General features: G+C 43.0%; 2 protein-coding genes across 3 annotated transcripts; both read left to right on the forward strand.

Moving 5' to 3' along the window:
- Positions 1 to 536: 536 nt before the first annotated feature.
- Positions 537 to 51,849, forward strand: ZC3HAV1 (zinc finger CCCH-type containing, antiviral 1). The gene is made up of 13 exons (XM_006210021.4): positions 537 to 857; positions 17,810 to 17,945; positions 21,932 to 22,184; positions 26,172 to 26,936; positions 27,720 to 27,818; positions 30,092 to 30,215; positions 32,013 to 32,187; positions 34,980 to 35,100; positions 40,613 to 40,715; positions 43,123 to 43,207; positions 44,165 to 44,295; positions 44,803 to 44,933; positions 47,857 to 51,849. The coding sequence occupies exons 1-13, from the start codon at positions 550 to 552 to the stop codon at positions 48,117 to 48,119; spliced, it is 2,694 nt and encodes an 897-aa protein (XP_006210083.2). The 5' UTR covers positions 537 to 549; the 3' UTR covers positions 48,120 to 51,849.
- A 2,719-nt stretch (positions 51,850 to 54,568) lies between these two features.
- KIAA1549 (KIAA1549 ortholog) lies at positions 54,569 to 198,335 on the forward strand. 2 transcript variants are annotated; one of them, XM_072964365.1, is made up of 23 exons: positions 54,569 to 55,149; positions 56,071 to 56,206; positions 60,378 to 60,636; positions 61,836 to 61,958; positions 131,081 to 133,750; positions 135,019 to 135,107; positions 136,192 to 136,369; positions 138,079 to 138,209; positions 140,374 to 140,557; positions 141,746 to 141,805; positions 142,987 to 143,135; positions 150,952 to 151,129; positions 153,956 to 154,140; positions 160,912 to 161,108; positions 162,837 to 162,952; positions 167,964 to 168,166; positions 170,652 to 170,875; positions 171,829 to 171,982; positions 175,489 to 175,806; positions 182,113 to 182,159; positions 187,275 to 187,435; positions 192,477 to 192,622; positions 194,791 to 198,335. In XM_072964365.1, the coding sequence occupies exons 1-23, from the start codon at positions 54,776 to 54,778 to the stop codon at positions 195,043 to 195,045; spliced, it is 6,537 nt and encodes a 2,178-aa protein (XP_072820466.1). In that variant the 5' UTR covers positions 54,569 to 54,775; the 3' UTR covers positions 195,046 to 198,335. The 2 variants fall into 2 exon arrangements, with proteins under 2 accessions (XP_072820466.1, XP_015099688.3); XM_015244202.3 differs by lacking the exons at positions 54,569 to 55,149; positions 56,071 to 56,206; positions 60,378 to 60,636; positions 61,836 to 61,958 and adding an exon at positions 83,252 to 83,574.
- The last annotated feature ends 19,860 nt before the right edge of the window (positions 198,336 to 218,195 follow it).

The following is a 218,195-nucleotide window of genomic DNA, read 5'->3' on the forward strand; positions in this document are numbered from 1 at the left end:
CACCTGAGGCAGGGCGCCCAGCTCGGAGCAAGCGCTCACTTGGGTCTGTTCTTTCCGGAACGGGTCGGGTGGGGAACAGAGGATTTCTCAAGGGAGTTCCCAAGAAGCGTCATTCGCCACTTTGGCTGACGTATAAAAACTCCACCAGAGCCCCAAGATCATTTTTAGTTTCTCTTCTTTCCGAAGAAGCATCGCTGTCCCCGGCTGGGGAGCCTGACCCTCGCCGAGCCTAGGACCAAGAGGGAGCCATCTGGCGGTCTCCGCGGTCGCCGGCCGATTAGCCCGCGCTTGTTCGCTCTCTTTCCATTCGATCGTGGTTGCGATTGACTTTAAATCTGACACAGGGACCGGGTGGATGAGATCTGGCCTCTCGACCCAAGGCTAGTAGGAAACCGAAACCGCTGGGCTCAGCTAACGGCGACGGAGAGCGCACGCTCGCTCCAGGCGCGCCCAGTCCGACACCGCCCGCGCCCGCCCCCGGGACTCCAGTAAGTTTCGATTCTCTCTGGAATCGAGTCCCGAGCGGCGGCCAGGCCAGCGCAGCGCGCCATGGCAGACCCGGGGGTGTGCTCCTTCATCACCAAAGTCCTGTGCGCTCACGGGGGCCGCATGGCCCTGGACGCGCTGCTCCAGGAGATCCAGCTCTCCGAGGCGCAGCTCTGCGAGGTGCTGGAGGCGGCCGGGCCCGATCGCTTCGTGGTGTTGGAGACCGGCAGCAAGGAAGGGGTCACCCGATACGTGCTGGCCACCACTCGAGCCCGGGTCTGCCGTCGCAAGTACTGCGACAGACCGTGCGAAAACCTGCACCTCTGCAAGCTCAACCTGCTGGGCCGCTGCCACTACTCGCAGTCGGAGCGGTGAGTGCACGGAGCCGGAGGGGCGGCTCCCGGGTCCGGGTCCGGGAGGACCGTCGTGGCGGGGGCGGCTCCGGGTAGGGGCGCGCCCTCGAGGGGGCCTCGCACTCGATAGCCTCTTTCCTCCTGCCTCTCACTTCTCTGCTCCCCTTCTGGCTGAGTCGGGGCTTCTCTCGGAGGTTCCGTTCCCTCCAGCGCCTTAACACTTTTCTTCGAATATGGCTAGCGCGCTATTGCTCCGGTGAAGACTACGATTAACTCCCCACCTCCGTAAGAATGTAGTAGTTTGGGAAATCCAAGGAAGGCCTAGAGACTTTGGAGGCAGGTTTGGGAAGGAAAGAAAATGCCTCCGCTCTGTGGAATCCTGGCTCTCCCACTCTGCCACCTCCCCGCCCCCCGCAGGCGTTCCGTGGTCTTCCCTGCAGTCGGATGTGCCTTCATCACGGGGAGCTGCGGGTCTCTGCTTGGCCCTCCATTCCTGGCCGCCTCCTTTCCCCTCTCACTTTTCTGACGTCGGTCCGCACCACCAGACCAGAATGTCCTAGTCAGGGTTACCAATGATGGGTCCTCTCCCAGAGCCCCTTCCCCGCGGTCCCCGCAGTGGCCCGCACCGCTGACCGCCCACTCGCGGAGCCGGGAGGCGTACCCCCCAGGCAGGTCCTTCTGTATTTCCACTTGTTCTCTTCCGCCTCCTGAATATAGGTATGCCTCAAGGTTTGGGTTAAGCCTTTTGATAACTTGGAGACCTGCCTTCCAAGTCTCTCCCTGAGAGCGCTCACTTCCTTGGGTTCAGTTGTCACGTCTACAAAGATGGCCTCCTTATGTACACCCGCTGCCCGGGCCGTCCTGGTTTTTCTGCTCCCGGCGTCTGAGGAGCAGCTGGACCTGAATATCCTGCCAATATGGGTCAAACTCATCTTCTTCCCACCAGGGTTGGGTCTCTGACACTCCTCCTCAACCTCTTTTTTCTCCGTCACAATACCTTAACCACCAAGTCCTTTATTGACGTGTCCCGTCCCTTTCCTGTCTGGTTCTTGCTTATCATCCTTCTTTTAAATAAATGCCTTGGTGGATTAATGAATGATTTTCTCCGACTATAGTCTTTCTCCCAATCTTTTCTATCCGTATGTGCTTCTGCTAAATTATTTTTCTTGGTGTAGTAGTTTTTACACTTCGCCCTTTCTTAAAAACGTTAAGTGGTGTCAGTGTCCAAAATGGTGGTCATCAGACTTTTTCAGCGTGCACTTATTAGCAATTAACTTTCGATCACTCATTCCCAATATTTTTGTGATAAAACATACAAAAGATCAATATTTTAAATGAGTGAGGTAGGTGAGATAATTAAAATTTTTTTTGTTTAGATAAAAACTAAAATTTAAAACACATGCTCCGTTGTTGTTAAAAAAAATATTGAGTATGTTATGAGGCAATGATTTGAAAGTGTTTCTGAGTTTCAGGAAGTTACGTGTGTGGAAGGAGTCATCTAAGTCAGCAACAGATGAAACCAGGAAGGAGGAAAGGAGGGAAGTAAGAAAAAGGACCATTCTAGCACTGTACCAAATAAAAAAGGAGATGGAAAGCGTTGTTGTCTTTCCTATTCTGTTGTGAAAAATTCTTCACCAGTTAGTGTTGGCTTTTAGTTTTAAATACATATGCTCCTTATCTTTTAGTTTTTCACTATATTTTCAGTCTTACTAAGGTAGAGAAAAGAGGATGATTAACCCCCATATGCCCATAGTTTCTGTTGAATAGTTTTCAAAATACGGCCAGTCTTGTTTTATTCTCCCCTCCCCAACCCTGTCCCCAACTCCAATGTATTATTTAAAAACCAAATACCAGAGATTATTTGCTTTGTAAATACTTCAGTATCTCTAAAAATTAAGGACTATTTTATTGATATAATCACAGTGCAATGATCACTTTTTTTTTCAGTTACAACTTTAATATCGTAATATCCAGCTGGTGTTTAAATTTCTCTGCCTTATAATCTGACTTGCATTTTCAGGAAAAAAACCCTACACATATATAATCTATAACTGTTTCACAATGTGACCCATCTAACATATTTAGAACCTTTGTTGTATACAATATGCTTAGATACCTTAGTTTTTTGTATTATTTTTATTTTGTTATTGTTAGTTTGAAACATCAAAACCATTTAAAACTCATAAATTAGATAGTTAACCCTCACTTTTCTATATTTTAAAAGAGTACGTATAGGGATAATTTGGTCTATCCAAGTTTGGATGGATTCTCTGGGGAATTCATTGAAGTCTTATTTGTTTTAGTTGACTGATAAGTTCTTATTTCTCACATTTATTGACCTAGTCATATTTTTTATTTCCCTTTTTATCACTTTTGAGTTTGGGAATTACGAATTTTTAATCCATTAGTATCTGTTGTGTCTCCATAATAAAGACCCTTGGGAGAATTTTTTTCTTTTGGCTCAAAGCCTAGAAAATACGGTTTTTCCCCCAAGTATGTTTTAAAAATATTCTCCTCTTCTTAGCAGATTATAAAACCTTGTCTTCTAAAACTTGACATGTGGGGGTGAAGACTTTCTTTGCGAATTACACGTTGATGGGATCTGTTGATCAATTGATACCCACACTGAGATTATTGATCCATTTAGTAAACTGTTCTCTGTGTAAGGACCGATTGCCTTTTGCTGGACTTCTAAAATTTCCTCTGTAGTACTAGTATTTAAAGATGGGATTTCTCCTATCAATTCTGCAGTTCCCATCTTTTCTCTTGCGTTGCTTTTAGCTATACATTTTAGTTGATAACAGGGCTTGCTTCAGTTTTGGATAATTATTTGTTCTGGTGCATCAATTTGAGTATTATTTCTTTGCTGAAATATATGCTCACATGTGGAGTTCTAATCCCAGGTCTGACAGAAATAATAACTACCATTTGCTGAGCAAATAACTGAACTACTAAGCACTATGGTAAGCACTTTAGGGGTGGTATCCATGAATACCATGATTCTTGAAGGAAGTGTTATAAGTCCCATCTTAACGTAAGGAAACTCAGGCCTAGAGCTATTTAGAATTTTACGAAAGGCTCACATAGCAAATAGCTGGCAAAGTTAGTGTTGGACTCAGATCTGCATGACTTCTTAACGTAGCTACTTGTGCTGTCAAGTAGTAGCTGTTTGAAGTGTCATCTTTTATTAACTCAAGTTCAAGATATGTTTTTTGCAACCATGATTTCTGTTTAACTGTTGAAAGCAGGCTCTCTGAGTGTCTTCAACTAGCTTTGTGGTTTCTGCTAATGTGGGTGTTTCCTCCTGGCTCTTTCCTGTTTGTATGCTTTTCCCGTTTGCTTAGTTGAAACTTTGGGTGGGGGTGGGTAGATGCAAAGAGAATTAGTTGACTATTTCATAAATCGAAGGGAAAAAAAAACCCAAAGTGCAAAGAATAGTATAACAAGCATCAGAGTATATGTATTCTGAGTATATAACATACAAAAGTTAAACTATATCAAAGAATATATAGTATAATAAGCTTATAACTCACCCCTCTGAAAAATGTTTACATTTTTGCTTCTTTTATTTAAAAGTAAAATAAAAATCATAATAGGCCTAAGGTTATTGTTTTTTTCTCTTCCTTATTTTGACTCCCTTCTTTCCCCAGAAGCAATCCAGTCATGATTTTGGTGTGTATCCTGCCCTTCTGTGATTTTGTAATTTCCTTTCGTATTTATATTCATATACAAAATGTAGTATTGTTTTATGTGTTTTAGAATTTTTACTCAGTGTTATGTTTTGAAGATCTATTCGTGTTAATAGGATCTAGTTTGTTCATTTTAACAGCTGTGTAGTATTTCATCATATGATTTATGCCATAATTCAGTACCTATTCCTGCAATAAGGGGCATTTGAAATAGTTCCAGTTTTTTTGCTACAACAAATCAAGTTGCCAAAAATATACGTGTCTCTTGGTGCTCATGGCAAGAACTTCTCCAGGGTAGAGCATTAGGAAATGAAATTGCTGGGTTGAATGGTTGCACAACTTCAGCTTTTCCAGGTTCTGACAAATTAATGTTGTTTTTTGTTTTGTTTTGTTTTTTGAGTGAAGGTAGATTTATTCAGAGAGATACATTGAAAGGCAAGAGAAAGGCAACAAGGTGTGGGGGTTGGGTGCTCAGTTTAAAAGTAGGTACACATTCCGGAGATAGAATGCAGGCCGTCTCAGAAGAGGGAGAGAGAGAGGGGTGGCCTGAGGCGCCGTATTGCTGCTTTTTATGGGCTTGGTGGCTTCATATGCTCAAAAGTAGAAAGACCAGTCTTTGGGGAAGGGGCTGGGGTTCCCAGGAAGTTGGCCATTTCCCAACCTTTGACCTTTTGTGGCTAGCCTTGGGACTGCTATGGTGCCCGTGGGCGTGTTATTCACCATGTTAATATATTATAATGAGTGTATAATGAAGCTCAAGATCTGCTAGAACTTAAATCTCTTCATTTTGTGCCTCAAGGCCTACTGGGGGTTGAATCTTTGACCATTTTGATGTTAATTGCTGTGGCATTCCTTGAATGGCTGTGCCCTGCCCTCTTCCATCCTGTCTCATTCCCCTCTTAAGAGAGTTTACTCCCATAATCTTATGGGGTTGCAGAGGGGCGAAGGTTCATCTTCTGAAACTACTTCCAGGCTGAGTAGGGGTGTTGACCCAGGCTATCAGGGAGTAAAAATCTCTGAATGCCTAATCTAGGGGCCCCAGGTGCAGGACAGCCTTTTGTTTTTGCATCCAAGTGCAGTATGGACTAGAATCTTCACATAGCCGATCACATAGCCATTATCTTGATGTGGAACTTTTGTAACCGCTTTCATAATTTTCTTATGAATCTTCTTGATGATGGAGCACCTTTGTAACAGCAGTTTAACACTCTATAACGACAAAAGACCAATCAGGTTGCCAATTACTTGCCACGTGCTCTTAATTTGGATGTCGGAGTGGTCGCCTTGGTGGCTCTTCTCCAGTCCGAAGAGATAGAGCGATAGAGGAGAGAAAGAAAAGATCCAGAGGCGAAAAGATCCAGAGAGCTGGTCTCTACCAGCGCCTGCAGGCAGCGTCAGCCGCCACCTAAGCGCTACTTGAATCTGCACGGCACGGGAGAAACCCCCTGCCACCCTCCGAAGAGAGGGGAGCCGTAACCCAATAGGCGGATCGAGATTATGCCCTTTGAGTCCTGTTTCTTTATGTAAGTGCCCCACGTTGGGCGCCAGAGATATGATGCAGGAAAAAGGATGTGGGGTGTGAGGAGGGCCGAGTCTCAGGTCTCGGTTGAGCCCCTGGGACGTGCCCCGCCAAGTGTGGGTCCTTGGCTTCGCGCAGGAAAGAATTCACGTGCGAGCCACTGTTGAGTGAAGGTAGATTTATTCAGAGAGGTACATTGAATGGCAAGAGAAAGGCCACAAGGTGTGGGGGTTGGGTGCTCAGATTAAAAGTAGGTACACATTCCATAGACTGAGTGTGGGCTGCCTCCGAAAAGGGAGAGAGAGAAGGGTGTCCCAAATTAATGTTAAAAGTGGTCGTACCAATTTGCATTTTCATGTTTGAGAATCCCAATCTCCCCATTTTATGGCCCCCTACCTCTTGGTATTATCAGACTTTTTTGATATATGCCAATTGGAAGGGTATAAAATGATATATTACTGTTTTAGTTTAAAAGAATTTTCTCATTAATGTTTTAATTATGTGATATTTAAGTCATGAAAATATATAAAGCGTAAATATCTGTGTACCCACAAATCTGCTTCAGAAATAGAATATTACACATTTAACCCCTTCAAATTCTCATCTTTGATTATCGCCCCCATTATAGAGGTGATATCTAGAGGTAAACATTGAAAGCTTTAGGAATGGTTGACAAGTAAGCATATGTATTTAAGGTGTACAATGTGATATTTTAATATGTTTACATTGTGAATGATTCCCTCAATCAAGCTGGTTAACCTGTTTATCATCTTATCTATTTATGCCCATTTTTTGATGGTGAGAACACTTACTATCAATTCTCTTAGCGAGTTTCAAGCATACATTATTATCAACTATTGTCACCATGCTATTCCTTAGATCTTTGGAAGTTATTCATCTGAAAACTGAAAGTTTATACCCTTTGACCAACATCCTTCCACCCTCAACCCTCTGCCCAAATCTCTGTCAACCACCATTCTACTCTCTTTTTCTGCGTTTGACTTTTTTAGATTCCATGAAGGAGTGAGATCACGCAGTTTTTGTTTTTCTGTGTCTGACTTACTCCACTTAGCATAATGTCTTTTAGGTTCATACATGTCACAAATGGCAGGATTTCCTTCCTTTATGGTTGACTAATATTTCATTTTATACATATAAACCACCACATTTTCTTTATCCAGTCACCTGTAGATGTACACTTAGATTGTTTCCACATCTTAGTTATTGTGAATAATGCTGCATTGAACTTGAGAGTGCAAATACCTCTTTGAGATACTGATTTGATTTCCTTTGGAGATATATATATATATATATATATATATATATATATATAATCATATGGTAGTTGCATTTTTAATTTTTTGAGGAACCTCCATACTGTTTCCATAGTGGCTCTACCAATTTAAAATCCCACAACACTGTTCTGCATTTGGTGTTTATTCTACACATTTATTATTTTTCTACATATATGTTTATTTCTAAGCAATATTTAGGATTTTTTGTCTGTTCTCAAGGCTATAACGTCAGTGCTAGGTATGCAGATAATTGCTTTATTTGCTCTTGTTTGCATAGCATGATGTTCCTGAGACTTACCTGTAATATACAGTCTTGTTTCTTTACCACCTTGAGACCTAGAGACCTAGGCAGGATGGACTTTTGCCCGGAGCCCTCCGCCTTGCAGGTCCTAGTTTCAGCCCTCCTCCAGTTGTATCCCTACTCACTTTTTGAGGAGTCTGTGGGGTTAAGGAATCATGCTCATCTAGAACCTGTGGCCCCCATCCTCATTCTAGACTATCGTCTGGGTTCCCAGGACCCTAGAATTCTCAAGCCCACTTCCAGAGCCTGGGTGGTCTTCGTCCCTGGGTCTTGTTATATGTGGAAGAAACATGGATGGCATGTCCATTGGCTCTGTATGGTGGCCCTAGCAGTGTAGGACAGAGCCTGGGGGGAGAAGTCGTGGGCCAGAGGGAGGAGCCAGGGCTGACTTTCTTCATTCTACTGTATCCTATCAGAGTTGTCTAAGAATTCTAGTTTTGGGGGCTTTTGGGGGTAGGAGGGAAGTAGCTAGGCTTACTTAACGTATTTTTTTAATGGAGGTACTGGGGGTTGAACCCAGAACCTCACACATGGTAGGCACACACTCTACCACTGAGCTACACCCTCCTCCGCAAGAATTCTAGATTTGAACTTGGCCTTCTAGGTCATTATAAAATGATGCTTGTCAAGATAGGAAGAGAGAATATATTTTATTGAACCATTTCTTAGCTTGATTAATTACTTTTAAGTGTTTAGACAGTGCCTGGGACTGCGTTTTATTTTGCCCCAAAGCTCACAAATTTTAGGAGAGAGACTGCTCTCATTCAGTCAAATGTATAGCTTTCTTTTGTACAAAGGTACTCAATTTATACATCAATTTTCTTCTATTAAAACATAGCTTGTTTTCAGTATTTGCTATTACAAAGTAATATTTTGGTATATCTTGCATTGTGGACACGTTGAAGAGTTACCTAGGTCCCTAGTAGTGGAATTTCCGTATTTATCTAAGCTTTAGGAGATAATACCAAATTGCTTTCTAGGCATGTATACCAAATTTTATTCCCCCAGAAAAATATGAGCATTCCTTTGTTTAATATCCTTGCCAATTGATACCATCAGTCTTTTACAAATTGTGCCAATACAAGGAATGTGAAATTGTACCTCATTGCGGTGTCGATGCTGGAAATATTCTCGGTCTCTAGCCCTTTAAGTCATAATGCTTTTTTAAAAAAATTCTTTTTCACATCCTTCATATACTTTTTTTTGGTTTTGTTGGTCGGGGAGGGGGAGGTAATTAGGTTTATTTATTTATTGGTTTTAAGGGAAGTACTGAGGGTTGAACCCAGGACCTTGTGCATGCTAAGCACGCACTCTACCACTGAGCTATACCTTCCCTCATAATGCTTGTTTTTTAAGTTTGTCTTACTTGGTGTCTAATTCTTAGTAGTTGCTTCTTTTTGCATTTTTCTTTTTCTGGCCTCTTAAGACTCTGTTTTTGTCTGTAATAGCCTTTATTGTATTTTATTTTTTTAAATCATTTTGAAGTGTACGGTTCAGTGACAGTAAGTACATTCATGGTGTTGTACAGCCATCACTGCTGTCTAGTTCCAGAGCATTTCCGTCACCCCAAAAAGAAACCCCACCCCCATCAGCAGTCAATCCTCATTCTCTCCTCTCCTCAGCCCTTGGCAGCCTCTAATCTACTTAGTCTACCTGGACTTGCCTACTCTGGATGTTTCCCATAGATGGAGTCATAATAACATTTGTCCTGTTGTATCTGGCTTCTTCACCCGGCATCGTGCTTTTTCAAGGTTTGCTTTTACTTGTGCATGTTACGGGTCATTTGTGCGGGGTGAATTTACCCAGAAGGAGTCTTCCTGGAAGTTCCTTTTGTTACTAATCGTGCTGCATCCATGGAGTCTCCTTGTCAGGGTGGTGACCTTAGAGACCTGCTGTTTCCTGTGACATCACAGTACAAAGGGGTGTGTCCCCCAGATGAGTCATTTGGGAATTTTTGTGCTCTTTTCAGATTTGCTTCATGTTTACTTGAATATGTGACCAAATTTCACTTTCAATTTCTGCAGCAGAAACTGAACTAAGAAACTTAATGGCATTATAAATGCTACTGTGAATCATGATGAAATCTTAAAAAGGTGACAAACAAGCCTCAGATAAAATATTTTCTACTTTTTACACAATGTAGAGACAGCAGAATTAAACATTTAAGACAAGTGTAGATTTGTTTTCCTCCCATAAAAGGATTCTAACTTGATTACTGCTCCTGACCACATTTATTTCCAAACTGGCATCTGTGATCTTTACCTCCAGGCTGCTGTGGACTTGGTAAGGCCCCAAGATGGGGGCGGAAAAGGAGTAAAAGAATATAGAAGGACCTAGGGTTTCAGGCCCACTTAGAAATCAGTTTGACCAAGTTGGAGCCGGAGAGCTGGGCTCAGTTTGTGAGAAGAAAGTGGAGACCTTGTTCATGATCTTTTAATGCGTCCCCACTGAGAATTTTAATATCTTTGAGACCAACTCAGAGCTTCAGATTAAGAGAGGTCATCTAAGGAAGTGGTTCCCAAACATTCTGATTCCTCACCCCTGTCATTAGAGAACATTTTGAGCAGGTACTCCTATTATGTATATATTTATTTAAAAATGGTTTATATAATGGTATAACTCTTCATTTGTATATTAAACATTTACTAATTTTTTGCCTTTTAAAAGGACTTTAAAATCAACTTTGCTGAGGTACGATTTACATACAATAAAATATGCATATTTAAATTGTACAGTTTGCGGGGGAGGAATAAATTAGGAGTTTGGGATTAACAGATGCACAGTACTATATATAAAATAGAATAACAACAAGGACCTACTATATAGCACAGGGAACTATATTTAAAAACAATAAAGTGAACAGTTTGAAGAGTTATGACAAATGGATATACCCAAATAACCATCGCCATGATCAGCATACAGGAATTTTTCATCAGTCTTAAAGGTTCTCTTGCACCTCTTCTAAATTAACCAGTTAATCCTCCCGAGTCCTCCACTCCTTTTAGCCCAGGCAATAATTTTTTACTTTCTTTCATACAAAATAAATATAAAGAGTTGTAACATTTTCGCCATATCTTGATGGGTCCATCTTAGGTAGCCCCTGGAGTGTAGGAAGTACCCAGCTTTGGAGCACTGCTCTTCAAACTCTGATGTATATCTGAATCACATGGGGAGAGCTTATTAAAATGCAGAGACCCAAGTCACACATCAGAAATTCTGGTTCAGAAGGAGTGAATTGGAGCTTGGGAATCTGTGTTTTAACCATCTTTTGAAGGGGTTTCATGAACCACACTTTCAGAAACAGTATCTGGGGGTGAGTTTCCTGGCAGATGTGGCTTCAGAGTTTGAGAGAGTCAGAGAGAAATGGATTCTTCAGTGCATAGTGACAAAATGATGAAAAAAGTATTGCACTTCTCCAAAGTTAGGGTGACATGTCTGTTACTCTTACGTAATAGACCCACAGGACATACTCGGGCATTCTACTCACTCCATCAACAAATATTTATTGAGTACATACTTTGTGTTGCAAACCATAGGCTGTTTTAGAAGCTTCTGCCCCTTTATCACTAAAGGAATTCTCAAATACTGTTAACCAATTCATGCCTAATTCTCTCTAGTTTATATTCTCCTTAACTTCTAAAGGGTTTTATGTTGCTAAGTGTGGCAGGAGGAGAGGAGTTCTGCTCAGGGAGAGGAGCCTTGTGTGACCTACACTCTCCAATCATCGTGATTTTGGCAGTACCACCACTACCTCCTGCCCTTCATTCTCTTCACTTCCGGTGCTTTCTCTCAGTCCTGATGAGGACCTAGGGCGATGGTCCCAAACTTTTGCTGCATATTGGAATCGCTTGAGGAATTAAAAAAAAAATACTGATGCCCAGCTCCTACCCCGAGACATTCTGAATGAATTGGTGTAGGATATTACTTGGGCACTGAGGTATTTTAAAAGTGCCTAAATGGTTCTAATGGGCAGCAGAGTTTAAGAACCACTCGTTTAGAGCAGCAGAGAAATAAGTCAAACTGGGGAGATAGTCTTTAATAGTAGACAGTGTTTTGGTGGCACCTGAACTGTTTGCCTCACTCTCAGTACAATGATAGACTACAGTCAGTTCCTTGCCCCCTACCCCCCATCCTCAGCTGGCCTGGTCCCCTCCTGTTGCCCTCTGCTGCCCAGAGTCTTGCAGCCTACCAGATGCATTCCTCTCCCCTCTCCCTTCCCCTCCCCCTCCAAGCACCTGGGGCTCCCCCCATGGCAGCAGTCAGCTGGCATCCTCTTCTTTCTGCCTAGAGTGCTCCAGGTAATACAGTTGTGGTTAGAGCACATTTCTTCAGCTCCACCCTTTTTCCCCCCACATTGTTCCTGACCCTCCTCCCGTGCTCTCTGCTGGGCTACTCTGGTTCTCCCCCATCTTACGAGGAGTTCCAGGCTCAGTGAACCGACCCCTGCCTCTAGTAACACGACAGTTTAATCTTGAACATCAGAAGTAACAAACATACAGAGAATAGGAGTCCCATGACTTTAAAACAGTATTTATTCGGGTAGTTTTGGATTGATGACATTTTATTCTTTAGACCAGTGGTTCTCTAGATTTTTATCTTTCACACATCCTGGTTCCTTTTTCACCTGGTTTATATCATGGTGAGCTATTTCCTGTTTTCTATACAAATTGACTGGCTCTTTGACTTTGTCCACCCTCCCCCACGAGGTGTTGGAGAGCAGTGGAGGTGAGTAGGAAAAGCCAAGGGGTATTTTGATACAAATCACTCTCAGAAAACAAGACTCTCCCTTAGGTAGTCTTTTTCCCGTTGGTCTGGTTGTTGAGCCCAGAGTCGACTTGGTGTTTACCAACTTGGGAAGTGTAAGAGCTCACAGGTGAACATGTAGTTCAGGATCCCAGTTTAGAATTTCATCTGACAGGCCCCGCAGCAATTCCTGACCTTGGCTGCGCACTGGAGTCATCGGGGTCCCCCATGTGGTCAAATTAAATCAGTCTCTGTGGGTGTGGCTCAGGTTTGGGTGTTTCTAAACACTCCCGGTTGATTATTACGTGTGGCCCAGGCAGAGAACCGCTCTGCAGGCTAGACCTCATCCGTGGTAGGGGAAGGATTTCTTGCCAGGGTTAAAATAACATTTCGTTCTGTGGCTGGAAGAGAAAGGTAAAAAGGTCATTTGTTTTAAGCTTTTGGCTTGAGATTCAGAGACATTCCTCCCTCTTTCAAGGCCATCTTTGCTTTTTTTTTTTTTTTTAAATTATCATCTCCTGTCCCAACTCATGCTGTTTGAAGTTATCTGCTCCAAGTACAAGCAGCATTCTGCAAACACTTGTTTTTCCCTGGGCTGTTCTTCAGGATTTATGGGCCAGCTCCTTTCTGTGCTGGGAGGTGGGGAGTCCCTGTGGCTGTGAACCAGCCTTCTGCTGGACCCACTGTCCTTTTGTTGGAGAAGGTAACCTTGAGCGCCCTTCCTCCAAGTGTGCTCATCAGACCAGCAGCGCAGGCATCACCTGGGAGGTTGTCTGAAATGCAGATTACTAGCCCTCGCCCCAGACCTACTGATCAGAAACCCATGGGGTAGATTCCAGCAATCTGTGTTCTAACAAACTCTCAAGATGATTCTGATGTGAGCTAGGAGAACTTTGAGACTCACCCAGTAGGTCTGTGATGGGGGCCTGAGAATTTGCATTTCAGACAACCCCCCAGGTGATGCTGGTTGAGGGACCTTGCTTTGAGAACCACTGGCTTTGAGAACCCCCGAGAGGCCTTGGGAGACTTTCACCTTGTTTCCTGGCTAGAGCCTCGCAGCCAACTTTAGGGAGCTGGAGCTGGGACAGAGTGGTCAGAGGACAGTGGGAAGGAAGCTTCTGCATCTTAAACCTGAACATGACCTCCAGCAAGCGCTGACCGTGACTGATGCTGCTGAACCTGATGTCTCGATGCCGATCATAAGAAATAGTTTCTTTTATTGTGTCCCTCCTACACCGCTTATGAGATTTACATGCATTCTCTCTTCTCGTACCTGACTCTCAATTTTCTGCTTACTACTGGGCTACAGTAGCTCAAATAATCCAGAATGGCATTTTTTTTTTCTGGTTTGGAAAAATTTCAGACCTGTTTTTGTTCATTTTTCCAGGTTATGTTTTCATTTGCTTTTTGAGATGTGGGTTCAGTTATCTGCTCTTATTATTTAAGTCACCTTTGAGTTCTCATTTTTCCCAGCCTCAGTTTCCCAAAGTGAAAAGTAAACTTTTCCACATAGGTTATAAATACCAGATGCAAGTTCCTGTCACTTAGTAAATATGTAATAAATGTTAATGTCTGTACTGCTGGTCGTTCTTAAGCCCCAAATAGGTGAGCACAGACTGCTCCACCCTGAACAATATGCTGAAATTAGGACAAAGATAAAGCCCCTAGGAGAAGTTTGGAGAAGTCTTGGGAATGTGGGAAAACAGAGCAGGAAAACAGAAGGTGGGGTGGGGGTGGGGTTGGCTGCAGGTCAGAAACCAAGGCTAGACATAAACGTGTTGCTGACTGAAGCTGGGTTCAAGGTGAGTATCATGGAATCCAGAGGAAAGAGCAGTTTGCCTGAGGATGGAGATGAGAAATGAAAAGTGAATCTGGGTCCTCAGACAGGCAGCAACAGCAAGGACTCAGCTGGCGCAGCCCGTGCCAGGCGGGCCCTTCTGCAGACGTGTCTTGGGTGGACTTGAGAAAGGCTGGACACTCAGGGTACCAGGAAGAGAAGTTCTTGTTAGGCTTGCCTGGCTGCCTTTAGTTATTTAGAGGAAATGTGGACTTCAGGGGCCTTGGAAGTGCCCCATTCCTCCGGCTAGGACAGTGCAGGCACCGGACACGTATGACCAATGCTGCATCTCACTGGGACCTGGAGCGGGGCTGAGTCCGCATCTGTGACTCTAATTTGGCCACAGGAGGAGGTACCATAGTCTTGGCCCTGTGTTCACAATGGCTGGACTGGAGATCAAGGGAAAGCAAGGATTCTTCATTCCTCTCTAAGGAAGAACTACCAGTTGTCAGACCCCCCCCGCCCCCCAGCCAGAGGTAGAACCAGCCTGGAGGTGTGGTGTTTCAGTGAGGTTGTTATCAGCTCTGTATCAAGGGGACTCTTAAATGGCAATGCTAGGTGGAGTGAGATGCCTTTAAAGGTAATGAGGCTCATAATGGGGGAGCGTTCTGCTTTGGGCTGAAGGCTGAGCCCCCTCCTGCTCTAGAGTCTCTTCTCAGACTTCCCCACCCGCGGTGGTTGGGGCAGTGGCAAGGTGCAGGCTTAGCCCCACTGCTCGGGGCTCTGGGAGCCGGGGGCTGTGGAGGGAGCAGTTATCTGAAACCACAAAACCCAAGAGCAAGCAGAGAGCTGAGGTCTGTATCCTATGATATTTTATCAGGGGAGTGCCAGAAATGCATGAAAAGCCAGGGACTGCCGGTGGAGAAAGGCAGGAGAAGGCACGCCTGAGAAAATGGCCAGGATGCAGGCATCGCCAGAGCCCGAGCAGCTGCCCTTGACTTGGGCGCGAGCAGGGTGCGCGTGAGGGCTGGCTGGGCTTGAAGGGCCTGGGCGATGGCTGCCATGGTTGTTGACTCTGGTGTTTCTTATGAGGCTCCATAGCAAGAACTGAAGGCCATTCCGAAGTGTTTCAGAAATGCCCTGCACACAGACAGCAGCTTTTGAATGGTTACTTTTAAAGATTAATTCTTAGAGGATAACTTTTGCTTAGATGTTTACATTAAAAAAAATCAAGTAAGTAATCAGTAAGATAATTTTGCATTCATTTGCATTTGTTTACTAGTGATGAACAACTGAAAAATAATAGTGGCAACTGACATATGTTTAATATTTGGGAAATGAAAGCGAGCTATTAAAAGCAAGATTTTAATTCTCAATAAGAAAAATAGAATAAGATTTGAATAAATGAAGAGATACTTTCTGTTCCAGAATCAGAAGATTTAATATAGTTAAGCTGACATAATATCTAATCTAACTTACGGAGTTAACACAAATTAGATTCTCAATATGATATTTTGTGGAAATTGACAAAACCATAATAAGATTTCTATAGAAAAAATAATGGTGAAGCTCACTGAAGAGGTTTTTGAATAGGAATAAGCCAATAATAGGATAAATTACTTTTTAATATTTAAAGTATGATGCAAAGGACATTCAAATTGTATGGTATTGGATTCAGGGCAGAACAGTGGATTGATAAAAACATAATAGGGATTCCAGCAGTTCTAAATTTGCTAAAAAATTAACGAATAGTCGTCTTCTATAACAAGATAGTAAGGAAGGAATCCTATTTAACAAACATTATTGAGAAAGGTTGATATGAAGCACTTTCTGTCCTCCTCTGATGTAGGTTGTTAAAACAAGCTCCAGATGTTTTAAAGAATCAAAGTTGGAACTCTGTCTTTTAAAAGTGAAACAAAGTGGTATATTACAGTTATCCAGCTGTGGTGGAGGAAGTAATTTCTCAAGTATTAGAACAGTGGGCTAAATTACGATTGGTGAATTGGAAGGACCTGATCATATAGAAATTCAGCAACAACAACCTTAATAAATTCTTAACAAGAAGGAGAAAATGCAAAACTATTTGAAATAAGCAAGGCTGGTAAAAATCAACATTAAAAATGTAAAGAACAATTACAAATCTATAGGTCAGTACCTACTAGATAAAAGAAATAAAATAGTATAAGTAAAACAAAATACAGCCATCAAGCCTACATGTGGGAATATTTCAGTCTTGCTAATAATTACAGTGCAAATTAAAAGCGAACATGTATTTCATACCTACTGAAGTAGCAAAAATGATAAAACTCCATGTTAATGTGCTTGCGGGAAAACAGGCACACTCTCAGATTGCTGGTACGTTTCCTGGAGAGCAGGAGATCAAAATGAAACACATGCTGCCAAGAAAATTATTTGGTCCTTTGATGGAATACTCCAGAAGGAATAAATCTCAAGAAAATAAGATAAAAGAAGAAAGATTGTTTTTACAAAGGTTGTTTCTTTGTAGTGAAAATCTGGCCGTTACCTAACCACCTGGCAACTTGATAATGGTTGTGCAAACTCAAAAATATTAATATCCCATCCCATTAACAACTGTTAAAACCATATATCTGAGGATGTTGGCGCTATGATAGGGAGCATCTGTAGGTTAAAATGAAGAACGTGTTTGTTACGTGGACATTAATAACTGTCAAATTATGTTTGTCTAATGAAAACACCAGTGTTGTCAGGGTTTCTCAATGGGCTAAGTCAGTGCTTGTGGGACTTCAGAATGATTTAATCATCTGGGGATCTTGTTAAAAGGCAGGTTTTGATTCAGTAGAACTGCAGTGGGGTCTAAGATTCTAAATCTGCGACAAGCTCCCACCACGCTTTGAATAGCAAAGATTTAAATCTCTGCCATGCAATAGGGTAGTCACTAGTCATGTGTGGTGATTCAAATTTAAATTAAGTAAAATAGACAATTTAATTCTTAATTCTTGTTACCTATATTTCACATGCTTAGTGGTCGTGTATGGCTTACATCTTGGAAAACTGAGATTATAGAACAATTTCATCATTGTAGAAAGTTGTTATCAGACTTAAATCATCAGTCTTCAAGGGAAGGAGATTTGTATCTTTTTCTTCATAGAATTGTTTGATGTATACAATTAAGAGCTTGTTCTGTTCTTTTGTGCTCACAAATAATATAGGTTTACACTGGTATGTAAAGCAAAGAAGAGAGAAAACAAGGAGCAATTTCATATAATTTAAACTCTCTTTTCCCGTTGATTTTATTGTCAATCCATATTTACTCTTTGTCTCTCAACGAGCAATCATTTCTAATAAATTGGGTTCAGTTTCTTTGCCAGTTTTTTCCTGGTCTCACATCATTACTGTATACTAGAGGAGACATTGTTTAAAGAAGCATTGCAATAATTTAAAGTATAGATGTGTATAATTTGTGAAAAAAATCCTCATATTACCTCCTCCCATCTAAATATTTCACCAATTTATATTTTTGAAGTGTATTCTCTAAGCAGGACCAACCTGTATTAGTTACTAAAAGATATGGGCATTGATTTTCAGTGACTGAAAGTTCCCTGGGTGATTGCTTTTTCTTTACTTCTGTGAAGTGGAAACACTGACAATTGTCATTTCCTTCCAGGAATTTATGCAAATACTCTCACGACGTTCTCTCAGAGGAGAACTTCAAGGTCCTGAAAAATCATGAACTCTCTGGACTGAACAAAGAGGAATTAAGAGTGCTCCTCGTTCAAAATGACCCTTTCTTTTTGCCCGAGGTAAGTTCTCCCTCCAGGCAGGGAGAGTACCATTGGGAGTGTCTTGTCTTGGGTGTGCTTTAGTGCGAGCAGAGAACTCTGTGTGAGTGGGTGTGATCTGAAGAAATAATAGTAGGACTAACTGTTGCTTTACATCAGGGTGACCCCCTAGAAGAGGTGGGCTTTGAGTCAAGGTTTTGGAAGATGAGAGGGTGTATTGGTTGAGGGTACAGGCTAAGTTGTTGTAAGAAAGAGACCTCAAAATGCAGCGATTCAAATAAAATATTGCTTTGTTTTTCTATCACTTGGTAGCCTAAATCTGGGGTCATTAAACTACAGCCCTTGAGCCAGATCTGGCCTGCCACTTGTTTCTATAAATAAAGTTTTATTGGAACACAGCCACATCCATTCATTTACATATTGTCTATTGCTGCTTTCTCGATACAAGAATGAGTTGAGTAGCTGCAGCAGGAACTGAATGACCTGCAAAGCCTAAAATATTTGCTATTTGATCCTTTATAGAAATAGTTAGCCAACTTTTGGCCTTGCCTAAGATGTAGGCAGGCAGGTAGGCCAGTGGTCAGGCAGCTGGATTCCATGATGTCTTGCAGGGACTCAGACCAGCAGGTTAGCCCTGTAATCTTATATATAACCTATCTATTCTATTATTGGACTCAGGCCATTAGAGAATCTGTTCTCTTTCAACATGTGGCTTCCCTGTGCAGGTACAGTGACGCTCTTCTCATTGTCACCATTTTCTAGCCAGCAGGAGTGAGTGAAAGGCAAGCAGCTTCCTTTTCCAAAGCTGCAACTTGGACATATAGAGCGCATCTTCTCCCCTCTCATTTGCCAGAGCTTATCACGTGATCACACCTAAGTAGAAGGGAGGCTGGGAAATGTAGTTTCTGGCCAGGTAACTATGTGCCCAGTTGAAACTTGGGAGCTTCTATTATTAGAAGGAAGTTAAGGACAATGGCAGTCTCACACAGGAATATTGACTTGAAAATTGGAGGATGCTGTTTAAAGAATGGTATCTGACCTGAGAAAATCCTTGGGTAGAGAGGTTAGCCTCACACTGAAGGAGAGGCATAGAAACATATGGAAGACCCAAATGGAGTGGGTGGAAGGGATGGAGACAAGATAAGCAAGGTTGAAATTCCGATGTGCTTTTATAGACGACAAGATGGCTGTTAGGGGTACATCTGGAGGGTTAAACACCTTTTGACTGTAAGCTCAGTGTGTTTCCCTGAGGACTTAAAAAACTTAGGACCTGACGGGTGATTTTGAGTTGACCACTGATGATTTTACAGATGAACACATCTGTAAAAATGTGTTCGGAGAGGGAGAGGGGGAGGAATATATACCCAATTTCCTCTTGCATCTTTCATCCAGGTACTTGGATTCATCTCTGTGTCCAGGAGCCCAGGGAGTAGAAATCTTGTCTTGGAATCTCTATAGCCCTGGGCTCATAGGCGTGTCTAGTCCCTCCTGGCTGCCGGGACAGGGGAACCGCCTTACACACCAACCTAGTTAAAGTTCCTGTTGACAGGCAGAGGCATCCCCGCCTTTTCCTTTTCTGTGAAGAAGGGTGAAGTCTTGTTATGACCCTGGAGAGGAGTGTTGCCCTGTGGTCCCCTTAGTCTAGTGCTAAACTTGGAGGTTTGGAAAGCTCACTCATCGGGCCTGCTCTCTGCTTCAGTTCTCCAAATCACCAAGGACTTTTTATATCATGTCCTGGGAGAACAAGGGGAGTGGAAGCGCCTCCTTTCTCTGGTGAAGAACCTGCTAGAAGGTGCTGTTGCTGAGGAATCCCAGAAAAGGCCATGGACAAAAGTGAAGTGACGTCCTCCTAAGAAAATGCTGTTGTCATCCTTTTATCCCAGAGTCCCAAGTGTCACCTGAGGCTCCCTTTCCCTTTTAAGAATTCAGTACCCATGATTAGTGGGTGGTGTGGGAAGCTTTGTGCCTGAAGTCTATTTTTAGCTAATAACTTAATTGCCATTTACCACTTGTCAGAGTTAAGATCACAGACTGGGAGACTGCACTGTTTCCTGAGCCAGAGGTCTGAGGAGCTGGTTCCTGTAGTGGGGAACTGACTAGAGCATCGATAACATAAGTGTCTGTTTGAAAATCCTGGGCCAGAGTCGTCTCTAACAGAGTGTTTTAACTTGAGGAAGTAGGGCAGGAGGAGTTCAACGAGAGTTCAACTAGTTCCATGGATAGTTGGTCAAGGATGGTCTGTCCATGTCTCTCAGAGTCCTGACTGCCACTCACTACCTGTGAACAAGGCATTTAATCCTTTTGGGTCTCACTGCAGTTCTTTGTTTCGTATTTGTTCAACTAACACTCAGGAGTGCCTGTAAGTGGTAGGCACTAAGTTAAATCCTAAAGGCAGCAGTGGATAAGACACACCACCTGCCCCCCACCTTTTTTTGGGCTGTGGACAGGTGATTAGATTTACTATTTACTTATTTTAATGGAGGTACCGGGGATTGAACCCAGGACCTCCTACATGCTAAACACACACTCTCCCACTGAGCTGTACTCTTACTACTGAGCTACACCCTTCCCCCATTACTTGCCTTAAAAACTTAAAATGTTCATACTTTTTCACTTTGTCTTGACTTGTGAGGACATAGAAGCATCAGACAAATTTGACTGCCTGCTGTATAAACTTGTAAAATCGAATTGTGCTTATTAAAGGAAGAAATGCTTCCGTTTGTTCTGGCAGGAGCATTCTTACTTAACCATCAGGCTGGTACTAGGAACGTTAACCAGAGTATCATTTGTGAAGTTGCTAATTGTTCCCTTTTTACCAGAGCCTCTAAAACACTGGATCTCAAGCATTAGGGTGCATCAGAATTTGCTGGGGGGTTTGTCAAACCCAGGTTGCTGGCCCCACCTCTGGCAGTTCTGACTCTGCAGATGTGGGGAAGGACCTGGGGATTTGTATTTCTAATATATTTCCAGTTGGAGGTGACACTGCTGGTCCAGGGACCACACTTTGAGAAGTGCTGGTCTAGAGTCCCTGGAGTCTAGAATCTGGATAGTAGGATCAGTAACAATAATGCCTATTTGCATCCCGTTTTAGAAATTGTTTGTGTGGCTAAATCATGGCTGCTAGAGTCTGATTCTGTGTCTTTGCCCCTTGGGTACATCACAGTGAATCGTGCTGACCTGGTTTGCTCAGAGTCTGAGACAACTTATAAATGTTTTCATCTTTAAGAGTCCTTTTGTAATGATTCAAACCTTTGTCTCACATTTTATATTTTGTACAACATATTTACTAATTTTTTTTTAATTTAATCTGCTGCAACTTGATTAGGTAAGGACAGCAAATATTTTCCTCCTTTACCGGAAAGGAAAGAGGCTGGGAGCAAGTAAGCAAATCAGGTGAGGTCACGTGTCCCTGTTCCAGGGCTGCAGACTTAAACCAACATCTTCTAGTCCTGCATCAGGTGGTCTGGCCTCAGGGACAGTATTTCCTCTGCCCTGCTTTTAGTGAGAACTACATCTCTGTGGAGCTAGATATGTGGATATACCTATTTACATAGAAATATAAACATTATCTTGTTTACTTGATCTTTTGAGAAATTGCCACGCTCCGCCTCGCTTAGAGTCTAGATTCCCAACAGGTGCAGGTAAGACCTTTGTATCCTTTTAACTGTAGAATGAGTTGATATCCAAAGACAGTCCTTTCTCTTTGGGGTTCCTTTATAATTTGGGCTCTCTTTGGGTCCTGTTTGGTCCTATCTGTGGCTGGCCATCTTCTATCGATTCTTCCAAAGGAAGGTAATCATATTCATGTTTCTTTGTTAGTCTATAGGCCTATTCTGCCCCCGATAAATCATCAGTTGAATACAACTCACCAAAGATAATGGATACAAGTCCATTTTTTTCCATATATCTCTGCTTACTTCTGAAATTTTTATATAAACATTCCTTAGTGAATGTGTGGCATGTATAGAAACATGTTTTATCTCTGGCTGTTGTCTTCTCTTCTGTAGATATGCAAACATTATAAGGGCGAGGGTGGAAGACAGATTTGTAAGCAGCAGCCACCATGTGAAAGGCTCCACGTCTGCGAACACTTTACCCGAGGGGATTGTGGTTACGCCAACTGCTTCAGGTCCCACAACCTGATGGACAGAAAGGTGCTGGTGATCATGAAGGAACACGGCCTGAGCTCAAGCGTGGTCCAGAACATCCAGGACATCTGCAACAGCAGGCACAGCCGAAAGAAGTCCTCTGGCTGGAAAGGTAAGTGCTTTCTCATTAAAAAAAAATTTTTTTTGAAGTGTAGTTGATTTACAATGTGAGTTTCAGGCGTACAGCAAAGTGATTCAGTTACATATATACATACATAGATTTTTTTCTTTTCAGATTTTTTCCATGATTTATTATTACAAGAAATTGAATATAGTTCCCTGTGCTATACAGTAGGTCCTGGTTGTTTACCTATTTTATTTATAGTAGTATGTGTCTATTAATCCCCAACCTCTACTTTTTAATTAATAGAACAAACAGAGGGGGAGGGTATAGCTCAGTGGTTAGTGTACATGCTTAGCAAGCACTAGGTCCTGGGTTCAATCCCCAATACCTCCATTTAAAAAAAACCTAAATAAATAAATAAACCTAATTACCTCCCCCCAAACAAAAACAGTCAAACAAAAATTAGAACAAGGGCAGAAATAAACAAACCACAAGGAGGGAGAAACTTTACCTAGGATCACTCTACCTTTTACCTGTGATCACTCATCTCATCAAACTCTGTTTTCCTTTTCAGATGTTGTCCATACACATACACAGTTTTTACATAATTATGATCATAGTTACGCATGTGATTTTGCAGTTTGATTTTTATGCTAAGCCCTATCCCCCCAACAAGAGATTAAAAAAAAAGTCTTATCATTTTTCTAAAAGCTAATTGATAAAACTTTTTTAAGGGGGAAAAATAAAAATGTTAAGGATTGACCAGGTGTTAACATTTTGTCCCAGTCGTTTTGCCTCTTTCTCTCCGTATATGTGGACATACAGATACTCACACACACGCGACCGTTTCATCGTTAAAGCATCTGAGGTGTGCCGTCTTCAGGAGACTTCCCTCATCACTTTGCTGATTGACTCAGTGTATCAGCACGTCCCTCCTCAAAACAAGGCCGCTCTCTTCCATAACCATGAGACAGTTAACACAGGAAGTTGCGTATTCATGCAACACTGTATACAATTTAATTTACAGTCCTCAGTACTGTTTCTTGTCAAATTTCTTTATGTTTATTTTTAAAAGTTTGTCAAATATAATATAAAATTGGCCATTTTAACCAAAGTGTCATTCAGTGGCATTATGTTCCCATTGTTGTGTGAGCATCACCCTCATCCACTTCCAGAGCTTCATCATCTTCCCAAACTGAAACGCCTACTGAACAAGAACCCCGTTCTCCCCTTCCTCCAGCCCCTGACAGCCCCCCTGCTGCTTTCTGTCTCTGTGGGTCTGACTGCTCCACCTGCTTCACGGGAGTGGAGTCACATAGGATTTGCCTTTCTGTGACTGGTTTATTTCGCTCACCACAGTGTCTTCAAGTTTCATCCAGTCCAGGTTATGGCATGATAGAGTTTCCTTCCTTTTAAAAAAAAGAATATATATATATATATAATCCTTATGTAATTTTTCAAAAATTGTGGTAAAAATACACATAACATTTACCGTCTTAACCATTTTTAAGTGTTCGGTGGCATTAAGTACATTCACACTGTTGTGCAGCCAATCTCCGGAACTCTTTTCATCCTGCGAAACTGAAACTCTGTGCCCATTAAACAGCCCCTTTCCTCCTCCCCCAGAGCACCTGTCAACCACCATTCTAGTTTCTGTTTCTATGAATTTGGCTGCTATAGGAAATTTCCATAAATGGAATCATACAGTATTTGTCTTTTTGTGACTGGCTTATTTCACTTGGCATAATGGCCTCAAAATTCATTCATCATGTAGCATGTGTGAGAGTTTCCTCTCTTTTTTTTTTTAATTTTTAAATTTAAAAAAATTTTTTGGTGGGGGGGAGGTAATTATTATTAATAAATTACTATAATTTATTTTTAGAGGAGGTGTTGGGGATTGAACCCAGGACCTTGTACATGCTTAGCATGCACTCTACCACTTGAGCTACACTCTCCCCACTAGAGTTTCCTTTTGTTTTAAGGCTGAATGTGATTGCACTGTACGGATACACTACATTTTGTTTACCCATTCATAGGTCAATGGATACTTGGGTTGCTTCTCCCTTTTGGCTGTTGTGAATTATTCTGCTATGAACATGGGTGTACAAATACCTCTTTGAAACCCTGCTTTCGGTTCTTTGGATATATACTCTGAAATGGAATTGCTGGACCACATGGTAATTCTGTGTTAAATTTTTGAGGAACCACCATACCATTTTCCACAGTGGCTGCACCATTTTAAATTCCCACCAGCAATGCACCAGGGTCCCCATTTCTCCACCTCTTCGCCAACACTTGTTATTTTCTGTTTTTTGGATAATAGCCATCCTAATGGGTATAAAGTGATTAGTACTATTTCTTAAGCATTTTCATGTTGTTTAATGGAGTTAACACTTGCCATTTTTAATGTCTTTATGAAGTGGATATAGAGATGAATTTTATGAAGCAAATAGAATACATAATTCTAAGATTCTGTGAAAGGTAATAAGCCATTATATCCTTTTATATTTGAGAGATGCTTTATAGTTTACAAGGGACATGAGGATTATTGGCCTCACTTAGCAGATAAGGAGACTGAGGCTTGGGAATTTTAAGTGACTTTGACTGCAAGCAGATTAAGTCATTTTTAGAAGAATGAAGGGTAATACTATGAATTAAGAAGAGTAGGGGGAGGATATAGCTCCATGCTAGAGGGCAGTGCTTCGCATCCACAAGGTCCTGGGTTCCATCCCCCGTACCTCCATTAAAATAAAATAATAATAATAAATAAATAAAGCTAATTACCTCCCCCTCCAAAAAAAGAAAAGTAATGTTTTCAGAGCCTCACTAGAGAGTGGCAAAGCTCACATGTTCCGATTCCATGTTTCATGTTGTTTCTTGCTCACCCCCGTGCTCTCTGAACAGGGGACGTCTGGAGGGATGGCTTTCGGTAGAGTCTCCCAATGTGAGTTTACTGTACGTTTACTGTACAAGAGAGGGAGTTTTATTTGTTGTCACTTCCGGTTAATCTACTTAGTTAACCGTTGTTGACGGAGGAGGATGCCTGCTTGTACTCCACTCCTCCTGCCCCCGGGGTTTGGAAGAGAAGGGGCCTCTCGTCTTCTCTTCCCCACATGCAGTAGCACAACTCACACACCGCATATGCACACTCCACACATGTGCACACAGAAGCAACCACCTACATACAGACGTACCCCACGCATACACAAACCTCACACACAGCACACATAACATACGCACAGCACTCACTTCTCACATGCACACACCCCACCGACACACATGCATCCACACCATATGCACATCCTTCATACATATACCACACGTGTTGCACACACACTTCATGCATGCACACACACCCAGCACAACACATGCCACATATAAACATCACACCCATGCATACCACACTTCACACACACTCACAAACACACATGCTCCCTCCCTCCCCTCTGCTTCCTGGGGGTGTGACTTACCATGTTTCTAGAGGGAGACCAATTCTTTGTGATGTTACTCACTTCATCTTGGGCGTTTGGGGGCTGGATGGAGAACTCTGGAAACTTTTCTAGCTTAAATGAAATCAGAGGCTTATTGTAGTTTCTTTTTTTGTTGTTGTTCTAAGTATCGTGAGTCCTTAACTTGTTACGTACGCTGATATCACAATATGGGCAAAATCTAAATTATTTTTGGAAAGTCCTCCCTGAACTATTCTGTCCCTGCTTTCACCACAGCGATGCACGATGGGGAATGTGGACAGCCCCACCTAGGAGCTGGGCGCTTGGGGGTGACGTCTGAGCCCTGGGAGAGAAGCCGAGAAGAGCCAGGGTCAGTTCGCGTGCTATTCTGGGCCACGGGATGTTGTTTCTGCCGAGCTGGCAGGATGCCAGGCGTCCTCCATTGTTGTAACCACCTTCTCAAGACTTTCCCGCACCAGTAATGTGGTAGAACTCGGAGAGCAAACCTGGAACAGCTGAGGGGAAACAGTGGTGAGAAGCCAGCCGTGTTCACACTGACTTTCCCTGTTTCGTTTTTCTCTCCTAGCTCCTTCCTCACATCGCAGAGATGTGCCATATACAGGCAGAAGCAAGAGCAGAAACCGATTACTCCAGGGCACTCTTGAATTTCTTCCGTCAGCCTCAGCTTCTGCTCAGAGGTCCTGCACACCCAGTCCGGAGCCGGTCGGCCGGAAGCCCAGCCTGGACGATGTGCTGATGGAGGCTGTCACCCACAAGTTCGTGCATTTGGGAAGTCAGGATTACTCTCAGCCTGCCCCAGTCTCCTCTATGGCTGTCAGTTTTGGAGGAACAGGTCAGGTGGGGGGAAGCCAGAGGTTTTCAGAGAACGGAGGCCCAGAGAGTCTCTTTCATGGGAATCATGACAGAAAGGGCATCACTTTGGATTCAGCACCAGCTTCCAAATGGAAAGGCCCCACATCCTGGCAGAAGGACCAAGACACCAGCAGAGAGAGCTTGTTTCCTCTGCGTCAAGCTGTCTCCACCTCTGCTGGTTCTCCGCAAACACCCGAAACCTTAACCACCAGGAAGAGCCCGGCCGTCCTTTCCTTGGACTGCGGGAACACGGAGAACAAAAGTGAAATTCCAGCTGTCCTGCACTTGCCGATTTTTAACAATGTTGATGGGATGGCCCCAGATGGGACTTCCGCGAAACCTTCAAATTACAAAACCACAACCAGTAGACAGCGAGAAAAATCGTTACCTAGGAATCAGGACACCGGAACTACTCACCATAATGTCCAGACCCCTGGCAAAATTACAGCTGACGATGTAGGAGCCGCCTTTGTTAACGGTAAACACATAGAGAAGACGTTTCGGGCCAGTCTGTCCACAGTGCCACCAAAGGGCTCTAGTAAAGTTATGGATGAAACCACTGACGCAGGTAAAACTGGCGCCACTGGTTTTGGCCTAACATCGACAGTCAGAGGGGAGAAAGATGTGTTACGCTCTGGAAAGCAGAGCCTGAGAACCCAGGCCCTGTCCGCGTGTGGGGAGATCACTGCCGCCGCACAAGGCAGTGCTCCACCCACGGTCCCTCCTTTTTCACCTGCCTTAAGCAACAGAGCTGCAGCCTAGGGCACCTGTGGTCAGAACTCCACTCAGATCTCTGCTAGCCCTGCCAGCGAGCTTGTAAGGAGGGTGCCAGGCTGGGCTCTGCGCGCGTCACTGACGGACAAAGGGGGCCCCAGGTCTGGTGCCTGCAGCAGAGCGGCTGTGGCTGCTGGCTCCCCTTTGGATGTTCCTTAGCAGTTATTAAAGGACAAAGAGGGTTTTGATTAAGGATCAGTACTGGTGAGGGGACTGACATGAAGACGGAAGGGCCAGCCCTAGAAGTGTGTGGAATAAGCAGCTACATTTCTTGAGAGCAGGAGTCGTTCAGCCATGGTTTAAGAAGTAAACGTAACCGGTTCCACGGGGGTGCTGTCTGTGTTCTCATGAGCAATACGTGAATCATAGGAATGATTTTCTTGAACATAGCCCCTGTTCCAGATAGTCTTTCCCACTGAGACCAGGTATCTTGATTTTTAGTTTAAATATTAGAATCAGCACACATGCATCCCCTTTTGTTTTGTAGATTCCGTATCTGACGTTGCGAGTACCGCATCTTCCAGGATGGATGAACGTGGTTCAAATGAAATTTGTCTCTATCATCTATACAAGGGTTGTCAACTTAGTGAGTAACTTAAGGACTTTCTAGAAGCAGAAACTTCATTAATAGTAATGTGGCTACCATTTACTGAGTATTTACTATGTGTCAGGTGCAATGCTAAGAATCTCACATGCATCTTCTTTAAACTTCAGGTCAACACTCGGTTCTGCTGTTAATCCATGTCACAGATGCACAGACAGAACTTGGGTTTTCCCTAAACTGCCCACTTCACCACTGCATGATACTATACATTCTCCCTTTGCAATTCAGTTTAAGGTGAACTATGATACTTAATCAGAGGTCCATCTTTTTATCTACGAGAAACAAACAAAGGTGTCGTAGCAGGCACATTTTCAGAGTTCATTTCCCGTCATGCTCTAAGTGTTGCTTCTCTTCTGGGCCGTGGACTCTTTGACTTGTGTCACTCCAGCCGAGGAGCCACACCTGTTCCGTGCCTCCTCCCACCAGGCTTCCTGTAGAAACGTCTCCCACGGGACTGCTGGGGACACGCTGCCCTCTTCCTCTCACGCCACTGCCTCCCTTTCCTGCCTCCCTTTCCTGCCTCTGCCCCATCAGGCATCGTGTCCGATCCATTACTTAATCACTTAGTGGCCTTAGACTCATTCGCCTTGTGTCTGAAGAAGAGATTCTACCCTGCGTTCTCTAAATCAGAAGTCTTTAAATAAATCTTTGTTTTTAATTATGGTAAAATGTACATAACGTAGATTTTACCATCTTAACCATTTTTAAGTGTACAGTTCAGTAGTGTGCATTACATTCATACTGCTGTGCAACCAATTTCCAGAACCCTTTTCATCTTGTGAAACTGACACTCTGTACCCACGAAACAATAGCTCCTCATTTCCCCCTTCCGGCAGGAAAGCCCCAGGCAGCTGCCATTTTGGTTTCTGCTTCTATGAATATGATTCCTCTATGTCCCTCATGTAAATGAACTCACACAGTATTTGTCTTTTTTCTGACACTGACTTATTTCACTTAGCATAATGTCCCCAAGGTTCATCCATGTTGCAGCCTTTGTGAGAGTTGCCGTCCTTTTCAAGACTAAATACTATTCTGTTATATTTTATTACATTGTGTTGGAATCATTCATTCATTGATGGACACTTGGGTTGCTTCTACCTTTTGGCTATTGTGTATAATGCTGCTGTCCACACAGGCGTACAAAATATCTGTTTGAGACCTTTCCTTCAATTCTTTTGGGTATAGACCCAGAAGTGGAATTGCTGGATTATGTGGCAAATCTATGTTTAATTTTCTTTTTGAGGAACTGCCACACAGTTTTCCATAGCAGCTGTATCATTTTCCATTTTCACCAACAATGCACAAGGGCTTCAATTTCTCCACATCCTTGCCAGCACATGTTAATTTCTGTTTTTCATGTATTTGTTTATTTGTTTATAGCAGCCATTTAAATGCGTGTGAGGAAGGCACGGACTATAACAAATAGTTAGACTTTTGAATCAGCCAAATCTCGGTAGTGCCACTCTGGGTTTCCCTGTGATGTCTAAGTCTCTCTCTTTTTGTTCTAAAAGACATTGCAAAATGATTTAAACGTAATGCAAACTGAAAAACAGAACTTCTTCCTGTGCTCCTGTAATATGGATTTGTTAACATTAATTCATGATTGAGCAAGTACGCATTGAATGGCCATCTTTTGCGTGCCTAGTCCTATGGCAGTGAAGCAAGGGAGATGTAAGCTAAACAGTGATGCAGGCATTTCTTCAGTGAGTTTGTCATTAAGGTGGGACATCAAAACATCTACAAATTAGAAAACTCCATAAAATAAGTAAATACATAAATAGTAAAGCACAACCTGGGTGCTGAGTACTGGCTAAGGGAATGTGAAATACAAGGCAGGTCAGAATAGCGTGAGATGAGTGAGGGAGTTCTTCTGGAAGAGATGAATTTTAGGCCAGGGCTTCGAGGAAACACAAGCAGTTGCCTACGCTGGAGAGCATTTTATCTCAATAAATCCATGTGGCGGGTGCAGAAAGGGTAACTTAATTTATAATGACCTCAGATTTCCATGTGGGTGATGTGGCTTTTTGGGGAGTGGAGAATTTTGTTTTCTGATGAGTCTCCATGGGTAATAAAGGAACCTGGAGATAAGGATTTGGGGCAGTGCAGGTGGAGGCCAGCATGGGCAGGGGAATGTGCCTGCAGGTCTGGCAGGGTGGGAAAGGCAGGTCTTGATGGGAAAAGTCAGCAGTGAACTTGGTTGAATTGGTTTGAACCCCCACGCAACAAACCCTCCGGCCTCTTTTCTGTCTTTGTAGACGGCTGCCACAAAGTTCACTTCCACCTGCCCTACCGGTGGCAGATGTTCATTGGAAACACCTGGATGGACCTCTTGCTCATGGAGAATATTGAGAAGGCCTTTTGTGACCCCAAAATCTGCGTGTAAGTTGATGGCTGGTCTGGCTTGTGAGTTTCACAGCATCATCAAAGGAAAGCGGAGTGCTATGTTGATGGGAAGAAGAAAAAACAGTTTTCCCTCAGAATCCCATTCAGGCTGAACTCTTTGGATAAAAAAAAGCAAATGCCTGATGGGTTAATGAACAGAAAAACAGAAGTTGGGCAGGTTTGAAGTCACTCAGGACCCAGCTAATTCTAGGGGTTCTGGGACTATTTGCTAACTCAGGTGACATAAACAAGGACACGGTTTTTTGTTTAGTTAATATTTGTCAGGGTGTCCTGCAGAACAACACGATGCAGAGGTCAGTTTTGTATTCCTATCAGTTCATCATATGACTATTAAAAGTACTAAATGATGAGCTCAGAAGAGCTTTTGGCTTAATTTCATAGTTTGCGGAAATGATTTGAGTCATTTCATGTAGCTCTGGGGCAGAATTTTGTTGTATACTTTAGCATTTTAAAGCTTCCTCTGTTTGCCTTTTTCTCTAACCTGGAGATTTCTAAGAGGCTGCCTTACATTTCTGTTTTTGTTAGGGCTGATACTACCCATGACTCTATTTATAGATGCATTCTGTTTTATAAGGAAATTTGGTTGGGGGGAAATGCAGACATTTCATCTGCGGAGCTGGAGAATCTTTGGTGGAGATTCTGTGTTGCTGCGTTTTGCCAGTAGAGGGTGGCATCAGCAGTTTTCTTGTTTCTAGGTGTGTTTTTCCCCCCTAGGTAAATCTGAAGCAGAGTTTCTCAACCTTAGCGCTCTTGGCTTTCGAATCAGATAATTAATTGTTTTGGGGGCCGTTTAGCGTCTATCCTGGTGTCTACCCACTACATGCCAGTTGTGATAACCAAAAATGTTCTTTAGACATTGTCACACGTCCCCGGGGTCACAAAATCGCTCCTGGTGGAAAACCACTGATCTAGGAGGTGTTTCTTAGAGCAGCAGTTCTCAGATTTTTTGGTCTCAGGAGCCTCCCCCTGTCACCACAGTCTTAAAATGTACAGCGGATCCCAGAGAGCTTCTGTTTATGTGGATTATAACTGTCAATATTTACCATATTAAAAATCAAAACAGAAAAATTAAATATTTATTGATTCATTCAAAAATAACAATAATAAACTCATTACATGTTAACATTTTAATAGATTATACAGTTATATGCATATATAGCTGTATATAAGTATATTTACAAAAATAACTATTTTCCAAAGCAAAATAAAAACTCATTGAGAAGAATGAAATTATTTTCTATTTTTGCAAGTCTCATTACTCTGTTGTGAAATCACACATCTTGTAGCCTCTGGAAAACTCCACTGTGCACCTGTGAGGGTATGAAAGTGAAAAAGGCAAGTTATGTCTTAATGTTACTATGAAAATACCTCACATCTTGTTGGCTCCCTGAAAAGGCTCCGATCACCCCTTCATAACTATTTAAATAATAATTATTTAAAAAACTGACCGACTGTGAATCTCTAACTGACTTTCTAACATTGAGCCAATCAGTTGGTTTTTGTGGGCATGGTGTTCTTCTGGGATATTTTTTGAGGGAAGAACACATTTTGTGACACCATTAAATATGTGGTGTAGGCAGGCTACATTGCTACTCTGTATTTCAGTTTTTTCTTTTATGTGTAAGACCAGAAGTTATATAATGGAAATTCAAAGATCCTTTTCAGCTCTAAAGTTTTAATTCTGTGCTCTTATGAGGGAAAACTAGAGTGTAGAAAACAGAAGAATTTTGCTTCAGTGAAGCATTTTGTTAATGCTAAACTTTTCCCTCTCAGCATTACTATTGGCAATTATAAAATCAATTTCCGGAAAATGACTTGTGACAATAATCCTATCCAACGTATCTCCACGCCTTCATCCATCACAATGCCGGCCAATTCTGTCTTCACCACCAAGTGGCTTTGGTATTGGAGGAATAGATCTGACGAATGGGTTCAATATGGGGAGAAGGTGAGTACTGTTCCTCCTCGTGGGTGGATAAACTTGCCAACTTTGGGAGAAACCATTAACACGATGTCTGATGCCTATGTGTTACCCATGGAGCGTGGATATGGTAGAAGAGGTGGTGCTTTTTTTACATTATACCCAGCTGTATTTGCATTTTTTTTTCAGCAAGCATATACTCCAATTGCATCATTAAAAAAATTATATATATAGATTTTTTTTTTAAGTGAAAGTACTAGGAATTGAACGCAGGACCTTGTGCACGTTAAGGATGTGCCCTACCACTGAGCTATACCCTCCCCCTCCTTTAAAAAAATTATAATTATTTTTAAGGAACCTCTTGATACTTCTTGATAAGCCAGTCAAATATCCTTCATCCCTCCCTATCGGGGACTGGGGTGGAACCTTGAGATAGCTTTCTATGTATTAGTACATAAATATACAGAGACTATTGCTTCCAACCAGAAAAGGAGGCAAGAGTGAGAAATCAGAAGACTGATATAGATAGTTACTAGGATTCAGTCAGAGTCTGTTTTCGGATGAACTAGAAGATTCCAGGCTTACCCCCACAGGGACATAGTAATAGGGGGTAGAAGTTTAGATAACCAGAGTGTCTGTCTAGTGTCCCTTCTTCCCTTTGAACCATAGGATTGAAGAGGGGAAGAGAGAGAGTGCTTAGATATGTAATGAAATCAGAGTGAGGAGAAAGAGAAAATAAAAGCAAGAGATTAAAATGAAGCCAGTGACAAAGTAGGGACAAGGAAATACCAGCATAAGATTCTATATAGTTAGAAGTCAATGGGCCATACATTTGGCTCTGAGCTCCCTAGCTGCCAAAGGAAGCAAAGAAACACAACCTGTTACAAGTTCCCCTGTGCCTCTATGGGAAAACCATTTCGGTTACTCAGGAGAAGCACAGCTTTTTTTTCCTGTTAGTGAGGCCTGAGAAAAACATCTCCTAGAGGGCCGCACAGAGGGGACCATGCGTGCTGTGGTGAGGGAGGCCCTCCACCTTAGTCCTATGGTCCCTGCAGTAGCTTGGTGGTTTCCCAGCCATCTTAGCGGTGGATACATGTTCTCAGACGATCTTTCACGGAACTGAAATGAGCAAACTAGAACAATGCAGAGCTGCCCCGTGCGAAGAGGACAGGGCTCAGAGCTCCATCTCTCAGTTGCCTTCCTCTTTGCTCTCCTCTCCTGTGGTGACCCATCAAGCATCCCATCATGAAAACTCCTTGATGCCGAGCTTTGCACGGGTTCCTCTTATGCTCAAGCCAGGGATGATGTCAAAGTACAGTTCTGTAAAAGTGAGTCTCTCAGGTGCTTGTGGAAATAGAAACTATAAGCTCAAATTCATTAGCCTTCGGTATTAAAGCAAATAATTAAATAAAATAAAACAAAATTTAAAAATAAAGTAAATGAAAATAAGCTATAGGTCTCAATGGTTCTTATGTCAACTACTTGGAACTTTCAGTAAGGTAAGGGAGAAGAGCTGGAAAGTATTTGCATTCGAGTTAGAATATTTAGAGAAAAGAGTGGGACATATAGCTTTCAGACAGGGCCCTACAGGTTTTATCTTGTAACTGAGTTTTTCGTAAGAGTTGGGCAACTGAGATTTCTGGGTTAGGAACCTCTTAGGTATGAACTGGAAGAACAGAAACTTTTGCCAACAAAGTGTAGGTGCATGTGTTTTGACAGTGAACTCTCTGGAAGGTAGAATTAATTTATGGAAGTGAAGGTGCTTAACCAGGACTCGAACCTACGTAGATGGCGGACAGGGAGTGGACGGTGGGCATCCGTGGTGCAGGACGGAGTTCTAGCAGGAGTGGCCGGAAGGCAGAGTCATGGTAGTCATGGGCTTTGCATCAGGCAGGGGGTGCAGATCCAGACCCCCGAGAGGAGTGCCAGCAGATGGCTAAGCTTAGTAGCTGTGAAAGCTGGCGTTGAGGGGCAGGAGGCCATGACTGGAGGGAGTTGCCCAGGACAAGGGCAAGCCATAGGCCTAGAAAGCCAAGATCAAGGCGGTAGTGTGGGCACAAGGCGAAAGGCAAGACCTGGTGGTTAGTGAACCATAAGCTGAAGGTAAGATCAAGTCTCCTGGGAGAATACATTGTAAGCTCTACCGCTGATTCTTTCGCTCGCTTACTCATTCAGAACTGGAGTCCAGTGTGAGGGCAGGGCCAGAGGAAGGTCCCAGTGAACCACGCGAGGCTGTGCAGATGCTCAGTCACTGACTTAATGGCCCTGTTCTGTCCAGTATGACAACCACTAGCCGTACGTGACTATTTAGTTCTTTTTTTTCCAGGAGAAGGAAGGATGTATTACTTGCAGCGAGTAAAAAGAACACTGGGGATCTTTCCCAAAGCAATGTCTCCATGGCTATTTAATTTTAAACTTGAATTAATTAAATTTAAGTAAATTAAGAATCAGTTCCGTAGTCACACTGGTCACATTTTAAGTGCTCTATAACCACAGGTGCCTGGTGGCTGCCATACAGGACAACACAGAGGACATTTCCATCATTGAAGGAAGTTCTAGTGAATATGGCTGATCTGGACCCTAGAGCCTTGCAGAGTTTCTGTAGGGTGTTCTCAGCCCCTCAGTGGAGAAGACTACAAAAGGGTGTGACATGTCCCCACCCTGGAAGCCTTTTGGCCATTTGGTTTGGGAGGCGAGATGCGTGCCTGTTCAAATCCCACAGCTAAAATAAAGTTATATAAAATACCATGGTAGAAATTTCTTAAAAGACTACCCTGAAGTTCTTACCTTTTTTTTTCTTTTTTTTTTTTAATAATTAGAAAGACAATCAGCATGTTTCAAACATCGACTCTGTGTACCTGGAGTCTTTCTATCTATCCTGTCCAAGGGGAATTGTGCCATTTCAGGCGGGTTCACAAAACTACGAGCTAAGTTTCCAAGGTAAGTTTCTGCACTTGGTGCCCGTGTTGGAATCTGGTCTGCGGCGTACATGCAGGAGTGGGCCGGAGCGGGCGAGCATCCTGCACTCGGGACTGGGGTTCTTCTTAGCAAGGCAAGTGGTCCAGAGGGTGGGAGCCAGTGGCACTCAGAAGACCTGTGCCCTGGAGCCTTGGCTTTGCCACGGGAGCTGTTCAACCCTGGGACCAGCCCCTGGCACCCCATAAAATGGAGGATTGGGTTATATGACCTCTTGGGGTACTTCCAGCACTGCCATTCTAAAGTTCTGATTCTAGGTGGGCTGCTTGCCAGGATGAGGCAGAATTTTCAGGTGCTGATGGCTGTGGTAGAGACCTTGGGTCTGTGAGTGCCTTCAAAATTTAGAACCTTGCTGCTCCTTCTAGGCTTTATTGAGGTTAATGGTTTGAGCCATTACTTCTTCTAAAGACTTTGCCTTCTGCCATGTTTATTTGAGCCACTGTAGAAATATCTTCTGGTTAGCCTCTACCCACCCGTCTGTTGTGTTCAGTAAGAGATCCAGGCAGGAACTGCCCTCCCTCTGAATGCACTGTCCCATCGGCTGCACTCCTGGGATGCTCCCTGCAGTGGTCAGACACTTGTCCTTTCAAGACCAGCCCTGTAGGTGCTTTGAAATAGGTAAAGGAGACTTTCTCTGGTCCTTGGCACTCCCAGGTGGTATCTGAGATTTGGGCCCTGTACCAATTATGGTGTGTTAAGTAATGAAGCTTTGAAGGACCATTATACCAACTGTTGTGGAAAGCAACCTGGCAGTACATACCAAGAGATACTAAAATATGCTAGCATGTTTATTCTCTAAGGAATCTTGCTAAAGAAATAATTCACAACAAGAAAAAATTAAGCCACAGGCTTGAAGACCTTTTACTTATAGTAGTAAAATAGAGGAATAATCTGTGTACCAGTAGAGTAGTGACTAAACACATTAAGGTATTGCGTTTCAGTGGAGTGTTGGGTAGTTGTTAAAAATTATGATTATAAAGCAGAAAGGTTTTTTTTTATTTTGATTAAGTACAATTTATTTACTTTTTTCTTGCTTGTGCTTTGATGTCACGTGTGAGAAGCCTTTACTTAACCCAAGGTCACAAAGATTTACTCTTATGTTTTCTCTTAAGAGTTTTACAGTTTTAACCTTGGCATTTAAATCTTTGATCAATTTTGAGTTAATTTTTGTATGTAGTATAAGGTAGGAGTCCAATTTGTCCTTTTGTTTGCGGATATCAAGTTGTACCTTATCGTTTGTTGGAAAGACTGTTCTTTTCCCATGGATTTTTCTTGGTACTTTTGTGAAAAGTCAGTTGACCATAAATGTAAGAATTCATTTCTGGGCTCAAGTCTATTCCATTGATCTGTATGTCTATCCTTGTGTTGGTGCAATGTTGGCTTTTTTTTTTCCTGTTCTGCAATAGTGATTTGCACTCATCTGTCTTCTAGCTCACTAATCTGTTCTTCTGCCTCATTTAGTCTATTCTTGGTTCCTTCTAGTGTGTTACTCATTTCAATAGTTTTATTTTTCAACTCTGTTTGGCTGTTCTTTATATTTTCCAGCTCTTTGCTAAAAACTTCTCTCTGTGCATCTGTACTTCTCTTGAGTTCTCCGAACATCTTCACCGTCATCATTCTAAACTCTTTCTCGGATAAATTGCGTATCTCCTCATCACTTATTTCTTCTTCTGTGATTTTATCTTGTGCCTTGTCCTGGAGGACATTCCTCTGCCGCCTCATTTTGCCTGTCTTTCTCTTTGTATTTTTAGGTAGGCTAGTTATGATTCTTGACCTTGGAGAGATGGCCTCTGTGGGAGATGTCCTATGCGTCCCCGCAGTGCACTCCTCTCTTGTCATCAAGGGGTCGGGTGGAGCCGGTCCCAGTGCAGAGTCTGGCCTGTGTTTGTGGATTCCTTCCACAGGCTTGGGGCTGTTGTTTTCTTATTTCTGGAGTCTGCCCCCTGATGCATGAGGCTGGGCTAGAGGCTTATGTGGCTTTCCTGGCAGGAGGGGTCAGTGTCTGCCTACTGCTGGGTGAAGCTTGGCCTGGACCTCTGGTGAGTAAGACCCTGCCTAGAGGCGTTTGTGGCTTAGAAAGTGTGCCGATGGGTGAGGCTGTGTTTCCACTCAGTATGTTGTTTGGCCTGAGGGTTCCCAGCCCTTAAGCCTACAGGCTGTTGGGTGGGGCTGGGTCTCGGTGCTGTTGATCTAATCAAGATGTCAGCCTCCAGGGAAGCTCACGTAGATGAACACTCCCTGAATGTGCAGCACCAGCTTCTATGTCCCCTGGGTGAGCTGCTGCAGTCCCTTAACTCCCCGGGAGAACTTCCCAAACCAGCAGGCAGGTCTGGCCCAGGTCCCTATGCAATCACTGTCTCTGTCCCCGGACCTGGTGCACACGAGATCCTGTGCATGCCTCCCAAGAGAGTGAAGTCTCTGTCTCCCCCAGTCCTGTGGGGCTCCTGAAGTTAAGCCCCACTGGCCTTCAAAACCAGATGCCCTGGGGTCTCCTCCTCCCACTGCCGGGATCCTGGCTTGGGGAACCTGATGTGGGGCTCAGAACTCTCACTCCTGTGGGAGCACCTGTGTGACCTGTTCTTCAGCTTGTGGGTTGCCCACCTAGAGGATATGGGGCCCGACTATATCGTGCACACACCCTTCCTACCTTCCTGTTGTGGTTCCGTCTCAATGCTTCCAGTTGAAGCTGGTCTTTTTCACTAGGCTCCAATCTTTTTTCTCGATGACTGTTCAGAAGTTGGTTGTAGTTTTGCTGTAGTTGTGAGGAGAGGCGAGTTCATGGTCCTATTACTCTGACATCTTTACCGGAACTCAGTATTGTCTTGATTACTGTAGCTTTATAGTCGGTTTTGAAATCAGCTGAATGAATGAATGAATTGTCCAATTTTGTTCTTCTTTTTCCCAGATGATTTTAGTTATCCTTTGTCTCTTGCGTTGCCATATGCACTTTAGGATCATTTTGTCATATATGAGTGTTAGGATCAATTTCTTTAAAAAACATTTCCATATGACCCAACAAGTCCACTCTCTGGTAGATAGCAAAGAGAAATGAAAACATACATCCAAACAAAAATGTGTACATAAATATTCATAGTATAAATATTCACAGTGGCCAAACAAAGTTTGTACATGGCCCAAGCGTTCATCAGTTGATGAACGGATGGATGCAATCTGGCACGTCCATTTGGTGGAGTATTATTTAGGTATAAAAAGGAATAAAGCACTAACACATACCATAACACAGATGAATTCCGAAAACGTGATGCTGGATGAAAGAAGCCAGTCACGAAAGATTACATATTTTATGATTCCATTTTATGTAATGTTCAGAATAGGCAAATCTGTAGAGTCATAAATTTGATTTGTGTCTGTCTAGGGAAGGAGTGAATGATGGGAAATGACTGCTAGTGGGTATGAGATTTTTTTTTTTGAGGGTGATTGATTATAACATCCTAAAATTAGACTGTAGTGATGATTGCACAACTCTGTGAATAACACTAAAAACACTCAATTGTACACTTTCAGTGGGTCAAGTTTATGGGATGTGGATTATATGTCAATAAAATAGTTTAAGTAAAAAATTATGATTATGAAAATTATGTAGCAAAAGCAAAATTTGATATTATTAAATGAAGGCCAAACCCCAAGTTTATGTTTCTGTACTTTCCTGTTTTTATATTATATTTAAAAAATAAATGATTTAGGGGGAAGGCATAGCTCAGTGGTAGAGCACATGCCTAGCATGTGTGAGGTCCTGGGTTCAATTCCCAGTCCCTCCATTAAAAATAAATACATAAGCCTAATTACTTCCCTTCCCCCCAAAATAAATAACTAAAAAAATTAATGCACATAACAAGGGCAGCTCTATATGCATGTGGACCAAGACTAGAAGGCAATAGAGAAAAATTTAAAATCTCTTCTATTGGATGGTAAGATTAAAAATGGGCTTAAATTAAAAAAACTTTTTGGTGGTATTCTATTGTTTTGACAATTTAAAAGGGTGGTGGAGAGATGAGAACCAAAATACCTTGTTCCTGAATCTGGAAAATTTTAGCCCAGTAATTTTATTCACTTGGTTCCTAGAAACAGGTTGTGAGAAGTTTGCAGTGTCCGAGACTGTTTTTCCCTATGTCTTATATTCTCTCATTCTTAAACTACTGTTGAAGTCTGAGCCATGTGCCAGGCACTGTGCTAGGTGCTGGCAAACCAGGCAATTTCAGAAAATAATAATAGCTCTGGGGAAAATGAAGCCATGTGATGAAGCAGCAAGAGAATGGAGGAGCCGTGGGAGGGAGCCTGCTTTTATCTGAGGAGGGAACTTTGGAAGGGAGGGGGCAGCCTGTGCACGTGGGAAGGAAGTCTCTTAAAGATGAGAGCAGATGTTGAGACTGAAATATCTTATGAGCTGGAAACCACGAAACGTGTTGAGCAGAGTTGCGGCATGATCTGACTTGCTCTTTTTGGATGGATGTTGATGTAAAACTGAATGGAGGCAAGATTGCTGCAGTAAGATGCCTCCATTTCAAGTGTACAGCTGGATAAGCGCTGACCAGTTTGGGCAGCTACTGTCCTAATCAAGAGCTAGAACATTCCCATCAATCAAAAAAGTCTCCTCATGCCCCTTTGTGATTAGTCACCTCCCCAACCGATTTGCTTTCTGTTGCTATAGATTAATCCATTCTAGAACTTCATATAATAGAACTTTGTCATGTGCACTGTACATGTGGTTGACTCCTCTCACTCGGAACACTGTTCACTCATCTATGTTGCTGCATGTGGAATAGTCCTTCCCTTTTTATTGCTGAGTAATATTTCGTCGTAAGGATATACCATAGTTTGTTTAGCCATTCACCTGTTAGTGGGTATTTGGGTTGTTTTCACTTTTGGGTTATTATGCTAATGCTGCTAGGAACAGTTAAATGGAAGCCTTTGTGTGGATATAGTTTTTTGTTTCTTTTGGGTAAATACTAAGGAGTGAGATTACTGCATTTTACACTTTCACTAGCAATGTACGATGATTCAGTTTTTAAAGAACTCATGCTGGCTGCCGCTTAGACCTAGGTTTACAGCGTGAATTGAAAACAGTATTTCGACCCTGAGGTAGGAAAGAACTCTGAAGCTATACCTACCACATTCCAACCCAACATCACTGATGCCTGGTTTAGGGCAGCTTTCATGGGTGGTGTCCTGTTACGTGGCTGCCCTATCTCTCCTCTTTACCGTGTGACATTTTTATAGATTTGGTTAATTGCAGGATGTTCATTCATCTCTTTGCCATAGTAATATTACTGGGTCTTATATTAAGTGAAGGCTCCAAGTTTTTATCACGAGCAGTTTCCATCCTAAAGGATTTTCTGTATTCATACAAGTACAGTTGAGTCATGATTATTTGCTGTGTTCCTAGCGTCTGAAAAATAACAGTACATCATTTTCTAGGACTGTTTCTTGATCTGTGTTTTCTCTTTTCTGTCTAAAGGGATGATTCAGACAAACGTAGCTTCCAAATCCCAAAAGGATGTCGTCAGAAGGCCGACATTTGTGTCTTACTCGGATGTGGAGCAGATTAAACGTGGACGAGAGTAAGTGTCTGAAGCACAGACGCCGGGCACGTGTTTGAGAAGTTCGGGCACTGATCTCATCACATCACTCCATCACGTCACCCATGAATCTGGACCCTGTTTTCTGAAATGCTTTTACTCGGAGAACACTGCAATTTCCTTTTGCTTTAACTATGAGTAAGGTCCTTGTTACGCAGCGCGGTGTGACTGAAAGAACACTAGAGCAGGGGGAGGGGATAGCTCCACGGTAAAGCGCATGCCTAGTATGCACAGGGTCCGGGGTTCAATCCCCAGGACCCCCATTAACAGCAACAACAAGAATACTAGAGCGGGAAATCTGTCTTTCCCTCGGGTTCACAGGGACTTTGGGCAAATCTCCTGCTCTGGGCTCAGCATCTTCAGCTGTAATTGGTTGGATTAATGGGGCGTGCCTCGGAAAGAATCAGATGCAGAGTTGCTGGATTTTTGTTTTGCTGTGGGTGCTTCTGTGTATCTTTAGCTTTGCTGAGTGGATTTATAGGGGGTGGGAGGCTGATGAAGAAATAAGAGAGAAAAAAGGGATGAGGTAGCTGCCTGAGCGAGGGCTCAGGAGAAAGATAATGTTGAAAGGGGGGGTTGTAAAGGAAATTTCGCTGTAGGGGATCTGGTGTAATTCCTCTGTCTGCTCATGAAACTCAGTAAAATCTACGTGGTCCATGAACATTTTTGGAGTTGGATTTTTTTTTTCTAGGTGATAAGTGATTATGTAAAACAGACTTTAAGGCAGGTGTAAAGTCAGGGTGTGCTAATTATGTCCTTTTGGTTGTAAGGAATAAGGTATTTCATGGAAAAGGGAAGTTACTAAAAGGATAAACATGGTGTGACAGGGAAAACAGTGTCTCACCAGAAGCCAAGGACGGGGACCCGAGCTCTCTGAGGCCGTGGGGAGGGGAGTTGGTTCCAGTTCTGTTTCAGAACCTGAGCCGCCTGGGGTCACAGGTCTCTGCCGGTGATCAGGTTAATGGCTGGACTCAGCATTTACATGTCTACCCGCAGATTCTCCTGCTCCTCATTAGGTATGCGGATTTGGACAAGTCAGTCACTCATTCCCTCATCTGTCACCTGGGCTTGATAGAAGCACATTTGTCAAGTAAATGTTAGCTGCTTTTCTTCTGATTCTTATTCTCCTGCGAAGGGACTCAGCCACCTTACCTATGTCTATGTGTACCTCTGTCTGTAGATCTAATACTTTTCTCTGGCTTCAACTTCATCATTCCAATCTTCATACCCCTTCAGCTTTACCTGCTGCTGCTGCAACTGCCTGATTTTCTCTGAATTTCTTAATTCAGACTCCCAAGAATTAGAATCGGATCCACCTAACCATCTAAGGTCCCCTCCAATTCTTTTAATATTCAAATGAATAAAGTAAAACTTTTGCAGCGTAGAGAGGAGTAAAGTACATGTCTGTCTCTCCTAGCATAACCCCCTCACCTCTTCCCTCCCCTCCACAATTATCAGCTCCTCAAAGCTCTTCAAATATTCATGTGATGAATGGTACACAGTGACGCTGAATAGTCAGCTAAGTGAGTGAGTGAATAAAATGAATTCAGGAAACTGCTCATGGGAGGTCGTGGAGAGAACCAACTTTAATCCTGCTCTCACTAGACCGGAGGAGACACACTGCCTTAGGATAGAATGAGGACTGTGAATATTATCCTGAACAGTCTGAAGAGAAAGGAGTTCTAGCATATTTCGTTGTTGATGAGCACCTTTCAACATATTAATCTAATCTGTTTGGCACTATGCAAATCCAGTATGGAAATCTGAGCTTAAAATATCAATAAATTGGGGCCAATCTCTCTCATTCCAAAGGAATCTTCGTTTTACAAAAGGGGACCTTTAAAGAATTTTCTTCCTTAAAGCAGTTTTGAAAATTTAATTTTCTCATTATGGAAAAATTTCAGACTTAAAGTAGAGAAAATTGTGCAGTAAACCCCTATGTGCGTATTACTCGGCAGGGGGGGCCACATAGAGAACCCCAACGTGTATGGTTACCCTGAAATACAATTCATACAGGAGGGGGAGGATTCTCTCTCCGTACCCCTAAAGTATGTAAGTGTTTATCATTTGACAAAGAAGCCGTAAAACAGTTAATGCTAACACGTTAGGACCTTTGAAGGTTAAGCAGAAGTGTAAAGAAGAATCAAAGCTTTTACATGTTAAATCAATGGGAAAATAGCAATTTACCAAATCACGAATAATCACCACATTTTTAAAAAGCATGATTACTGGTATGTCTGGACCAGGAATATGCAGGGATGTAGTCCAAAGAAAATACATAGAGAAAATTCTCTGGGGAACCTTGGCTTAGTAGAAGTTAAGGACAGAAAGTGACTTGGGCACATGAAACACGGAGCCAAATGAATTTCTTACTCTCTCTTGTTTGTAGCCATCAGCAGATGCAGACCCAGTCAGAGCCTTTAACCTCGACATTTGTTCCTCAGCAGAACAGGAGTTTCTCAAATGACTATAAGGTACTTGTTTTTTACTTTTTAGTGGGTCACATTTCAAGGTGGGACAAAGGACTACTTTGCTACAAATGTGTGTATTTGAATGAATGAATGAATGAATTGCTTCTGCAAAACTCTTGCATTAAGATTCAAAGGCCTTAGTGGGGAGGGTATAGCTCAAGTGGTAGAGCACATGCTTAGCATGCTTTGGGTCCTGAGTTCAAACCTCGGTACCTCCTCTAGACCTAATTACTTCCCCCCACACATAAAAAAAATTATTTTTTAATTAAAAAAAAGAAAGATTCGATGGCTGACATCCAAATGGTGATTGTGCTATGTGTCACTTCCCAGAGAACAGCTCCTCTACAGGGCACCTTGTTTCCAGAGTCCAGCCACACACCGTCTCCTTTGGGCAGATCTCCTGGATAACTTCATGAGATAGATATCAGATTCTCTAATTTATAGACAATAAAATTGGAACTCGGATAGTAACAGTGACTCACCCTTTAGGTGGAATTAAAAAGGAGGTTTCTAGGGGGTTAAAGCTCAGCTCATCATCTCGCCTGGTTAAGGCAAGACTCTTCCTGGATCTTTTAGCCTCCACATCACATTGATTTGAGTACCGGCCACTTTGCGTGGGCTCCTTGGGTACCTCCAGTGCCTCTGCCCCTGCACTGGCTTTATACAAGTAACTCTCTAGGTCACTGGACTAAGTCAGACACCTCAGGGGGGGCCTCCCTTTGCACTTCAGGTGTAATGCTTTGTTAGGCTTAAGTCAGCCCGAGCAGATGGCCCCATGTCATCTGGTTCATTGCTGGAATAAACTGCCCGACGTGGAAACCCTAAGCCAGCTTATCCCACGTGCTGTCAGAGGCCTGGCGGAGGCTCTCTGTGGCGTAGGCGGCCACGCGTGTGGACAGATCAGGCCTGAAGTGTTTCCTGTCTCACGTCTATATAATTTCCTTTTTTTTTTTCCTCCAGTTGCTTGAGATCGATAACCACTCTCTGGAATACAACGAAATAAGTGAGCGTTTTAAAGCTTCCATGAAAAACTTCAAGATCAAAAGGATAAGGAAGGTTCAGAACACAAAACTCTTGAATGCTTTTGAAAGGTCAGTGGCCACATTATCAGGTGTCTTGATACAGAGTTTGAGAGGATTAGTTAAGATCTATCTTTTTAAGATTTCTAGTCACTGGTTTATTTTAGTAGTCAACAGTTTTTTCAGTCTCTACTGATTTTTTTCATCCTGTAAACTCAAGCTTCTCTCTTTCAGCTTTGGCCCTACAGTTAAATGATTTCCTGTGTCTATCATTTTAAGTTTTTCATTAATTTATTCATTTTGAGGGGGCTGGGGAGGTTTATTTATTTTAACGAAGGTACTGGGGATTGAACCCAGGACCTCGTGTGTGCTAAGCACAAGCTCTACCACTGAGCTATACCCTCCCCTGCCCCCAATAAATTTGTTCTTTAACAGCTGTTGCCTTCATGTTAGTGGCTCCGTTCTGAAAGCGAGTGGAATAAAAATTTTAAGATGATTCGACTTCAGTTGGGATTAATGTTATTAATTGGAGTGGGCGAGGAATGTTCTTGGGGTTAAGTCTCACGTTTCCTGTATTAGGAGGAGGAAGGAGATGCAGAGATATGAAAAGCTCCTGTTTTGTGCAACGGCACAGGCCCACATGGAGTCCATCTGTGCAAATAACTTTGACTGGACTGTACATGGAGTTCACGATGCCAAATATGGAAAAGGTTTGTGTGGAATAGAGAAGCCGACTAGAAGAGCCCTAATCAGGCTCTCTACATGTTCCTGTTATGAGGTGTCTGTAATTGTTTTGTATTAACCAGCATGTCCAGGCTTTCCCAGTCACGGAGAGAAAATAAACTCACGTTAACGTGGAATGCCTAAATTAGAGTGGGAAGTCGACGTGGAGACTTGAATGCGGTGCCTTGGCCCTGCTCCCCTCCTGTCGTCTGTGTTTTGGAGGGAGAAGGACCAAAGCATCTCACACATGCTTGCAAACTGCTCCGCCCGTTGGCTCCCACTGCTGCTCAGTTCCGGCCATGGCTCTTCCTGACTGATGACCATCCCTTCTGTTGCCACTGATGGGTTCAAATCAAAGATGCCTCTTTTCATCTCTGGCCACGCTGGTCAACTGGGGACTGAAGCAGCACAAGTCTGCTCACACAAAAAAATCTCAAAGAGGGAAGACAAAGCCTCCCTGTGGCACGCGTGAAGCCACCCTGGTTGGGCTGTCACCTGTGTAATTTAGCATGTGACTCTACGTAAGGGGTAGTAAGACATGCCTGGAAGGACAGAAGGGCTCTGGGTTACATCTTGATAAACTGGAGATGGAAACCAGGCATCTAATGGGAGGTGGAGGACAGAGCAGAAGGCAGGTTAGTAAGGGAGTTCAGAAGAGCTGGGACGTGGGACCAGAGCTGCTGCTCAGTCGGGGCTGAGAATAAGAACTACAGCAGGGAGGTTAAAGCCGCCCAGTTGAAAAAAAAAAAAGCCACCCACTTGGACAGCAAAGGAGATGACAAAAACTCAGATTTGTATAAAAAGCAGAAGCTAAGTGAAATTAGAAGAGGAAGCACATATTTAGGGGGCAGCTAAGCAAAGAGGGGCCTGTCCTGGTACAAACGCGATTCAAGAAGCTGGACGGGACACGCATAAGGTCAGGGAACATGTTTAGTGTCCAGGGTGCTGCAGGCGTCACAAATCTATAAAATCTCTCAAGATTCTGCAACCCAGGTACCTTAAGATGCTAAATGCTTAAGAAGGAAAAACCAAAATGTTATTTGAAGATAATCTGAGGGTCTACGTAAAAAACCCAAGAGAATCTGGAGCACTGGAAAGTTGGGGTTCTACCCAGAGAGGGGGCCACATGCTCTCCTCTGCTCCCAGACTCCCCTTTGTTATCTCTGTCTTTTAGTCACTGACCACCCTCTGGGCCCAGACCCAAGGTCCCTGAAGGACTGCGTCAGAGTCCACGTTGTCCCTTTTTGACTCAACCTAGAAAGGGTTCCTGCTCCTGGTCTCATTCCGAGTTCTTTCTAGTTAACAAAGTCTGCCATTTTTTTTGCAATGAATTTCTAGATCCTATTTTGGTAATCAAAAGCTGACCATGATTCTTTCTCCTTATATATTCCTCCTAAGATTCTAATTCTCTTTGAGACAAAAAATGTGTCTGGCTAAATGAAGCATGGTTGTGTATAAAGAATTGGAAGAAAAAAAAAGCATAGTGTTTTTACAGTATTATCCCATTACATCAATTATACTGAATGATAAAGAAATGAATCAAAGTAGACTATGGAAAATCAGCATATTGTGAAGTCTAAATGTGGCCTCTAAGACAAACAAAAGCTTAGTTAGGCAAAAAAAAAAAAAATTGGGGAGAAGAGTGTTTATGAAGAGGTTGGATAAAGGCCAGGGAGCTATGGACAGTACAGTGCATTTAAGGTGTGGTTGGAGTGACAGAAGATGAGTCTGGAGCTGTAGGTTGGGGTTGGATCCTGAAAGATCTTGCAAGCAATCCTAGGGGTCTAGTTTTTATCCTGAGGACAATTGCATACTGCACTGGTTTTAGGAGAGAGATGACACAATGTCTCTGGCTGCCGTGTGAAGAAAGGAGGGATAGGACTGAGACTGCAGGTGGAGAGAACAACTGGGAGGTTGTTTCAAGAGTCCAGGCCAGAAATGAGGGTGGCCTAGATCCACGGAGTGGCAGAAGGGAGGAAGAGGATGTGGGAGTTCGAAGGATCTGCTCCTTGAAAGGGGTATTTGCAATGAGACAGAGTCCAGGTCTTAGCAGAGTGGGCTTATAAGGTTGGATCTTAAGTTTGGATCATTTAAGAAAATGTAGATTCCAGATTATAGAAGTGTAATTTAAAAACAGCTGATGCTTCATTTTAAAAATCAGGTATTCAGGGCCATGGTTACTCTTTGCACAATGGAGAACGATAAAGAGATTGTTTTAAAGGGCAGAAAAACATTGGGCAACCATAAAAATAAAAACGGGAAATTTTGATTTGTCAAGAAAATGTTGATCTGCTGAGTGTGGAAACATCAGTGATGATCAAGCTTGTTTTAAAATTGAAGACGGTGGATCAGTTGTCTGAAAAGCTCTGCCAGGGTCAATGGCTTGCTCATGCTACATCTCTCCCTTTCACTTTTTCCAGGACCTTCCATCAGTAATAAATGACCTTTGTTCCTTAAAGTGTACACAATATAAAATGGCCTCTGCTGGAGTATCTTTGATTTATCAGTTACAATTCAACCTGCTTTGCATGAGTTCCATGAATTGGGCCACTGTGTTATTGCCACTTGGTCATTGTACCCAATACCAAGTCATTGGGTATTTATTTAGGGTACTCCATCCAGGTTGACTCCTTCTGGAATGTAATAAAAAGAGCTGCTAAGTGTGGTATCCTCATGAATCCCACAGTAGCAAATGTTTCTGTTATCTCAGTCGGTTCATATACTGCATTCAGGTTGACTTGAGTAATAAACATTTTTTTAAGTACCAAAGAAAGTTGTAAGTATCAGTAAGGAGCTGTTGACTTATATGTAGTCAACGTCCATCATCTGATTCTGTGTAAATAATCTTCTAAACTATATCTGTCCTTTTATAATAATTCTTAACCATCTTCTTTTTCTAATTATTTCTAGGAAATTACTTCACAATGGAGGCCATCAATTCCCATAAAAATTGCCCATATGGTCTCAAGAACATCGTTATGTTTGTAGCCCGAGTCCTGGTTGGAGAATTTACTGAAGGGCGTATGAGTTACACGAGCCCTCCTCCGCACTATGACAGCTGTGTGGACACAAGGTTGAACCCCTCAGTCTTTGTCATCTTTCAGAAAGATCAGATTTACCCAGCATATGTGATTGAATATAGTGAAACCGACAAACCCTGTGTGATTAGTTAGAAATGATGAATACAGCGTCATAACGATGCCATAACCATTCTGTTCCCTTACAGAACCCATATTGTCCCAGATGATAAACTTTTACATTTCCTCGCCTAAATGCCATGGATCAGTGATTCCCAAACTTTGCTGCACATTTGAATCATCTGGGAAGCTCTAAAAATTTCCAGTGTCCAAATTACGCCGCAGTCCAACGAAATCACTTTTTCTGGGGATGAGAGCCAGGAAGACTATTGAAATGTGTCATAAAGTCTGGGAATCATTGCCTTAGATGTAACTGGTAAAGACTCATTTCTAAAACTTCTGTAATCGCAGCAACCTTTCTCTCCCAACTCCTCTTTTAGTTTACTGCATGATACGATCTTGTTTTGGTTAAATTCAAAGAAAATGAATTTGGGGAATTTGAGAAAAATCTAAAAATGTCTATTGAAATAAGGACATAAGACAACACAGCCTTGGATGGAAGATTGTGAAAAGTTGGGGGAAAATACTTAGGAATATGCTGGAGGGAAGAATGTAAGGATAATTTAAATGCTAGTGCAGACGTCACCACATTACTGTACCTTATCTTTGCGGTGAACTGACTTGGGGCGTGCATTTCTTTATCTCTATGTTTATTTAGGACACTCCATCCAGGTTGACTCTTTCTGGAAGCTGCTAAGTGTGGCCCAGAGAGAAGCAACCAACTGGAGTTAATTGCCTACTTGATCTCTTTACAGAATTATGGCAAAGGAGGCATTTATATCCTAATTAATATGATCACAGAGGTTTTTTCAGGTCAGACTTTCATGAAGTGTCAGTGTCATGGGGGCACTGAGTTTGCAGTAACCAGATTCACACAGCATGAGTGATGGATTCAGTGCCATTGGAATCGTTCGCTGTGGCAGTCGAAGCTCACCAAGAAATTGGGAGCAGGACCATCCTGCTGAAGGATGGCCCCCTAAGGAGGCGAGATTTGTTTCCTGGTGAGCACAGAATCAGAACGAAGAGATCAATGCCCCAAACAAGCCTCGCACCTACCAGGGGCTTCTTTTTCTAAATATAACGGATTGTGTGGAATTGTAGCACAATCAGCTTTTAGAGCAGTTGCGGTGCCTGGACCAAGAGTTCCTCCTTATAAATCAGATTTTTCCTTCCAGTTTTCCTCTTCAACATTCCATACCAGTCGCCAAAATTTCCTGTTCTAGTTCCTTGCAGCAGACATGTTAAAAAAATTACATGAGAGCTGATTTTATATTAGATTTTAAATCAGTACAAAGATCTCCACAACTCCTTGGCTTTAAAGGTTTCCACCACTGATAAATGTGTACATATTTTTTAGGGTAGGGTTATTTTCTGAGAGACTTGCCACAAATATTCATTTTTTCTTTTCATGGTAGCTTCCATTTTGGAGCTTTCACTTCCTGATCTTGACCCTCACATTGTGGAGATGCAGTTTATCCAACTCTAACCAGCTGCTGATTGGACACCTCTAATTGGCTCTTTCACAGACATCTCTAATTCAGGGTGTCCAAAATGGAGCACTCCATTTGCTTCCCTCAAACAAATCAGTTTTTCTCCCAGGATTCTGTATATAAGTAAGACGTGTCACTATCCACCCATCTGCTCAAGCAGAAATCCCGGAAGTCGTCCTTGACTCCTCTATCTCCATCCCCCTGCACATCCAAGCAGTTCCCATGTCAAGTTTTCCTTCTTAAGTATCTCTGTTCCCTTCTAAGTTGTTCTTCACTTAGCAGCAAGAATTTAAAAATTTTTACTTAATAATAGCCTTCCAAAACAAATCTGATCCTTTAGAATAAAGTTCAAACTCATCATCATGGCCCCACGTGTTCTGTCGCTTCCCTACCCTTTCATGTATTTTCTTTCTTTTTTTTTCTCCCCCTCTCATTTATTTTCTTTCACTATAACTCTGGCTTTCTTACAGTTCTTCAGTGCCTTTTTAACCCAGCTTGGTGGTTCTCAACTGGCAGTCCTGCCTTTTTTTTTTTTTTTAACAACAAATACTTTGTAATATCCTCTAGTTACTCTCAAAATGCAATTCAGTGGCAATATTCTTTACCTACACACAATTATAGAAGTAAATTAAAAATGAATTAAAATTAATGTCATCATAAAAGGGAATGAAAGTTTCATAACTTGGGTGCAACTATACCAGAAGAACTTACTAAGTAGTCAGATGTTTACACCTACTTACAATGAATAAATCTGAACTTAAAAGAAGGTAGGAGATCAGAAGCTATTTTGTATAAAGAACTATGGGAAAATGTAAAAGCAGGGATGCGAGTGGACATTAGAATACAAACTAGTGACACAGTAACTTACTTACATAGGATAATACTTATTTCTATAAGAGAGAACGAAACTACCTTAACTACACAAAGATACTATGCAAGAAAATCTACAGCTTGTCGAACTGGAGAAAATGAGGAAATGTTATATTCTTGCAGACGAACTGTAGGTCATACACGAATGTCTAGTGAGACATTCAAAATTCGTATAGGGTGCAGAGTAATTCCTTATTGTGAGAAATTGTCCAATGTATTGCAAGATGTTCTGCATACTTGGCTTCTACATACTAAATGCCAGTAGCGCCCTCCCCTGTCTCCCCCCAGTATGATAACCACCACCCTGTCAGATCTATTCACCTATTTCAGAGCAGATGTTTTTGTAACATTCCCTTTGCCGTCCTGAGATGATTCATAGATACTACAATCTACATGAATTTCTTCAAAGATTAGTTTAATGCCCTAACCCTAACTAATGGAGAAACAGAAGGAAAGAAATTTGTAACATAGATAAAATAAATATCAATATGTAAATGCTCAGGCATGACTACGCTATATGACATCATGAAATGGAATGTAAATACACCAACTCATCGTGAATAGGTTTAGATTTAAAGGTCGATCAGAGGCTACTCCTGTAACGAAGTACAGGAAACTGAAAGATTCGAAGTCTAGGTGACACCAGAATGAAAGCTAGTATTAGGGTGAGTCCATATGTAAGGTAGGACCATATACCTTATCTGTATGTGGTAAGGGAAAGAGCGAAGTTACCTTAATTGAAATAAGAGTATTAGGACGAGCACGTTACAGATTGTCTAAGAGAAAACAATGAATTATAATTCTCTCAGGCAAGCTGTAGGTCCTACATAAATGTCCAGTAGGACATAAGAAAATCGTATAAGGTACAGAATAATTCTTCGTTGTGTGGGACTAACCCATACACTGCAGGATGTCTGTTATCCCTGGCTGCATCCACTCATTGTCAGTCAAAGTCCGCAATTACTATGAAACCAACAACTCGTCAACTTTCAAAATACCACAGTGAGAATCACTGACTTGGTTAATATTTAGCATCTTTAGATTATCTCACTTGCTACCCCCGTAAAGAATCCTTCTATAGATTAGATCTGATGCTTGCCTCCCAAGTCGTCAGTTTTTAAAAGACTTTGCATCTTGCTTTGTTCATTTTTAGCCTCTATCCAACTTGGAGTTGTCCATTTTCCACATTAGAATGTGAGCTCCGTGAGAGCCTAGTCAACCTGTCTTGTTCACTGTGCCACCCCTGATGCCTACTGAGTGCTTGATATGCTGATACATCGGATAGATTTTGTTGGATAAAGTAACCTCAACGTTTGTAATGCAGTAGTTGATTTGTATTTCTTCTTGTTCGTCAAGCTCAATTTGAGATTACCTAATGAAATAAATATTAATTTTGCTCTGCTGCCTTTATTTGCTCTATTTCTATTTATCTCTTAAAAAGATAGTCAACTGCAGACACCAGTTTATTCAGTGAGGGCTGGAGGATGTGTTTTGCCCCTTCCAGCTTCTTCATTCCAGGACTCAGTGACCAAGGGGCTTTTAGCTCACTGCCAGGGAAAGGCTGGGTGGTGGCGAGGGAGAAACCCTCAGTTGGTTGGCACATCTTTTTCCTGGGGCTGAGAGAGGGAGACGCTGGAAGCTGCTAACACACCTTACGGATGGGAACAGGGCCAGGCTGAGGCACAGAAGTTAAAAATGTAAATGACTATCAGCAGAATGGTCCTATCAGTCACTCCTTCAAAAGCCCTTCCCCACTCGTCCTTTTTTATTCACAAAGCTCTGGATGAAGAGAGAAAAATCTCCAAATGGCAGCATAGATGTGTTTATTTATTTTTTTTAACGTTTTTTATTGATTTATAATCATTTTACAATGTTGTGTCAAATTCCAGTGTTCAGCACAATTTTTCAGTCATTCATGGACATATACACACTCATTGTCACATTTTTTTCTCTGTGAGTTATCATAACATTTTGTGTATATTTCCCTGTGCTATATACAGTGTAATCTTGTTTATCTATTCTAAGCATAGATGTGTTTAAAGTAAAGGTAAATTTGCCATTTGATTTGGACCTCAATGTAAATAAAACAAGGTATAGCCAACCTTTTGCTGTCACAGCCTCCACATTCAAATACACAAATATGCCATCAAACCGAGCAGGAGCAGATGTTTGAGTATTTCCAGTTAGTTGTTTGTTCTATGTGTTCATTTGCTTTGTCATAGCAGGCTCTCTGTTTTCCAGAAATGTTTCATGTTGCTAGAGGTTCTGTCCTCCCACCTCTGCTTTGCACACTCTTCATTTTTACTGAAGGATCTTATCAACTCTCTCAGGTTAAACGACCTAATACTTAGATGTCACTCAAATTGATATTCCCCTCCATCTTAAGCTCTTTACCTGTATATACAACTGCCTACTGAGCACCTTACCGTGGATTGTCCACGGCAAACTCAACATAATAAAAACTAAGATATTGGAGGGTAGAAAGTAATTGCTCAGTGGTGGAGCTTGTGTTTAGCATGCAGGAGGTCCTGGTACCTCAATCCCCAGTATCTCCATTAAAAGAAAAATTGAGATTATAGTCTCTCAAATCCTGTTTCTCTTCTCTAATTCTTTACCCTGTCTTGCTCCTCTAGAAATCCATTCTTACTACTGCCAGGGATCTTTCCAAAACACCAATCCTACATTAAAGATGTTAAGGAAAATTACAGTTACTTTGATTAGTTATAAAAGTGTTGGGGTTGTGTAGGAAAATTACTTATTTTTAAAAGTCATATGTACAGAAGTACTTAGGATTGAAACTGAACCTGTAATTTTATAAATTCTCAGCCAGAGCACTTAGGCAAATAAAACAGGACAGAGTGTTAAGATTTTATAACTCGAGGAAATAGATATATATGGATGCTTATTTCACTATCTTCTAATTTTTTGTTTGAAAAATTTTATACTACCAAATGTTTTTTGAAAAAAATAAAACACCCATCCTACAATATAGCCAGGCACTGTTTTTAAGTGTTGGGGATCTGGCAAGGGACAAGACACACAAGATTCCTGCTTTCAATATGCTTGAATTCTACAAATACATAAATAAACAAACAAGAAAACCATGAGTGACAAGTTCCATGCAGAACCTGGAGAGCTACTTTAGATTGGGCAGTTAGGATAGGTCTTGCTGAAGAGAAGACATTTAAGCCTGCAGTTGGGGGAGAGGGTATAGCTTAGTGGTAGAATGCCATGGTTAGCATGCACAAGTTTCTGGGTTCAATCCCCAGTACCTCTATTTAAATAAATGAACAAAAATCTAATTACCACCCACCCACCCCCCACCTCCCTGCAAAGGGGGAAAAAAGCTCAGAGTTGAATGACAAAAGGAGACATCTACTTGGAGGTGGTGGGCAGCATTCTGTAGGGAGAAGGGCCACATCACTCCCCAGCTGAAGTTTTTTCAGTGGCTTCTGAAAGTCTTCGCTGCCTTTCTCTTGTGCTTCTTTACAGGACATTGACTCATTTAATCTTAACCACCCTGTAAGATAGCAACTCAGCTACTGAGTTCAACTACGTTTTATTCATCTTTGTACTCTAGTACTGCTTTAGCAATCGGCTCAAAAAAAAAGTTCATTTAATCAGCATGGTGTTGGGTAAAAAGGATAGCTCCTTAATAAACGTACAAGTCTAAACGCCTACTGTTCAAAAGCAGTAGAAAGTGAGCCATGTATGTAATTCGACATTTTCTCATAGCTACATCAGAAGTAAAAGAAACAGTTGAAGTTATGATAACATTTTATTGAAATTATTATCACTTGAACATGGTTAATAGAAAGTTATTAATGAGGTAGTTTACATTCTCCACATTCTAAAGCTTCCACATCCAGTATGTGTATTGCACGTCTACTGCACATCCCAATTCCGACTGGTCACATCTCAGATAGGTGCTCAACAGCGAGTGGCGAGTGGCTACCTCCCCAGATCTTCCCCTCCCCACTACCTAAGGCCGCCCAGCGGTGCATCTTCCACCGCATTACCTGTTTCATCTTTGCAGCCCTTACCAGCATCTCCAATTCTCCCCAACTATGCAAGTCCCTCAAGGCAAGGACTTAACCTTGAAGGGAGTCTGGCACAGTACAGGCGCTCAGTAAGTACTGTCCCGGCCGGGTCTGCGTCCAGGGCGGACCCCGGCCCCAGAGCCCTCCTCTCAGCGCCGCGGCCACGGCGGCCGCCCCTCGCCCGCCCTTTCCCAGGCCCGTCCCGGGATCGGGGGTTGAAATCGTGGACGTGACTGGGAGGAGTCTGCCCGCCTCGGATTTCCGTCTCGGCCGCACAGGCCGGGCCGCGACCATGGCGGAGCCCACCGTGTGCTCCTTCCTCACCAAGGTGCTGTGCGCCCACGGCGGCCGCATGTTCCTGCAGGACCTGCGCGGGCACGTGGAGCTCTCGGAGGCCCGGCTCGGGCAGGTGCTGCGCCAGGCCGGGCCCGACCGCTTCCTGCTGCAGGAGGTGGAGGTGCGGGAGGGCCCGTGGGACGCCGAGGCCGAGGCGGCGGCGGGCGCGGGCGGCGCGGGCGGCGGCGGCGGCCCCGCGGCCTGGAGGGTGGTGGCCGTGTCCTCCGCGCGCCTCTGCGCCCGCTACCAGCGCGGCGAGTGCCAGGCCTGCGACCAGCTGCACCTCTGCCGCCGCCACATGCTGGGCAAGTGCCCGAACCGCGACTGCTGGTGAGGCTGCGGGCCGGACCGGGGCTGCGGGCGGGACGGGGCCGCGGGCCGGACGCGCCCAGCAGGAAGCGGGACCCAGAAGAAAGGAGAAAGGGGGTCGTTCGTCCAGGCCGGACCACCCCCTCCGGAAGGGCGGAGGGGAAGCCTCGGGAAGGGGCCTCCGGGGAGGACTTCCCCGCGTCCCGGCTTCGCTGCAGAGTGAGGCCGAAGATCGTTAAAGTTTGGAATTTTTAAGCACCGCTTTCCCCGCTCCCAATTGCAGCTTCTGCCTCCCGGGATCCTCTACAGCAAGGCCAGGATAAATCAGGATTGGGACTTTTGATTTCATTTACTCCAGTGGTTCTTTTGGGACCATTTTCGGATCCCACGAGATTCATGGAAGCTTTATTCAGAGATCGGCCCTTCCCACATAAGCAGAAAGTTTTACAGAAGCGAGCCTGTGCTCTCCAGGTTTAGAAAGCGCGATCTAGTCCGACCCCCACAGGAAACGGAGAGCTGGATGACTTGGGAGAGGCCGTTTGAGGCTGCCTCCTGACCGGTCTTCCCTGGTTTACTCTAGCTCCCCAAAGTGGGGGTGGGGGAGGGGGCATGCATTCTTTTTAAGGTTGGTGGATGGCGGGGCGGGTAGGCAGCCGTTTGGGGTGGAGAAGGCCAGTGTAGAATTGGCGGGCACCCTCTTTCAAGGCAGGGGACTGGGGGAGGGGGTACCCTTGGCCTTCAAGAAGCTTCATTTTGAATGAAAATAACTCTGGGAGGGGAGTTGATGCAACCCAGTTTTCTTATTATCAGAGCTTATTAGGTAGGCTGTGGTATCTATGCGTTCATGGAAAATTATTTAACTTCACCTGCAAGTTGAAAGCAGCCCTAGACATACTGGCCCGTTCTTCACCTGGGCCTCTGATCCAGACCTTTGTGTTCTAGGTCTACCTGTACCCTTTCCCATGATATCCACACACCTGTCAACATCCAAGTCCTGAAAAACCATGGACTGTTTGGCCTCAACGAGGCCCAGCTTCGGATTTTGCTTTTACAGAATGACCCCTGCCTTTTACCAGAGGTGAGTCACAAGGAGTCACCCTCATATTGTCTGCACGGTGACAAAGTCAAGGGAGAACCTCAGAAATCTGCTCACAGAGGACAGCCTGAGGGGAGGCGGGTGAATATGGTACAATGCTAACCTATCTGGAGTCTCTGATTTTACTGGGCTTTGATACACAAGGAGTGATGGACCTGTGTGATGTGGAAATAATAATTATGGCTATTGGTTTTTTTGAATGCTAAGCAATTCATATACCTTAGCTCATTAATAATCTGTGAGTGAGATATTCCTGTTCCCATTTTACAGGTGAGGCAACTGAGACTCGGATAGATGACATAACTTGCCCAAGGTCACATAGTAAATGGCAGATTTGAATTTAGATTTGTCTGATTATGAAGCCTGTGTTTTGTGAATTGCCTGTTTGTAGTTTTGCTGATTTTTCTATAAAGGCACTTGCCTTTTCCAGTTAATTAATAAGATAACTTTAATGACATAAATCCCTTTTTGGTCACATTTGTTACTAGTAACCCCCCCCCCCATTTACTTTTTTGGAGCTTTAGATTTTTTTTTTATTACTTCCCAACTTTATTTATTTATTTAGTATCAGAGTATAGTCAGTTTACAATGTTGTGTATTTAGATACTAATTTTAATTGCTTTGAAACAACATAATGTATTTCCAAATGCTTAAAAAGTACCCATTATAAGTGCTATACCGGCAACATTAGCACGTTTGTATCTATTTAGCTATGCACAAAGAGTTTTTCTTAAACTAGTTGGAATCCCAAAAGAAAATATTGAGAGGTCTCCAAGGACAAGTAGAGTTTTCTGACCTAGCACAAGGAATCTATCGTAGACAGTCTCTTAGGTTGCCAGAAGAGGGGTGGGAAGAAGGGAGGATGGTGGGAAAATAGAGGGTAGCTCGTGCTTGTGGTCTCATTGTAACTCTAAGGTATTTCAGGGTCTAGAAGGGAAGAAAGTCACGAAGCGGGAGGGATGAGTTGAAGCCTTTGGCTCAGATAGCAGAGGCTGCCCTCAAGGCAGCAGACTCTGTACCCCAAAATAAGCTCTGGAGTTAGCCTTAGGGGCCAACAGGCTTCTTCTTGGTGCCCCTCTCCTTTGTCATTTCAATTTTGAAGCCAGGTTCGGTTTGCCAGGAGCCAGATACATTCCAACCACGTTGCCAGATGTAACCCCAGCAGCAGCCGCCGCTGGGGGCAGGTTCTTGGCAAGAAGGGAGGGGGATGGGGCAGCTATGAGGCAGGGGTCCAGTGCTTCCCGTATCCGCGAGAAGGAGCAGCGCAACTTCCGTTTACCTTTAGTGTTTATGAAAGTTTTTGACTTATAGTGTTTATGTTGTTAAACTTATTGAATCTTTTCCTTTATGGCTTCTACCCAGGTATCCTGGGTGCAGCCTCACCGTGTCCTATTAGACCACTTCCGTGTTCTGTGAGCAGCTGACGGGTTGGCTGCACTCATGACACTAGCCCACCTTTGGTCTAATCATCTGGGACTGGAGGTCTGCGTCATGTAGCCCAAAATGTGGCTCCTTAGACAGTGGGAACCATGGCCAAGCACAGTGGATGAGACGTGAATGATATCTACATCTCTTGTGTGAAAATGCCTGATGGTCCCTTTTTACCACTCTCCTAAAGATACCAAGCATAATACAGACACAGCATACAGTAAATAATCAATAAGGGACAAATTACTGTGGTATTGTGATGTATAATAAGAAAAAGACATTTGGTCTTTTTCTCTCTCCCTGACACAGAGCTCCTAAAACCCTTGGAATTTCTTAAATGTTGAGAGCCAATAAAAAGTGACTTCTGTTTTGTTCACAAGGTGACTTTGGAAAGCCCCTAGGTAACCTAGGGATGGGAGCTGGTTTCCGGAAGAACCAATCATGTGATTAGAGGGTTGGAACTTTCAGTCCCACCCTCACCTCCTGGGAGGGGAGAGGGGCTAGAGATTGAGTTCAGTCACCAGTAGCCAGTGATTTAATCAATCGTGCCCATATAATGAAACCTCCATAGAAACCCAAAAGGATGGGCTTCAGAGAGCTTCCAGATTGGTGACCACGTTGGGGTGCTGGGAGAGCCACGCCCAGAGAGAGCGTGGAAGCTCTACACCCTTTCCCACTTACCTTCCCTATGCATTTCTTCCATCTGGCTATTCCTGAGTTACATCCTTTTGTAATAAACTGGTAATCTAGCAAGTAAAATATTTCTCTGAGTTCTGGGAACCTTTCTAGCAAATTAATTGAACCCACGGAAGGGGTTGTAGGAACTTCTGATCTATAGCTGGTGACAGACAGCCTGGACTTGTGATTTATATCAAAGTGAGGGCAGGCTTGTGGGACTGAGCCCATAACCTGTGGGATCTGACATTATCTCCAAGTCTTTCTCCTGAAGATGATGTCAGAACTGAATTAAATCTGAAGGACACCTGGTCAGCGTCCGCTGAGAATGGGGGAATCGCTTGGTGGTGCTGGAAAACACACACATTGGATATATGAAACTTTGTGATGCTGATATGTTTGAAAACTTACATGAAATGGACAAATTTCTAGAAAAAGTTAGCTCCTCAAAATTGATTCAAGAAGAAATAGGAAGCCAGAGTAGCTTTTTGAAAAATAAAAGCATTAAAATAAAAATTCAAAAATGTAAAATAAAAATAAAAACACACAAAACCAGGGTATTAGTTAAGTCTTCTACAAAGTAATATTAAGCCCAGTGATCTTACTGCTCAGCTCTAACAAATCTTGAAGAACAGATTATTCTGATTTGGGGCCTATGTCTAGAATCTGCTTTCTTTGATCTCCTGTACTTTCTGGAATCAATATCATACTGCTTAATGAAAATAGTTTCTATTTTAAGATAAGATAGCATGAGTCTCTATGGCCATTATGCTTTTTCACATTTTTTCTTTAATCTATTCTCACTTGTTTCCTTTTTTCAGAGAGGGTTTAGAATCATTTAAATTCCTAGAACTATTTTATAGGAATTCTTTGGAGGAGGTAGGAATTGAACTGAAATTATGAGTTCATTTTGGAAAATTGGCATCACAATTATAGGTAAAATACCATTGTTTTTGACTTATTGATTGAAATGTAATTGATGCACAGTGCTATGTTAGTTTCACATGACAATGCTTAAAGACATTATGAAATGATCCCCATGGTAAGTGTAATAACCATCGGTCTCCATACAAAGTTATTTCAGTATTATTGACCGTATTCTTTATGCTGTATATTGCATCCCCATGACTTATAACTGGAAGCTTGTACCTCTTAATTCCCTTCACCTATTTTACCCATCCCCCACCAGATTTAGGCTTGATTTTTGTAGGACGAATTTTTTGTGTATGCGGTATATTGTTAGGGTGACTAATGGTCCCTACCTGCCTGGGATGGAGGGGTTTCCAGCCATGTCAGACTTCCATGCTAAAACCTGGAAAGTTGTATTTCCTGTTGCATCACATCAGGAGGTACACAATGTCTATCTTTTTTTGTGTCTGAGGTTAAGATTGATTAGTGGCTTCAGGATGGACAGCCTGATCCATCATTATGAAGTTCCCCATCAGGAGGATCTTGGTTTGCCTGGGACAGACCCGGTTTACATTAGCTGTCCCAGTGCAAATATTAATAGTGGATAATAAATTACCTGTTCAGGATGCCTGTCTAGATTGGTTTCCTTGGAAGCAGAGCCTGACACTGGGATTTAGGTACATGTGATATATTGGAGGAGGGATCCTTGGAAAAGTCTGTAAAGGTGAAAAAGAAGCAGGATACAGGGAAGGAAGAGCTGCAAGCAGGGTGAGATCTGGCCTTGACCTGATCATACTGGGGCTCTGGAGCAAAAATTACCTGGAAGAGAGGTGCTAGTTTTGAGGCAGAGGGGCCAGCCTTTTGTACCTGCATTGAAGTCACTCATTGGCTACAGGCATTGAGAGAGGAGGGTGGGCCAGCTGAGGGTCAAGGTCAGCAAGGGGCAGCTGAGCATTAGTAGCTGCCGGGGAAGATGTGGCTGGAGGAACTATTACATACCTGTCTGCCTTTCACTCAAGGATTTTAACAGCCATCAATGATCAGAAGATGCCATTTAGAGAAACTGTCCTTTATTGGCTTAAGAGATACAATGAAAATGAGTGTTGTGAGTGTTGTAATTGTTGCCTCATTTCTGTCCCAGGTCTGTTTGCTCTACAACAAAGGCGAAGCCCTGTATGGTTACTGCAACCTCAAGGATAAATGCAACAAGTTTCACGTGTGCAAGTCCTTTGTCAGGGGGGAGTGCAGGCTACAGAAGTGCAAGCGGTCCCATCAGCTCATTCACGCTACAGCCCTGAAGCTGCTGCAGGACCAAGGACTGAATGTTCCAAGTGTCGTTAATTTTCAGATCATCTCCACCTACAAGCACATGAAGCTGCACAAGATGCTTGAAAATAAAGGTGAGATGACTCTTGGAGGTAGATAAAACACTACCAACAATGTAATTCTGACCTGAAAGTGACTCTGGGGAGAAAGCACTTCGTAGGTTAATTGCTGCTCTGTCCTTGGGGAAGCTTAATCTGTCAACATTCTGTGATACCGAACTATGATTCTAACCAAAGGAGGGAAGGGATGGAGTTTATTTTCAGTGCATAAATATTTGAACTGTGTAGCTCCTCGGGAAGTTGGGGGTCAGGAAGTAGGAAGAACAGTCTGACAGCTTTGCTCGGAAAAGAAGAGGAGGTGGGCTAGTGACTAGAAAGGTAAGGATAATGTAGGGATGGCTTTCCTTTATTAAACTGAATTAAAGTTTTTTCTTACTCAATTTTTAGGGACTTTTAACCACATTAAAGAAGAATTTGGAAAATAGAGAGTAGAAATAAAAATCACATATGACTCCACTCACCTAATTAATTCACAATAATTGTTACTATTTAATTACAGCCCCCTCAGTCCTGTTACTATAAAGTACATGTCCAATTGAGGTAAAAGTCTGCTTTAGTCCAGTATCTTTCATTTACACATTCTACAACATTATAAATATTTTCCCATATTGCTGCACAGACTGTCCTTTGTTAAGGTCTATAAAGTGTGGCTTGATCTTCTTTTAATTATAATGCATTCAGAGTGCTTAGATTTGCTTGTATCTGAAAATCAGTTTCAGTGGGTGGTGGGCTTCGGAGAATTGCTGATGGAAAAACCAAATCATCAATGTCAGAGTCTCTAAGCATTGATATGGAATTTTCTTGTGCTGGGATGGTAGTGGTGGTTTGAAGGTAGGGAGGGCTCTGCATGTTCCAGTGTCAGAGGCTGTGTTGCTGTGTCCCTGATGGTGGCAGGGATCTTCTACTCTATACTGTGCGGAGGGCCTGTCATTCTCGTCACCTGGTCTTGTTTAGTGGTCTCTCCTAACTGTGAAATGTGACTTTCTGCTTCCTGTTGAGATATGTAAATACATACACACGTGTGTGTGTGTGTGTGTGTGTGTGTGTGTGTGTGTGTGTGTGTTTTAATCCAGAAGACATGAACTCTCCAAATCCAGTGTATTTGGAGTTTTATCTGAGATCTGATGAGCTGGAGTGATGCTCCCAACATAAAATGAAATTTAGAGTGATATAAGGGGTGTCTTAGGAAACCTCATCTCTTTCTGCCTTTTTAGATAATTCAGCTTCAGCTGAGCATTCCCAGGGCCCTGAGAAACAAGGAGTACACGGAGCTGGGGCTGCAGAAGCCAGTCCTCTGGTCTCTGTCCCTGCGGGGTCAGCCAAGAAGCCATGTGCAGGTAAACCTTAAAGGACATCAGTGAGATAAGAAGACGCTTGTCCAATGGGAAGGTCTGAACACAAAGCTTCTGCTGAGCTTTAATTTGTAACCATTCATTTAATCATTTATTAATAGGAGGCATAATAATACCTACCTCACAGGTGGTTGTGAGAGTTAAGGAAGATGAAAAAGGAGAAAATGCCAGACTAGGAGGATAAAACTGGGGATGGGTGGTTTGGGATGAGGTTGAACCTTGAGCAGGCAAAGAGATGGTAACACCTGAGTGTAGATGGGCTCAGACCTGGGCAAACCCTGCAGTCGTGGATGGCTTTCCCCAGGCTGGCTGGCTGGGGTTCTTAAAGAGACAGGTTCCTGCTGACTTGTTCTGGGATCCAGCCAAGTGTTTTTCTCCATATGCCCATGTACACAGTTTATATTGTGGCATTTGTAGACTTTATGGTATATGTACACTTTATGCTCTTTCTTTTTGCTTAATTTTCCATAAGCATCTCTCCATATTTGTTCACATTTATCATGCATAATCATCTTTATGCACAGATACACTAATTTATCATAGTTTACTTAACTGGTTCCTTTATTCTGGGATATTTTGATTCTTTCTAACAAACTTCAATATACCTCTTTTCTTAAAATCCACACAATATTGAATTTTTAAGTTATTCTTGACTTTCACTTTGTTTATAGTTGCTGAATGATACTGTCTTTTGGTTTTCATTTCTTTAAGAATGCATGCAAGTTGATATTTCTCTGTGTCTGCTTTCTGCATGTCTTTATTTTGTGCAGTTTATCCATGCCCTTTAATTGCTGGGGCCCTCCTCTGTGCTAATGTGATCTAGCCATTAATTAGGCTCCTTAATTTTCATAGAAGGCTGTATATGACATCATATCCAGCTCTTGTGGATCCATCCTTAACCAACACCACAGAGTATGTAACTTTTGGGTGCTCACCAGAGATTTCTACCTCACTCTATCTACTTTCCATTTCTTATTAAACTTTTACCAAAGCTCAAATTCTGTAGTTTGAATGATGGTAGTTCATCCATTGTGCGAAGCTGTATTCATTCTTTCTGTGATCAGGATGGACCATCAGAAACGTATATACCTCACCCATTTCGTTGTGACTTCTCCCTCCCTCCTCTCTGCCCCTGTCCACCTGGCAGTCTCTACCCAATTGAATCTGATGTTTAGTTCTTTGTTTTCCATCAAGAGGTACCACAGTGAAGCAGGTTTGTGAAATTCTTTCCTGCGTTTGCTGTAGTACTAGCCCCAAACGTTGGTGTGTAACGTGTTTTGGTTTGTTTTAATTTAACAGGCAATGACATAACATTTGAGAAGTGGGGCCAAAGTAGTGAGCTTTCCATCAGGCTAAATTTATTTAATTTAGAAAATGTTTGATTGTGAAAAAGCTTCTTTTCTATTGGAGGAGGTGTTGCAAAAATGTCCTTTAGGAGTGAGAAACTGTATTCTCTCCTAATGGACTAAGAGTCATGCAAATTATGGTCATCTCTTCATTTTGATCGTCACCAACAGTATTTCTGAAAGCTCTTATGTTCTGCAAGTCTTGTTTCTTTTTTCCTGGTTATGATTTCTCCTGGTGCTAATTTTTTAAAAAATATTTTCACATTTTATTATTATTATTATTTACATTATACTCTTTTACTATTATATTTCTTTTATAAGCCATGTTAAATCCTTAATGGAAACAGTGTAGTGTATAAAAGCATATTCTTTCCACTAAAAGACTTGGTAGACTTTTACATTATTGTGTTCTTTTTACATGTCTTATCATTATGCTTTTATATATGAAGTTATTAACCTTTTGTAATCTTTGTTGCAATATTTTATTCAATTCTATAGTATTCCATTTTAATCTTAGTTCTGTTGGTATTCATCCTATAAAAGTAATCACATCTTTCTCTTATTTTAATCTGATGATTCAGCTACTAACTAGAGAGTTAATCAGGTGAGGGTTTTCTTTGGCGATCCGTCAGGGCTGATGAGGGGAAGCTGTGCATCCTGGACAAATGCCCAGTCCCCTAAATTAGGCTTGTTCTCCCTTTTGTTCTTTATTTTGAAGTGTCACCACCTAATGACTTAAGCTAAAACCTTGCAGGTCGTCCTCTTTTCTTTTCTCTGTGTTCCCTGGGTCAGATTGGTTACCCCGTGTTAGAGATTTCTTCCCCCTCAAAAATCTCTCAAACGTTTCTCTTTCTTTGCCCCTTTCTTTCCAGCCCCTACACACTGCCTTTTCCCCAAACCCTCATCACCTCTTGTGTTTATTTCACAGATGCATCTTGCAGTGGTTTTCAAGTCAGGTCTCGTGAGTTTTTTGCAGGAGGTGTGAGGTGGCCCCTGCTCCACTTCATCTATCTCAGCCGCAGTTTAATTTTTAATACAGTAGGCTTTTGTGGACGTCAATAATCTCTTTACCTCCTTTCTCTCCCCCTGCTTCACCCCCTGCTACCTGGTTGGTTGACCTTTTGAAATGCAGACCCAATCTAATTCCTTTTTCCTGCCATAATCTTCATTTGTCCTCGTCTCCATCTTGTCGGGTGGGAGTCATGAACTCAAATCCCTATAGAGACCAGAAAGTTGAGATAAATGGTTAAAGTGAGCTGGATGTCAGAGGAATACGGAAAGAGAAGTGCTGTGGCAAAGGGTCCCACCTAGGGGGAGGGAGTAGCTCAGTGGTTAGAGTACCTGCTTAGCATGCAGGGGGTCCTGGGTTCAACCCCCAAGTACCTCCATTAAAATGACAATAAATAGACCTAATTCCTCCCCCAAAAGGAAAATTGTCCCATCTAAAAGGGGCAAACTGCCTCTTGTTTCTATGTGGGAACGTGGGGCCCAATTTAACACACAATCCAATTTGTCAAAAGAAGCCCGAAATCCAGATTTTTATGAGAAATTTTCTGATTTTTAAATATTGACTTTTAACTGAGTTTTGAAAATGCAGACCAATATTGTCTGTAATGACCTACTTGCAGTTTTTGGAATGTCCCATTTTATCTTGTGATTGTTTGTAAGTAATGCTCCCCTTAGTGCTCCACCTTCCCTCCTCCAGCCTCAAAACCTGGCAAAATTAGATACTTTAAAATGCCAGGGTAGCCTTTCCTGACCCCAAGAGAGACAGTTCTCCTAGTGTTCTCAAAACTCTGGCACTTACTACATTGCATTGCGATGCTTTGTGTTTTGATTACCCTGCTTTGAGTGAAAACATTATTTTTCTTGGTAATTATAACCCCTGGTAGTTAAATACTTTTTGCCATACAATGAATTAAACTCTGCTTTTGAATCTGTTGAATCAGTATCATGCTGTGCTTCATTGTTTGTTTTTCTCCCCACAAATATTTTTAATATTTAAAAACTCTTTTTTCCCCTAAGGAATGTGTTATATAAGGTAAATATCTTTTTGGTGCTTTGATTTGAACTGTCTAGGGCTAAAATGAGCTCTTTAAGGCTTACGTTCATGATGCTAATTCTTTCCATCAAGGAATTAAGTCTCTTCATCACTGATGTGTTTCTTGACTTCCTTCACTATAATTTGTTCATGCTTTGGTCTAGGTCTTAAATATCCCTTATTACATGAATTCTTTCTTGGCTAAATATATATGTATTGCTACTCACTATGCGAATATCCGTCAGAATGCTACTAATTTTCAAAATGTTTGTCTTTAGGCGAATTGTCTTTGTTCTAACAGTATTAGATGGCCTTTTTTTTTTAATATAAAATCATAGCAAAAATACTTGTCTTTTCTTACATATTTCTATCTTGTCTCTGTGTTAAATAAAATTCTGATAAAAAGATATTTTTGGATATTTCTTCATTAAAGATGAAGTTAATTCTTGGTTTTAAACAAATATTCTCTATTATAATTGGGGAATAATATCTTCTATTCTTGTTTGTTGGAAGCTTTTAATAGGAATTGGTATCTTTTGATATAGTCACATAATTTCAATCATTTAAATCACCTAATATGATTATATTTATGGTTTTCATGATATTAAAACATCCTTTAATTCTTGATTAAGTTCCACTTGATAATAGCATATATGGCATTATATTCTTTTAATGTATTTTTTCCCTATTTGGTAACTTTTAAATGTATCCATCTAAACATCCGTAAATAAAATTCACTTCCATGTTCTGTGTATACATAGTAATTTCCTTTTCATTGCTATAGTCTCAAAATAGAAATTTTATTTGAAGTAGTGTCTTGAATTTTTGTAAATTGATTTATAATATCATTATAATTTTTATTAAAATTTTTTTTCCAGCTTGAGATGTAACTAACATGTTACATTGTGTATGGTTAAGGTGTGCAAGGTACTGATTTGATACATCTGTATACAGGTATATATTGCAAAGTGTTTACCACATTAAGGTTAGTTGGCACATCTATCACCTCACATTCATTATTAATTTTAAAATATATTATTGTGTCCTTGAATTACTCTATTATCATTTAGGAATATTTTCCCAAAATTTTTTTTGGGGGGTGGGGGAAATATAATAATATATCATTGTGGAAATTTTGAAGAATACAGGAGTTAACTATTAAGAAGGAAATCATAATCACCTGCAATATCGCTGTGTAGAGACAATCACTGTTAATAATTTAGGATATTTTTCATTCTTTTTTCATGCACATATTCTTAAATATTGAGAGTACACTATAAATGTAGTTTCCCATTATGCTCTTCTGGACTGATTTTATTTTGTAAGCATTTTGTACATAATTGAAAGCATTCACAATTATAGTTGATAGTTGCATTATATTTTTTATGTATCATTTATGTAATCATAGTCCTATTATTGGTTGTTTATTATTTGCTACGTTTTAGTACACTTGATTTTTTAAGAGTATTTTTAGGTTTATAACAAAATTGAGAGGAAAGTCAGAGATTTCTCACATACCCTCCGCCCCTACACATGCATAGCCTCTCCCATTAGCAACGTCACTCACAAGAATGGTATATTTTTTACCAAGGGTGAACCTGCTTTGACACAGTATTAGTACCCAAAGTTCATAGTTTACCTTTGGGTTCACTCCTTGTGTTGTGTGTTCTGTAGGATTAGATAAAAGCGTAATGACATATTTCCATCACTATAGTATCATGCAGAGTATTTTTACTACCTTAAAAACTCCCTGTGCTCTGGCTGTCGTCTCCCCCTCCCACCTGGCAAACACGGATCTTATTATCTCCATAGTTTTGCCTTTTCCAGGACGTCATATAGTTGGAATTATACAGTATGTAGTCTTTTTAGATTGGCTTCTTTCACTTAATGATATGCATTTAGGTTTCTCCATGTCTTTTGGGGGCTCATTTCTTTTTAGTGCTGACTAATATTTCATTGTCTGGAGGAACCACAGTTTATCCATTCACCTACTCAAGGACATCTTGGTTGCTTCCATGCAGAGGTTTTTGTGTGGACCTAAATTTTCAGGTTCTTTGGGTAAATACTGAAGAGTATGATTGCTGGATCACATGGTAAGAGAATGTTTAGTTTTGTAAGTAACCACCAAAGTGTCTTCCAAAGTGGCTGTACCACCCTTTCCTTGTCTTAGCAACGACTTCAGCTGAATGTTGAAAAGAAGTGCTGAGAGGGGACATTCTTGTCTTAAAGCTTTGAGTGTCTCACCATTAAGTGTGATGTTAGCTGTAGGCTTTTTGTAGATAGTCTTTATCAAGTTGAGAAAGTTCCCTCCTAGTTCTAGTTTATTGAGGACTTCTATCACTAATCAGTGTTGGATTTTGTCAGATGCTTCTGCATCTATTGATAAGATCATGTGATTTTTCTTTTTTAGTCTGTTAATGTGATGGATTACACTAATTGATTTTCAGATGTTGATCCAGCCGTGCATATCCATAAGAAATTCCCTTTGATCATGGTGTATGATTCTTTTTAGACTTTTTTGGATTCAGTTTGTTAATGTTTTGTCAAGGATATGTTTGCATCTATGTTCATGAGAAATGTTTTTCTGTAGTTTTCTCTTCTTATAATATCTTTGTCTGGTTTTGGTGTTAAGGTAATGCTGACCTCATCGAGTGATTTAGGAGTTATTCCCTCTTCTATTCTCTGAAAGAGATTGTAGGGAATTGGTATAATTTCTTTCCTAAGTGTTTGGTAGGACTCACCCATGAACCCATGCGAGCCTGTTGCTTTCTGTTTTGCAAGGTTTTTAATTATTGATTTAATTTCTTTGGTTTCTTTATTAGCTGTATGATTTTTTAAAATTAATGACAAGTATTACTTTAAGAAGCACAATAAAATTTTTTGAATGACATGAAATTGGAAAAAAACTAACAAAGTTCTAGCAGTGCTGGCAGTTACTGTCTGCTGAGCTAATATCTGTTTGAGAGGTTCACAGACAGAACTCAGAGGTAGATCCCAATGATTTCCCTTCCACAAGATCAATCTGGTATTTGACCAATTACTGGTTGATGTTCTCAGTAAGGAAAGAGCTCTGTACAAGTAGGTGGCGCAGGGAGCCAGTCTCATTTGCTACTGTATTGAAGAAACTAAGATTGTTCTTAAGAAGAAAAGAACTGAAAATATTTTCCTTAGAATCTGCCTCATTAAAATGAAGCTAACTGCTCAACTTTGCTTCTTGGTTCATATTTCATTTAATTAAAAATATTTTATAGATAGAGATACAGATATAATTATTATGTTATTAAGAACAATACATTAATGATCCTACATTTGTTATTTTTTTAATCTCAAAGGTTATTCATGTGAATTGAAGACTTCTAACATGATTGAGGCCCTAAATACACGTTTACAGTTTTTGAGCTTGTCTCTAAGGTATAATGGATGACCTATAAAATGTAATCACACATTTTTATAGCATCTACTGGACCTGACAAAATCCTCTAAAATACCAAAGAAAGCATCTGAAACAAAAACTGAACTTCAACATCCAAAATCAGTAGAAAAATACTCAAGGGAGAAAGAGGGAGAAAATAGCCTGCAACCAAAAAAAAAAAAAAAAAAAAGTACAAAAAGAGCAAAACCAAAAGCAACTGTAGAAATTCAAATTCCAAGCAGAATGTTAGATCTACTTGGGATCTCATGAAAATACTAGAGGAAAAACAGATTAGGATGAAAACTATTTTAATACGTTTGTAAGTGCTATAAAAATTAAGGTAATACTTAATTCTTTCATGCTTAGCAGGAGTATATAACTATATAATTAAACCTACAGTATATCCAATCAGCAATGCTGAAGATGAATTGAAAAATCAAATTTAAGACACAGAAGGATTGAGTAAGAGAGCTAGAATATTACCAGCAAAATTATTGACCTAGGCAACAGAACACAGAAATACAACTGTAGGTTAAAAAGAATTTCTGAGGAAGTACTGGACTAGCAGCTTTATCAGGTTGTAACAGAGAAGCATTTCCTAGAATTGGAAACAAAGAATAAGCCAAGCCTTAAGTTCAAAAGTATTCGCAGGGTCTGGTCAAGTGTTCTCATTTGACACAAGGAACCTGAATAAATATTTTAAATTGTTGAGCTTTAATAATAAAGAACGCTTTAGGCAACTAAGAAAGGGTAGATGACGTTTAAAGAAATACTAAATAGAATTATTTTGGAACTTGGAATCCAAATAAAAGGCCACGGGACTGAAATCAAAATTTTTAAGATACATATAGCTATTATTTCTCATCAATGATGAGATATCATGATAATTATTACAGTTTCCATTTATTGTATCTTTCCCGTGTGACAAGTACACTGCCAAGTCCTTTAGATATGCTACCTCATTTAATTATCAAAACAGAGATGAGTTAGGTTAATATCACCCTTAGATCTGGGCAAGAGGTGCTCTGCCCCGTGCCTCTGCCTTAGAGGCTTCTCTCTGCTGCTGATTTATACCATTTAGACCCCAGGGAAATGTTTCTCCACATCTCTTATACTATGTTCCCAGCACAAAAGGTGATTGCTTCTGAACGCCATGCAGGCCGGTGGGTTGTACCACTGCCAACATTGAAAACAAATATGGCTTTAGACTTTGCAGGGGATTTCACTGATGGAAATGCATAGGTAAATGAAAGCTAACTTGTCAAGTCCTGCCTTTCAAATAGTAGGGATGCAGTAGAATCTGAGGAGACAAAATAGCTTTCCCCAGTAGTTTCCAGTGTCTATTTTCCCTCCTCTGCTTTCTAATCCGTAGTTCTGGAGATACTCACAAATTATATAGCATTTGCCGCAAGTGCACACGGCAGCTGGGGAACATTGTGCATTATTAAGCAATTCATACTGCGCTTCAACATTTATGTAAGTGGTTTTCCACGTAACGTGAGAGACAGCATGTCAATTCCTTCCATTGCCAATTACATTTACATTGAATGTGGGTGTTGAAAAATTTCATGTTTTGTTTTTATAAAAAGATCCTTAAGATTTAACCAAATTTGCAAAACAGTAAATGTGGAGTTGCACTTCACCTCATGATGCAGAAAGTCACAAGAAAAAGCCAGATAACCTACAAAATCATAACTTTTCTTGAGCCCATAAGAGAACTGTGGTCACAAGTCAACCAAGTTAACTGAAATCCAATGAGTGACAAGGTTCTGCAAAGAGGGATGTGACCCAAAGACAATTTCACCTTTGACAGAGCATGAGGGAAGAGATGGCCCACATACGAATGAGTAAGATGGAATCAGGTAAATTTTTTTAAAAATTATTTATTTATTTATTTATTTATACTGAAGTATAGTTAATTTACAATGTTGTGTTAGTTTCTGGTGTACACCAAAGTGATTCAGTTATACATATATGTATCTATATTCTTTTTCAGATTCCTTTCCGTTATAGTTTATTACAAGATATTGAATGTAGTTGCCTGTGCTGTACAGTAAGTCCTTGTCGTTTATCTGTTTTATATATAGAAGTTTATATCTGCTAATCCCAAACTCCTAATTTAACCCCTGTCCCTTTCCTCTTGGATAACCATAAGTTTGTTTTCTGTGTCTGTGAGTTTCTTTCTGTTATGTAAATAAGCTTACTTGTATCATTTTTAGGTTCCATATATAAGTGATAGCATATGGTATTTGAATTTGTCTGACTTACTTCACTTAGTATGATAATCTCCAGGTCCATCCATGTTGCTGCAAATGGCATTATTTCATTCTTTTTTAACAGCTGAGTAATATTCCATTGTGTGTGTGTGTGTGTGTGTGTGTGTGTGTGTGTGTGTGTATACATACCACATCTTCTTTATCCATTCATCTGTCAGTGGACATTTAGGTTGCTTCTATGTCTTGGCTATTGTAAATAGTGCTGCTATGAACATTGGTATGCATGTATTTTTTTGAATTAAGAGTTTTCTCCAGATATATGCCCAGGAGTGGGATTGCTGGGTTGTATGGTAACTCTATTTTTAGTTTTTTATGGAACCTCCATACTATTTTCCATAGTGGCTGCAGAAGTCAGGTAAATTTTAATGAATTTTTAATGGCCAAGTGTGGAATAGCATGTCAATTTATAATAGGTATAGCAGAGGAAAACACTGAGAAGGTTATGCAAGAACAACCAAAACAAATAGACTGCAATGATTAATAGGTAATCTCCCCCTGCCTCTGGACACACACTTTCAAAGATGAGATGACTGCTGTATTATGGAAATGTTTATGAACACAGCAAAAGATGAAAAGAAATTATAATACCCAGTTGGGCAAGGGGCCTGAAGGCTGGCACGCTCATGCACTGCTGGAAGGAGTGTATATTGGAAGACAAGTTGGCAATATCATAAAAGGTCTTAAAAATACACGTCTCTTTGATCAAATAATTCCAGTCTCAGAAATGTAGCCTGTGATAATAATAAAAGATGTGTAGAGGGATTCACTTACAAAGTTGTTTATATTTGTTAGGGTCCTAGCAAGAAATAAATGGCACACTTAAACCGGATAAGTGGAAAGGACTATATAAAGAGACATGAACGGGGTAAGGGAAACCAACAAAGGCTGGTGGAGTACTTGGGCTAGTGGTGATGGGGACACCATACTACCCTAAGCATGAAGGTGCAAGGTGAGGGACCATTACAGGAACCCAGGGAGAACAGCTACAGAACAGAACCTCCCACCAGTTGAACTCAAGTCCTCATGTTCATGGACACCACCAACTAGTAGCCCTTCAGGGAGGGAGCTGGGGAAATATATACCCTTGTCTCCCCTTTTTTCTATTATCTGATTTCTTGCTGATGCCTCCCATTGACCAAACCCGCAGGAAGCCAGAGAGGGAGGAAAGCCAGTGAGGCATTCTTGCGAAGTTCAGCTTCCAGAAGCAAACAGCTTGGTGGGAAGAGGAAGAGGATGGACATGGACTGATAAAAATACCTAGCACACGTGTGATGCAGCACTGCTTATAGTGGTGAAAAATCGGAAACCACCAAAGTATCCAACATTACAGAATTTGTTGAACAACTTAGGATAGATTCATATCTGGTATCAGTGGGGGGTGTGTGTGTGCACGCACATGCACGCACATTTATGCATTTGTAGTGTCTGGAAGAACATATGGCCTAATGTTAACAGTGCTTCTTTTGGGGTGGTGAAATTACAGATAATTTTAATATTCATAACTTGTTTCTCAGTATATTTTGCTTTTTCTACAATGTGTAATAAAAAATTAAAGTTCTCTTTAGAAAAATGAGAAATATGGCATAATCCCAAATTAATTCTGTGAGTTAAATAGGTGCTATTCTTAACACTGACAAGGAAAATTCCTTAAAAATTCTATTAGAAGCAAATTTCATTTTTGAACTTAGTTACAAAATTCTCAAGTGAAATTCCAGCAAAGAATTGAGCAATGATTATTATTGTATATAATGAGACACCATTTGCAATACTGAGTGACTTCACTGATTTGTCTAACTTATTTTTGTATAATTCTATGAAGTAGGTATTAACATTTCCATTTCCAGGTGAGGAAACCAAGACTCAGAAAAACCATGCCCAAAGTTACATGCTTTTTAAGTGGTAAAGTAGTATTCAAAGTCAGATCTGGCTTCACCTAAACCCTGTGTTCTCAACCACGCCATGACTAAGTAGAACTTATCTCCAAATACAAGAGTAGCAGATCACAAAGAAAACTCTGAATATATGACATCATGTCAACAGAAGGAACAGTGAACACCAGCAAGAGCACAGACACTGCAGAGGCGTTGTGTAATGCTTAGCAGACTCCCAGAAGCTAGACGCAAATGGATACTACATTAATTTGGCATCTGTATCTTTAAAAACAAGTCAATATCACATTAACTATAAATTAACTGGCCACTGTCATAATTATTTAGAATACTTTTAGAGACTATTGTCATTGCTTTAAGATGGCAAAAATGGTTAGGGAAAAAAAAAAGACTGGAACATCAGTATAGTAGCCTGATGGAGACCTAATCATGCATTCAGTAAGTATTTCCTGAGAACACGCTATGTGCCAGGCGCTGTAGCAGGCACTGACCAAATAGTATAGCACAGGAGAGCAACAGCTAACACGTAGAGCTTGCTATGTGCTAGGTTCTTTTCTAAGTGCTTTACATACTTTTAATCATCATTTGATCTTCATATGACCCCAGAGGTAGTTACTATTACTGTGGTTCCATTTTATAGACGAGGACACTGGAGCCCAGACAGGCTAATGTGTCATACCTAATGGGTAGCGAAGCTGTGACACAAATATAGTCTTGGCTCAAGAGTCCGAGCAATTAACCATCGTGTAAATATCCCTCTCTAAACAGGGAGTGTTGGTCTCTGTCCTTGTGGAGATTTGGACTTAATGGCAAACATAGGCACGAAACCAAACACAAAATTAAATACACAGTTTTAAGTAGTCAGTGCTAAAGAAGAGGCTAACAGGAACGTCTTGCTTAGATGGAGCAGGGCAGTCAGGGAAGGCCGGGGTGAGGAGAAAGAAGCCCAGCAGATGAAGGGCGGGTGAAGGACAAGGGAGGGCCAGAGGGAGAGCCTGTGAGGGGGTGGTGCCGGAAGGATGGTCCCGGAGGCTGGGGCTCCCTGCAGGAATCTGCCAACATTCGCAGGGCATGCTGAGCAACTGGTTATATTTGAAGAGTGATGAGGAGCTCTCAGAGTTTTGTTTTTATATTTATGAAGTGTTTGTTTTCACTAGAGATGTTTCATCTGCAGATGTCTTTTATTTTTAATTCACCTGATGGCTGGTCTCTCCTTTACGTGGGACTCACTCCAACATCTTCTGTGGTCAGGGATGATGGTGGCTGAGTTCCATTCTGGCCTGAGTCTCGGGCAGACAGTCCCTCACACCCAAACCTGGAATTTCAAGTTGGTTCTCAGAAGGTTAGAGGGACACAGTGCTGAGGGTGGATGAGGAAGTTGTTCCCATTTTGCAGGTGAGGAAACTCAGATACAGAAACTGGTGTTTGCCATAGAAATCAAGAGCCTGTCATAGACCAAGTCCAGGATGTACCATTGAGTCTACATAGTGAGTTAGAAATTGGCAGGCTCTATGTTTAGTTTGCCACACGACAGTCATTGTACTCCTTTTTTCATGGTCTAGAACTGTGCTGTCCCATATGGCGGCCACTAGCCATGTGTGCATATTCAACTTTAAGTTAATTAAACTTAAGTAACGTTAAAGATTCAGCTCCTCAGTCGCACTAGCCACACTTAAAGTGCTCATGACCATCTGTGGCTACTGGCTACTACTTCCTTGGACAGGACAGATTTATAGAACAGCTCCATCATTGCACAGAGTTCTGGACAGTGCTGATCTAGAAGCTTCTTAATTTGCTTTTTTAAATGGTGGATGAATTCCACACAGAGCTCTTATCATCCAGCTTCTCACATTTTTCATCCAGAGCTCATAAAATCCAAATTTTGCTAGCATGTTGTCTGGAGGTTGTCATTTCCTAAAGGGCAGAGATTGTATTCTTCCTTTTCCTGTGAAGTGCCTTTAAGGTTATTCACTAAATTTAATAAACATGTTCTGATGCCAATTACTATAGCTTACCAAACCCTGTACAAGACCGAGCTAATGTCATGTCTGAAGTCACCTTTTATGTCTTTTTAAGCAATCTCTGGGTGGTGGATCATTGTGTATAGCAGAGGAATCCAGCGTTCCTTGATACGCTTTGAAGTCTGAGAAGTCACTCTGTCAGTATAAGGATGGATAAGAAGATGCCGTGGTACATCCCTCTGGCCCTGGTACCAAAGGACTATGGACAAACTCATGCTCTCTTAAGTAATTAATCAAGTTAATTGTTAACTGGTGAGCGGGGAGGGTTGCGGTGAGGGAAGAGACAGGCTTGGAGCTTAGGTCTTGAACCTCAAATTCATTCAACAAGTATTAACTGAGCCCTACAACTTGCCAAGCACTGCACGAGGCACCTGGGAATACAGAGGTGAAGACGCGTAGGGCTCTGGCCTTGAAGAACTTACGGACACGTGAAGATTCATTCCACGTGGTCAGTGCAGTGGCCAAGGAACCACAGGGGCTGTGGGCGCACAAAGGAAGGGCAACCGACCCAGCTTGGGGGAGATCTGGGAAGGATTAGTGAAGTGATGAACACAACCACAGGAGGCTCAGGAGCAGAGATCTCTCCCAGGAAGAGTATCCATCCAGGGACTGGAGTGAGGAGAGCGTTTACTAGAGAAGCAGGGAAATTCAGGCATGGGTTTGGCTTTATTTATTCATGTAATTGATCCACACCTGTGACAAGATGGAAGAACGAGGAACCAAGCTAGGCTGTCATCCTCATTCTCATTCTGGATGCGAGCCAGACTGGATGAGTTTTAGAACACAGTCATATGTGAGTTGGAGTTAGTAGGAAGCCAGAGAAGGAGGGTGGTTCTAAAAACAGCTTTTGCCAATTGCTGCAACAGTCCTCATGTGGATTTTTGGCGTGTCTCAGGAAAGCTGCCTGTGGGTTTGGGGCTAGAGTGGGAAATGACTGTGGAGAGTGTGGGCAGTGGATTGAACCAGTTGATCTATGGCAGTTTGTGTATTGGGGGGAGGCAACCTGAAGGAAGGAGGTCAGAAAACCTGCAGCAGACAGAGAGGCAAAGCCTGGAAACCTGCTTCGAGAACATTCTTGGAGGGGAGGGGGTAGCTTAAATGGGAGAGTGCATGCTTAGCATGCACAGGGTCCTGGGTTCAATCCCCAGTACCTCCATTAAAACAAAACAAAACAAACTAATACTAAATAAATATAGACCTAATGACTCCCCCCCACCCAAAACATATTAAAAAAAAAACCCAAAAAACAAACATTCTCACTTGCCATTATGGCTACCAAACTGTGCAAGAGGGACAGAGGTCTCCAGCCAAATCTCCCCAAGACAAGGGTCCTGGTTTTAAACCTTGTACCTTCAATCACAGGCACTTTGAGGATCTCTCTTTTTCCACTGGCTTCCTTATTGGTAAGCAGGAAATCTTCCCTATGGATGGAGGTAAATTGAGGTAATTATTTAGTTTAAATCATGGTAGGTCTAAACTCTTGGCTTGCTATAACCTGACCGTATCCCACCTGTTTGCTCTTTTCCTAAGTTCCTCTAAATACCTTGTCCTTCAGTTGGGCGAGTGGCCCTATCGTGTGCCCACATTCTGTTCATTTCTGTCCACTTGCCTTTGCAGTGTCTACCTTGCCTTTCTTTGCCTTGTCTTTCCACCTTTCTTTTCTCTGCAATATGCTCTCTCTTTCTCTTTTCCTTCCTTTCACAAATATTACCATTGCTCCCATCGTTCAAGACTCAGCTTACGCCCCACACGGTCTGTGAAACCCTACCTACTGTAGCTCTCGCTGATCTTTTCCTTTTTTGGATTTCCCCCCAAATCTAAAATTTATCGTCCAAATCCTGCCACTTAACACTGAGAGTTAGGGTGCTGAAGAGGGAGAAATCACTTTAGAGATCACCTAAGCCCTTCATCTTGACCCATCATTATCTGTCCTTTCTCTCTTCTCTTGGAGGAAGGCATTGCCTTCTTTTTTATTGAAAAGACAAATATAACAACAACATCAAAAGACACGATGTTCACAATACCATCATCTGAATACAGCAATTTTAAGTATTACACAATTCCTTTCCAGCCATACATGTTGTCTTTTTTGGGGGGAGGTAATAAAGTTTATTTATTCATTTAGCTTTTTTAAATGAAGGTACTGGGGATTGAACCCAGGACCTCATGCATGCTAGGCACGCACTCTACCACTGAGCTATACCCTCCCCTGAAAGTCTCTTTTTAATGACCATGTCATCAAGTCCAAAGAGACCTTCACCTTCTCAGTCCTTTTGCCCCTGACACTGACCATACCCTTTTGAAATGGCTCCCCAGCTCCTTGGCGACATCACATTTCCGTTGTTCTCAGCTTTCTCTCAGGGTCTTTCTCTGCCTTTTTCATCAACTCCTCTTCAGCTTGTCCAAAACGAAGGTCTTTCTCAAGGGCCTGTCTTCAGCCCTTGTCCCATGCACAGTCATTTACTCTCACATCTTTAGCTAATAATTCTGTGCAAATGACGTCCAGATCTGTGCTTTTAGCCCTACCTGCCTCACCCCTCAAGCCTCAGCTCTCCTTTACCACCCACTGATTGTGTTAACATAGCCCCCTGGGTGCTGGGCCAGCTTCTCCCCACCAGTGCATTCAGCACCCAACCTTTCCCCTCCTCCAGCGTCTCCGCTGACTTCCTTTGATCTCTCCTTGCACATATGGCCTCAATACTTCTGAATCATCATCTTTTATTCTTTTTTCCTCCTCATATTTCATCAGCTGATTTAACATCCAGAATGTGTCTCATCCATTTTCTAATTTCCATTCAAACCCACAGTTTTTAGTTAAGAAAAGTTTAAATACAAAAGTAGTACATGCTTGTGTTAAAAAGTTCAAATGATGTAATATTATTATAATCAGATGTATTAACGTATAGAGTAACAAATGAATGTTCCTCTCCACAAAAGTGAACATTTATCTTCAAATATGTACTCTTCAAGTCCTCTCCAAATTCTGCTTCTTTTCCTAGTGGGAAAGTGGATTTACAATCAACCCTTTTTTTCCACTAATGGGATTATACTAGACAGCACCCTGCTTTCCTCCCTCATGTGATATATAAATCTTCCATGGAACAGAACAGAAAGTCCAAAATAGACCCACACATATATTGCAATTAATTTTGAAAAAGTATAGAGTCATTTCAGTGGAGAAAGGATAGTCTTTTCAACAAATGGTGCTATAACAACTGAACATCATATGCAAAAAATTAACTTCAACCTTTTTCTAGCAAAGTACATAAAAATTGACTCAGTTGAATCATAGAGCTAAACATAAGAGTTAAAACATTACATTTCTAAAAGGAAACATAGGAGAAAATATTTGTGGCTTTGGGTTAAACAAAAATTTCTCAGATAGGACACAAAAGCATAAGCCAAAAAAAAAAATTACAAATTGGACTTCACCAAAGTTAAAAACTTCTTCTTTTCACAAGATGCTGTTAAGAGAATAAAAAGACGAGCCATGGACCAGGAGAAAAGATTTGCAAAAATACCAGAAAAAGAATTTGTATTCAGGATATATAAAGATACTTACAACTTGATAATAAGAAAACAAACAATACAATTATAAAATTAGTAAAAGATTCAAACAGACACTTCATTAAAAAAGAAATATTAACGAAAAGGTGCTCAACATCAACAGTCATTAGAAAATTGCAAATTAGAGACCACAGCAAGGTATCACTACATACCTACTAGAATGGTTCAGATTAAAGTGACTGATAAAACCAAGTGCTGACAAGGATGTGGAACAGCTGGAACTCTCATACGTTGCTGGTGAGGATGCAAAGTATTATATTCACTTTGGAAGACAGTTTGACAGTTTTGTGTAATGTAAATATACATTTGCCACAAGACTTAGCAGTTCAAATCCTAGGTTTTTATCTTTGTATCTAAGAGAACTGAAAACATTTGTTCACACAAAGATTTGGAAGCAAATGTTTATAGCAGCTATATTCCTAATAGCCAAAACAAAACAAAATTGCAACAATTGAAATGTCCATCAATTGGTGAATGGATAAACCAATTGTGGTATAGCCATTCAGTGGAATACTAGTTAGAATGGAATAAATTAGTGATATATATATAACAACTTAGAAGAATCTCAAAGATGTTATGCTAAATAAAAGAAACCAGATACAAAAGTCTACATACGGTATTATTCCATTTATATGAAATTTTGGGAAAAGCAAAGCTATAGAAACAGAAATCAAATTGGTGGTAGCCAGGGATCGGGGTGGGGGCCGGGGGTAGACTGCTGGCTGTCACAAGGGAAATTTTTTGGACAATAGAAATGTTTCACATCTTGATGTGGTGGTAGTTACACATTTGTCTAACTTATTGAGCAGTATACTTTTTAAAAAGGTGAATTTTATCTGATTGAATTATTTGACTGAATTTGCCTGTCTGAATTAAGCCTGACTTAAAAAAAAAAAGGAAAAGGAAAGAAAGAAAGAAAAAGAAGCAAAAAGAGGCAAAAGCATATATATATATATATATATATATTTTTTTTTTGAAGTGGAATTTTCTGCACCAGATGATGAGCTGATTTTAAATTTTGGTAGATAAGGCTAAACCACCCTCCAAATTGGCTATATCAATTTACACCTCCACCAGAAGAATCTGAGTGCCTATTTCCCCACACTCTGGCACAAATGGATATTATCAATTTTTTAAAAGGTCTGTCTGTTTGATGGTGAAAAAACTTATGATCCTTGATACTTGTTATGATCTTTGTCCTAATTGGTCTCTCCACTTGCAATCTTTTCTCTCTCCAATCTCTTATATATTGCTAATAGACTAATCCTTCTTGTGCTTAATTCTAATAATATCACAAAGAAAAATCACTGATGATACCCCATTGCCTACAAAGTTAAGTCTAGACCCATTAGCCAGATGTTTGGGTCCTTTTTCTATCCCAGTGTCCCTTTTTGCTCTTCTCCACTCCACCTAAGTATCTGTCTTATCAATTTTTTTAACCATCTTTTTGTTGTTGGGGGAGGTAATTAGGTTTATATATTTATTTTAATGGAGGCACTGGTTTATATATTTATTTTAATTGAACCCAGGACCTTGTCCATGCTAAGCATGTGCTCTACCACAGAGCTTTACCCTCCCCCCTTGTCTTACTTTTAGTAGAAAAGTTGACTCTTCCAGCTCAGTGGTTCTCACTCCTTTCCCTTACCAGCTTTATTGAGGTATAATTTGACATATAACATTGTGTAAGTTGATGGTGTACAGGGCGATGATTTGATACACATATATACTGTGAATTGTTTACTACAACCCGTGAGGTTGTACTTTCCTGGAAAACAGGAGGTGAGGATTCGAGTTGTGGTTAAGCCCTAGGTAAGTAAACTAACCTCTCTGGTGAGAATCGTATGAGGTAATACAATCTCTAAAACTGCTGCTTTTATCTTCTTTTATATCCGTGCCACCCCACCCCCAACCCTGCCCAACATTAAAAGGTCAAAATAGGTGCTCAGAACTGTTCACTGGATTTATTTGCTGTGTAATTTGTTTGACTGCCCTAAGGCCTTGTCTGAATCCCTTTTCTTCTCAGACACAAATGTGTATAGGAGTGTGTGTTTATACATGTAGGGACATGTATGCACACGTGTGTACATACACACAGCTCTACCCTGCACCGCACAGTCTGTCTTGTACTTTAAGTCCCACAACCTATCTGCTGGATGGTTGGAGCCCTGGGACACATTTTCTTCTTTTTCTTTTAATTTTCTTTCTTTTTTTTTTTTTAATTGAGGTATAGTCAGTTTACAATGTGTCAATTTCTGGTGTACAGCGTGATGTTTCAGTCATACATAGACATACATATACTCGTTTTCATATTCTTTTTTATTATAGGTTACTACAAGATATTGAATATAGTTCCCTATGCTATACAGAAGAAAGTTGTACATCTATTTTATATATAGCAGTTAGTATCTGCAAATCTTGAACTCCCAATTTATCCCTTCCCACCCCCTTCTCCACCTGGTAACCATACATTTGTTTTCTATGTCTGTAAGTCTGTTTCTGTTTTGTAAACAGTTTGTCTTTTTTTTTTTTTTAAGTCCACATATGAGTGATATCATATGGTATTTTCCTTTCTCTTTCTGGCTTCACTTAGAATGACAGTCTCCAGGTCCATCTCTGTTACTGCAAATGGCATTATTTTATTCTTTTTTATGGCCGAGTAGTATTCCATTGTATATATATACCACACTTCTTTATCCAGTCATCTATTGATGGACATTTAGGTTGTTTCCATGGGAGACATTTTCTTAGGCACTTGGGCAGAATGCTTTAAATTCTAACAGAGGGAACATTGAGATTTATATCCTTCAGAGCTGGGAAAATATGGACACTAGGGATCTCACTTTCCTTAGAGAGCTGGTGACCTTGACTCATTTCTATTATCTTTTAAGTCTCAACTTTTACCTCTGACTGGTGTCAATCCCTTCTTCGTGGCCGGCAAACATTTCATTTTCCTTGAATTGGCCGAGAAATGAGAGGCACCTCCTTTCTTGGACACCCTGGGTTCTCCAGTAGGTGGGAGCTTCCTGGAGGCTGGGGCCAAACCTGAAAGGTTGAACCTCTTCACAGGGCAGGTGGATTCTCCGGTTCAAATCTACAAATGTATAATGAGGGTTGACTGGTGCTATGGGTGGTCCTGAGCAAAATGACACCATTTTCGAGCTTCATATTCATTTGGTTGGAGAGACAAAGCATAAATTCATAAAAGACAAAATAACATAACAGGTCAAGACAATTTAAAAATCACCCCAGGGCAGCGGTTTGTGGTCACACGAGGTGAATTCATCCAGGGACCAGGGCCCAGACATGTCTCCACATGGTATTCACCTGGAGATTATAAGCTAGAGGCAAGACATGCAAAACCCTCTGTTTATGATGGGAGATCAGCTGCAAAGAATACGGGCTGTTTATGATCAGGAGGCATTTTAAGCTGAAAACAAATGAGGAACATCAACAAAAGTTATCTTTAACTTTTATTCTCAATATCTTACAACTAGCTGGTAGGTACTTACAGATGGGTGCCTCAGCCTTATTCTGAGGATGGACTATCACTGAGTCTCCAATCATCTTCCCACCAGGAAAGATGCCTAGCTGGGTTGGAGCTGCAAGACTGGGCCTAGCAAGGGAACCAGACTGGAGAGCAAGCCGGGTCCTTTTGTAAATGTGGATGATCACATTTTCCACCGTCCACTATAGTTTCCTGGGCAATGAGTGTCCCCAATTCACACCTTTTGCAGTCTGCCTGGTGCAAGCATTCCAACAGGATGCAAAGACCCAAGATTGCCAATTCCACGTTCCAAGACCTTTAATCCATTGTCAGATGCTTGGCACGAGGCAGGTACTTGACAAATGTTAACTGCCTTCTTCTCTTTCTTCATCCTTCACTCTCCCCCCTAACTCTCCCCTCCAAATGCTAATCCTCTGACATTCTCTTCATCTCCCAAGAGCACTGCTTTTTCTAAAAGAGCCTGAACGTGTGCGGTCCTCTCCAGCTCTGCTTCAATTCGGGTCGGCAGGCGCCTCGTGAAGGCCCACTACGTGCGGGTTTCCCAGGTCCAGAACGATCTGCATGTTCATTTCCCAACGGCCTGGACTGGAGGCAAGGCCTCGTGATGGGAGACAGGATGGGTAGAGCTGTGCGCGCGCTTTCCTCGCCCCCTCTCCTTCACATCGGGCTCTTGGGAAGGGAGCACCGACCTTTCCTTTGCTTTGTCTCCGCTGCAGCCCCGAAGGCCGTCTTCCCAACGCTGACGCCCCCCTCACACCTGCTGCCCCGCACAGACTCGAGTGACAGGAGAAGCGAGAGGCCCGCCGCGCTCGCGCTGTCCAGGTTTCCCGGCTCTGACCCCTCCTCGCGGGCCTCCCTCCCCGGGGCGTCCCTGGGGACGAGACGCAAGGGGCCACCAGGGCGGCGGGGCACGGTGTTCGGTGCAGGTCGGGGCGGCGCCGGCTGTCGGCTGGGCCCAGTGCTCCCGCGTGCCCTCCCGGGAGGCGGATCCCGGGGGCGGGCCGGGCACCGGCCCCGCGCCGCGCAGCCCCCGCGCGCCCGCGCCCCGCGCCCGCCGCCTGGCCGCCCCGCAGGCAGGAGCCCGGCCGGCCGGGAGGTGGTGCTCGCCTCCCCGCGCCCGGGCCCGCGCGTTGCCGGGCAGCGGCTCGGAGGCTCCGAAGGGGGCGGAGCGGTGAGGCCGGCGTGCGGCTGGCGGCCCCTGTCCGTCCGCGGTTCCGGCCCCCGGCCCGCCCCCGCCTCGCCGGCCTCCCTCCGCGCCGGTGCGCGGCGCCCCGTCCCAGCCGCCGCCGCCACAGCGGACGCCCCTCCGGGCCTGAAGGCGCCGAGCCGCGAGGCCGGGCCGGGGCGCCGGTCGGGACTGCCGGGGGCGCGGCGCCGACGCCGAGGCGCGGCCATGGAGGGGAAGCCCCGCGCCGGGGTCGCGCTGGTCCCGGGGCCGAGCGGCCGCGGGCCTTCCGCCCGCCGCGCCCGCCGCCGCCGCCCGGGGCTGCTGCTCCCCGGCCTCTGGCTGCTGCTGCTTGCCCGGCCGGCCTCGTGCGCCCCAGGTAAGCACCGCGGAGACCCTCCGGCGCGACCCTGCCTTCTTTATTGCTGTTATTTTCAAAATCCTGCTTTCCCCGCCCATCCTCTTTTATTCTCCACCGCTCCCTCGCCGTCCTTTCTTGAGATGCTTTTCCATTCTTCTCGGGCCCAGCAAATACAGGCACGGGGAAAATAAAGAGAAAAAGCAAGCGGATTCCGGCCAATCTTGCTAAAGGTCTGCAAAGCTATTCTGTTATCCACGGAGTCCGAGGCGGATCTGGTGGCGTCGTCTTAGAATGTGCCTTTATTTTTCCTGCAAAACCGCAGGCGATGGGATTGTATTTGTGCATGGCCATATGAATGTGGTTACATCAAATTTTTGGAAATACTTTATTGTCCGGTCGAAGGGGTACATTCGGTGTGTGTGCTTTAAAACAGTATTGCATTACTCTGGGTAACCCTGCGTCCCCCAGATGCAGGCAGCTGGCCGTGTCCCCCAGTGCACGCAGGACACAAAGAACAGTCAAAGAATATCTCTTGGAAAGCGCCCCGGCCATGAACCTTTCCAGGGAAATAGCTATTGCTATTACTTCTGCAAAGGCTTTAGTACAACAGAGTGTGAAAATATTGTGATTCTTGAGTGTCAGGGCATGAAAGGAGTGAGGGTTGTTTTTATAATAGGTGCAGTTTACTGACTGTTCGTAGGCATGGAATTAAGAGGCATGATTTACGAAGAAGCACGTGGGTGGGTTTTGTTGTGGAGGAAATGATTTAATTCATATTGCTTCTCTGAAATATTTATTTGTCCATCCCGAGCATACACACAGGATGGTCTGGAAACCATCTCTGAGCTGACGTGCTGCAAGCCAGTGATTGCCCCAGCTCACACACGCGACCACTTTGGGGGCAGGAAAGGAAAGGTGGAGTGAGCAGAGTGCAGAGCTGAGCAAAGCCAGAGGGTCATGGAAGCAACTCCAGATCCTCCCTTCTCATGGGAGCAGTGCCAGAGGACTGCCAAGTGGCTTTGGAAGGAAATGGAACACGTTTGAAGGTGTCCCTTGGACTTCACTGTCAGAATTATAACCAGTGCCACATAGAGGCTGGTACAAAAAAGCACAGGAAGGGACTTCAGTGATCATAGAATGGAATTGCTCCTCTAACTGAAGAAACTGACACACAGAAGTGACTTGCTCAAGGTCACAGGCTAGTTGGTGCAGGGTCATGACTTTCCCCCTCTCCTTACTGCTCTAGACCTGTGGACTTATACACACCTGAGGCCTCTTCATAGATTTCCCATGGCTGGGAACCCTGCTCAGGGAGCTGCACCACAGCTGGGGCGACAAAATGGGTCTCTTTCAGACAGTATACAGAGAATGCAGACAGCTCTGCCTGACCCAGCACCTCAGGTCTCAGTCCTGCCCTCTGCGTGCCCTGGCCAGTGTGTCCAGAGGGGAGGAGGCTTTCTGTGAGAAGAGATAATCATGAAGCGTACTCTTGGCTCTGTAGTCACCAAAGAAAGCCCATCTGATGCTGATGGACTCATCTGCTGTGGGACACGCCAAACTAATCCTTCCCATTAACTGAGTGCTTCCTGCGTGCCAGGTGCTGCATTTTACATACATAAGCCAATCACATTGTGAGTGAGGCTTCATTATCCCCACTTAACAGATGAGAAAACTAAGGCTTCAGGAGTTGAGGTTAGTTTGACTCCAAACTCTGAGCACGTAACCTCTGTACAGCTTCCACATGTGAATGTGGCCATCTGGACATGCTGCAGATGTTGTGGATGGTGTAAGTAATTCTTTTGATAAACATTAAATAAATGGAGCTGTTTGGAGTGTCCCTCCATAACTGTCTCTTCTTTACAAGTCTGTTCCTGTTTCCCCTTAACCCTCAATACAAATATTCCACCCGGAGACTTGAAATTAACTGTATTTCCGCTCTTGAGCTGACATCACAGATGCAGAGGCTTCATCCTTTCACTAATTGGCGTATTGGGCTCTTCTGGTTTGCACAGCTGCTTCTAGGCTGCGTCAGAGAATGGGAACTGAAGAAGGGGAGGACATGGTGTGCCTGTCCTCAAGTATCCAGTTGGGGACACGAAGCGGTACATAAGTGAGTGCAGACCCTTGCACAGACTCTCCCCAGGCAAGAAAGGCAGCCAGTAAAAGGGCTTCTCAGGGAAGACCTCTTAAAGGTGGTCCCGATCCACTTTGAAGGCTGTGAGGAGCCATATGGATAGAGGGTGGCTTCCTAATGTAGGATACCTGGGCGTGGTGAGTGGTGGGTGATCCTGGGGAGATGCTACATTTTAGTTGTTTGGCCCACGTCTTGTCTCTGTGCCACTAGGACCCTCTGGCTCCCAGGCCGAAGTGTTGTATTTTTACCATCAGAGTTGGGCTGGCGGAGGCTCTGCCGAACCCTGCTGTGGTGGTTGTCTTTCTGAAGAGTACATGGTGCTAGGCGGAAAGTGGCACGTCTCACTCCTGCCTTGGCTTTCCTAGGTTAGGCTACAGTCCCTTCCGTGGCTGCCTGCAGACTGTCTCCTCTTTCCGCAGGTTTCTCTTTCCTTGTTAATTTTTGTTAGATGGAGTCCACTTTCCAGTTGGTCCTCTTAGTTCAGTCTTTATTGAAATTTCCATGTTTCATTGATTCTTGTCTATTTCTGTTTCATTCAGCATCTTGACTGTGCTCTTTTTTGTTTGTTCGTTTAAACATTTATAAGTTTGGTCGTAACAGTTCACTGTTGTGGAAACAATTTGTAATCTTTTGGACTTGTTTTTGAACATAGTGCTCTTAGGAGATCCTACTTCCATCCACAATATAAAAAGAAAGAATTGTGCCTCATTTCTTCATCTTATTCAGGGATAAGTCTTTCTTAAAATAATAGTTATTATGAAATTGATAACTTTGGAAATTATTGGAAGGTATAGAAAACAGGTACCCATAATCCCACAACCTATAGATAACACTGTAAATAGTTTTTTCCTGAAAACAGTTTTGTCTTTCTTTTGTTAACATTAGAAAAAAAGAAAATTGAATTATTTGTATTTACTTTTTTCACTCAGTACTTAACTTATGCATTTCCCTATTCATTAAGCACTGTTTGAAAAGTTTCTATCCTGATAATTTACTTAATTGTTCTTTTATTATTTCCAGCTTTTTTTTGCTGTTATAAATAATGCTATGATGAATAGCTATGTAGGTAAGGCTTTTCTGTATTTCTTTGTGTGGGATTTTTAAAAAATATACATTTCTAGAAGGAAATTTAGAATGTAATTTAGATGTAAATTTAAATCTAGGCTGGATCTTCGCCTGTTTTGTTCAGTGTGCTGGGTGCCTGATACGTGCTTAGTAGGTGGTTGTTGAATGAATCAACTTTTTATGTAAAGCTGTAACACTGAAATTAACTGGAGCAGTTTATGCAACTCACTGTTTCACTTCATCATCACTAGCATTGAATATTTTTAAAACCCTTGTTAAATAAATTTGTAACATGTTGCTTTAATTTTTTTTATTTTGAGTTGAATATTTTTTGTTTATTTCGTATTTGTAGTCTGTGGATTTTCTGTTTTTGCTTATTTATCTGTTGTAATATACACCTATTAAAGTCTTTATATATTAAAGATAGCAACCATTTTTTCTCCTTTTTGTTGCATTTTACCCCCCAATGGACTTTCTTTTAAATTTTATATAATTTTGAAATTCCTAAGTTTTGATTATTTTGATTAGCAAAATCTGCCATTTTGTTTTTCTTTTTTTTTTCATTGCGTTTATGCTTAATGGCATGTTACATTTTTATCTTAATACATTGTGATTAGCATTTTGAGATGAATATTTGTTACACATTTTGAGTGGTTCAGTGGCCTATAAACAGAGACTTAGATAAATGTTTCAAAGGTGTGACCCCTAGACTCCTACATCAGCATCCCTTGGGGATGTTGGGGTGCTTGTTAAGAATTTCGATTTCTGGGGCCCACCCTTGACCTACAGTAGAATGTTTGGTGGTCGTAACTGGGAATGTTCCTTTTTAACAAGTTCACAGCTGAGTTTTAGGCACTTCCACCTTTGGGACACTGATCCAGATACCATAAACCTGTAACTGAAAGTTAATGGCATTTTAGGGATATACCACTTAATATCATGCAGTCTGTTCACTATTAGAACAATCAGTTTAAAATCGTGACGTTGAAACTGTTCTTTGTTGTATCTTTTTTGCTTGGTTCTCTTTGGGCTGGGAATCAGAGGGCGTAGAGGACATGATTTTAAATCCTCACCTCCTGGCCACTGGGGAACAGCTGCTGCAGTCTTCGTCAGGAAATGCCTCATTTAATCCTGAAAACAGAACCCAGCCAGGGGTTGTTAAAAGTCACCCAGGACCTGGGAGCCACAGGTTTTCTCTCAGTGCCCTGGGTGCTAGAGGCAGCTAATTACTGTAATTATAATTACACTAGGTTGATTTTCCCAGATAGAAAGATGCTATTCTCACTGATCGAATTTGTTTCCAAGTTGTGCCCACCTACCTTTCACCTGCAACTCACAGCCACATGATTTCTCTTTCATGTGCTAAGGCAGCATGGTTTGTTGGAAAGCACATTGAACTGAGTTAGCAAACCCGAGTGTGCTCTTCTCAGCTGATGACTTGCTGTGTTCCTGTGGATGGGATACGCTGTCCTGGTTTTTTTCATCATTGTACAGAGGGGTCGCAGAGATTATCTCTAAGTTCCCTTTTAGCTCTTACATTTCAAAGGCCCCTGTTATGGGCAGTAACTGTCCTGTTTCTACTGAATGTTGGTGAGTGTCACCGTCTCACTGTCCTATAGGTGTTCTAGCCCAGTGACCTACTGAAGACCATTGCATGTAATTTTTCTTTAAAAAAAATCCTCCTCTACTCTTCCCACCTGCATCCCGACCCCCGGGACACATATTTTGCTCTCTCTTGTTCTATCTCTTTGTCTCGTCCGTTTTCCCATCTTTGTTGATAACGCGTTGGAGTAAGCTAGTGCTGTGGCTAGTGCTTTAGGCATCGTCTCCTCATTAGTGAAAATCTAACCTTGCTACTGAAAGTGTGGACCACATACCTGCAGAATCATCATCATCTAGTAACTTGTGAGAAATGCAGAGTCTCAGGTCCCACCCCAAACCTGAATCAAAGCCTGCATTTTCACGAGACCCTCAAATGACTTTGCACACACACATGAAGTTTGAGAAGCATGGGCCTGAGAGGTACTGCCTCCTGTTCCAAGCTTCTGGGAGTAAGCGGTGTTGGATTGCTAGGGCCTGAGTCAGCCCAGACTACTCTGGAGCTAGTCCAGCTCCTCAGAGACCTTGGGCTCTACCTGCCTTTGGGACTGAGTCACTGTGAATGGTGTATAAGAACCCTATTCCACTTGACCAGGCAACTTCACAACAGAATGATTCTCTCAATGTGCCCTGCTTCATAACCCATTCATGCATTATGGACATTTGGCTGGTTGTTAAGACGCTGAAATGCTACCATACCAGTTGGTAAAGAGCTGCTCTACTGAGCATCCCCCAACCCCCAAGATCTTGCAGCTGAAGGGTTACTGCTCAGCATAGCAGGAACTTCAGGACTCTGTTCTGAACAGCACCCCTTCCTGTCGGCCAGTGCTCATGCCCCACCTGCTCTTCACACTGTTGAGTATCACAGACATCCATCATTCACCCAGTCATCCATCCATCCCAGACCCAGTGCTAAAAAAAGTTTAAGTGGATGCGTTTGATGGTAGTTGAAGTTATAGACCTGGATGACCCTACTGAAGGAGAACACATAGAGTTGGAAGAGAAGAAGGTCAAGGACAGAGGCCCAGGAAATTAACATTAAGGACAGAGGAAGAGAAAGAGGAGCCCACAAATGAAAATGACTGTCGTGACAAAATAGTGTTGTGAAAGCTGGGGAGGGGGTGTTTTCACATCAGTCCGTCGTGTCCAGTGCTGCTACCCTAAACTCTTTCTCAAAGGGTGGTGGGAGGGCCACCTCATCAGAATCACCTGGGCTCTTGTTAAAAACCCAGACTCATAGTCAAGCTAGACCTGCTGAAATAGGTGATGTCTGAGGTCTTGTAGTTTGAAGATGTTCAGTAAGCTCCTCACATGATTCTTATGTGTGATGAGGTTTTGAATACTATGCACCCACTGTGCCCATTTTCTCATGAGCCCCCACATCCTAGATCCCCACTCCCACCCCCGTCATAAATGTCTAAACAAGGAGGAAGTGACGTGACCAGATTTGCCACCTGTAACTTCATTGTGACTTGGGGTCAATGGAGGTTTTGAAAACATGTAATAGACTTGGTCGTGTTTATAGGCTTCAAGAAAGAATCAGTAAAGGGAGACTAGAAGTAGCTGAAGGATAATTTGCCCTAGGTGAGGGAGTTCCTGTGGGCAGGCAGGCTCACCATAGGAGGGCTGGGGAGAAATGATATTGGGAGAAGGAATTGAGGGGACTGGTGGAAGGTTGGGAGTGAAGTCTAAGGTGATGGAAGTATGCAATGTTGCCAGTAGATGTGTGATGCCATTTGTCCCATAGCATCTGACGTGTCAAATGTGGCCAGGAAGGTGGCCGGTTGGCTTGAGTCAGAGTTGGTGAAGGCAGGGCAGTGAAGAGCCAGGGGGATTGGAGAGATCTGATCAGACATGGTGGGGATGATGTGGTGTGGAATCTGGGCTGGATGAGGAAGGAAGGGAAGCAGTGGAGGGAACAGTGGGCAAAGGACTGAGAAAGAGGGTCCAGATAAGATATCAGAGCAGGGGTGTTAGCAGTGAGGTAGTGGGAGGGCTGAAGGGATTAAGGCTTTAGAAGTGGACCAACTCTGGTTTTGGTCTTGGTTAGGAACCAGGGGTGGGATGGCTATGGGAGTCAGTTGTTGGACTGGAACATGAATGCAGGCTTTGGGTGAATAATCTGTGGATGGTGAATTTGCCAGGAGTGAGGTGAGAGGACCATCAGCTGGGCACTGAGTCCTTGATGAACGAAGGGAAGTGACTGGATGATGGCCGTGATAGAGGACATGGCTCTTTATTCTGTCCTTCTCCATCACCATTGCCACCACTGCCGTTCAAGCTCCCATCACCTTTTCCCTGGTTACTGACATGGCCTCCATCCAGTTCATCCTCCACCTTCGGCTGGAGGTCCTTTCAGAAACACATCTAGTCACGCCACTTCTCGCTTAAACACTTGGATGGGCTCCCCTTGGTTTTCCTGACCCTCCAAGTCCGAGTCGACAGCCTTTGCTCTCAGTACTGGTTTCTGGCGGGGGTGGAAGTGGGGATCTACGATGTGTGGGCTCATGAGAAAATGGACACAGAGGTGCAGAGTGTTCAAAATGTTGGTGCTGAAAAGGACCAAAAAGAGAGGGGATGTGAAATGATTTGAAGACTGAGATTCACCCCCTCTGGTCGAGAGTCAGCAGCAGAGAAGGTGTACTTTGCGGTGACCGGCCAGCAGCTGCAGAGGGCTGACTCGGGCAGTGGTGACTGCTGTGACCTTTCAAGGAGTGAAGTCAGGCAGTGGGTTAAGGGAAGGGGAAGGGTGGGGGCCAGGCAAGGGGGGGGGCTCCTGTGCAGGTGAGAAAGTAGGGGCGCATCAGCTGATACGGGTGGGCTGGAGGGGAAGAGAGAGATTGCTGGAAAGGGAGGCAGTGAGGGCAGGAGCCAAGTCTCTCCAGGGTTCGGAGGGGAGGGAGCCCAGGGCAGGAGACGAGGGATTGACTTCAGAAGGAGGAGAGCGGAGGGAGAAGTAGGAGGTGAGGGGTGGGGCGGGGCTGCGCGGAGGGGCGGGGCTTCGCGGAGGGGCGGGGCTTCGCGGGGGCGGGGCTTCGCGGGGGAGGGGCCGCGCGGGGGGCGGGGCCTGGTGGTGGAGAGCGGTAGGTGAGACCATCTTCTGAGGTGAGTGTGAGGTGGGAGTGGGAGCCGGAGAAAATTCCACTGGTTTCCAGAGGAGCTTGAGAGGAGGAGAGTGAGTGAACTGCCAGGTGGTGCAGGGGCCCCGCTGAAGGGGAAAGGCCGGTCTGGGTAGCAGGGCAGGCGGCGCTCTCCGCTCGCTTTTCCTGCGGCCCTGACGGCCCTGAGCCTGAGTGAGAATGAGCGGTGACAGCGGTCCTGGGTCGGGGATTGCACGTCTCGGCGGGAGGACGGGGCCCTGGAGGCTCCTCGCTCCCAGTGATTGGCAGGTGTTCACAGCCCCGTGGGGCCTCCGGGAAGCTCTCCCTCCTCCTCTCTTTGTTCTCTGGCTCTTGTTCGGGCCTGTGGAAGGAAGCCCTCCTCACCGTCGTTCTGGGTGCTCCGAAGTTAATCGACCTGAAGAGCTGCTGTCAACCCTGGGTAAATGCTGCCTGGCAGCCTTCAAAGGGGGAGGCCTCACATACACAACACAAGCCATCTTCTGCAGCCAGCTTCGAGGGGAACTTGGGCCAAGCCCAGGAGACAGGTGTGAACAGGTGGGAAGCCGCTAGGTGCAGGTGCGGTGCGTGGAGCAGTGGCTGCACACCTGGGAGCTGGCTCCAACGGCAGACGGTCAGGTCCTGCCCCAGTTCTACCGATCTGCCTTTTAAAGGCACGTCTTGGTGACTTGTCTGCACACTAAGGTTTGAGAAGCTCTGTCCAAGGCAGTGTGTTGTTGAGGCTGAGTGCATTTCTGGGACTTCTGGTCATTACTTATGAGTGGGGAGTCTTTAACTGAAAAAAATCCAGGTTTCTGGTTGGTTGGGGAAACTGAGGGAAGGAGCAGTAGCAGGTTCAGAACCGGGCTGGTGTCTGGCTGGCTGTGTAACTCAGAGGACTGCTCCTGCTCGGTGTTTTCCCTCAGGGCCTGGGGGAACTTTTGTCCTGTCCTGGGCTGCGCTGCACTGATCTCGCGATGACCACCGAAGATTGCAGACGCACCTGGAGGTAGTTGAAGCAAACAGGTGCTAAAACTGAGGCGAAGGTGAAAGCAACCCAAGAGTCCATCAGCCGAATGAATGGAAAAGCAAAATGCTGTCTCTCCATGCTAGGGGATTATTACTCCTTAAAAAAGAAGGACGTTCTGACACATGCTACAGCGTGGACGATCCTTGACATTAATGCTGAGTGAAATGAGTCACAAAAAGACAAGTACTCCGTGGTTCCGCTTATATGTGGCATCTAGAGTTGTCGGAGTCACGAGACAGAAAGTCAGGTGGTGGCTGCTGGGGGCTGGGGGTTGGGGAAGGGAAGGGGGCTTTAGTGTTTAACGTGTGCAGAGTTTCAGTTTTGCAAGATGAAGAGAGTTTTGGAGGCTGGTTAAACAACAACTGAATATATCAGACACGATTTAGCTGCGAACTCAGCAGTGGGTAATATGGTAAGTTGTATGTTATGTGGGGTTTTAAAAATACTACAATTATTAAAAAAAACTAAGGCTGCGTGGAAACAAGCTGGTGGGGTAGCAGGAGTGGACGCTCATCAGAGCTGGGAGCATGGTGGTCCTGGGGCAGGGCAGGAGGGACCTCCTCCCACCCCACCCCACCCCACCCCACCATCCTTGTGTTGAGAAAGCCATTTGATGGAGGATAGGATGGGGGCGGGGGCTGGGGGCTCCGAAGGGGTTGGAGTTTTCACCCTGGGCCTGAATAGAGGCTGAATAGTCTTAAGAATTTATAGAACCAGATTCTTCTTCCTTGCTGTTGGAATTAGGCTTTTAAATATTTTTATGTATTTTCAGGATTACAATAGCTTTATTTTTTTCCCCTGATTATAAAAATGGTATGTGTTCATTGCACTAATTTGTACTTACTGTTCCCTCCGCGTAGAACATTCTTATCTCAGATATTATCTACATGGTTTACTACGCCCCTTCCTTCAGGTCTCTGCTCACATCATAATCAGAGAGGCCTTCTCTGTTTTAAAGAAACAGCAGCCTCTTCCATAGTTGCTTGCACCTCATCCTGCTTGGTCTGTCTCCACCGTACTTACCACCATCTTATACGTGTCTGTTTAGTTCCGTTTCCCTCCACTAGACAGTGAGCTCCACCAGGCCAGACTTTATCTGTTTTATTCTGAGTTATCTATTCAGTAAATGTTAAGTGCAGACATTGCTGGGCCCTTGAGATACATCAGTGAACAAAGTTAGTTGTATGGTGTGTTCCTAGGTGCTAAGTGCCTTGAAGAAATGGGGCAGATAAAGGCTTGGGAGTGAGGAACGGAAGTTTTCATCTGGGTGGGTAGGGAGGCCTCACTGAGGGGGTGACTGCGTTATTTGCTCCGGCCGCCATTACAAAGTGCCACAAACCCAGTAGGTTGAACAACAGAAGGTTATTGTTGCAAGGTTCTGGAGGCTGGAAGCCCCAGATCGAGGTCTGCAGGGCGTTGCTCTGAAGGCACAGGGGAAGGATCTGTTCAGGCCTCTCTCTTGAATTCTGGTAGCTCCTTGGCGTGTGGCATAGTGACTCCAGTCTTCGTGTGGCCTTCTCCCTGCGTGTGTGCCTGTGTTCAAGTTTCCCTTTTTCTAAGGACAGTCATTGGATCAGGGGCCCACCCTCCTCCCGTGTGACTTCATCTTAACTCATTACATCTGCAGTGACCCTATTTCCAAATAAGGTCCCATTCTGAGGTACTCTGGTTTAGGACTCCATCATATGAATTTGGGGGCGGGTCATGGTTCAACAGTGACGTTTACTCTGATTTGAAGGAGGCCAGGGGGTAAGCCAGGCAGGTGTTTGGGGGACAGTGTTCAGGAAGCAGCAAGTTTAAACGTGGGAGTGTGCCTAGTGTTGGGATGAAAAGGAGGCCAGTGGGCCCCAAACAGAGCAGGGAGGGGTTGGGGGGGGAGGCAGCAGGAGCTCAGGTGTGGGAGGAAGTGAGTGTGGGGTCATAGGTCACAGAACTTGTCTTTACCCCAGGGAGTTAGAGTTAGCAGAGGAGTGATGTGATGAGGCTTAACACGTAAAATTTATTGCACCTTGAATGAATTCAGATGGTACAGAAAGATGTAAGTTAGAAAGTGAGAATCCCCCGGGTCCCCTCACTGAGAGATAACCCCTGTGACCCTTTGGTATTTCTCCTTTCAGACTTTTCCGCCACATACAAGCACAGACATGTGAAGGAACTGTGTCGTGTTCTGTGTATTGTTGGCTGACTTGCTTTCTGTTACTTCACACTTTATCATAGAACCTTTATGGTGTCAGGAAATACAGATCCACATCATGATTTTATTCGCTGCTGTGCATGTCCTGTACTTTAACTGGTTCTCTGTTGATGGATAATTATATTACCTTCAGCTTTTGCTGTGATAAAAAACACTGCCATGAGCATCTTTGTACATCTATCTTTACACACTTTTCTAATTATTTCCTTAGGATAAATTCCCAGAAATAAAAGTGCTGGACTAGGCAGTATTCATGTATTAAATTTTGATATTTGCTGCCAAATTGCTCTCTAGAAAGGCTGAAGCAATCAGCATTCTCTCTAGCAATGAATCTGAGTGCCAGTTTTGCGTCTACCCTTCCAGAATACAGGCTGTTACCAATCTCTACTACCTTTGCCAAACTCATAGGTAAAAAATATCTCCTTGAAAGTTGCGTTTTTTTGCTTGTTAACTCGGGCCTTTATTCAAGGCCCTCTTTGTGCTCCTTTGTCTGGTTTCCCTTGCAGAAATCTCAGGGCTGACCTGGGAATAATAATACCCAGTAATTCCAGAGTGTTAGCCGTGTGCCAGATAGCGTGGTGGGTACAGTGTATCTGGTTTGATCTATACAACTCTATGAGGTGGGCGCCATTATTGTCCCCGTTTTACAGATGAGGAAAAGAAAGGTTAGAGAGGTCCACAAACTTGCTCAAGGTCACATAACTAGTAAAAGAGTCCTTCTAACCCTGGAGATGTCCTTTGCTCTGGGTCCATGTTAGAGAATGACTCTATATGATCTCCACTGTTGAAATGCCCACTCACAGGCTTTGCTTACTCAGTAGAGTGAGCTCTGTGGGACCAGAGCTGCAGTCAGAGTCATCTGTGGCCCCTGGGCAGCCCCCTGCCTGTGCCAGAAGTCCTGGCTGTGAGGGCACGTCGGAAGCCCAGCACGTAGAGAAAGGTACTCACCAAATACTGGTTAAGAAAAATGAAGGAAACAGGCTTTTGAAAGTTACACTATTATGTGAAGGTGCCATTTTTTTTTATTTAAGCAGATTAAAAATGAAAAATTTTAAGAATAGAAGATTTCAGAAAGTTAAAATTCATGTTCTGAACCTATATTCCATGTCCTCCAGCACAGAGATAGTATTTTTCTTAATACCAAGTGACATTTTCTTATTGCATTTCCTCTCTTACTGTGTCCCGGATCACATCCTTGTGGTTTTGATGATATTTCTACTTTGTTTTGACTATACTGTTTTTCTGTGGTTTGTTTCTGACAACAGAGTGTGTGGTTGTAATGCATCCTCTTTGTTAATAAATTGGTGTATACCGCCGGTTTAAAATCAATTTCTCATTAACTTTGAAATTTTGGTGGGAAGAGGTCGATGCCTTAAAATAAATACCTTGTTTGAAACCCAACCAGTGTACCAAGCTGTCCTGCTTCTATTGTTTTATACGCCCCTCGAGTCTTTTTAGTTCATAAAGCACAGTGTATTGACACCTTGAGTTCTTGCTTGGATCTGGTGTTAAAGTTTAACCTTTTAAATAATTTTCAGAAGTCCTGGGCCTGAAACTGTTCTGTATTCTTTAAAGTACTATATATGTATATATATATATATATATATATTTTTGTTTTTGAATGGGGGGAGGTAATTAGGTTGGTTGGTTGGTTGACTGATTTTCAATGGAGTTACTAGGGACTGAACGCAGGACCTCATGCATGCTAAGCACGCCCTCTACCACTGAGCTGTACCCTCCCTGCATTGCTCTGTATTATTTAAATCAGAATTTATTTTGACTTTGCTCAATATATAACCTTCAAGTTCCTCTTCCCCCTCTTCCAATTTAAGGTTCAGCTCCCCACAAGCATGAAACCACATGCACTTGTAGCATAGGTGTTCTATCAGTCAGGAAAAATGAGTTGTGCTGCAGAAACAGCCCCCAAGTCTCAGTGGTTTTCATCTTGTGGCTTCTGACTCCCCCGTGCTGATCTTTGTCTTTACCTCTTTCCAGCACCTTTTGAATTTTGTCTGGTTCTAGAAATTTTGCTTTCTTAATTCCTGTGTTTTCTTCTTCTATCTTTGTGTTAGGTTTTCCAGCGCCGGAATGCATATCTGCAGGTAGACCAGTTGTACGAAGGTCCCATTCATTCATTCATTCATTCATGCCTGCATGCATTATTCAGCTAACATTTTTTGAGCACTCACTGCCACTTGCTGAGCGTGATGTTAGATGTGAGGATACTGAGATAAATATGGCAGTCAGTCATGGCCCTCAAGAAACTCAATCCAGTTAGTCTTATACATAAATAACCACCCAGCAGTGTGCTAAGTGCTATGAGAGAGGACCTCAGTGGTGATACAAAGTCAGTAATTGGTGGTAAATGTAGTATCGAAGAACTAGGTGGGATATTTTGTTTTAAGATGGGATGTGAAATGGAGCATTCTTTTAGAGCTGAAGGGGAGCATTGTTTTAGTTACCTGTTGCTTGATAGCAAATCACCCCAACATGGAATGGCTTAAAACAGTAAATGATACATTATTTCTCATGATTCTATGGATCCAGAATTTGGTCAGGGCTCAGATGGGCGATTCTTCTGCTCCATGCAGCCTTGACTGAGGTCGGTCACTCGGCTGTATGTGGTTGGTACCAGGACTGGGCTGGAAGGTCCAAGAGGGCTTCACTCACATGTCTAGTATCTTAGTGCTCTTCCCCATACCCTCCCTTGCTCTTCTCATGTCTTTGGCTTCCTCAAAACATAGTGGTCTCAGGGTAGTAAGACTTCAAATTTGGCAGCAGGCCTCCAAGAGGGAAGAAGCAGAAGTTGACAGTTCTTTTAAGATCCTGGGCCTAGAATTTCCCCAAAGAAGCAACCAGAATGTTGCCTCTTCTGCATTCTGTTGGTCAGAACAAGTCACAAGGCCAGCCCAGATTCAAGGGTCAGGAGGGAATAGGAGCTATTTTGCAGGTGAGGCAACTGATCTACAGGAGATGAAGTAGCTCACTGTAGACCAAACAGCTAGAAACTGGGAGAAGAGGGGTTCAAACTCCAGACCATTCTCAGGCAGGAAGAATGTTGCCTCTTCCATTGAGGCAGGTGGGATGGAGGGAGTGGGTGCAGGTGAGGGGGTGGGAGGATGATGCTGTTGAGGAACTTAATGTCCAGTTGCTTTTTCTTTTAATCTTAAAATTTCTTTTGTGTTTTTTTGGGGTGGGTAATTGGGTTTATTTATTTATTATTATCTTATTGGGCATACTGGGGATCAAACCCATGACTTCGTGCATGCTAGGCACACACTCTACCACTGAACTGGACTCCCCCCCGCCCCAGCCTCTTTTTGCTTTTTGATGGTGAGATAGTCATCATTCAGTGCGATGGGGCAGGAGCAGGTTGGGCGTCATGCAAAAGGTGGTTTATGATCGTCGTATCCGTGGATCACAGCAGAAGGAGCAAAGCAGGAAGCTGTGAAGTGTTGTGAGTGGTCGAGGTGAGTGGAGATGAGGCTGGTCTGTGAACAGCGGCACCCTCCCCTTGTCCCCTTGGTGGGGGTTTCTGCAGCAGGCTTGTCAGGGAGAAAAGGCGCGTCGTGGGACTGATCCCCGAGTGGCTCTTCCAGATCATGGTAGCAGAATAACAGATCTCTCTTCTCTCCAGCTGCTGTGAGTGCCCGTCTCACGTGATTTCCCGAGTAGCTCTCAAAAAGCAGCATTTCCATCATAGATTTGAAAAAAAAATCTCCCTACATTAACACTACAGGTGTGTTTTGACCTTTAATTGGGTGCCTCTTTCATGTACCCTTCAAGTCCAAACATCAAGTCTTCAGACAGCTCCTAGGACAACTAAGAATGGGATTTTATCCACCTTCTTTGCCCCCAGAAGAGACTCACTATTTTTGGTGGGCATTGGCTGTCCCCCAGCTCACAGGGAGGAAGGGGGAGAGGGCCCCTGCTCTTCAAGCTGTGATGATGGCCCGAATGGTTATGAGGGTGTTGAGGGAGAGGCTGCCCTGTGTGTCCGTCCATCTCTTTGACTGGCCTGTGTTGCGTGGGGTCTGTAGTTGCCCAGCACTCTGATCATTTATGTTCTTGGAGACCTTGAGCTTTAAGAGCGTATCTCCGTAACAGTCTCATCTCTTTGGAAAATCCAGAAGGCACCGCCACATGTCTTTCTAGTCCCACGGGACCTTAGAAAGCACTTCTTGAGAGAAGCACATTCCATCTGGAAGAAACAGCTTTAATTCTAGATAAACTCCCGTGAGGTGCCAGCCACTGCAGCCTGGGCTCCAGCCTGGGTATCGGGGAGGTTCAGCCTGCTGCTGGGATGGGAAACATTTTAGTGTGTGTTTTCTGACACATGATTTGCACTCTGTCCTATGCTTTGGAGTTCCAAGAGTCCATTGTGTTTCTCCTGAACCTCATAGCCCCGTGAGCCTTTGAACAGTTGAGGCTGGGACATCACTCTAAGTCCTGCTTTGATTCAGCCTGTCTTAGATTAACTTTCTAAGCCTCTATCCAGACCAGATATTATCCATGTCAGGGAACTGGCAGTCTTTCCTATCTTAGTCCTTGAGTCCTGAGCACTGACCTGATACAATACAGCCATGACATTTGGAGTTGAAAAGTGTTCATCCTTGAGGGTTTAAAGACAGGTCACGTCTGGTTCAGAGGCACAGTTCCCTACACAATTGCTCTGTGATCATCATACATCCTTTGACCCTGCAGTTCATCTCTTAGGAATTTACTAAGTTATAATTCTTCAACAGTAACATTTACATAATTTTATAAAGAAGTTTGCTAATGGATCCTCTAATTAAGGACAAAATGTTTCTAGTTGAACATAAATTTAAATAAATCTTATTTTGTAGCCAGACATTCAAAACATATTTCATGCTGAAATAATTGAAAACCAATGCCAAGGTGAAAGCGATCATAACGATGATTGCGTTTTCTCTGTTTATAAAGTCTGGGTTCTAATTGCAGGCTTTTTTTGGGAAATAAATACAAAGACCCTTTGCGCTGTGCAGTTCAGGCTTCTCCACCACACACACTCACTCCATTTTCCACACTGGACATGAGTCCAATAGTGCCCAGTGTGGTGTCTCACACTAGTAGGTGAGTGAGTGAATGGATGGCTCAGCGGTGCTTTTCCTAGCTGTTTCCAGTCATGATTTCTGGTAGTCTTTTAGTTTTGATGGTAGGTTAATTGCCAAGAGGGAATAAATGAAAGTACACCAGATTTTTATAATACAACTAACGTTGTTTGGTTAAAAAAATTATGCATTAGAACTTTTGGCCATAGTGCAAAAACACATCTGTGTTTCTCTAATAGTGTCACTTGTATGCCTCCCGGGACAGGAACCGGTTCTGTGCTGTGCCAGACTGTTTAGGTCAGACTGGGTTGTTGCTGAGTGATCTAGAAGTGTCTGCCATCCCCATTAGTTAGGGGTTGTTAGGCAGAAACTGGTCGTGTTGGACCTGGGGAGGAAGAGTAGTGGGTGGGGCACTGGGGCAGCAATCAGCTGAACCCGGGACAGAGAAATAGTTTTAAAAATAATCCCAGGCAAAGCCGTTGTCATGGAAAGTATGTGACAGGCTGTAAAATAGTTGCTGAATCACAGAACTTTACAGCTGGGAAGTTGTATAAATATTCATATATATGTCAGTTTCTACTTCTGTGGCCCTGGCAAGATGCCCCAGGGTGTGTACCTTCCAGACCCAGGCTTTTGGAATCCGAGACTGTTCCTTTAGGGTACGGCCAACAAGGTGAATTTCAACCTTTATTATTATTATTCTGTTCAAGATTCAGATTCTGGAGGGAGAGCCTGGGACTTGGGCTATCCCTTGGCTGTGAAGGAATGGGCATCTTGGTACAGGGAGTGTTCCCCAAAGCAAGACTGGGGGAGCAGGCGCCAGGCAGGCTGAAACTGCAGATGTCCACTCCTGTGGCCCATGTGTGCGTCCCATGCCCACTTATGCTCAGCACGTTCTTTTTTCAATTGAAATATAGTCAGTTTACAATGTTGGGTCAATTTCTGGTGTACAGCATAGTGATTCATTTATACATGTATATATATTCCTTTTCATATTCTTTTTCATTATAGACTATTACAAGATATTGAATATAGTACCTTGTGCTATACAGTAGGACCTTGTTGTTTATCTGTTTTTATATATAGTAGTGTATATCTGCAAATCACCAACTCCCAATTTATCCCTTCACTACCCCCTCGCGTCCCCCCTGGTAACCATAAGTTTGATTTCTATGTGAGTCTGTTTCAGTTTTGTAAATAAACTCATTTGTGTCATTTTTTTAGATTCCCCATATAGTGGTATCATATGGTATTTTTCTTTCTCTTTCTGGCTTACTTCACTTAGAATGACGATCTCCAGGTCCATCCATGTTGCTGCAAATGGCATTATTTTATTATTTTTTATGGCTGAATAGTAGTCCATTGTATAAATACACCACAGCTTTTTTATCCAATCTTCTGTTGATGGACATTTAGGTTGCTTCCATGTCTTGGCTATTGTAAATAGTGCTGCTATGAACATTGGGGTGCATGTATCTTTTCTTTTTTTTTTTTTTAACATTTTTTATTGATTTATAATCATTTTACAATGTTGTGACAAATTCCAGTGTTCAGCACAATTTTTCAGTCATTCATGGACATATACACACTCATTGTCACATTTTTTTCTCTGTGATTTATCATAACATTTTGTGTATATTTCCCTGTGCTATAGTGTAATCTTGTTTATCTATTCTACAATTTTGAAATCCCAGTCTATCCCTTCCCACCCTCTACCCCCCTGGTAACCACAAGTCTGTATTCTTTGTCCATGAGTCTATTTCTGTCCTGTATTTATGCTTTGTTTTTGTTTGTTTGTTTGTTTTTGTTTTTTAGATTCCACATATGAGCGATCTCATATGGTATTTTTCTTTCTCTTTCTGGCTTACTTCACTTAGAATGACATTCTCTAGGAGCATCCATGTTGCTGCAAATGGTGTTATGTTGTCGGTTTTTATGGCTGAGTAGTATTCCATTGTATAAATATACCACATCTTCTTTATCCAGTCACCTGTTGATGGACATTTAGGCTGTTTCCATGTTTTGGCTATTGTAAATAGTGCTGCTATGAACATTGGAGTGCAGGTGTCATCCTAAAGTAGATTTCCTTCTGGATAGCCCAGGAGTGGGATTCCTGGGTCATATGGTAAGTCTATTCCTAGTCTTTTGAGGAATCTCCACACTGTTTTCCATAGTGGCTGCACCAAACTGCATTCGCACCAGCAGTGTAGGAGGGTTCCCCTTTCTCCACAGCCTCTCCAGCATTTGTCATTTTTGGGTTTTTGAATGACGGCCATTCTGACTGGTGTGAGGTGATACCTCATTGTAGTTTTGATTTGCATTTCTCTGATAATTAGTGATATTGAACATTTTTTTCATTTGCTTTTTGATCATTTCTATGTCTTCCTTGGAGAATTGCTTGTTTAGGTCTTCTGCCCATTTTTGGATTGGGTTGTTTATTTTTTTCTTATCGAGTCGTATGAGCTGCTTATATATTTTGGAGATCAAGCCTTTGTCGGTTTCACTTGCAAAAATTTTCTCCCATTCCATAGGTTTTCTTCTTGTTTTATTTCTGGTTTCCTTTGCTCTGCAGAAGCTTGTAAGTTTCATTAGGTCCCATTTGTTTATTCTTGCTTTTATTTCTTCTAGGAGAAAATTTTTGAAATGTATGTCAGATAATGTTTTGCCTATGTTTTCCTCTAGGAGGTTTATTGTATCTTGTTTTATGTTTAAGTCTTTAATCCATTTTGAGTTGATTTTTGTATATGGTGTAAGGGTGTGTTCTAGCTTCATTGTTTTACATGCTGCTGTCCAGTTTTCCCAACACCATTTGCTGAAGAGACTGTCTGTATTCCATTGTATATTCTTGCCTCCTTTGTCGAAGATGAGTTGACCAAAAGTTTGTGGGTTCATTTCTGGGCTCTCTATTCTGTTCCATTGGTCCATATGTCTGTTTTGGTACCAATACCATGCTGTCTTGATGACTGTAGCTCTATAGTATTGTCTGAAGTCTGGGAGAGTTATTCCTCCAGCCTCTTTCTTTCTCTTCAGTAATGCTTTAGCAATTCTAGGTCTTTGATGGTTCCATATAAATTTTATTATGATTTGTTCTAGTTCTGTGAAATATGTCCTGGGTAATTGGATAGGGATTGCATTAAATCTGTAGATTGCCTTGGGCAGTGTGACCATTTTAACAATATTGATTCTTCCAATCCAAGAGCATGGAATATCTTTCCATTTTTTAAAGTCTTCTTTAATTTCCTTCATCAATGGTTTATAGTTTTCTGTGTATAATTCTTTCACCTCCTTGGTTAGATTTATTCCCAGATATTTTATTACTTTGGGTGCTATTTTAAAGGGGATTGTTTCTTTACTTTCTTTTTCTGTTGATTTATCGTTAGTGTAAAGAAATGCAACTGATTTTTGAACATTAATTTTGTAACTGTATCTTTTCTAATTAGAGTTTCCTTTGAATATATGCTGAGGAATGTGATTGCTAGATCATAGAATAAGTCTATTTTTAGTCTTTTAGGGAATTTCCATTCTGTTTTCCATAATGGCTGCACCAAACTACATTCCCACCAATAGTGTAGACGGGTTCCCTTTTCTCCACACCCTCTCCAGCATTTATCGTCCATGGACTTTTTTAATGATGGCCATTCTGACTGGTGTGAGACAATATCTCATTGTAGTTTTGATTTGCATTTCTCTGATAATTAGTGATATTGAACATTTTCTCATGTGCCTTTTGGCCATCTGTATGTCTTCGTTAGAGAAATGTTTGTTTAGGTCTTCTGCCTGTTTTTTGATTGGGTTTTTTGTTGTTGTTGTTGAGTTGTATGAGCTGTTTTTATATTCTGGAAGTTAAGCCCTTGTCCATCACATTGATTGCAAACATTTTCTCCTGTTCCATAGGATGTTGTTTCACTTTGTTTATAGTTTTCCTTCACTGTGCAAAAGCTTATAAGTTCAATTAGATCCCGTTTGTTTATGTTTGCTTTTATTTCTACTGCCTTGACAGACTGCCCTAGGAGAACCTTGCTAAGATTTATGTCAGAGAATGTTTTGCCTGTGTTTTCTTCTAGGAAGTTTATAGTGTCGTCTTTTTTTTTTTTTTTTTTTAAATTCAGGCACTAGGGATTGAACCCAGGACCTCATGCATGCTAAGCATGCGATCTATACCCCACCCCCCTATAGTGTCTTGTCTTAAGCCATTTTGAGTTTATTTTTGTGTGTGGTGTGAGGGAGTGTTCTAACTTCATTGATGTACATGCAGCTGTCCAGCTTTCCCAACACCACTTGCCAAAGAGGCTGTCTTTTCTCCATTGTATATTCTTGCCTCCTTTGTCAAAGATTAATTGACCATAGATGTGTGGGTTTATTTCTGGGCTCTCTATTGTGTTCTATGGGTCCACATGTCTGTTTTTGTCAGCACATCTTTTCACCTGTACACACACACATACAGATAAACATGTACTCCAGAGGAAGACACTCAGGCAGAGATGAAGAAAGACAAATATGTATTAACAGACATTTTCACAAATACAAAATACATGAAGACACGTGAGTACATAAAGAAGCATCATGTGTGCAAGTGTATAGGTTAATAGCAGTACATACAAGGAGACAGACAGACCGACAAGACAGAGATGGAAATACAGACACACTCGTGAGTACATGCCCATAGCAAAGTGCCTGGGTTGCTTGCAGAGAACCTGGGGAAGGAAGGCTGAATGGTAGAGGATGGGTAAGGGAGAGAGTGGAGGGACAGTGGAGATAAGGAGGGGACAGCAAGTGATATGGGATGTGAATGGGGTCTAGAGTTACACGCAGGAACAGCATAGTTGGCTGAAGTTTTACAGTTGACTTTGGCTTCTGCTTGTCTTTTCCTTTATGGGCCTCTTGGCTCTGTTCCTTGTTGGCGTGTTCACTAAATTCATTTGGTCAGAAGGGCAATGTGATGCCACAGATGGCAGTGTCCCTGGTTTGTTCAATCTTCATTTTTCTCAATCTGACTATTTTAGTGGAACAGTCAACACCCCTCCCCTCTTTCCTTCCTTGCCTCTCCACCGCACCATTCCAGCTATATGGTCGTTCCCCACAAGGGGAAGAGTGTTGAGTTCTTTTATGTCTCAGTGCCTTTGCACATGCCATCCCTCTGCTATGGCTTCTGCTAGAATGTTCTTTCCCTTCCTCATTTGCCTGATTCTCCTCTCCCCTCAGAATCTCAGAACAGATATCACTCCTTCAGGAAGCCTTCCAGAAACCCCAGACTGGTTTAGACACCATTGATTCACATGCACCCTTATGATAGCACTGACCGCTCTGTGCAGTATTTGTTTCTAACTAGATAGGAAGCTTCTCAAGGGTAGAAAAGTGATGCATTACTTGGCTTTGTGTCCTCACCACCTAGGACCATGCCTGGCCCTCAGTAAAGTTTGTTGACTGCTCAAATGAATGATTGAAGAAAGGGATGATCCTTTCAATGAATGACTGGATAGGTAAATGATTATATGAATGATTGAATGAACCAGAATAACGACTCAGTGAATCCCATACCATGGACTCCTCAGCCTCTTCATAAAGCTAAACTTCTTTTCTCTTTCGTTGCCACATGTCTGCTCCCTCCTCCTGATTCCTAACTCAGAACTCCTTTTCACACCCTCTTTTCTTTCTTGAAGATTTTAATCAGTGTCCTGGCTTCAGGAGTCACCTCCGTAAACTTGAGCCTCAAAACTGCGTCTTTGTCCCAGACCTAGTCCTTGAACTTAAACCCCCGTGGATGATTAAATGTCATTTTAATGTCCATGCTGTCAATGTCCAAGTTTTCTACATATTGATTCCTTCTGACTTAGGGTAAGAAAAGTTTCTTTGTCTCTGATTATAAATAATACTCTATTTTATATATTCTTTAGAAAGTGTGGAGATATATTTAGAAGAAAATAAATGCCTTTATTTTTACCACCTAATAATGACCACAGCATTTCATAAACAGTTTGATATGTGTATTTCTCATCTTTTAGAAAAATGTGCATACAGGTATATGTAATAGATTTTTCATAAAATAGGATCAAACGATCTGTATAATTTTCCCTATTGCAATTTTCATTTTCTTGTAAACATTTTCCACACTATAACATATTCTTTAAAATATTTTTTGATGGATATATAACTGCATCCATCCTTTGTAGAGCAAAATTGTTTCCAGCCATTCTTAGTTTGGTATCTTTGTTGGTACGCATCCTTGCCATCCTATACAAGGCTGTGAAGAAATTCTTTATACGTAGACCTCTGAGCTTCTGCTTATTTCTTTTAGGATGAGTTTGTAGAAGGAGAGTAATGGGTCAAAAAAGTAAAAACCCTGTGTGTGTGTGTGTGTGTGTGTGTGTGTGTGTGTGTGTGTAAACCAGAATGCTTTTCAGAATAACTATTCCAAAATACACCCTCTGTTTTGGGATTTTAGAAACATATTTATAGTTCATATACTTCAGCAATTTTCTTGAAAGAGAATACCTGGCCGGGACTATTGTTTCTTCCCAGCCGTGTTGTCTGGTTATCTTCTTTTCATCTCAATGTCAACAGGTGTTTACCCATAAAGGGGTCACTACCCTCTGCACACCCTCCAGGGTCCAGCCCAGGAGTCAGAAGGTGTTCTGCACTGGGAATCTTGGTCACACAGGGTGTGTGAGCAGCCAGCACGGTTATTTCCTGAGGGACTGATGGTGTGATCTGGGGATGAAAGGGTGGGAGCTGGGGAAACACAGGCTCTTTTCTGGAGCATCCTCTCTGTTCATCCTTCAGAGCCCAGGCCAATCCGTCTGGCCTTTGTTACATAAGCCCCTCTTTCTTGGCCCTCCTTTGTGCCACAGGTGTGTTCATCGTCTCTATTTGACTGTTCCCACCGTGTCTTACAGTGATTGATCGATTGGCATTGTGGTGAAAATACCTCTGATTGACCCTGTAGCCACTGTTCAGTGTGCGGTTTTTTTCAGGGTATGAGGTACCTTCCCACTGCTGGGCAGCCATCACCACTGTCCCTCTCCAGAACGGCTCAACCTCTCACACGGAAACTCTCACAGTGACTTAACGTTTAATTCTCTTTACTACCAGACTAGGAGCATCTCAGGGTCGGGGCAGGGTCTCCAGATCCCAGAGGTCTGGTGCCGTCACCGGCACGTGGGAAGGGTCCCTCAGTGTCTGTATGAGGACATGAAGGAGCCGCTTGAGGGCGCTTCAGCGCAGGGCCGCAGGCGCGGTGACCTAGTAGGTCCCGGCTGGTCTGTTCAGGGGTCTTTCCTCTTGTTCCCAGTGGTGCCGTCAGCCTCTCGGGCATCGCGGCTCCAATGCTTCCTGACTCTGTTCTCTCCCTGTTCTGCCCTCGGTCGCTGGACCTGCCTTCCAGGTGCTCCTCGCATCTGCTGCTGCTTTGCTTTCCCTGCTCCCATGTAGCCCCCATCACCTGCCCCTGACACTGCTCCGTGAGTCTTCCTATCGTTCTTGCTTAATGCCGCCTTCCCCTGAGGCTTCAGTAGCTCTGCATGGTCCAGATCTCTCCCAGGAGAGGCCGAAGTTTCGACAACTCAGGAAGGGTGGTCTGAGACCACACCTGGAGGGGAAACTGAAGTGGAAAACCAACCCTAGCATCCTTTGGGAGGAAAGGGGCCCAGCGGCAGTGGGATTCCCTGATAGCCGTCGGGGAGGAAGCAGACCATTTTTGGCGAGGACGGGCGCCTGGGGAGTTTCTCTTGGCTGTTGCCGGGAGCCTGCGCTTGGCAGGGGTTGGATGTTAAGGCTGCCAGGCCAGCTTGTTCAATCAATTCCAAACTGCTTAGTCGAACAGTTCAGGTCCTCGTAGTCCAGCCCCCTCGTCCGCCCCGTCTCCCATTTCGTGACCACCTGAACTGCCTACTTGACCCAGTTTAACTCTGCCCCAGATGGGCCCTGTGTTCTGTCCTTAATACCTTACTCATGCTGTTTCCCCCATAGGCAGCACCTGTCCAGGCTTCCCCCGGTTGCTGAATTCTGGCCACCTGCAGAGCAAAGGTCAGGGCTAATTTTTGCTGGTAGAGTTCAAGTGCATGAACGCCCTCTTGGCATATTCTATCTACTGAATCCATGCTACATGCAGCCCCTTATTAGGAGCTAATTTTAATCATTATTACTTTAAGTTTTTCTGCGTGCATCCTGCTTCCATGATTAGATTATTGGCCCCTTGCTAGCATAAAGCCTTGCATATGGTAATGTTACTGCTGATTACTAACGTAATAGCTTGCTGAAGCTAAGGTGCCGTTGATAGTGTGATGTACCATTTATTTTCTGTACCTCTGAGGAAGAAAAATCATGAAGAAAAAACATTGCCACTTAAAGGATGATACACCGTTGGCTGCAGATGCACCCTCATTTCAAGTATCTTAGAATGTGAAGAAAATGGGCCTTTGAATGGGTGAATCACAATAGATGTGAAATAAGTCTTTATTTTGTTTCATTGTGTGTGTTATTTGTGTTGTGTGGAAAGTAGATGAGAAAGTTTATGAATGTTACAGGAAAAGGTCTTAAAATTTTATTTCTAGAAAATGTTTAATTAAATTCCCATGGATTCTCTTTTTGGAAATGTAAGTCACATAACCTCCCCATTTGGATGTAGCACTACGTTCTTCCCTAAGATGACTTTCCTCATTTTATTTCACTCATGTTTTCTTTCATGTTTTTGTTTTTCACTGTAGATTTTTCAGCTTGTTTGTTGTGTTTTTTTTTTTTGTTTTTTGCCAGTGATTCATGTAGAAAGTGTGACCCTTTTCCTTTTTTCAAAGCCTCGTAGAACTATCTAGAACCCTTCTTCAGGAACCAACAATCTTCTCATGATTATCATAAAGTGACAGAAGTGATAAGAGCAAGAGTGCAAATTTCAGTGGGTGAGAAATACATTTTTAGACTAGAGTAGATGTGTTTTGCTAAAGCGGCCGTTAGGTGATTATCATATTAGTGGCTGGTGAGAGCTCCAGGCCCTGAGAATTCACATCGACTACTCGGGTCCCTGCCACTTAACCATGAGTGACCTTCAGGAACATCACGTGATATATGGAGTCCTGAATTTATTCCTAGGAATGACACTTTTCAGATTTTACCAGCTGGGAAGAGCAGAACAAGAAGGCAGCGTTTGTTTTCATGTTCCCTCAAACATACTTTCTCTTGTTTCCAAATTATTAAAATGCTCACTTGCCTTAGCCTGATTGTCTTATGTGCCTAATCTTGTGTAGACCTAGAACCCTGAATTCTTCTTTCAGGCCATATTGTGAATGACCATACTAATAGCTGGTATTTTGGGAGGATGGCTTGCCACGTGTTAGTTCAGTGGTTCTTGCCCTTGTGCACATTAGAATTGTCTGCAAAGTTTCAAAATTCCTGCCCTCTGGGGTGTGTATTCTTTTCCTCATTTTATAGATGGAAGCACTGAGGACAGGATTGATTGACCCAGCATTAGTGGAGAGCCAAACACAGTTTGATTCCAGACACCGTCCTTTCAGTACATATTAGTTATGCCTTGGAGCCAGACTGTTTGATTAAAACAATGCAGTGGCGTTCTGCAGTATTTATAAAGATAACTCTTCAACATCTGTCCATGAAGTACATTTAAGTTCCTGGCTATCGTGCGGGCATCTCTGTTGTGCTCTTTTCTCTTGCAATTTGCTCATCGGGACGTATAGAATTTCTGTTGGTTCAGGAGCATTTGCTGCCTTGCATTTCATTAACTCAGATTGTCCCTGAATGATCCTAGATGAATGACTTGTTAAGGTTCTGGTACTTTATTGAAAGGTGTGCTTATATGAAAAATGTACTATTTTGTGGAGAGAGCAGGTGTTCGCATCTAACAGGTGGGTGTGTAGCTTAAGCCTGTGCAGTTGTTCATCTGGGAGCAGCTCGCAAAACTGCAGGGATGGACAGAAACAGCCCCTGGGGCCAGCCGTGTGAGTGCAGAGCTTGCAAAGAGAAAATGCAGGGAGGGGAGGTCAACTGTGCATTCCAGGAAGTAGCCAGGGAAGAGGGGGAGGGAGGAAGAAATAGTGGCTGGGGCAGCCCAGGGCAAAGGACTGTGTCCCAAGGAGACAAGGCCTCTGACGTTTGAAGGCGAGAGAGGAGATCCTAAGGAAAAGGGAGAGATGAAGAGGCCGGTGCAGGGAAGGTTCTGTGAAGCCTGCATTCTGTGATGCTGTACTTGGGAGTCCCGTTATTCCGAGGGGACAATGGGTGGGGGAGGGGAGAGGCTCACCTGACCTTGGAGATGAAGGAATGGAAGGGAGGGAGCTGGTGAGGGAGTGGGCGGAGGTGAGGGTGAAGGTGGCAGAGACCTCATGTGAGATGGTGCTGATAGTTTCAGCAAAGCAGGAGAGATTATCTGATGAGCGTGTTGGCTTTCAGCCCCAGGGGAGGGCCGGAGCACAGCAGCTGATCACCCAGCAGTGACAGCCGCTCTGGGCGGAGGCCCGCGCAGTGCAACGGGAGACGCTGGGGCCGCCCTGGCCTATAAATTGGAAGTGATTATTCTCGTGCTGAAGAGTCTTTAAATGAGAGTCCCCCAAGGCATTTAAATATAACTCAGATTCCAGAAGTGGTTTTCATAACAGCTTTTCAAGAATTCATCTCATAACCCAAATTAAAGCTCACAAAGTGTATTTTCTTTTTCTTGAAGACCAGTAAACTGGCTGGAAAGAAGGAAGATTGTAGGCAGCCTTTTCCTTTCTTGAACGGCTTAGTTGAGTGGCTTTAACTCAATGACCAGCTTAGCATGAGTGTTTGGATCTGTTAGAAGTGTTCTAAGGATTTTACAGGTTTGATGGAAATTTTATATATCTCTATCTCATTTATCTATCTACACCTTTTACTTGTAACTTAAAGTGTGATATATCCGCAGAAAACTACTCTTAAGTGTACAGCTCGATGAATTTGCACAATCAGGACAGCTGTATAACAACACTGAGGTCGAGAAACAGAACATCACCTGCCCTTCAGAAGCCCTTCCCCCAAGGTAATCCCTATCCTGGTTTCTAAGAGCTCACATAGTACGTTAGCGTGTGCAGTCATGCCACACACAAATGTGGCCACAGCCCATTTTGCAGGGTAACTAGTTTGGTGCTGATCTTGAAATATGACAGCCTCAGCGTCTTCCTGAAAATGTGGCGTCGTTTAGGAGGCCCGTGGCTTCGTGCAGTCTGTTGACTTTGGGTCTGTTCACGGCACTAGGGAGCTTGCACAGGCTGTCCCCATGCCCTGCCGGGGGCTGGCTCGGGTGTGTGTGCCCGGTGACTGGTGTGTCTCTGGGAGCCTGGTGTGTCACAGGTGGTTCTGGGGTCTGTCCCAGGTCTTGGGCACCCCTGGGCCTCTGCATTCATCATGGGGAACACAAGTGACCGTTAGGTAACTTTAGGAACACTTAATCCTGCCACAAGCATCTCCCAGTATCTCTTCTCTCAAGCTTGAGCTTGACAAAGTGGCTTCAATGACTTGAAGATTGATTGATTTTTTTCTAAATGTTGAAAGAATTACCAACATTTAAAAATGAATTTCACATCAAAATGTAGATTTCTGTTTCCTCTTGGAGTGACTGAATACTTGGCCTCACCAAGTCCACTTCCCTGAATTGTGCTGTGCCCGCGGTGAGTCTCAGTGGCCCCCTTTCCTGGACCCTGTGCCCTTTATTTTGCAAGTTTCACTCCCAGGCCTCTCTCTTTTTTGCTTCTCTAGGCATTTGTGTTTGAGTCTCCTGAGATTGCAAAGGGAGAACTTTCAGAATCACCACAACTTTTTGTGTCTTTGACATAAGGTTTTCTTAACACCAGTAACTTAACTATTTTCCAGCACGTATATTATCTCAGTCATGGGTCACAAGCTTCTAGCCAGAGCCAGCAGGCATATTGTTATACTTTGTTTTTAAAAATTTTTATTCATCGAACTTTCATTGAATAAGTCATGCTTTCGTGTGGTTCAGTGTTTACTGCTGGAGTGTGTCACCCCGTCAGTGTGGAGACCACCGCCTGGCCTGTCCGACAGGGCTTCCGGTGCACAGGGCTGGAGGCCTGCATGCAAATCCCAGCTCCACATCTTACCAGCAGCTGGCCTTTCCAGGTTCCTTCACCTGTCTGGCTTCAGTTTCCTCGTTCATAAAATGTGTTGTTGGAGATTTAAGTGATACAATGCCTGCAAGATGCTTGGCAGAGCATGACATGTAACAAGCAGTTAAAAAAAAAAACTTAGTGGCTTTCATTGATTCTCCAAGTGAACGCACTACTGTGGTTTTCCTACACCGGTTGGCGGCAGGGGTGCCAGGGATGACTTGGCGGTGGTGTACGGCTTTCCTCAGGCTTCCTCAATGAAGATGCAGCATGTGCCAGTGGTTCTTAGCTGGGCAGCATCACTGCAGGGGCCCTTATTGGCATTGTCCGAGTAGGGGGAACGTTACAATGGGTGGGGTCAGGGATTCCAAAGAATTGGGGACCTCTGGGTGCCTCTAATAGGACTGCTATAAGGCCTTTATTTTCACATTTTAGAAGTTAAAGTTCTGTTTTAGGATGTATTTGGTCTATAAGAGACTTCTTTTTGTCCTGATAGCCAAGGAAGAGAAGGAGTAATTGTATCATGACAGTAGAGTGGTTTAAAATTCTAACTGAGGATGCCCTGTGTTCCTTATTCACATAGCATCAGCAATCAAGAGTCTTTCTCTTAGAGGCCACTGATTCCTCTAGAGAAATCAACCAAGGCTTACATACAAGCAGGAAAAAGTTGTTATTGTTGTTGTTTTTTAAGAACAAATTGTAACCAGTGTTTTAAAGCAGAGGGGAAAAAAAGCAGAGAATAAAAACCTCCCTCAGTAAATGTAACAATGAATATATTACTTAGTTTCATAATCTTAAGTTAAACCTGTTGAAGAAAGGGAGAAGATGAGAGGCAGATAAGGGCTGGGGCAAGGCTGGCAAAGGATGGGGAGAGGCTGTGGGAGGGACAGAAAGAAGAGGTGGGAGGTTAGTGAGCTCAGAGATGGGGGATCCAGCTTCAACAGGTTCTTTGCCAAGCTTGCTGTTGACCTAGACTGTGAATATATATTTTGAAATTGCCATGTATGTATGTATATATAAAATAAAACCCTTTATAATCTTATTTTAAAATTGATGTATTTTGAAGGATTTTAATATGCCTGGAAGAAAACATGTTAGCAATCTGGTTTTAAAGTGAGGATGATCAGAAATCAAACAGAGTCTTTTAGTAAGATGGCACATGTGAGTTCATGCTTTAAATATGGACAGTCCTTTAAATACATAAAGTTGGTAGGTAGAAAACCAGAAAGTCTCATCAGTCTCAAAAACAGAATGGACCTCTGTGAATCAGAAGAGGCATAGAACCCCAAATAGTGAAGCCAAGGTCAGCTTCTGCCAGGTGGAGGGGCTTGGCTTGGAAAATGCAGCTGAGAGCTAAACACAGCAGGTGCTAACAGCTCAGTGGTGATACCCAGACAGCAGCTGTCAGCAGGTGGAAAGGAGGTGATTAACACTTTTCTTTTTGAGAAGCTCCAGCAACTGGCTAACTGCCTGGAAGGACAGGGATGGGAGGAATATCAGAGGTGGTGCTAAGGCACTGGGGCATGTGTTAAACTGCATTCCTCGGTCCTGCCCCCTTGGGGTATGTGGTGAGGGGCCTGGAAATCTGTATTTTAAAAAGGTCCTCAGGTGACTCAGAGAGCAGGACCACTCTGGGAAACACTGCACTGGGAGAAAGGAAAGACAGCTTGAGGATAATGAGAGCTTACCAAAGTTAAGTTGGGATAAGGATGTTTAATTTGCACCTAAGAGTTTTTGTTTTTGAACCCTGAAATTGGTTCCCTTTTAAAAATGTAGTAAAATACACAGAACCTGGAATTACCACTTTAACTATTTGAAAGAGTGCAGTGGCGTTAAGTTCATTCGCAATGTTGTGTGCAACCGTCATCATTGTCTCGTTCCGTTGCTGCTCCCCCTGCCCCTGGCAGCCACTAATCTGCTTTCTGTCTCTATGGACTGGCCAGTTCTGGATATTCGACCTAAATGGAATCATACAAAAAGTGTTTTTGTGGGTGTGCCTGACTGCTTTCACTTACCATAACATTTTCAAGGGTCAGCTGTGTTGAAGCACGCACAAGTACTTCATTCTTTTTTTTTATGGCTGAATAATATTGCATTGTATGGATATATCACACTTTGTTTATCCATTCATTTGTTGATGGATATTTGGGTTGTTTCTACCTGTTGGCTGTTGTCAGTAGTGCTGCTAGGAACATTCCTGTAAGGTTTTGTTTGAACACCTGTTTCCAGTTCTTTTAAGTGTATACCTAGGAGTAGAATTACTGGGTCATGTGGTAATTCTATGTTTAACTGCAAAACTCTTCCACAGCGGATGCACCAGCAGTGTATAAGGATTCCAGTTACTCCGCATCCTCCCCAACACTTTTTTTTTTCTTTTCTTTCTTTTCTTTTTTGTGGCCATCCCAGTGGATGTGAATTGGTATCTCATTGTGGTTTTGATTTGCATTTTCCTAATGACCAAATGACTTTGAGCATCTTTTCATGTGCTAGTTGGCAACTGTATTGCTTTTATGTTAACAGTTTTTTATGTTGTGACTGAGATTGCAGATACCTGGAGGCAGAGAGACCAGGGTGCTAGTCCTGACTCTTGCCAGGCTTTGGGCAAACTAGAACTCTCCATGCCTGACTTCCTTGTTGGTGAAATGGCATTGCTAACAGAACCTTCTCCATGGGGCTTTAGGAGAACCAAGGGGCACCCGTAAAGCATCGGGGCACAGAGTGAGCCCTGTGGAGCCATTGTCCTCACAACACAAACGAGATCTGCCATTATATTCCCGCTTCTTTCTTATGGGTCTAGCGGCAGCCTTAGCTTCCTCAGCGTTGAGGACAGGCAACCTGGAGGGACACGTTGTAATTGCCCATCTGCTGTGCGGGGGAGCCGTTTGTTTCTGGGGGTGGTGGTCCTCTGTGTTCCTCACTTGAGTTTCCCTGCTTCTAGCCTGACCTCCAGCTTGCCCTGGCAGGTTGGCGGGGATAGAGGGGGTGTCAATGTGTTACCAGCCCAAGGCCTAGGAAGCCCATCCCGGGAAGGTTCCCATGGGCCTAAGCAACTGTAACCAGTTACAGAGTCCCTCTCGTGGCAGCACCCATGTGTGGTCCTGAGGCAGGGCTGATCCAGGAGCTAGCTTTGCGCCCCCATGGATGTAGTGTCGATACTTTATTTTTACTGTTTTGTTCCTTTAACTGTTGTTCAACGCCCCTCCCCACCCCAGGTTGATAAGGCTGCATTGGGATGCATTTAGCAGAGTGTTCTTTTCAAATTGGACAGCTGTTTTTAATATATAAAATTATTGTTTGCTGTATAATTGTGAAGATTTTGGTGCATAGCTATTCAAGACCAATAATCTAGATATGTCCCTTGAAAATTCCCGGGTACAGTTCAAGACACACCACCCTAGTGAGGCAGCATGGTGTTGTGGAGAGAGCAAGCGGTTTGGCGGCAGACGGACAGATCCTAATTGTGGGCCGTTGAACAAGTTGCTTCATCCTTGGAATCTCAGTTTCTTCACTAATAAAGTGAGAAAGGTAATGGATCCTCCTGCCTGGCACAGCAGGGTGGTTATTGTTGACCAGAGCCTGTCAGCCTGGCAGTTGATCATTGCAACATTTTTTTTATTGTGGTAAAATATACAGAAAAGTTACCATTTTAATAGTTTTTAAGTATACAACTCAGTGGCAGTCAATGCAACATTTTAAACGTTTTCTCATCCACGTGCCTCCCACCCCTGGCGCACTTCAGTCTCCTTCATCGTCATCCCTGGAGCTGGTGAAGCTGAGTGAGCTGCAGCCTCCCTGAGGCTGGAGGGAAACGCAGGCATCCTGGGAGGCGTGGCTGTTAATAGAGGCTTTCTCAGGGTCGTGAAATGATTCTGCAGACCGAATTAGGTATTAACCCTCACCTCCAGGTTTGGAGGTGGGGAGGATTCTTGCTTCTGTCCACACAGGTGTTACACTGTGTATTAACACCTGCCTGAATATGGGATAGGGAAGGAAAAGATTCAGATTGTTTTTGGCTATTTTGTAGAAACTCTGGTTCAGGGCTTTGGGAAGAAATGGAAATTGAAACTGTTTAACATTGTGTTTTTAAGGTTATTTTAGTACTTCATTAATCTCTCCTTTGGAAAAGGACTGAAATAAATGTACTGCTTTGGAAATATTCTTGACATTTCTGTTTCCTCCTCTCCTCTTCTCTCATACTTCCCAATATTTCCTTTATTCATTGTCTTTTTGGAATTTTGAATTTCAAAGAGAAAGAGACACATAGAGCTTTACTGCACAGTCAGTAATTTATCTGTAGTCTTTCAAAAGAACAGTCTAGAAATCAGCATCTTTGTATTGAATTACTAATTAGGTGACTTAAGACATGGTCTCAAACACACACAAATGTGTTATTGTTTCAGATACCAAATAATTATTATTCTTTCTGTAATTGTATCTCTAAGCGGTAGGAGTATCTTTCATTAAGGCAGGCGTTAAAAACCCAACCTCCCTAATGAAATAATGGATGTAAGTAGTAATCATCTTGACTGCTTCACTGTTAGGTGGGAAGTTGACAGGGAGCCTTATAATGGGCAGAGCAGGCTGCCGCCACCGAAAGCTGGACTGATGTTCGTATCACTAACGCGGGACAGCCAGGCGTCAGGCACCTCCTGCCGTGGTGTAGTGGCAAGTACAGAGGACCATCTGGAAAGTATTCTTGCCAAACACAATGATCCTGAATCCAATAAAGCCTCTTGATGTGACACCTAGTTTATAGAAAATTTGAGGGTGGAAGAACATGTTAGATGACACCATGAGAAGACAGTCAGCCAGATATAGAATATGGGCTGTCTACTGGGACAAACGACCCTTTTCTCTGACAAATAAGGAGAGCTTAAAAAAAGAAAGGAGGGGAAAACCGTTACCTAGAAAAAGAGACTTGGGAGACACATCCACCAAACCAATGTGTGCACGTGTTTTGGATCCTGATTTGCAAAAAGCAATTATACAGAAATAGTTTGAGGCCATCCAGGCAAACTGTGAGTGGAATGGATAAGTAGGTGATGCTGGGAATTGCCTTTAATTTTGTTGGCTGTGATCACGATCATGGTAATGATTTTTTAAAAGCCCTTCTCAGAGATACTGAAGTATTTATTAGTGAAATAAATGGTGCCTGGGATTTGCTTTACTTCCATTAAAAAAATAAGTTCGGGGTGATAGACGTGGTGAGCATGGCAGAAAGTTGGTGCTGACGCTGGTTAATGGATTCTAGTCTTTCAGCTTTTGTGTGTGCCTCAAAATTTCATAATAGAAAGTTGAAAATGTCAAAACTGGTTTACTGGTGGCATTTAAACACTTTAAACAGCAAAAAAACAAATATAGAACTCTCCAGGCTGGTAGAACCTCAGTTTTGGAAAATTGCCTTTTGGCTTCTCTGCATATTTGGTCTGGTTAGTTTCTTGGCAAATTAGTATTTACATTAACTTCATGTTATTCCTCATCCTGAAGTCCCAAGGAGCCCTCAAATAAACCAAGAGAAGTCATAATTATAGATGCTTAGAGAGTTAATGTTATGGATAATTGCTAATCAGTAGGCTCTTCATACCAATAAAACAGGCGAAAGAAGGGGTTTGGGGAAAGTTGTCAGTGAATGGAAATAAATTAAGTAAGGATGAAAATAATCTGTGTGCCTGACTGCACTGGATTGCAGATGTGTGCGTAAATAGCCCTCTATTTGGTGTGTTTGCTGAAGGTGGTCCCTTCTGACTGCTGTAGAATTCTCCTGCCACCCCTTAAATGAGCATCGCATGGCAGAGTGTGGGAATCACACTTTTTTCTCACTCTCTGCCTTGATGGAGTCATTTGACTTCAATTATCATCTTTCTAAAAGATAATCATCAAATCTGTATCCTTGGCCCAAATTACGCGCTTGGGCACTAGAATCGCACTTTCACCCACCCGGCCATGGTTCCCTGCCTTCCACGCCAGGCTTGCCCCTGCCAGGCTCCTCTTGCTGGCTGTGCAACCATTCACCCCAGCTTTTGTCACATCTCTCAAGATCTTTCCTGCTGCAGACCCTCTGCCCAGAGCAGTCTCCCGCTCCTTTTCTCCGGGCTCCTCGTCCTTCGGGGCTTGGCTCAGACTTTACCTCCTCAGATCACCTTTTTTGACCTTCTCTGCCCGTCATTCTCAGTCACAGCACCTTACTCACTTCCTTGCTGCCTTCTCAGTTTATAATCATTGTCTGTCTCCTCTGTCCACGAGCGGGAGACTTCTCTGCCTCAGTTGACACTTTGTACCCTGCACATAGCTCACATGATCTGTAGACACTTGTTAAATGTATGAATGAATGATTGATGAATGAATGAACATGTCAGATTTTGGGCTCGACTTGGGAGACAGACTGGCAGATCGGAGGAAGATGAGCAAGCCAAACATTGCAATTTAAGGAGTTTCATGAGAAAAGCACATATGGGGTTCTCGGGATGAGTGAAAAGGGAAGTCTGGGGGCATGGTAGGAGTTAGGGAGAGAAGGGGAGGGATGGGTATTTCTGGAAGAGGAAACAGCCTTTCCAAAAGCATGGTGGTCAGAGAAGCTGTTGAGCTGTGCGAGTGTGGGCTGGTTGTGGGGGAGGTGGCACCAGCAGGACAGGCAGTGACTGGAAGATGAGGGCTCTTGTGTCACAGCTGAGGACTTTGGATTCTGAAGGCTGTTATGAACCCTTGGAGGATCTTAAGACTGGGATGACATGGAAAGATGATTTCTCTTCTTCCTTTAGATCGATCTCAGAAATGCAGAAATGGATTGATTAGATCTGCATGTTAGAAAACTCCAGAGGAGTTGGAGGCACTTGAAGAGGCTTCAGGGTTTAGGGTGGGTCATGGCTGGTGGGGAGAGACCACAGCCCCGCTGATCTCCGTGGCCAAGAACACACTTCTGATCAGGCAGGGGTGGCTACCGCATTTCCTAGCAAGCTTCTCGGGGTCCTAGAGCCCTAGGCATGGGAGTGGGGAGTCACACAGCTCTCGGGACACTGTGCACAAATAGAAAATTGTCATGTTGGAGGTGCTTGGGCCTTACGGGGCCACCACCCTTTGTACTCAGGGTGTACGACACCACTTGGCAAGCAGTTATCAAAGTGGTCTCTTTGCCATTGGAAGGACTGTTTAAGGATGCTCTGGGTTCTCCAGGTTCTTGAACCAAATACAGGGTGAGCAAGAAAGCAGGATTGGTGTCCAGAGTCTCAGAAAATCTCCGTCTCCTGTGCTCTCCAGTAGCTTGGAAAGCCCAGCTCCTCACAGCAGCTGAGCTGGGCAGAGTTCTGAGCAAGCAACGCTGAGGGCCCAAATTATTTAAGTAGTGGTGGCCAGAATGAAAGGATTTCAGAGTTAACTAGAAGAACTTGACTGTGAGAATGAGTTAGTAACTGGCATAAAGAGGGAGGATCAGGTTGTTTTTTTTTCTTTTTAGGGGCCTGTTAGATACCCAAATAGAATTGTCCATAGTGGGCAGTTGAGTCTGTGACTCAGAACCACCTGGACTTTTTCTGTCTTTCTTCAGCCACCCCAGCAGTGGCTGATCTTATTACCGGACTTCTGAGCAGTCTTGCCTGCAGCTTCTTTTCTGTTCCCATGTGATCACACCCTCCTCACTCCTTGCCCCGTCGACCATACCTGTGTGTGTTTCAAGTTTCTCTCTACTCTGCCAGCTTGATTCTTCTGCACCGTAACTTTAGTTTGAAAAAAAAGGCCACTTTGCTTGAAATACCCAGTGGCTCCCCATTGTTTACTGACATTCTCACGCTCCTCAGCCAACTTTTCTAGTATTCTCTCCAGCTCAATGGAGCCACTACTGTTTGTTACGCAAACACATCCCGTATTGTCCAGACTTGGAGCCTTTGTCCATGATGCCGTTTCCAGCTGGGATGGCCCCCCACCCCTTTGAAGCCTTCTGCTCCCTTGATAGAAAAGCTTAATTTAGAGCTGAATTAGCCTGAAGCCTAAGCTGTTGACTGTTGGTTGGGGTGAAAACCACCCATGCGGCAGTGATGTCCCCTGGTCACTCTGTTTGGGGCTGGTGTGTTTGTGTGGAAACCAGTGGCCTCAGGCTCCTGGGTTTGCGGGCGAAGTCCTCATCACGCTGAGTCATGGGATGTCGTGTGCCTTCCAGTGCAGAGTGAAATCGGAGACAGGAGATTATCTTGAAGCTGATGGGGTCCTTTTCCGTGTTGTTCTGGGACTGTGTTTGAATTAAATTATTTGAGAAACAGATGGCTGACTGAGAGTTTTTTTCGCCTTTGTTCTCTGTGAATTGAGTATTTGGTTGAGTTTGTTTTGGTTACTTAAAGTGCTGACAGCTTCGCTTTCCAGGTTGGTAAAAGAGGATTGCACTTTGTTTAGGAGAGAATAAAGCAAAACAAAGCGGAACAGAACATCTTCCAATAAATACTCTTGTAACGTGCTTTGAATTAAACCAACGTTTTAATAACTTTGCCTCCTCAAATGAGAAAATCATGCCGAGAGAGTCCCAAATGCCAGTGTGAAGCCTATCTTGGGGTTTTAACTATAATAATGTGAATTTTGAAAAAGCTTAGTGGTACCATTACTTCAGTATTGTTTGGTTGAGACTGCTGTTTGCTGAAGTTGCTCATTAGTTCTCTTCGTTTTCAGTCGCTAATTGTTGTCTGTGTCCTTGTCTCTGGAGGAGGAAATGGAAGGAGAGGGTGTGGCCAACTGTAGGAGATTTCTTCAGGGGAACTGATCAAGTTTGGTAGAGAACAGGACCCAGTTCTGTTACTTGTGGAATGTTCTGGAGCTGTTGTCCCCCTCTGACTGGGATTGCATTAGACCAGTGCCGAAGGGCCGTGCTTTTTATTAGCTTGGGTTTTTCCAGCTCAAACTGAAGCCCCCCCTCCCCCGTGTAGGGGCCACTTGTCACTGGGGGACAGCTCCTTCCCCTTCTGGGGAAGCCGTATCATGGGAGGGTCAGGGGCCGCAGAGTTGACGAGGCAGTGTGGGGTGTGACCTCAGCGTGCCTAGTGGGACGCTCCCGGCTGGGCTTGGAACTCTGAGGGAGTGATGCCTGGAAACAGAGGCCCGGGAGCCCGGTGGCCGTTGAGCTCGGCGCCAGGGGTGAACACTCTCTACAGAGACCCCAGCGGGCTTCTCTGCTGCCCAGTCTCCCTTGGCTCCCTTGGCTCTCCCTTGCCCTTCTGAACCAGGGCAACCTTGTCCGTTCTTGGACCTTCGGGTGTCCTCCCATTGAACCCCCTCCTGCTTCCGTAGCCAGAGTTGTTTGCACGCAACAGCAGAGAACCGTGACTGAGAAACCCTTACAGCAGAAGTTAGCGCAGGGTTGTGTGTCAGGCCTGTACACAGGCGGTCAACGCCCTAATGCTCATTTTTCAGGTAGTAATGTTCAGGAGCCCTTTATCTTATTAGCAGAAGAGGGGGCTGAGACCCAGGAGCGTGAGGTGAATTATTCAGGGTTGGCGGTTAGGGAACTTGTGGACCAGGGCCAGTCCCGAGGCCCGCAGGCTCTCGTTTCCGGTCATCTCTACTTCATCACAGAGCCTCTTGCTTGAATCAGGAATGAAGGATGTTATCTTAGCCTCTCAAGCCGCCGTAACAAAATGCTGCAGATGTAGACAACAGACATTTATTTTCTTACAGTTCTGAAGGCAGGAGGCCCATGATCAAAGTGCCAGTGGGGTTGGTTTCTGGTGAGGCTCCTCTCCTGGGCTTACGGTGGTGTCTTCTCTGTGTTCTCACGTGGCATGTTCTCCAAGCAGGTGCACTCAGGGCCAGTGGGCTCTGGTGCCTCTCTCTCTTCTTATGAGGAGGCCAGTCCTGTCGGATCAGGGCCCCACCCTCATGACCGCATTTAACCTTAATTACCTCCTTTAAGGCCCCGTCTCCAGATAGTCACAGTTGGGGTTAGAACTTCAACCTACAAATTTTGGGCAACCCAAGTCAGTTCATGACAGTTGTGAAATATGGCAATCCAGACAGTTTAGTGTTGTGACTTAATACAAGCTGAGAAACAAAGGATGTCAAAGGAGGCTTTCTAGGAGGAGTTTTTACGTAGTGCTGTGGTCTTAAAGTAATTGGGGGTAGGCCCTCAGGTACATGTCATTCTCCCCAAGCTTGATTCTTTTCTGTGCAGAGAACTCATCAGTGATTGTTCTTTGGCTGAGTCCCCGTATCCAAGTGTTGCTTAAAATGCTGATTTGGGAGCAGCAGATTTTCCTCCCATGGGGCGTGGGAAGCCGGCTCTCCTGTTTCAGACTGTGGAGCCTGGCCGTTGTCTCGTTTCATGTCTGCAGGCAGCGCCCTCTCCCTGTCTGCTTTTCCACTGTCCTGGTCACACTGCTGTCCCCACCCCGGACCAGAATTCCCTTAAGTTCCCCCAGCAAGTCTGTGCAACTTGTCCCGTCTGCCCTCAGCCTCGCAGCCTCTCCTCCAAGCAAGGATCAAAGGCCACTTCCCCTCTGGGTCCCGATTCCTGCCTCCTTCCTGGCCACCTGTGCTCAGCACTCAGCCTGGGCATCTTCCACTTCTTTCTTTCTTCTGGATGGTTCCATCAGCACAGCTCCCAGTGCGGCATTTTTCAAAGAAAGGTCCTTGGACTTGTGTGAGAGGTCCTCATGGTGTTGTTCGAAACATGGATTCCACAGAAACAGAACCAGCGGCAAACACAAACGCCCACACCGATTCCTGAGCCCCAGGCCCAACCTGCTGGATGAAAACCTGCATTATTTTAGCTTTCATTTGGAAAGTGTTTCAGACGTCTAGCAAAGTTGCAAAATTAGCCCAAAGTTCTCAGATACCTGTTACTCAGCTGCCCCTAATATTAACATCTTACAAAGTAGAGTTATTAAAATGAGGAAATTAACTTTAGGACAATATTGTTAACTAGACTATAGACTTTACAGGATTTCACCACTTCTTTCCCACTTTTCTGCCCTGGAACCCCGTCCAGAATCCTGCAGCGCCCTTGGGTGTCACCCCTTGTTAGTCTTCTCTAGGTGGTGACAGTTCCCCCGTCTTCCCTTGTCTCTTGTGACCTTGAGATCTTTGAAGGGTCAGGTGTTTCTTAGAATGTCTCTGGGTTGTCCGATGTTTTCTCTTGTTGAGACTTACGTATACGTTTTACATTTTTCGAAGCTTCTTTAGTGAGCTCCTGGGTGGTTCTTATCTCTTGTCCGACAGCCACAACCTTCCCTGGCCCCTTCCAGTTGCCGTCTCATCCGTCCCCCGCCCTGCACAGCTAACCTGCTCGAAAAGTTGTCTGCACATAGCCCTTTTGCTTCACCTGTCATTCACTCTTCAACCTTTGGCCACCGGGCTTCTGCCACCACAAGGCCAAAGAAACCTGCCGTCACATGTAGCAGGTGCTTCTTTTTCTTGACCTCTCAGGGTCATTCCACACAGGTGGCCCCTACCTGGCTCCTGAACACCTTTGCTGTTTGCGTGTCATCCCATGGTCGCGGTTTGTCCCTGCCCCCCAGGCTTTGCCTTCTTAACTTTTTCAGGTTTATCTCCAGATTCAGATATCTGCTTGAAAACTTGATCTCTCCACGTGGATTTCTTTAAAACAAATCTCAGGCTAGTGCCTCCCAAACTTTAATAGGCACACGAAGCACCTGCAGCTCTTGTCAAAAGCAGTGTTGCTTCAGTGGGCCCTCGATGGGCCTGCGATGCTGTGCGTCTAAACACTCCAGGCGATGCTGATGGCCTGCAGCCCACAGTCTGAGTAATGCAGCTCTAAAACAGCCACTCAGTCTAAGCCACCATCATCTCACGCTTCAGCTGCTGTGACCACGTAACTGACCTCTCTCTGCTTCTCCTCTGGCCCCCGGTTAACCTGTTCTTCACGCTGCAGCAGAAGGGGCTTTTAAACAGACCATATTCTGACTGTATCATTCTCATGCTTTTAAATGCCTTCGATGGTTTCCCCTTGAGTTTATGGTATTGTTCATTATCCTCAGCATCGTGGCTTCCAAGCCTTGCATGTTCTGACCCCCTACCTTCCTGTAACCCCTTCTTGGGGCGCTTCCTCTTTCCGTCCCTTCCTGCCCAGACTTACTGGTCTTCTCTGTGTTCTTCAGTGGCCTGCATTAGTGGTACTGCCGTCCGCCCCCACCCACCCGGGCCTCATGCAGATCCCACATCCTGTGCCCACACAGGACCGCGCACGAGCTGACCTGCAGACTCTCGTTTCCATCCAAGATGAAGAAAGGAACTTAGACCAGAAAGTGGATGGACCCTTCATGGAGCATGCTGCCAGGGTCATCTGGCAAATTTTTGTAGCACGACCTACACTCTGAAGGAGCAGCACACATATGCACACGCACACACACATGTGCATGCACACCCCTTATGCCTCTAGGTACATTTGATTTGAAATGAGAGAGAGAAAACCTTAAAACTTCCAGGAGACAATACAGAAGAATATCATGATGCCTTTTAGTGTAGGGAAAAATTTCTTAAACCTTCCATCTTAAGACACACACACACAAATAAATCTCAGACAATAACAGAAAAGATGGATAAATTTGACCACATTAAAACTGAGAACTTCTGTTCGTCAGGAGACCACATCAGGAGAACCCAACAAGTCACACACTGGGAGAAGTTACAACTGACACAGAAATAGTATCCAAAACCTATCAAGCATGCCTTTGAATCAGAAGGAAAAAGACACCCCAATAGCAAGATGGGCAGTAGAACTGAAGACACTCAAAGAGGTAACATGAGTGGCCAGCAGAAGGTCTGTTACAATCAGGGGAATGCAGATGAAACCATAAGGTTTCTTACTAGCCAGATTAGTAAAAATGTGGAAGTCTAGGAGTATTAGGTGTTGGTGAGGATTTGCAGCAGTCAGGGGTGGGAGGATAAATTGATTCAACTCCTTTGAAAGACTACTTGGTGTTATTTAGGAAAGTTCAAGATGAACATATCCTCTGACCCAGCAATTCTCACGTGTGCATACACACATGTGCGCAAGACATAATACACACCCACCCCAGAGGCACACATACATGTACACATGTGCACGCACACACGTGCACACAGATACATGCACACACGTGTACACATACCAACACGTGAACGCATGCACATATACACACATAAATGCACATGTACACACACGCACATGATACTTTGTATACATACAAGTGTACCAGGAGATAGGTAAGAAAATTAGTATCAGAAATGTCTGTAATAATAAAAATTGGCAACAGTCCAACTGTCCATCAACAATAGATAAGTAACTTTTGGTATAATTTCTATGATGGAATTCATGTTGAAGTGAAAATGAATGAATGACAGCTTCATGCAAAAAAAAAAAAACTGCTCATGGATGCCAAACAATATGGAGTGAAGAAAATAAGTTGCAGTAGAATAGATGTAGTATCAATTCCGTCTGGATGAAGATTGACAGCATACAAAGCTGAAGAAGAGACTCTGGAGGGATACATACCAGTGGCAAGACTAAAGAAAAGCATGGCTATGAGGGACGTAAAATCCCAAACCATGGTTCCCTCAGTGGGAAGGGAAACCATGGGAGGGGGTGCACGGGGGATGCCAGGGGTCTGGGTAATAGCCTTTTTTCTTAAACTGGGTGATGGGAGCTCAGGTGTTCTTTATATTATTATCTGCTACCTGATAAATACATCTTTATAAATAGTATTTCTTATCTACTTGGCATTTGATAATGAAACCAGTACCAGTTGGAGGAGAGAGAAACCTGGTAGGAGGTGTTAGTATACACTTGGGGTTGGAGAAAGAGGAGAGACTCTTTTTTTTTTTTAAACCAGAGAGAGAGAAATGAAAAAGTGAGGAAAGGGGAAAGGATGGTTTTAATAATGGCACTAAAATCCTCCTTAGGACAACCTGAGAACTAGAAGAGGGATGAAAGTTGCTGAAGATTTACCAAATTGGATTTGGTTTAATTATCTGACTGCTTTTGTTTTTTATTAAGTAGACTTAATATCCAGAGTTGAGGTGACTCATCATGCTTTGAAAACTACACAGTTTAGCAGAAAAAAAAAAGTGACGGTTCTGTTTGGATTGAAGCGCTTCAGGGATTTTTGACGCTGCTGTCCCCTGGGTTTCCCAGGCCAGCCCTCAGAGGACGTTTTGTTTTCCAAGCGCCCAGGCCTGCAGCTGTGAACTGTCCCGTGTGGCCGGCGGGGCCTCCCAGCTCAATAAGCTTGCCTTTGCACGGGTTTTAGTAACACAGAGTTTAGCGTGTGCTTTCAACTCACCTCAATAATATAGCATAACTTAGCATGTTTTTCAGTGCAATTTCTTTACCAGCAGTCTTCATGAAATGGACTGATTTGACTAAACACGGTGTGGGGTAAAGAGTATTCAATCACTGAGAACTTATAAACCTGCCATTCTAGGCTGGCTCTGCCCCGGTGCTATTTTGAGCAAGTCAGCTTAAACTCTGAGCCTCATTTGCAATGTAAGGGGATTGCCAAGGTCTTAAAGGATCCATTCAGCCTGAAAAATTCATGATTCCATGATCGACTACTATATTTAGGGAAGACTGCCAGGAAAATATGGCATACATATAACATTATATATATGCCCTATAGTAGAAAAACATGACTTTCAAAAAAGACAAAACAGCAAACTATGCATTTGTGGGTGAGACCAACAAGTTCCTAGAGACAGGCGTTTCCCTCATGAGTTTTTAAAAAGTTTTACGTTTAAGAGCAGTTTCAGGTTCACAGCAAAATTGAGAAGGTACAGAGAGTTCCCATGTACCCCCTGCCCCTGCCCATGCGTATCTGCCCCCATTATTCACATCCCCCACCAGAGCGGTACATTTGTTACAGTGAGTGAACCTACATTGACACAGCATTGTCACCCGAAGTCTGTGGTTTGCTTTGGGGTTCACCTTTGGTGTCCTGTGTTCTGTGGGTGTGCCTTGTGAATCTGTAATCACCGTGAATCCGCATGCACTAGGGAGGCTCTGGCTCTGTTAAGTAGAGCATGGCAGGGACCTTGCTCAGGAGTGGGTACGGGGTAGGCACCTGATAGGTATGTGTTGTGCGGTCTACACAGGAGAAGGTGGCTCAATACTTGCCAGTCAGAGTGTGGTTAGCCCTGGCCGCACGCCAGGGCTCCCCCAGCCCTGCTGAACAGGGTTTGCATCTTAACAGGATCCCCCATCCCCCGTGTACCATCCTCGTTCCTTTTCCTCTGTCATCCCAGAGAGAACCTTTCACTGGTGCGTGAACTAACGCTTGAGAGCTTGAAAATTGATCTCCAGAGCTTGAAATTAGAGTTCCTGACGCCTTGTCTGCTGGGAGAGACTCACCTGGGTTTTCTAGCCTCTTCCTGAATTAACTCCAGAAGTGATTCCCATGGCATTTCAGCTGCTGTCTCTTTAGAGCTGGTTTCTCCCTCCTGGAGCTTGGCCAAAAGGAGGGGGAAAAAACATCACAGCTTGGTATACCTCACCGGTCTTCATAGAAAGCTTTTGCTCCTCTGTTTTACTGGCCAGGGAAAATTTTCATTCTGCTGATTGTTTTGCTTCCCTGTTCCCTGTCCTTTGTAGGTAGAATTGATTGAGTTCTAACTTGCATCCTATACTTGGGCTCATATATTAGGCACTAAACGCCCCTTTCTTTACTGTTTTCTCTCTTGCGGTCTTCCAGTGCACTTGCTAATGTTTCTGATTCATTTTATTTATTTTTTTCTGATTCATTTAAAAAGGGATCTTACTCTCTGTTCAGATCTTACATTTCAAAATAAATCATATCATATAGCAGAGTTTTAAAATAGACACATAAAATAATATAGCCTTAGGAAAAATTTTAAATCTATATGCTATGGAATTGGAAAGAATGTTTATTTTATTACTTCTTAAATTTATGACTTTTTAGCCTTTACTGTGGAGATGAACAGCTGCTTCTTTACCCAAGTTGTAATTCTATGATTGTTACCCTTACCCATGCTTGGAATGTGGCGGGTAAATAGTAAAAGCACGTAGACGAGAAATCCTAGAGCCAGGTTGAATGGAAGACAGCAAATGCCTAAGAATATTGCTATGAAATAACCAAGAAACCTTTGAGAACTGGTTTTCTTCTTTATTTTTAAATACCATATTCCATAGAAAGGAGTGTGACCCTTTCAAGTAAACCACTTACGTCTGGTGTAAGTTTGGACTTTCAGGTGCTAATGGAACCAGGTAGGAATGTTGCGTCTATATAAACATATGACTAAATAGCACTTGCCAATTTTAGTGTATACACACAAAATCTATTCACAGAATTTTGTCTTAACTTTTTTTTTTTTGTGGTCTTGACTCTTGATTTCTATCTCTGCTGGGGAGTCACAAATTTCTCTGGACGCCCCTCTATCAGCTTCTGTGCGATGTAATAAGCTACTTTAATTCTATATTATGTCCTTTGCAAGCTCACAAATTGCATATTATTATTGTTCATTTATACCATCAATGTTTGTTTAGATTTAACCATGTTTTTATCATTTACATTCTCTATTCTCAGATGTTCCTCCTGGGATAATTACCTTTCCCTTTGAAGTATATCCTTGTTTCGAGAGACTCCTCTAGTGGTCTTCTGTTCGTATAACCACTTTTATTAGGTGAAAATGCCCTTATTTTAACACATAGCCTTTACAGTTTCTCTGTATCTTTGATGTTCTCTGGTATCATCATATGTGTAGAAATTCACCTGGCTTGGGGTCCTTTATCTTCCTGAACTGAAGGATTCTCATCTCTCATTAGTTTTGGACCATTCTTAGCACTATCTCTTTGAATATTGTCTCTGCTCAATTCCCTCTATTACTTCTTTTTAAAACTTTGATCAGATGTATGTTGGACTGTGTCATTCTGTCTTTCATGTCTCTTACCTCCTCTTTTTTATATTCTCCTTTTGTTTCTGTGTGCTCCATTCTGAGTAATTTCCAGATCTGTCCTCCAGTTCTCCAAATCTCTCCTCAGCAATGTCTAAATTACTGTTCATTGTTTATTGTACATTATATATTCAGTTTTAAATCTTTAATTATTATATTTTTTTGCTTCCAAATGTCTTTTGGTTGTTCTTCAAATCTTTGTGGCCATTTTTCATGGTCTTTTGCTTCTACTCATGTTTTCAGTCCCTTCTTTATAATTTTAAATAAATTAAACATACTTAAAAAATATATCCTGTAATTGGAAGTCTTTACAGATCTGATACTAGTTGTGTGGGTTTCTTTTTACTCTTGGTGGAGATATTTCTTGACTTTTTTGCATAGTACCTTATTTCTTACGTGTCTTGTAATTTTAAACTTCGTGCCCATGTTTGTTGGAATTCTACCTGCAGGAATACTTTGATGCCTGGTTTGAGAGTGTGTTTTTCTGGAGAGGTTCTATGTTAGCCTCTGGTAGGCATTGGAGGCCTGGTCCATTTAAAATTATGATTCTTAACATACAGTTTTTAGGACCATACACGTAGTATATTCCAAACTTGGGGAGACTTTTTGTAAAATATCTGCATGAAATCAAAGTTGAAGCACTTTTTCTTGCTGCCCTCTGAGGGGAGGCTGTCTTTCTTCCTAATTCACTCTTTCCTGGAGAGTAAGGCAATTCTTGGGTCTCCACTCTTAGGAGATGGTCTTCAACTGTCCAGACCCCATACTTGTTCCTCACGCCCCCACGGCCTGAGCTTTAGGCTGTCTGGTCCCGTGTCCCTTTAGGCTATTTGGTGACTTCAGTGCTGACCTCCCTGGTCCAGCTCCTGCTTTGCTCCTGGTCTCAGCATATGTCCCTCGTTGTCTTGAGGGCTCACTCAGTCCTGTACAACGATGTTTTTGGACATTAATTCAGCATCATTGTTATGAAGTGTTAAGGCTTCAGGATCTCTAGTCTGTCATATTGCCAGGAATAGAATAGACATAACTTACTTTAAAAAGAATAAAAATAGTGAATTCAAGATTATTTCTATACTGTTTCACACACTTGTGTTCTGATAGACTGGATAAGTGAGAGGAGGGTGTCGTTATGTCATGATAGTTGCTCAGTGCCCAGCCTGTGCAGCAGTGGATGGTACCCTGTGCCTTCATCAGAGTTCTGGGCCATTGCATTTCCTGCCTCTCCCTACAGTGTATCTGAATTACAGGTAGAGACACCTAAACCACTTGAGTCACAATGATAGCCATCGCAAGGGTGAAGAATGTGAAAGTTTGAGGGGATAATATAGTGCTTTTGGTATATGTCAGAATTTGGTCCTCAGACACCATTCATTTATTTATTCATTCACTTAACAAATGATTATTGAGCTCTTATTACATATCACTCACTGTACTAGGCATCAGGGAAACAGATCAACAGTCTCTGTCCTCAAGAAGCTCACAGTGTAATGAGCAGACCGTTCATTTCAGTTAACGGATGTGACTGGTAGAAGCTGAAGGAGAGGTACTGACCCACGTGGGGAGTATTGAGGAGGGAGCTGATGTCTCTGCTGCGTCTCAGGGCTGGCAGGAGCAATCCAGGTAGAGAGCTGGGGAAGGCCACCCCAGGCAGAGAGAGGGATGTACAAAGTCACCATGTCACAGGGAATTTGGATGGGGAGCTGCAGGTAGCTCATCTGGCCAGCGCATAGCTTGGAAGACGTGAGAGTGGGACACGGAATGAGGAGCGCTGAGCCTGAAGGTCGTCTGAGGCCTGGAGGTGGGAGGTCCTGTAACTGGGGAACAGCTGACCTCTTCCCTGGGTAGTGGGTGACGCTGTCAGCATGGTCATGTTCATTTCTCTGGCGACAACTCTTATGGAAGAAAAAGAGCGTGGGCCTGGGAGTCAAGTCAGGCTTACCCTCAGATTCCAGTGCCACCTCTGTCTGGGTGATCATGTAATTGATTTAGTTGCCTTCTCTGACCCTCTCTTTTTCACATAATAAATGAAGGAGAACAGGCCAGACAACCTGTTAAGGCCGCCACCGTTAGTCGTATTCTGTGGTGGTGGTAGAAAGTAAGAGAAACATGTTAGTATGTACACACACACACACACACACACACACTTAAGTAAAAGTGGTGCTCAGATTTATGACCATTTGCAGGTATTATGGTGACAGTAATTCTGGCAATTTCTGGCTTCCAGTTGGTTGTTTTAACTTTTAACTGTGAATTGTGGTTGTTCACAGTGAGTGGACATTTGCTAAATGAGTGTGTTTGTGTATCTGAAACAAAATGTTTGTAGTGTGACTTGCATTGTCTTGGCAGCTGAACTCGGCTTTTATTTTCTTCGTAGATGATCTCCCTCTGGATCAGCACAACCTTTCTTTATCCTCCGTGGAGCGCATGCTGAGGGAGAGCCCTGAGCACAGCATTGCACACGTGGCCTTAACAGAAACTGCCCCAGGGTCCCAGCACAGCAGTTCCCTCCCCGTCCCATCCTCTCCATCCGCCACTGCTTTTGATACAGTCTTTTTTAACCAAGGAACATGGACCCAAAGGACAGCAGATCACAGCATATTTGTGGCACATTATGTGTCAGTGATGAGCAACGAGGTCACAGATGATGATGAAATGGATAACTTTTTGCCAGAGACTCACTGGACCACTTCCCGTGTGGTTTCTCCGATGCGATACGTTACGTTCAGTCCGCCAGGGCTGCCCAAGGAAATGTTCGACCCCGTGCTGACTCCTTCGCTACCCATCGTTTCTTTACAAGATGAGGAAGTGACGTCAGCCTGGCAAAACCCAGTGCAGCGACCTACTACGTATGCTGAATCCCCGAGTCATTTCAGTGCTTTTCGGTCCGCTTTTCCCACTTCCGAGGGCATAATTCCAACTCCGAGTAGAAATCTGGTGTTTTATCCTACTGATACTTACGGGCACATATCAAGCAGGACTTTGCCCGCGATCACGGCTTCAGGAACGGAGAGTGAAGAAACCCTCCTTTTTAGCTCTCAATCTTCAGAGTCCCGGCTGCTGGGTGCTGGTGGTACTCAGCAGCCGTCTCCCCTGGCAGGGGAGGTCTCACCGCCTCCAGAGGATGTTCTGGCCGTGAGTACAGACAGGCACCTTGATATGACCACTGCTTTGGGTCACAGTCTAGACAAAACTGTGTCTCCAGGAACAGGCCACCCTGTAGCCCTGTCCCGGACGGCCCTTGCTGTCAGCGGCAGCCACACACTTTCGGCTTTGTTTTCAACTTCTCTTGAGCTTGGATCCTTTTCTGCTCAACCCACTGATGTTTCACATAACCCCTTGCTTCCTGGCAACTCCAGTGAGATGTCACAGTTGCCTGGCCATGCAGTGGTCCCAAGTCATGCAGGCGACACTCCCATCTGGAGCCCGGTGTCCCTGTTCAGACCGTCCACATGGTGCGTGTCCTGCACTGCGGTGTCACCTCGGTATGTGGTGTCCGCGAGCCTCACGGAGAAGGACGTGGGGTCAGGGGATGGTGCTGAGACCCTGTCCTTGACCCTCTTGGAAGCGAGCAGCGTCTCTCCACTGAGCAGCGTCGTGGCGGACTTCTCTGAGTTTGAGGATGACCCTCAAGAATTTAATACCCTTTTCCCCTCCAGACCGACAGTCCCCCTTTCTTCTCCGTCTGCGGACATCTCAGCAGTGAGCATCGGTGTGTCAGCTAGTGGGGACACGAGTGGTGTTGAGAGCACACACGTGTCTCCTCCCCACGGACCCCTCTCTGTACCTCTGTCACTTGATGCTGCTGCTTTCGGCCCCTCCCCTGTTGCTGAAACTCAAGTTGCGCCATCCTTGGTCCCCACCAGTGCCCTCCCTGATTCGTCTTTCCCCGTCACAGCAAACAAAAACACACCATCGCTGTCGCCCAGAGGCCCGGGTCTTCTTCCGTCTTACGGTTTGGACAGATCAGTGGCGTCTTCACTTTTCGCCGACCAAGAACCTGCCAGTTTCCCCCCTCATGAAAGTGCAAGTGTTTTGGGTTCTGCACCCAGCCTTTTCTCCACCCCGCCGCTGGACTTCAGCAGCGGGCTCCCTCCGGCCTCAGCGGGGCTTGCTTCTCCATCTCCCATGTCCAGCGACTTGTCCGCTGTCTCTCCTCAGGCAGCTTCTGCCTTGGTTGAGACACTTCCATGGACCAACTCTGTCCATTTGCTGCCCCCTCAGTTTTCTGTTCCCAACTCCACAAACCTTGCATTTTCTCAGCTCTGGCCAAGCTCAGAGCTTCTTTTACATACACTCCCTCCTCTACCCCATTCCCCTCAAATGTCCCTCCTCCCCAGCTTCCCCTCTGATCCTCTCAAGTTCTCAGAAGCAGCCACGATGTCACTGACAGACTCTGAAGCTCGTTTTACCTCAGCTTTCACTGAAACTACCTCCGGTTTTGAGTTTTCGCTCATGTCCCGTGACCCTGCAGCTGCCACAGCGGTGCCGCCAGGTTCTGAGCCCATTTCGACTGTTCACGTCATGTCACTTCTGACTGCTGTTCACACTACACCCATCCTAACCGAATCCTCTCTCTTTCCAACCCCGACACCTTCTGAGGATGATATCAGTGCTACGAACCAGCCCACATCTGCCTTATCTTCTTTCTCTGGAGTCATTCCTGCCCCCACGGTGCTGGCCACCGCCGTGTCCCTGACGTCAGCGTCCTCGTCTGTTCCCGAGGTGGTCCCCTCACCTCTACCTACGGAGCCAGGGCGTTTGCACGGCCCATCGTTCGCACCCACAGGCTTCCCCGGGAACACCTCCACTGCACTGAGCACACCAGACACCAGTGCTGCCTCGGAGAATCCTGTTGTCACCACCCCCAACAGCAACACTGCGAGTCAGAATCCCCACGAGGGTGACATGGCGCCCCCGTCTCCGTCCCTTCATCCTGGGACCACCCCCACTCCCGAAGCAGCGATTCACACTCCGGCTCTGGTCACCACCAAGCTGCCGTATGTGTGTGATATTACGGTTCCTGATGCCTATCTGATCACAACTGGTAAGGCCTTGCCTCACGTCGCCTCTCTGTCGGTGCTTGTAGGAGATACTCAGGCGGTAAATGTGGTGAAGGGTGCAGGCCTTGGACCCCAGGCCCCTCCTGGGCTGTAATCCTCACTCCTTTGCCTCCCTCCTGGGAGTGATCCGGATGGTTATGTAGCCTTTCTGAGCCTCAGTTTCCTCAACTATTTAAACAGGGAGGATAGTGGTACCTACTTGATTGGGTTGTTGAAAGATTTAAATGCATTAATGTATCTAAAATACTTACCTCAGTGCCTGGCCTATAAAAAGCACCCATAAAATGTTACAGATTAGCTAGCGGTAGAAACAAGAAAGAAGACAAGATTCAAATGGGCCTTCGAAGTGTTTGCTGGGATCTTTGTTTTTGGAGCTCAGAACCCATTCGATGCATAGATGATGTGGTTAAGGCAAAAACGCCTTCATGCTTAGTTCAGGCAGTCGGGCAAATGTGTAAGGGCCACCCCTGCAGCTTCTTACTGATTTACTGTTCTCACTTTTCCTGGAGAAGAGGGAGCACTTTGTTCTTATCTATTCCTGTAAATATCACTTGGACTCTGAGGAGAGAGACGTGGAGTGACCAGCTATCCTGATTTTTTGGGGGAGGCCGGGGCGGGGGTAATTAGGTTTGTTTGCTTGCTTGCTTGCTTGCTTGTTTGTTTGTTTATGTAAAGAGGTACCAAGGATTGAACTCAGGACCTTCTGTATCCTAAGCACTTGCTCTGTCACTGAGCTATACCCTCCCCTATTAGACATCCTCTGAGTGGGGTCACAGACCTGGACTTCCTCCCCGTCTGCAGCCTGCGTCACCAGCTGACAGGCAGCAGCTTCCCTTGCAGCTGCCCGGCTGCTCTGGTCGCGTGGGGCTGGAGTTCCTTTGATGTCATGTCTCTGCAAGTCTGGTGACTGTGGCCCCTTGATCGGGCTCCCCCTTGTGTTCCTCTGTGAGAAGTGGCAGGTTGCGGGCCCGTGACTGTAGGCTTGAATACAAAGTGATGTCTATCAGCATGTCTCTGTGTGTCCATCTTGATGGGGATATGGGATGGAAATGAGGAAGAGGGGCACAGATGGCAGAAGAGGTGGAGCAGGAGTGGAGCAGAGGGGACACGGCAGGAGCCGGACCGCGGAAGGTGGGGGGAGGAGGGAAGAGAATGGGCTGGATCCTGCTTCTCCGCGCTGAGTGAGGGGGGCCGTGGACGGGCTCATTCATAAGGACACTGAAGTGCATTGATGGTTGGCTTGGATCTGCAGTGCTGGCCCGCAGAGCTGTGCAGGAGTACATCATCACATCCATCAAAGAGGTGCTGAGGAGTCACTTCCACCGAGTGGTGGAGCTCAAGGTGGGTCCCCCCAGCATGGAAGTCTGGCATGGGCACTCGGGGCGTGTGCACATCGTAATGGGAGTGGGACAGTCTCGTTCCCCTCTCCCCTCCCTTCTCCTTGTGGACACCCGCTCATCCTTGGAATCCCACTCAAATGTCACTTCTTCAGGGCAGCCCTTTCTGACCCCAGATGAGGCCAGGTTTTGTCCGTCAGGAGGAAGGGTTGACAGAGTTGGAGCAAAGGGCTCTAAGATCAGACCTTGGGGCGATGACCTAATGATCTTGCTTCCCTTGATTTACGTGAAGGGGCTTGGATTAGAGTTTAAATTAGAGTTAAGAGTGAGTGCACATGTATGTTTCTGTACATGGAGTGAGACAGAGATGGATTCCTAGATGTTTTGTGCTGGACGCCGGCTAGTGCCTCCTCTCTCCTATGAGCTCAGAAAGCCATGCTTTAGACCTGTGCCATCCTGAACGGAGCCATGAGCTTCATGTGGCTGTTGAGCTTGTGAAATGGGGCTTGTCCCAAATGAGATGTGCTGTCAGTGCAAGATACACACCAGATTTCAAAGACTTAATGAAAAAAAAATGTAAAATATCTCATTAATATTTTTTTACATTGCCTGCAATTAGATAGGTCTGATATACTGGGTTAAGTAAAATGTATTTAAAATGAATTTCACTGGTTTCTTTTTATATTTTTTAATGTGGCTACCAGAAATTTAAAAACTGCATATGTGGCTCACATATTTCTTTCGGACAGCTCTGCTTAATAGAGTAAGTGCTTCTTTATATGTGGGTTAAATACAGCAAAACACCCTGAATTCTCCTTAATTGCTTATTCAGTTTATATTTTTAACTATTTTTTTTCACTGTCCTTGCTTTTGTAATTTTGTGCTGTTTTTGAGAGAGTTGGCAGATGTGTAAGAGGCATAACTAAAATAAAATTTTAATTATCTGTGAAGCACTACCCCTTCATTTAAAAGTACCTATTTATTTTTTTACTTTATTATTTTCCTACTCAATACAACTTCCTTTAAGTTTGAGTTATGGTACCCTCAAATTTGATAATTAATGTCTTTTGCATTTTTTATTTTCATAGGTTTATGAACTATTTGCTGACTTCACTTTTCTGGTAACATCTGGTCCCTTCGTTTACACGGCCATATCAGTCATAAATGTACTTATAAATAGTAAACTTGTACGTGACCAAACTCCTTTAATCTTGGCTGTGAAACCTTCCTTCTTTGTACCAGAGTCCAGGTTCCAAGTTCAAACGGGTAAGAAAACTGAGCATAGTTCTTTTGATTTGTAAATAGAATTTCTTTTTATTTTTTATGTTTTTAAAAAATCGGAAGAGGAGTGTGTTAAAATTTATTATTTAAATTTTCAAAAAGCTGTAAAATTATGGAAAATTTCCAGCATGTTAAAAAATATACAGAATTAGTTTAATGAACCCTCATGGACTCATTGTACAGCTTCAGTGGTTTTCAACTACTAGCCATTTTGTTATGTCTACACACTTACCACATCCCCTCCTTTCATATTAATTTGATACGGCATCATGTTATCTCATTCCTAAGTATTTCAGTCTCTGCCTCTAAAAGATAAGACCTTAAACATATATGTACATATACACATATATAAACACATGCACATACATGTACATGCATGCGTACATACACACACATCTGTACACAATACTGTTATCACACCTGCTAAAATTAACAGTAATTTCTTAATGTTATTTAACGTTTTGTTATGGACATTTTTAAAACAGATACAAAAGTAGAGAGACTAACATTTAGCCCACACATGTCCATTACCAAGCTGAAAAAATTAACAACATTTTCCCAATTTTGTCTTGTTGATCTTAAACAAACTTTTTTTGATGAAGCTGGAGTGTTTTAAAACAAGACCAGCTATCATGTCATTTCACCCATAAGTACTTAAGAATTCATCTCTAATGAGTTTATTTATATTTGAAAATTTTCACTGTTGCATCTTTTGATGCTCCAGTTGTTACCTTAGATATTTTTCCATTTTAAAATGATACAAGTCACCTTCACGTTGTGTATATTCATTTGGTTCAGTTGGCTTTCTACATTTCCATGATCTCATGCGTATAAATAATACATCGTAGATCCTTATACATTATTGGTGGTTATGTAAATTGGTGCAGCCATTGTGGAAAACAGTATGGAGGTTTCTGAAAAAACTGAAAACAGAACTAACACATGACCCAGCAGTTCCACTCTTGGGTATATATCCGAAAAAAATGAAAACACTAATTCAAAAAGCTAGATGTACCACAATGTTCATGGCAGCAGCATTTATAATTGCCAAGATAGGGAAACAACCTAAGTGTCCATCAACAGATGAACAGATAAGGAGCATGTGGTATATAAATAATGGAACACTACTCAGCCATAAAAAAGAAGGAAATCTGCCATTTGCAACAGCATGGATGTCCTTGGAGGGCATTATTCTAAGTGAAATAAGTTAGACAGAGAAAGACAAATATTGTATGATCTCACTCATATGTGGAGTCTAAAGAATGAAACAAACTAGTGAATACGACAAAAAAGAAACAGGTTCACAAATATAGAGAACAAACTAGTGGTTACCACTGGGGAGCAGGAAGGGGGGAGGGGCATGAGATGGGTAGCGAATTAAGAGGTACAAACTACTATGTATAAAATAAATAAGCTACAAGAATACATTGTACAACACAAGAATATAGCCAATATTTTATAATTATAAATGGAGCATATAACCTTTAAAAATTGTGAATCACTATGTTGTACACCTGAAACATATAATAATGTACAGCAGCTACACCTTAATAAAAAATAATAATACATCATAGTTCTTAATCCCGTACTGTGGGTGAGTTGGTTGATTTAGACACTATTTTGTCCCTCTCCTCATTCCTTCATGTTAAAGAAATGCTGAGTTCATGGGACTGTCATGCTGTCCTTCTTTTCAGTACTTCAGTTTGTGCCTCAGAGTGTGGATACTGGCTTCTGCAACTTCACCCAGCGCATCGAGAAGGGCCTGATGATCGCCCTGTCGGAAGTGAGGAGACACCAGCAGGGGACGTATAACCTCACGGTGCAGGTGGGAATGGCACTCAGTGCAAGGCAAGAGGCTCTGTCTTTGAAACAGGAGCTAGTTTTGTAGTTTTTTAAAAAAGTGAGTGTTCTTTTTTTTTAAATTGAAGTATAGTGGTTTACAATGTTGTATTAATTTCTTTGGGGGTGATAATTAGGTTTGTCTATTTATTTATTTTAATGGAGGTACTGGGGATTGAACCCGGGACCTCACGAATGCTGAGCATACACTCTACCACCAAGCTATACCCTCCCCGCATCGTAATGTTTTAAGACACACTTAACTCTGATTCCCTCCAGCAGGGGAGTTTCAGCTCACGCAGATCAGGTTGCATCTCCTTTCCACGGCCTCCAGTCCACAGAGCATGAGTAGGCTGAGCGTATTTGAAGACTGCACGGTAGCTCAATAACTGGGCAGCCCCGATATGATGAGCGGAAGAGAGATGAGCCTGTGCCGGGAAAGCAAGAATGTTCTAGAAGGGAACAGTATCAACTTAAATAGCCAATGGTGGGGTGTCTGAATCCACTGGTGTTTCATAGTATTGAATACCTTGAAATGCGGTGCTTCACTTTAAAAACAGAAAATGTAGCTACTAGTCAGAGAAAAGGCTTTCTTTGTGTTGTATGGAAATGCTGATGCTTTTATGTTTCCTTCATATTTATTCCTCCCTATTCTTTGTTCTCTCTAGAATTCACAGTAAATGGATTTTGGTGCTTCTGGGTTCCCCTTCCATATTTCCTATTTTTTCCATCACTTCTTTAAATTCTCTTTTTTTTAAAAAAGCAGATTTTCTAAACCTTGTCCTCCAAGTCATTAATTTAGTCTCCAGCTGTGTTCGTTGTGTTTTTCAGTCCCTCTTTTGAATTTTCTTCTAGCCGTCTTTCTTCCTCATTGTTATTTGCTCTTTTTTCTTTACAGTCTTTCCTTTAATGATGCAGGCTCGTCTTGAATGATGATGCAATATCACCTTGAAGGTTTCTGAAGATACTAATCAGAATGGTTAATAAGTTGTCTTTCATGTCCTAAGTCACGTCTGTTTTCTCGGCATTATTTTTTTGCTGTTGTTCTTGGTTGATCTTGGTCCTTCGCTCTTGTGCTGTTAGTTTTCTGTGAACGTCTGTGGACTGTTGGTGGTTGTCTTTAGGAATGAGGAAGCAGGTGGTTAGTTTTGGCACCCTGTTCATCTTTCCCCTTCAACTGTGGAGTCTGTGTTTGCGTCAGAGTCTGTGTGTTCCCTGATGGGAAGATTCATCAGAGCCATGGTTACCGGGCAGTGTGTGGTCAGAGACAGACAGACAGATATCCCCTGCTCGCCATGTAGGATGAGAAGATAGTACCCTGGGGATGAAGCACGTTCGCGTATTTTTCATGGCAGAGCTGCTCTTTCATTCTCTTTCCTTCTTTGTCTCTTGTGTGCACTACAGTTATCTCCACCCACCTTCCTGCTTAGGAGCCACCCTGCAGTGGGTCTTGGGTCCTCTCAGGCAGGGAGCTCATCTTCCTTACCTTCCACAGTTCTTTGAGCTCCTGGGGTGAAGGTGGGCTGCTGCTGGCCCTTCTGAGTTGGCCTTGGTGTGAAGTTAGAAGGGGAAAAAAAGGGAGAGAACAGGTGATTCAGCTGTTGGCACACAGTCTTCACTTAGCGGCCCTGGTTGCTGTTCTGCAGTTTGCTAGCCTCAGGTCCTATGGGTCTCTGCCACCCAGGGGAACACTCTTGGTGTGACTGTGGTCTGTGCCTGTGTATGTTTGGGGTCTTGGTTCCCTCTGTCCTGGTTTGTGTCAGCATGGTCCCATCCTCTCTCCATCATCCATAATTTGACAGAATATCTGGTTTTCTTCCACTCTCAGTGCTGTTGTAGATTTATTCCCCTTTGTTCATCTTACTGTTATTTCAGTGGGATCTGGGGTGAGAAGAAAAAGGGGAGAAAGAGGTGATAACTACCTGTGCTCAGTTCCTCACTTAATGTAAAAAACATGGTTAATAAACTGAGGGTTTAAAGTATTACAGAAGGGAACCAGGTTGTGAAGCCTGTTACTCTTCTTTTAAAAATGTTATCTCCCTTAAAGGAAAAAAAATGGAAAGGGAAATTTTGAGAGAGAAATCACAGTCAGGCTTTCCACTAGACGTTTTCATTTATTTTAGAAGCTGATTCCGGTGCCTCTCTTTCAGATCTTGAATATCACCGTGGGATCTTCAAGGATGGCTCCTCGGCGGGGCCCGGTGAACATCGTCTTTGCAGTTAAGGGCTCGCAGGGCTTTCTGAACGGGTCTGAAGTGAGTGAGCTGCTCAGGAACCTGAGTGTGGTGGAATTCAGTTTCTACCTGGGGTACCCGGTGCTGCAGATCGCGGAGCGTGAGTGCTGCTCCCCTGTGGGGTGCTGGGAAAGTGGCTGCGGGTGGACCTCCTTTTTTTTTTTTTTTTTTCCCAAATGAAACAGTTAGCAGAAATCCAGAATGTAAATCAGATAAAATTACAGCTTCTCAGATCACTCCAGGGTGGGTGTCCGGAGCCCGCCCCTGCCCCCAGGCTGGCTTTATTATTCTCTTTAGAGACTCAAGGGTGCAATCCCAGACAATACAGTTCTGGAGAAGGTGAAACCAGAGGGACCGAGGACAGATCTGTGGTTGCCAGCGGTGAAGGGTGCGAGGAAAGCGAGACTGCGAGAGGGAAGCAGAAAGCAATTCTGGAGGGTGATGGGAGTGTTCCATGTCTTTATCGTGGTGGTGGTTACACACCTCTATGCATTTGTCAAAGCCCATTAACACTACACCAGAAAGAGTGAGTTTTACTGTGTGTATAGTTAGAAAGGAAAAAGAAAAGATACAAACGAAACCTTCCTTCCTGGGGGAAGTGATTGTATTTACAGTACAAATGGAGTGGCGTAGGGGTGGGGAAACGTTTACTTCAAAAAAAAAAAAAATCAGCAGATTCCAGAGTTAAAGTCAGGCAATAAGGATATCAAACTCTTTTCCAAAATGGAACAGCCAAATGGCTTAATGATTCCTACCGGATTTTAGTGTACTGGTAATTTTTAAATGAAAAAGAATAACCTGTAAAATGCAAAAATAGGCAGGGATAAAGTTGTTATTTATGAAAAGCAGCTTTCAGTGATACACAGTGCAGATATGGATAAAATAGTAAGTATCTGGACACAGGGGCACTTTACTCGGCTTGAGTCATTGCTGGGAAATCCCAGGGTGCTGAGGAACACAGTGTGAAAACTCATTGCTCCGAAACAGTGACATTTCAAGGGGAACTTCTGCGGGGCTCTGTGAAGTAATTTCCCATGATGCCGCTTGAGTAAGCCCTTTCTTTCTCTTTCTCCCTCTTTCTCCTGGAGACTGATGTGCTCAGAACCCTCTAACTGTCCCTGCCTTCACCCCAGTTTGGCACTATGTTCTTCTGTCTGTAGAGCTAATTAGCATAGGCGAGGCCATGTGTTGTGACTTACCCAGCACTCCCTGGAACACTTACCTTTCTGATTGTTGCAAACATGTTTTTACGGATCTTTCTCCTTTTCTAACCCTTCTCTCTTTCTAGCCTTCCAGTACCCGCAGCTCAACTTATCTCAGCTGTTGAAGTCCTCTTGGGTAAGAACAGGTATGTTTAACTTACGTAATGTTTTGGGAAGGGCAAGAGTAAGAAATCTGTGCAGGGGTATTGAGAAAGATACCGCCTTTCCTGTTTCTGAGTCCTAAATTCAGGGCAAAATGTACCTTAGATTCTTGGCAGAGAATGAATGAGAAATGGATTCAGATTTGGCTATGGGAATGTGTCCCACTGAGTTATGGCACAGAAAGGACTGGCTTTCTTTAAAATTCATGCATCAAATTCAGGGCAGAGTCAAATAGCAATTGACAATCTTCTGACCCAGAATAGGACAAGGTTGCAAAGCAAGGATGTCTCTTTTTTTTTTTTTCCTAAAACCCTCATATATTTGGTTTTATAAGGACAGATAAGGTAACTTGGTGAGCAAGTAAGAAGCATGCTTTAAAGTCTTATGAGCTTGGGTCAGATGTTTACAGCTATGGTTTTGCCGATAAAGACTTTCTAACCTGGTACACAAAAGTGTAAAAGATAGGTGCTCATTGGGTGCCCAATACGTAAACAGTACAGTGAGTAACTAACTAGTCATGGGAAGAAAGCTGGTAGTTTGGGGACAGTTTACAGATTCCCAGACCCTCAAGTTCCCGTTGCTTCACACACAGCATCCCATATAAACGCCCCATCTGTTTGCATGGTTCAGTGGCCTCGTTTTCCCCTTAATTTTCGTAGTGGTTAAGTAACTTGCCCATGGTGCTATCTCAGAGATTTGAACCAGTTCTGGCTGAAAAGCACATGCTTTTTTTCCCTCCTGTAGCAGGCTGATAAGCCATTATCTGTTTAGATAATCCTGTTTACAGCAATGTCTGAAGACTGGCACCCTTACCTTGAGTTAGTGAGTCCAAATCTTGAGTCAAGATAAGATATGAACTCAAACCATTTCCAGAAATGTTGAAATAAGTGCAGACAAAATGTTTGATCTTGTGTAGGGGCTGTCAGCTCCAAAGTTCTTGGGAATTCTGGCCACCAGTCTTTGTAACCTTCAGAGAGGAGACCCGTGGGCTACCCTCCTGGACTCTCCTGAACCCGGTTCACCGTCCCTCTTTCCCCTTTGAACATCTCCTCTCTTGAGACTGGCCTTTCGTAGTACTCCTGTGTTAATTTCTCTTATGCACACACCCTTTTTCCTCCACTGCTGACTTGTTTGGGGGCCTGCGTGTGTTTCATCTTAAACGTAGTCCTCCTGGGTGTTGTTGAGAAGCAGCTCCAGAATGAAGTGTTCCAAGCTGAGATGGAGCGCAAACTGGCCCAGCTGCTCAGCGAAGTTTCCACCAGAAGGCGGATGTGGAGAAGGGCCACCATCGCCGCTGGGAACAGCATGGTGCAGGTAGGCCGAAGGGGGAGGACAGTGGAGAGAGAGAACCATCGCAAAACAGGCCATATTTTCACATGAATGGAAAATGCCAGGGGAAAATTTTGATAAATAGACTGATTGCTATCTTGGGCGGCAACTGAACAGGGTAACATTTCAGTTCAACTTGAGCCTGGACAGATATTTCCTTAGTAAGTGGTCGGTACAGGAAAACCACAGCAGGAGAATCTGTAGGTGGGTTGCCATACCATTGGATGACCTGAATTTTTCAAAGAATGGTTTTTTAATTACCAAAAATGTCGTCAGTTTTATGGAATGTGAAGTATCATTGATAGCATTGTAGAGATAAATCTCTCAGCTGGAAGAGACCCTGAGAAATCGGAAAGGGGAAAATATTCTGCCCTCTCTTCTGCTACCTCCCCACCTCCCGCCAACCCTACTTGCCTCATGTTACCCTAACTGTCTTCGCTGTGTACACTAGCAGGAAGGTTACAAATGACAGATTCACTTGAATTGAAAAGCGACCCAGTTAAACAACAAGTTTATTACTGTACCGCACGGGGAACTATATTCAATATGTTGTAGTAACCTACAATGAAAAAGAATGTGAAAACAAATATATGTATGTATATGTATAACTGAACTATTATGCTGTACACCAGAAATTGACACAACATTGTAAACTGACTATACTTCAATTAAAAAAAAAAAAGAAAGAAAAGTGACCCATTTAAAAATGCACGTACTCGGGGGCAGGGTATAGCTCAGTGGTAGAGCACATGCTTAGCATGCCTGAGGTCCTGGGTTCAATTCCCCATACCTCCATCCAATAAATAAATAAATAAATAAACCTAATCACTCCTCCCCCACACACACCCCCAAAAATGTACATACTCATAGAGAGTTGGAAGTTGGGGCTGTAATTTATTCCCATCTCAATGTGAATTATGTTGCTTTGGATTTTTTTCTTTACCAAATGCTGACTTTACCAAATGTAGAGCTAGGAAAATGGGATGTTTAGTGCTATGGCATTTTGGAGACAGGAAACCAGGGTGGAACACTGATGTGCAGGGGCAGGGAGGTTGGTGGCTTAGAGGCAGTAGAGAGGAAGATGTGAAGCTGACATCGGGTAGGGGGAGCTGGGCAGTTTGCCTAGAGCTGGCACCATCGTCCCTCAGATCTTTTACCAGATTTTCCCTGTAAGCTTTGCTCTTTATTTTCCCTCCCAGAAAGGTGGTTGTTAGGTTTCCAAAAGAGTTCCTTTGCCAGATGCAGTAGAATATAGAGAAATTTCAAAACTCACTTTTAAAAAATTGAGAGTAATATTAAATAACTATAAAACCAAGAATAAAAATTAAAATGAGTTATAAAAAGCCCTGCCTATTCAGTGGCCCTGGCTTCATAGAGCTCCACGTCTCACAGGATGTTAATTTATGCACATAAAACAGTTACAGATCACCATGAGGCTACGTAATGAGGGGCTAGGTTAGTTGTTCAAGTTCCCTCAGATAAGAATACAGGATTTGTGGCCATTAACCAAGCCATCCCAGGCTAATGGTGACGTCTGATGGATTGCTTAGAAACCGTGCCTGCATCTCTTCCTCTTGCGAGTGACCAAACCTGAAGGTGGAGACAAGAACTTATGTACAACAGTACAGATTCTTCATCAAAACATAGTGTGTGAAAGTATTAAAGCAACCCAAATGTCCAGCAATTGGAGAATGGGTAAATAAATGGTAGTGAAACCTTTTATCTATCTATCTATCTATCTATCTATCTATCTATCTATCTATCTATCTATCTATCTATCTATCAGTTTTATTAGGTAGAATGGTTACAATTTGACTGCACATATACAATCTACTGCATGTAAATACATATACACAATATACTGCACATATTTTTAAAATTTACATATGTGTACCGTTCATTGTTTCTAAGAACGTTTAGAGCTTTAGCTTTTTAAACTTACATAGTTATCAAAGGAATAAAGCCAACCACAAAACAAGAATTAATTCAAAAAGATATACCCTACTATTAACAGCAACATTATTTATAACTGCCAAGATATGGAAGCATCCCAAGTGCACATCGATAGATGAATGGATAGAGAAGATGCAGCATATGTATGGAATGGAATACAGCTCACCCAAAAGAAGGATATTTTGCCACTTGCAGCCTTTCATGTAGTGAAAACTTTATATGTTGAAATGTCCCATTACCTTTTTTCTTTTTATTTTAAGTTAGGAAGGGATATAGAAAAAAGCCCAAGTGAAGAGAGACTGCAAAAGAATGTATGCAGTGCAATCCAAATATTAATATGAAACTCTTAAAAAAATAACAGGAGGAAATATGCCAGAATGTTTACAGTGATTCTCTTTGGTTGGTTGAATTTCAGATGATTTTCATTTTATTCCTTATATTTATTTGTTATGCTCTTCAAAATTTCTCCAGTGAGCATATAATTTGTACAGTGAATGTGTGATTTTCATCAGAAAATAATTTTAAAAATGAAATTGAAAAATTGTCCCAAATGATGATTCTGTCATAGTATGGTTTTGTGGATTCCAGAATACGAATCTGAAAAGACGTCATCTAGAAAGGACACTGGGATTAGATTTTCCTGACTGCTACTTTCAGGTTGGACAAGCTTGTAGAATCTTTAATCAAGGTGGATATCATTGCATGTTTGGGTTTATGGTTTCTACAAGAAGAAGCGTTTCTAAAATTTATCAGAACTTTTCAGTGCAATAAATAAGCACACAGGTAGACGCACAGAAGGGCGTGATCTACACGCTGCTCAGTAGCCCTCTGATAGTTTTCCACTCTGAAAGCTAATAAAAATTAACCCTTACAGCACAGTCTTGGGGAGGGAAGTAGGTGTTTAGGAAGCAAAAGTGGTCAAGGAACTGGCCTAGAAACAGCAAGTAAAAGGCTGGGCAGGTGAGCCTTTCTCAGGATGGAGAGGTTGTAAAGAACAGATTCTCCGGGGACGGGAGTTTGGACCTGTGCTGTTAAGGCTCTTTATACATGAACTGGAAGAAGGCTTTCACAGTGAAATCATGAAATAGTTGATTTGCCAAAAGCTTCCAGTGGTGAAGGAGGAGGCCAGCAGCCGTGTCCGAAGCACAGGGCACTATTACAGTTCTGCACATGTGGCTAGTAAAGTAGTAGCTGCATTTTGCCAATGGCAAATGTAGAGACCAGACATTCAAATTATGTGTGTAAAATAGAGGGCTTGGAGTTACCGTTGATGATTCTCTCAGGACATCAGTTCACCATTTACTGGAGTCTAAAGGGGCAGTAAAGTTGTTGCATATTACTAAAAGAAACAGCATCAAAATAGAAAGGTGTATTTATGCAAAACAGTGATAATCAAGTATACTGGATTTTGAAGTATTAATGTAAAAAGGGCTGTTCTGTTTATACCAGAGAGGTAGAAATTCTGGGACAAATCAAAGTACTGTTTGGCCGAGCAGATTATGAATTGATGAGACTTCTTTCCCAGCTTGATTGAGATATAATTGACATAGAACATTGTGTAAATTTAAAGTGTACAGTGTGATAATTTGGTATGTGTATATATTGTGAAATGATTACCACAATAGGATTAGTTAACACATCCATTGCTCACATGGTTACCTTTAGTATGTGTGTGTGTATATGTGTTGAGAACTTTTTTTTTGGTCATGTAGAACTTGAGCTTTTTTTTTTAATAATTTTTTTATTAAGTTATAGTCAAGTTTACAATGTTGTGTCAGTTTCTGATGTACAGCACAATTCTTCAGTCATACATGAATATACATATACTCATTTTCATGTTCTTTTTCACTGTAAGCTCTTATAAGATATTGAATGTATTTCCCTGTGCTATACAGTATAAACTTGTTTAGCTATTTTATATGTACCAGTCAGTATCTGCAAATCTCAAACTCCCAGTTTATCCCTTCCCACCTCCTTCCCCCGTTTGAACTTTTAAGATCTACTCTCTTAGCAACTTTCAAGTATGCAATACAGTGTTGTTAACTATAGTTACCATGCTGTACATTAGGTCCCCAGAACTTATTCCTCTTATGACTAGAAGTTTATACCCTTTGACCACCATCACCCATTTACCTTAACCTCCATCCCTGGCAATCACCAGTCTACTCTCTCTATGAGTTTGGCTTTTTCAGATTCCACATATGAGTGAGATCATGCAATATTTGTCTTTCTTTGTTGGACTTATTTCACTTAACATAAATGCCCTAAAGGTTCATCCCATGTTGTTGCAATGGCAGGATTTTCTCCATTTTTATGGGCGAATAATATTCCATTGTGTGTGTGTGTGTGTGTGTGTGTGTGTGTGTGTGTGTGTGTGTGTATGTATCACATATCATATCACATTTTCTTTATCCATTTGTCCCTAGATGGACCCATATGTTGCTTCCATGTCCTGCCTGTTATAAATAATGCTGCAGTGAACATGGGATGCAGTTATCTTTTCAAGACAGTTGTTTCATTTCCTTTGGATATATGCCCAGAAGTAGGATTGCTGGATCATATGGTAGTTCTAGTTTTAATTTTTTGAGGAACCTCCATACTATTTCCATAGGGACTGTACCAATTTGCATTCCCACCAACAGTGCAGGAGGGCTCCCTTTTCTCCACATCCTCTCCAGCACTTATCTTTTATCTTTTTGATAATAGCCATTCTAACAAGTGTGAAGTGATATCTCACTGTGGTTTTGATTTGCATTTCCCTGATAATTAGTGCTGTTGAGCACGTTTTCACGTACCTGTTGGCCATTTGTGTATCTTCTTTGGAAAAATGTCTATTCAGATCCTCTGCCCATTTGTTAATCAGATTTTTTTTTTTTTTTTGCTGTTGAGTTGTATGAGTTCCTTATATATTTTGGATATTAACCCCTTATCAAATATATGATTTGGGGGTATCTCTCTACTTGTTAGATGGGATGCTGCCCGATTCATGAGTTGTTGAATAAAGCCAATTAATTTCAAATTAAAAAAAATCAGACATGTGACTTACAAATGTTTTCTCCCATTCCACAGGTTGCCTCTTCATTTTGTTAATTGTTTCTTTTACTGGGCAGAATCTTTTTAATTTGATGTTGTCCCACTTGTTGCTTGTGCTTTGAGTGCCTTATCCAAAAAATCATTGTCAAGACCAATGTCAAGGAGTCTTTGCCCTATTTTTCTTGTAGGAGTTTTATAGTTTCAGATGTTTCCATTTGGAGTTAATTTTTATGAACGGTATAAGATGGGGTCCCGTTTCATTCTTCTGGATGTGAATATCCGGTTTTCCCAACACTGTTAATTGAAGAGACTGTCTTTTCCTCAATGAGTATTCTTGGCTCCTTTGTCTGCAGAGTATTTTGTAGTTCCATATGAATTTTAGGATTGGTTTTTTTTATTTCCATAAAAAAAGGCCATTGGAATTTTAATAGAGATTGCCTTGAATCTAGAGATAGCTTTGGAGAGTATGGGTATTTTGACAGTATTAATGCTTTTGATCCATAAACTTGGGATATCTTTGCATTTATTTGTGTCTTCTTCAATTTATTTTTATTAATATTGTATAGTTTTCAGTGTACAGATCTTTACTTCCTTGGGTAAATTTATTCTTAAATATTTTATTGTTTTTGATGCTGTTGTGAATGGGACTGTTTACATCTTTTTCAGGTATTTTGTTGTTGGTGTAGAGAAACACAGTTGATTTCTGTATGTTGATTTTGTAACCTGCAACTTTACTGAATTCATTTATTAGCTCTAGTAGTTTTTCAGTGGAATCTTAGGGTTTTCTGTGTGTAAGATCATGTCATCTGCAAACAGAGGCAGTTTTACTCCTTCCTTTTCAATTCAGATGCCTTTTTTTTCTTTTTCTTTCTCTTGCCTGACTGCTCTATCTAGGACTTCTAGGCTGTGTTGAATAGCAATAGTAAGAGTGGGCACCCTTGTCTTATTCCTGATCTTAAAGGAAAAACTTTCAGCCTTTTACCATTGAGTACAGTGTTAGCCGTGGGTTTGTCATATATGGCCTTTTTCTATGCAGAGGTATGTTCCTTCTGTACGCAACTTGTTGAGAGTTTTTATCATGAATGGATGTTGAATTTTGTCAGATGCTTTTTTTGCATCTATTGAGATTATCATATGACCTTTATCTTTCATTTATTAATGGGATGTACCATATTTATTGATTTGCATACACTGATGAACCCCACTTGATCATGGTGCATGATCCTTATAATGTGCTGTTGAATTTAGTTTGCTAATATTTTGTTGAGAATTTTTACGTCTGTATTCCTTAGAGATATTGGCCTGTAGTTTTCTGTTCTTGCAGTGTCTTTGTCCGGCTTTGGTATTAGGGTAACACTGGTCTCATAAAAATTGAGAGTGTTCCCTCCTCTTCAGTTTTTTGGAAAATTTTGAGAAGAATTGGCATTAATTCTTGTTGAAATGTTGGGTAGAATTCATCAGTGAAACCATCTGGTCCTGGGCTTTTCTTTGCTGGAAAGTTTGTGTTTACTGCATCAATTCCTTTACTCATTATTAGTCTGTTCACATTTTATATTTTTTCATGATCCAGTCTTGGTAGGTTGTATGTTTCTAGGAATTTATCCATTTCTTCTAGTTCATCCAATTTGATGGCATATAAATGTTCATGATAGTCTCTTTTGACCCTCTGTATTTCTGTGATATCTGATTAATATCTTCTCTTTCATTTATAATTTTTATTTGAGTCTTCTCTTTCTTCTTTAGTCCAGCTAAAAATTTGTCAATTTTGTTTATCTTTTCAAAGAACCAGCTCTTCCATGTATTTGTGAATTTTCTGACTTTCTTCCTATTATTGATTCTAGTTTCATACCATTGTGGTCAAAAAAGATACTTGATAAAAATTCTATCTTCTTGAATTTATTAAGGCTTGTTTTGTGACCTAGCAAATTATCTGTCCTAGAAAATGTTCTGTATGTGCTTGAGAAGAATGTGTGTTCTGCTGCCGCTGGATGGAATGTTCTATGCGGATTTGTTAGGTCCATTTGGCCTACAGTGTTATTCAGATCTGCCGTTTCTTTATTGATTCCTGTTTGGGTGATCTATCTCTTGCTGAGAGTGGGCTATTAAAGAATTTATGAAATATATTATCCCAAGAGCAGTGGCTCTCAACTGGGAGTGATTGTGCCCTCCAGGATACATTTGGCAATGTCCGGAGGCATGTCTGGTTGTCACAGCTGGTGAGGAAGGGCATGGCTGTTGCTGCTGGTCTCTAGGGAGTAGAGGGTAGAGATGCTGCTGAACATCCTGCTATACTTGGGATAACCCCCCACATCAAAGAATTATCTGGACCAAAGATGGCAATAGTGCCAAGGTTGAGATACTCTGCCCTTGAAGAGCAGGTAGAAAGTGTTAATAGATTCCAGAGGGGATTGGCTAGAGCCATTACTAATTTGAGAGTGCCAGGGAGGTACCTAACACTTAACGTTTGATGTTGGGGGGACAACAGCGCCCTCCCATGACCTGCTGGAGCTGGTTGCTAGCAGTTCTAGACTGTAGACGTGGCAGTCCTGTGTTCCGTGTATCCTCCTTGCCCCTTTGAGAAGACTTTGAGCGAGACGAAGCACGTTGGTTATTCTGCACAGAGGAACTTTCACTTCACCTATTTTTCCTTCCCGTCAAGAAAGTGCTGTGGGGATTCTGGGATCCGGAATGGGGTAACGACCTTATTAGGAGGACCAGAATAAATCCTGAGCAGCGCAGGCAAGGCTGAGCGCTCCGCGCAAGGGCATCCGGCGACGTGGGCTTCCGCAAGCTAGCGGTTTCTGTTACCTTTCAGGTGGTAAATGTGTCGAGGCTCGAGGGAGATGACGATCCCGTGCAGCTCATCTACTTCGTGGAGGACCAAGACGGAGAAAGACTCAGTGCAGTCAAGTCTTCAGATCTGATTAACAAGATAGATGTCCAGAGAGCGGCCATCATCCTGGGTTACCGGATTCAGGGCGCCATCGCCCAGCGTAAGTGCGTCCGGCTCGGCCCCGCGCAGGCGTCTGAGCTGTGCTGCCGTGTGGAGAGCCTGTTCTTTTTCTGACAGTGAGCTCTGAGTTTTCAAGCATTCTTATGTGTGTCTGGTAGATTTGTCTTAAATCCTTATTATTAAGTGGCACTTACATAAGGTGTCAGTTGTTAAAATGAACTTGCCAAGACCTTCTTTATTTCAATTGCTTGTTGTTGTAGCCTTCACGGCTGTCTTTCTACCGTTTTATATTCGTAGTGTTATAGTGAGTTAGAGTAGTTTCAGTTAACTCTAATATTTTTTCCCCCAGCTCCTGTACTATTTCTCTTTTAAGAATTTTGTCTTAGGCAGAAGAACGTGTTTTCCCTGTATTTATTCCAGAACTCTTCCATGTCATGTTTTGAACGTGGGTGGGGACAGTGAGTCAGGCAGGAAGCTGAGAGGGACCCTCTGCATTTGTTGGCTTCCTTCTGGGTCTTTTAACACAAAGAGGTCCTTGATCCGTACCCTTTTCAGTCCTGTGTCTCTTCTACCCTGTCCTCACACCACTCACAATTTAGAAAGAGTTACTTTGATATTTCTGTATTATTGTTGGAAGAGTCTAGACTCCTGCCCCCAGCAACAGCTGCGCTCAGTGCCTCTTTTTTTTTTTTTTTTTAATCCAACTTGCAGATTTTGGGTATTTAAAACTAAGAAAAGGCAAGGAATGGAAGAGTATGTTTCTCTAAGTATGCCTTTATGAATCGGACTTCTCTTTCAGTGTGGATGTTTTTCCTTTATGATCCTGGGAGCAGTTCTTGTAAGAGCTCAGTGAATCTTGCTCCCAACTGGAAAGGGATAAATAAATGTTTAGAAGGAATTCAGCATCAGAGGCTATAGGAAAACTCCCAAAGAGCACATCTAGGCCACTAAGGCAGTTTTTAAAAACGATACCTTTAAAATTATCCTCACGAGTGGAATGTTCTTTGTCATGTGTGTACTTGCCCCTGGAAGCTAACAAGGATGAAGACCCATGGGCACACTTACTCTGTTTTATATGTGATGATAGGAGAGTTTAAACAAATAACCATTGGTGGTTTGTGTTTGTATATTTGAAATAGAACTGTATATTCGTGTGTCCTGTTTCAAAGCAGTGAGAACAAAGTACTGAAGCACTGACTTATATTTCTTCATACATGACATTTCTGATTGTTGGAGAGGTGCCCCACTCCCGCTAAGCAGTTCACTTCTTAAAAAAGATTAATTGCAATAGGCTATGGGCACCTTTCAAGGCCACTTCCATCTGCTCGTGCACCTCTGTTTCTCAGTTTTGTGCTAAAAACCACAGGGAACACAATCCTGGGATTGGGAGCCCCAGCCAATACCAGGGCCAGGCCCAGAGCAGCTGTGGTCCTGATGTCAGGCCCTCGTTTTCATGAGTGTGTGCCTCTCACAGGGTTTTACCAGGTTAGAACTAAAAAGAATATCCAGTTGTCCCAGCCCCTCAGTTTGATTCTGTCACTCCTGTATTGTCTGTAAGCTGCTTTCATGCAAAATGAACTACATATATCAACTATATTCAGACCAAATTTAAAAATACAAATTTTTAACTTTTTGTAACGTGTCCCGCATAGTCCCTGCTCTGTAATTTGTGCTTCTTTCATAGGGTGTGTGCTTTAGAGAGCTTGCTCCCCTCCCTGGTCACTCTCTGAGAGGCCTAACCCCAAATTTAAACCAGCACCAAGAATCTCTTTTATTGTTACATCTTTGAGGAGAAACATTCTGACCCCAGAGCATGTTTTCACCATGATAGGAAGTGAAAAGAATGGAAACCTTAGTCCCTGCCCAGGAAGACCGGGATGTATTTGAAAAGACAAGACTTAGATTCGTGACCACATTTATGAGCAAAGTAGTATAGTTGATCCAGGTGAGACATTCATGTCATAAAACGCATTTTAAAGGAATAGCGAGGTACCGGTTTCAAGATAGTGACAAGCCAGAACAAAAGAGCTCAGATGAGAGGAACCTAGGGTTGTCGTGGAGGGGTCATCCTGAAGTGGCCAGAATGGATGAGAAAGCTGGGCAGAGAAAGGGGAGCATTTTGGTTTTCAGAGCCTGGTGATTGGAAGCTGAGCTTTAAGAGGACTGGGAGCAGTTGAGCTTTTAAGAAGAGCTGAATCCTGGGGAAGGATGAGTACAGAATGAAGAGGAGTGGGGAGCCCAGTGCTGGGAGGCAGGGCGAGGGAAAGGAGCTGGTGAAGATTAAGAAGGACTGAGTGATGGAAGCATGATTGTCCAAGGCCATGAGCGATGGGGCCAGGGCAGGGGTGGGGATGGGGAGTGGCAGATTCAAAATAAGTAAGTTGATTTAATGTAACTTTAAAATTGACAATGGGTACTGTAAGTAATGCAGTTTCCATTAAAAGCTGTGTTTCAAGGGTTTAGGGAGAGACACAGGTGAGGAAATGAAGGTAGTGCTCGTAGACTGCTCACTGGGACTTCTGATTTTTGGTATGGAAGTGTTCCTGCAGTGAGAATTTAGAGAGGCATCTGGTAAAATAAACTGTAAGTCAGGAGACCTGAAATAAACGTCATTTTGCTATTGAATTAGCCACGTTCCTTGAGGCACCACTCACATGTCACTATGATCCCTGCTGTATTGTCCATGTAACATTGCGTGTGGTGTTTGTTGACTGCAGCCCATTTCCTGTCATCAGGAGATCACAGCTCCTTGCCAGTTGTCCTGAGCTGGAATGACAGGGCTTCCAGGGTTACACTCACTGTCCAGAAGGGCTGCCAGTGAGGAGTGCAGAGGAGTCACTGAAAGACCTTTCTTTCTTGTCTGCAGCCGTGGACAGGGTGAAGAGGCCGTCCCCCGAGTCCCAGAGCAGCAACCTCTGGGTCATCGTGGGCGTGGTCATCCCTGTGCTGGTGGTGATGGTGATCGTCATCATCCTCTACTGGAAGCTCTGCCGCACGGACAAACTGGACTTTCAGCCAGACACCGTGGCCAACATTCAGCAGCGTCAGAAGGTGAGACCCTCCCAGTGTTCATGTCAGCATCCTGGGAGCTGGGGCAGGGTGAGTTCAGGCTCCTGAGCCTGAAGGACAGGGGAGAGCTAGAAAGGAAATCATCCTGTGTTAGTGGTGGTGTCCCTTTGTCTCCAGGTTCGCTTACTGAAACCCAGCTCTTCTGTAATATTAAATGCATGCCAAGAAAATGAAGCCGTGTGAAGGCTTAGCAATGCTATGAGCCCTGAGTTCCACTGTGATTTTATTTTTGAGATGCTCAGTTAGAGGGTCACATCCATTCTGTATATAAATTCTGATCTATTTTAACCCTGAATATTTTCAGAGAACAGGAGGCAAAGGTTTTCTTTGATCTATGTGTCTGTTTCCTTATACACCACTCTGCTGGACGGCTCCTTTTTTTCCTTCCACCATATTGCAAGCCTGTTTATCCACTTTGATCAAGACCACTTAATCATTAAAAAAATGATAATACACGCCTTAGATGTTTTAACTTAATATATATATGTGAGTCTTTTTTAAAAAATTTTTTGAGGGAGGTAATTAGGTTTATTTATCTATTTATTTATTTATTTACTTAATGGAGGTCCGGGGGATTGAACCCAGGACCTTGTGCATGCTAAGCATGCGCTCTACCGATTGAGCTATACTCTCTCCTCTATATAAGTTGAGTATTTGCCAATCTTTCTAAAAAAATTCTTGAGAGCGTCTGTCTACTGAAAGGAATTCTGTGTGGTCTTTCTTATAAGAAACATCAGCTGTAGTTTCCAGTCTTGAGAGAAGAGCAAAGCAACCTGAGTGCAAAATTTTCTAGCCTTTTTCAGTATCTCCCAACCCCACCATCCTCTGAGATCTTTAGAGTTAATTCACCTACACCTAACTTGACAGCAGTCTTTTGTCTTTTTTAGCAGCTCCTTTTCCATGTCTTTCCAAAGTATTCAATTTAGTGTTTACAGTAACAGCAATTCTCTTCCCACACTGATGTTCCAACTGTTTCTGCAATATTTAATTGTCACCTACAAGTTTCAGAGCAAAGACGTAGCCTCTTGGTCAGCATCTGGCTGCCCTGGTGGAGTGAGAACGTGCCAAGTAGAGAAAAGCGCTCATGTGGCGTGGATGCTGAGTGCAGCACGCAGCTCAGCCACGCCAAGGGCGTTGGGAAGTGCTCCTCACTGAGGATATTTATTACCATGTACCTGCTTGGGGTCTCCCAAATTTCAAGGACTCACTCAGCTCTACAAGTTTGACAAGAAAAAGCAAGCAAGAGGCAGAAGAAATAGAGGACCATGCCCCACTGACCTTTTAACTTTACTGATTTTCTGGGTATAAAACAATTCTGCACGTTACAAGCTGAGAGACCCGCTGAATGAAAAAACTAAGTCTTCTTTTAAAATGTACTTTATTTTTGTAAAAGTAAATGAAGAGTATTCTTTTTCTTATGAATTAACTAAGAAATGCAAACTCTTGTTTATATTGCAAGCTGATGGTTATCCAGTATTTTGGAAGCAGTTTATACGTTAAGATTATGTTCGTTACCTGTCTTCATTTATTATTTACATAGTCTGCTTAGGTTGTTTTGTTGTTAGGCTGGTGAATAGCATGGAAAAAACCTGGAAAAAAGTCCGTGATATACTAAATGATTCATGGTGTGAATTTCATTGTAATGAGATCGACAGTGTTTTTGTCCTGGTGAAAGAGTATTGTTACAGAGAGATTTAACCAGCAGAGACAGTTATGTATCTAGGTCTTTTATGTTCCGTGCTTCCTAACATAAAGACCCCTGTGGAAGCCTTTCCATTATCTGTTACTTCAAAAACGATCAGAGGACAGCATCCGTCAAGTTCACCACAGGCTGTTCAAGCTTTCAGCTTCTCCCACTTTTACTTCCAAAATACTCTCTTGTCCCAGGTGTTGCTGTACATCAGATAGACAGTTTCCAGCAGAACTTCCAGCCTGTGGAGTTGCTCTTTTTCTGCAAGTGCTGTGTAGATTTGTGCATTCATTTTTACAGCATCTTTGCAGGAAAGATCTTCTGCGTGAAGGATTCCCTGAGAGAACAGGTGTCTTCTGACACCGTGAGGAGGGTTAGCACAGGGTCTTTGGCTGGCACAGGAACCTACAGTGCAGATCTTGTCGTGTTTTTATAATAGGAAAATGGTGCTGTCTATATAGTTTAAAAATAAATATCTGTACTTTCATAAGCAATTCTTCTAAGATTGTCTGGCAATAGCAAAAGGCCTCTGGCCTCTTCCTTAGGGCACTTTGAAAAGATACTGTCTTCCCCTGTGACTGCAAGAGCTCCTTTCCTTCTTGTGTGGCTGTTTCTTCTCTGGCCATTCTGCCCACCCCGCCCCCCGAGGCTGCTTCACCGCTACTCTCTGAAATCTTTCAGCAAATCCCAGAGCTGCAAACATCTGGAAGCAATAAATCTGCTGACCGAAAATCCACACCACCCCCCCTCCTTCTTGTGAGGCAAGGGGAACCTCTTCAGTTGTCTGGGAGTAGATTAGTTTTGAAATATGATGAGGGAGAGAGGCCATCCTGTTCTATTTTGAGTCAGGGTCTTTTAAAGTTTCTGTTGATAAAGTAAGAAAAAAAACCCCTAACTGTGTCTTTCCTTTATCTGTTTTCTCTTTAATCCGTAGTCCAAAGGCACCGCTTTTTACTGCTACCAGTAAAATTGCAGCTTGGATCCGCCTCGCCCTGTTGAGGTTCTATTTAAAGATATGAATGGCGTTGGTTTGATGCTCCTGGTCCTGTGGAAGCCTGTTCCTTCTGATGGGGACAGTCCACACCCCGTGGTTGGCCCGGGACCTTGGTTTCTGGCTGGCTGGCACTGTGGGCAGCCAGGGTGAGCTGCCTCGAACGCTGCATGTTCATTTACCAAACACTGAACATTTGCTCTCAGCCAAGCAGGGCCAGATTGGATGACAAGCCCAGAAAACACACATTCCCTGCCTAGGGTTGCTTCCATAAGTGGGGTGGACAAGGGGTCGAAAAGCTGACGTGCAGCAGTGAGTCTGTCTAGGGCATTGTGGGAGCACAGGGCTGGGGCAGCCACCTCAGTGTCTTCCGAGGGGACAGTGTTGGGGCTGAGGCTTAGGTGGAGAAGGTGAAGGCCGATGAAGTGGCCCAGGCAGGGGGGATCCATGAACCTTGGGAAGGGTGGACCGAAGGTGAATGGAAGGAAGGGCATAGCCCAAACTAGGCGACGGAAGGAGGCAAGAGCCAGGCTCAGAGGGGTTTACAGGACGTATCAGGGGTCGGAGGGGATGCTGTAGATCCTGGGGAGCCACTGAAGGGTTTTCTGCTGGAGAGCAGCCTGAGCATACTGGTGTTTGGAGCAGGCACCATGGGGGCAGTGTGGTCAACTGGTTTAAGAGAAGCTCGATGAGCCTTTCTTCCCTCTCGGCCAAGGTCAGCTCATCCCTTTGCTATAGGGGTCCCTGTAATACCTGATAAGTTGGTGGTTCCAGTGTGCCTGCGGTCAGCTGACCATGACTTGCTGAGGCCTGGGGATGGGGGAATCTTGGAGGACTGCTCCCTCAACGCCTAGATCTCAGGGTGACCAGAGGCCCCCTGCTGGGCTGCACTGGAGACCCACAGATGCCATAAGTTCTCCATGTCTTCACCTCCTGAAAGGAAACAGCATGGCGGCTATGGTGATGATCACATCCGTCAAATAGCAGAAATGTGTAAATGGCACTCTCTTCGAGATTGCGCGTTTTTATTTGGATGCTTTTGGGATTTGCCCTGTGGTTTCTGTTGTCATCTTAACTGCTCCTTCCCAGGGGTTCAGGTGACCCGAGTACTGGGGACTTGACTCTGTCTTGTTCCATATGGGTCGTATTATATTTATGGCTCCTACGTCTTGAAATTCATCCAGTGTCCCTCCTGTTACACAGCTGACCTGCTCTACCAGCCCACCCTGACTTGTGTTCCTGTGGGGCACAGACAAGATGGTCTGTCCCCTCTGTGACTTAGTAAAGAAAAAAGGAGCAAAAGAGCCATCTTTCCTCCGAAGTGACGGGGTCCTAATAGGAATGTTGAAGGTGCTAGTTAATGGTGACTCTTTCATAAAATACTGATTGAAGCTTATTCTAAATGTGGACACGGGACACGTAATACAGCCAGACTTAACTCTCGGTTTTTTTTTTTAAGACATGGAAAAACTAGAAGAAGTGTTCCAGAAAATAGGGCTGAAACAGAAGGAGCTCATTCCGTAAGTGAAGGGGACAGTGTTTCCTCTAAGTTTTCCCTTCTGTGCATAGACGGCTTTTGTTCTGTGTGTAAGCACAGACTGGCTGCCCAATTTCTATTGTTGTAGAAGGTGATGAGTCACCCAGCCTGGGAGAAGTGCAGGGATCTCATGGGTGTATTTAAAGATATTAGTCAGAATTAACAAGCCAACAGGACTTCGAGTCTGTAATGGATGCACTTCTCATTTATGACATCTACTCTTCTCTTGGTTCCCCACAAAATCCTGCAAGTTTGCGACTTCAGCCGACCTTTTTGAAATTCATTCAGTCATCAAATATTGATTTTGTGGGTCTACCACGTGTCACGTCCTGTAGCCGAATTACAAAGTTTTGCATCTAAATTTGTATGTTTAGCTTTATCTGATCCCTAGAACTCTTAGCTGCTTATTTGTATTAACTGCTTGATATTTCACCAACCAACAGCGATAACATTGCTGTCCATCTCATTTGTATGGTGCCTTGGCATTTATGAAAAAGCACTTCTACCCTTCTAGATTTTTCTGGCTGGTCTAAGAACTAAATTGACATGACATTAGTAAGAGAAAATTAAACAAAGGTTTAATAACATGTATCCATGCGAGAGACCCAGGAGAACGGAGTGACTCACCAAGCCCTCGCCTTAAATACCACCTTCGCTAAAGACAAAACAAGGTGTTGGGGGTAGTGGTTTGGGACTTCAAAGGGGAGGAAGACAGTTCATGTGGAGATGGAAAAGCAAGTGTTTGGTAAATGAATGCTTGTGGGTCAAAGTTTCTTCCTGAGTCTTTTGGGCCTTGATTGTTTTCAGCCTCAAATAACTCGAATGCCAAAGAGACATTTGGGGATGGCAAATTTTGTTCTTCCACAACATAGACACATGTATGTTTCTTACATGAACCCTGAGACACTTAGCTCCTGGACTTGGGCACACAGACTGCACCAAGGAGGCAGTGCTGTTCATGTTTTCCCCTTGTTTACTCTGGAGACCTTTGCTTAGAGGAGGCTGTCTTTGGCTCCTCCTTTAATTAAGAAAAAATTTGGGGTGGAGAGATAATCAAGTTTATGTCTGTCTGTCTGTCTGTCTGTCTGTCTGTCTATCTACCTACCTACCTACATAATCTATTTAAATGGCGGTACAGGGATTAAACCCAGGACCTCATGCATGCTAAGTGTACACTCTACCACTGAGCTATACCCTCCCCACATCCGCTTTCAATTTCGATAAAGCAAGCCATCTAACTTGCGAAAGAGAGGGTGTTGATGGTGATGATTCGATGACTATTGATTGTATCCATTATTCTTTTATTTAGAGGCACCTTATTGAGTTAAAATGAGGTACAGCCAGGGTAAAAGCTGCTGCAAGGGTAAGAGATGTGCCTTTCTTCTGCAAAGGAGGAGGATTCTTATGAAAGGAGAAAGGAGAAGCCAGAAATGTATATACAGAGATTGTCTGCTGGAATTTGATTCCCTTAAAAGAGCTTCTTGCCCCTAGGAAAGTGTACACGCCCGAGATTTGGGGAGCCCAGCTGAAGATGGCTGGGGAGTGGGGGTAGTTGTGGAGCTGCAGGTTTGGGAAACAGCGCTTTTGAGCCGAGGGCTGTGTGCCACTCACAGTCTGAAGTAGACTGCTTGTAACACAACATCATTAATTTAGAAAACAGAGGCACGCCAGACTTTGCCTTTTGTTTCAGAGCAACATCTCTGTAAACTCTGTTTGCAGTAAGTTCTGTCCCCCTCTGCTGGCATAAGTCATTATTGCAGACTACTTTCTTTCCCATCCGTCCTGGATTTTCAGGGCTAAAAAGACCTTAGAGATCACAAATCTAAGCCATTGACATTGTCACTCATCTGTGCGTAAAGTTAGCCCAAATACCTTTTGCTCCTACACACAGTGTAATGTCTAGAACAGCTCCTTTGATGGGTTGGCCTTTGTCTTCTGGGTGACAGGACTATCTGTGGGTGTGGAATACAGCCTGGTGGGAGGGCTTCGAGGACCCTTCGCCTTCCTGCCGAGGAGACCTTGGGACAACTACTGATACCTGGTTCATTTTCCTCTACTCTGCAGGTTTGAATAAAGGAAACTGTTAAATCCCACCCCTGCCACTTTCAGTGTCACCAAAATGATGCCTCACCATTATTGCCCCCATTTCTATATCCTTTCAGGCACCTTCCTATCTTAGTGCAGGCTCGCAGCTGAACCTGGACCCTGTGGACTTGCATGGCACGTGGTCATGCTGCTGTGACAGCGGGCAGGGATTGTCTTGTGATGCCTTTTGTATTATGATCTATTTAATCCTGGTACTTTAATCCTTAGTGAGGATCTGTCTTTTCTGCGAACTCTAGGTATAAATGACACCTTGTACAGGTAGTCATTTTAGAGACACACGTTGAGTTGGATGGGTGTAATCACAAGTACCGTCTTGGGTCAGAGATTGGCACTCACAGTCTTGCCGGCCCCCACGATCTCCTGTGACAGCCCTCAGATTCCGACTGACTGTCTCGCCTGTGTGTGTGTGTACGTGTGTGTCTGTTTCAGTTGCAGATCCCTAGCGTGAAGGGCTTCGACTTTGCTAAGCAGCACCTGGGTCAGCACAATAAAGATGACATACTGATTATCCACGAGCCAGCACCACTGCCGGGGCCCGTGAAGGACCACACCACGCCCTCCGAGAACGGAGATGTGCCGAGCCCCAAGGCGAAGATCCCTTCCAAGAACATCCGTCACAGAGGAAGGTTCTTATTGGGCTTTCTGTGTTGTTCTCTGTTGCTCTGCGTGTTTCTGTTTTCTGTTTGTCAGTTTCCAATAGCAGAAGAGCTGGCGGCAAGTGTCGCCCGGGTCTGCAGCCCTGAAGACTGACGACATGTTGCCCAAAGTCAACGAGCCCAAAAGCTCTTGATCTGCTGTAATGGGCTGTGGAAGGAGTGCTTTCTCTTCCCAAAATGTTTAAGATTGTCAGTCATTTGTTGGTCATGGTTGGGCGGTCCCCCTGGGACTTCATCAGGGATTGACCAGCTCGAGTGTATAGATTCTGGGGTGACTATGTTGGGCCCCCAGAGGTGATCTCAGGAACAGTGTATAAAGAGTGCCCGGTGTGTGATCCACACTCAGCCAGTGTCAGCTTTGCTCTTGCCCGTCATGCCAGCGGCTGGCTGTGGCTTCACTGCTCGGTCGGCTGGTGACCTTCAGCACATCCTTCTGTCCTTGGTTGGCTTTTCTCTGCGTGCTCCTGTTGTCACCCTTGCTAGCACGTGTGCATGGATTCTTCATTGCATACCCTCTGCCCCGCTCCCTGGTCCCCATTTCTTTCCAGTCCTCCTACCAGAATTAGACAGAGAACTTCTCGCTCATAGATGGGCTCCAGCTGTGTAAGAAGACAAAGTTCAGAATCAGGTTTTATTATGTTGACTTTAGATCAGAGCATGATCAGGCTTTGGCTGTTGAAGCCTCAGATTATCAGCCTGCCTTTGAGCTTTGGAACTCCAAATCCTGATTTTCTGCTGAGAGGGGAAAAAATGTGTGATCATACCAACATTCAAACGATGTTATAATTTCTGGCTTATCAGAAAACCTACCCCAGGGGTTCTGGCCTAGTTTTAAGAATTTAATGGATGTTAGAACATGATCTTTACAAAAGAAGATGAATTATGCAGAGAGAGATCACTTGCTTAATTATTTTGCAGGCTAAGAATAAATCAAGTCATTAAAGATTATTGAATATGCTCGTACAGTTTTGCAAAGTCTTTTTTTTCTTCTCTGGTCACCTAATCCTAAACATTTTGTCACAACATCTCAATGGTCTACATGGTTAATATAATATTTTAGCATCCCTTAGGGGCACCAGAATGTCTTGGCATTTCAGGGAGCCCAGAGAGAAGGGGTGCTAACTGATTAAGGTTTTTCACTAGCCTGGTACAACCTGGGTTCTGTGATAGCCTTGTTTTTATAGAATATAGAATCAACTCTCAGGGGTAATCATTGCCTTTATTTTTATTTTTATTTATTTTTTGATCATTGCCTTTATGTTGTTAAGTGTAGGTCTTTTCCAAAGATCTGGAGTTATATGGGGTGGCTGCAGAACTACCCTGGCTTCTTAGGAATTCTGCAGACCCAGGGAAACCCTAACCAGGCCTAAGCCCCAGATCTTCTGATCCAACCCATGCCAGCTCCAGACTGCCAGTCAAGGCCCCGCTACCCAGGGGACCGTCCTCCAGTGGGCGCCTGATTTCCTAGCGTTTATTGAGATGAACTGCTGAGCTACTGAGTGAGCCGTATTAAGCTGTCTTCAGGAGGTGACTGTGTGCCATTGATGTGGTCCGTGAAGATGCCCTGCCACGAAACAATGTTTTGGACTGATTTCTGCCACTCTTGCCTGGAAGCCTGACTTCCACATCCAAATGAATATGCCGTCACCCTCCCCTTCTTTCTCTGTCCTAACGTTTGCATTTGTCTTGTGTCTGCAGGGTTTCTCCCTCAGATGCCGACTCCACAGTAAGTGAAGAATCCAGTGAGAGGGAAGCAGGGGACAAGCCTCCAGGAGCGGTGACAGATGGCAAGTCCCACAGAGCCCCACAGAGTGGTCTGTGACTCTTCTTGTTCTCCACTTGAAAAGTAATAATCATGAGGTTCCAATAGGCTGGGGCTTTATGCTACTTCAGATGCTGAGTATTGGAAAAAGAACAACAACAACAAAACCTGTGCATGTGCATGTTCACTGCTCGTGTGGTGAGGTCCTCAGCATCAGCTGTCACCGTCTGACGCTGTACTGGTGTCTGCGTTGAGGCGGGGGCCGTGCTGGAGGTTCGAGATTCACCCCGGTGTGTGTTCTAGTTTAGGGCCCTGATGGTTTTCCTCTCCGAAAGACAAGGAGGAGTCGAACTAAAACCAGAGTCTCAAAAACTCCCCCCAGGATTCAGTGACCTTGGGAGCCCATTCAAGTGCTTCACAGCTGTCACTGTCCGGGAGTTGATTATTTGTCATGGGTCCAAGTGCCCTGTGTTTGGTCCTGGCCCTAGATCTGTCGTGCAGCACTGGGTCGATGTGCTCAGATGGTTTAGCCTATTGGCATATGTTTTCAGATGCCACAGCTTCTTAGGCTGGGTATGAAATGAACCTCACTCCCCTCCTAAGCAGCAATGTCGTAAACCTCATGTCCTGCAGTCGAATTAAGCCCCTAGGTCTTACTAGATTTGGAGCATTTGTTGGCTTGATGACAAGGTAGCTTGGTTTTAGTTTAATAGATTCTGTTAAATAAGGATGCTAGGACAGCCCTTGTGCTTGATGGAGCTTTATTTATATTTCAGGGTTATGTTTTAATACTGCAGAGAAAATTGAGATGCCTCAGGCTATCATTTTAATAGTAATTTTTTAGTATTTTTAATATTTATTGTTTAGTTGACCTTCACTTTAATAGCAATTTTTTATTTGCATTCTTCATCACAAATTTCTGTGTATGAAAATGCAGTACAGAGTGAACCATATTCTATAAATGAATCATTCTGGATGGAAGCCAAAGGGCCTGTTCTTCACTGTCATGTTTGTGACCTTGTATGTCCCTTAATCTTTAGGGCTCCTATGGGACTAAACTAGCTGGTTTTTGAGATTCCTTCCAGTTCCTTCCAGTTGTTTCTTTTTTGATGTTAAAAAAAAAAAGCCCTTAGAATAAAGGAAGAATTTTTTTCTTTGAATCTAATTTCATAGACTCTTAAAAATTGTTTAGCATCGTGGTAACAGGTGCACTGTTTCAGATAGACAGGATTAACATCTAATTTTGATCATGGGAAAGAAATATTTGGTTAAAAAAAAAAAGAATCAGCCCTGGAGTTTCTCAATTTCTGTTAATTGCATATCTGAGAAAATCTTGCTCTTAGTTCCTACATTTAATTCTTTACTGACAGTATTAGAACCAGTCTATTATACACAGCTAACAAAAATCAAATATCGCTCTCAGCATATATTCAAAATCCAAGTGGCAAGCATGTCAGTGTTGGGACTCAGAGTTGGCTGTGGAAGGAGACGAGGGCGCTGGGTGACCTTGTGGGCACTGGGAGCGCAGGAGCTGCTACTTTGATTTGAAGATGCACCGGCATTTGTACATTCTTTTCATGCTTTAGAAAGATGATCTTCTCACTACAGATATCAATTCACTCGTAAAACTTTTAATTACTTCTTTAAAGTTTTAATGCTGCCATAAAGGCAGTTTATTGCTTGCACAGAACTTAGTTAATTAAATACCCCATAAAAAAGATTTGGAATTTTTATTCATAGCTTTTAAATTATTTTGTGATTCACACAAAAATCCATCCTGTGTTGCATATATAATGAAATACAAATTAGGAGCGGCAGAAGGTTGCTTGAGAGCCATTCTGAGCCCCTCCATGCTGCCCTGGGACCAGTGTCCCCGCTCACTCCAGTGGGTGGCACGGCTGCTGGGTCCTGTTAGACTCCTTGGCTAGGCTTTCAACGGCTGTCACACGTCATCCAGGCCCATCTTGCAGTGGAAACTGGGAAAAGACCATCGTTTTGGTTTTGGGTCAGTTCAAGGCTGTGCTTTGTTCCCTTGCCAGCTGACCATTTCTGGGAAGTGGCTAGATCACGATGCAAACCTTTCTGACCGTCGAGACCCTCCTGGGATGGTTTACTCTGAGTTCAGTGTCACTGTGTTCTCAGTTACTGCAGTTTTAGAAAATGTCACATCGTTACCACTGCTCCCCCTTTGCAAAGTAGTGAAGAGAGCTGAGGCTGGGGGTAACACATCTTCCTTGAGCGAAGGCAGTGACCTTCAGGCTGTTTGTGCTGCCGGTGCCGTGTCTCAGCCCGGCATGGCTGTAGTTTTCTCTCTCTCTCCCCTTCGTCATCAGGAATAAATTGCACAGGGTAAGGATGGGGAATGCTGAGTCTTTCCTTCACGCTCTCCGTAGGCTGCCTGTGTGCAAGGCTGTGATTTTTAAGTAGCTAGAACCTCATTAATTTGAATTCAGCAAGTCCAGATTCTAGAATCTCGCATAGGAACTAAGCTGACATTTACTTTTGCGTGTGCTAAAGAGTTTGCAAAGCAAATTAAATTTTAGCGAGATTGCACTTTGGCTATTTTGACTACACATAACATCAGAGTTTTTCAAGTGATTGTGGAGCACCCATTTATAACATTCCTGAGACCATAGATTGTAATTCTCCCCTTTTCAGTATGGCACATTCCCAGAGGCCTCCTCCAGGTAGGATTTTATGAACTTAGTTGAGGTGACTAGTCATTTAGTCATCCATTTGGCAAATGTTTACTAAGTGCCTGTGATAGGTTAGCTTCTGGGACAGGTTGAAGAAGAGCCAATGTGATGCCCACCTCATGGGATATGACTGTGGGTCACAGGCATTATAATAATGCAGTTCAGTGTGTTTACCTATAGATAATGGAATTAATGTTTCTTTAAAAATGTTCGATTGCTTCAGCATTCAGTAATTCAGATTGCCTTTTCCTGTGTCATCTGCTTTGTGGACATTATCCTATACTGTAATTTCTATCATTACTTTTTTTTTTTTTTTGCTTTATAATATTTAAAGAGAAACGACTTGAATCCAAATTCCCTGCTTGCCTTCAGGCAGGATTCACATAGCATCGGTCTCTGGAACCTTGTACCTTCCATTGGTCATTATTATCCAGGTAGTTTTTAAAAAATTGTGCTATGTATAGCAAACAATAGAAATAACCCAATGTTCATATATGTAATATGTTTATAATAATCCAGTAGACCTAGATCTAGAGATGTGTGTATTTATGTGTATGTAATACATGTATATGACAAACAACAGGCTCCTTTTCAGCCTTTTTGAAGGGTTGGGGTCCAGGCAGTATGGAAGCTTGAGGGTTTTCTGTGCATCCCCTGTTTCTCCAGTTTCAGCTGGTGAATTACAGAGTGAGGGTCCAGTTTGGGGGATGGGGCATGGACCAGAGTCAGTCCCACGCCCACAGCTCCCTCTGTGGGACCCAGGCAGGTGGACAGCACAGTGGGGAGGGGCCTTTCTTTCTCCTTCACCTTTGCACCCTGGTCTTTTTATCATCCTGGAGGAAAGCAGTCTCACCAATGGGTGTCCGTAGCTTAATGGGCCACCCTTTGGGGCATTTGCTTTGTAAGTTCGGGTTAGCAAGCTAGCCTTATCTGGTAAAGCTAATCATCTCCTTTTAGGCATTGTGCCTGCAATTTGAGTCATTGCTGAGGGATAAATGGTGGTATCTGGCTGTGCTTGTGTTATGCAAATAGTCAGGCTCCCTTCAGGCAGGGCAAGAAGGCCTGAGAATAGCCCTAATCCAAACAAATACTCCTCACTAGGAGAGAGTCCTTCGTTCACAGAGTTATAGACATGATTTCTAATAGCTTGGCGTAACAAATGACTATAATTCAGATTGAGAGGAAATACAGAGACTTACATGTACCACTGATGTGCATTCCTTATGTAAAATATCAACTACTACTCATTGCTTTGTGCAACACTTTTTACACAGCGAGGAAACCTCTGTATTTTTCACTTATGCCTGAGGCTTTTAGAAGCAGTTTTCGGCATGCTCGCAGAAACCCTTCTCTTGGCCTGTTGGCCATTTATTTTCAAGCAATGCTGTCCGGAGGTGACCTGTGGCTTAGAGAGAGGGCATCAGTGATCTTAGGGCATCTAACTGGAGAGCGCTTTCCATCCATTCAATCCCTCTTCATCTCTCTTTCTCCCTGCCTTTTAAAATTAAGGTTTATTAGGATTATTTCTATTATAAAAGTAATACTGATTGGGGAATACCCTCATTACAGAAAATACAAGCAATTAGAGAAAATTGTACCAAGGTCCAGTCTCTGTTAACATTTTAAAGTGTTTTTTATCTTTTCTCTACCCATTTACATTTTTTTCCTTCTTTGCAATTCTGATTACTTAAAAACAATTCATTGTGCTAAAACACGCATACCATACAATTTGCCCTTTTATCCATTTTTTCAGTGTTCTCTTCATCTCTTTTTAAAGGGGGAACTAGTTCCGACAAGCAGCAACTTTTTCTTCTCCTGACTCTTCAACTTATTTTCTTTCTGCCTCAGAACTGAAAAGCCAGCAGTGTTCAACGTTCAGCAGAACATGCCTGCATGCCCACAGTCACAGCCCCCTTGGCTTTTGTTTTTTCAACAGTGTAATTGCCTTGGCAGTTAAATTGATACCACTCCAAATGACTGTGGAAGTTCAGAGCTGCTGTAAATATTGTCCTCAAAGCTCTGTACCTTGCTACTAGCCCACTACAGGCTCCTCCTTTCCGTAACACCCTGCCTTACTGAAGAACATCTTTAGACAAAACAGGGCCATTGGGGGCATAAAGCATCATAAAGATTTTTTATGTCTTCCCTAAGGGTATTTGTAATTTTTAATGAGGCTGTAGGAGACACTATTTAACCTAGACAATTTAACCTCAAATAGTGACATTTCAGGTTCTCTGCCACAGAGTGGGGATGTGTTTTTTTGATCAGGGGCCCATCTGAGGAGTCTTTAAGAAATAATCCAAGAGTTTGATTATTGGCTGTTTCCTTAGGATGACTTTATTTATTTTGCTTTCCCCTCTGTTGCAGGGGCACCACCCAGCTCGGGGAATGAGCAGCACTCATCAGCCTCCATCTTTGAGCATGTGGACAGGATCTCCCGCTCTTCGGAGGCCAGTCGGCGGGTCCCCAGTAAGATCCAGCTGATCGCCATGCAGCCCATCCCAGCACCTCCAGTTCCACACCCCATACTGGCCGACCGGGTGGCAGAAACCAACAAAATTAACAAAGAGGTATTTGGTTTTATTGAAAAGTACATTAATTTTTTAAAAACCGCTCATGTTCTGATTTGGTCAGTGCTTAAAAATGTGGGAGACTTACAGTGTCACAAGGTAGCGAAAGATATGAGCTGCTGATGAGTGTTCTTAATTTTAGATATGATTGATCCCCAGTGTTTTGAGATCAGATGCTGTTCAGGGATGCTAGTAGGTGTGCTGGCGGGGGTGCAGGATAGACATCTAGGACGGCTGTCCTTAGAAAGTCCCACTTTAGCCTGTGGCTGGGGGTTTGGGAACTTGGCTTTTAGAAAGATTCCCAGAACATAGTGGCTCGTTGTGCCTCAACTGTTGGTGCAAATAGTATGATTTATGCGGACCATCTGCTTTCCTTCTGGGAGTCTGGGCTTGGTACATACTGGGCAGAGGGTGCCTGCGTGGCCAGCCTCCAATAAAGATCCTGGGCATCGAGTCTCTAATGAGCTTCCCTGGTAGACATGTCACACATGTTGTCACAACTTGTTGCTGGAGGAATGAAGCTCATCCTGCATGACTCCACTGGGAGAGGACTCTTGGCAGCTGTGCCTGCTTCCGCCAGACCTCACTTTGTGTGCCCTTCTCCTGTGCTGATTTTACTTTGTATCCTTTTGCTGTAATAAACTGGACTCAGTGCTGAATCCTGAGAGTTCTCCTAGTGAATCACTGAACTTGGGGTAATCATGGGACCACAGCCCATACGGTGATCCTGATAGATCTGCTCTGGCCCCAGTGATCTAGATAATTCTTGGTAAAACACCTTGTTCCAGTAACTCCTGGAAGACTGAGTTAGATCTGCTTTTCTCCTTAGATTTTGGGAACCAGAAGGCCAGGTCAGGTCCCTGTTAACTTGAACTTGAGAGATTTTGACCAGGCTGGACCATGAGTGGAGTGAATGCCATTTAGGGCTGCGCGTACGGCAGTGCCCTGCCCATTTCCTGCCTCGAAGAAATACCCGCCGCTGTTGTGAGTTCTGCCAGGTTGAAGTGATGAGAAATCGGTGCAGCTCCTTAAAGTGGATCATCTTATAGAAGTTTAATCAAGAGTTCTTACAGTTTCTCCTTTCCGCACCTCATTGGCTCCTTGCCAAGGACGTGACCACAAGACGGTGTGCCATAAGTTCAAGATGGCGTTTGCTGTCCCTTCTCACCAATGCTCAGGAGCCCTGCCCCTGCGTGTCCCCCATCCTGGCCTGGATGGGTCTCCATCAGTCTTGTGTTGGGTGTGCCTCACACCGCCATGAGTAAGCACCCTGGAGTGGGTTCTCCATCTGGCCTCACAACTGGATAGCATCCACCTCCACTTTTTTCTTTTACTGTCTTTTAAAAATGTATTAGATGCATACATATGGCCATAGGTAACATATATATTGATTATAAATCCTAGTAATAAAAACCCAATATAAGAACAAGAGCATTACCAATACTGGTGCGCCTGCCTGTATGCTCCATACATTTAAACTGAAATGTTTTCTTAGTAGGAGGTGCTGGTGCAGATTCCCAGCACACCTTGGTCCTCTAGTGAGGACCTCATATATTTAAAAAAACCCGTTAGATCCTGATAGAGTGAGAGGGGCTTCCTGAACTCTCCTGCTGGGAACTTGTCACGAATCTCATCCAGCTGATTCTCCTTGCACAGCCTCAGAGTACGTGGCTTTGGTCCACTGTGGCATGGCCAGGAATGTTCCCCCTTATCCTGGTCCTGCTCTCTCCTCCCAGTCAGCTTCCCAGCTTGGTTTCCCTTTTCTCCCTCTGTCTCCATCTCGCTTGCTGGTAAGTCCTCTGAAGCAGGGCTAAGAGCTTACTAAACAAGGGGATGCTCCTCCTGGCCTGCACTACACCACAGCCCAGCAGGCCTGCCGCTTCCTGTGGGGCCTGGTCCCCCAGACCTCCACCCTGTTCTGGTCCACAGCATGGGAGTGCCTGCACCTCACACCCTCTTTCCGCTTCCCTCCCAGATTCCAACTCACTTTTTGAGACCTTGTTCAGGCCCCATGTAGCCAGTGACCACGTGTTTCCAACACATGTGGATTTTCCTCTTTGAGGAGAGGGGTCTCCTGTCAGGGAGCTAAATCATCAGTAAATGGGTATTTTATTGTATAATGCAAATGTCTCCTTTGAATCTGTCTTAATTTAAAAATCTCTAAAGTAGTAATACTATTGAAAAATATTTACCCTTTTCTCGGGGTGTATTCTATCTAGTTGTCACCGGCAGATTTCCCAGGTTTGAATCTTCTCGCCACGTCTGGGAGCCGATACCAGGCTTCCCCCTCGACATCCCCCACTCGTGGGCGATGGCAGGTTCTGTGCCCCGGCGGGGTGGGCGTGCCTGCGCCACCCTTGGCGGCCTCGTGGGAGCCTCGGACAGCCTTTCAGGGGGAAGGAGAGTGGCAAGAAGGCCTCCCCAGAATGCTGTCTGAGCGCGGGGCCCAGAAGCCCGCAGGACATTTGGGTGTCCTGTCTTTCAGATTCAGACGGCGCTGCGGCACAAGTCGGAGATCGAGCATCACCGGAACAAGATCCGGCTCCGCGCCAAGCGCCGCGGGCACTACGAGTTCCCGGTGGTGGACGAGCTGTCCTCGGGCGACACGCGGGAGCGGCACCGCGTGTACCGCCGCGCGCAGATGCAGATCGACAAGATCCTGGACCCCACGGCCAGCGTGCCCTCCGTGTTCATAGAGCCCAGGAAGAGGTGGGGGCCCGAGCGGGGGCGGGGGACCAGGACCCGGCCATCTTTCAGGCGGAAGTCTCCGGGAACAGCTGCGGGCGGTGTGGGCTGCTGGGCGGCCCAGCCCGCTCGGTCACCCCGTGTGGAAGGCTGCGTTCACTCCGCCTGCGCCCCGGCATGCCTGGGAGCACGTCTCTGGGTTGAGTGTCTCCTGGGGTTCAGCATTCTGAACTGCCAGGCCCCTCCCCTCCCAGACGCTGCCTCCTGCCTTCCTCCCCATCCCTCTCTCACCACCCGGGTCTCCAGCCGCCTCTGCGTGGTCACTGGGTCCTCTGGTGCATTCTGATTTCTTTCCCGTAGCCACCCGCAGAGTCCCGGCCCCTTGGTCTCCCAGACCCCTGCCCCCTAATGCGGATGCATTTTTTGGGAAGATCAGCTCTCATTGTGTTGCTCTGCTCAACGCCTGAACTGGCTTGGGTTGTCCGCCGGGCGACCCCTGTGCGCCTGTCACACATACATGCCAGCTGTTCCCCCACCTCTCCAAACACGTGTCTGCATTCCTGTTTCTGGTCCCTGGCACAGTCTTGCCTGCGCCTCACACCCTCTTCCCGCTTCCCTCTGGGTCTGCAGATCCTACTGGCTCTTCAAGACCCAGTCAGGCCCCAGGTGGCCAGAGATGATACCAGTACCCACATGGACCTCACCCTTTTCTGAGTGTCTGTATGGCTAATTAATGTCATGAGTGTATTGTCACATGTTTCTCTCTCTTGTTCCATGTGTTTAGTATAGGCTGCCCAGGTAGACTGTCAGCTTTCTTAGCGCAGAATGTGTCTTACACATTGTTTACATCCTGTAAGGAGTTTAATACAGCAGATCCAGCAGATCCTCAGGGCTCAGAAAATACTTAGCGTTTAGTTGATGAGCCAGCGGCCGGAAGGTTTCTTTCCTCTGAGGATAACATCTTTGTCTCCTGGCAGCTCCAGAATAAAACGTTCTCCTAAGCCACGCCGGAAACACCAGGTCAACGGCTGCCCTGGAGATGCTGAGAAGGACAGGCTTATCACCACCGACAGCGACGGAACATACAAAAGGCCCCCTGGGGTCCACAACTCTGCCTATATTGGTTGCCCGGTGGGTGATGGAATCAGGGTGGGGTGGCTTCTGCCCAGTGGTTGGTGCTCCAGGGCCAGCTGGGTCGTGAGGCATGTGGGGTGGGGGAGGGGGCGAGCCGCTCCTTGAAGGAGAGACTCGGGTCATAGAGACCGGGAGGCTGCTGGGTGAGCCCTCTGGAAACACACTCAGTGTTTCCTCTTCCTTTTTGTAAGCTCTTTCCTCTCAGGCTTCAGAATGGGCACTTCTTGAGGTTAATTGGGAAACAGAGAAATGTCCAGAAAGTCTTTTTTCCCTTCTCTTAGTCAATGAGTTGTTTGAGTTTCTTGGAGTTAGGAGTGCTATTTAGGGTTTGTCCCCCTTTCTGCTCTTAGAGTGCCAAGAAGATACTACATTTGCTAATGTATGTATTTCTAACTTTATGGAGAAAAGAGCTTAATGGAAATTAGGAAATAAGGAATTAAGCAATTTTTTCAAAAGAAAAGGGGCACAGTTGCTGAAGTGTTGAAGCAGACGTTGACCGCACTAAGACACATACAGGCCCCACGGTACAGGGAAGAAAGGGCCAGCCTCCCCGAGGGGCTGTGAAATACAGACACAGAAGCCCCCCAAGAGGAGCGGGAGCCCCAGAGCGTTAGCACTGGGACACAGTGGGCGTCTGAGCTCTGGGCCGCGGCATAGCCCTGTCTCGGTGCACAAGACCCCTTCCTCCTTCTGGAGGCAAACTTAGAGAGCCATCTTTGTTTAGAGAGAAATTAGCAAAAGATACATCCTTGGAGAAAAAATCTGTGATGTACATGATCCCTGTAGATGGAGCTTATGTAACTAGCCATTTCTGACTTGAATTTTACATTTTAGCTCTCAAATTATGCAAATAACTAACATTGAGAGACAGTAAACATAATTACGCAAATGTGCCAAATACCTTACTGACACTGGGGCTAAATATAATTGAATCATGATCATCTGAAAGAGCCAGGCAGGCTCTTCCTTGGGAACTTACTGAGTTTCTAGTGTTCTGAAGACTGACCGTCCCTTCACAACTAGCTCCTGGAAACCAGTGTGACTCCAGAGGGTTGGAAGGCTGCTTTGCTACTGGTCAGAATGAATTGAGTCCTCTCTAAGCGCTGCAAATGAATTCCTAGGGTGGAGGGACCATCGCTGGCAGTTCTTGCAATAGATGGCGCTCTTGTGCTGCTGCTGTGTTTTGGGGCCGGTGGTTGTCCGGGTGTCTGTGGTGTTTGTCTTAATCTGGGGAGGGCTGTCCTCTGGGCTTCCCAGAATGGTCCCCTGGAGCTTTCATTTTTGTCCCTTGTGGGAACTTGGAGATCTTGTGTGAGTAGAAGAAGGGGGAACACGCCTTCTCATCCCATCACTTCCTTGGCCTCTGGGTCCTCCTCTAAGAGGAGCCTTCAGGGGAGACTTTGCAGCCCTGTCCCGGAGTCCATCACCCAGTGCCATGGAGTTGTGGGTGCGGAATGCCCTGTCTTGCTCTCCCATCTGCCTTCGTCAATGACCCTAAATCAGGCTGCTTTCATGGTGGTCCAGACCATCCTTTTTCTCCTTGCTTTTTTTCTTAGCAAAAATCATAGAGGTTCCCCCCTCAGCTGGTGGAAAGAAGCCCTTCCCTGGAGAACATGACTCAGCCAGCTGCTTCATCCCCAATGGCTCCATTTTTCAAAGATTCCCTAAAAAGAAATTCTTCCTCAGATGGACTTTTTACTTTGTCTCTCTAAAAGTTCTGAAACACATACTTTCAAAGATAATGCCTTTTTTTGGAACTCACCTTTTCTTAGTATTTTATCTTGAAGGTTATACTAGACATACATGTTTTTGAACGATCTTTAATTTTATGCTTTCCCCTCAAAATATCTTCTCCTTGAGAGCTCTCTTTTCCTAAGGTGAGAGAAATATTCCTGGATTCCTTGTAACTAGGGTCGCTAGTGTAATTCAGGCCTCAGTGAACTAGCCCTCAGGCCAAATCCAGCCTGCTGCCTGTTTTTGTAAATAAGGTTTTGTTGGAACACAGCTACTCCCTTCATTTTCATGTTATCTATGGCTGCTCTCACTGCGATGGCAGAGTTGAGTAGCTGTATGGCTCACAGAGCCTAAAATATTTACTGTCTGACCTTTTACAGAAGTTTATCAACCCTGATATAATTTATTATCCAAGGCAGACGCTCAGGAGGGTGAAAGGAGGTGCTGTAAATAATTATATTGGAACAGCAAGTATAGACTGAGATTTGTCTTGGGCCAACCGTGGTGTATGGTCACCCTCTTATAATACAAATTGCAAAGTAGGTACCAGAATACATCATCTCTGATGACTAAAGATAAGAAAGTTCCCAAATATTTTCTGAGGAATGATAGGTAAGCATATATCCGTGCAAAGGAAATAAATCGAATAACAGAATCATCAAACTTGATTCAAGACAATGGACTTCAAATTCCAAATTGGGGATCCTGGGTAAATCTTAACTTCTGTAGATCACAGTTATTCATTTATGATTAAGCTCCATCTACACGTGAAACACTCTGCTGGGTATGGGGACATAGGAAAATGAGCAAGATGTCGTCTTGGACTCTGGGCTGCTGATAGTCTTGCCTGCGAAATGAGGAGACAGCAGGAAGATCAAAGAGCAGAAAGTGCTAAGATCATGGCTCCGTAGCTCTTTGCCTTCGTAGCAGGATTCATGGGACCAGTGAGAATCCAAGGGAACCCAGCTTCACACCTTCACAATATGTTTGGGCTTCTGGGGCCACGAAGACCAGAAAGGTGGCGTCTTCCATCGGTTCCTTGTTTTGTCTCTTACAATTTACTGAGTGTATATTGGGACGACGTTTTGCTCATAAGGCAGTATAAGGAAATAAGAATATTAAAAGCTCTTGTTACTTATATCCCTGTCTCTTAGAGAGTATAGAATATAATTTCAACTTTTCTTGTTGACACGTGTTATCCAGGGATACCTCCATTTTAAAGAAATAGTTTCTGAATAAATAATTGGTACTATTTACTGTTTGTAAAGAGTTGTCGTAATAGGTGTTAAAATTGTTTATGCACATGTAGTTGTAATTTGGTGGTGACTTCGAACGCTTTTGGGGGTGTATGGGGCTCTTCTTAGTGTTAACTGTCAGTGGACTGCTTTAGTTTTAGATCTCTGTAGCTATGGAAAGTCAACTAGATATGTTAGTATGTCGACTCTGAGACATCATTTTGAATTGATGGGGCTTTCAATAAAAAATGTGTACTTCCAAGTACTGAGATGCATTTCAGATAGTTGATTGAAGTTTTGCTGGACACATGATTGTTGAATATTTTAATTTTTATTTTTTCTGATTCAAGCATTTTACTCCCATGAAAGGTAATGGACATTCCTCAGCTGTGATTTTTAAAGTTCTAATGGTAAACATATTTCTTGGTGTCAGCAAAAACCGTCAAATTCCTCTTGGCCCTAGAGTTTTGGTTTCAAGTCATCACAGAAGCTTGCGTCTGACTCTTCTCTCCTTTGCCATGTCCCCTGCTGTAGTCTGATCCCGACCTCCCGGCAGATGTGCAGACGCCGTCTTCTGCTGAGCTGGGGCGGTACCCAGGCCTGCCCTTCCCGGCCTCCCAGTATATCCCGCCCCAGCCGTCCATCGAGGAGGCGCGCCAGACCATGCACTCCCTCCTGGACGATGCTTTTGCCCTCGTGGCCCCCAGCAGCCAGCCCCCCAACGCTGCAGCTGCAGGCCCCGGGGTCCCAGCTGGCCTGCCTGTGAACAGCACCCCATCCCGAGAAGAGAGACGAGCCACCCAGTGGGGGTCCTTCTACAGCCCGGCTCAGACGGCCAACAACCCCTGCAGTGTAAGTGTAGACCTTCCATAATTCTCTCATGGGCAAGATGTTGGAGCTTTGTTGCCTGACTGCCTCATTTTCAGGATTCCTGCAATATTCTGGTTGTATTTGATAAACATTGAGGCTTGCATAATGAGTCTTAGTTTTTATTATCTTCTCCTAGATTAATTCTCAATGTTGAAAGCATTCATTTATGCAACTCGCATATTTTATGCAAGTACCTTTCAGAGTTCCCTTCAATGTCATGAAATAGAGATGGAGTAACTGTCAAAATATATTCTCATTGATGTCTCCATAAAAGGTACAGTTAAGAATGTACTTGAATCATTAAGCTTCATCTTGTAGGCCGCCTGGGACTAAAGAGGCCCTTGAGGCCCTGGGAGTGCCAGCAGCTAGTCCCCAAGTAGGCAGGCACAACCATTGTCAAATGCCAGGTTTCCATCGTGGGAGTTGACATTTCAGCATTTCACGTGTCTTTGTGAACCTTGATTTTTTTCATGTTCAGTCATTCCTTTCAAATGTACCTTCTCAAGTCATGGAGATGGAGAAGTAAAACTCAAGGACATAACACTATTTTTTGCTAATTTCAGATTAAATGATCAGACTGAAACATTTGACTCTGAAGAGATATTAATAGGCTACAGCTTAAATTTCTTCTTCAAGGAGTATTTATATAGGGTTTCTCTGATTTTGTTAACTATATGGGTTTTCACAACACTGGACATTAGGCAACCAAAGAGATGGGTCACTGAGAGGTGAGTAGAAAGAAGCTTACAGTCACCCCAACTTACTGTCCTGAGAGAGTTTCTAGGTGTGGTGCTGGGAGGGAGACCACAGTCAGAGCTCAGTGGTCTTCCTGAGTTGAGAAAACGGAGTCAAGAGTCTGGGGAGGAAGAGGCAGCTGGAGTTCACAATAGACGGGGCAGGAAAGCAGAGAAATGCACAGAAGTAATTCTAGAGATCTGCAGGGAATCTTCATTTGAGTACTGATCAATTTAACGGTATAAGGAAACTACCCAAGACTAGGGAAAGGACCACCCAAAAAGATTAGCGGGAACAGTCCTTAGAGCTCACATAAGCATAGGAATAAGTTCCTGCTGTGGACTGAATTGTGTTCCCCCCAAATCTGTATGTTGAAACCTAACCCCCCATGTGACTGTATTAGTCTTGAAGGAGGAAATTAGATTAAATGAAGTTATAAGGTTGGAACCCTGATCCAATAGAACTGGTGCCTTTATAAGAAGAGGAAGAGACACCAGCGTTCTCTCCCCCGCCCCCATGTGAGGACGCAGCAAGAAGGCAGCTGTCCACAAGCCAGGAAGAGAGCTCTCACCAGCAACTGAACCCTGCTGGAAACTTGATCATGGATTTTCCAGCCTCCAGAACTGTGAAAAAATAAATTTCTCTTGTTTTAGCCATTCAATCTGGTATTTTGCTATGGCAGCTTGAGCTGTCTAATCCAGTTTCTTTTGCACTAGAGTGGCTACATTAATATTAGCCAAAATAGATCTCATAGTAAAGAACCTTACCAAGAATACAGAGGATTATTTCATAATAATAAAGTGGTCAGTTCATCAAGAAGACATAAAGTCTTAAATGTTTATGTGCCTAGTAACAGACCTTCAAAGTTGAAAAATTGGAAGTTCTAGTCAGAAATTTCAACACTCCTCTTTCAGTAGTTGATGGAATGAAGACAGTTGACCCTTGAAATTAGTTCTGAGGACTAATACTGAGTGGGAAGTAAAAGTGATAAGACATGAGGCAGGAGAGAGAAAGCAAAAAGCTGAGAGGTTTGGCGCCTAGACCTCATCCTGAGGGTAGTGCCAGGATACTGAAGGGTTTTGAGCAGCAAGCTAGAGACATCATTAGGTGTGCCTTTTAGAAAGATTGCTGTCATTTTACACTGGAGAATGGTTTGTCATAGTGCAGACCAGAGGCAGGGAGATAATTAGGAAGCTGTTGTAGTGATCTTGGTGATTTTGATGGTCCCAGCTGATGTAATGCAGAGGTTGGATACGAGAGGAAGAGTCGACACAGCTTCAGTGTGTTTAATTGCTGATGGCAACGGGCTACTATAGGAGAGCTTGATGATACAGGAACAGGGAGCCAGAGTACCAATGGAGGAATTATATTTAGAAGTGAGGGGATATATTTCCTCCAATTTAATAGGAGAGAGGGAGGAAGAGTTGGGTGTAGGTGCAATGAGGTTTGTAGTTGGGTGGCAGTACATTGTGGGACCGTCCATCTCATGACTTCTGTTCTCACAGTAGAGAAAGAGTCATCTGTTGAGGGAAGAAGTATGGCAAGGAAAGAGGGTTGAGGAAGAGTAGAGACTTGAAATACTTACTGTGGAGAATGAGAGAAGAGAGATAAGGGATGTGGGAGTAATTACCCAGCAGTATTGAGGCCCATGTTGAGACTGACAATTAAGAAATTATAGTGGCAGAGACTAAAGTTCTGTAGTTTTGTTTATCAGCATTCAGATACCCAGGTGTAGACAAGGAGAAAACAGGCAGTTGGACTGATCTGGGACTGGGGCTTTAGCAGGCACATGTGGTGAAAGGATAACTGGAAAAAGTTGGGCAGGTTAGAGAATGAAGTTGAAATACCGATAGACCATACATTGAAAGGGAAAGCAGAGGAAGTTACGATCAATTAAACATGCTGGAGCTTTGTAGATTTTTCCTCTCGAATCCATCCATTGCATTATAGTGATTGGAGCCACCACCTCTCACCAAGACTATTGAAAGACTTCCTAACTGTCTCCCTGCCTCTGGTCTTGAATGTAGGATGTCAGGGTGGTGGCTGACAAGTAAAATGCCATTTACTGATGTTGAGCAGGCCAAGGAGCTGAGAGTCTAACACAGTAGACACATCCTGTGGGTGACAGGAGGACTTGGAATGAAGAGGAAGACCTACTAGGAGCCTCTTCACTTAGGCTCGAGTTTTCTAAAGGGGGAGTTCTCGTCTCACTTTCCAATCTTATTTGTTCATTACTGGTGTCTACATGTTACCTCTCTATGCTTCTTGAATTGTTTGGTGCAGAAATCTGTGTCCATCTTAATCTCCCTCTTCCTGATAGAAGATGTAGAGGTCTTATCTGCTAGGAAGCATAAATATTTTTTGGCACTCAACCCGTTTTTCTGAATAATTTTATCTCCTGAATAACCAGTGTCCATTTAATCTTCAGATTCAGCTCTTTCATGCACATCAGGGAAACTTATTTTATTTCTGAAGTAATTTTCTTACTCTGTTCTATTTATTAGAGTTGAAGGTACGAATTATTTTTATGTTGGCTCGTCTTTGTCTCTTTTCTGTATCTATCACTCTGTCTCTAATACCTTGAGCTACTTTGTTCTTTTTTCTCTGCCTTCACTTATGGTTGTCATGGGCCTCTCTCTGTGGCATTGATTTGATTTTAAGCTATATCTATTCTTTTCCCCACTAGTTGATTTCTTAAAGTCATACTGACTTAATTTTGGTTCTCAAATTATTTCCACATTTATGTGGTGTCTCATTTTGTTGTTTTATCATCAATTCTTTGAACTTCAAAAAAGGGATTGCTATTCTTGTTAAGTTAGGAGCCACTCTGTGCTGCCTGATTTTTTTTTTCCCCCTTGGCCACTGCTTTCCTCAGTTCATGGCATGATTCTACTCTTGTATTGTTTGGTTTCTGCTGATGAATTCTAGCAGTAGTTTTTGACAGATTGGTGTTACTATTTTTATTATTTCCTCATTGTTCATAGGTGTTGGAGATTAATGATTCCACAATAATGCCTTTATCCACCATCTTAACCAACAACTCATGCCTATAATGAGGTTTTTATAAATACTGTTATTAAGTGGTTTTCTCATTGTGAACTTTTGATACTATCCTTATGTATTTTGATGGGAGTAGTAGCAGTTTAATCTCGGGGAAAACCAGAATCATTGGCTGTATCTCGGCATGTCTGATATAACTTCAATGTGTTTGTATATTGGTTGTGAAGTTACTGTTTGTTGCCAGGAGGAACCTGATCACCCTTTATCTGCTTTTCTGACTACAGTAAAAACCACAGGTAAACCTTCAGTTACTTCATCTGATGACATTTTCACTCCCCCTTTTTTTTTCCACCAGTGTAAAGGTATTAGTTATACATTGGTGAGACAGGTCCCTTGATAGGTGGTATTTCTGCTTTCCTGAATACAGTTAACCTCCCTGGAGTAGTCCTTTACATAGTAGGTGTGAATACCTGAGTTTAGGTATTTTATGATCAGACCTTACTGTCTAGTTGCTTTGCCTCAGGCCCATCCCAGACTCCATCCACCACTTGCCTTTCCTGCTCTGTTGGCCTTTTTTATACTGAATAGAAAGAAAGAAAGGATGTATTAAAACGGGATTTTTATTCACCTGGCTGGTAGAAACCTTAAAATCCTCTTTTGTCCCCTAAATTTTATACAGGTGTGACCCACTTAAAGGAAATGCCTGCCATCTGTTTGCAATTAAAACAAAACAAAACAAAACAAAACAAAACAAAACAAAACACCTTTTCATTGGGGGAGTGAAGTCTCTAGAAACATAAAATCCTTTTTTTTTTTTAACTACAATAGAGTGGAAGTGCCTAGCACTACAACAATAAAACAGATAAAGAATAGACAGCTCTGTTTTTCTTTTAGTTTATCACTTATTAGATCTCCTAAAATCCTGATAGGTAAGCTGTTAAGCCTTGATCTTTTTAAGTCTTATTTTGCATATGAATATTTCTTAAAAATCTAAGCTGTGCTGAAAGCACAAAGGCCACACTGAATAATCTTTATCCAGTCTCAGATTTCTGTTTAATTATTTGGAAAAGGAATTGATACTCCTTTTCCTCCTCTTCCTCTCTTCTTCCGTAATCCCTTTGGCTTATTTTACCTCATTTGGGAAACTCTACAGGGTTCTAATCTCTCTCCCTCTGCCAAGGGGAGGGAAGCAGTGAGGGTTAGAGGTGAAGTAATTTGAGCACAGTTTCATGTCTAATAATCTCTTCAGGACTCTGAGAGGTGCAGAGATTATTCTGTCTTCTTGGCCTATGGTTTGACCAAGTTTGGTCAGTGTGTCTAACTCCAAAGCTGCCTTTCCCCCCCAAAAGTAGAGATTTATTGGAGAGGGAGAATCTGATTTTAGGAATAGTGGGCAGTGTAGCCCAGTGGTTAAAAGCATGGTCTGTGGAGTCAGAAACATGAATTAGGAGGAAATTGTTTAACTTCTTTGTGTGTTGTTTTAATCTGTAGGCAGAAGTAGTGAGCACTTTTCTTGTGTTACTGTGGGCCTGAGTTAATTTTCATACAGTGCTTAGCACAATATACTAATTCAGTAAATGACAGCTTTGAAAAAATAAAGGTCTAATATTAGAGAAGATCCAGAAGCAACGCTGACTTAGTGACTTAACTTGAAGTTCCTGATCCTGGACAACCAGCTGATTCAAACTGACTGGGGTTGGATGGACTCTATCCAGAGTTACTATTCTGCTAAAATATCTGACATATTATAATATATATACATATAATACAATAATTCACAGTTGCTGAAGTGTTGAAATGCGAGCCCCGTGTACGTTAGGGTTAGGATATGTTGATTTCATGAAGAATGCAACATAGATCTGTGTTTCTTTAAATCTGGTACCATACTGTGTTAGTCAGAGAGCACTTGGTTAGTGCAGGTTAGTACAAGAGTTGATTGAAGAAAAAAGAGTTGATTGACAGATCCAGGGGCACCTTACAGAATTTAAGGGCAGGGAGAATGGCTGGGCCTCCTTGGTACCAGGAAACTGTCAGAAACTGAAGGTGTTCACTTCATCTTTTAGAGTCTCTCTAACTTATGGTTCTCTTTCTATTCTTTCTCTTTTAACAGCATTCTGCAACATGGTACAGCATTTGCATTGTTTAGTTTCTTGAGTGTATTTGAATTGATACTGAGTACCTGCTAGTTCTGGTGACCATTGTTGATGCAGTCATCTGTGCGAAATGTGGCCTTGGGTACATTTTTAGCAGAAGGTACAGGCCTGTAGAGGTTAAGTCTGTAGGGAAGAGCAGGTGCAGAAGCTTGTTTATTATTCATGTTTTTACAAAAGAAAGAAAGGTCTAGAAATCAGTTGTGTGTTTATTAGCCCAGTTTCTCAAAATGAAACTTCTGGCATTACTTAATGGCAGAATGCCCTGAGAGCATGTTAACTTTTTATGAGAAAATAATTCTCTTGGAAGTCGATCCTGAAAATCTAAATTTATAAATTTGCTGTTGTCACTTTATAATAAATATTGAATGTTAATCTTCATCTCCTTTTGAATTTCTTCCAGAGATATGAAGACTATGGAATGACTTCCCCGTCAGGCCCATTACCAAGGTAAGGTTTTTAGGAGAAAATGTATTAGGACTTTCTTATACAGGCTGTTTCTTGACCTTTGCAGACTCACTTCTTTTAGCTGATGTGAGCAGACACAAAACTCTTGGGTGGTGTGTTCCCTTGATCTAACCAGAAGAGAGAACAAGTTGGAATTTAAGTCTTCTTTCCAGTAATAATGGACTAGATAATTTGGTGAAGATAACTGGGAAAGCTGGACAGATTTAAGAACAAAACCAAACCAAACCCAGGTAGCTAACAGGGCAGTGAAGCAGTATAGGGCCAAGATCCAGGAAATCCAGAGAAAGTGAGCCCTACCTTTTGAGCTACTTTCTCCTGCAGATACCTGCTGATTCCAGAGGAGGTGGCTGAAAAGCTGAGCAAAACTTTTGACAGACTCTTGAAAATGTGGCGTATCAAGAGTTGTGGGATCTCTTTTAAGTCATGTTTAGGAGGATATATTTGAAAAGAAAAACGATTGAAAATCAATGATCTAAGCATCCATCTCAATATTAAAAAAGAAAAAAAAAGTCCAGTTAAATCTAAAGAAAGTAGAAGGAAGGAAATAATAAAAATAAGAATAGAAGTTAATGAAATAGAAAACAAACACCATACTAGAGAAGAGCAACAAAACTAAAAGTTAGTTCTTTGGGAAAAGGTAGTAAAATTGATAAACTCCTGGAGAACTTGGTCAAGTAACCTGTGTAACATTATCAATAAGAGTCATGAAAAAGGACATGTTAATCCAGACCTTACAGAAATTAAGAAAATTTTGACAGACTTTACAAAGGCAGATTTTTAAAAGATTTTACAGACATTAAGAATAATTTATGAACATATTTTTGTTAATAAATTTGAAGTGGAAAAATTCCTAGAAAGAGAGAACCTGAATAGTCCTATAACTATTAAAGAATTTAAAATCATTATTAAAATTCTTCCAGTGGGGAGTGTATAACTCAGTGGTAGGGTGCGTACTTAGCATGCATGAGGTCCTGGGTTCAATTCCATAGTGCCTCCATTAAAATAAAAATAGTTGAAAATAAGCAAATAAGCCTAATTACCTTCTCCTGCTGGGGGTGGGGGGGGGACAGGTGGGGGGGGTACCAAAAAACAAAAACCCTAAAAACTTCCCACAAAAAAAGCTTAAGGGCCAGGTGGCTTCAACAGTGACTTCTACCAAACTCTGAAGGAAGAAAAGATACTAAAGTCATACAAATTCTTCTAAAGAACAGAAAAAAAGAGAACGCTCCCCAACTCATTTTGTGAGACCAGCATAAATTTGATACCAAAGAGGGACAAGGACATTGCAAGAAAGGAAACATTAATGGCCAGTTTCACTCATGATCATAGATGCAAAAATTTTGAAACTAAATATTAGCAAACATGTCCAGCAATATACACAAAAGGATATTACATCATAATCAAATGGGATTTTTTTCCAGCAGTGCTAGGGTGATTTAATGTTAAAAAATCAATCATAATTCGCCACCTAGAGGTGAATAAAGGAGGAAGATCTCTTCATTTCAATAGATACAATATCTGATAAAATTCAACGTCTATTCATGGTAAAAATCTGAGCAAACAAAGACTAGAAGCAGACTTCTGTAATCTGATAAAAGGTATCTTGGCAAATATTACGTAATGGTGAAGTGTTAAAAGCTTTCCCTTTGAGAGCAAGAGCAAGACAAAGATGGCCTGCTTGCATAATTTCTATTCAGCTTTGCCCAGGGGGTCCTAGCCAGTGTAATAAAGCAAGAAAAAGAAACAAAAAGATTAAGGGATTCAATGAAAGAAATAATAGTGTTCTTATTTGCAGATGATACCATTTTGTATTAAAAAAAAATCCTAAAATGTCAACATAAGAATTGTTAGAATTAAGGGACTTTAGCAAGATGGCTAAATAGCAAGGCAGCTAAATTGCAAGGTAGCTGGATACAGAGATTACAAAGATCAGTATACAAAATTCCAATATCAGTACATGAAAGTCTGTGGACAACGACAGAACATTAAAAATTTTAAAGATACTATGTAAAATAGCACTCAAAAATATAAAATACCTCAGAGTAAATCTAACTGAAGCTCTTCAAGCTTTCTAAAGAAAGATATTCATGGGCTGGACAACTCAATATTTGTAAAATACCAGTTCTCCCCAAGTGACTTACAGATTCATTACAACCTCATTGGGTTTTTTTTAGTATGTAGAAATTGACAAACTCATTCTAAACTATGTGTGAAAATGCAAAGTATCTTGGCTATAGCCAAGGCACTTTGTTAGGACTGTTGTAAATATTACAAATGATTGTTGAGTAATTAAGGGTGAGGTATTGCTGTGACACTAGACAAATAGACCAGCAGAACAGAAGAGAAAGTTCATCATCAGACCCACACACGAGTGGACGGTTGATTTATTACAAAGAAGGACTGTATATAAATCATAAGCAGTCTCAGAAATCATATTTAACTGTCCCTTCAGGGACCAGAAGCCATACAGAAGTAGAAATGTTATCTGCTTCCTCCCTACCTTTTCTTTACTTTTCTTTATTTGCCACATTTTCAGAGGGTTTGTTTTATTTTTCCCCGACCCTCTTCCCCAACCCAGGCATTGCTTTGTGGTCCAAAAGCAACAAAGTAAAAGGAATAGGTGGCGGTGAGCTGGTCCAGGGCAGAAGCTTGTGATAGGAGGACCATGGCATCTGGTCTGCCCAGTTCAGTCCTAATTTACACCTGCTGTTCAGCATAATTGTTAATAACTTTCACTCTCAAAAGTGTTCTGGTTTGGATGGTAAATCTTATGGTCACCCAAGATAAAGGATTCTAGAGGATTTGGCTCAAACTGAACTATCTGAGCACATAATTTAGGATACAAGGGATACAGATGTGGGCTGGAAGGTCCTAATTGACTGAATAATGCAGAAATAATGAAGTAAAAGGCAAGAGCTGGTTTCTGGGTGGATGGTCCAGAGATGATGATTAGGTTAGGTGAGCTGCAGTTTACAGATCTGGAAGGAGGAGTGTGCATTTGCTAAGCTCTCAGATCTGTGAGGTTGGAGATGTCAGACATCTCTGTCTCAGGTCAATCTAATTAGCAGCTCTTATTTAAAGAGAGTAATATGGGTAGTTTCAATTTACGAGATGTACTCCAGAAATAACAGTGTAGAATAAGGGCAAGCCAAGGTACTTTGTCATCAAACTGCTTTGATCTATGAATGACTGGTTAACTGTCATTTACAAGAAACTATAATTAAACTATCATCTTTTTTTATTCTTGAATTTCTTTAGAAGAGTGGTTCTCAGGATGGGATTCTCAGACCCCTAGAGTGTCCTTGAGACTCTTTCGATAGGGTGGGAGGTCTGTGAGATCAAAACTATTTTTATAATATTAAGACCTTATCTGGCTCTCCTCATTGTGTTGACATTTGCACTGAGGCACGAAGGCAATGTTGGGTGAGACTGTGGTGCCTCAGCATGAATCCAGGCGGGGGCACCCAGCTGTTCAAGGACTCACTCAATTGTCCTTCACTGCTATGCAATCACAATTTTTTAAAAATGCCAGTTTTATGTTAGTATGTCCTTGATGAAGTAGTAAAAATTAATTTTATTAAACCTAGACCTTGAGTCTTTAATGGTCTGGGAGGCAAAAGAGGAGATACATATGAAGCACTTCTGCTAAATATGGACTTTTGAAGGAAAGCAACTTGTTCAGTTGTTTGCGCTGAGAACTGAACTAACCACTGCCATGTTTTGCTTGGATAAATAACTGGCAGGCTTGGGTGTTTGGCCTCGAAAATGAACAAAACGAACCTGTCACTTCAAGGGAAACAGCTGACAGCATTTGTTGCCAGTGATAAAGTGCAGCTTCTAAATGAAAATTAGAATTTGGGAAACTTTTATCTGCCCCCGTGCACTTGACAGCTTCCTGGTACTTAAAGCCTTTTCTAGTCAGCTTGATGGCGATATTAATGAATGTGATTTTTGGTGACTGTAAAATAAAGTGTCTCAGTATTTAGAAAGTCTGCATAACTCAGTGAACCAATATTTTACAAATGACCAGTGTCATAAAAGCATGTATAAGTCCATTCAAAGTACAAGACCAGAGATTTTAATCTAACAGAAGGTGAAAAGTTCATTAATACTATTTCAGAGTTTGTATTGCCACTAACCTTTAAGGAAATACTGTTGCGCTTTGGTGTGGTATTGAAGAAGAATATTTAACTGAACTGTTATTTGAATATTATCTGGAAAGGCTATTAAAATATTCCTCCTTTTCCCAACTACATATTTATGTGAGGTGAGATTTTCTTCTTAAAATAACTGATGACAACTGATTGAATACAAAGTATATGAGAATGCTGATGTCTGATACTAAGGAAATTTTTTTTAATGTAGAATTCTTCTCAAATTTTTTGAGGGGGAGTTGGAAAAACATAGTCAATTTTATGAAAAATGTTGACATGTAATAGGTTTACTCTTGTTATTTTAAAATGAGTGTTTAAAGAATGTCTCAGTTTTAATTTTGATTGTAATAACTGTTTGTAAATACGGTCCTCATAAACAGCGGCTCTTGGGATTCTTCACTTTCATGAATGTAAAGGGGTCCTAACACTAAATAGTGTGAGAACCACTGCTTTAGAGCACTAGTTTTCAGCCTTGATGAACCTCAGGGTCATCAGTGGAGTTTTAAAATCTGCCAGTGTCTGGGTCCCTCATTTAATTGGTTAGGGTGTAGCGTTGGTACCCCCAGGAGATCCTAATGTGCGGCCAGGGTTGAGAACCACCAGGCACTGGAGACGAAGGGGCCCTGGGACTTGAGCTGCACCCTCTTTGGGTCTGTAAACTAGAGCATTTCTTCTTCAGTCGTCTGACAGATTGGCCAGGCGTCAGCTGTTCTCCAGGATGTGTACTAGACAGTGTGTATGCTGTTCTCAGCACTGGGGATTTGTTGTGAGCGAATAGAAAAAGTCCATGCCCTCAGGGAGTCCGTGTTCCAGGAGAGGAGATGGAGAATAAGCCAACAGACAAATAGGTCTTATTTGTCTTCAGGGCTGGGGGTGGACCTGATAAATACAATGCCAGAGCCAGGGTAAGTGGTCCTGATGCTTAGATGTGCTCCACCTTCAGACCAGGTTTTGGCCCCGGGTTGCTGCCATCTGCGGAGCTGGTGCCTCCTGAGCCCCAACAAGCACAAGCATCGTCTGAAGCCACCTCGTTTGCTTCCCGAGGGATCTACTCTGAGGAGATGCCATCGGTGGCCCGGCCTCGGCCTGTTGGGGGCACCACAGGTACATGTGACTGTCGGCCTTGTATTTTTGGCTTAATTCCGCGGCGAACATTTTAGACTTGGCAGGGTCTCAGCATCCCAGTGTTCAGTGGCCTCTTTCGCTGGTGAGAGCTGCCTTCCCTTGGATCCCGGTGGAGACGTAGGGCAGGGGAGGTGGGAGAGTGGCCAAGATCCCAAGACTGATGCCCTCTGATTTGCTCCTGAGTCAGTGTCTCAAAAACAGTCCCTTCACATGGAATTCACAGCACACCTCTTCCAGGAAAAACATTTCTAAAGCCTTACAGTGAACTGAAAGACCTATTTCTGAGTGCTTGCTATGGCATTAAAACAAGCACTTTAAAAAAAAAATGTAACTGTAGTTGATCTGCAGTATTGTGTTAGTTACAGGTGTATAGCTTCAGATTTTTTTTCCATTATAGGTTATTACAGAATATTGAATATAGTTCCCTGTGCTGTACAGTAAATCATTGTTGCTTATCTATTTCGTATATAGTGGTATATGTATCCATTCAGCGCATACTCCTAGTTTATCCCTCCACCTCCCCTTTTCCCTTTGGTAACCATAGGTTTAAAACAAACACTTTTATTTATTTTAAAGAAGGCCTTTTCCAGTTTGTAATAAGCAACTCAAAAGTTGATGGACAGAGACTAGAGGGAGCTTTTTGTTTTATCTGGTCACTTCTGGGAGGGTACAACCACTGTTTTCTCCTCAAACCTTATCTCCCTTTTTAAAATGTTCTTGTTATCTTCCCATGCCTCTGTGCTGTCCCCTCCCTGTTGTCACATGCATGGGCAGAGTCAGGCGGTGGAGGGCCTGTGGGGAGTTGGTGGCCATGTGGAACTGTTCTAGTTTTTTCCTGCCTCCTCTCTTAAGTCGTCATTAAAAGGACAATCTTAGTGGCATTTGTGTGTAACCAGCACAGCTCTTTTACTTGATAATTCAGCAGTGAAAGGCCACATTTTCTCAAGTTTTCTTCTAATTCGTTATTAAACTTTTAAGTTTTTGCACACTGCTTTTGTTTACTTTTAGTATTTAGGTTTGCTTTAATTACCTGTTGGAATTCAAATAAAAATCTCTACCAGATTATCTCCACCTAGGAAAAAAAGCTCTCAGTTTATGTTCCTAAAAGAATATAATTTAAAGTGTCTAATTTCTGGGGGTGGGGCGTGTAGCTCAGTGGTAGAGGATGTGCCTAGCATGCACGAGGTCCTGGGTTCAATCCCCAGTACCTCCATCTAAACAAACAAACAAACAAACAAAGAAACCTAATTACCCCCCCCCCCCCAAATTATGAAGTGTCTAATTTCTGGAAGTCTTGAAGCCAGAGGGAAAATAAATTTTGTGTTGAAAGGATTCTAAAATATATAGATGTGCTAAAATATTTTTTTAATTAGTTGTTTGAGAAACATTGTGTATAACTTAGTTTACTTATATAAAAGTATAATATTTAGTATATTCAGTGTAAACATACAGTGTGCTTTTTTCAGACCACAGTTAAAAATTAGGAATTACATTTTTTATGTGTTCACTTTTGTCTTTTTAGAAAAAGAGCTATAAATACCTGTATTTTAACAATCTTAACACTCTTAGTTTTTGTCAGTTTTGAGATGCATGTAAAGATTTGAGAAAAGGAAGGGCTCTCAGAATTTTGGTAAAGCATAAAAGGTATAATGTTTTCTGGATTGAGTGTCCTCAATAATTACATCTAGATTAGGAATAAATTTATTTTCAGAAAATGAGCTGAGTAGAAAAGAAAAAAAAAAAACCCTTTATCTCAGAGTCTCCTGGGAATTTTGTGATCATAGTTGAACCCACAATAAATTCTTACCAAGTTCAGTAGATTCTTGACATTTATGAGGGGTTTGTTCTGAGATCTTTGTAAATCCTTTCAAACACTGCTGTACTTCATAGTTGATTTCACTAATCAGTCCAACAGAAGTGTAAGTGGACCAGCTAAGAGACCCTTCCAGACCCCTTGTGAGAGGCACTGTTGGTAGATTGCAGACAGTACTCAGCATGGCTGAGCTGAGATTCTTAAAAGGCAGTTGGCTGATCGTGCTCAGCAGTTTGCCTGAGATCCAGCCTCATAGCCCCAAATTACAAATCACTGATTCATGTCCTGAAACTTCATCTCATGAATAGTTGATACTGTGAGCACTAATTTGTGCATATCACTCAGTGTTCCTTAAACACCTGTGTACTTTGAGATTCTGAGCCCTTTGTTTCTTGTGCAGCTCTGCATACTCTTAGAAAGTCCTCAGAGTTCATTACTCCATCTTACTGCATTTTATTACAAGGGGTCATGGTCACTCCTTTTTTCCCCCATTTGCTTTCCCTCCTTTTGAAGATTGATGTTTTGCTAGGAGGAGCCATTACATGTTAAATAATTTATTTTGTTATTTTCTAACTTTCTGGAGTATATCCAGTTTTATAATGTCATCCACTAACTAGTTTATTCCAATTCCGAATTTGCAATAATAGTGGATAATTATCCACATGGTCTTCTTGCAGTTCTTGTATTTTGCATTGTCTGTCAAGCAACAAAACAAATAACGTATCCTGATAACTTACAGGATTTCCCACACTTTCCATGTGCTATGCTTTGCAGTGAGTCTTATTTCTTTTGTTAATTGTTATATATTTAAACTTGTTGTGTAGAACATATACCAAACAGAATTCAGACATATTCATTTTTACTCTAGAAGAATATAGATATTATATGTGTGAAACATTTGAAGAGGAAGCTATTTTGTAATAATTTGTAATAAGAGATTAAATTGTATAAAATTTTATAATGGAAGAAATATTAAGATATACTAGAAAAGTTACTTTTCTGAGTATGTAAAATTATCAAATATGTATGTGTCTAAAAATGACCAAAAACAAAAGGAAAATAACTACCTTGGAAGATTTACAGCAGGTATGACCAAGGGGTGTTTTTATTGTAGAGAGTGACTCATATAAATTGCTAAATGGGCAAACTTTAAAAGATAAACAAGCAAAGGACAGAAAGGACTACAAAGGAAATGTGTGTATATCACATAGAAGTAAACATGAAAAATGCCCAGTTTTGAAAATGACTGAAGAAATGTGAATTAAAGCCATGATGAGGCACCAGTTCAATCATGAAATTGTTTATAATAATGGGATGTGGTAAGATTAGCATCCAGTTTCTTCATCTGTGCAATGATGGTAACATTAATGCTTCCCTCTCATGGTTGATTGGAGATTGAAGAAGGTAACAGATATAAAATGCTTTAAAAAATGCCTGGAGTGTCATAAACTTTTAATAAATATTAGCTGCCATTACTATTATTACTGTTGTATTATTTCCAGTGTTGGTGTAAATCATTAAACTTTTGGAAAGCAGCTTGGCAATGTGACTTCATGAGCCTTTGATTTGGTAATTCCACTTCTGGGAACTAGCTACCCCCCGTGCCCAAAGAATTCCAAAATACTGGAGGAAAAACTACATGTACAAAGATGTTTATTGGAGCATTTATTCAGAATAGTAAACAGTTGTGAGCTCCCTTGGTACCTACTTATAAGGGCATCAATGAACAAACTGTATAGCATAAAATGAAGAACTCAGAGCCAGAAAAAAGAGAGTTTAAGATTTCCTGGTTACATCCTATGCATTTTTGTACTTGACCTATTTTATCTCTTTTAATCCTTGAAATAACACTATGGAGTAGATTTTTTTTATCTCCGGTTGAGAAGTGCAGCATTGAGGCTCAGCAGGAGTTGGTGGCTGGGTGTCCAAGGTCACGGGCTTGTCTGTGGCTGAGCTGGAATGCAAACCCAGGCTTGCTGGGCGTGATGGGCCACTTGAATCATGGGGTGAGCCTGGGCTGTCTCGTTAGGTGAACAAAACAAGATACAAAATGATGTCTGAACTATGATTTCACCTGCTGTTGGGATTTTAACACAAAGGTGTGCTTTTCTCCCTAGAGCAGTTGTCTGAACCTTTACAAATGATGAGGGACCCTGTGCTGCATTTCTGTTCTTTCCAAGATTTGTTCAAACAATGTCTGTTGGGCAAACACTACCGATCGTTCTAATAATTTTAATACTGTTACGGATCTTCAGTAACTGACAAGTGTTCCTGCAGAATACATTTAAAAAAATGAATTTGATCAATGGAAGCTGTTAATTAGACAGCTGGAGTAGCTGTAGGCTTGAGGATGGAGGGGGCCACCTGCCTTACCTCTGTGAAAACTGAACCTTTGTAGGACCAGTCTGAGCATCAGATACGAATTAGATGATCCTAGGAGCATTTGGAAATAGTTATTTTATTTCATAGTGCTTAAAGGTCAGTTTTTCCTCCCTTAGTCTGTAGTAGGGATCTTTCCCTATGCTGAAAGTTGATGGAAGTGAAAAATATGTTGTTTAAAGCCTGGCCTTCCCAGCCACACAAGGTTACAGCACATTAAGTGTAGAATGGACGCTAGAGATCGTCTGCCTTTGCACCTGTACCCCTCGCTAAGGAGGCTGGGCGGGTGGCTTTAAAATTTCTATTATGGAAACAGTGTGAGAATAAGAAGAAAATACTTTTACATTCTGAATTTGAATAAATACATGCTCTGCCTGTTAAGGGGGAAAAAGAACGCATATAGTATTTTCAAGCCCTTGTAAGTCTCAGAGCCTCAAGCAAGAAAGAGCCAGGTTTCAGCTTCTCTGTGGCTCCAAAACCTTTCACACCTTCCTTCTGAATAAATCAGGTCATCCTTATTTGTAGCCTCTGCAGAAACGAATGGACGGGCCCTCTGTTATTTTCTGGATTCCCTGTTCTTTGATGTCTAGCCAGGAAAATATGAACCTCATTGTCAGCCAGTGTTTTGAAGGGAAGTAAAAACCCACGAAGCAAGAAGCTCAGGGTGTGTTTTTCTTAGGAAATGTCATTCTCTGGAGGTAGAATTGGGGCGACATTTGAACGATGCTTGTATCCCCAAGGGGGTGCCGGGGTCAGGACTGAAGTGTCCTGCTGGGCAGCCTCGCTCCCCGGCCGGTGTTGACCAGCCACTCCACTGTGTTCCTCCAGGCTCCCAGATCCAGCACCTGACGCAGGTGGGAATCGCAAGCAGAATCGGAGCTCAGCCAGTGGAAATCCCACCGGGCAGAGGTGGCCAGTATGGGGGACCAGGTTGGCCTTCATACGGGGAGGACGAAGCCGGCCGGAGGGAGGCCGTGAGTATCTTGTTTGGGGCCATCATCAGACACAATCACTTCATGTAGCTGCTGCTGCTGCCGCCTTGGGGAATCAATTTTTAAAACCTACATGAAGTTTTCACCTCCCTCACTTTTTTCCCCTTGAGTGTTATTTTTTCCTTGCAGTTTTTAGATGGTAAATTCCCTCTGACCAGAGTGGGAGAGTATTGGCATTGAAATTTGGGAAAGTATGTAATTTTTCTTGAGGTAGATTTCAGGCTTGAAGTAGTGAATTTAAAAAATAACTTTAAAATAATAAAAGCAGGGGTCGAGGTATAGCTCAGTGGTACCACACATGTTCAGCATGCACAGGGTCCTGGGTTCAATTCCCAGTACCTCCATTCATGAAAAAAATTTAAAAATTTAAAAGCAGTATTCATTACAGAAAATCTGCACAGAGACCTAGGTAACAGTTACTTTTTTTTTCTTATTTTTTTCAATTATGGTAAAATACACATAACATAAAATTTACCATCTGAACCATTTTTAAAAGTGTACACTCCAGTGGTTTTAAATATGTTTGTAATATTATGCAACCATCACCACCATCCGTCTTCATCATTCTTTTCGTCTTGAAAAACTGAAACTCTCTACCCATCAAACACTAACTTCCCATTCGCCTATCCTCCCAGCTCCAGGCAACCACCACTCCCCTTTCTGTCTCTCTAATTTTGACTTTTAAGTAGTGAATTTGAACCTGGAGGTAACTAAAATCTGAACTTGATCTTTGGTGTGATCACTATATAAATATTCATGATCTTATGTACTTACTTGCTCACCATTTGAGCTTTATTGTGGGTTTGTTAATGCCACTCCCATTATGACCACCATGAGTAGAGGCTTTGCCATCAGGTCACCGTTTGGGACATTTCAATACACAAGGTATCTTTTGGGGCTTCTTAGCAGTCTGATTGTTCCTTTATAAGAACAAAATCAATACGGGCACAAGTAATTTCTATAAATGCTTTCTTTCGTTTTTCTCAAGAACTTTATATTCAGGGGGAATAAATTAGTGAATCTGGAAAAAAAACAAACCAAGGTAATGCTTTCTGTGTTGTCCTTATTACTAAGCTTCAGCTTTCACTGTGTTTATGCGTCTTCCTGGCAGATACACAAATTCCTTCTGTGACTGGGTGCTTTTACTCACTGAAAGGAAATTAACTTTAGAATACGATTTTCCCCTGAAAAACATATTGTTATACTCATAATCTCAGGTATCTGCTTTACATTTGCCAACAGTTTGCTTTTTCTGTGCCCAACTTAGTTTCCTGAGATGTTTCAGGTTTTCCTGTCAAATCCGATGTTCACTTGAGATGGCCTTTTTATCGCCCTTTGGTGAAGTGAAATATAGAAGTATTCTAGGCCTCGAATGTCAGGTTGCTCTTGGCACAAGTGAAACCACAGTTTTAGTGTGTGTATGTGTGTGTATTGTGTGTGTGTGTGTTGTTCACTGAAAGAAAAATGAAAAAAATCACTGAAAAAGTGTAATTCTTGTCAAACGAATGCCCAGTTAACCTACATTTTGCCAATGTCAGCAAAACCATTGTGTATTTTAGTGCAGATAACTTGTTAAAGAAAAGGCTCTACAGAGCACTGGTATACAGACACACAGACACACAGACGGACACACAGAGTGGAAAGTGGCTTTGTGATCCGGTCCCCGTTCTGTGGTCCCAGGCGGTGCCCCCACGCGCACCCCCTTGGGCTCCAGACCCAGAGCAAAGGCAGTCGTTATTCCTGTCGGTGCTTCTGCTTATCTCTTTGAACAGAGAGCCCATGCCCCATTCAGCTCCCGGGGGTAGTCCAGCCTCCCGTCGCCTCCAGCTCCCCGGGTCCCTTGCTGTTCCCCGACTCACTTCCCGCAGCGCGGCGCAGGGATCAGCCCGTGGGGTGACTGCCCGCCCGTTCATTCTGTCTCTAAGCAGGTGTTTATCAGGCACTTGTTACGTTCATGGGTGTCTTCACTGTTGGGCTGTCCCCCGACAACTGCTCAGCACTTTCTTCTGTCCATTCCACTCCTGGGAGGCCCTCGCGGAGGCTGAGTTGTCGGGCGGGAGGTGGGCAGAGCCCGTCCGCGGCCAGGTTTTGCACCGCCCTTCCCTCCGCTTTGCCCTCGGGAAACACATAACGTTTGCCATGTTTTCCAGACACACGTGCGCGGACATCAGGAGTATTCTTCTTCACCGCTGTTCCAGGTGCCGAGGACTGCAAGCAGGGAGCCCTCAGCTCCGCCCGGGAACGTCCCGCACAGGGGGCTGTCGGGCTCCGGGCTGGCTTACCCCACCAGCTCCACGGAAGACCTCCAGCCCGGCCACTCCTCCGCCTCCCTCATCAAAGCGATCCGCGAGGAGCTCCTCCGGCTCTCCCAGAAGCAGACCGCCGTGCAGAACTTCCACAGCTGATCGGCCTCGCCTTGCAGATTTGCCAAGTATCCGCTTCCCGTGGAAGCAAGACTAAAAGGAAATCAGCTGAGCCGGGGTTTGTAAGAGGACGAGCATCTCCTGGGCTCAGTGCCCAAGTAAAGGAGCAAGCTGCAATTATAGAAGATGCCATAAGTCACATGACAGCTCATGACGCTTTTGCAAAGTTGGCGATTTTGTGACCACTTGGGTTCAGTTGAAATTTATGTACTTTTGGCCACAAGCCAGCAGCACTTCACAAAAGACAAACCACAATCCTAAGCTAATGAAATTACTAAGTTAGTCTCTTTTTTTAAAGGCAAAAGATGAAAATGTGTAGATGGCGTAGGGATGAAGGGCGTCTAGTATCTCCGTGGGAAGATGTGATTCAGGCTGGTTTGTACGATGGACCTGCTGCTTTGTTTTCTGAGAAAAGAGATTTGAAGACATTTTGTTAACAGCTTGATTTAAACCTCTTTTCCTCCATAGGAACTTATTTTAATAGTAATATTACCGACAAGAATACTAAGACTGTTTGGGGATTTAAAAAGCTACTAGTGAGAAACCAAATGATAGATCGTAGAGCCTGATGATTCCAGACGAAGCATCACCTGCATTTTCCTTCTCCTTCTGGTGCTACCGCTCCAAGAGCCCCTTGACCCTGTCTGTGAAATGCAGCTTTGGCTTTCTCAATGGAAGAATTCATTTTGAAGGTTTCATTTTGTTCTAGAAAGAAGGAAAAAAAAAAAAACCCTCCCCAAATGGGGGCTAAAACTTAATATTTATTTGGTTATTCAAAATACATATCAAAGGTTAGATTTACATTCTTAGTTGCCTTTGCTGTTCATTAATCGGGCACAGGCAACTATAGATAGCATCTGATTTTAGTACGTATCTTCATCAAGGCCAGTCCTGTAGAATGAGGCTTTCAGGGGGTCCTAACGAATCCTTGCACTTTGCCGAGGACTTGCTCCCAAATTGGGTTTGAGTGAGAAATCTTATGTAAGCGAAAATTATTTATAAAAACTCCTAGGGCCAGCAAATGATTATTCACCAATAGAGGTAATCACATTCCCTGAATTTTAAGATCTGGACACAAAACGGAGTTCATTTCAGCCTCTTTGTAATGAATCAGGAGCTGGAAGGAAGAGCTTTGAGACCATGGGGGAAAGGAGAGAGTTGCTCCTAATTTCTGATGTCATTCTGCATGGCTCTGCTGAGTGACTGTTAAAACCATCTTATGTACCCTGGGCCTGACAGAGGGACCCTCTCACTTGAGATGGACTCCTGAAGTCAACATTTGTCCCCTTCCCAAAGCCGCGGGAGGAGAAGAGTAACGAGGGCCGTTCTGTTCTCTGGTACCTGAGTGAGGTTAAGAAGAAAAGCAGGCATAGATAACAGAGTTCCGTGCATCCTTTTTGATTTGATCAGTTCATGCTTTTAATTAAACAACAGATACACAGGCAGAGTTTGGGCTCTGACTAATCAAAATCTGTGTATCTGTGTCAAATTTAAAAAACCCTGAAACAGCTGAAATGGGTTCCCAAAGTGTAATCACTGGGTTCCAGAATCATGTTTCTGCCCTTCCTTCATGAAGTCTGTTGTACGGGCCCACAGTCTCACAACCCAGGGAAAATTGGTTGTGGGAAATTAAATTGTGGCCATTTTTCATCTTTACACCTTGGAAAGAGGAGGGGTGCAGAAAGGCAAGTCTCTTGAGGATGCTAAATAAAGCAACGGAATCACCAAAGGCACCTCTCACAGGCTCCAAAGAGTGTGGGAGAAAGGCCCCCGTCTGGGCTGGATTTCTTACCTCTATCTTGCCTTTCTACCAGATTTCTCCCGAGTGGAAGATTCCCTTTGCATGTCATTCAAAAACACCAGGTTTCCTGAATGTGTAATTAAAGTTTCAGAGATCCAAGCAGAATTTTATCACGGATGCCCTGCGGTGAGTTCAGATGGTATGACAGCTGCTGGAGTCAGTGCAGACCTGTCTCCTCCCGTTCTGCTCAGCGTCCTGAGGGTTCGCAGGCAGCGTACGAAACGGCTCCTTCCTCTGTACGTTGAAGAAACAAGCCTCTGTTTTCAACGGGGCTGCAGTAGTGAATTTGATGCCTTGCAAACTAGCATAAGGGGATCCTATCTGTATTTTTATTCTCAGAACCGATATGCTTTTAAACCGATGTCAAGACGGAAGACTGTAATAAAGAACCTGTGGTGTGCGGTGGGTGTGGGCAGGCCGGTGAGACCCCCAGCCCTCTTGTGTTGGTCGTCAGGCACACTCAGTTTGCCCTCAGTCTTATGGCCACCAGACTCAGAACCAACACGCTGTCATGGGAGCCCCACCTCCAGAGGGATCTTCAGACCCTCAGTGAATGTGATCTCCTTAAACAAAAGGTCTTCGTGGCAATCACACGTGGCTTTGGAATTCTGTTTATTGAAGCGCTCCAAAATGAAAAGTTAAATTCGGTGTCTGTTCTTTTTTCCCCATTTTTAAAGTTCTAGTGGTAATAACATGCAATAAATTTAAGTCAGAATTTTAGAGAAGATTGTTTGGAGAAACGATCATTTTCAGAATCTACCTTGTCACTGACTTGCTGTGTTAGGTCCCTTCTCTGAGCCTCATTCTCCCATCAGCCAGAAGAGAATGGGCCTCCTCTGCCTACCCCCCAGGATTTCTCTTAGTGAGAATCAAATGTGATCATGTGTGCAAACGTCCCTTGAGGAGGGAGCACAAAGCACTGTGGAAATGCAGGGTGATATCTGGGTGATTGCGCTGGGCTGGACCAGCTGATGTGCTGTGATCTCCCAGTATGGGGGTTCATGTGGAGGTAACCAGAGCAAAACCAGAGGCCCTGTGACTCCTCTTCCTCTCTCCTGTGTTGCTTTAAATTCACTTCCTTCGCAATTAACTTTCAAACAGCATTTATTATGCATCTTTCTGCTCCTGATGTTCTGCTGTTTCTGGCACCAAGTAAGTCAACACAAGACCTGCCTTCTGAGATCTTGGAATCGGACAACAGAGACGGGCATAAGAGATGGAAGAGACAGAAGGATAACGCAGTTTAAACACCAGTAAAATTCACGGAAAGCACACAGGTGCATTAGTTACTCAGAAGAAAAAGTGAAGGTTGCACATTTGGAAATGGTGGGGTCTTGGGGAGAAGTTGACGCCAGAAGCTACTTTAAGGAAGACAGGAGCTTCCCAGGCACCTGGTGAGATGGCACGGGGAGAGCTGGGAGTGGGCCTGGGGAAGGATGTAGAAAGTGGGTGAAGTTGCCATTGAAAATGACCTTGATCCTGAGCTGCTCCAGTAGGGGACAGAGTTCCTCCCAGCACTGTCGAGGGAGTTCTGTAAGAGGAGCAGGTGATGTTATGAGGATTCATTTGCAGCGATACAGAGAGAAAATGGTCAGGCCTGGGAAAAGGTCTGCAGAGGAAGAGATCCACTCAGGAAGGGGCTGGAGCGGGGAGTCCCAGGCACGGCTCTTGGCCTGGGTGTCGAGTGTGAGAAGAGTGAGCTTCGCACCAACGTCTGCTGCTGACAGCAGGTCTCAGTGGTCAGCCATTTGGCCATGTTACGTCCCTTGTGGAGCATAGTGGGTTATAAATAAATGTATTTGACTTCTTTACGGCGACCTACACATTTTCCTCCAAATTATATTTCATTTCAGAGTGCGTTTTTACTTTGGTGATATGTGGCTTTTGAGCAGCAGACTAAGCTGGTTTCTGCCAACCAGGTTTTTCAGGGCAGGAGGCGTGTGATGCAGGGCACAGGTGAAGGTACGCCTGGGGGCTTTGGGCTGAAACAGGTAATTCTGTGCTTTATGCGCCTCCCGTTGAACTGTGTACAGGGTCAGTGTCCACACTGCATTTGCGCAACTTTGTAGCGCTCCGGTGAGCAAAGCGGTCACCCGGACACGGATTTGCATTTGCAGTAATTCAGGAGTTAATCATTAAATACACTTCTCTATCCCTTTCATACGAGATTCCTAGACATGAATGAATTTGTTGGTTGGAAGGAAAGCTGGTTAGGATTCTGGGCGGAGAGGGGAGGGGGCTCCAGTCTTAAGTACCGCACCCACTGCCATTTCATTTCTGCCTCCAGAGCCAGTCCCCAAAGCCAGTCTCCAGAGCCCGCTTCCCCACCTTGGTCCCCGGCAGGACGTAAGGGAGTCCACTTCTCCAAAAGCATGTCGATTGTTGGAACACAAAACACGTTTTTATGGGATGGGAGCTTGAACTTTGTTTTTACTTTTAATTCAACAGCTTAGCAGACAGCTGAGAGGGGTTTCTCTGAGCAGTTGCTGTAACACACTCAGAATTGCATTGGGCTTAACGCTTGTTCCCAAATGAACAAGGAGTCTGTGCATTTCAGGTTTCTTTTGATATTACTGGAGGTGATTTTCAGTGTTTAAACGAGGACTCCTTTTGCTAATATTGAAAAGACTTGAAAACCGAAACCTCACGATACAATCCTGATTCCATGCTGTGTGTGTAACAGTACACTTGACAGTTCAACACGCAGCAGCATTGACATTTAGGGGAAAAATATCAAACGCCTTGGAAACGTGAAACAAAGTTGGGAAGCTGCAAGCAAGTGAAAGAAGGAAGGAGTGTCTCCCTCTGAGGCACCCTCATCCAAATGAGTTTCCCGCAGGTAGATAATTATGCCGGATCTTTGCTTTTCCTTCTTCCTTCAGATTTTTCTGCTCTGGGATTGCTTCACATTTAAAGAAAGGTTGGATAAGTAGAAGGGACAGAGAGAAAAATGGAAGTGATTTGGGTCTCGCAGTCCCTGATTCCACGGAATCTTTCCGAACAACTTGGAGCGTCATGAATAGCCCCTTCTCATGCCCACCAGATTTCAAGCATTCATAACTTGACTCCCTAAGTGTGCAAGGCAGGAATAGTACCGGGCTGGGTTCTAGCCAGGCACCTTTTCCTCTGCAGATGTGGGGACAGGAGGAGGAGGCACTAGAGGAACAGAGGCTCCACCAATGTGCTCAGTTGCCCTGAGCAGCAGAGGGCTAATTTCAGAAGAGGCGAGTAGAAACTCTCAACTCTGCCCTCCTCCAGGGCATGGTCTAGGGAGCACAGAGGTCGGGTGAGCCTTATCCTTTGGGAAAGGCTGCTTAGCAGAGCTGCTCTGAGATGCCCACTTGTCTCCTCCTACTTTGTCAAGGTCCATGTTCTTCTGACTTCCTCTCATTCCCCAATTAGGAGTGTTAATGTACGAAAATATGCAGAGTAAATTGAGGCCACTCGTGGCATCAATACTGCAACTTGAACTTGACAATCATGGTTTGCTGGTCTCAAGACGGGCACTTAAATTTCAGTATGAGTACATGATTTAGTGATGGAACCCTCCCTTCTCTTTGTCGGTTATGTTTCTACCCTTCAATTAGCTGCACTGTTTTCTAATGTGCTGTAGAGTTTTTGAAATAATTTATGCAAGTGTTTGGTTTCCATGTTTACAATTTATACAGCTTTCCTAGCATTTTAAATGGAAGTGTCAATAAATGCTAAGAATTGGTGTCAAGTGATACTTTCTGTTTACTTCCTTTGCAACGTGATAGTTCTCTCATTTGTAAAATGTGAAAGTTGAATGGGATGCTTTTTTGTTCTCTAATGCCCATGTCCCTGGTGAGAACACCTGCTATTTTCATTTTCCAAGGAATTAAGTTAAAGGGAGTCTATTCAAGGTGTGGAGTTTGCTTAATTGTTGTCACTCACATTGGTTGGTGCCATTCCCTTCTACTCATTGCTTTGCTTTATGGCTTCCCAGTAATCAAACTGATGCTTCCACTAAGAGCAGATTCATTTTGGAATTAAAAGATTAGGACTAGAATCTGGAAAGAACAGAGATCGAAGGCGGCACAGTCTTGAAAGGCAATAGGATAAGCCTGGAGTTGTTTACGAAACTCAAGAAAATAAAAACCCCTTGAAACAGAGGAAAGCAAGAGGAACTACAAAACGCGGTGGAACACGACAAAGGAATGAAAGGCGGAAACCTGCAGACAATTCTGGAACAACAACAAAAAGTTATCAGTGGAAAAAATGGTGAAATCCAAATGAAGTCTGTAGTTAGTATAGTACAGAGGTTAATTTATTGGCTTTGCTAACTTTACTCTGGTTATTAAGACTTCAGTATTAGGGGAAGCTCTGTAAAAGGTATACAGAACCACTCTCCATGATGTTTGCAGTTTTTCTCTAAATCTAAAATTAATTGAAAATGTAAAAATGAATCTGGTGCAGATAAAGTCCACAGGCCCCTGCAGAGGCTGAGATGAGCCCGCCCTGCGCATCCACGACCCGGGACCTCCCTCGCTCCTCTGGGCAGCCAGCCCCTTGCTGAAGCGGAAACCACAGTTAACAACTGCAAGTCTCCGCAGAAAATAAGCCTTCATGAAGGAGGGGTTTGTGGGACCAACCAGAAGGAGAATCTGAACCTAAAAATTAGAGAAAATAGACCACGATGACAAAACCTTAAAGAAAATATGTTTCAGATGTTTAAAGAGGCTAAAAAAACAACAACAACAACAACAAAAGAACAGGATATCAGGAAAGTTTAAGCACATATGACGAAACCAAAAATTAATCCTTCAAAGAAAAAGGGACTTAAAAACATACATATATACACACAATGACCAGAGACTCCAATATTTTAGACCTAACTGAAGACGTCATGATAATAGTTTTAATATATCTTTATGTTTTAATGAATATGCTTCAGATTACAAACAGAAATCAAAAACACAGTGTAGACTAACCGGTACACCTCGTTCGCCTAAGAGATTTTACATGCTCTGGATGTAAATAGGTTCAAAATGGTAGAAGAATAAGGAGTCAAGAGGAAGAAGGTCAGGCTGCTCCCACACCCAGAGCCTGACCACTGGGTTGACATGACTATGAACTTAAACCACAATTGGCATCTCATGTGGCTCTTTCTCTTCCACGTTGCACCTGCCAAGCACAAGTTAAGGTAAAAAGAAAACCAGAAACAGTAACAAATAAGGGAGATCCTTTGATCCAGTGCCTGGGTTAGATAATTAATGAAATTTTTGTTTGTTTTTGTGTATGTGTTTGAAAAAAATTTTTTTTACCTCACATAATTACCATTTTATTGTTGTTATGAGAACACTAAAGCTCCACTCTTGGAGCAACTTTTCCGGGTATACAACACAGTATATTATTAACTAGAGTCACCATGCTGCATTAGCTCCTGGGACTTACTCTCATAACTGAAAGTTTGAACCCTTTAACCAGCATCCCCCCAGCTCTTGGCAACCTACTGCGCAGCATAGTGACTATAGTTAATAATACTGTGTTGTATACTTGAAATCTTTTTTTAATAGACTGTTTTTTTAGAGCAGTTTCAGGTTTACAGCAGAATTGAGCAGAAAATACAGAGTTCGCACATAGCCCTCTCCACCCTCACATATATACTCCCCTACCCACAACATCCCTCATCAGTGTGGTTTATTTGGTACAATGAACCAAGGTTTGCCTTCAGTCTTAAGGTACTTTCTCTGGGTATTTGATTCTCAGTTAACTGCTGTTTTCTTTCATTACTTTAAAGACATCATTCTGAAGTTTTCTGTTGACCATAATTGTCTTTGAGAAATCACCTGCTAGTTTAGTTATCATTTTTCAGTTGCTTTTCTTTTTAATATTATTTTAAATCTATTTTTATATATAGTGGCTAACATTTGCAAATCTCAAACTCCCAAATTTACCCCTTCCTACCCACTTTCCCCCGATAACTGTAAGATTGTTTGCTATTTCTATGAGTCTGTTTCTGTTTTGTAGATGAGTTCATTGGTATCCTCTTTTCTTTTTTTTAGATTCCACATATGAGTGATATCATACGGTATTTTTCTTTCTGTTTCTGGCTTACTTCACTTAGAGTGACATTCTCCAGGTCCATCCTTGTTGCTGCAAATGGCATTATTTTATTCATTTGTATGGCTGAGTAGTATTCCATTGTATGAATATACCACAACTTCTTTATCCAGTCATCTGTCAATGGAAATTAAGGTTGTTTACATGTCTTGGCTACTGTATATAGCGCAGCTATGAACACTGAGGTGCATGTATCTTTTTGAATTAAAGTTCCCGCCAGATATATGCCCAGGAGAGGGATTGCTGGATCATATTGTAAGTCTATTTTTAGTATTTTGAGGAATCTCCATACTGTTTTCCATAATGGCTGCACCAAACTGCATTCCCAGCAGCAGTATAGGAGGGTTCCCTTTTCTCCACACCCTCTCCAGCAAAATTAATGAAATGTTTTTATTGCTGTTGGACCATGTACCATTTATCTAGTAACTTTCTTCCTCTAGAGATCTCCCACACTTTCCTTGCTGCACTCCTTCTAGGGGAATAAATGGAGGTGGTGTGTGTTTGATCTCTCTGGGGTTGGGAAACTGGGAAAATTATAGCCACAAGTCTAGGTCACCCACATTCATGTAGTTAAACTATTTGTTGTACTTGTGCCAAAGGATAGCATTACAGAAGTGTGAAACACAGAATGAATCTGGAAAATGCCTATTGTAAAGTTGTTTTAGGGTGGCTGGGTCATGGGTGGTTATATCAGTGCCTTGAAAATGTGCTTTAGGGTAAGCAGTTAGATTTTGATTCTGTGATGTGATGGTGTACCTCAATCCGTGGTTTCTTTCATTCAGCATTTGAAAATTCTGTGATTGTCTGAAAGGAAACATTAGTACAAAGAGTCAAAAAAAGAAAAAACAAAAAGGCTTAAAGCTAAGATGGAGTGTTGCATTTCAGTACAAATGAATGTTAGTTTTTTTCCCCCTAAATAGTTCTGCACTGTGGCTGCTTTTGAAGAGCAGCAGGGATGTTCTATTTTTAGCAGAATTCAGAAGTAGCTATTCGCTTTAGAAATCCCTAAAGCTCTAAGTGAGAGAGAGCGTAATCACTGCCTGGATTTGACGTCCACGAACCAGTAGGTGTTTAGAATGCTGTTTTACATTTCCGGACTCTCTTCTTTCTGGATTCCTTGCAAGACAAATTTGATACACAAATTAGGAGTAAAATTTTTAAAAAAGATGTGATTAACCACATTTAAATCAGAATATCATACTACTCTAGGTAGCCAGTTAACCCTAATCTTTTTTATTTTACCTTTCCTGGTCAAAATGCATATTAGCAAAAAAGGAAATAAAAGTCACTATAACTCTACCATCAGAGATACTGCAATAAAAATTTTAATTGAAAAGTTTTAAATCTCAGCCAGTTAATCTTGTTTGGTGGTTGGGACTGATCAGGATGATTTGTTTTCTAATTGATCTTACAGTAAACAGTTGATTTGGATTCCAAAGTACAGAAAGGTAGGGGGTGGGGGAGAGGATCAGGAGGAGGGCAAAAGGATTAGAATTGGTGTGGGGTGTTATCTGGAAAGAAGGATGCGGGGATGGGCTTGGGGGTCTTCAACTGCTGGAGGAAAATGGCACCATGTCCTTGAGAACACGACTCCTCTGTGCCTTATTCTGTGCTCCACTGAGGGGGGCACTGCCCAACTGACCCCCTGACACATTTCATGAAATTTTGCAGGGACTTCCCAGTGTTTGTAGCTGAGATAGAGGACTTCATGGGTAGGGAGGGTGGGTCCAGAAAGCAATATTCCATTTCTAGCCTTTTCCTTTAATGCCAGGTAACTTAGAGACTTCCGCCCACAAACTGCCTTGGGGGGACCCTTGTGAAAAGTGTCTACCTTGATGTCTCTCCCTTCACTGGCTAACTAGGCATACGCATCTACTCTCCATAATGTGTTTCTTGCCTGGGCTGCTCGCCTCTTTCTCCGCAAAACCATTGACCACACAGAGGATGAACCAAGAGTAGCATCTCGACCATTTCTGCAGGGTCAGAAGTGTGCTGTGGGCACCTATGGCAGAGTCCTCCGTGTCTTAAACCCTTTCTGGATAATTAAGGCTTCTATCTTCTGAAGTTCCTGGCCCCTGGACCTCGGAAGTTAGGGTTTGTATGTGCTCCATATCCATGACTGAATTTGATATGCCTCAAAATACAGAAGAGTGGTATTGTGATGAGCGGCAGCCAGAATTAAAAAGTGGTATCGACAGGCTCAAACACAGGCAAAAACATCAACAAAATTTCATTTATTCCTACTGAACCGAAAGTCCTACTTCTAGATTTAAAAAATCTGTAATATGTGAATATGATAAAGAGAACATGTCTAAGAGGACTTAGGGAAAGCTCTGAGGATGTTCATTGACATGTTGGGGATCATTAGGGGCACTGGGGATGTTTGAGGACCAGCCTAGACTTAGACATTATAAATAGAAATTATTGCCCTATAAGAATTCCTATCTACTGGGCTGGTTACTTGAAGAATGTAGGTACCCTATTTTGAAAGAAATGCTTATGAATTGGATGGAGAGACTGAGAGGAAGGGGGCCGGAATGTCAGGACTGGAAACCGTGTGATTTGCAGAAGAAATCAAGACAGCAGGTGTTTGCCCTGAGGAGTGAAGACTTGTAGGAGATAAAGGTGTCTTCAAATATTCAAAGCATTGTCATGAGAAGGAGAATTGACCTGCTGAATGGTATTCTGGAAGACAGACCAACTCGAAGCAGGGCTTGCCCAGTTAAAGGAAAGGACTTGGCAATTATCTCAGTAGGTCAACACAGAAAAGCCCTCTCTCCAGAAGTCCTTACCCTCAGCCTCTTGTGAGGACCTCTTTCCCATGGCACCAAGTCCTCCCACTTTCCCTCACCTGTCCTCCAGCAGAAGGACTGTGGGTCTGCACCCTGAGGCCCCCCTGCAGCCTACCCAGTTCTTTTCCAAGATTTTCATGAAAGGTGAGGCTCTGGACACCTGGAGGGAGATGGTGCTATGGATGGGACTGAACAAAACCAACTCAGGCCCTCCCCAGAGTCAGTGCGATGGGGAAGCCCTCCATCCCCCGCTGCATTATGCTTAGTCATGCCATAAAATGAAGGGAGAAAAAGATGTTGTTTAATACGGCTTGGAAAAGTAGCTATGGATAAAGTTGAACGGTTTATAAATACACCTCTGTGGCTAGAACATGCTACCTAAGAGCAAACGATCATGATTCCAGTGTTGAGAATCTCGTGGAATAGCAAATAAATTGGCTGAAAACTGACTAGATTATATGGTAATATTGCAGATACACGAATGCATTCATTAAACAAATACTGAGTACCAGCTATGTGATAGTACTGTTCTAAGCACCAGGAACTTGGGATACACTGGGGAGTAAGACAAGACCCCTGCTCCAATTGGGGGGCTGTAGATAAACAAGCATGGAGGTCATTGGTCTCAGTGGAAGCTAGCTTGAAGGAGGAATGAAGGAGGACCATGAGGTGGGATGGAGACAGCTGAGAATTTAGACAACTCTTTTCAGATACTTTGCTGAGAAGGGAAGCAGAGAAATGGGGTGATAACTGGAAGAGTAAATGGTGTAAGATTGCCAAATAAAATACAGGAAACCCAGTTAAGCTGAATTTCAGATAAACAAAGAACGCTTTTTTCAGTTGAAGTATGTCCTAAATATTGCCTGGGACACACATACTAAAATATTACTTGTTTATCTGACATTCGGATTTACCTAGGTGTCTGTATTTTTATTTGCTAAATCTGGCAGTCTTAAAATTATGGGTCCCAGATGTGTTATGCGCTGATGGGGCTGATTCATGGAGTGAAGACTGAGAGGGGCCGGGATTAAGAGCTGAGGAAACTGGCACTTGAAGGAGGAGGGATGTTATCCTATTGTGCGGGGGGGGAAATGGAACACAGCCCAAATTCAGGTCAGTCTGCAGAGATGCAAAAACAGACAACCTTTCTGCTTCTGAGAAAAATTAATTTCAAGTGAATATGTTTCCATTTCTTTAGATTTATTAGCTTAGGACTTTTAAAAATAGGCAGAAAAAATTATTTTACAGTAAATTGTTTTATTTTGCACTTGTTTAAAGGTGAACTCTGCTTCATTTTCCATGGCTAGAAAGATATATTCAAATTAATAGTGCCTGTTATTTGGGGTAACGTAATGACTGAGCAGCACGGTGGTATTTCTTCCCTTCCATTTATTAAGGTGTGTTTTATGGCCCAGGATGTAGTCTATCTTGGTGACTACTCCATGTGAGTTTGAGAAGAATGTGTAATCTGCTGTGGTTGGATGAAGTAGTCTATAAATGTCAATTAAATGCAGGGGATTGATGGTGCAATTCTGTTCAACTATGTCTTTACTGATTTCTTGCCTGCTCCGTTTGTCAGTTACTGATAGAGGGGTGGTGAAGTCTCCAGCTATAAAAGCAGATTCATCTGTTTCTGCCTGCAGTTTAATCAGTTTTTGCCTCACATATTTTGTTGCTCTGTTCTTAAGACTATACACATTAAGGACTGTTATATCTTCTTGGAAAATTGGCCCCTTTATCATTTTGTAATGCTTTTCTTTGTCCCTGATAAATTGCCTTCTCTGAATTCTGCTCTAAAGTTAATGTAACTACACTGGCTTTCTTTTGATGCATGGTATCTTTCTCCATCCTTTACATTTAATCTATGTCTTTATATTTAAAGGGGGTCTCTTGTAGACAACATACATTTGGGCCTTTTTAAAAAATTCATTCTGATGGCCTTTTAATTGGTGTATTTAGACCATTTAAAGTGATTATGGGGGAGGGTAATAGCTCAGTTGGTAGAGTGCATGCTTGGCATGCACGAGGTCCTGGGTTCAAACCCCAGTACCTCCACTAAAAAGCATAAATAAAAATAAAGTGATTATGGACGTGGTTGGATTGATGTTTGCCATATTTGTTACTGTTCTCTCTTCTTTTTTAAAAAAATTTTTGAGGGGGATGTCTATTAGGTTTATTTTTAATGGAGGTACTGGGTATCAAACCCAGGACCTTGTGCATTTTAATCACACACTCTATCACTGAGCTACACTACCCTCCCTCACTGTTACTATAGTCATTCATTAACCTTGTTCTTCCTTTCTGGTTTTTTGTCTTCCACTCTTTTTCTGGCTTCTCTGGTTTTATGAACATTTTATATCATTCTGTTTCTCTCCTCTATCTTAACATATTAGTTTTTTACTTCTATTTTTACTCTGAGCAGTTGCCCTAACGTTTATAATATACATTTATGGCTAAGCCAAGGCCACTTGCTAGTAGCACTATACTGCAGAGTGGTGCGGAGACCTTCAGACTGCCAAGCTCTTTGCACGTTGCACTGAAGCTGGAAGACATTGTCATGTTTACTTCACAATTAAACACATGCACATGTGCCACCCAGACATGCACGTTCCCCTGTGTAGTGTTGTTGCTCGAGGTTACTGTGCAACTTACTCAAACAGCTCTCAACATTTGGGTGAAATTCCTTCCAGGCTTTTTCCTATGCCTCTTATGCTTCTAATGAGGGGCAGACTCCATATACAATTTTCTATATTTAACGTTGTCATAAACATTTTCTCATGTCACTAAAGACCTATTTTATTCATCATTTTATGTCTCAATAGACATTTTTTTCCCAGATTCTTGGATAATTCGTTATTCATCTTACCGCTTCCAGGTATCTGAGTTAATTTCTTTACTGAAAACATTTCCTCCTTTAGCAACTTGATTACATTTGCTTCTTTGTAAAGGTTTGTGGTTGGCACTCCTGGTTCCTTTAACACTTCAGTAAAGGAGTTCCTGATGCCTTCACCATTCTTGCCTAAATATGAGCAGTGTAATTAGTTCCGGAGGTGGGACTCGGAGATCAGGCTCAGCGTGGGTGTGGGGGTGAGGCTCTTCTTCCGGGTCACAGACTTCTCATTGTCCCCTGACCTGGTGAAGGGGGCTGTGTATTTTCTGCATGGTATTCCTCTCTGTGGATATACCATAAATTAGCCATTCCCCCAGTGTTAAACATTTGGTTGTTTCTAATGTTTTGCTATTGTAAATAATGGCATGCTAAATACCTTTGTGGATGAATTATCTAATTGTTAGATGATTTCCTTAGAATAAATTCCTAGAGGTGAAATTACTGAAGTGAACGGTATCAATAAATTTAAAGGGTCTTTTTCCATGTTATCAATTATTTTTCAGACATCCTGGGCCAATTTATATCCCCAGTGTCCACTTTAAGAGTACATCTGATTGTACCTTCCACCAGAACTGAGTAACAGAATTATATTTTTATATACATTTTATAATTTGACCAATAAAAAAGTTTCTACATACTTTTCATAGTTATCATTTTACATCTATATAATATTCCAGTCATATTATCTTTCCTTTACCTTGTTCTTTGAAATTTAGTGTTCTTTTCTCAATATGTTACATTATCTAGAATAGCAAACTATTGGAAACAACTATTACTTTTCCAGATTACTTTGCTAGCTTTTTTCCTTTGAATTATTATGAATTCTCGTGAATTATTATGTCTTCAATATACATGGGTTTTAAGGGACTTTTTCATAGTGTGACGAACATCATTTCTTGGAAGTCACCAAGCAAAGACAGGTCATCTTTCTTGAGGTGTGGTTAATGTGTGTGTGTGTGTGTGTGTGTGTGTGTGTGTGTGTGTGTCACCAAGAATGAACAAGAAAAGGAGATGGAACCTATTAGTCTCTGGGGTCCCTTCCATGTCTGACTCTGGGACTCACTATATTGTCCCAGTATCCCAGGAAGTCTTGCCAATGAAGATTTAAAGCAGAGAATTCCAAGCCTGGAGGGAATCAGATTTATTATTATTATTATTTTTAATCCCGGCTGAGCTACTCAGATTGATGTGCTTTGGTCAACTCCCATTGTCTCCTTGGGTTTCACTGAAATCCACAGATGCATGTAGAAATAATTTATGTAGATAACATTAAATGTTAAGCTAAACACCTCTGGTCCAAAAATTTTAATGTTATCACATTGTAGACCTTAAATGTCTACAATTTTTGTTAATTATACCTTAATAAAGCTGAAAAAAGAAGAAAAGTTATTATCCTCAGACTCATGCAGATCTGATTTGCCTTATGTGCAAATTCCTCCTGCTGCACAGATCTTACCCACCTGGCCCCTTGCACCCCCACCCTCACCCCGACCCCAAGGTTCTTCAAAGGGAATCACCCTTGAGAAGCTGCAGGTGAGAGGTTTGTTTGCTCCTTTCAAGTGGGCTGCCTTCCACGTGTCTTATTCCAGAGATGGGCTGGAAGGCTGCCATCTCTGAGTGCAAATTGAAGATGTTGGGGGAACCCCGGGAGGTTCCATTTGTCTCCTGTAAAATTTAACTGTTGCAGTCGTATGTCAAATCTGTGAAAATGATTTTAAATGATTAAAAATAATTTTTAGTGGGGATGTTTTAGCTCAAGTGGTAGAGCGCACGCTTAGCATACACAAGGTCCTGGGTTCAATCCCTGGTACCTCTAAAAATAAATAAGTAAACCCTGATTACCTCCCCCACCTAAATAAATAAATAAATAAATTTTAAAATGATTAAAAACCCCTGCCTCCTTGGCATTTACATTCTAGTGTTTTATAAAATAACACCGATCAGAAGTATCCTCAGTATAAGCCTTGCAGGTCACGATGTATGAGGTTTTCTCACCCCCTTGGCGCGGAGCTCGGCTGTCCTGCAGCCTCGTAGCCCAGTCTGTTGTTTGTTCTCACTGCTAAGACAAGCTTTCAGAACTGACCGATAGCTACATTTTGGCTCATTTCTGGCAAAAGCACACTGAGGTCTCATCATAGTTCCCAAAAGGTCCATCCGAGTTGCTGTCTTGAACAAAATGGTTTCTCCACATTTCCCCAAACCTGGCAAAATCCTGGCCTATCTGAGGTGAGAAATCTGCCCTGGAGCTAGGAAGAAAGTAACAGGGCAATAAATTTTATTCTTTAATTCAGCTAAAATGCACACTTGCCTAGAATTTCATTTATAGCTAAGCTTAAAAAAAATCACATTAAAAGAAAAATGCTAACTGATACAAATTGATAATGATGCTGTCTTCAGATCTGAAATAAAATTGCATTCAATAAATCGAATTCACCATCTGACAGTGGAAATGTGCATATTATTCTTGGGTGAAGCATGAATATGACTGATGTCTATTCTGGAACAAGGAGATAGAAAGAGTGAAAAGTCAATTTCAATTTCTGGGACAACTGAATGTAATATCTGCACGCCGACTGGAAAGCAAGTTATCCCATAACACTTAGTTTAATTAAGAATATGCTTCTCCCATGACCCATCGTTACTGCAGCTGGCAGTCCTGCAAGGAAACACATCCACAGGCCCATAAAGGGAGCCTGTGAGGATTTTCGTGGAGTGTGATGTGGAAGTGGGGTTTGGAGCCAATCTAGGAGTCCCTGTCCCCAGGAACGGGGATGTCAGCCGGGTGGTTGCTCACAGGATAGAACCCAGTACAGCAGCAGAAAGCTCTGGACTTACGGACATAGAAGAGGAAATAGATCTTAAAAGCATTACTACTGAGTGAACAAAGTAAGAGGCAGGACAAGATCTAGTTTATGTAAATTCAAATCACCTAAACTTAGACTCATACTTTGCATTTTACAGGAGCACATATGAAGACTCCTATGGTTGTCTTAGGGGATGGGAGCAGGAGGATGAGAAGGAGAAATGGGGGTAATTTGAACAAAGACTAAAATGAAGAAAGGTTGGGTCAACCATTGGCTGTATGTCATACATTTTCCCCCAATAAATAAGTAAATAAATGAGTACAGTTCTCTTAAGAGTAAACAAGTACTTACAATTTGATTTACTCAGTGATCCTAAGATTGGGCTGATAAACTAATGCATGCATTAAAATTTGGTGCTAGTGCATAAGATGCAGAACTTACTCTTCCATTAGTGGTCTTTTGTTCAGGATTTTAAACTCAAGGGTATTTAACTTGATGCATAAAATACCACCCTTCTCTGGAATGAGTACTGAGAGTCTCCCAGATACTTGTAAACCCATTTTTTAAAAAAAAGTAGACTTTATTTTTGAAGTCTTTATGTTCACAGCGAAATTGAGCATAATGTACAGAGAGTTCCCACATACTCCCTGTCTCCACACATGCGTAGCCTCCCCAGCTCTCAGCATCTCCCACCAGAGTGGTACATGTATTACAACTGATGAACCTCCGTTGACATGTTATTACCCGAAGTCTGTGGTTAACATTAATGCTCACTCTTGGTGTACATTCTATAAATTTTGACAAATGCATAATGGCATGTGTCCACCATTACTGCATCATAACAGAATAGTCTTACTGCCCTAAAAATCCTCTGTGATCAGCCTGTTCATCCCTTCCCACCCCCAACCACTAGTCTTCTTACTGTCTCATAGTTTTGCCTTTCCCACAATGTCATGTAGTTGGAATCATTCAATATGTAGCCTTTTCAGATTGGCTTCCTTCAGTTAGTAATATGCTTTTAAGTAATATGCATTTAAGCTTCCTCTGTGTCTTTGCGTGGCTTGATAATTTAGAAATCCATTTTTAAAGGGGTATTTGATCTGAGCGTATCCAAAGTATAATTTACCTCTTCTCTGTATCTCATGTATTGCTTTATAATAATACAAAATTTGAGAAAGAAACTACTTGCTCAACCAGTGAAAAGAGAAATATTTGCTTGTCTTTATAGAATCAGTTTAGCTTGTATCCCTTCTTGATAGAAATGAACATGTCACAAAAGAAATACGATCGCTACATTTGTGTTCCTGTCTGCGTTGGTAGGGAAGAGGAATGGCTTCTTTGCGCGGGGAAATCGCAGAACTCGGCGTTTGTGGTCCATTAGACAGTGGTGCCACCTGAGCTGCAGCCTCTTTCATCAATGATGCTTTATCAGCCTGGCCATGAGGGATTGTTTGTAATCAAATTAAAAAAAAAAACTTTAGCCTTTTATTTTCAGGATGGTTTAAACAGTACTTTTACAAATATGCTTTTACAAATATATAGCAAGTGTGTTTTGTGTCAGACAAGCCTGTAATTGAAGCCAATTGTTTCATCTTTTTTTCTTTTGTGTGTATGTGTGTATATATATATATATATATATATATATATATATATATATATATATATACATATGTATAGTCAGTTTACAATGTTGTGTCAATTTCTGGTGTACAGCACAAGTGTTCCATCTTATATATCATTTCTTTTTTCTGAGGTTTTGGCAGCCTTTAGGACACCTCTATGCGAATTTTAAAAGGTGCCCAATCCTCGAGGAAAGCTGAGTAATTGTGAATGAACAGCCTAAGCTACCCACGAAGAGCTTTCCAGACCCCCGTGGGCAGCAGCCTCGGCCCCATGCCTGCCCTCCAGCTCTCAAATACTCCATGTTCCTCTTCCCAGGGCCATCCAGAGTCAGGCGGGGGGCGTCCAGCGTGGCAGGGTCCAGCAGTCATTAGGGAGTGGGCCGGGGAGGGAAGCGAGCTCAGGGACCCCGGCGCGTGGCTAGCACGAGGTGGCAGTGTGTGTGTGCACGGCCATGCGTGCAGCATGGGTTTAATAGAGGGGTTTTCTAGAAGGGGGCTCCCTGCTGCCCCAGGGCTTGAATGAGAGCCCTGGAGTCCTGCATCCCCCACATCCGGCTGCCCCCAGCTCTCACCTCGGTAAATCTGGATGGAATGGTGTGGCCCTAGGGGTGGTATACGTCTCCTCTAGTCGCATCTCCCAAGGCAGGGTCTCCGCCCTCTTGACCTGTTCTTGGGCAGGTAGTGTGCAGTGTGGGAGAGGAGAGCTATGTTGGGCCACGGGGAGGTGCAGGGAGGCTACCAGGCCTCCGATCACCAAGGGTGAATCACTCCATACCCCCACAGCTTGAAGCTCTGTGGGGAACTACATCCTGCACCCTGCCTGCCTTCAGCCACCTCAGGTCTGTGGTCCAGATATTGTAAACCCTGAGCACAAGACTACCCTTGGGTTCAAGTTGAAACTGCTCTTTTTTCAAAAATCCACACTCCTTGTGTTAGTTTGCTAGGGTTGCTCTAACAGAGTGCCACAAATAGGGTGGCTAAGACCCACAGAAATGTACGGTCTCGCAGTTCTGGAGGCCGGAAGTCTGGGTTCAGCATGTTGGCAGGGCTGGTTCCCTCGGCGGGCTGCGGGGACAGTCTGTTCCAGGCATCCTCCCAGCTTCCAGTGGTTGCTGACAATCTCTGGGGTTCCTTGGCTTGTGGATGCATCACCCCAAACTCCACCTTCATCACATGTTGTCTTCCCTGTGTGTGTGTCTGTGTTGAAAATCTGTCTTATAGAAGGACAGATTAAATTAGAGGCCCAGTAGAGGTCTATGCCAGGGTGATCTCATCTTAATTAATTATAACGGCCACGGCCCTATTTCCAAATAAGGTCACATTTTGAGGTCCTGGGGGTTAGAATTCCAACATATGAATTTTGGGGGGCACAATTCAGCCCGTAACACTCCCTCTCAATTGTTTCATCAGTTTTGACCTGGTAACAGGAATCTCCCAGGTAAAAAGATCTCCTTCAAGGTACAAAGGACAAGACAAATGTTTCAACAAAGAGTTCAACAGATAATTACTGTGGAAATAAACAAAGACCATCCAACTGAGAACAAGCAAAAGCTATTTATTCAGCCAGTTGGCCACCATCATTACATTTGGTAGAGAGACTCAAAGGCACGTAGGGGTGGATGGGAGGGTTGAGGGGTGGGGTGGGAAAGCTTGGTGGTGAAAAGAGGGAAGGTTCCAGGCCTTCAGGTGTGCCCCATCGAAGTCCACTGGCATGGGACAGTGTAGACGGGCTAACTGGGGTGGTGGGACATCCTCTGTGGTTGGTCAGCGGTACATGTTTGGCTTTCTCTGGTTGGTCCTGGGTTGTAAGTAGGGGCAAGAATTGATTAATTAAACTAACTGCAGCTGTCAATTGTTAACCAAATCCTGGTTGTTTGGATCAATTGCTGTGGAGGTTGTTTGACTTCCTGGACTAGTTCCCTAGGGTAGTGGGTTCGCTTCCTGGACTGGTGGCTGCGGCTTGTGAGTCAAAGGTCTATTTTTATATATGGTCTGGCCCTCGTCCCTTTGTATAGTTCATCTCTCATCACAGAATCAACTTTTTGGGTAGATCTGCCAGATATTCATTTCCACAAATGACTTAATTATGTATACTTATAAACTTATGAAAACAGTAATTTAAATTCTTCCCAATCTTGAAACCTCAAGTTTTCCCAAGAGCCCCTTTCTTTGTCTTCCCAGCTCTCCTGCTTCACCTGGGTCATCACACAGGTCACGTTCCCGGGTCTCCTCTGATTCACCAACTCATCGGACATTTATTCTGCACGCCCAGACTCTGGGGAGGTGGGAGGAGTCTGAGGTTAGACACAGTCTCTACCTTCAGAGAGACCAGTAAGGAAGGCAAGCAGGTAGATTCTATTGTCCAAAGTGCTCAGTTACCAGAGATAAACAAAGCTGGACACTAAGGTGATAAGGGGAGATTTTAGCAAGAAATATAACTTGCAATAGGGAAGTGGGTCCAATATGAACTGAACTCAACTGTACAGCGGTGGCTGGGCATCTTACAGGGAGAATAAGAGAGCAAGGAGGGATGAATGGGGGCCCAGCAGAGTCAGGGAAGTGAGACATCACAGACAGCTGGTCAGTGTCCGTGCTGATCAGGCCAGCTCTGTCTGCTAGCCGGCGGTCATCGGAGTTAGGATTCTATCCTACAGAGGCTGGGAGACAGAGGCCCCATCCTTCCCAATGATTAAATTTTAGAGGAATGGCTTTCAGGTCCTGAGTTGTAGGAGAAGTAAATGGATGGATGGATATGTAGGTGGATAGAGAGAGAGAGATGCAGACATCTCTAAGGGACAGAGGAAGGAGTCACACCTAAGCCCTTGTTAGCAAATGCTCCAAGAAAGTGTAGTCAGAGGCCTGCCGTCAGGCATTTTCTAGAACAAAGAGTACATTCTTTTGGTAGCCTGGAGCTCTCTCAGACAGGCACTTCAAGAGGGACTTTGTTAGTGTTTGTTCAAGTCTTTAATGTGACGGGGACAGGGTGGACAAAAGTCATTTGTGTTGAGAGTCCGTAGTTTTTATAGGCCAGGTGGAGGCCTGGGTGAGAAGGCTCAGAGGAGTTGGTCAAGGAGGGAGTCTGTCACCATGCTGCCCTGGAGGTGAGCACAGGCTGTTGAATGGGGGGTGCGTGCGTGTGTGCGTGTGTGCGTGCGTGTGTGTGTCTGTCCAGAGTGGAGGGGATAGCTTGACTTGGGAGACCAATCCCAGAAAACCAAATGAACCCCATCAGGAGAGGGAGAAGGGAAGAGAAGAAGGCAGGTCCAGGGTTACGGGACCTAAAATGTACACAATAAGAGGGCCCCCTTTAAAAAAAATAAATTTATTTATTTTATTGAAGGGGGAAGGTAATTACGTTTATTTATTTATTTTCAATGGAGGTACTGGGGCTTGAACCCAGGACCTCGTGCATGTTAAGCATGCACTCTACCACTGAGCTCTCCCCTCCCCACTTAAGAGGGCCCTCTTTTAAAAGAAGATGCAAAATTAAGTAGAGGGACTGGGTTGGGGGCCTACAAGTAAGGGGACCCCAAATTTAAGCTTCTCTTGGTTCATGGCAAATCTGCTTATTGGGAAGGATATGTTCCAGGCTGTGTGAAGAGCAAGAATGAAGGCTTGGAGGATAGAAAGAGAACTGAAATAATTCAGAACTGAGTGTGCACGGAGAACACAGAAGAGGTAAAGCTAGAGAAATTGCCTGGGGGTCAAATTACAGAAGGTCTCATGAGTCAGGTAAGAGTATGGAGTTTTACTCTGTCGGCGGTGGGGAGTTGCTGGGGTTTAGGCGGGAAGAGTGACTAGATCCCTGATCTATATACTAAAATGATCACTCTGGAAGGAAGTGTGGAGGACGGGCTGAGCCGGGTAAGGCCAGTTATAGACACCAGGTAGACGTTGTCTACAGGGCACTCCTGCTACACGCCAACAAAGACCCACACAACCTCACCGCATGTCTTGTGTATATGTGACTTCCGAACAGAAGCCGGGGCTTCCACAGAGAGAACTGTGCCTCATCAAAAGCATTGCTGGATTGTTCCTTCTCTAAGTTTAATATGCTTACATCAATTTTTGTGGAAAAGAGGCTCAAACTTAGCCTATGATTTGTTTTTAATTAATCTTGTGTGGCATAACGTTTCATTTTGAATAGGAATGTATATATTTGTGTGTTTTTTGTCCTTGAGTATCCTGCAACTAAGAAGAAATAGACTTTTTAAATGATGATTTTAAAAGTCAGATGATTGTGTCACACCTTAATGTTTAATATTCTATTTCTACATAGGACATTCTGACAGAGCGTTGCCCCGAAATGTGTGGGCTCTGGGTCACACTGTCTGTAACTGTGCTGAGAACAGCATAAGTTACGGAAGCAAAAATTTTTAATGAAAAGTTCAGCTACTGTTAGGCAGGTCCTGCTGCTTTTCACCAGGAAGCTTTTAGTTTGTTCCCTGGATGCTGATCCTTGATTTCCCTGCTCAGCTTTTCCTTTTTGGTTTATTATTGACAGATCTTTGGTTTGCTAGAATAAAGAGATTCCATGCTGGAGCCCGACCTGAGATACAGCATCTGGGAAGCATAACCATCAGATTTTACAAACGTCTTTCTTTCCAGTCTCAGAGAGAAGAAGGATTGTTTGGATTTGATCTAGCCTTCCTTTTGTGAAAGAAAAGCAATTCACAAAATGCCTAAATTTTATTGTGAGGGTGGCAGCAGCTACACATAATTCATTTTAATGTTGTCTAAGAATCTACACGTTGTCCCAGACTGGAAGGGATCTCAGATGCCAGCTGCTGCTCTGACTCTTTGCTCTTTTTTTTTTTTAACTGAAGTACAGTTGATTTTCAATGTTGTCTTAGTTTCTGGTGTACAGCAAAGTGATTCAGTCATACATGTGTATCTACATATTTTTTCATGATAGGTTATTACCAGATATTGAATATAGTTCTCTACGCTATACTGTAAGGCCTTGTTGTTTATCTATTTTATATACAGTAGTTTTTATCTGCAAATCCCAAACTCCTAATTTAAGAGTCTCTGCTTTCTGAAGCAGCAAATGCAGTCTTGCCGTGGAGGTCCGATGTAGAAAAGAGGCAAGAGCCCCGTGCTGTGGCTGTAAGGAAGGGCCTCTTGCCCACCCCCTTC

Source organism: Vicugna pacos, chromosome 7, assembly GCF_048564905.1.
Source record: "Vicugna pacos chromosome 7, VicPac4, whole genome shotgun sequence".
Taxonomy (NCBI): domain Eukaryota; kingdom Metazoa; phylum Chordata; class Mammalia; order Artiodactyla; family Camelidae; genus Vicugna; species Vicugna pacos.

What these genes read in the sequence shown, in the direction of transcription:
- ZC3HAV1 (XM_006210021.4), top strand. Translation starts at nt 550, where the DNA reads ATGGCAGACCCGGGGGTGTGCTCCTTCATCACCAAAGTCCTGTGCGCT. An exon ending in GGGTTCAATATGGGGAGAAG is followed by an intron (nt 32,188 to 34,979) that starts GTGAGTACTGTT and finishes TTTAATAATTAG; the next exon opens with AAAGACAATCAGCATGTTTC. An exon ending in CTCTTGAATGCTTTTGAAAG is followed by an intron (nt 44,296 to 44,802) that starts GTCAGTGGCCAC and finishes TTCCTGTATTAG; the next exon opens with GAGGAGGAAGGAGATGCAGA.
- KIAA1549 (XM_072964365.1), top strand. Translation starts at nt 54,776, where the DNA reads ATGGCGGAGCCCACCGTGTGCTCCTTCCTCACCAAGGTGCTGTGCGCC. An exon ending in TGCCCGAACCGCGACTGCTG is followed by an intron (nt 55,150 to 56,070) that starts GTGAGGCTGCGG and finishes TTTGTGTTCTAG; the next exon opens with GTCTACCTGTACCCTTTCCC. An exon ending in CGGCCAACAACCCCTGCAGT is followed by an intron (nt 175,807 to 182,112) that starts GTAAGTGTAGAC and finishes AATTTCTTCCAG; the next exon opens with AGATATGAAGACTATGGAAT.